Source organism: Malaclemys terrapin, chromosome 2, assembly GCF_027887155.1.
Source record: "Malaclemys terrapin pileata isolate rMalTer1 chromosome 2, rMalTer1.hap1, whole genome shotgun sequence".
NCBI classification, from domain to species: domain Eukaryota; kingdom Metazoa; phylum Chordata; order Testudines; family Emydidae; genus Malaclemys; species Malaclemys terrapin.
Genome location: NC_071506.1, coordinates 174709533 through 174997890, shown reverse-complemented (window position 1 = coordinate 174997890; position 288358 = coordinate 174709533). Strand labels below are relative to the sequence as shown.

At 44.0% G+C, this 288358-nt stretch overlaps 2 protein-coding genes across 6 annotated transcripts; one reads left to right on the top strand and one right to left on the bottom strand.

The window, feature by feature from the left end:
• The first annotated feature begins 73369 nt into the window (after positions 1-73369).
• Positions 73370-127394, top strand: CEP72 (centrosomal protein 72). The gene is made up of 14 exons (XM_054020935.1): positions 73370-73496; positions 79745-79872; positions 81406-81598; positions 85552-85666; positions 90986-91164; positions 91938-92041; positions 95161-95212; positions 95866-96078; positions 98430-98737; positions 101472-101610; positions 105270-105472; positions 111444-111570; positions 116859-116970; positions 120317-127394. The coding sequence occupies exons 1-14, from the start codon at positions 73436-73438 to the stop codon at positions 120471-120473; spliced, it is 2091 nt and encodes a 696-aa protein (XP_053876910.1). The 5' UTR covers positions 73370-73435; the 3' UTR covers positions 120474-127394.
• Positions 127395-134212: 6818 nt separating this feature from the next.
• TPPP (tubulin polymerization promoting protein) lies at positions 134213-262845 on the bottom strand. Of its 5 annotated transcripts, XM_054018702.1 has the most exons (7): positions 262584-262673; positions 261659-261918; positions 253079-253153; positions 225137-225451; positions 159524-159677; positions 145491-145681; positions 134213-141277 (listed from the first exon to the last, which is right to left on the bottom strand). In XM_054018702.1, the coding sequence occupies exons 4-7, from the start codon at positions 225448-225450 to the stop codon at positions 141256-141258; spliced, it is 681 nt and encodes a 226-aa protein (XP_053874677.1). In that variant the 5' UTR covers position 225451; positions 253079-253153; positions 261659-261918; positions 262584-262673; the 3' UTR covers positions 134213-141255. The 5 variants fall into 5 exon arrangements, with proteins under 5 accessions (XP_053874677.1, XP_053874676.1, XP_053874678.1 ...); XM_054018701.1 differs by lacking the exon at positions 253079-253153; XM_054018703.1 differs by lacking the exon at positions 261659-261918 and having other exon boundaries at positions 253079-253156; positions 262584-262646.
• Positions 262846-288358: the final 25513 nt, after the last annotated feature.

Below are 288358 nucleotides of genomic sequence, written 5' to 3'. Positions count from 1 at the left end.
TTTACTGGTAAAGAATTCAGAGTGCTGGTAAAGAAAAAAAAAGGAGGCTACTTTTTAATTCCTTTTTATTACTAGATTCATTAATAACAAAAACAGTGATTATTCATTATGACTCATGCTATATGACCATGAAAACTATAATCCTTTTCATATACGGAAGTCTTACAATCAAGGAGATCTTGCATACCTACAGATAATATCATAATACAAATATTTACAGAAAGTTGCTTTTAGATCGTTGAAACAAGTTACACAGTCGTTTTTGGTGTACTTAAGCAGTAGAATGTGTAAATGATTGGTGTTCATGACATACTTGAGCATTTCTCCTTGTTAGGTCAGTGCTCCAGCTGATAGATGTAACTTGTTTTAAAAGAGGGGCCATAGGAATTCAAAGGCATGTGCACAGCCATCTGCTGAATAAATGTTTATTTCAGAGTAGGATGGGGAGACCTGTATCGCAGAGCATGGTTACCCACTTTTAATGTCTTCATTTTATAATTCTTAGCTCTCTTGGGGCTGGATCCTGTAAGGTGCTGAGTTCCTCTTGAGAGTCTAAGGGGAGATAAGACTGCTCAGAATCTAAAGGTATGTTTATACTTACAGAGTTTTTGCGCTGTAAGTTTCACCGGTGATAGGGAACCGGTGAAAGTACAGCACTGGTTTGTGCACTCACTCAATTCCTCAGGCGTCAGAGTGTTTACACTACCAGCACTTCCATCACTGATAAGAGCAGTGCTGTAGGGCAACTATCCCACAGTGCAGCTCTCTCAATAGGTCTTGTGGGAAGGGGCAGGGTGAATGGAAGGCATTCTGGGTCCCTGCTCAGTGCCCTGTGCTGCCCTATTACTTCCTTGTTTCTTTTGTGGCATTTTTTTTTAAAAGCCCCTGCTGTCTGGCTGCTTTCCCTGTCATATCTACAAGCAAAGTGAAAGAGAGTTTCAAACTTCCCAGGGCTTACAGGGGGAGGGGCGGACATCCGTTTACTTGGCGTCAGAGCAGCGGAGATACTGGCCAGAGTGGTCACTTTTGGAACTGTGGGATATGCTTCGGAGGCCAAAAGGTGTTTACGCTGGTAGAACGTGTCTTCACTTTCACAACAGCACAAAAAGAACAGTGGTAAGAGCTATATGCCTCTTGTGAAGGTGGGTTTCTTTTTGCGTTGAAACTTTTGAGTTTCACCACAAAAAGTCGTTAACAAGTGTAGATGATCCCGTGGTTTTAGTGCAAAACAGGACTTTTGTGCTTTAAATGCTAAGTATAGACATAGCCTAAGTTTATCTGCTTTAAATTCTTTAGAGAACAGAGAATGAGCATGCAAACAAGCTCTGGTTTGGGATTTCCAATGGAGTCTTCATCTGAGAGGCTCTGTAGCCATCCTCACAAGGGTAGGATAACTCTTCCCTTATTTTCCTTCTACCATATACCTCCCTGAAATCTTAAACCATATATTAGTGATGACTAGAGCTAAGCAAATAACTAATATTTAAGTTCAATAGCCAGATCAAAGAACACAATTTGGTAGGTTTTGAACCAAAACTGAATGTTCTCAGTTTCTCTCTTAAAAAAAAAAAAATTGTTCAGGTCCAATGAAAAAGTTTCAAAAGTCAATTTGAACTGACATTTTCTCAATCAAGTTTTAAAACGATTCATTTTGAAAATGTCAGAACAAAATATTTGGATTTTTTCCCCCCAACCAAAACTAAGCACTAAATTTGACTCAAATGTGAATAGTTCCAATGCTTTGAAAAAAAACCTATTTTTGCAAATGCAAAATATTTCACCCTGCTCTAGTGATGACCAATATTAGTATCCACCATTCCCTGTGTTTGTAATATCATGAATAGTGTATTGATGGCAGTGCTAATTTCTCTGCCTTTTCTAAGCCCTGAGGGTACAGTAATACATTTTAGCTGCTTCATGCTGCACCAGACACAGAAATCTCTACTGTTATTACTGAATCATTCCTTCAGACAGTTGATTGGTCTCTTGATTAAGACAGAGTTATCTCTCCCCTTGAATTTGCTAGTTAGTTGGTTTTTCAGGAAAAAAACAGACACAAGTTTGAATTATTTAAAGACAATTGATCAGTCTTTATGAAGCCTTCCATGTGATAGAAGATTGGACACTCCCTTAATAGCTTCAGGTAATGTCACTGAAGGTAGCAATCTCAATAGAAAGTCGATGCCTCAGTGAAAATTTGTGCAATCCCAAAGTCTTCAAATCTGCTTCCAATTACAGCTGTATGTAACTGAGGGTAGGATTTGGGTCTGGAATTAGAATTAGTCTCCACTGCTATGAAGTGAAATGAGTAGAATCTAGTTCCTTGTCTTATAGCACTACAAAACCAACATAGCGAACAGGAGTCAAAAGGGTATTTCAAATGGGTTTTGCCACTAGAACAAGCAGATCAGATTCTAAATACACACAGAGAGCAAATCTGGAGTAATTAAGAACAGCACTTTAAGATGGAATATTCAATCTTACACGTTCATTACTAGTGAAACAAGACTGCATTTCACTCAACAGACAGAGTTACTATTTATACGTATGTATACACACACACACACACAATAGTATATATAATATTACACACACACACACACTATCAAATTCAGCTGGCACTAGATTGCTAGTTCTTTAACTCCAAAAGCATAGGCTTCAACCACTTAGGTTAAACAAGATCTCCGTTCACTAATGGTAATGTTAGGTGCTTTATCTTCTGTGTGGACTAGCAAATGGGGGATGTTGCAATACACACATAAGACAACTTGGAGAAATGACTTGAGAATCATCTGTCACAATGGAACAGCACTAGCAGTAGGATTTTCAAGGCTACTATTGTATGGGAGCTCACCATCACATCTCTTAGGTAGCTTTAAAAAACTTGGCCTAGAAGTGGATCATTAGACATTGATATCGTTACAGTTTCTGCCATACCGATGGCTAAAACCAGAATGATCAGAATCTAGGAAATCTGTGGAATCTAGTCGTAAGTGTAAGTGCTCCACTATCAACTTCTTGATAACTTCCCCTCCAATGAGCATGGTTGATGCTGGATGATAATTGGCAGGGTTCTTAAAGTCCAGGGAGGAGTTTTTGAGCAAGGGACTAATCCCTGCTTGCTGAAGAGCAGCTGGCATCTTGTCTACCTCAAGAAAGCGGTATCGGTGATTGTACAGTGCTTAGCACAATGGGGTCCTGGTCTATGACTCAGGACCTAGTCCCTGCAGTAATTTAAATAATAAACATCAATAAGAGACCCAAAACTTCTGAACAGTTTTTCACCAGCCACAAGTGACATGGGATCCGATCACAGTCACGAGATGCTACTCTCCCAGCACATGCAACATAATAAGGAAAGATGAGCAGAACTCAACCAGGGCAGACGGTGCCTAGGACATGTCCATGTCTGGCACTGTGCCCATGAAACCAACCACCACTGATGTAACCCAGTCAATTTTATCTATGACATAGGTTGAAACTTCCTCACCGCAGGAAATACTCAACTTTGTTACCAAGTGCTGGAATCATCAGTGTGCCACCATTTGGGACATTTTCACTGGTGTATATTTGGCAGATGCTACCACAGTGCGATTGTTCTGGCCCCTACCAAAGCCATGGCCCATGAGTGCCCAACAATAGCTCATACTCACATTATCAGGTTGTGGCATACTGGCACTATACTTCTGTGCTCACATTACATTGTTCTCTGAATTGGCATCACTACTTTTCTGGCTGACCAGTGCACAGCACAAAGGAGACCCATTTCTGATTGGGGCCTCTGTGTGCTACCAGAGTAAAAATATTTACTGCTCCTAATAGGTCATTAGAGCAAGCTGAAATTTAATTAAAAAACATTTCATGAAAACAAAAACATTTCAGCCATTTTTGATAAGTTCTACAGCTTGTTGAAGCAGTTCACAAATTTAAAAAAGGGGGGGGGAATGGTTTCACAGAATTCCCCTCCCCTTTTTACCAGCTCGATACAGGACACCACTTTATGCTGACTCAATGCATCATTATACAGAATATAGATCTGTAAGGCTGGAAGGGATTGCCCCCCTGTGCTGAGGCAGGACCAAGTACACCTAGATCATATATGGTGGCAGTGTCATGCCACAATGATGCAACATTTATCCCCACCTCCTCCATTCTGACTGCTGAAATGATAGGGGGATTCCGTTCCCTCACCCTGACCAAGCTCCTGGGAGGAAAGGATTATCTTCTCTTCTCCCCACAGGCTAACAGAAAGATGTGGAGGGATTTCCACCCTCTGCCTCCTCAAGGCTGCTGAGCTGGAGGGAATTCCCTTTGCTCCTGAAGGGGTATCAAATTTGCTCGCTCCTCAGAGTAGGGAAACCTTTATAGCTCTCATATCACTAGTTCATTGCTTCATGGTTCCTTTATGTGCATGGCACTAGAGCGAATCACAAATTTTGGAAATGGTGATCATTACTTCTTGGACAATCTGCAGCAAGGGAGATTCAAGCTAGAAACTAAGAAAAGCTAACTATCAGGATAGTTAAACTCTGGAATAGGCTTGCAAGGAGGTTTTTAAGAACAAGTTGGATAAACATCAATCAAGGATGGTCTAGGTTTACTTGGTCCTGCCTCAGCACAAGGGACTGGACTAGACAACCTCTCAGGGTCTCTTCCAAACCTATGTTTCTATGTCCTATGATTTTTTGCAATTTTTTTCTGACACATTTTTGCAGTTTTTCAGCCAACTAATAAAGTAGTTGATCTTTCTCGAATTTTGATGAAAGTGCTCAGGAAAAAAAACTTTTTTTCCTGCATTTTTGACCCTCTCTATGCATAATATTAAAATAGACTTTAATTAGTCAAGATTACTTACCAATCAGAGATGAGGCAGCCACTAGGATCCAAAATGTAATGAGATAAGGCACATGAATCGCAAGCCAATCAAAGGTTACTATCTGGTATCCCTGGCTGCTGCTCCCACTGCTGCTGTTGCTTATATCTACAGCATTTTCTAATGTCTCTTGGGAGGTTTCAAAAGCCATATTTGGAATGGTGGGTTCGGAGAAGACACTTCCAGCCAGGCTCCTTGGACGGCATGCCAACCATGCCAGGAGCACAGAGAAATACAGGTTAAGCGTCCCTGCTCTCATTATCAGAAATGGCAGGGACGTCCTTTGCTTGATTTTAAACTGGCTGTCTTCTTTTCTAGTATCCTGCTTCAGCTTAATTTTAAGCTTTTCTTCTACACGGGCTTCACAGCTTTGCTTCTAGTTTCCTTGAGGTCCACTTTTTAACCCTTTTTGCTATCTACCCCTAGGCACTCCCTTTTGTAGTGCTGAACTGTCTCTTATGGAGTGTGTTGTTTGATTCCTTAATTCTGCAGCCCTGAGCCCCTAGCTCCTGATGCAGTGCTGGAGGTGAGAGACCTCTCCCAGGAGGTTCCCAGTCCCCTCTTCACTGCTGGTTCCTAACTTCTTTGGAAGAATGCAGGACACCTTTTATAAGTGAGAGTGTTTGAATGGGAGGAGGAGTCTGTCACAGCCATGTACTACTACAGTATCTAGTAATGATCTTCAAACCATTCATGACGTCTGCTTTTCCCCTTATTTATAGATCTATGGGCATGAGCTAAGATTATTATTTACTACTTCTGTTCATAACGGTTATAAAGCAATAAGTGTTGAAAGCCGGCTACTGTGAGCCATGTGAAACAGTCTTTGCCCCTGTTAGAAAGGAGTGCACCTTAATGAGAGATTACTTTGTGCGTCTTGCTCAAGATAGAAAGCAAACACAAAAGATTGCTGTGTTCGATTCAGCGTATGCCATCAATGGATGGAATTCCTTCTCAGCCTTTTCATCTTTAGCTGTTTTTCATTGGTAAGCCCAGGCTTACTAAGCAAGACTATGATATCAAGGGCTAGATTTTGCCTTTAGTCTCAGCCCTGTATCACTGCACCACACCAGAAGGTAGCCTTGGAATGAATAGTGGCTCAAGAGAGTGTGCTTCTGCTGCCAGCATGTGATGGGGAGAGAACCAAGACTCTTTCCACTCCCCCACCCACTTGCTGGCAAAGGGGAGTATCAAGTGTGCAGCCATCACTCTCCCCCACCACACCCAGGCCACAGACTGGAGGGTCCTGCATGGCTGGGCAGCACCTTGAGGGTAGGGTTACCATATTTAAAAAATAAAAAAAGAGGACACTCCATGGGCTCTAGCCCTGCCCCTTTCCCACCCCCGGCCCCACCCCAACTCTGCCCTTTCCCCACCCCTTCCCCAAAGTCCCCGCCCTAACTCCCCCTCCTCCCTCCCAGCCACGCGAAAAGGGCTGCCCGAGCGCTACCGGCTTTATGGTTTGCCGGGCAGCCTCTAGACCCTGCGCCCCCGGCTGGCGCTTCCCCAGCACAGCTGGAGCCCGGGAGGGGAAGCGCCCAGCCGGGGGCACAGGGTCTGGAGGCTGCCCGGCAAACCGTGAAGCCGGTAGCGCTTGGGCTTCGGGCAGCCCCTATGCCTCCGGACCCTGCGCCCCCGGACGGGCACTTCTCCTCCCCGGCTCCAGCTGCTCTGCTCTCCCCTGACTCAGACTTCAGCTCTGTTTAAGAGCCAAGCTGCCCGAGCCAGCGCTACCGGCTTCGGGCAGCCCCCTTGACTCTGGACCTCAGCTGCCGGCTGGGCACTTCTCCTCCCCGGCTCCAGCTGCTCTGCTCTGGCGGCGCAGGGTCCGGAGGCACGGGGGCTGCCCGAAGCCGGTAGCACTGGCTCGGGCAGCTTGGCTCTTAAACAGAGCTGAAGTCTGAGTCAGGGGAGGAGCAGAGCAGCCGCGGGAGAGGAAGTGTCCGGCCGGTATTTTTCCCGGACATGTTTGGCTTTTTGGCAATTCCCATGGGTTTGATTGCCGAAAAGCCGGACATGTCTGGGAAAAAACGGACGTATGGTAACCCTACTTGAGGGTGGGGCCTTACTTCCCTGTGCAGCCAGGTAGGATCAGGACACAACCAAGCCCTAAGACAGTGCAGCACGATCTGAATTTAGAAAATGGATGCTCTTTTTTCTCTCTGCATAGAGTTTGAAATATATTAGTGCAGCTGGCACTAGTATTTAAATACAACCCAACGGGCCTGAGGAGTCCTTCAGCCCTGCTGACTGAAGTCCTGTACTTATCCCCAGAATATGTACAGCTGGAATTGTGGCAGGGCCAGCTTCCCCACGCTGTCTGAGCAAAGTGCCTCAAGCTGTTTTGGTGGGACCATGCTCATGGCGTGTGGCGGGGAAGTAATCCAGTCTCTATAGCTCATTTAATTCTTGGCTTCTAAAATGAGACTGCAAACAAGGATGACAATCACTGGAAACTGATATTGATTTCTGATTTCCTGCCCCTCAGGAACTGCGTCTGGACCCACTGGCTCATAGGTCAAATAGTCACCAGTCAGTAGGATGTGTTGTTCACTATCAGTTTTAGGGACTATCTAGCAAAAATATGTAGCCTTTGGAGGCACACATTTAGCTGGGGGAAAAAAACATCCCTCGGTGTGGGAAGTGCTGAACTATTCTGGGAGTGGGAAGCTGTGTAAATGAGCACCTCACCACTCATGCACCAATCATCCCAGGTCTCAGAAATCAGTCCCTCACTCTCTGACATGACCGTGCACAAAGCTGGAAAGACTGCAGTCATGGAGCTGAAGTATTCCCCTCAGACAGCTCTAGAGTGGCGAGAAGAAGAAATGGACTGATACAAGGTTGGTTTTCTTCATTTTTTTTTTTTAAAGAAAGAAGTTAGTTTCAGCTGGGGCCCTTCCCACCCAGGATTACTCTTGTCAGGTATTGAGGAGGGGCTAATAGCTCTGACTGGTGAACTCCCCATTACATCACTGCTGTGAGATAGGGCTTCCTCTGCTGCTTAATGTGAGTCCAGTGAGAGATGAGGAAATCTTTGGTAAACATATCCAAATGTCCCATTGCCTCTCCCTGCCTGACCACGCCATAGCTGTCAGCCAGAAAGAAAGAGTATGACACATACAGTAACTAGGGTGATGGTCTGCAATAGTCTATGATTCCCGCCCTGCTAAGGGGACTGGCATAGGCCACTGTGTTAAGTCAATTCAGGCATTGTTTGGGTTCATTTAAGGGGGAGAACCAATCACTAGCAGGGACATACTTCCACAGCTGCAGAGTCGAAGAGGCTCCCAGGCCATGGGAATTAAAGGACCAATGCCCACGGGTCTAGAATTCCACCTGGTGTATGTACCTGACTTTTCAGAGCTCCATCTAAGCAAACAAAAAACCTTCTGAACTAATTTCTGAACTAAGAGTTCCTTCAGCTTGTTTTCCAAGTGAGTTTAGCCCTCCCCACCCAAAAAAAGGGTGGTTTTGTGCAGCTAAACTTCCTGTCAATCAAAAAGAGGAATTTTAGTCTAACTAACAATTTCATCCATTGCAGCCAAATTCCCCCACGTACAGCCCTTTTGTAGCGTGCTTGGGAAGTTACTTAGGGTATGGTACGTCTACCCTGGCAGAGTTACAGTGCCGGCAGTTACAGTGCTGCTGAGAGAGCGCTGAAGGGAAACCGCTGTTGTGTGTTCACATTGTCTGCTGCCTGCGCAATAGCGTGTTCACACTTGCGGCACTTGCAGTGGTATTCAGAGCGGTGCACTCTGGGCAGCTATCCCCCAGGGCACCTCTTCCTCTTCTGCCTCTAAGAGTTGTGGGAAGCCAGAGGGGGGTCGCGGGACATCCTGGGTCCCATCCCAATGCCCTGTGATGTTTTGCTTCACATCCCAGCAATCCCTGTGCTTCCGTCCACATTTGGCGCCATCTTTCAACGGTTTGTGTACTGCGCACTCTGCTCTGCCTCTTCAGTCTGCAGGAATGGATCCCACACTGTTAACCAATAAACAGGGAGGGATAGCTTAGTGGTTTGAGCATTAGCCTGCTAAACCCAGGGTTGTGAGTTCAATCCTTGAGGGGGCCATTTAGGGAACTGGGGTAAAAATCTGTCTGGGGATTGGTGTTGCTTTGAGCAGGGGGTTGGACTAGATGACCTTCTGAGGTCCCTTCCAACCCTACGATTCTATGCTGCTTGCTCTCACTAACGTGTCAGTGGAGTTATTTCTTAAACTAAAAAGGCAAGAGCAGTTCGACATTGATTTCATCACACCTAGTAGCTACGACATGAGATTGTTTGTGGCATTCACAGAGGTGCTGACCACAATGGAACACTGCTTTTGAGCTCTGGAAACAAGCACTGAGTGTTGGTATCACATTGTCATGCACATCTGGGATGACGAGCAGTGGCTGCAGAACTTTCTCATGAGGAAAACCACATTCATGGGACTGTGTGATGAGCTTGCCCTAGCCCAAGGACACAAGAATGAGAGCTTACCTGCCATTAGAGAAGTGCGTGGTGATTGCACTGTGGAAGCTGGCTACTCCAGACTCCTACCGATCGGTCACTAACCAGTTCAGAGTGGGAACATCAACCGTTGGACTCATGTTGACGGAAGTGTGCAAGGTCATTAATCGCATCCTACTCTGAAAGACTGTGACTCTGGCCAACGTGCATGACATTGTGGATGGCTTTGCACAAATGGGCCTCCCTTACCGTGGAGGGGCAATAGATGGCACGCATATTCCAATTCTGGCACCAGACCACTTAGCCACCAAGTACATTAATCAGGAGAGGTATTTCTCAATGGTTCTCCAGGTGCTGGTGGATCACCATGGGCATTTCACAGACATTAATGCAGGCTGGTCTGGAACGGTGCATGATGCACACATTTTTCGGAACACTGATCTGTTCAGGAAGCTCCAAGCAGGGACATTCTTCCCAGACCAGAAGATCACCTTAGGGGAAGTCAAAATGCCCATTGTGATCCTGGGAGACCCCACCTACCCCTTAATGCCGTGGCTTATGAAGCCATACATGGGACACCTTGACCACAGCAAGGAGCAGTTCAACAACAAGCTGAGCAAGTGCTGAATGACTGTTGAGTGTGCTTTTAGCCAGTTAAAGGCCCGTTGGCGCTGCCTATATGGGAGGCTGGACCTGGCCGATGACAATAGTCCAATGCTTATAGCTGTGTGCTGTATGCGCCATAATATTTGTGAAGGGAAGGGTGAAAGCTTCACTCAGGCCTGGACCACTGAGGCTCAGTGCCTGGAAGCTGAATTTGAACAGCCAGAGACCAGGGCTATTAGAGGGGTGCAGGGTAGGGCCATCAGGCTTGCCTTGAGGCAGCAATTTGAAGCTGAAAGCCACTAATATTTGTTGCTATGCTCGGGAGTGCAGTGCTTGTAATGCTAGTAGGTGATTGTGATTGCTGTAGACAATGCATTATGAAGGTTTAAGACAACTGCCTGTTGCTTTGCCGGGCTCTGTTTGCTTTCAATTAATAAAGAGTGCTTTCAAATCAAAACAATTCTTTTATTAAAAAACAACAACCAGAGGAGAGAATCAAACCAAAAAAAACCAAAACATCAGCACGGAGGCATGGGGGAAGGGAGGAGATGGGGTCCCGGGATGGTTAAAGATTTGTGTATGTCCAGGGATCATATCCAACCTTCTCCTTTGAAGTACAGTGCAGCAGGTGCTGTACTTCAGCGTGGCTAAATTGCAGAGGGACTAGTGCTGAGTGCTGTGGGTACTGGGAGTCTGCAGTGCTGGACTGTGACAGGGAGGAGCGGAATGCAGCGAGTACAGACTGGAGCCAGGAGGTTGATAAGAGTGTGTTGGTGGTGTCTGGGGAGGTGCATGGGAAAGAGTTTTGCAACAGCGGTTGCAGGGGAAGGTGGACGCGGGGCTGCTCAGTTTGCAGTGCTAGTAGCGCCTGGAGCATGTCCGCTTGGTCCTCCATAACGTTTGAGAGCCGCTCCGTGGCTTTGTTCTAGCACGCAGCTTTCTCCTTTCTGTCCCTCTTTTCGCTGTCCTGCAACTCCTTCAATTCTTGTTTTTTGGCCGCTGAGTACATCATGACATCATGCAGAAAGTCCTCTTTAGTTCTTTGTGGCCACTTTCTAATACTGCGCAGCCATTAACCTAGCGATAACAAAGAGGGAGGCTGGGCTCCCAAGGTAATATCTGTGAAGCCAAAATGCAACATTTTACAGAAGCAGCATTGTTTGCAACACACAGACCACTGATTCAGTGATTTAAAACACAGCCACTATTCACATACCTATCACTAACTGGCTGACCCCAGGCAAGCACACATGAGCCACAAGACCCCCAAAATGGTGAGTAACCACAGGGGAAGGAGAAATCAGTTTTCCAGGACCATACCATACACTGGGCCTGTGGTCTTGGGGAGAGCCAGCATTGTAGCATTGATGCCTTATAACCATTACTGTCACATTTTCCACAGGCTGTGTTCATTATGGAAGATATCTTGCTGCTGTGGGTGAGCAGAGAATCAAGTTAGGGTCTTCTCCAAGACTGTGACTTCTGGCCTGGCCCTTATGTGGCTCGCCTGTTTGCAGCAATGGTCCCCCTCCTCCCCCCGTGATGGCAGAGTGGCGCAGGAAAATTACCCTTAATGAGGCAAGAAGCAAAGCAGCTCTGCCAAAGAACCTGCGGCAGTGGGTTTCCATGAGAGTTTCGTGGAGATCTGAGGCAGATTCCTGTGAAGTGAGGGAGTCAATCAACAGCCTGATCCACATCTCAGACTAGGCATGTGGTACATGCATCATATGGACACAAGCATGCTTTCTGCAACCCTCCTGCCCCCAACAACTCGCTTCAGCGATTCCCAAAATCAAAGCCACTTACCAGGGGCCTCCTCTCCTGTTTGCGCTTTGCCAAGCTCGGACAGCTGCCACTGGCTAGACTCCTCCAGGGTAGAGAAGAGCTCCTGGCTCCATGCATCTCTGACCTCCGAGTCATCCTCTGCCTCTGGGTCCCCCACCCCCTCCACATCCTTGCCAAGATTTCCTCCTCCTAGTTTGGTCCACTCTCTACTGGCACGCAAGCCACTGAAGTATCCACAGTGGAGGTAGGGTTGCCACTGAGTATCACGTCCAGCTCTTTGTAGAACCGGCAGCTCGTGGGCGCAGCTCTGGAGCGGCGGTTTGCCTCCTGCGCCTTGTGGTAGGTGTTCCATAGCTCCTTCATTTTGACCCTGCACTGCAATGTGTCTTAGTCATGGCTCCTTTGTGTCATGGATCATGAAATCTGTCCGTAGGTATCACAATTCCTATGGCTGGAGCGCAGCTGGGACTGAACAGCCTCCTCTCCCCAAATGTTGATGAGGTCCAGCAGCTCAGCATTGCTCCAAGCAGGGGATCACCTGGTGCGTGGAGCAGGCATGGTCACCTGGAAAGATGCTCTGAGACTACTGCATGCCTCACCAAGCAAACAGGAAGGGGACTTTCAAAATTCTGAAGGAATTTAAGGGGTGGGGCTCACGGTTGGTCACCTGAGGGCAGGGCAATAGAGTTCAAACCGATGATCAGAGAGGTGAGAACAGGCATTGTGGGACACCTCCTGGAGGCCAATCGCAGCACTGTAATCAACCAGCGTGTCTAGACTGGCACCGTGGCACTGTACCCCCAACACAGAAAGCTCTACACCTCTCATTGGGGTGTTTTTCTTACAGTGCTGCAACTGCGCAGTGTCTGCGCCCTAAGTGGCTTGGCAGTGTGTACACCTTGGGAGTTACAACACAGAAAGCTGCTTTATTGTGCAGAAACTTGCCAGTGTAGATAAGGCCATAGTGTGCCAAAACAAGGCCAACCCGGTTCACCTGACAACCACACACCCAGGGCATGCAGCTGTGTTTTTTTCTATTCAAAGAGAGCCTGATTCAGGATTGGCCCCATGGGGAAAGCCACTGGCATAGAAGGCCTTCCCTGCCAGGTATGGAGTAAGGTCCATTGGCTCTGCACTCCCCCCTCTCCTCACAATAGCATTTTGGCGATGGGAGGAGTTTGGTCAGGGCAGTCCTGTGCTCTGGCTATTTCTCCACTTGCTACAAGACATCGTAGAGGCATTTGGTAGCTGAGTGCAAGTTAGAGCAGGGGGTTGTTAACTGTCCCTGAGGCATCTCATGATCAGGTAAACAATCTACCTCCCTTCCTTGTCAGTGCAAAGATTAATTAGGCCCAGATAACAAAGACCTCCTCCTTGGCTAACCTTTGGTGAGGGCCTATCCAGGTTAACAGCACCCTCAGCTTTGCATTTCTAAGTGTAATCCAGCCTATGCATTTAACTACCAATCCCTTGAACAGTCGCATTTCATTTCCTTAAAGAAATTTACAAACTGCAAATAGAATTTAGATCACAAGACACAATACTGCCAATGTGCTGATACAATGTAACCAGTGTACTCCTCAGCAGGAACAGGCATGTCAGGTTGCTAAAAACCAGAGAGCCTCTTAGACTGCAGTTGACATTTAACTAGCCTTTTGAAATCTTTGACATGTACAGTGCAAGAACTAATGGGAAGGTCACTCTGATAGTGGGTACTGTACTTTGGAATTATAATCTCCAAGTCTTTTGTAATATGATGGATTGTTTTAAAACAGCTTTGATGGAATTAATAAATGGTGGTGACACATAAATTAAATATTTAAGAAATAATTCTAAAGCTACTTAAAGGTGTAGAAAAGGTAATGCAAGGTCAAAAGATCTAATCAGTGAAGAGTCACTGAAGCCGTGATCCAAAGCCCACTGAAGTCCATTAATGGGTGGAATATTTGGGTTCTGTATCAACCTGAATAAACCCATAAATTGTGGCATTTGTTCAGTTCCAAATAAAGCCAAAGTCTCAGGGTTGATATTCAGTTTGCTTTGGCCAGTTGGAGGCCTCAGGTGAAGTAGCAGAGACAGCAGCACTTACCGTTGCTTCTCTACCCCTCTTCAGCAGTGAATGCTGCTGCCTCCTGGTTCAGTTCTCCACTATCTTGTGTAGTCAGTTATACCCGGGCAGAGTAGATGTAACACACTAGACACATTTTACACCCACTTTGCACAGGTGTGACTATGGAAGGTGCATGGCCCTGAACCTCCAGCATCCCTCAGTTGCCAGTAAGTAGCTATCCAACACCTGCTGCCACCCTGCTATTCCCCAATCTAATAAGAACCCTCCCTTACCTTCCTTGGAACAAGTAAAATTGGGATAGCATGCCTCTCTGGCAACAGATTTAATTATATATAACATTTGGAACCCTTATTCTCAGGCAGCAAACCCTGGATGCAGCTGCTCCAAGGCTCCTGCATTGCTTTCCCATTAGTATGATCAGAATGGCCACAGACAGGAAGTTGTTGGTGTAGCCGAGGTTAGCTTCCTCTACACACATTTTTAAAGAAGCAAAACACAAAACTTAAACAGCAAAGAGTCACTAGCATAGTACTAGTGACTAGAAACCAAGCTGGCACGGACACCTCAAGGGGAGATATGATTGCTCTCTATAAATAGATCAGAGGGATAACCACCGGGGAGGGAGAGGAGTTATTTTGATTAAGGGCCAGTCTTGGCAGAAGAACAAATGCAGATAAAACTGGCCATAAACAAATTTAGGCTTGAAATTAGGCAAAAGTTTCTAACCATCAAAGGAGTGACATTCTGGAACAGCCTTCCAAGGGGAGCAGTGGGGGCAAAAAACCCAACTGGCTTTAAGACTGAGCTTGACAAATTTATGGAGGGGATGGTCTGATGAAATCACCTTCAGTGGCATGTGGCCCATCAGCAACTGCCAGTAGCAAATATCTCCAATGGCCAGAGATGGGTCACTAGATGGGGAAGGCTCTGAGTTACAGTGAATTCCAGGTGTCAGGCTAGTGCAGAGATAGGCAAACTATGGCCTGTGGGTCACATCCGGCCCACGGGACCGTCCTGCCCGGCCCTTGAGCTCCTGGCTAGGGAGGCTAGCCCCTGGCCCCTCCCTGGCTGCCTCCCCTCCCCTGCAGCCATGCCGCCGCACAGGCAGCGCTCTGGGCGGTGGAGCAGCGCACTCCTGCCGAGCAGAGCGGCAGTGTGTTTAGCTCCGGCCGGGTGGCGCAGCTGCCAGACATGCTGCTCTGAGCGGCATGGTAAGGGGGCTGGGGCCAGGGGGTTGGATAAGGGGCGGGGAGTCCCAGGGGGCAGTCAGGGGACAGGGAGTGGTTGGATGGGACAGAGATTCGGGCGGGGGGGGGCGGCATATGGTCAGGGGATGGGGAACAGAGGGGTTGGATAAGCATGGGAGTCCTGGGGAGGGCTGTGGATAGGGGTTGGGGCAGTCAGGAGACTGGGAGCAGGGGGGTTGGATAGGGGATGGGGTCCCAGGGGGTGGTTGGGGTGGGAGGTCCCAGGAGAGGGTGGTTAGGGGACAAGGAGCAGGGGGGTTGGATGGGTTGAGGGTTCTGAGGGGGACAGTCAGGGGGCAGGAAGTGGGAGGTTGCAGATAGGGGGCCGGGCCAGGTTGTTTGGGGAGGCATAGCCTTCCCTACCCGGCCCTCCATACAGGTTTGCAACCCCAATGTGGCCCTCGGGCCAAAAAGTTTTCCCACCTCTGGGCTAGTGGGTCTCGCCCATGTGCTCAGGGTCTAACTGATCACCATATTTGGAGTCTGAAAGGAATTTCCCCCCAGCTCAGATTGGCAGAGACTCTGGGATTTTTTCCACCTTCCTCTGCAGCATGGAGCACGGGTCACTTGATAGTTTGAACTAGAGTAAATGGTGAGGTTCTGTGGCTGTGAGGTGCAGGAGGTTAGACTAGATGATCACAATGGTCCCTTCAAGCCTTAAATCTAGGAGTTAAAATGATGCAATGAAACCAGTGACAAGGCACACTGTATCAAATACAGCATTCCTCAGGGAAAGCTAAAATCAAGATTAAAAGTTGGTCACTGCAGCAGTTTCTCAACAGTATATTACAAGACTATCATACTACGCATTTTGCAAGCACTCTTTACAATGCCTACAGGAAGCATGCTTAATAGGCAATTACGTATATACAGGACACTCAAAGCAGCTATTGCAAAGTTACAACAGTAACTCCTCACTTAAAGTCGTCCCAGTTAATGTTGTTACATTGCTGATCAATTAGGGAACATGCTCGTTTAAAGTTGTGCAATGCTCCCTTATAATGTTGTTTGGCAGCCGCCTGCTTTGCCCACTGCTTGCAGAAAGAGCAGCCTGTTGGAGCTAGCTGGTGGAGGCTTGGAACCAGGGTGGACCGGCAGCCCCCCATCCGCTCCCCACTCCCCTAAGTTCCCTGTGCGTCAGCTGTCCAGCAGGCTATCAATTGCTGGCAGTTCAGCTGTCCCTCCCGCCACTGCCATGTGCTGCTCCCGCCCTCTGCCTTGGAGCTGCTCCCAGAAGCCTCCTGCTTGCTGTGCGGGGGGGAGGAAGAAGGGGGCTAATGTCAGGGTGTCCCTCCTCCCCCCTGCTCCTGCCCCCCGCTTATGCTATCTCCACAGAGCAGGGGGAGACATGACAGGGCTCAGGACAGAGGGAGCATGCTGGCAGCAGCTGCTGTCTCAACTTGCTGATCTACTTAAAAAGGCAATGTACTTAGAGTGCGGTCAGTGTACTTAAAGGGGTAATGCGCATCTCTCTCACACACACACACACAGGGTGTGTCTCTCTGTCTCTCTTGGTCATGCTGTCTCCCCTCCCTCCATTTGTGCTGCCTTGTAGAGTGTGAGGCTACATTAACAACAATGTGTTAACCCTTGAGGGCTCATCTGTTCTAGTTCATCATTTAGCAGTAAGGCATTCCCTGGGAAATATCCCACCCTCTGACTTCACCACCTCAACCAAGCTTCACAATCATCATTGCTGTGTACGGTATTAAATTGTTTGTTTAAAACCCATACTGTGTGTGTGACTATATATATAGTAGTTTGGCGAAAAAAATTTCCCTGGAACCCCCCCTATTTACATTAATTATTATGGGGAAATTGGATTAGCTTAACATCGTTTTACTTAAAGTCGCATTTTTCAGGAACATAACTACAATGTTAAGAGAGGAGTTACTATATAGTACTACTCAATAAATCAAGGTATTTCATTAGCTAATTAATAGTGTACTGCCACTCTTCAGCCTCACACAAATACTTAGTTATCTGACCAACTAATCTACTAGATAATGTACTAATCTTATTTTGAAAGGAGCTGTATGTATTCAAACAATACAATGATTGGTTGATTGCAATTAAATAGCCTTGCTAAATCCCCCTTATAAAGAGCAAAAAGAGTTCTCTGGGATTGCATCTACATGCGGACAAGCGTATCTTCACACTAGCATAAGAGGATAGGGTGTTTTGAGCACAACTGCCATGAGAAAAATCAGTGCTTTTGCCTCAGCTCATAATCTAGCAACTGTGGAACAGCAGCTTCAGCCATCAAAAAGGAAAATAGGAAATCAGATTTCAGAGCCATTGAGAGTGACTGTAGTTTAGTGGTGAGCTCCTGACCAAAGGGCTAGTCAATTCTCTAATCATGAATGAAAAATAGGTTGGGGAAAAAAATGGAAGTCAGCATAAACTCAATGGGCTTTCACCATAGAGATGGGACAGACAAAAACAAAAACCCCTTATTTGAAACAAATTGGTAAGTCACTGAACTGCACATAATACAACTGGTGGTGGAGCCAGCATCACAACTCCGAGTGTATGTAGTGGGAGAAAAGATACATGAGCTTCTATAATGCAAACATGTCCACAATTATAAAAACAGATTAAGGATGAATATGTTAGTAAAGTGCTTCTCAAACTTTTTTTTTCCATGGACCACTTGAAAATTGCTGAGGGTCTCGGCGGACCACTTAATGATCTTTCCAAATGTTGTTTGTACTGTTAGCTAACTATTGTAAAGCGCTTTGGATAAAAGTGCTATATAAAAAAAACTTAATAATGAACTTTTTTTGTTCTACAAATAAAAGCACACAACTCATATTTTGAGATCAGTAGTCTTATCTTTCTAATGCGATGGATGTGCCCTCTCTCCCCCGCTGTGGCAGCCCCCAAACTGGGGCTGGAAAGGGGGGTGTCTCTCCCCCACCACAGCAGCCACAGAGCTGAGGCTGGGAAGGAGGGCCATCTCTCCTTGGCAGCCACAGCCCTGGAGCTGGGGAAAGTTGCCTCTTTCTCTGGCCGCCTCAGCCCTGCACATCCCAAATTCACCCCACCCCTCTTCTCACCCCACTGCCCCCCCACCTACCCACTATTCCCCCCCAAGGCCACCACCTCACCTTACATGTGCATCTTCTCCAGGGTCCAGGCACCTAATTAGTGGAGCCACACCTGCGTGGCTCCATTAATTAGGTGGGTGGCCCTTCATTCTCTCACGTGCAGCTGCCCAGGCACGCACCTTACAGAGAACTATCTGCAGACCACCAGAATGGAGCTCGTGGACCAGTTTGAGAATCTCTGGGTTAATGCAATTGATCTAGTAATTTTCCATGCTTCATGAAAGCTCACACATTTATGCAATTATATTAGTTTACTGTGAATTTATAATTGCAAGTGCGAGCAGCTAAATAGTTGTACAAGGCTGTAATTAATTGAGTGTATACTCTGCTAATACTCAGCTGGTTTTCATATTCCTGACCAATATGCATTTACATGGTGATATGTGTTTTACAGTTGGCTGTTTTATAAGGATCTTCAAGAGCACATGTTTTAAATCAGCATTTCTCTTATTATGTAAAAAAAGTCATCCTACCAGTTCACTGTTTGGATGGCAACAGCATTCACCAGTCAGACCACTCAAAGTTCCCCATTCATTTGTTCAACACCAAGCAGTAAAAGAAGATATCAACATGGAAAATTTGCCTTCGACTGTCCATTTTCTAACAGAGAGCCACGTGCTGCAAGAAGAACTCTAGTCGAAATGATAAGAATGGAAATATTCTGAACTAACATTTGCTTTCTAAAACAACCATATTTCTAAATGAATGGCATTTCCTATAGCTCTATAACAATGAAAAACTCACACCATTTGTGCGATATCTGCTTTTTTACAGACATGCACATCCTTGCATATAGCTGCATTTCAGCTAGTCCTGTTGTCAAAGTAATGTATGGACTGTTAGGAAGCATAGGAAAGCCTCATATCAATGTGTGTGTTGGATTTAACCTTGCTCTGCATTTTTTCTGCCCTATGTAGTACGCAATAAGCTAAAACTCTGTAAGAATTTAAATGAAAGAATACTTACTAGTGTACTGGATGACTAATGTTAATTTTCCCAAGCCCGAGTTACGGGAATCAAAATGTTTGTTGAAAGGGCCTTTTGTTTAACTACCATAACTTGTGCAGGGGAACAAATCATTCACACATTACTAATGTAAAGGTCCAGGAACAGTCCATTAATGGGTGGATCTTAATTCATATAGCAGTTTCTGAGCAATTAACCCTTGCATGCGATAGAGGCACTTGCTGGTAAAGCACTGAAGTACATGCTTCTGGCTGGCCATTTGTATGTGTTGTGTTTTTTAAACTCTGTTGAAAACCTCTCAAAATCAACTTTATCTCACATTTTGTTTGAGCTAAAGTATGAAGCAGGCTAATATAAATATCACTGGGATAATTATTGACTGTCACCTTAGGTCAAAATGGCTCTGCTTCTGTTAAATGCTCCACTGCCTGGCGACAAGTACCAAAATCAGGTGAGTGCAAGTCACCTCAACCCCCGAAAACAAAGGTCAAGTCTGACACAGGGGTGCTGGAACAATTTTTATAGTGGGGGTAGTAAGAGCCATTGAACCAAATTGTAAACCCTGTACGTGATGGAATCCACTGGGGCGGTGCTGCAGCACCCCCAACACCCCTAGTTCGAGCACCTATGGTCTGACAGGCAAGATGTAGTGGATATCTGCAAGGAAGCCTTGAAATAAGTGTCAGTCTGTGTGTCACTATTAAATAAAAACCAAGTGAGAGGCAGTAAGCACTGAGTAGCAGTGGCTACAGAAGTACTCATCCGGGTATTCAAAGTGTGCTAACCAGCAGCACAACCAGTGATATGATAGCACTCTGCAATGGCTGGTACGGGGCTATCTGGAACTGGGAATGGGCGACAGGGGGATGGATCACTTGGAGATATCCCATCTCCTAGAACTGGAAGGGACCTTGAAAGGTCATCAAGTCCAGCCCCCTGCCTTCACTAGCAGGACCAAGTACTGATTTTTGCCCCAGATCCCTAAGTGGCCCCCTCAAGGATTGAACTCACAACCCTGGGTTTAGCAGGCCAATGCTCAAACCACTGAGCTATCCCTCCCCCCAGGGGAACTTGATGGTTACCTGTTCTGTTAATTCCCTCTGGGGCAACTGGTATTGGCCTCTGTCGGAAGACAGGATACTGGGCTAGATGGATCTTTGGTCTGACCCAACATGGCCACTCTTATGTTCATCCAGCCCAAAGGGAACTAATAATGCGACTAATGTTGCACCTGTCCTAACTGCATCAATGCAACAGAGTAACCGACTTCCAGGACTTGTCATCCACTGAAGATAAGAAGGACACGGTACAAGGAGGATGAGGAAACATGGTACAATGATAATCAAATGCAATCATAGAGGCTGAAGTGCTTCCCAGTGGGTACACCCGAACCCGGAACCTTTTAAGTGTTAAGAAAGAATACAACTGAAACATCTCCCATGAAGAGAATAAGAATTACCTTCTGGAGACACTGGCTGGCACAGAGATACATTGTAGAATTAATGTCCAATCCAAATAAAACACTAACTGACCACACTGTACATATAGGACAATAAACAACAGAACGTGAAAAATGGAAGATGAACCAGAGCCACCATGCACCAAGAGCAGCATTTGCAAATCCCAACTTGTGATGAGGCACAACCAGTCAACTCAGCAGCGAGTAAAGTGACAGACATTGGTGAAGAAACAGAAAGCACCAAATGGGCACCAAACACAAAGCACTTTGGCCAGAATGCACAAAAAGAGTTAGATACTCAAGTCCCAGTTTTGGGACAGACAGGACTCTTGCTGAACCTTGTATGGGTCTAAACTCTGTCACCACCTAAATTTTGCAGTAAAAGCTTTCCAGAGACCTACATTTCTGCTTCTGAGCATACACACTGCTGCCTCCCTGTAGACATCTGGGCATCAACCTCCTGCATAAGCCCCTGAATAATTCATAAACCAGAGGAAGACAGGCATTCAGCCACCTAAATCACATGGGAGGCCTGATCTGGTAGGTGTGCTCAGAGGGCACTCTTGCTCTCTCTGGCTCAAATGACAGCGAGAGCGAGGCATGAGTGACTCTATAGCATGGTGATCAGAGCACTCATCTGAGAGGTGGGAGAACCAGGATCCAGTCCCTCTGCTCTAATGATGCTTTCATTATTTACCAGAGTGCAAGAGCTTCAACAGGAGAGACTGAGGGAGCCCCACATCAGAATATCCCATAGCCCAGTGGTTGGAGCACCCTCCTGAGAGGCAGCAGATCCCTGTTCAAATCCGTTCTCCCCCTCAGGAGGAGGTGGATTTGAACTGGCAGGGTCTCCCCCATCCCAGGTGAGTACTCTAATCACTCAGCTAAAAGTTATGATGGAGGGCCTCCCTTCCCCCCACCTTCTTGCTAAAACTGCAGAGGCACCTAATGCTAAGAGAGGGTTTGCAGGTAAGAATTGCTAGCAGAGATAAGTGGTTAAGTCTGGGCTGCAGGAATGCACCTATCTCCAAGACATGGCTAGGCTTAGCATGCACCTCTGTTGCTGGCATCTCCCACTGGCTAGTTTAAATGGATCCCTGCTAGCATGCAGCCTTTTGTGAATCACACTCTAAGGCACCTATATTTCCCCATTCATTGTAAAGGGAGCCTAGGTGCCTAACTTAGGCTTTGTGAATGGCAGTGATTTTATAGGTACCTAAAAGTTAGACGTTGTGATGCTGATTGTCACAGTGCTTAACTCCTTTTCTGCATTTGGGCCTTCATCTCTAAGAAGGAGCCTGCCTGAGCCACATTGCTCCAGGAAGGCAAGGCCAAAGCCTGAGCCCCTCACCTAGGGCTGAAGCACTTGGGCTTTGGCTTCAGCCCTGGGCCCCAGCAAGTCTAACACCAGCCATGAGAACCCCATTAAAACGGTGTCCCGATTCACAGTTTGAGAACCACTGGATCAGAGCATTCAGGACACAATCCTGATTCTCTGAAGCCTCAATCTCATTACATAAATACTAGCACCAGATTAGGTGAGGGATGTGGCATATGATCAGTTCTGAAAAGGCAGGGTCTGCTGAAAGCCCTTTTAAAAATGGCTACTAGCTTTCTATGGCTGAGGCACTTCTAGGCTCAGGACTCTGGGAGAGTGCAAAAAGAGTTTTATCCTGGCTGAGTGGGTATTACCAGCAGCAGTCTCATTCAGACCAGAAACCTGGCCCAGGTAAAAATATGCACAACAATCCTGGGTAGAAAACCAAACACAATAGTCCCACAGCAGGCCTACCTTCCCTCAGAGAGCCTTCTCCTTTTAACTGCCCTTCCAAGTCTGACCACAAGTACAGGTGTACCAGGATGGGATTAATGAGCCCACAGCAGCAACTTAACCTTTGCTAAGCCATTGTGGAGTATGCACACCTTATCCCACTCCCCAAGAAAATAACTGTCAATGGTCAATCATCCCAAGTTTCCAACATCATTTAAGGTGGATTTGTCTGGATAGATTTATATGTTTGACTTTTTCTGAAAAAAAGACCCCTTTGTTTTTCAGAAAATGTATCTGGTTTTAGTGGTTCTTTTTTAAACACCTTAACTTGGTGCTATGAACAATCTGTAGCAGCTGACTGAGAGAGGCAGGATTTGCAGGAAGCTGCAGCATCAGTCACTGTGAAGAACTCACTTTTGTGAAAATTTTAGTCTTATGTGCCTTGCAAGGACAGTTGGCTGAGGGGGCACAGGTGTGCATAGGTACTATTTTAATCACTGGCTGTTGCAGCTGCCAAAAATCAGTCTCCTGTTCGTGCTGATATTTCAAAATTGTTGTTCCTGCTGGGAAAGGGCTAGGAAATGTTTGTTCACTTAACAATGACTTCGGATTTTAGTATTGCATGTAATGTTCAGAATCCCTGCATAGAACAGGAGTGGGCAAACGTTTTGGCCCGAGGGCCACATCTGGCTGGAGTGGGGCCAGAAATGAGCAGTTCAGGGTGCGGGGGGGGGGGCCTCTGGGGTGGGGATGAGGGGTTGGGGGTGCAGGAGTTTGCTCTGGGCTGGGACAGAGGGGTTCGGAGGGCAGGAAGGGGATCAGGGCTGGGCCAGGGGGTTGGCGCGTGGGAGAGGGTCAGAGCTGCAGGCTCTGGGCAGCGCTTACCTCAAGCAGCTCCCAGAAGCAGCGGCATGTCCCCCCTCCAGCTCCTATGCAGAGGCACGGCTAGGTAGCTCTGCACACTTCCCTGTCCACAGGTGTTGCAGTGCTTGGGGTGGGAGAAAGGGGCGGAGCTCCCTGGCTGCCCCTACGTGTAGGAGCTGGAGGGGGGACATGCCGCTGCTTCTGGGAGCCGCATGGAGTGGGTCAAGCCCCGGACCCCGCTCCCCAGCGGGAGCTTGGGGGCTGGATTAAAACATCTGGAGGGCTGGATACAGCCCCCAGGCCGTAGTTTGCCCACCCCTGGCATAGAGGAATTGGTGCCATTAGTCATGTTTATTTTCCTGAAGGAAACATGCAGAGAGGTTTTTTAACACACATTGAGCAGAATGACCAAAATAATCACAGTTTTGTATTTACCAGCCACCAATACTCTTGCATGTATTCATTATACCTGTATGTTGGCCTATACTACATTGCAGTGTGCCAGTTATTACTTCTGCACAACCAGCTGTGCTACATTGGCATTCAGTATTTAACTGTTATCTTTTAGCACACACCAAGACCTTGTCTATACTGGGAAATGATACTGTTTGAGAACATATGCTAACTAGCACTAAAGGTATGTCTACATGTGAGCTGGGAAGTGTGATTCCCTGCTCATGTTGACATACATGTGCTAGTTCTGCTCAATTTAGCATGCTAAAATGTAGCCAGGGTAGTATGGGTGATGGCTTGGGCCAGCTGCCCAAATCAGTACCCACCTGAACTACCATAGCTACACTTCTATTTTTAGCATGCTACCTCATTTAAAGCTAGTGCACATATCTCTACCAGACTGGAAATTATACCTCCAGCTCAAGTGTAGATATAATCCAGTTCAACACTTGCTGTAGACAAAGACAGTCAGGACAACATTATGCATCATGTCTTCCGGTCATGATTAATTCTAGGGTCCACTCCAGAATTAACCACACACAGCTGACATGTTAGACACCATAGCTTTTATCCACACTGAGTGCAAAGCTGTATTTAACATCATGTTAGTTAACACTTGTTCCAACAAAATAATTCACACAAATCCCAGTAGGTCCTGCTTTACAAACTACCAAAAACTTCACCTTGTTTCAGCGGCTGCTGAACTGAGTCACTTGCTCAGTGACATAATGAATCAGTAGCAAACAGTATCGTTTCTTACATTAAAATGATTTCTCTGAACACCTTAAGAACATCAGAATAGCCATACTGGGTCAGACCAATGGTCCATCTAGCCCAGTATCCGGTCTTCTGACAGTGGTCAGCACCAGATGCTTCAGAGGGAATGAACAAAACAGGATAATTATTGGGCATTGCATCCCCTGTCATCCAGTCCCATTTTCTGGCAGTCAGAGGTTTAGGGACACTCATAACATGGGGTTGTGTCCTTGACCATCTTGACTAATAGCCATTGATGGACCTATCCTCCATGAACTTATCTAATTCTTTTTTGAACCTACTTATACTTTTCCAATCCTGCCCCCTGGCCACGGCCCCAACTTTTTCTGCGCCGGTGGGTACTCGTGCCCCCGGCCCCGCCCAACTCCACCCCTGCTCCAAAGTCCCCGCCCTAACTCCGCCTATCTGTGTCCCTATTGGACCCCTCCCAAAATCCCCGCCCTGGCCCCACCTCCTCCCCAAGTGCACCACGTTCCTCCTCTTCCCCCCTCTCTCCCAGGCTTGCTGTGCGAAACAGCTGTTTTGTGGTGCAAGCGCTGAGAGGGAGGGGGAGAAGCAGGACACGGCAGCGCACTCAGGGGAGGAGGCAGAGGCGGAGCAGAGGTGGAGGTGAGCTGGGGCACAGGGGGGTGGGGAGCTGCTGGTGGGTGCAGAGCACCCACCAATTTTTCCCCAGCCCCGGAGCACCCACAGAGTCAGCGCCTATGCCCTTGGCCTTTATATAGGGCATGATGTGGCCTGGTATCTCGAGCACTAAAGCAGTGCAGGGAGCATATCTTTGGGCAGAATTTAGTATGACTGGAAGCCTGTACCCAAGGGCCCAGGATGGGAATATCAGGTGTGTTGAATGCTGGGTCTGAGCTGCAGCAATAGAACTGTGTGAACCCAAACCTCGCATGGTAGAGTGTTGGGACTGAAGTTAACTGACAGCACTGAGGAAGAGGGGAAACTAGCCTGCCAAGGGTGAGATTCTGTGCTGTGCCTTTAAGAGGCGTAGCACAGAAATCCTGGACTGCTCTGGAGACTGGGGTGGCCTCCAGAATAATTTAGATAGTCCTGGGGGCCTGTCTGAATTCCAGCAGCCCGCCTGAAATGTCCTCCTATGGGTGACAGCACTGCTCAGTATTATGTGCTGTGGCCCCACCGCACCCCAGGGACCTCCCCCCTACACTAGGACTAGCAAAGGGGTCCTTGGAAGCAGACTTACAGCTATCTGCCACAGTGCCTCTGCTGGAGGAACTCTCCCCCAGCCAGATCTGGGCAGTGAAGGGGCTGGCGCAGAGGTGAGAATATTACTAAGTCATCTTCTTCAGAAATATGAAATTCATAACACATTAAAAAACAAGAAGAAAAGCAAAGCTGTTATTTCTTTCACACAGACCCGCATTCTGATTAGAAATAAAGGGCTCACTTTTAATTGTTTTTTAATCAGAAGGAGCCTTCCTTCCTAGCCAGTTGCATAAATGAATGACCCATTAATTTCTGGGCCAGCTAAACACATCTTGTATTATGATAATTTGTTCCAGGACCATATTTGTACATAAGAAGATTTTTATAATTTCAGTTACCTACATTCTTCTTTCCCAGCCTCTTAAAAAAAACAAAAAACAAAAAAAACAGCCCACTGTAATATGAAATTTGTTGTAGCCTGCAGAGATTTGTTGTTATGAGTATCCTTAAATGAACTAGAGCTTCTGTCCAACTGACATGTAGGAGGGAGCTAAGACACCCAGGTATGCTGTTGATTTAGAAAGCACCCTCCTGGGGATTTTTATCTAGTAAAACTATTTAGGACATTTGCATTAAAATACTCCAGTTATCTCATGGCCTCCTAGTTCTCTATTCTTCACTTTTGCTAATGATATCAACTTTCTTCTTTTCCCAGTGTTGATTATATTCTTGATTCTAATAAAACTGAATAAATAGAATGCCCTTATCCTCTCTCTAATTGTTTCCATCATTCAGTTTTCACTCCTGACTTCTTTGGATATTTTAACTAGCCTGTATGAGATAATGTTTTGCTTTGATAGTCATTAATTAGGGTAGGGATAGGGTCCAGAGTGACCTAGACAAATTTGAGGATTGAGCGAAAAGAAATCTGATGAGGTTCAACAAGGACAAGTGCAGAGTCCTGCACTTAGGGTGGAAGAATCTCAGCATTGCTACAGGCTGGGGACTGACTGGCTAAGCAGCAGTTCTGCAGAAAAGGACCTGGACATTACAGTGAACGAGAAGCTGGATATGAGTCAACAGTGTGCCCTTGTTGCCAAGAAGGCTAACAGCATATGGGTAGGAGCATTGCCAACGGATTGAGGGAAGTGATTATTCCCCTCTATTTGGCACTGGTGAGGTCACATCTGGAGTACTGTGTCCAGTTTTGGGCCCCCCATTACAGAAAGGATGTGGACAAATTGAAGAAGTCCAGCGGAGGGCAACAAAAATGATTAGGGGGCTGGGGAACATGACTTACAAGGAGAGGCTGAGGGAACTGGGGTTATTTAGTCTGCAGAAGAGAAGAGTGAGGAGGGATTTGATAGCAGCCTTCAACTACCTGAAGGGAAGTTCCAAAGAGGATGGAGCTTGGTTGTTCTCAGTGGTAGCAGATGACAGAACAAGCAGCAGTGGTTTCAAGTTGCAATGCGGGCAGTCTAGGTTGGATATTAGGAAACACTATTTCACTAAGAGGGTGGTGAAGCACTGGAATGGGCTACTTGGGAGGTGGTGGAATCTCCATCCTTAAATTAAATTAATGGAGATATCCTATCTCCAGAAGGGACCTTGAGAGGTCATTGAGTCCCCCTGCCTTCACTAGCAGGACTAAGCACTGATTTTTGCCCCAGATCCCTAAGTGGCCCCCTCAAGAATTGAACTCACAACCCTGGGTTTAGCAGGCCAATGCTCAAACCACTGAGCTATCGCACCCCCTTAAAACCCTTAGGGTTTTAAGGTCCAGCTTGACAAAGCTATGGCTGGGATGATTTAGTTGGGGTTGGTCCTGCTTTGGGGCCTCTTCCAACCCTAATCGTCTATGATTCCATGATTCTCTGAATTCAGGTTTATGAACAATGGTGAATGTAGCTAAATCTACAGCTGTTGTCTTAAAGGGATCCCGTGGCATCTAACATATTACGACTGTAGTGACAGTTTAAGACGGGGATTTTCAAAAGGGACAAAGAGTTAGGCGTACAAATCTCACTGAAATTCAATGGGAGTTAGGTGCCTAACTCCTAGACTCCATGGCAAAGCCCAGCCTAAAGCAATATAAGGTATGTGAAGACTTTTGCTGTGCTGTATGTTTCAGCATTCCAGACCGATCCTAGCGTTACAAGGTGTTTTGCACTGCACTGCTGGTATACTCTGCTTGCAAAACGTGTAGAAATCAGGGCAGAAATCGTGTCTTCTTATTTGTCTGTAAGCAACCACCACACTTTAGTGTGCTATATGAAGCCCTGACTATCTGGTGAGCTGTCTGCTTTATACTGCCCTTATGGCAGAAAACAACCCTGTAGCTGGTGGAAACAACCATTGGAAGATACCCTTGCACAGGGGAATCCTTGAGTGTCATAGAGCCTCTGCAGCACTCTGAAGCCACCTCACTCCGGGCCAGTGGTTCAAGGGGCATGGCCAGGAAAGGGAGTGTCACCAGGACATCCCCTGCATCTGGTTGATCCCTGGCTGCTAGGACTGCTCTTAGAGGTCATTGACTACTGGTGTAGATTAAAGGAGCCATTAGACTACTTTAATTTAGCACAGGGACTGGACGAGTGCCCACTATCCCCAGGATTTGGGAGGCACAAGGTGACTTATAATCACCTTACCACACTCCCGCCCCTCTCCAGACTTGCACCGAGTGCTCCTTGGCCTGTTCAAAATATCTTGGCCAATAGATAATATTAGAATTTCAAAACTGCAGAAACATTGAGCATATAATAAAAGCATTATATGGAAAATAAACCATAAATTACCAATCTCCTCCCCCCCCACCCTGAAAAAACAACTCTAGTAACTTTCTGTTGTTTCTTTCTTCTACAGAATGAAAAGCCAAACTATGCAAGTTATGAAATGAGCACCAGTCTCCAATATTTACAGACCTCCCCCCCATCATAACACAATATGGTACTACAGTCAGTCTTTGCAATGCCAAGATGACAGCAGACTGAGGGATTCTGAAGTGCTTCGGCAATTCCTTCTGGCTTTTTTTTTACATTGTTTCAATGGTCTGAAAAATCATCACCTTTTGGTGCAGTGGAAGCTCAGAACAGGCTGAGTGAAGACACCTGTGCTGCCATTGTTCCAATGCACTGCCATAGTGCAGTCTGATCCCTGTCTCTGGCAGCCAAGAAGCCAGCCCATCTATACTATGCACGGGCAATATGTGGCTGCTTAGGGTTTGCAGAAATTGGTCATTGTAGCTGACTGATCCTTGTAAGTCAGAGTTGGGCAAACTACGACCATCCTGCCGGCCCTTAAGCTCCCGGCCAGGGAGGGTAGCCCCTGGCCCCTCCCCAGCTGTCCCCCCTCCCCCCGCAGCCATGCTGCCACGCGGGCAGCGCTCTGGGCGGAGGAGTGGTGCGATCCTGCCGAGCAGAGCGGCAGCGTGTCTAGCTCCGGCTTGGCGGCGTGGCTGCCAGACATGCTGCTCTGAGCGGCATGGTAAGGGGGCTGGGGCCAGGGGGTTGGATAAGGGGTGGGGAGTCCCAGGGGACAATCAGGGGACAGGGAGCAGTTGGATGGGGCGGAGGTTCTGGGGGGGGGCGGTCAGGGGATGGGGAACGGGGGGGTTGGATAAGCATGGGAGTCCTGGGGGGCCTGTCAGGGAACAGGGGTGTAGATAGGGGTCGGGAGACAGGGAACAGGGGGGTTGGATAGGCATGCGGTCCCAGGGGGCCTGTCAGGGGGCAGGGGTGTGGATAGGGGTAGGGGCAGTCAGGGGACTGGGAGCAGGGGGGTTGGATAGGGGGTGGGGTCCCAGGGGGCGGTTAAGGGTAGGGGGTCCTGGGAGGGGGCAGTTAGGGGACAAGGATGGGTTGGGAGTTGGGGGGGGGGGTTGGATGGGTTGGGAGTTCTGAGGGGGGGCAGTCAGGGGATGGGAAGTGGGAGGGAGTGGATAGGGGGCGGGGGGCAGGCTGTTTGGGGAGGCACAGCCTTCCCTACCCAGCCTTCCATACAGGTTTGCAACCCCAATGTGGCCCTCGGGCCAAAAAGTTTGCTCACCCCTGTTGTAAGTGCTGAACTGAAGTGGACTGTAATTCTCCATATGATGTATAGTCAGTCTGTAGACTACACTGGATGCCACTGAGTCAAATACTTTAAAACTGAATTTTAAAAAAGGATTGATTCATTAATTGTATGACCTTTAACAACAGTCACACTTGGCAGCAAGCTAAAATAAGAGTCATCAAATCTCATGCTGCAGGGCAAACTGCTCACTTGCAGGGCTCAGAAAGGAATTCCCACCCCTCCCCCCCACAATGTACAGTATCGCTGAGTTAGCTAGATGCATTTTGGGATTTTTTTATTTGCAACTGAATCAACATGTGTGGTCTGATTTGTTATGAAAAATCCAGTGTTCCTTTGCCACAAGTCAAAAGATGCATCTGAACCAATAATGTACACAATATTAAAATTCATGATATAAACTGCATTCCTGCCTAGAACATTTAGTAATTTAAAATATGTCTCCCTTTTACAAAATTTCTCTAGTTTATATCTGAGATGGTCATATTTCTCATGACTAATGTAGTTTCTTCATATACCTTCTGTTTTGTTCCTGACACCAGACAGTTTCTTTGGGCCCATCCTTGCACCAGCGATGGGGACTTTTTCATATTAGTCTATGGGCCTGGTTCTACAGTGCCTGGAACCTGTGTAATCATTAACACCTGTGCAAAGTGCGTGTAAAATGCTACTATTCTGGCTTGGTAGCATTTTATAGCCACTTGGCACTTGCCATGCACATGGCAACTATACAAGGTGCAAGGCAGAAGAGACTGAGGTCAGAGATCTAATTAATCAGTGAAATACCTACTCAATTCAGAATTTCTCAACTAGCCACACACTGTGTAGAAAAACCCTAGAAAACCACAAACCCATCATTGGAGAAAAAGAATGATCTAGGGAGAACAATCCTTGACATTATTGAGCAAGAAGGTGGGTCTGGTACAGAGAAACTCTGAAACCCCAATTTTACAGGCAGAAATAAATTCCATTCCCTTACCCAATCCTATATGACTACTACTGTTCCTATGCCTATCTCCTATTTATCATTCAGTGTGTTCTATGCTGTCAGCTATTTTTAGGTCTCCTTAATTCTCCTCCTGTCTTCTCTTTTTTTAGTCCAGACTGATAACTGTTTCCTGGAACATGAGCTGACAGGATTCCAAATATTATTTTAGTGCCCCTGAAATTAAGGTAAGATATTTTTAGCTGTTTTTACTTATTTATCTTTTTGGACTATTTTTATGGGCTTTGTTTTATCTTGTTTAATGTTTTCCAATTCCTCTGTCATTACATTTCTTTCAGCCAATCAGCTCTAATTTAATGTCTTCCTTATTGTTTTTTATAATCTTGCTTGAGCATTGCTCTCAAATCTACATGTTGTAATTTCTCTTGGACACACTGTGCCCTCTGCAGTTTAGTGTGTCTCAAAACCCAAATCTTTTTTCCTCAGCCCCCTTATAAACAGTATAGGGAACATTTTCAAAGGCATAAATGGCAGTTAGGTACCCAGCTCCCATGGAAAGTCAGTGGGAGGTAGGAGCCTAACTACCATGTGTGCCTTTGAAAGTCTCCCACTATGGCCTTAAACCTGCCCTTGATTGTGCAGGTGTGAAGGAGGGGAAAGGGTGGAGGTAGGCATGACTAAGGGAGGAGGTGGCATCCTGCTGGTAGCTAAGTTTGCGCCACAGCTCATCCATAGACCTCAAAGAATGTCAGTATTGTCCCCATTTTGCAGATAGGGAAACTGAGGCACAGAGTGGTGAAATGATTTGCCCACTATCACCTAGCAGGCCAGTAGCAGGAATAGAACCCAGAGTCCTAATCCTGTGATCTAGCCACTAGACTACACTGCCTCCTTATATCTAAGATATGAACCACAACAATCCAGGGATGCAATCTGCTGTTAAAAGTAGTGTGGTTAGGCAATATCTGCTGAAGATGTATGCTCCTACTCCAAGGAACAGTATCAAGTACACCAGCACCATTGTGCATAGTGGTAATCATTAGGGACACATTTTATGCTGAGATTGCAAAATGTCTCGTTGAAATGCAGCTGGCTACAAGCTGCTATAGATGCTATATGGAAGTTTTACTGCTCAAGGTCTTATGATCAGGAGTAAATCAGGAAAAATTCCACTAAGTCAATGGAGATACACTGGCATAAAACAGAGGTGAATTAGGCCTAATGAGTTTTTCTATGCAGGACTGCATATAGGCTACAAAGTTCTTTCTTCATAAGATCAGAAAACATATACATGACCTAGGCCATCCCCTTTCAGCATGTTGTACTGTTTCTGGGATGGGTGGGTCTTCCCAACAACTTTTCTAAACAGCCCTCAGATTACAAGAAATTGACAGCATTCTCTAAATAACCATTTCTTTGATCAGCTGACTTCAGACAAGATCCAGAGAGCACAGCAATGCCATAGAATTAGCTGCTCACTTCTCAGGGAAGATGATGTTGGATAGCTAGTACCCAGAGAGAGAGCGAGAGAGAGATACAGGACAAAGGGCTTCGTCGCCAATTTCTAGATGTCCAAATTCACATTTGAGATGAACTGAAGAAGATGATACAGAAGGTCTTCTATGCAAGGAAGTCAGTTTCCCAACAACTGGGCTTCACTGAGAAGCAATGTGGTTTACAGGATCAAGCACAGGTCATGGGACGAGGACTGCAACTTTGTAATCTGGGCTTTACCACTAATTCACTGTGTCGTTTAGCAAATTACATAGGACCTGATTCACTATGACTCATCACCTTGTATAGTCATTCACAGCAATGTGTAAAGTGGACATATAACACTACCAAGCCAGAATGGTAGCATTTTACACCTATTTTGCCTGGTATAAGTCACTACATTAGGTGCAGGGGAATAGTGAATCAGACCTTACTATCTTAACCAAGGATGTAATAAATTCAAGATAAGAAAATAATACCTACGTCTTACGTAACACATTCCACAGTAAATCTCAAACAGCTTCATGAAGAAGTACACATTATTATCCCTTTTTTACAGATAGGAAACTAAGGCACAGACAGGTGAAGTGACTTGCCCAAGGTCACCCAGCAGGCAGTGGCAGAGACAGGAATAGACTCCCGATTCCCCAGTCCACTGATCTATCCACTAAGCCATTTAGGAATTTCTAGTTCTAAGTCCGATGTTGATCTTCAAGGTCACTCAGGCAATATTGACTCTGGCCTTTTTCTCTCTTTTTGTCTTAGTTTCCCTAGCTGCATAAAGGAATAGTACTACAATTGGCCTATGTTGCAAAGTGTTATGAGAAATAGCGTTTGTGTGCCTTGACCAGAGCTGCCTGTCGCTGTGAAGTGATATTACTGTTAAAAAACAAAGTCCTGATGCACTGAAATTACAATGCCAGTTTTAATTCAATGAGTAGCCTTTTTGACTTGTATACATTTGTTGTAAAATCCTAATCAAAGTAATGTAAACAGCCCCTGCTTTGAATGGTATTATTATCTTAAAACTACATTTAAGGAGAATCTTTAGAAAACTGGCAGAACATCCAAATACTTTACCCTGTGCTTGCTTCACATAATAACAAAGTTTTGGTTCACTCCCTTTCTTTCAAAACCTGCATTAACTATGATTACTGTGTTACTTTGCCAAGAATCATAAAAAAAGACTTTGGATAAAAGACTCTTTAACCATTTGATCCATGGAATAGCAGCTTGGAATTTGCATGAATACGTGTACAGATCAGGTTGGCTATATATTTCACTTGGTGCATTCTATCCTGGACAAACCATACTCTGGGCAAAATCTTCTTGACATGAGTTCCTGTGAATCTCTGTTCACCAACAAGTCTGAACTTGTTGGTGAACATCTAAAACCTTCCCATGCCTATGTTTATTGGGTTTTGTGTGAGCACATGTGCGTGCTTGCACTATGGGTGTTGTAGTTCTGGCTGTAGAAAGAATTTAGGACAGTGGCATTTCCCTTTCACCTAGTTAATGTTCACTCAGTCTGTACTCTGATGTCTGGGGGCTTGGGATAGGTACCTTTTCTAGTTGTGACACTCAAGTATGTTGATTTCACACATAATGGCATCATAACTGGGTCCAGCCATGTGTGAAGTAGAGCTGGGGGCAGGAAAGAGTTTTCCCATCATGGGAAAGTTTGAGATTTCAAAACCGTTTCTATTCCACATCAGGATGCAACTGAGACATTTTCAAATTTTTCACAAAAAAACGAGAGACCCGCCCCAGAATGGCCAATAGCCACTGTGGTTAGGACACTCACACAGGATACGGGAGACCTCAGTTCAAGTTGTTGCTCCAAAACAGGAAGAGCAGAAACCTGAACACAGCTCTCCCAGAGCACAGGTAAAGGCCTTAACCACTAAGCTATAGGCTATTCAAGAGCAGTAACTCCCAACCTTTCCAAACTACTGTACCCCTTTTAGGAGTCTGCTTTGTCTTGCGTACCCCTCACTTAAAAACTACCTGCTTACAAAATCAGACATTAAAATACAAGAGTGCCACAGCACATTATTACAGAAAAATTGCTTATGTTCTCATTTTTACCATATAATTATAAAATAAACCAATTAGAATATAAATATTGTACTTACATTTCAGTGTATAGTATATAGAGCAGTAAAAACAAGTCATTGTATGAAATTTTTGTTTGTACTGATTTCACTAGTGTTTTTTATGTAGCCTGTTGTAAAATTAGATAAATATCTAGATGAGTTGATGTACATCCTGGAAGACCTCTGCGTAACCTCAGGGTTGTACCCCTGGTTGAAAACCACTGTTCTAGGGGACAGGTCGGGTGGTGATGTTATGGAGAAGTTTCTTTCACTTTCATTTTTGACCGGAAATTTCAGTCTAGACCTGAAAAACCTTCCTAACAAAAGTTTCATCAAAACCAACGCTTCCCTGCAAAAACTTTCAGTTTCAACAAATTGGTGTTTTCTGACCAAAGAAAATCCAAAAAGCATTTTGTCAAAAAATTCCCACCCAGCTGTAATCAGATGCTCGGGTATGTGTATGGTTATATGACATGCGCTAGATCAGAGGTGTCAAGCTCATTTTGGAGGAGTGGGACAACTTTCATGTTTAATCATGGTTTGTGGACTAGGTTATAAACTCAGGGCTAAGTACTCCGCACAATATACAGTGAAATGTACAGAAGTTTTCACAGAGATCAAGAAAAGAATGAGTTTTTTATATTGTAATTAAATGTTTAGTTTAGTTATTTATTATTTGTTCAGTGCTCAGTGGGAATATCTGCCCTTTTTGGGGAACTGCTATTTCAGCCCTTTGTTTTTTCTCCTTCTCCACCCTCTTTTCCCTGTATTTCTCCCCATTTCCTGTTATGGTGAGTCTCATCTGTTGTTTTCTCTGCATTTCCTTCCCCATAGTAACTCCTAACCCAGTGTGCTTCACTCCTGCCCACTAGCCTCATTCCATCTGCTAAAATGATCAACAAGAAAATATTAATGTTGACACTCAATTGTCATCATTAGAGATGATACTCCACTAAGATTTATAGCAAATGGGGAGTTTGCTCCATGTCATTACTTTAGGCTGATTGCCGACTTAGGCAGATATCACTGTATCAGTTATAGCTGGTTCCCATTTGGAAGGTTCGCTCTGCAGACATGAGGGTTGGACGAGTCTCTTCACCATAGGCAGGCCTCCTCAAGGCAAAGCTTTGCATAACAGCCTTTTCTCATTTGTCACCCCATGCTGACAGCCATGCTGGCACTTAGCTTGTCTGCCTCATCCTGTGGCTCAACCCTCTGGCCAGGTCACTTTTAGTCCCACCCCTTCTGGGATAAACTGAGTCCAACAACACAGCAATAGTCTGGCAGCACCACACTATAGATTCAGCCCAACTTCTTGCTTTGTACACTTTCAAGTCCTTGGCTCCAGGGTCCTTGCACCACCACCCAAGGTGGGTGGGTAGGTGAACTCAGACCCACCCCCTACTTGGGGCTTCAGTTCAAGGACCCTGTATGAATGGAGAAGGTCTGTTTGGTCAGCTCCTCTGCTGTATCCCTTGGCTGTTTCCTACCATGGCCTGCAACTAGGCTTTTCCTACAGTCTCTTACCAGGCTGACTCTTCCATAGATCCCCAACAAGAGGAACCACACAAGTTATGGAGAACAAAAAGGTCCCACACCAGGCCTATCTACCCCAAGGGGGCTCTGACATTTAGGAGTCTCTGGTTAGAGTCGGGCCCCAGAGGCCTTTCTTCACAGGGCTAGCTCAAGAGGTCCACTCCCTCTCCCAATCAGCCTCTACTGAGATGGGCTTTTCCTCTTTTAACTCCTCCTTCCAGGTTTGACACCTCATCCAGGTTTAATGGGGTGGGCCTCATTGGGCCCACAGACTCTCATTAATCCCTTCTTAGTCAGTGTGGGATGTTGGGTTATGTCCATTTTGTATGTTTTGTATAATTTCAGGAACCCATATTGGTTCCCAAAATGGAGTTTGTGCCCAGGTGACCCAGCTGATCACAGTTTTCACGCTTTTTATTTCTCCTCAGAAGTGGTAAACAACTTCTGGATAAAACTGGGTTTTTTTACTGCCTTTTCCACAGGGTTTCCCAGAAGGGGTTTTCTGCTCCTTCTACAGGGTTACCTGGGCAAGTTTAGATACGTCTGTCCTGAGCTCTGCTCAGAGGCTGTCCATCTGAGTGACAGCAAGGGACTGTTGCGGGTCTGACTTGCATTTACCTACCCATCCTAGTGGTAGAGAGGACTAGGGTTTTCTTTTCACAGCTCTGCCTTCACTTGGACCTGCAAGGAGAAGAGAAGGACAGACAGCCACATCCCACTTACCATCATCCATCTTCAGCTACTGTCCCCTGACATACCATCTACTCTTCTTCAGACCCAGAGGAACATCAAGGGACTCCCTGGAGCTCCTCTCTGATGGCTTTCAACTAGCTGGAGGATTGAGGTCCCAGGCAACAATTGAAGCTTAATCTATAGAAGAAGGTTTCAATTGAGGTGTTTACTTACCTGTTTATAGGGTTTATTTTGGGGAATCACTGTATTGCATAATTTTACTGTTTACTCCCTCCTTTTCTTTGCCCTATTCATTGTACACCAATTCTTCAATACACTTTATTTGTTTTTCACCTTATCCCAACTGACTCCTCGTTATTCGAGGTGAGAGGGACCCTTTGTGGGAAAATCAAACCTACCAGTTGACAGATGCTGGACAGGGAGGGTAGAATCTAAGGAAACAGGAAGCATAGGCCCACATATATTTCTTTGTCTTTCTATCCTTTCCTCTAACACAGACGGACAGAAACGTTTTTTTAAATGCAAGCTGAGACTCTTTACAATCTGGATCTATCAGGCAGGCCACATAAATACAAAATAATTAAGATGTATATCTATTTGCCCAACATTTATTCAGGTGCGTACTGAATTTTCTCTTCTGAGTCTGAGGGCTGTATTACGTCCAGCACTACATGTGTGCACAAGGGGAAGAAGACACAAGGAACCTTCCTCCTGATATATGCTCCTGTGCCAGTGTAACAGCTGGTGTGCATGTGTTGTAGAACCTTTTCTGTGTTGAATCTATATAAGTCTGCTATAGCCAGGCTTGGCTCTCTCTAGATCAAGGTGTAGCTCTTCATACTTTTAATCCTGGAGGTCCCCAGTTCAATCCCTGGTGTGCAGATCAAGAGGGCAGCCCTCGTACAAGGATAGGGCACAATCTGTTCCTTGTGCTTGCCTGACACAAGGCTGGCAGTAGGATTAGCCTCCCAAAACTAGAATGGGAAGGGACCAGATTACATCCCCCCAGACAGCGGAGTGAGCTTCGCCTTAAAAGTAGTGTGTGCTGGATGCTTCCAAAGCAGCTGGAGCTCTGGGAGGCACTGTGGCTATGTTAGGCTCAATGCCTCTGGGAGTTGATACATCTTCATCAGACATACAAAATGGGACTGTGCATTAAGGAGACACTCATTTTAATCAAATTCAGGGCAATATCTACATTTTCTCATGAAGATTTATTGATTGCAGTTTAAGGTTATAAGTTTGTGATCATCTTTTAAATCTTGTGACTGTGAGAGAAAGTTTTTCTATTATACACCTGTACCCCGATATAACGTGACTCGATATAACACAAATTCGGATATAACGCGGTAAAGCTGTGCTCCGGGGGTGGGAGTGTGCACTCTGGTGGATCAAAGCAAGTTCGATATAACACGGTTTCACCTACAACGAGGTAAGATTTTTTGGCTCCTGAGGACAGTGGTATATTGAGGTAGAGGTGTATCTTATTTATATTTCAAAATTCTGCAGTGATGGAGACATTTTGCTTTTGTAAGTGCCTTTAAATAAATCCAGTTTTTAAAAGGTTACATTGTGAGGACTTCCCAGTTCACCATCCACAAATAAAATAGGTTGGAAGGGGGGAAAAAAACACCTTACATACTTTGAATTCCATTCACTCGGTCCACTTGTTTCCCTGTCAACATCACGTTAGCTCTTGGTAATTGTCCTTTCTGCAAAGTAATTTTTAATCAGCTCTTTGGCAATTTCACATAATTATTTTCTCAAACCAAATTTCATCCCATGCTTACCTGAGTGAATATTCACTCTCCACTATCACTCTTCGAGGTCCTTTGCTTTTCTCCTGTCTATAGCAGATTGCAGTGCTTTCAGTACTTTGGCACAAAATGCATCTGAACTGGAGCTGATTGGTTATTGGTGATCCCAGTGAAGCTGATTTTGTTTCAGCTGATCTGAGTTAGCACTCCCAGAGTTTAACTTGAAATTTGGGATTAGAATGAATACTAAAATGTTTGAAAAACCCTTTGGCAAACTTGGACCATGTGCTGAAAAAAGCCTTAAATCAAACAGTTTAGAGTTATAGTGTGAACCCCAAAGGATCTGTATTACTGATCCCCACATGCCCTGTTTCTTGACTTCTTATTAAGACCCATGTCAGTAGCAGTGCGTTAGTAGTATCCCAACATGAACCTAATCAGGAATGGGAAGTAAATGGATTTTTAAGTGAAACTTGCAAGGGCCTAGTTGACAGAATTTAATCTCTGGCAAATAACTTGCTGTAACTCTCCCTGTAAAGAAAAACTTCATACAGCAACTTGATTCCAAAACTACTCCGCCATCTGCAAAGCCGAGGTCACTCAATGACTTTCTCTGATATCAACTAGAAGCTTTGGAGTGTAGACAAAACCAGAAGTCTGTACACAACATTTCATTATAAAATCAATTACAATGATTAAAAGAAAAAGTGCTAATACATCAAATGTATCACATACTTTACCAGCTAAAAAACCCTGCTTATGGTGCCATATGGAAAGGTGTGTACAGTTATCTTTATTGATGGCAAAATGGATTATTATCAGTCTTTAGAAATCTAAATTAACACCCACATGATGGCATTAGACCAATTAATGACTGGACCTTGTCCCACTCGAGAAAGCCTTCTATTGTTTCTGGAATCATCCCATAGATCTTGGCCTCACTGGCCCTCCTTTCTCCTTTTATTATAAAAGGACAAAATGTTTAGGCAAGGCAGCTTTGATATTCATATGTAACCAACTTCAGTGGTTTTCTGTTTCATATATAGTCAATTTCAGGTCTTCTCCACACCCTCCTTTCCCACAATAACACTTTGGTTTCTTTCTCCCCTCCCCTGACTTGTGTGAGTATTTACATACTTTATTTTGATGTTATCCTTGTGCCAGCTAAATAGAACCTGATTCGTCTTTCATTTTGACTGATGTAATTTGTCTTGGTCAGTCCAAATGAATGGATAGTTCCTATATTTCTTATGTTTTCTGAGGTTTGTTACCCCCTATTAAGGCCTGATTAATCTGCATAAATTAATTTTGATACTAAATTATCCATTCAAATGGCTAAAATTCTGTGGTAGATGAAATATTCCTACCAATATTTAGTAAAAAAATCAGGCAGAACGAAGGGGAAAGAATTGGATTTTTATCAGGGTTTAAAATACCAGGAATGGATGTTTTGCCAAAGAAGGCGATTTAATGTCCTGATAAGTTTTTGAAATAAAAGAGCTAATTTGGGGGAAATAAATATTTATATGATTTGAAAACAGCAAAGCCATCAGTCCCTAGTCATTGTGGGTCTAAACATTGTATCACTGAAGTCTAAGACAGCTTTGCCCTTGACTTCAGTGGGCACAGGATCAAGCCTTATTCGATACCATGTTCATTAGTCTCTATTTTGTCTTAAGCAATGGGCGTTTTGAATAGTTCCTTATCAGTTTCTTCCACATTTGGTTTAATTATTTCTTAAACATAGTTTTCACCCTGTGAGTTATCATCAATTAATTGAAAAGCATGGTATAAAGCCCTTTGTAGTTGGCAAATATTTTACGTATTTAGTCAGGGTCATGAATTAAATGGCCTTCTATGTTCTTAGTGGATGCAACTGATTCTTTTGTTGCCTATACAGCATTTCTACCTATAATTTGTGGACTCAATCTCCATGTTCAAAGAAATATTGTCTAGGACTCAGAAGTGTTTCTGAACGATAATCATCAGAGGAATTTTGATTTTCCCTCATCTTTTTCCATGCCTTTAAAAAGAATTTAACCACTTTCTTGATTTTTCCCCAAGGACCAGATTCTGCCATCCTTACTCACACTGAGTAGTACCTTACTCAGGCCTTGTCTACACTACAAAGTTTTGTTGACAAACACTGCAATGTAACTTTTGGTGGCAAAAATGCTGTTTTGGAGACAAAATAAAACCACCCCGACAAGAGACATAAGGCTTTTTGTGCAAAACTTTTGTCGACGAAGTGCCGGTGTAGACACCACGCTTGATTTTATCACTTTAATTGGCCTCCAGGAGGTGTCCCACAATTAGGGTGACCAGACGTCCCGATTTTATCGGGACTGTCCCGATATTTGCTTCTTTGTCCCGCGTCCCGACCAATGTTTGGTCGGGACACTGGACAAAGAAGAATTCCCTTCTGCTGTGGCGCTCGCCCCCCCCCCGCTCCAGCTCCGCCCCCTCCTTCCCCCATTGGCTCCCTCCTCAAATCCCCGCCCTGGCCCCGCCTCTTCCCCAGCATTCCTCCTCCCTCCCAGGCTTGCAGCATGGCGGTGCAAGCCTGGAGGGAGGGGGTGGTGGCGGCGGTGCCTGGATCCTGGAGCTGGTGAGTCAGCTCCAGCACCCGGGCACCGGGCGGGCGAGCAGGCAAAGGGGGCCTGGCAAGGGAGAGAGACAGGGAGGCTCAGCTGTGAGCCCCCCCCGCCGCGCCAGAGGGCTTCTTCCCGGGCTGCCTCACCTGGGGCCGGGAGTGCAGCTTGGAGGCTGCTCCAGCCCTGCAGCCTGCGGGGCAGCACAGTGGGTCCGGGCGGGGGCAGCATGGGTGGCGCGGGCCGAATCCCCGCTGCTGCTGGGGAGCCCCGCGCCTCTCCGTCCCGCTCGCGGCTGCGGCTCCTTCCCAGCGGGACGCGCCCCCCCGGCTTGCCCCGCGCACATGCGGCGCACGTCCAGCTGCTCCTTCCCGGCGGGAGGGAGACTAGGCACGGGGGACGCGCGCTGCATGTGCCCGGGGCAGCGGGGGGCGCGTCGCGTCGGGAAGGAGCCACAGCCGCGAGTGGGAGGGAGAGGCGCGGGGCTCCCTGGCAGCAGCGGGGATTCGGCCCCTGCCACCCACCCGGCTCCTGCCCGCTCAGCGCTGCCCCCGCCCGGACCCACCGCGCTGCCCCGCATATGCCCGTGGCAGGCCAGGGGGTGGGAGGCTCCGCGGGGAGGGCAGCGCGCGGGGCCTGCTAATGCCCCAGGCCCCTTAAAACTTTTTTTTTTGCTCCGCCCCCCTTTTTGGCTCCGCACCCGTCCCGATATTTTACACTGGTAATCTGGTCACCCTACCCACAATGCCCATCCTGACTGCTCTGGTCAGCGGTTTGAACTCCACTGCCCTGCAGCCAGGTAAACAACCATCCACCCCTCCCGCTTAGAAGCCCCAGGAATTTTTGGAATTCCATGTCGTGTGTGCTCGGTGTGGAGAGGTCTCTCATCGCATCTTCCCAGGTGACCATGGCAGGTTATCGCAGCAAATGCTCTCCCACTTGGACTACTGCGGAGCTGCTGGATCTGCTCAGTACTGTATATGGAGAGAGGAGGCTGTGCAGTCCCAGCTGCGCTTGAGCCGTAGGAATTTTGATACCTATGGGCAGATTTCTCAAGGCTTGTGCGAAAAGGTCTATGATCAGGACACACTGCAGTGCAGAGTGAAAATAAAGGAGCTGTGGCAGGCGTACCATAAGGCGAGGGAGGCAAAGCATAGCTCCAATGCTTCACCTAAGACCTGCCGGTTCTATAAGGAGCTGGATGCTATCCTCGGTAGCGACCCCACCTCCACTGCCAAGAGCCCCGTGGATGCTTCGGAGGGCTTGTAGGCAGCGGAAGAGGACCTAACCTGGAGGATGAAGTCATTGATGAAGAGGTGGAGTGAGACGATGATGTGGATCTCCCAGCAGGGTCGCTCAGTGGGGCAGGCAGCCAGGAACTGTTCACCACTCCAGAGGTGTCTAGCCAGTCTCAGCAGTTGCTCTCCAGTGAGCAAGAAGCAGGAGAGGAGATGCCTGGTAAGTGGCTGTGGTTTGTGTAATGCGGAGGTGGGTTCAGGATATAGAAATGTAGAAGGCTGGCTGTGTTTCTGTGTGCTGGACATTTCCCTTTGTAGCTAATCAGTACAGTGGAATAGGGTGTTGATGAATGCCGAGATCTCATGGGAATCCTCCGGAGAGATCACCAGGAAAGTTTCCTGGAGGTACTCGGCAATCCTCTGCTGAAGGCTCCTTGGCAGAGCTGCTTTCTTTCTTCTCCCATTGTAGGAAATTTTCCCACGCTATTCGGCAATCACTTGTGCAGGACACAGGTGAGCAGCAAAGGGACCAGGGAGGAAGCCACAAGCGTGTAGCAGATGTACCCTTACTTCTCTGCTTACCCTCAGCAGTGAGATATCTGCTACAATGACCCGCCTGTGGAAAAGTGTGGGAGAATTTTAGATTTTTCCCCCTAGTCGGCTGCAACGCAACCCTTGCAGAGTGCTCTTTTCTCCATGTAGCGCGCCCCCACTCCCAGCCACCACTCACCACGCTTTGGGTATTCGCAGAGTTGTGTGCTTGCCAAGGGTCAGTGAGAAAGTAATTGTTATGTTACCAGAGGTGTATTATATTGAAATGTTTCAATACTGTGTGTGAACTTAACAATCATGCTTCTGTGCATTGTTCCTTCTGCTTTGGCAGATGTGGCCTTCAGGAACACCCCACACACAGCAGCAAAGTGTCTCCGCCAGATAAGAAAGCACCCAGTATGGCACAAAGAAGACATGTTCTGGGAGGTACTGCACTTCTCCAATGCAGAGAAAAGGGAATGCAAGGAGTGGAAGGAAGCCGAAAGGCAGGACAGAAAAGAAAATCAGGAGTTTGTTAAGGACACTACTGAGCAGATGATTATAGTAATGGAGGAGCAAACGCAGATGCTGAAGTGCTTAATAATGCTGCCCTCTCCTGCAGCACATGCAGAACTCTTTTCCATGCCCCCCCCAAATTCCGCCCACACAATCCTTTCTGCTTTCCGGGACTTCTCAGTTTCCCATACACTCCACCCCCTCAGACAACTTTCAAAACGATAGCTGGACCTACGCACAGCTCTGAAAATCTGCCCTTTCCTGGTACTTCCTTTCCTACCAAGCATCTTTTTGTGGGTGTGTGTTGTTTCTTGTTCAATAAAAGCAAAGTTTTTGAATGGTAACTCATCTTTTTTTGTTTCCTACAAATTGAGATAGCAGACGCTACCAATACATACATGGGCAGTTTAATCATTTGCTTACTAAGCAGTTTGTCTCACCACCCCACCCTTGAGCAAATCTTTCACCTTTAGCTTCACAAATTATGCAACATACAACACGCAGCTATGACCAGGGGAATATTATCCTCATTGAGGTCTAACCTGCCATAAAGGCATCAGCAGCAGACCTTTAATCTGCCAGCGGCACATTCTACTGTCATATGGCACCTACTCAGCCTATTGTTGAACCACTCCTTATTGTTGTCCAGATTTCCCATGTAAGGTTTCATGAGCCACTGTAATCTTCTGGTCTGGAAAGAAAGTCCCTGCTTATAACTTTCTATACAGGCCAGTGTTCCTGAAGATGCGTGCGTCATGCACCTTCACAGACCACCCCGCGTTGATGTCAGTGAAACGCCCCCTGTGATCCATAGGTGCCTGCAACACCATGGAGAAGTACCCCTTCCTATTGATGTACTCCATCACAAGGTGGTCTGGTGCCAAAATTGGAATGTGTGTGCCATCTATCACCCCCTCCAGTTAGGGAAACCCATTTCTGCAAAGCCGTCCAGTGTTTCACACATATTTTCCAGAATCACAGTCCTTTGTAGCAGTATGTGATTAATTGCCCTGCACACTTGCATTAACACAGCCCCAACGGTCAACTTCCCAACTCCAAATTGATTCATGACTGACCAGTAGCAGTCTGGAGTTGCCAGCTTCCACACAGCGATTGTCACAGACTTCTCTACCGATAGGGCAGCTCTCATTCTGGTGTCCTTGAGCCGCAGTACTGGGACGAGCTCCACACACAGTTCCAGGAAGGTGGTTTTCCGCATCCGAAAGATCTGTAGCTGCTCGTCATCCCACACCTGCATGATGATACGATCCCAACATTCAGTGCTTGTTTTCCGAGCCCAGAAGCGACGGTCCACCCTCTGCAGCTGTTCCGTGAATGTCAAAAGCAATCTAAAGTTACTCCTATCCATATCATGAAGCATGTCAGGCAACTGGGAGTCTTCTTTAGTTAGGAACTTTGTGATTAATTGCACTGCCATCCGTGACATCTTCATGACAGTTATCAGAGCATAGGAGAGCAGTGCAAGATCCATCCTGTCTCACAAAGATGCCGGGGCACAAGCAAACAAGGGCCATTGAAAAATGCCGTGAAAGAAAGCCAGAAGCCCATGGAATGCTGGGACAGAAAGCAATGCATCATGAGACATTGAGCCCGGTCCCAAGATACGCCGCAATCCACTCCACCTTCCCACAAGATCTAGTGGCAGAAGGTGTCAAGCTCGACTGTGGGATAGGTATCCACAGTGCACTGCTCACACTGTCGATGCTAGTGCCCCAAGTGTGCATGTGCTCTGCTGACAGAGGGAGGGAGTGTGAACATGCGAAGCGATTTTTATTATAGTGCTTTTTGAGTGTCAACATAACTTTTGTCGACAAAACTCTGTGGTGCAGACAGGGCTTCAGTGAGTAGTCCCACTAAAGTCAGTGATTTCATCAGCACACAATACAACTTTACTGAACCTACTGTTAACCACTATCATATATATATAGAGAGAGAGATACCTATCTCATAGAACTGGAAGAGACCCTGAAAGGTCATTGAGTCCAGCCCCCTACCTTCACTAGCAGGACCAAGTACAAGGATTGAGCTCACAACCCTGGGTTTAGCAGGCCCATGCTCAAACCACTCAGCCATCCCTCCCCCCTCCTTCAGATATGTTGCATTAAAGTCTATGGGATTCCTCATGGAATAAGAGGCAGAATCTGGCCCTAATTTTGAAAATTCTTTTAGAAGTTCCCCCACATTCATGTGGTTTTTGCTACTTTCCAATTTGACTTTCAGAACCAATTTCACTGCATCTTATAAAATGTCAATAGAAGCATCTGGGGTAGAGTTAATTTCAGAATACTCTGCTGTAGTTTTAACTGATTGATGACAAGAACATACTGGAGTAAAATATTTCCATTTCCAGAATCTGAGAATTTTTTCTGATTGTGCTTATTTGGATCCAGTTTGGTGCATGGCCAGATCAAATATTCATAGAGCCTACGCTGATTAACAGATTTTTTAATTATCATCAATGAAAGAGAGAAATTTTGGAGTATGACTCGCATGGTATTTCACAATGTTTTGTAATTCATTGCATTTACTAACAATTTTAAACATTCTTCCTCCATAAACATTTGATTTCTAATACCTTATTGCAACATAACTGACAGGGTTAACAGTAGGTTCAGTAATGTTTTGTTCTGTGTGCTGAGGAAAGCTTTGACATCAGCTATTCATCCAAAAACAGCCATCCTAAGAGTAGCTGCAGTATGTTCCTGCAAGAACTCTTGAAATGCAAAATTCCATAGAGGAACAACATGAGGACAGACATGACATCATATGGCATCACTTACAAACTGCTTGTGGGCATTACTAGTAAAAACTGGACATCCCTTCTGTAATTTTTCCTGTTATCTTGGGAATATTATATGCTCTGGGCTGAAGTCTGAAATTAAACAGTTTAATTCTCATTATTTTTAAGGTTTTCATACAGCACTTAATTTGTGTCAGGGCACCTCTAGGCATAGCAGGTCATAGCCCCAGCACCTCTGGGCTTGCTGCATTGCTGTGAATATAAAAAAATGGCTTGCGCCCTGGCATCTCTTTCATTACAAATTAAGCACTGCTTTCATATTGTTCTCCCATAAGAATTCCATTGTTCTTCATTTAACTCTAGGCCCTTCATTCTCCATTCATCTCCAACTTTTCACCCCATTGGCTGTACAGAAGATTTGAGCCAGAATCAAGCATTTATATGGAACAATTAAGAGTTAAAGGGCCAGTTCCTCAGTTGGCATTAACTGGCATTGTTCTGTTGAAGCTACACTGATGTACACAAGTTGAGGAGCTGGCCCAAAGTCTCTAAGATTCTACTTCTGCAACCTTTGATTAGAAAGCTGTATAAAGTTTGTTCGTAACTGTAAATAATTTTTTTAAAAATCAGTGTTTGCTAGTTGATACTTATTTTTCATTTGCTCAGAAGACGTAAGTATCTCTTTGAAACAAATCCCCAGGAGCCTAGATTTCAGTTTTTATCTATTCAAATGTCTATACGTTGTTTGATCATCCAACTTTAGGCCATAATTCCTTCATTGAGAGGTCTGTCTGTACCAAGGATCTACCAGTTCTGCCTACATTCTAACTATTATAATTGTTAAAGAAAGATTTATTTCTAAATATCTTTTGTAAACTAAGGGAAGAGACACTTCTAATTATTTCAGGTTTCAGATCAGTGTTCTAAGCCTGTTTTAAGGTCTGCCAGGGGTTCATGCACACTTTCTAAGGTATGTAGCATTTAAGTGCAGCAGGCCTTCCTGCTGATTGTCTAAAAAGAACCTCTACCCACTTAAAGGGCATTAAGAAATCCAGAGATGTCAACTAAAAACGTATTAGTATAGTTCTATCAAGCAGGAGAACATTATATTCTAATTAACACAGCTGGCATCTCCAGAAAGGAATGGAATGTACATGTTTCTGAAAGAGTAAACAGCTCTCTATGGCAGGGAGTCCTGTATTTTTCCTTGATAGACTGATTGGAAAGAAGTTTTCTCAAATTATAGGATCAGCCCTATGTGGGAGTTGGACAGCATCTGGTTAGGGCCTATGCAGAGGGAGTTGCTGGTTAAACTGGCTTTTAGGGCCTCTCTGAATGGCCATTGTGGCACAAGGGAGCCAGAAAAGAATAAAGAACCTGACCCAAAGTATAAGTAGACAAGGTCCCTGCCTTTTAGGAGGAAGACACAACAAATCAAAGAATAACAGACCGAGGTGGATGTGTTAGGTAAAAAAGCAAGTCCTCACTCACCTCTCCAGCACCCGAGTTCGTGCGGAGTTGGTATGGGCTCACAATCTGTCAGAAACCAGACACTAATTCGTTGATCAACGGGCTCACACTATCCTTAGCTTGAAAGGCTTCAGAGTAAGTGTGGCAAGTTTATTAGGGGTGAGTATCAATATTTATACACAGAAGTAAACAAAGTGATTAACAGATCATAATGGTCATGTATAATCAATCAAGATTCTACAGGATAAAACAGGTTAAAATGTAAATTCAGAAAGAGAAAAGGGGAGATGGCTACTTAAGGGGAGGGGGGTGTCATGAGTAGTTCGCAGGTCAGAGCTTTGATTAAAAGTTCAGACAGAGACATCAAGTCTGGGTTAAGTTTAAGCTCATCAAAAGTTCAGACTCAACATTCCTCCATTTGTAGCTTTGGGATAACTATTTACCAAAAGCTACACCCCATTTTAAGGAGCCAAGGGCCGCTTGGCAATTTCAGCCTGGGCCAACTCGAAGAGAGTAAGGCCCTTGGCTGAAGTAGGAAAAGAATAAACTGACCTACATGAGTTTATGAGGGAGGGGACACACTGAATACAGCAACACAGTATTATAAGGATTACTATGGCCCCAACAATACCCACCAAGAGTTTTTTAACCCACCCAAATCCAGGCAGCCAATTCCATAAGGCTCCCCACCAATCATAAGGTGGCTGGCCAGAGGAGTAGTTCTTAGCCATTTCCCTTAGATGTTTGGTACATTGAAAAGTGTCATAGTAGGTGTCATTTACAAAAACACAGCATTCTTCATTTATGAGGGCGCAAGTTCCTCCCTGGGCTGCTAACATTATGTCTAAAGCCATTCGGTTTTGCAAAGCTAACTGGCGCAGCTGGGACATTTCCCCAGCCTGATTCTCAAATAGGGTCGCAGTTTCATTGGTTAAAGATTCTAGTAGTCCCTGTAGACGGATGACACCACCCCTCAAGCTAATGAGACCAGCCCACCGCTGCCACGACAAACCATCACGGATATTAATATCTCTGAAGGTTTCACGGATGTTACGAACGTGGGGAAAATGAGGGGGAGTGAGGGAGATGCGAGAAGGCGGTGTTAGCCATGCCAAATAACATGACCCTGCCCAATCAGGGGAGAGAAAGTAATAAGCTTTGGGCCCGCACACCCAGTATGTTCCATACAATGCGTTTCGGGTATTCCATTTCTCAAAGTAGGAGGTAACCCACCACCCGTTGGACCACTGTTCCCCTGGTAACGCAGAGGGGTCGTTGTGCGAACTGCAGAGGCACAATTTGGTAGTGGTGTTTTCAAAGGGCAGGGTAGTACTGCCTGAGCAGTTGTAGAAGGCAATCGTACGTCCCTTAGCAATTAGTTGGACACCCTTGTGATCTGAGCAGGGCTTCTTAAAAGCTGACTCTGAAGGCCTGCCCACCCATGAAAAAGTTGGATCGGGGTGAGGGATCCACATGTGGGATAAGTGGGATGCGCAAGGCTTGAAGCCAAGATTTTTACTAAAAGCGGTGCCATTAAAATACATGTTGCATTTACTTGTTCCCACAAAAGTTGACCCCTTTTCTTTAACAAAACACAGTGATCCTGTCTGATTGGTTACCCTGAGATATCTGTTAATTGGCACTCCTGTTTTGTCCCATGTAAGATTGTGTTGGACTGGATCTTTTACTTTAGCCGGTGGCATCCAAGTCATATTAGCAGTGGTCAGGGGAATGGGTGTGAAGGGGAGTCCCTGTTCTGCATTTACTGGAAATTGAGTAAATACCCAGCAATTACTTCTATTTCCTAAAATACGAGTTTTAACCTCGTGGGAATATCTAATAAAAGCATTATCTTCATAAGCAGAAAATAAACTAAAAAGGCATAATAAAAAACATACAGTTGTCAGAATAAAAGGTCCTCTCATTTTTGCCGAGTCAATTTAAGTCTGATGTCTGAAAGAGGTAAGCTGGTCCACTGGTCGGAGGCAGTGTCCTCAGTGGTGGCAAGAGCTGCTGGTCCGTCACTGTGGTCCACTACGGCTGGCTTGACGTGGGAGTGGTGGATCCAGGATTTGCGTCCTTCCAGGAACACTGCCGTCTGGGTTGTTAAAAGAACCTGGTGGGGTCCAGTAAACCTCGGCTGGAGGGTGTCGCCACGAATGAACTTTTTGGCCCAGACGAAGTCCCCTGGTTGGAACGGGTGGATCTGTTCTTCCAGCGGCACGGTCTGGGAAAACTGCGAGGCTTTCCAAAGGGTATGGAGGCGAGCCTGTAGGGAGAGAAACTGGCACGCGGTCATATGATCCCCTCCCAATAGTGAAACATCAGCACGTGGTAGCGCCCCGCCTTTGAAAGGGGGGTGTCCATAGAGTAGTTCAAAGGGGGATAATCCCAATACACGGGTTGGGCGAGTACGAAGGTGAAACAGGACCAAGGGAAGTACCTGAGGCCACTTTAGCCCTGTTTCCTGACAGTATTTAGCCAATATAAACTTAAGCTCCCTATTCATACGCTCAACTTTCCCGCTAGACTGGGGGTGGTAGGGTGTATGAAAGGAGTGTGAAATGCCCAGTCCTTGTTCTAAACGGCCAAGGACATGACCAGTAAAGTGAGGTCCACGATTTGAGTCAAGCACGAGAGGGATGCCAAAACGGGGTACAATGTCTCTAAGGAGAATCTTCGCCACTGTGGCAGCAGTACAATTAGCAGTAGGAAAAGCTTCGACCCAGGAAGTCAGAGGGCAAACCAAAACAAGGAGGTGCTTTTTTCCAAAAGCCTTTGGCATATCTGCAAAGTCAATTTGAAGATGTTGAAATGGAGCAGCAGGCGGAGGTCTTCCACCCTTAATTTTTTTAAGAGGCGGAGCAGGTCCATTACGCTGACATGTGCTGCATGCTTTCACTATTGACAGGCAGTAGGGTTGAATGCCTGGAGCATACCAAAAGCGAGCGATGGTGTCCACAAGGGCGTGCGTGCCGTAGTGACCCCCCTTATCATGGTGCCAGCGAACTGCCACGGGGTATGTGGAGCGAGGGAGGCAGGCTCGGCCATCCGGCATAAGCCAGGTCCCTTTGACCAGAGTGGCTCCGAGGCTCTCCCACGACTGTAGTTCAGCAGCGGGTACTGGTACGGGGTGCAGTGGAGTAAAGGAGGAGGCTGCAATAGCCAACGTGGGCATGGCTAAGGGTAAGACGGCAGCCGTCTTGGCGGAGGCGTCAGCCAGGGCATTCCCACGGGTGACGGGGCTATCATCTTTAGTATGGGCCCGGCAGTGAACTACAGCCAGGACCGAGGGTTCTTGGAGGGCGTCCAAAAGCTTGTGGATGAGGGGGAGGTGCTGAATGGGTTTACCGGCAGCTGTCTGGAAACCTCGAAACTTCCAGAGGTGGATGTGACAATGCACAACTCCAAAAGCATACTTGCTATCAGTAAAAATGGTAACGGTCTTACCAGCGGCCAACTGGCAAGCTCGGGCCAGGGCATAGAGTTCGGCAGCTTGGGCTCCCCAGTTGCCTGGCATTGAGGCGGCCTCTTGAATGTCCCATTCAGAGGTGACTGCATAACCGGTGAAACGCTTGCCATCAACATAGAAGGAGCTTCCGTCCGAGAAGAGGATGCAATCAGGGTTGTCCAGTGGCACGTCAAACAGGTTGTCCCTTATCTGTAAGATGCTATAAACTACTTCCACACAGTCGTGCTGATCCTGGAGGACTGGCAGGTCAGGAAGCAAGGTAGCTGGATTAAGGGGCCCACACCTTTCAAAAATTAGGTTAGTGTCTTCTAAGAGTTCGGCCTCTAGCTGTTGCTGACGATGGGCCGAAAAGACTTGGGTTGTGCCCCTACGCAGAAGGGCTGACAAGGCATGAGAGGTCCAAACCGTGGTAAAATGACCCAGGGTCAGGCTCTTTGCCTTTGTGATCAGCAGGGCAGCTGCTGCCAGAGTCCGGGTGCAGGATGGGGTTCCCTGAGCGACAGGGTCAATCTGCTGAGAGTAAAAAGCAAGCGGGAAATGGTGGGGCCCGCTCAACTGGGTAAGGACGCCACTAGCAATTCCACCCCTCTCGTGGACAAAAAGGTGAAAGGGTTTGCTATAATTGGGGGGGCGGAGAGACATGGAGGAGGCCACACTGTCCTTGAGTAACTGAAAGGCTTGGATTGTGTCCGGGGACCACTGCAAAGGGTCAGGAGCAAGGTTAGCAGTGAGTCGGTGGAGCGGTTTGCTTAACTCCCCGCAGGACGGTAACCAGGGGCGACAGAAGCCAATTAATCCTAAGAAACCTCGAAGTTGTTTCTTGGTGTTTGGCAGAGGGCAGTTTTGGATAGTCTTTATGCGGACTGGGTCCATTTGTCTTCCCTCTGGGGTTAACAGGAAGCCCAGATATCGGACCTTCTGTGAGACCCACTGAATCTTGTTAGGGTCTACCTTGTGGCCTCTGGTGTGTAGGTATAATAAAAGTGCCTTACCATCGATGCGGAGGGCAGCTTCTTCGCGGTTACCTAATAGGATGTTATCTACGTATAGGACTAACGTGGATCCCTGCGGACTGGTGAAGCCTTCCAAGTCGTGGCGGAGGCATTGGCTGAAAATCGTGGGGCTGTCTCTGTAGCCTTGAGGAAGTCGTTGCCAGACATAACTTTGTCCCTCCCAGGTGAAACCAAAGAGATACTGAGAGTCTGGGTGCACAGGAATGCTGAAAAAGGCTGATTTTAAGTCAATAACAGTGAACTACTTAGCATCCCAGGGGATTTGGCTGATGATAGTAGCTGGATCAGGAACTACTGCATGAAGAGGGACCACATACTGATTAACAACCCGTAGATCTTGTACAAAGCGCCAGCGAATAGGGTCTCCATCCTTTTTAGGAGGCTTTTTGACAGGCAGTATAGGGGTGTTACAGGGAGTGCGCTGAGGGCGGATTAGCTTTTGTGTAATGAATCCCTCGATAATGGGGCGGATGCCCTCCCGGGCTTCCAGCGACAGGGGGTATTGAGGGACTGCCGGGGGGTTAAGGAGGGCTTCACTTGAATCCTTACTGGCTCTGCCGAAAGGAGCAGGCCAACATCAGTGTCAGAAATTCCCCAGAGGGTTAAAGGCAAGTCAGTGAGGTCAGGGGAGAGAGAGGGTTTTTTTTTTCCCCAATTACCCTGAGTTGGGGCCGAATCTCCTAACACTGTCATCAATAATCCTACCCCTTCAGGAGTGCAGGTTAAAGTAGCCTCAAGCTTACAGAGTAAATCCCGGCCCATCAAAGGGATTGGACAAGCTGGGGAAAAAAGAAAACGGTGAGAAAAACATTTATCAGCATAAATAACATTTAGAGGCAAAGTGAGTCCCAGAGACTGTGGGTTGCCCTCCACCCCAGTTGCAGTTTTAACCTCAGAGGATAGCCAGGGAGAGGGGGCATGATTTAAAAGAGAGAAAGTAGCTCCAGTATCAATGAGGAAGGAGACAGGCAGTCCCTGGACTGAAAGGGTTAGACGAGGCTCTTTGCTGGGAGGGGAGAAAGTGAGGAAGGAGCCGGCTAAAGACATTAAGGAAATAAGACCATCACATTGTTTGCCTTCGCCCCCGGGGTACCGTCATTGAGGAGGCTGAGTTAGCTGCAGCTGCTGCTGTTGCCCGTAGTTGATCCAGGCCTGGGGAACGGGCTGAGCTGGTGGTGCAGGGGTGTATTCGTCCCTGGTGTAAGTATCTGTGGATGCGACCGGACCCTCTGGGCGTCCCCAGGGGAGGGGTATGCAACCTGCTGCATCTGCTTGATCTTTTGCCTAGTAATTACTCCTCCCGAGGTGTGCCCTTCCATTTCCCCCTTATCCCTCTGCAGAGATTCCGATCTGGAGTCCTGCAGATTCCCCTCTGCGCCCTGGAGAGAGTCCCCCTGCGGAGGAATAGGGGCAGGTGCAGTGGGGACCAACTGACGAGTCAAAACACGCCGTGGTTTACACCCTTCATCGAAATAACATGGAGGGGGTTCACTCTCGGGAGAATACCTGACTGCCATAATTTTTAAAGATTTCCACAGCTCTGCTGCTGTGTCCCAACAAAACCAGTAACATAACTGTCCCGGGTGGTCTTTTTCGATCTGGCTCCTTACTCCTCTTAAGGCAGCCTGTTCGAAAGAGCCATACGAAGGCCACCTCATCTCCGGGTCGGCCAATACCGCGGTATACCCAGTCCAATTCCTTACACACAGTGTGTACAACTTCCTCCTAGACATTCCTGTCTGTACTGGGAGTTTCCCTTCGTTCCATAACTTATTTACAATCCCCAACGGACTCTCAAGAGGCACACTAGTCCCTTGACCCATGGTGTCTGACAGGAGCCCTCCAACTGGCGTTTACCCTGCTGTCCAGTACACGACCCCTCAATATTGAATTGGCTGGGAGAAATCTCCCGTGGCGCCTGCCAATTCGTATATGAGTGGTCTGACCACTGGACAGAGGCACCGCACCAGAAGGAAATCCCGGACGAGCCCCCAAATTGTTAGGTAAAAAAGCAAGTCCTCACTCACCTCTCCAGCACCCGAGTTCGTGCGGAGTTGGTATGGGCTCACAATCTGTCAGAAACCAGACACTAATTCGTTGATCAACGGGCTCACACTATCCTTAGCTTGAAAGGCTTCAGAGTAAGTGTGGCAAGTTTATTAGGGGTGAGTATCAATATTTATACACAGAAGTAAACAAAGTGATTAACAGATCATAATGGTCATGTATAATCAATCAAGATTCTACAGGATAAAACAGGTTAAAATGTAAATTCAGAAAGAGAAAAGGGGAGATGGCTACTTAAGGGGAGGGGGGTGTCATGAGTAGTTCGCAGGTCAGAACTTTGATTAAAAGTTCAGACAGAGACATCAAGTCTGGGTTAAGTTTAAGCTCATCAAAAGTTCAGACTCAACAGATGGATGGATGAGGGAGGAGATGAAACAACAGAAAATTATAAAGAGCTAGTTAAGGATTGCAGGGAAAATATATGAGCAGCAAAATGGCAGGATGAGCAAACAATGCCATACAGGTGTTGTTAATAGCATTACAGCACCGTGGCTAATTAATGGCTTGCATTGTGTCTTCCAGTAGACAACTAACCACGCTGTTACCGAGCCTAACAGTAGTGCTGCTGGGTTTTTTTCTGTGTAATGTTCTGGGTTTTTTGTCATTTCTCCTATTATTCCTAGGACAGTTAAGTAATGCTGGTGACTGGTCAGTTGCTTTCTAGGTATGCAAGACAGAACTGTGGGGGAAAAAACACTAGCTGAAATAAGAGAAAAACTCACTCTTCAGCATAAGCCTTAGAAAGTCAGCAACCAAACTTCCCCCTGGTATGCAAGAAAGGCATAGCATCATAAATTTAGACAAAGTTTAATGAGACAAACGAACCTACTGCAGGACACATACCTGTCAACCAACTTCTGGTTCCTTTGACATTTGAAGCACCAATATGGTAGCCAAAAGACCTGATTCTCCTCAAGTTACACTGCTTAAAGCAGAAGTAACTCCACTGAAGTTAAGGGGATTTCCCTGTCCCCCATTGCCCCCTCTAACCTCTGGTGGTCACCTAGTTACATCCAGTTTTGTCAATTTAGTCATTTTTCAACCCCGCCCTCCCCCCAGTAAATTCGAACACCCCTCTAATTTCAATTCCTGGGGAAAACACAACTGTCTATAGTGGTATAAAACCAACATAAATGAGAGGGGAATCAGGCCCAGAATGTTTAAGAGTTTATAGATATGCAAAGCAAGAAGTAGACATTAATAAATAAAAAGGGTTTTTTTTTTAAAAAAAAGGTCTTTTATAAGAACAATGAAGAGGAAAGGACAATCACTACGTAATTAAGATCTTTAAGACAGCTGTTGGTAAAAAGCAGGTAAAGGAAGTCGTGGAGAAACTAAATATATATACACATCAACATTTGTGTTCAAATAATAGGTGTCCCAGGGTGATAAGGATATTATCTGAATAAGGACTCAATTCCGCAAGGGTGTAGGGAGAGTTGTGAGAACTGCCTGGAGCCAGAGCAGTTGTCTATGAAGAAATACTGGTGCATGGGGCTGGTTGAAAGCATTTTTTGTCTGTACCTATCACTGTGATAGCCTCGTCTCTCACTTTCTCCTAAGGTTAGCTATTCTACACTAAAAGCATTCTAAAGTGTATGCCTCAAGAGTACCTTGAAATAAGGAAAAAGGTTGTTATACAGACATTTGTGTTAACATAATTATACTTTAAGACACTGTGTCCTGACCATGGCCTCTGTCCACACACTGCACCAAGGCTTATTTCACTCTTACTCAGCAGTGCTTATTTCTGTGAAAACATAAATTTTTACTACGTTACTTAGCTCAGTCCGCGTTTCCACACCACGGGCCCAATCTTGCTCCTGTTGAATTTAATGGGAGCAGGATCCAGCCCTATTTGGAAGCTTATTTTTCTGATTGTGCTGAGAAAAAGCTGAGTGCTCAGCACTAGCTTCTCTACCTTTATTTTATCAACAGGCAGCAGAACTTTGAACCATAATTTAGAAATGGTTCCAACACCCACTAAAGTCAGCAGAAAATCTCCCATTGACACCAGTGGGAGTTGGATCAAGTCCTTACAGAGTATTGGGCAACTAATTTTTAAAAGACATATAGAAAGGGGGGACTGAAACAAATGTGGTACCAGTCTTAAAAAGAATAAAAGAGCTGTTCTGACAATCAATGTTCAGTAAGTCTAACTTCACTTAACATCGTTGTTTAGAGAGGGATGGAAGGGGGTGCTGTTGAAAAGGCTAGCTACTTTAAGATGGTCACACACAGCTTTTCTTTTGCAATGAAATAAAAAATTTGATCAAGTAACAATTTAAAAAATTACAAAATCTCATTTACCTAAACTGGAGACTAAACCTGTTGTTACAAATTGGAATTTAGAAAGACTGAACTTCACCTGAGGTATTCAACAAAGTAAGATTTATAAGCATTCATCTGTACTGAATTCCTAGATCATAAAAAATATGTTGAGTCACAATCATATTGTTCCAGTTCAAAATCAATGCAGACCAAAGTTAAAATATCTCTCTCATAGCAATATTCCATGGCTAATTACTTCTTAGATAGCTTATCTTTCTCTAGTGTCAACAGAGAAAATGTTTTAAGAAAATCATTTACAAAGGTTAGTGAACAAGGTTGTTAAAAAATGTAAGAGCATATCAAAAGGCAGAAAGACAGAGGTCAAAATTCTTCACTGATTCACACCTGGTACTATCTCATAAAAATTAATGGAGATGCAGGGAGTGTAAGCCAATGGAGAATGAAACTCATTGTATTTCAGGACATCAGGGGGGTCAGAGGAATGAAAACAGACAACATTATTGGTTTCTGCTTTCAGCTTCTGTTAGGTAAAAAAGCAAGTCCTCACTCACCTCTCCAGCACCCGAGTTCGTGCGGAGTTGGTATGGGGCTCACAATCTGTCAGAGACCAGACACCAATTCGTTGATCAACGGGCTCACACTATCCTTAGCTTGAAAGGCTTCAGAGTAAGTGTGGCAAGTTTATTAGGGGTGAGCATCAATATTTATACACAGAAGTAAACAAAGTGATTAACAGATCATAATGGTCATGTATAATCAATCAAGATTCTACAGGATAAAACAGGTTAAAATGTAAATTCAAAAAGAGATAAGGGGAGATGGCTACTTAAGGGGAGGGGGGGTGTCATGAGTAGTTCGCAGGTCAGAGCTTTGATTAAAAGTTCAGACAGAGACATCAAGTCTGGGTTAAGTTTAAGCTCATCAAAAGTTCAGACTCAACATTCCTCCATTTGTAGCTTTGGGATAACTATTTACCAAAAGCTACACCCCATTTTAAGGAGCCAAGGGCCGCTTGGCAATTTCAGCCTGGGCCAACTCGAAGAGAGTAAGGCCCTTGGCTGAAGTAGGAAAAGAATAAACTGACTTACATGAGTCTATGAGGGAGGGGACACACTGAATACAGCAACACAGTATTATAAGGATTACTATGGCCCCAACAATACCGACCAAGAGTTTTTTAACCCACCCAAATCCAGGCAGCCAATTCCATAAGGCTCCCCACCAATCATAAGGTGGCTGGCCAGAGGAGTAGTTCTTAGCTATTTCCCTTAGATGTTTGGTACGTTGAAAGTGTCAGAGTAGGTGTCATTTACAAAAACACAGCATTCTTCATTTATGAGGGCACAAGTTCCTCCCTGGGCTGCTAACATTATGTCTAAAGCCATTCGGTTTTGCAAAGCTAACTGGTGCAGCTGGGACATTTCCCCGGCCTGATTCTCAAATAGGGTCGCAGTTTCATTGGTTAAAGATTCTAGTAGTCCCTGTAGACGGATGACACCACCCCTCAAGCTAATGAGACCAGCCCACCGCTGCCACGACAAACCATCACGGATATTAATATCTCTGAAGGTTTCACGGATGTTACGAACGTGGGGAAAATGAGGGGGAGTGAGGGAGATGCGAGAAGGCGGTGTTAGCCATGCCAAATAACATGACCCTGCCCAATCAGGGGAGAGAAAGTAATAAGCTTTGGGCCCGCACACCCAGTATGTTCCATACAATGCGTTTCGGGTATTCCATTTCTCAAAGTAGGAGGTAATCCACCACCCGTTGGACCACTGTTCCCCTGGTAATGCAGAGGGGTCGTTGTGCGAACTGCAGAGGCACAATTTGGTAGTGGTGTTTTCAAAGGGCAGTGTAGTACTGCTTGAGCAGTTGTAGAAGGCAATCGTATGTCCCTTAGCAATTAGTTGGACACCCTCGTGATCTGAGCAGGGCTTCTTAAAAGCTGGCTCTGAAGGCCTGCCCACCCATGAAAAAGTTGGATCGGGGTGAGGGATCCACATATGGGATAAGTGGGATGCGCAAGGCTTGAAGCCAAGATTTTTACTAAAGGCGGTGCCATTAAAATACATGTTGCATTTACTTGTTCCCACAAAAGTTGACCCCTTTTCTTTAACAAAACACAGTGATCCTGTCTGATTGGTTACCCTGAGATATCTGTTAATTGGCACTCCTGTTTTGTCCCATGTAAGATTGTGTTGGACTGGATCTTTTACTCTAGCCGGTGGCATCCAAGTCATATTAGCAGTGGTCAGGGGAATGGGTGTGAAGGGGAGTCCCTGTTCTGCATTTACTGGAAATTGAGTACATACCCAGCAATTACTTCTATTTCCTAAAATACGAGTTTTAACCTCGTGGGAATATCTAATAAAAGCATTATCTTCATAAGCAGAAAATAAACTAAAAAGGCATAATAAAAAACAAACAGTTGTCAGAATAAAAGGTCCTCTCATTTTTGCCGAGTCAATTTAAGTCTGATGTCTGAAAGAGGTAAGCTGGTCCACTGGTCGGAGGCAGTGTCCTCAGTGGTGGCAAGAGCTGCTGGTCCGTCACTGTGGTCCACTACGGCTGGCTTGACGTGGGAGTGGTGGATCCAGGATTTGCGTCCTTCCAGGAACACTGCAGTCTGGGTTGTTAAAAGAACCTGGTGGGGTCCAGTAAACCTCGGCTGGAGGGTGTCGCCACGAACGAACTTTTTGGCCCAGACGAAGTCCCCTGGTTGGAACGGGTGGATCTGTTCTTCCAGCGGCACGGTCTGGGAAAACTGCGAGGCTTTCCAAAGGGTACGGAGGCGAGCCTGTAGGGAGAGAAACTGGCACGCGGTCATATGATCCCCTCCCAATAGTGAAACATCAGCACGTGGTAGCGCCCCGCCTTTGAAAGGGGGGTGTCCATAGAGCAGTTCAAAGGGGGAAAATCCCAATACACGGGTTGGGCGAGTACGAAGGTGAAACAGGACCAAGGGAAGTACCTGAGGCCACTTTAATGCTGTTTCCTGACAGTATTTAGCCAATGTAAACTTAAGCTCCATATTCATATGCTCAACTTTCCCGCTAGACTGAGGGTGGTAGGGTGTATGAAAGGAGTGTGAAATGCCCAGTCCTTGTTCTAAACGGCCAAGGACATGACCAGTAAAGTGAGGTCCGCGATCTGAGTCAAGCACGAGAGGGATGCCAAAACGGGGTACAATGTCTCTAAGGAGAATCTTCGCCACTGTGGCAGCAGTACAATTAGCAGTAGGAAAAGCTTCGACCCAGGAAGTCAGAGGGCAAACCAAAACAAGGAGGTGCTTTTTCCCAAAAGCCTTTGGCATATCTGCAAAGTCAATTTGAAGATGTTGAAATGGAGCAGCAAGCGGAGGTCTTCCACCCTTAATTTTGTTAAGAGGCGGAGCAGGTCCATTACGCTGACATGTGCTGCATGCTTTCACTATTGACAGGCAGTAGGGCTGAATGCCTGGAGCAGGCCAAAAGCGAGCGATGGTGTCCACAAGGGCGTGCGTGCCGTAGTGACCCCCCTTATCATGGTGCCAGCGAACTGCCACGGGGTATGTGGAGTGAGGGAGGCAGGCTCGGCCATCCGGCATAAGCCAGGTCCCTTTGACCAGAGTGGCTCCGAGGCTCTCCCACGACTGTAGTTCTGCAGCGGGTACTGGTACGGGGTACGGTGGAGTAAAGGAGGAGGCTGCAATAGCCAACATGGGCATGGCTAAGGGTAAGACGGCAGCCGTCTTGGCGGAGGCGTCAGCCAGGGCATTCCCACGGGTGACGGGGCTATCATCTTTAGTATGGGCCCGGCAGTGAACTACAGCCAGGACCGAGGGTTCTTGGAGGGCGTCCAAAAGCTTGTGGATGAGGGGGAGGTGCTGAATGGGTTTACCGGCAGCTGTCTGGAAACCTCGAAACTTCCAGAGGTGGATGTGACAATGCACAACTCCAAAAGCATACTTGCTATCAGTAAAAATGGTAACGGTCTTACCAGCGGCCAACTGGCAAGCTCGGGCCAGGGCATAGAGTTCGGCGGCTTGGGCTCCCCAGTTGCCTGGCAGTGAGGCCGCCTCTTGAATGTCCCATTCAGAGGTGACTGCATAACCGGTGAAACGCTTGCCATCAACATAGAAGGAGCTTCCATCCGAGAAGAGGATGCAATCAGGGTTGTCCAGTGGCACGTCAAACAGGTTGTCCCTTATCTGTAAGATGCTATAAACTACTTCCACACAGTCGTGCTGATCCTGGAGGACTGGCAGGTCAGGAAGCAAGGTAGCTGGATTAAGGGGCCCACACCTTTCAAAAATTAGGTTAGTGTCTTCTAAGAGTTCGGCCTCTAGCTGTTGTTGACGATGGGCCGAAAAGACTTGGGTTGTGCCCCTACGCAGAAGGGCTGACAAGGCATGAGAGGTCCAAACCGTGGTAAAATGACCCAGGGTCAGGCTCTTTGCCTTTGTGATCAGCAGGGCAGCTGCTGCCAGAGTCCGGGTGCAGGATGGGGTTCCCTGAGCGACAGGGTCGATCTGTTGAGAGTAAAAAGCAAGCGGGAAATGGTGGGGCCCGCTCAGCTGGGTAAGGACGCCCCTAGCAATTCCGCCCCTCTCGTGGACAAAAAGGTGAAAGGGTTTGCTGTAATTGGGGGGGCGGAGAGACATGGAGGAGGCCACACTGTCCTTGAGTAACTGAAAGGCTTGGATTGTGTCCGGGGACCACTGCAAAGGGTCAGGAGCAAGGTTAGCAGTGAGTCGGTGGAGCGGTTTGCTTAACTCCCCGCAGGACGGTAACCAGGGGCGACAGAAGCCAATTAATCCTAAGAAACTTCGAAGTTGTTTCTTGGTGTTTGTCAGAGGGCAGTTTTGGATAGTCTTTATGCGGACTGGGTCCATTTGTCTTCCCTCTGGGGTTAACAGGAAGCCCAGATATCGGACCTTCTGTGAGACCCACTGAATCTTGTTAGGGTCTACCTTGTGGCCTCTGGTGTGTAGGTATAATAAAAGTGCCTTACCATCGATGCGGAGGGCAGCTTCTTTGCGGTTACCTAATAGGATGTCATCTACGTATAGGACTAACGTGGATCCCTGCGGACTGGTGAAGCCTTCCAAGTCGTGGCGGAGGCATTGGCTGAAAATCGTGGGGCTGTCTCTGTAGCCTTGAGGAAGTCGTTGCCAGACATAACTTTGTCCCTCCCAGGTGAAACCAAAGAGATACTGAGAGTCTGGGTGTACAGGAATGCTGAAAAAGGCTGATTTTAAGTCAATAACAGTGAACCACTCAGCATCCCAGGGGATTTGGCTGATGATAGTAGCTGGATCAGGAACTACTGCATGAAGAGGGACCACATACTGATTAACAACCCATAGATCCTGTACAAAGCGCCAACGAATAGGGTCTCCGTCCTTTTTAGGAGGCTTTTTGACAGGCAGTATAGGGGTGTTACAGGGGGTGCGCTGAGGGCGGACTAGCTTTTGTGCAATGAATCCCTCGATAATGGGGCGGATGCCCTCCCGGGCTTCCAACGACAGGGGGTATTGAGGGACTGACGGGGGGGTTAAGGAGGGCTTCACTTGAATCCTTACTGGCTCTGCCGAAAGGAGCAGGCCAACATCAGTGTCAGAAATTCCCCAGAGGGTTAAAGGCAAGTCAGTGAGGTCAGGGGAGAGAGAGGGGGGGGGTTTCCCAATTACCCTGAGTTGGGGCCGAATCTCCTAACACTGTCATCAATAATCCTACCCCTTCAGGAGTGCAGGTTAAAGTAGCCTCAAGCTTACAGAGTAAATCCCGGCCCATCAAAGGGATCGGACAAGCTGGGGAAAAAAGAAAACGGTGAGAAAAACATTTATCAGTATAAATAACATTTAGAGGCAAAGTGAGTCCCAGAGACTGTGGGTTGCCCTCCACCCCAGTTGCAGTTTTAACCTCAGAGGATAGCCAGGGAGAGGGGGCATGATTTAAAAGAGAGAAAGTAGCTCCAGTATCAATGAGGAAGGAGACAGGCAGTCCCTGGACTGAAAGGGTTAGACAAGGCTCTTTGCTGGGAGGGGAGAAAGTGAGGAAGGAGCCGGCTAAAGACATTAAGGAAATAAGACCATCACATTGTTTGCCTTCGCCCCCGGGGTACCGTCATTGAGGAGGCTGAGTTTGCTGCAGCTGCTGCTGTTGCCCGTAGTTGATCCAGGCCTGGGGAACGGGCTGAGCTGGTGGTGCAGGGGTGTATTCGTCCCTGGTGTAAGTATCTGCGGATGCGACCGGACCCTTTGGGCGTCCCCAGGGGCATTCACGTTTAAAGTGACCGGGCTGTCTGCACTGAAAACAATTTCCTGGTGGCTGGGGTTGCCAGGACCCTCTTCCCCGAGCACCCTGAAATCCCCTGCCACGGCCACGGCCTCTGCCTCGAACACCGCCGTGAAAAGCTAAAGCCATCAACTTATATTCTTCCTTTTTCTCTTTCTTTTTACTACTTTCCCTTTCTTTCTCCCATGCAAAATCAGCTACGTCCAACACTGAAGTGACTGACTCACCTCCCCAACCAGGGCGAAACTTTAAGAAATAATCCCTTACAGGGGGCACTGACTGATTCACAAAAAACTAAATAAGAGTAGGGTGGTCTGCTTCTCTCTCAGGATCCATCTGAGTGAACATTCGGGCCCCCTCCAATAGCCTCGACCAGAACTTTCCGGGTGGCTCATCAGATTCCTGCCGAATCTGCATGAACTTAGCCTGATTAGGCGAGCGGCGAGCCATTTCTTTGAGTCTCTCTAACAATTGCTCTCGATCTGTTCGCAGCTGAGTCAGCCTTGGCTGACTCCAGTCTAGGGGATTCCAGCCAGCGGCTTGATCCCGCCTATCCATCCAAGTAATATTAACCGCATCGCTATCTCCCCATGTCCTTTCTGCCATCCACAATCTACTACGTTCCTCTCCGGTCAAAACTCTACTTAACAACTGATCTACATCCATATAAGTAGGATTATGACTTGAAAACAATCTTTCTAAAAGTTCTGTGATCTTTCGGGGATTTTCCCCAAAGGACCCTGACAACCGTCCCCATTCTTTCAAGTCCCATTCTAGCCATCCTTTATATTCCACAATATTAGTATGTTGTAACTGGCCATCATTGCCCACAAAAGGTTGGTCGTGCACCTGTAAAGGCATTTCTCTACTTACACCTTTATCACTCACAAAAGGTTTGGCGGAGGCAGCCTCTGGGCTATCCTCAGGGGAGGGGTATGCAATCTGCTGCATCTGCTTGATCTTTTGCCTAGTAATTACTCCTCCCGAGGTGTGCCCTTCCATTTCCCCCTTATCCCTCTGCAGAGATTCCGACCTGGAGTCCTGCAGATTCCCCTCTGCGCCCTGGAGAGAGTCCCCCTGCGGAGGAATAGGGGCAGGTGCAGTGGTGACCAACTCACGAGTCAAAACACGCCGTGGTTTACACCCTTCATCGAAATAACATGGAGGGGGTTCACTCTCGGGAGAATACCTGACTGCCATAATTTTTAAAGATTTCCACAGCTCTGCTGCTGTGTCCCAACAAAACCAGTAACATAACTGTCCCGGATGGTCTTTTTCGATCTGGCTCCTTACTCCTCTTAAGGCAGCCTGTTCGAAAGAGCCATACGAAGGCCACCTCATCTCCGGGTCGGCCAATACCGCGGTATACCCAGTCCAATTCCTTACACACAGTGTGTACAACTTCCTCCTAGACATTCCTGTCTGTACTGGGAGTTTCCCTTCGTTCCATAACTTATTTACAATCCCCAACGGACTCTCAAGAGGCACGCTAGTCCCTTGACCCATGGTGTCTGACAGGAGCCCTCCAACTGGCGTTTACCCTGCTGTCCAGTACACGACCCCTCAATATTGAATTGGCTGGGAGAAATCTCCCGTGGCGCCTGCCAATTCGTATATGAGTGGTCTGACCACTGGACAGAGGCACCGCACCAGAAGGAAATCCCGGACGAGCCCCCAAATTGTTAGGTAAAAAAGCAAGTCCTCACTCACCTCTCCAGCACCCGAGTTCGTGCGGAGTTGGTATGGGGCTCACAATCTGTCAGAGACCAGACACCAATTCGTTGATCAACGGGCTCACACTATCCTTAGCTTGAAAGGCTTCAGAGTAAGTGTGGCAAGTTTATTAGGGGTGAGCATCAATATTTATACACAGAAGTAAACAAAGTGATTAACAGATCATAATGGTCATGTATAATCAATCAAGATTCTACAGGATAAAACAGGTTAAAATGTAAATTCAGAAAGAGAAAAGGGGAGATGGCTACTTAAGGGGAGGGGGGTGTCATGAGTAGTTCGCAGGTCAGAACTTTGATTAAAAGTTCAGACAGAGACATCAAGTCTGGGTTAAGTTTAAGCTCATCAAAAGTTCAGACTCAACAGATGGATGGATGAGGGAGGAGATGAAACAACAGAAAATTATAAAGAGCTAGTTAAGGATTGCAGGGAAAATATATGAGCAGCAAAATGGCAGGATGAGCAAACAATGCCATACAGGTGTTGTTAATAGCATTACAGCACCGTGGCTAATTAATGGCTTGCATTGTGTCTTCCAGTAGACAACTAACCACGCTGTTACCGAGCCTAACAGTAGTGCTGCTGGGTTTTTTTCTGTGTAATGTTCTGGGTTTTTTGTCATTTCTCCTATTATTCCTAGGACAGTTAAGTAATGCTGGTGACTGGTCAGTTGCTTTCTAGGTATGCAAGACAGAACTGTGGGGGAAAAAACACTAGCTGAAATAAGAGAAAAACTCACTCTTCAGCATAAGCCTTAGAAAGTCAGCAACCAAACTTCCCCCTGGTATGCAAGAAAGGCATAGCATCATAAATTTAGACAAAGTTTAATGAGACAAACGAACCTACTGCAGGACACATACCTGTCAACCAACTTCTGGTTCCTTTGACATTTGAAGCACCAATATGGTAGCCAAAAGACCTGATTCTCCTCAAGTTACACTGCTTAAAGCAGAAGTAACTCCACTGAAGTTAAGGGGATTTCCCTGTCCCCCATTGCCCCCTCTAACCTCTGGTGGTCACCTAGTTACATCCAGTTTTGTCAATTTAGTCATTTTTCAACCCCGCCCTCCCCCCAGTAAATTCGAACACCCCTCTAATTTCAATTCCTGGGGAAAACACAACTGTCTATAGTGGTATAAAACCAACATAAATGAGAGGGGAATCAGGCCCAGAATGTTTAAGAGTTTATAGATATGCAAAGCAAGAAGTAGACATTAATAAATAAAAAGGGTTTTTTTTTAAAAAAAAGGTCTTTTATAAGAACAATGAAGAGGAAAGGACAATCACTACGTAATTAAGATCTTTAAGACAGCTGTTGGTAAAAAGCAGGTAAAGGAAGTCGTGGAGAAACTAAATATATATACACATCAACATTTGTGTTCAAATAATAGGTGTCCCAGGGTGATAAGGATATTATCTGAATAAGGACTCAATTCCGCAAGGGTGTAGGGAGAGTTGTGAGAACTGCCTGGAGCCAGAGCAGTTGTCTATGAAGAAATACTGGTGCATGGGGCTGGTTGAAAGCATTTTTTGTCTGTACCTATCACTGTGATAGCCTCGTCTCTCACTTTCTCCTAAGGTTAGCTATTCTACACTAAAAGCATTCTAAAGTGTATGCCTCAAGAGTACCTTGAAATAAGGAAAAAGGTTGTTATACAGACATTTGTGTTAACATAATTATACTTTAAGACACTGTGTCCTGACCATGGCCTCTGTCCACACACTGCACCAAGGCTTATTTCACTCTTACTCAGCAGTGCTTATTTCTGTGAAAACATAAATTTTTACTACGTTACTTAGCTCAGTCCGCGTTTCCACACCACGGGCCCAATCTTGCTCCTGTTGAATTTAATGGGAGCAGGATCCAGCCCTATTTGGAAGCTTATTTTTCTGATTGTGCTGAGAAAAAGCTGAGTGCTCAGCACTAGCTTCTCTACCTTTATTTTATCAACAGGCAGCAGAACTTTGAACCATAATTTAGAAATGGTTCCAACACCCACTAAAGTCAGCAGAAAATCTCCCATTGACACCAGTGGGAGTTGGATCAAGTCCTTACAGAGTATTGGGCAACTAATTTTTAAAAGACATATAGAAAGGGGGGACTGAAACAAATGTGGTACCAGTCTTAAAAAGAATAAAAGAGCTGTTCTGACAATCAATGTTCAGTAAGTCTAACTTCACTTAACATCGTTGTTTAGAGAGGGATGGAAGGGGGTGCTGTTGAAAAGGCTAGCTACTTTAAGATGGTCACACACAGCTTTTCTTTTGCAATGAAATAAAAAATTTGATCAAGTAACAATTTAAAAAATTACAAAATCTCATTTACCTAAACTGGAGACTAAACCTGTTGTTACAAATTGGAATTTAGAAAGACTGAACTTCACCTGAGGTATTCAACAAAGTAAGATTTATAAGCATTCATCTGTACTGAATTCCTAGATCATAAAAAATATGTTGAGTCACAATCATATTGTTCCAGTTCAAAATCAATGCAGACCAAAGTTAAAATATCTCTCTCATAGCAATATTCCATGGCTAATTACTTCTTAGATAGCTTATCTTTCTCTAGTGTCAACAGAGAAAATGTTTTAAGAAAATCATTTACAAAGGTTAGTGAACAAGGTTGTTAAAAAATGTAAGAGCATATCAAAAGGCAGAAAGACAGAGGTCAAAATTCTTCACTGATTCACACCTGGTACTATCTCATAAAAATTAATGGAGATGCAGGGAGTGTAAGCCAATGGAGAATGAAACTCATTGTATTTCAGGACATCAGGGGGGTCAGAGGAATGAAAACAGACAACATTATTGGTTTCTGCTTTCAGCTTCTGTTAGGTAAAAAAGCAAGTCCTCACTCACCTCTCCAGCACCCGAGTTCGTGCGGAGTTGGTATGGGGCTCACAATCTGTCAGAGACCAGACACCAATTCGTTGATCAACGGGCTCACACTATCCTTAGCTTGAAAGGCTTCAGAGTAAGTGTGGCAAGTTTATTAGGGGTGAGCATCAATATTTATACACAGAAGTAAACAAAGTGATTAACAGATCATAATGGTCATGTATAATCAATCAAGATTCTACAGGATAAAACAGGTTAAAATGTAAATTCAAAAAGAGATAAGGGGAGATGGCTACTTAAGGGGAGGGGGGGTGTCATGAGTAGTTCGCAGGTCAGAGCTTTGATTAAAAGTTCAGACAGAGACATCAAGTCTGGGTTAAGTTTAAGCTCATCAAAAGTTCAGACTCAACACTTCTATTTTCTTTTCCTTTATTATTTGATTTTTAATAAAGGAAAGGCCCATTGCAAAATCTTAATTTTGTGTGAGCTGTATTATGCAGAATTACATCAATACCTTTATATGACACTGAATTTTAGTATATTTTTTCTCATTTTGTTGCTGTTATAAAGTTTTTTTCTCCATCCAAGTTGTATTTTGACAAATCTTTTAGCCATTCCAAATATGCTAGAGATGTGTTAGACTTCTATTTTATGAGAATTTCTCATTTTGCTACTCAGGCCTGGTCTACACTATGACTTTAATTCGGATTTAGCAGCGTTAAATCGAATTAACCCTGCACCCGTCCACACAATGAAGCCATTTATTTCAAAATAAAGGGCTCTTAAAATCGATTTCTGTACTCCACCCCGACAACTGGAGTAGCGCCAAAATCGATATTGTCATTGCGAATTAGGGTTAGTGTGGCCGCAATTCGATGGTATTGGCCTCCAGGAGCTGTCCCACAGTGCACCATCGTGACCGCTCTGGACAGCAATCTGAACTCGGATGCACTGGCCAGGTAGACAGGAAAAGTCCCACGAACATTTGAATTTCGTTTCCTGTTTGCCCAGCGTGGAGAGCACAGGTAACCACAGATAGCTCAGCTCATCAGCACAGGTAACCATGCAGGCCGATAATTGAAAAAGAGCACCAGCATGGACCATACGAGAGGTACTGGATCTGATCATTATATGGGGAGAGGATTCAGTGCTTGCAGAACTTCGTTCAAAAAGACGAAATGCCAGAACTTTTGAAAAAATCTCCAAGGGCATGGTGGAGAGAGGCCACAATAGGGATTCAGATCAGTGCCGCGTGAAAGTCAAGGAGCTCAGACAAGCCTATCAAAAAACAAAGGAGGCAAATGGTCGCTCCGGGTCAGAGCCGCGGACATGCCGCTTCTACGCTGAGCTGCATGCAGTTCTAGGAGGGGCTGCCACCACTACCCCACCTCTGACCGTGGATTCCGAGGCGGGGATAATCTCATCAGCTACACCTGAGGATTCTGCGGACAGGGAAGAGGAGGAGGAGGAGGAGGATGAGCTTGCGGAGAGCACCCAGCACTCCATTCTCCCCAACAGCCAAGATCTTTTTCTCAGCCTGACTGAAGTACCCTCCCAACCCTTCCAAGCCAGTATCCAAGACCATGACCCCATGGAAGGGACCTCAGGTGAGTTTACCTTTTAAAATATAAAACTTGTTTTAAAAGCAAGTGTTTTTTTAATGATTACTTTGCCCTGAGGACTTGGGATGCATTCGCGGCCAGTACTGCTACTGGAAAAGTCTGTCAACGTGTTTGGGGATGGAGCGGAAATCCTCCGGGGACATCTCCATGAAGCTCTCCTGGAGGTATTCCAAAAGCCTTGCCACAAGGTTTCTGGGCAGTGCAGCCTTATTCCATCCTCCATGGTAGGACACTTGACCATGCCATGCTTGCAGCAAGTAATCTGGTATCATTGCATGACAAAGCCTGGCAGCGTATGGTCCCGGTGTTTGCTGGCATTCAAGCAACATTCGTTCTTTATCTCGCTGTGCAATCCTCAGGAGAGTGATATTGCTCATGGTAACCTGGTTGAAATACAGGAATTTAATTAAGGGGATGTGGGAAAGGAGGGCGCAGAAGCCGAAAGACAATGGCTTACCATGGCCGCATGCAAGCTGAATTCTGTTGCCCGGACCTGCGTCTGTGATCTCTAACACCAAAGCCACAGGCACTCAATATTAAGATGGAAAATGCGACCTTCTACTGAAATCACATGTGCTATGTAATGTGAACAGTGTTGTTCACCATGAAAGAGTATAAGCATTGTTCTGTAAAATGTATAATTTTAAAAACTTCTCTCCTTTTTCTCAACCCTCCCTCCAGCAGCTGCAAATTTTTCAAGACTCCTTCCTCCGTCCCGAAGGCTATCTCAGATAAGGCGGCGGAGAAAGAGGATGCGAGATGAGATGTTCACAGAAATAATGAATGCACCCGCAATGAAAGAGCTCATTTGAATGAGTGGAAGGACACCGTATCTAAATTTAGGAAAGATGCCAGTGAACATGAGGTCATGAGGGACGCTGGAGATGAGAGGTGGCAGGCTGCAACGCTGGGGCTGCTGCGTGATCAAACGGACATGCTCCGGCATCTGGTGGAGCTTCAGGAATGGCAGAAGGATAACAGACTGCTGCTGCAGCCGCTGTATAACCTCCCTCCCCCCTCACCATGTTCCATAATCTCCTCACCCAGACGTGTACGAACTCAGGGTGGGGGGGAGGCTCCGTGCACCCTCCCACTCCACCCCAGTGGACAGCCCAACCAAAAGGCTGTCATTATATTGAATTTTTTCAGTGGCCTTTTACTTCCCTCCTATCCTCCTCCCAAACCTCACCCAGATTACCTTGTGGGTTCTCTCCCTATGTTTATAATCAATTAATAAAGAATACATGATTTTTAAACGATAGTGACTTTATTTCCTTTGAAAGCAAGCTGGGGGAAGGGGGAGGGTGGGTTCCTTACAGAGAATGAGTTAATAAAGGGGGCGGGTTTTCATGAAAGAGAAACAAACAGAAATTTCACACTGTAGCCTGGCCAGTCATGAAACTGGTTTTCAAAGCTTCTCTGATGCACAGCGCTTCCTGGTGTGCTCTTCTAATCGCCCTGGTGTCTGGCTGCGCGTAATCAGCAGCCAGGCAATTTGCCTCAGCCTCCCACCCTGCCATAAAGGTCTCCCCCTTACTTTCACAGAGATTGTGGAGCACACAGCAAGCAGAAATAACAATGGGGATATTGGTTTGGCTGAGGTCTGAGTGAGTCTGTAATGATCGCCAGCGATCTTTTAAACGGCCAAATGCACATTTCACCACCATTCTGCACTTGCTCAGCCTGTAGTTGAACAGCTCCTGACTCCTGTCCAGGCTGCCTGTGTATGGCTTCATGAGCCATGGCATTAAGGGGTAGGCAGGGTCCCCAAGAATAACTATTGGCATTTCAACATCCCCAACGGTTATTTTCTGGTCCGGGAAGTAAGTCCCTTGCTGCAGCCGTTTAAACAGACTAGCGTTCCTGAAGACGCAAGCGTCATGAACCCTTCCCAGCCAGCCCACGTTGATGTTGGTGAAAGGTCCCTTGTGATCCACAAGTGCTTGCAGCACCATTGAAAAGTACCCCTTGCGGTTTATGTACTGGGTACCCTCGTGCTCCGGTGCCAAGATAGGGATATGGGTTCCATCTATTGCCCCACCACAGTTAGGGAATCCCATTGCAATAACGCCATCCACTATGACCTGCACATTTCCCAGAGTCACTACCTTTCGTAGCAGCACCTCAGTGATTGCTTTGGCTACTTGCATCACAGCAGCCTCCACAGTAGATTTGCCCACTCCAAATTGATTCCCGACTGACCGGTAGCTGTCTGGCGTTGCAAACTTCCACAGGGCTATCGCCACTCGCTTCTCAACTGTGAGGGTGGCTCTCACCTTGGTATTCTGGCGCTTCAGGGCAGGGGAAAGCAAGTCACAAAGTTCCAAGAAAGTGCCCTTACGCATGCGAAAGTTTCGCAGCCACTGGGAATCGTCCCACACCTGCAACACTGTGCGGTCCCACCAGTCTGTGCTTGTTTCCCGAGCCCAGAATCGGCGTTCCACGGCTATAACCTGCCCCATTAACAGCATGATCTCCAAAGCACCGGGTCCCGCGGTTTGATAGAATTCCATGTCCATATCCTCATAACTCTCGCCGTCGCGCTGCCGTAGCCTACTCCTCGCCGCCTGGTTTTGCAGGTTCTGGTTCAGCATAAACTGCACGATAACGCGCAAGGTGTTTACAATGTTCATGACTGCTGTCTTGAGCTGAGCGGGCTCCATGCTTGCCATGGTATGGCGTCTGCATTATTCACCCAGGAAAAAGGTGCCAAACGGTTGTCTGCCGTTGCTTCCCTGGAGAGGGGGGAGGATATACCCAGAACCACCAGCGACAATGTTTTTGGCCCCATCAGGCATTGGGATCTCATCCCAGAATTCTAATGGGTGGAGGAGACTGCGGGAACTATGGGATAGCTATGGGATAACTACCCACAGTGCAGTGCTCCAGAAATCAACGCTAGCCCCAGTATATGTACGCACACCACCGAATTAATGTGCTTAGTGTGGCCGCATACATTCGACTTTATACAATCTGTTTCCAAAATTCTAATTATATAAATTCGGATTAATCCCGTAATGTAGACATACCCTAAGAGACATACTAGTACCCATTCCTTGGCATATGTTGAAAGATTTAATTAATCTACTAAGTCTAAGTATATAGACCAGGAGGCAGAGGAAGTTATATCTATTCATAATTGTTACCTTTGCATATACTGCTCCAGTACTTCTGTAATTTGTGACAAAAATATTATGTGGGACAGTTTTTAGCTGATGATTTGTAGCATTTGCACAGTTTACTTTGATTAGCAAAACCTGAGGTATTTTGATAGTCTGGTACCCAGTAATATCTATTTAAGATTTTCTTGTGAAAAATTGTAAAGATAATGAACCGGATGTTCTGCAATCTTTCTTCTTGATCTTCTTCAGTCAATGAAATATGTTTCCATTTTACCTTATATCTCATGTTAGTGCGTACAACAATGTGGTTTGTGTATATTGCCCAAAAGGTATCTTTTAATACCAAATTTAAGAAAATCTTTAAATGGAGACATTTGTTTGTTTTTCCACATATGGCCTAATTGCTATTATATAATTCATAAAAAAAAGCCACATAACAGGGACAAGGCACAAATGATATATTTTGTATAAGAAATGGAACAAAACTGCCAGTAAAAATTAAAGCTGTTACTCTGTATATTTGTCTTTGCAGTCACAAGTTTGTAGTATTTGTACTGTCAACTTAAACTTTTCATTGTTCCATATGAGGCTGAATATTGAATTTGATAAACCTCCGTAATACGTTTTATAATAAAAGAGCTAATTTAATCTTTGGAATTACTCGTTTTTTTTAATAGATAGCTCAAAAATCCCAAATAGATCTCATATTTAATAAAATTCTACATTTTTAGTCACAGACTATTTTGTGAAATGTGTACTGTCCTAACTGTGACATTGCATAATCTAAGAAGACCATGTGAAACCGAAACTAATGTGAGGAAAAAAAAGAAACAGGAATGTTTTTGCTCTTAGAATAGATGGTTTCCATCACATCTCAAGAGGAAGACTAAAGCTCTATTTTGAAAATATCGGATATTATTTCAAATTACCTAAGAGACTTAGGAAAGACAGGTTTGGCTATGTGTATTTTTTCCATCCTTGGAAACTACTATTTTGTAAAAATTATGTGTTGGTAACTCATCACTATCTGTTATTATAAAGAACAGAAATTGATTTTTAATATAAAAATTGTCAGAGGGCAAAATTGTTTAATGGGCAGGAATGACAGTCTGAGAAAAAAATTAATCAGATTATCTTCACACACCAGGGTACTTAGATGCCCAGAAGCAGGGCATTTATTTTTCCAACCTAATCACTGGTCGTAGCTGGACTTCCCCTTTGGATTTGGGATTTTTGTTTTTGGATTTTTTCATACTCCAAAATACTCTTTTTGGGAAGTCAGTGTTGCTCCCCCTATAAAATAAATAAGCCAATCAATACCCAGCGAGCCAACAAGAGGAGCACAGCTGGGTAGGGGAGGTAAGGCTCTGGTCTAGGGGCCTGCTGCAGATTGATTTCAATGGGCCTTGGAACAGGCTCTCAACGGGGGAGTCCATAGCCCGCACTCTAGGCTACAGGCTGCCCCCAGCACAGTGCTGGGCACAGACACGTCCGGGGAGCAGCTGCAGCCCTAAGCCCCGCCCCAGCACTTCAGGGGGCTTCCGCCTGCAGCAGGCCCCACCCCTCAGCGCCCCGCCCCTGCCGCACGCGCTTCCCCGCGGAAGCCCCGCCCCCAGGCCGTGTCTGGTTGACCCTTCAGGAGGCTAGAAGCATCAGGACGTCAGGGCGCATGCGCAGTGTTTGAAAGCGATGGCGGCGGTCACGGAAGAGGCGATTCGGGAGAGAGTCAATCTGCGGCATCAGAACCTCGGTAACCAGCTCCCATCCTGGGGGGCGCTGCTCCTATAGGAGGGGGTGGCAGGGATGGTCGCCGGAGGCAGCAGCCTGGAGATGAAGACAGTAGCTTTCCTCGCTGGCGGTTAAAACCGTTAATACGGCGGCACTAGGCGGGTTGGAAAATAAGAGGCGGGGCTTGTGTAGTGGTCCCGCCCCCAGAGCACCGCTGACCAATGGGAGGAGACGGTTGACAGCAGCTGGGGCTCCCCTTTCTCGCCCTCTCCTATCCGGTGTGGCTGCCTCAGGCGGGCCGAGGGTCTGTGGGGGGCGGGGCTAAGACTCGCTGCACGCGCCAGTCAGGAGCTGCCCGACCCCTCCTATGGCGGTGGGTGAATGAGGGCGTGGCCACGGCTGGGCGGGGCTGGGGTCCCCCATCACGCTGCTCTTGCTGGTGACAGCTGGGCCCTGTGGTTGGTTAGATGCCCCCCAGCACCAGGTTAGCAGGGATGCGGCATGGGGCAAGGCCCCTGAGCAGGGACACTTTGGAGACCAGGAGCCCCCGAACAGGAACACGTCAGAAGCGGGAGCCTGCAGCTTGGCCCCGACGCCCAGACCTTCTCGCAGTACTCGGCTTCCCCGTCACAGGGCTGTGCCCATGTCTGCTGCTAGTGGCTGCCCGGCCTGCTGCTATGGCACAACAGGGGAGGGCATCACCGCCGCCCCAAGTGGTTGAGGCTTGGGACCGTGGTGATGATGGTCACGATTTGATTGCTGCCTGTGATCCTGGTGGTGGCCACGTGCGTGTGTGGACATGCTTGGTTACACAGGTAATTGCCGTGAGCCCACCCACGTGTTCAAACTGTCCTGGATTTTAAAATGGCAGCTATTGTGATCGGAGCAGCCTAAATCCCACATCGTAAGGGAGGGGGCAGAGATGACTTTATACCACCTTTAGAGCTCCCTGATTCTACACAGGGGGCTGGTCCTGTGGCAGACAGATACAGCTGTCATAGTCCAGCTGTGCTCTGGCTGTGCCCCTCTTCCCTTGACCGTGCCCACATGCTCCCTACAGCAGGGACTGTGGAGGCAGTATATCACTGGTTAGGTGTTTAACTAGAGGAATCCCCAGTTAACTGATATATGGTGATTTTACAGTAGACTGTGTAGGAGGATCTGGTCCCCTCTCATGTTTCTTGTCCCATAAATATCTGGTGGCCTCCAAATTATTAGAGCCAGAATCCATTGCTTTATGCCATCTATTAAAGCTGCTGGGAAGCCCCACTTTCAAGCAGAAAAAAGTGGAGTATTAGGGTACATCTACATGGGAATAAAAGACCCCAGCATAGCCACAGCTGGTCCAGCTCAGCTAAATTGGGCTGCAGGGCTAAAAATTGCTGTATAGACATTTGGGCTTGGGCTGCAGCCCAGGTTTTGGGACCCTCCCCCCGCATGGGGTCCCAGAGGTTGGGCTCCAGCCTGAACCGAAACATCTACACAGCAATTTTACAACCTGAGCTCTGGGAGCCTAATTCAGCTGACTCGGGCCAGCCATGGGTGCTTAATTGCTGAGTAGATGTACCCTCAGAGTCCAATACTGCTGTCACTTAAACTAGTTTTAATCCAAAGTAACTTTGATAAAATTAAATGTATTACTCTGGTTATACACCAGTGTATCTCATAGCATTATATAGCCCAGCAGCTGTAGTGGCTCATGCCACGATGAGCATAATCTTTCACTTCTTTGCAACTCATAGTCATTTATTCCAGTGCAAAGCGAGTGTAATACTCTGCAAAAATGGAATCGGTAGATGAGTACATAAGATGGAGGCCCTTTAGCCAGTAAAACTACCTTTCCTTTCTCACTTCACTTCCAGTCAGGATAGTGTAATCAGACTGATCTTTTTTCTTTAATTGGTATACCATCTGTGCACTTGGTACTATATGAAATTAGAGAAAGATCAGTTGCTGGTTTGAGTACCTCACAATCCTAATTAGACTAGCACGGATAAAACATAGCGCATTGACTTACTAAGTGAAGATCCAAACTCAAAGGGATGCAGATATCTTCCTTTGTGTTTTCCAACGCACTTCTCCCTAAAGTGGGTTAACATTAAAAGACCCCTAGAAAAAGCATATCTTAGGAGTGCCTAAGTGTCGAGAACGAGAAATAAGTTGGCATGCTAGACATGAAAAGAAGTAGCTTGGAAGAACAGACTGTTTTAATTCAATTGTAAATTGGGAAAAGCTCTGGGCAACAGTAACCTGACTTTAGATGTACAAAGACAGTACTGTGTGGTTCTCTTGCAATGATAACAGCTAGAAACTTCGGGACAAATTTTGGTTGCCGCTTAACAAATGTGCAATATGGGAAATGGCACAAAGAGCCTTCCCTTGCCAGCTCTTGCATGGTCCACATAAGGATCAGGGAGAATTGCATTTGCTGTACTTGAGGGGCATATAACATCCCAAAGATGCATTGTGGATGATAGACGGATCTATCAGTGCTGTACGCTGGCAAGCCATATGCGAGATGGAGGAGGAAGTAAGCTGCACCCTACAAAGAAATGAAATAGTGGGCATGCAGCATCTATATCAGAGGTGGGCAAACTACGGCCCGTGGGACCCTCCTTTCTGGGCCGAGAGGCTAGCCCCCGGCCCCTCCCCTGCAGCCTCAGCGTGCCGTGCCGCCGGCACAATGCTCTAGGCAGCCGGGCAGTGCAGCTGCAGAGCCGCGGCCTGATCCGGTGCTCTGTGCTGCGCGGTGGTGTGGCTGGCTCCAGCCAGGTGGCGCAGCTGTAGCGCCATCAGCCACCGGTGCTCCAGGCAGCACGGTAAGGGGGCAGAGGGCGGGGGTTGGATAGAGGGCAGGGGAGTTCAGGGTGGTGGTCAGAGGGCGCGGGTGTGGATAGGGGTCGGGGCAGTCAGAGGGCGGGGAATGGGGGCTTAATGGGTGCAGAGGTCCCGGGGGGCAGTCAGGAAGGAGGGGGGGTTGGATGGGGCAGCGGGGGGCAGTCAGGGAGAAGGAGTGGTTGGATGGGGCGGGGTCCTGGGGGGGCAGTCAGGAATGAGAGGAGGGGTTGGTTGGGGTGGCGGGGGGCATCAGGGATGGAGGTTCTGGGGGTGGACAGGGAGTGGGGGGGCTGGATTGGGCAGGGGTCCTGGGGGAAGGGAGGGTCAGGGAACGGGGGCGGGCAGGGGCCGGGCCATGCCTGGCTGTTTGGGGAGGCACAGCCTCCCCCAACCAGCCCTCCATACAATTTCCGAAACCCTCAGGCCAAAAAGTTTGCCCGCCTCTGATCTATATGCTTAGGAACTCCCAGTGGTGTAAGGGTGGTTGATTCAGCGTTGCTATGCTCAGAAGCTCCCAATGTTTCCTTTAGTGTGGTATGATACCACGTTTCCACTGTGGGCCTATCTACACTACCGCTTAAGTCAATGTAACTTAAGTCACTCAGGAGTGTGAAAAAATCACCCTTTTGTGACGCAGGATACAGCGACTTAAAGGATGTTTACACTGCGCTGTGTTGCTGGGAGATACTCTCCCACTGACCTCTCGTTGAGGTGTAGTAATTATGCCGATAGGAGAGCATCTTCACCAGATGCGCTACAGCTGCGCCACTGTAGCATGATAGTGTAGACTAGCACTTAGTGTGGGTTGTACCCACAGCACCCAGCTGTACCCTCTTTTTCCCTCCCTTCTTCAAATCAAGCCTGGATTCTGCAGTATTTAATGGCTATAGAAGAGTGGACTCATTACTGATGTAACCCCTTATGGCTGGGTGTGGGTATTAACTCTTTGCTCATCTAGCGCTCCCTGCTGACATCCATTCTGGCTCTGCAGTGTCTATTCTGTGATTCAGATCTCCAGCCAGGCCACATTAAAGTCTCTCCTCTTTGACAGTATCAACATCCCAAAGAGACCTTGTCCCACACAGCACTGGTAATCAATATGACATCTCCTGCCCTTCCAGGGCTCCTCTTCCATTCCCTTTTTCTGTCAGAATACTGGCTCTAGGACTTTTCCCTGGAGTATTTTAACCAAACTCAAAAGCAAAATACAAACCAAAACGAAAGCAACTTCTGCCCCTTCCCTCAGGTTTAAATTTTTAATCCATTCTGGAGTCTCCCCCAGCTTTCTATTCTTCTGGAGAATGCTCCCTCTCACAAGTTACTTCCCTGGAGCCTTGCCTCTTCTTTGGATCTTCCACTTCTGTCTGTCCCTAATATTGTCTGCCTATCGGTTGTTTTTTATCAAGTCCACTCTAGGAGTTCCTCCTTTCACTCTGCCATCAGATAAACTCCCTCCTGGAGTTCTTCAGTTGAGTGCCATGCTGGATTTCTTTCCTGGAGGTCCAGGTCCTGCCTTTTTTTTTTTTTTCCTCCCCCGCCCCGTGCTTACCGGCAGAGCATGCTCCATTCCAGTGACATCTCTGTACCTCCTGCATACAGTCTCTGGTACTCAGAGAGGGGCTGCAGAGGTCTTTCCATGTAGCCTCCTTCTGCTTTGGTCTTCCTCCTTTTATAGAAACCACCCAGCTCCTCCCTAGCCAAGCTTCATTTTTAAATAGGCCTAGCCCACCCTGTAGGTGAAATCAGGTATGTTAATTCGCCTCACCAGCCCACCTTAACTGGTTCACCATCTGTGTGAGGTAAATGCCCCCATACAATGGCATTGTGCTCCCTATCTAGCATAGAAATCTTCCTGCTCACTGTTGCTTTTGTATGACTGAGCAGACTTTTTACAAGAGTGACTGTGCCACCTTTTCTTTTTAACTGCAACTGCACACAGAGGAGAATAGATGGCCATTTAATTTTTTTTCGTGGGTGAATACCCACTTCGTCAGACGCATGCGAAAGCTTATGCTCCAATACTTCTGTTAGTCTATAAGGTGCCACAGGACTCTGTTGCTTTTTACAGATCCAGACTAACACAGCTACCCCTCTGGCATTTAATTTCTTCTTATTCAATTCTGACATCCCTGAGCCAGTGGTGTAGTCCTGGAAGGGCATCTACCAGAATGCCCCCACCAGCATGAACTCACACACATGGTGCTTGTAGGGTCATGCTGTGGGGAGGATGCCATTTTGCCCTAAAATGGCATCCTCCATGTGGGGGTGACCTTGCATGTACAATTTACGTGAGTTCCTGCTGTGCGGAGGATGCCATTTTGCTCTACCAAATGCCATCTTTCATGTGGCATGACCTTGCAATGCATCATGCTATGGGGAGCATGCCATTTTGAGAACAAAATAGCATCCTCCATGCAGCAAAAGTGCTGATCCACTCTTCTGCCGTGATCCGATCTCACTACAGAACAGCCCTGAGCACATCACTAATAATACTTTTATGTTCTTTGATCTAGGGATATCAGGTCAAGCACATTCTGTGAGGGTTTGATCCAAAAGGTGCTAAATGTCTGCAGCAAGGTGCTGAGCACCCTCATGTCCCAGTGATTTCTATAGGAACAGTATATGATCAGCAGGTGCTTACAGTCCATCACAGTCCAGCCCCACATGACCTGCAGTTGGGTTTTTTGGCCATTTGGTTATTTATCTGATGAAATATAAGCTGTTTCTGCTAAAAGAACTAGGGAAGAGGTTTTGTTTCATCACATAGACCCAGAAGACAAGTACAAAAAAGCTGGTTGGGTACATGCCAATAAATCCATTAGACTGTGGCATAACTGTTTGGTTAGAAACTAGATTTTAGTGTAGTAATTTAGTGGCTTCGTAAGAAACTGCCACAGATCTATTTAGTTGAAATAGGTATAATCTGTTCACAAGTTGATATAGATGTAATCTGACTGCAAGAAACATACCGTAATTTACAGGTGCACCCTTCTTTGGCCACATGTGAATGTCATTAGAATTTTGAGACTGGAAGCGGAAGTGTTGCTTTCTGTGGGATTATCCTCTGCCTTTATGGCTTAATTTCCATGCAGACAGCTTGGTGGGGAGCAATACAGATGGAAGGTGTATTATCTTTATCTAGGTCCTCTTTGCAGTTCTACCAAGCAGCATATCCGCAGGCAGTTTTTAAAATCTGCCCTCATAGGCACAAGGAGGCCAATCCCTGACATTGTTAGCTCCACTTGCCAATGATAAATATTCTCCAAGTCATTGACACACACACACAATCCTAAAATCACAAAAAAAATTAAACATGCATCTTGCATTGTCTGTCACTTCAATATCAGGTGTATTTAAAAGAATTAGAATAATTTCAATAACTTAATTTTTCTTATGATCAGTATATTCAGGTTTCACATTTTCTCATTGTAGCTGATGTCCGATCATTGTCTCTTCCTGGAACTTATCATGAAAAGATTACTCATTTAGGAAATTCTCTGAAAAATTTCACTCGCCTAAAATCCTTAGACCTCTCTCGCAATGCATTGGTTAGCTTGGAGGTATGTTTTTTGTTTATTTTTTTTAAATGATTATTTAAGATGTATATAACAGGAACTGGGTTGGGTCTTGAAGTCATGGAGAAGGGACAAGAGGATTGGGGGAGTCGTATTGAGGGTTTTATGGAGGTTGGAACAATATCGGGTTTTTTTGTGCTTTGCAAACCTGGTACCTTATGGAAAAATAATGGAGGGTACAGGTGAAGGGGGAGCCAGTTTACCTTCTGATAAACTTGAAATTCGGTATCTGTAAAGAAAATAAGTATTTTGTGAGCAGGCTCACTACCTGTTCCATTACCAGCCTGGCATGCAGATCCTGATTTAGTCCCTGATCCTGCAAACACTTTTTTTTTCACAAGTAAATGGAGTTGGATGGCTTTGGAGGATTGGTAACAGAATAAAGAGTGTGTTATCTCCAAATGACAATTTTGAATCTAATTTGGATTAGTGGTCAAAAATTATTTTCTGGTGGTTGTTCAGAGCATTGTGTGAAATGATTTTGTAGTTTTAGTCTATTCCAAGTGGGCTGGAGTCCAGATTATAATTGGCACCCTTGGTCATAGTCTCAGCAAAAGCTGGCATGGAGTCTGAACTAATATATTAAACTTACAGGTTTTCTTTCTCGAAGACTGTGGCATTTCAGTGATTTAGTATGGGGAAATGTGCATTGCCAAGCCTGTGCTATAGCTCCTTTGTAGTTGAAGGAGGATTTTAGTTTCAAGTGCTATCAATCCATCACCTTTTTCAGGTTAAAAAGACTTACACTCATGCTTAATTTAAATACAAGAGTTCAACCAGTGTCATCGGGACTCTTCATGTGGGTAAAAATAAGCATGTGCTTAAATCTTTGCAGGAACAAAGTGTAAGTGTGTAATCGCTTATCTCAACCCTTTTTGTGAAGAACAGCATCAATATACTATATTACTTTATTTTACATAATATCTGTAACATTTCTTGATAGCTTGAAGAGCTCAAATTGATGAATGTCAATACTTGAGGTACTCAGTTCACATTTAAATTTCAGCACTCTTAACTAATTGTTCATCTTGCTCAGCAAAATAATGTTAACTTCAAAAATGTTTTAAGTGTCACTAGAAATTTTTAAATATTTAAAGATGCCACTAGAAGACAGAAGGGCTTTATATGCACATAACAGATATGGCATGGGCAGCAGTTATTAAGTTGTCCCCAAGTGCTCTACCACTCAGCTACAACCCTTGTCTGGAAGGAATATCTTCTTGGAGGATAGTTTTGACAAAGCCAAAAAGAATAACAAATAATGTCACTTGTGATGTGTGTTTGTGAGGTTTTTAAAAATGTTCATGTGTGCACTTGAACTTGGACTGAGACCAGCAACTCATTTCACATAGGCCACCAAACAGCTACAGGCAGATGGTAAAGACTATTAAATCACTAGTTGCCTGGCTTTGATTTATATCAATGACCTAGTGTATTTCACTCTATGAAAACGTAAAGTTTATTCAAGTCATATGTGAGTACAAACTAATATGGTTTCTATTTTCTATACATTAACAGGGTATTCAGCATCTCATATTTTTAGAAAAGCTCAATCTTTATTACAATCACATTTCATCACTATCAGAAATATTTCGACTTCATAGTTTAACTGCTCTCAAGGATGTGGACCTCCGTCTGAACCCTGTAGTTAAAAATGAGTCTGATTATCGTCTTTTTGTTGTGCACATGCTTCCTAACCTTAGACGATTAGGTAAGTACAATTCAGAACTTAACTTGAGTTCTTGAAATTTTAGATATAGTATTAAGTATCTTATATGAAAGAGAAATATATATGTGTATGTATTGAGAATATGTCTGTGGCGTGTGATTTATGCAGTTTATTCCATATGAGTGCCAATGAAACCTTTATACCATGTCCACATTTATTCTTTATAGGCTATATATGTACTTTTAAGAATGTGGTTTTGGTAGTATTTCTTAAATGTATGGAACAACTTTCCAGGTGGAGGGATACCTTTGTTACCATAATAATGGCTAGTTAAATGGTCAGTAGGACTTCTGATACCCGTTTTTATTTATAACTTTTAAAAAAATATGAAAGAATATGATTAGATTAGAGAGGAAGGCTAGGCCAGTGATTAAAGAGCTAGCCTGAGACCCAAGGTCAGTTTCCTGCTCTGCCACAGGCTTCCTGGGTGACCTTGGGCAAGTCACATAGGTCCAGATCCACAAAAGTATGTAGGCTCCTAACTTATGAAATCAGTGGATGTAAGGAATCTAAATACATTTGTGAATCCGAGCCTTAGTCTCTATGCTTCAGTTCTGTAGCTGGGAAATAGAGAGAGAATAGTACTTCTCTGCCTCACTGGATGTTGTGAGGATAAATACATTAAAGACTGTGAGATGCTCAAATACTGTGATAATGGGGGCCATATATGTACCTAAGATATCTAGATAGATTGACTGGAAACCATCTACCTGTGCACATAGCTAACCTGTTTTTATTACCATCATGCTTGTGCTTCTTTGTGAATGCAACTTTTCTTAAATTAAACTGTAAGCTCTTTGGAGCAGGATTTTTATTTATTTTTATTTTTTAATTGTGTGTTGGTTCAGGAATCAGTAGGAGCCATGTGCTGTACCAATAGCGTGAAGTGACAGATTTAGCACATAGCTCCAGCAGCATTCTGTGGCAGATGTGACATTACCAGCTTAGTGAATGTTAGGGTCTGAGACAGAGCCAATGTCATTTATCAGCAGCAGGGCTGGCTGTTGCATGAACTTCATTATTTAAGTTCAAAGCTGATGTGCAAAAACCTTCATAACATGGTTATTTGGGGGTATTCAGTACTTTGTTAAACAATTATAGATCATTCCATTATCCCATTGCAGATTTTTTTTAGTGCAAACAGTTTTATAGAGACTTTACGGATGTGATTTTTCTAATGTGCTCACCACTGGTCTAACTTAGCTCCCATTGTCTTCAGCGGTAGAAGAATAAGGCCAACACTGAGAGCTTTTGAAAATCCCACTCTATTTTTAGTATGAAAAAAACATTACCAAGGTTGACTTTGTGTTTTGAAAATGCAAAATACTTTTTCTGACTAAAGATGTTTTGAATAAAGGTTCAGAGTAAACATTTTGTAATATGAATGGGTGCTCTATTCTGTTATGCTTTTGTATCAATATTTTCTATGAACATATGATTTGATAAATTAGACACACAAATTAGACACACAGCTACTGCACAAATTAACTGTATACGTAAATGTTTTGATAAGAAAGCTTACTGTTTCCTCCTTGCATTTATTTGTATTTCAAACTTTTTGATAATGCTTATCAAGACTTGTGCCCACAACTAACCTATTATTAGTGGATACGTAGGGAAGAAAACCATATCCTGCTCCCTGTAGGATTCTGTTAGCTTCTGTGAAGCAATCCAACAGTTATACCAAAACAGAAGAACTAACTATTTAAAATATCACTCTGAGAACTTGTCTTTTCCCCTTCCCATAGAATTGTTCAGAACAGTGACCCATTTTCAGTAGTGTCTGTAGCTTTGCGTATCTTTTGCTGTCAATAGTGTAGTTTGTGGCTTTGTAAGTTAAAAGATTTAAGTATCAGGATCCTTTAAAAGGGAATGTTGGTTACATGCAGCTATATTACCAGAGCAAGATGTTAACTTTAAAAAGAAAAAAAAAAAAAAAACATGCCAAATACAAACCTCCCTTTAACTACTCAACAAAGTGACAAAAGTTAATTGTCCTAATTTTCTTTGTATAATGGTCATTACGGCCATCTTCCCCTCCTGCTAGCTTTAGAACAGAATTCACTTATGTCTATGTGAGTGGAGTTGCCAGTCAGCCCCTAATATAAAGCTCTATTTTCATTGTGGAGTCAAAGGGAGAAATCTTGGCCCACTCGAAATCAATAGAAGTTTTGCTGTTGACTTCAGTGGAGTCAGGATTTCAACTAAAAGGTTATGGCTCATGGCCTCTGGTTTCATTAACGAAAAGGTACGGTAGAACACCAGAGTTACGAACTGAGCAGTCAACCACACACCTCATTTGGAGCCGGAAGTACGCAATTAGGTAGCAGCAGACACAAAAACAAAACAAAAACCTCACAAATACAGTACAGTGCTGTGTTAAACGCAAAGTATTAAAAAAAAAGAAAAAAAAAAAAGAAAGCAGCATTTATCTTCTGCATAGTAAAGTTTCAAAGCCGTATTAAGTCAATGTTCAGCTGTAAGCTTTTGAAAGAACTAATGTTTTGTTCAGAGTTATGAACATCCTCCATTTCCAAGGTGTTCTACTGTAATTCCAAATTCACATTACATGAACCCATGAGCGGTAGGTGGAGCCCCCCGTTGGGGAGGCTAGCCCCCAGCTCCGCCCCTTTGCCCAAGGCCCCTACAGCCAGAGCCCTAAGGGCTCCTCCTTGTGGCCGGAGCCTGCCCCTGCAGCCAGAGCAGCCCTGTGCTTTCCCCCCTCCCCCATAGTCCGAGAAGCCCCGGGCCAGCTGGAGCCCCCCCACAGCACTGTGCCTTCACAGACCCCAAGCTGCCCTGTGTAAAAATCTCTTGTTTCTTCTCTTCCAGGAGAAGAACCTTAGCTTTTGATATACTCCATGAAGGTTCTGGGGTGGCTGAGGAGGCGGTATGTGTTACTCAGCTTCATCAGTAATCTCTCTGGAGTCCAGGGAGATTACTGATGAACCAGGAAGCTGAATAGCAGATACCACCTCCTTGGCTGTCCCGGAACCTGTATGGAGCATAATAATAAGAAAAAACTTCCCCCCTCCAAACCCACAACTGGTGTCTGGAGGTCGCCACTGTGCCCGGGCAGGCTCAGCCTTCCCTGACCTATTATACCCACTGCCACATTGCTGTTTCCAGGCTTCCTTTCCTGTCTGCCATTCTCCCTTATATCCTGGGTGGAATCTAATAAGCTATATCTGTCCCACTAAGTCAAAAGAGGCTGAACTTCAGCTCCTGATGGGGCTTCCAACACCTGCTATCAGGATGAGGAGAATCATTCCTCTCTGCTACAATCTATTTAAATGTGATGGGGTTGTTTTCCTACAAATGAATTATGAGATAACTTGAAGATTGGTGGAAAAAGGTAAAAAACCTACAAAACCCAGACATAAAACTTTAAGCCCCCGGACAGTGGGTTGCGTTTACAAAACTTGGCTCTGGAATAGCAGTTATGTTCTATAACACTAGCCTAGGCATATGCACGTGTTGCCTTAGGAACATGTGTGTATTTTCCTTAAAACTGACATGATAAAATCTGTGCCTCACGGATTATCAGAGGTTTATCTTCTGTAAATGAAGTCAGGTTGAAGGTGCCAGGGGGTACATCTACACTACATGGGGGATTCGATTTAAGACACGCAAATTCAGCTACGTGAATAGCGTAGCTGAATTCGACGTATCGCAGCCGACTTACCCCGCTCTGAGGACGGCGGCAAAATCGACTTCTGCGGCTTCCTGTCAACGCGCTTACTCCCACCTCCGCTGGTGGAGTAAGAGCGTCGATTTGGGGATCGATTGTCGCGTCCCCGAGAGGTCGATTTCTACCCGCCGATTCAGGCGGGTAGTGTAGACCTAGCCATTATATCGTTCTAATTTCCTGAGTTAAAAGCTATAGTGAAAAATATTAATGACATTGACTCCTTTTTGTGTGGCTTTTTTTCTAGATGATCGACCAGTGAGAGATAGTGAACGAAAAGCATCCCTTTTGCATTTCACCACAGATCATGCATTTGAGTTAAAAGATTCTTCACCAACAGCAAAAGTGAATGAAATTGAAAGGTATGAACAAAGTAACAGAAGCAGTAGATTTGAAGTGTTGGAAAGGAAATTAGGGCTTAATTCAAAAACAAATATTGCACTTAGGCAAGCTTATAAACATTTTTAGTGCAAGAATCAAAAAATGCAGCTGTGGAAACATATGGAAAATCTTCAAGGCTCTCTTGTCCCGTCAGTGTAAATCTTATGAGTTACTTTGGGGAAATTACTCAAGTCTGTGTCTGACAAACCTTACCAATTTGTTACTTGTGCATTAAATTCCTCAGGCAAATTTCTGTGTGTTTTGAATACCACAAGTCTCTGGTTTAGGAATTCTTGCTCATTACCAGTTACATGATTCCTCTTTCTTCATTTGTCAGTTAATGCTGTTCATATTCAGTTCTGTCTTTGTCGATTTCTTGCTATAAGTAAGCCTTTCTCTGTGCTGTGCCCATCAATTTGTATTTTTATAATGGCACTAATCTCTGGTATCTGAGTGTGGGATCTGTGAAGGTACTTAGGCATGTAAGGTCCAGTTTGGGCTTGGCTGCAATCCACAAAATGCCTGCCAAACAGTGGAGGCATCAACTCACTCAGTGCCAAATTTTTCAGAGTAAATGTTCCCCCCTCCCCCCGTGCTTATGTTCCTGCTTCTGGGTAGGCATGCTGCTGCTCAACTCTAAGCTCTTGGACACCCCAGATATATTCATGAACCAGGGGAAGATAGGGGTGTGACGGGTTCCCTCCCTGGTGCCACCTGATGTATTGGGGTACCACTGAGCCTGCCTGTTCCACCAGCCTGGGCTCCCTTACTCTGTCCTGCTGAGCCAGACCCTCATGTCTCCTCCAATACACACACAGGTAGGGACACACCCAGCTGCAGAAAGACACAGACACTGAAATCAGCTCTGCGTGGGTAGGCTTCAGCTAGGGAATTGCACAGCACTCAAGTGCACACCCCCTCTGGAGTGCAAACCCAAAATTGTATCATCTTGCACTGCACAGAAATCTGTACAGAGTAAGCTCATGAGATTCACTCCCTCCCTCAAAGTGGTGAAAGATATGCACAGTTTTTTTGCGCCTCCCCCCCACCCCATTATGAATTCCACAAACTGGTTTTAAACAAAACAAAGTTTATTAACTACAAAAGATTATAAGGGTTAGGAAACAGATCAAAGCAGATTACCTATCAAATGAACCAAACACCCAAACTAAGCTTAAGATACTAAAGAAACTGGTTACAAGTAGTAATTTCTCACCCTAAATGTTGTTTTTGGTAGATTGCAGTGGTTCTTGAAGGCAAGCTGCTCTTACTTGCAGCTTAAAAATCCAGATATTTCTTTCACAATACAGACACCTTTCTAGCCTGGTCTCAGCTCTTCTCCCCCTGCTTTGTCTTCGTTTCTTAGATATTTCCAGCAGTCATTCTAGGTGGGGATTCAGTGAAGAATGACCCTGATTATGTCACTCCCTTGCCTTAAATAGGTTTTACATATAGCAGGAGTCCTTTGTTTTCCAGTGTGGTTCCCCACCCCACCCACCCTGGAAACATACTGGTATTCTGTCATGAAGTCCAGTACCAGATGACTTGATCATATGACCCTGCAGTGTCAAAGTAGCCATGAGTCAGAGGTTTTTTGTAGCATCCCAGGAAAGCTCAGGTAGGTGGGAGATTAGCATTTTCAAAGACATATTGTTCTCCCTAATGGTCCATTGACTTGTTCCCAGCTACCCTGTTTCCCCGAAAATAAGACATCCTCCGAAAATAAGGCCTACTTACAGTTTTGCCTCTCGTTGTAATATAAGGCATCCCCCCGATAATAAGACCTCCCCGATAATAAGGCATCCACCGATAATAAGGCATTTTTCATTTCTGAAAAATAAGACATCCCCTGAAAATAAGACCTAGCGCATCTTTGGGAGCAAAAATTAATATAAGACACTGTCTTATTTTCGGGGAAACAGGGTAGCCAGCCAGACTGATTGCATTCTGTCTGGTGGTTGTTCCCCAGGTGTAGACACTTTTGTAGTACAGATGTATTGTCAAAAGTCCTAACTTGAGATGCAAAAATGATACATTCATACAAATAGGATAATCCTATTTTGTAAATAACCTTTCCAGTGATACCTCACATGACCTATCTTGCATAAAATACATTATGATTGTGTCAATCATATAATATTACTCTGAAAAATATGGGAAGCAGCGTCACAAGGTGTTCATCTGTCTAAGTTGCATGTGGAGCCCAGTAGAGCAAGCATGTTGAGAGGCCACCTACCAGATCAGGTCCCATTCAAAAACTGGTTGGAGGTGGTGGTGATAGTGTCTTCCATTTTATAATTTTTGTCTCAATGGGAGGCCCAGGTTCAATTACCCACTGTGCTGGAGGGGGAGAAAGGATTTGCACTGAGGTCACTTAACTCTCAGTAGAGTGCTGTGCTATGTTCCCTGTAAGCTGCACGGCCGCACAGCAGTCTCTCAAGGCCCGCCAGAGCTGCCGCGGCTCGGGAGAGGAGCCCCTTCCCTGGCCGAGGCCTGACAGAGCTCACCTGGCCCTCAGCTGCTGCGTTGAGAGAAGGCTGCACCCCACGTTTTTTGTTGAGGTTGATGGATTTCCACTCCATACGGCTAAATTCAATGCCTTGCATGCTGTCAAGTATCAGGGGGTAGCTGTGTTAGTCTGTATCCATAAAAACAACAAGGAGTCCGGTGGCACCTTGAAGACTAACATATTTATTTGGGCATAAGCTTTCGTGGGTAAAAAACCCACTTCTTTTTTTTGTTCAAGTATGGCTACTTTTAAATCTGTTATAGAATGTCCAGGAAGATTGAAGTGTTCTCCCACTGGCCATCACATACAGCCCCCAGCTAAAACCTCTCCAGCACACCATCAACGATCTACAACCTATCCTGGAAAACTGTCCCTTACTCTCACGGACCTTGGGAGGCAAGCCGGTCCTCGCTTACAGACAGCCCCCCACCCAACCTGAAGCAAATATTCACCAGCAAGTACACACCACACCGCAGAAACACTAACCCAGGAACCAATCGCTGTAGCGAAACTCGTTGCCTACTCTGTCCCCATATCTACTCTAGCGACACTATCCGATGACTCAACCACATCAGCCACACCATCAAAGACTCATTCACCTGCAAATCTACTAATGTTATATGCGCCATCATGTGCCAGCAATGCCCCTCTGCCATGTACATTGCCCAGACCAGACAGTCTCTACATAAAAGAATAAATGGACACAAATCGGACATCAGGAACGGTAACATACAAAAACCAGTAGAACACTTCAGTCTTCCTGGACATTCTATAACAGATTTAAAAGTAGCCATACTTGAACAAAAAAAACTTCAAAAACAGACTTCAAAGAGAAACAGCAGAACTAAAATTCATTTGCAAATGTAACACCATTAATTTGGGCTTGAATAGGGACTGGGAGTGGCTGGCTCACTACAAAAGCAGCTTTGCCTCTCCTGGAATTGACACCTCCTCATCAATTATTGGGAGTGGACTACATCCACCCTGATCGAATTGGCCCTGTCAACACTGGTTCTCCGCTTGTGAGGTAACTCCCTTCTCTTCATGTCAGTATATAATGCCTGCATCTGTAATTTTCACTCATGCAGCTGAAGAAGTGAGTTTTTTACCCACAAAAGCTTATGCCCAAATAAATTTGTTAGTCTTTAATGTGCCACTGGACTCCTTGTTGTTTTTGTGGATACAGACTAACACAGCTACCCCCTGATACTTAGCAGAGATAGGAACCGCTCTACAGCCTGGACGTAAGCCTCGTCCCCTGCCCAGAGATAGGTGGCTAGCACATATCCAATGGGAGATGCCAAAGATGGGTATCTAAGATGGATCCCTGCCTAGCATGCTGGCTTTTATGGATCGCCTTTGAAGGCGCATATCTCTTCCCCCTGCATCGTATGGGGAACCTAGGTGCCTAACTCGTGTTTTGCGGATCACAGTGTTACTGTGACTTTGTAGGCGCTAAAAGTTAGGCAATTCAACAATCAGTGTCATAGCACCTAAGTCCCTTTGTGGATTCCACCATGAGTGCTTGTTGGCTTGTCTTTCCACATCCAGAGCTGGACATCAGATCATTTTCTGAGAGTGAAAATCATTACAAATGGATTTATAGTGGAAGATTCTTGTATTCAAAATGCCTTTTGCCCTTCTGGATTTCATTTTAAAAGCAGTTCAGTTACTCTTACTTAACCTATTATGTAATTAAATTGTTAATCGTCAATCTTTTTGTTGTGTTTGTTCAGTGCCTAACAAATGGGGCACTGATCGGGCTCCCTAGGCACATGAGAAGGAGATTCACAAAAGCCAACAAGCTGCGCAGCCAATACTGTATGAGAGAGGTGTGGCTTAACTGGGCAGGAGAAATGTAGGGGACTTTATTGGCAGAAACTTAAATACCTAGGGAATTTAGGCACCTACATGGTTATGCAGCAGCTGCATGGGATTTTGGAGATCTGGATTTTGTACTTGAGAACCTAAAGTAGCAGTTAAGCATCTAAATCCCTTTGTGGAAATTTCCCTTTTACTTTGGTGGCTGAGGCATCCAACCCCAGTTCAGCTGTAACTACTTTTCGGGAGCTGATGTGATTGAGCACATATCTCCAAAAATATTATTTAATTGAAAAAATTGGTTCATGGTACCACTGTTACAAACTTTACCTGTACTAGCAGGTGTTAATCTTGTCATGCTGTAAATTTCATGTGCTGTTACTGCTTTTTTAAATCTTAAGAATTGAATTCTTTCAATAATCAGTCACTAAATATTTTGAAACTTACAGCAAATTTAAAATTTGTTGTAAAAGTTTATAATCAATCTTAAAATAGCTGGGAAGTTGCATACAAATCATACCATTTTAATTTTACTTCTAAAAATGTGCTGGAAGATTCCTTTCAACATATTATCATTCATTCTCCCTCCTCCCCCCAATAATTACAATATAGATTGGAGTCAGTTGCGGACAAACACAGACAAAAGGTAGAAGAAAGACTGTATTATTCCCATTTCATAGATGGGAAACTGGGACTCAGAGATTAAGTGAATGGTCTAAAAATCACACAGGAAATTTGTGGCAGTGCTAGGAATTAAAACCAGATCTCCTGAGTCAATCTAGTGCTTTATCCAATATCTTGTAAGAAAACTAATCTTTTACCTAGAATAAAAAACTGGGCTGGTCCACTACTTATTTTACTGAGTATCAATGTTAAAGTCGGTTTTTATCAACACAAAAAGGATCTTTAAATACAGGGAACCACAACATTAAAATAAGGTGACAGTGTGACAGCATATTTTCCTTAACAGATCTGGCCAGCCACGGATAGCATATATTAACTCCATGTCAAGGAAGTGTTCAGTGATGGATGAAGAAGATGAAGCAGTGCTAAACTTAATTACAAAGTGTGAATGGGACTTGAGCAAACCTCTTGGAATAACAGGATCTGCTAAAAAGGACCCTGAAGTAGAATTTCACAGTTTACAAAGTATGTTGATATACCTTTAAAAATTAGGTAATTAGTGAATAGTTTAAAAAGGAGATCTTCAGAGTTTAGGGGCCATATCTTCTCTGTCTTTGAATATTTTCAAATGCATCACTTTAGCATTTTTAAAGCAGTCAACTTACTTTGCTTACATAAAATAAACAAAAGACTAAAATTAAAGATTTTTTTATGTATTGAACTATATGTAAACATTGATATTCTTTGCTTACTTTTCCATTAAAATCTTTACTATGTATCATATTTTATATGAAACGTGCTATATGGAAGAGAAATTGAGTAAAACTTCCATTATCTTGTGATACATCCCTTAGTAGAAACTTTGAAAAATACTATGAAATAAAATACTCCTATAAAATAAAAATCATAACGTAAGTCCAAAAGAGCTCTGTAGAGGTGCAATAGTAGTACTTTCCCTCCATGCAAGTACTATATCCAGAAACTTATATTGGAGCCCTAAAAATTCTGGGCCATGTCAACTCCCCCTTGAGCTATTTTCACATATTGGAAAGAAAAGTGTTTTGAGGGACTTTCTTTTGCATTTGGGAATGGGGTAGGGCTGGATTGGACCCCTGTAAAAGTAACAGCGGAAGATTGACTCCTCAAACTAGTGGATTAATCCTCCAGGATCCAGAGAGGCCCTGTGACTCTCTATAACTACACTCTCTTCACATGTATATCTATTATGTTGCAACCCTATTAAACTTAGCCTGTTTTATAAAACTACTAAACTTTAATTCAATCTCTTATTTCCCAAGGTATTCGCAATATTGAAGATAATGTTGGCATTACTATGAATAGGAAATCTGAAACCAGACCCATCAGCCTACAAATGCGGAAGCAACAAGCAAATATGCCTATGGTAAAAAAAACAAACAAAAAAAAAAACCAAAAAAAAAAACAGACAAACAAACTTGTATTGTGTTGTCTTTAACTATTTAAGCCTGTAAGCTACTATACAGATTTTAGGAGAAACACTAGATGCACAAGTGCAGGCATGTAGGAATACCCTTTCTCTGGCTGTAAATGAAGTGATCTTAAATGTTTGAATCTAGTCTTTGTCGGGTATATTCAGCTTAGTTCAGTTGATGGTATTGGTTCAAAAATGGGATGGCTACCACTATTGGATCAAAACCCTTGTGGCTACCACTATTTTAATCACATTCAGTCCTGCTCTGAGTAGGGTTAGGTAATATGATGATTAAAATGCTGGCAGTTAGACTATACTAACCCTCATACCAATGCTACCACCAGTAGAACTGCACCAGTGGTAGCAACAGTGGGAAATTTTAGAGCTCCCTTTGCATACATCTGCACTGTGATGAGACCCTCCCAGTACACCTGCAACTGGCCCAGTCAGCTGACTCAGTACTGAACTGCAGTGCTATAAAATTGCAATGTAGACGTTAGGGCTCGAGCGGGAGTCCAGACTATGGGACCCTCCCCCTTTGTGGGGTCTTAGAGCCCTGCGAGCCAAAAAAAAAATAATTAGCTGACCCAGGTCAGCCATGCATCTTTTATTGCAGTGTAGACATACCCTTAGTGTTCTGTGAGTTGGTTAATAGAAAAAAAGTTCAAAATGGAGCTCTGCTTTTATTGTGTGGTTGGTTTGTTTTTATTAATATAGTTCCAAAAGAATGTGAGGTGCTTGACAGGCAAAATCTCTTTGGCAGAAATGGGTGGATGCCAATTAAAATCAGTCGTAGAATCAACACAGTATCCATTAATACATGCAATTACTAATGTGCAGGTTGGTTTCAATCCCCATTTGGCACTGACCTGGTACGTGCCAAAATCCAAGGAATTTAAATGTTAATGCTCGGAGCCATATATAATGACCACTTTTGCCTGAATAGATTTCGGTTTACATTCACAAAAGTGTCTTTTGTGTGTAGGTGCCTTTGACAGGTAATGGAAAAATATTAATCAAGACAAGTAACCTAACATTACCCATGTAGCCAAAATGAAAAAGAAAAAATAAAGATATCCTTCTCCAAATTCTTGAGCAAACAGAGGTGTTTTCAGTGCCTTGAAGGTAAACAGCTTTGGACTAATTTGGATCAGGAGGAGAGTGAGCTCCAAAGCCTAGGTTTCCTTCATGGAGAAGGCCCTGTCGGCAGCTCCTTCCCTTTTAAACCAAGGCTATTCTGGTTTTGGCAGCTCCACTGCTTAGTAGTATTGCTTGCATGCAAAAGAGAGGCTAATGCAGAATGAGGGCAGACTCAGTGGTATTTTAGAAAAGGACCATTTAAATCTACGCTCCCGAGACTTCATTTGCTGCCAATTTATTCTGGATACAGTTCAAGATACTGATTTTTTGCTCAGAAATTCATTATTGGTTTGGGCCCCGACTACTTTAGCAGCCACCTCTCTCCTTATGCTTTTGTCTGACTGTTGAGACCATCAAGTCTCCTTAAATTGACTGGCCCCAAATTTACATGAGGGATCTCATGGCAGGGTGTTTTTCAGAGGAGACTCCTCAGTTATAGATCTTGCTCCCTTCTTTGGGAAAGAGAGAGCTTAAGGTTCTTAATCTTTGGGTCGCATTGCAAAGCCCATCTGTTTACTCAGGTTTTTTTGTGAGGGAGTTGCTGCTTTAAGTAGGAGGGTGCTTTCTGAGTCATGGAGAAAAATAGTATTTGCACCTAAAGACTGAGTCTGGCCCAGAATAATTTTTTTTTTTTTAAAGGTAAGATATGAGTTGAAGTGAGAATAGAGTTTCAGAAATTACTCTTAAATTATTCCCTAGAATTTTGCACTAATGCAAGGTAAGGGCTTGTCTATATGAACATTTAGTTTGCAGCAAACAGGGGTGTGAATCTTCCCTGCCTTAGCCTGCCATGGACCAAATGTCCATGTGGACCCTGATGATCCGTATTAACAGTTTGTTAGTGTGCTTTGACGTAGTTCTCTGGACTAGCTCAAAGTGCACTAGCAAACCGTTAACACCCATCAGCAGGATCTGAATGGACAGTGTAGTATGTGGCAGATTCGCACCCCAAGATGCCATGAACATCTTGCTAAATATTTCACTGTTCTGGTCCAGTAATAATAAGCTGAGTACTGTTCTGTATCTATAAAATCTACTATTAGCTTCAGCATTTGTTTTCTATCTCCCTTTTGAAAGGGGGAAAAATTAGTGAGAGAAAAGGAGAACTCTAGACAAGCACTTTGGAAATGTTTTCTTGTTAATCTATCATTCACTTACATGATGTCAAATATCAGAGGGGTAGCTGTGTTAGTCTGAATCTGTAAAAAGCAACAGAGGGTCCTGTGGCACCTTTGAGACTAACAGAAGTATTGGGAGCATAAGCTTTCGTGGGTAAGAACCTCACTTCTTCAGATGCAAGTCATCTTGCATCTGAAGAAGTGAGGTTCTTACCCACGAAAGCTTATGCTCCCAATACTTCTGTTAGTCTCAAAGGTGCCACAGGACCCTCTGTTGCTATTCACTTACATGTTCTTATAGGAAGTACAGTTAATTCAGGGAAGACATTACCTGCCAAAATTTCTACTGAATTGTAAACTCTAGGGCCCCAATACTGTAAAGATTTATGCAGGTGCTTAATTTTGAGCATGTGTGTAATCCATTTGAAATAAATCGAATTGCACAGATGCTTAAAGTACAAGACTTTATGGGATTGGGGTCTAAGTGGCGGTACACTTTACGTAAAGATGAACTAAAGTTTAGAAATTTTTCTTAATAAATTGTTCAACATACCAAACCAGTTACAATGTGTGCTCGAAACTATCTTTGCACTTTAAAAACAATATTATTTTAAAATACATACCTCCTTTATTTATCTGTACAGAATCCTGGATTCTGTGGTTTTCCTATAACAGCTGATTATTTCGTTTTAAGAGGCAGAATAAAGCTTTCAAGGCATAAGTCTTGATTTGAAGCACTTTATCAGATTTGCAGTATAGTTTCCTGAGTGCTATGTTTTCATACTGATTATGTATTGATATTTTTAAATCTAGGATGTTAGTTCAGAAACCAGAAACGCATTGAAAGTTCAGGAAACGGACGAAGGTAACAGTTGTTTGTGTGTTAATCTTGTGCTGTATATTATGTCTATGTACAAAGAACAATCTTTGGTACAACAAATGAGTAAAGATTATGTAGTTTTTAATCTTATTTGTCAATTATCGGATATTCCAATTTAGTGGGGCTATTTACCATTAATTTTACTGCTATGGGAGTTTTACTGACAAATGAAGGAAAAGCCGACGGCTTTAACATGCATTGAGAGAATAATTTAATCTATTCTAGTTTTTAATCATTGACTTCTTGTTTGTGTCAGATACTTTTATCAAAGATAAAATTACTCATTGTTAGCCCTGCAGTAGCATTTGAAAATATTTCAGGTTCATACCTTTTGCAAATAATTCTGCATCCTGTGTATTGCTATTATGTGGAGATCTACAGGAGACTCATTGCAATGTTAAATTAGAAATTTATAAAGCTATACACACCCAGTTTCCTGAATAAAGATTCAAAACTTGGATTAATTGCAAAAATAAATAGCCATTACTTTACCATCTTTTAAAAAAGTTTATTCTGATAGAGGATCACCGAGTATTCTATGTTACAAATTCCAAGATGTGTGTTTATTATGTTACTTCCTACCATCTAATTTAAGGAGTTTAAATAAATTTTTAACACATAATATAATTTGTTTCTAGAGTACAGAAGTTTGCCTGATTGTTCACCAACTCTGCCTGTTGTACATAATACCATTAAGCAAGGGAATGAGAAAAGGAAAAATAGTACCAAAGTTACATTTTCAGACAATAAGAGTCAAGATCTTCCTAAGAGAGACCCTAATCTGAAATTTCAAGATGAGGCTGAATCTTATAAAAAAATTACAACCCATGCCAATTTCACACCCCATCCAGGTAACCAATGCAGAAGTTTTGTGCTTTTTCTTGAGTTGTTCAGATAACTTCTATAATGCAAACTTTCATTGTCCGCTGTGTGTTTATATGGAAGTGTCTGGTTACAGCAGTTCTGCTATCTCATTTGTGGTTTTCTGAGTGTATTTCTAATCTTTTTAGTCAGACCGCTGTTAACTCCAAATGAAAAGACAAACAAACCCCAAACTGTCTACAAATCCAATTCATTTCCATGTGTTCTGTATTCGTTAGTCAGCAAAGTCAGATTATAAACAACTTTTTGAAATTCTAGTCAAGATGTGACTTGCGTACTTTTTTATTTACTCACAGGTTGGTGAAAGACGAGCGTGTCTCCCGCACCTCACATCCGGTGGCATATAGGAGTCATAATGGAACTGCCAGGGCCCCAGAGAGAATTTTCCCTGGTGCAGGACCAGCATGGAACCAAAATACCTGGCTCCGTGCTGCCCCTCCCAACCTTACAGTGCCCGGCATAGGGGCATGGCAGAAGGGAGATTGGCCATAGCATTTGGAGCAACGTGACTAGGGGTTGCTCTTTAACCCAAAATAGCTGGAGAGGTTGCCATAAATTAGCGAACCCCTTGGAAACACTCTGACTTACACTAGGGGCTGTAATGGCCCTTAGAACAGGTACAATCTGGTAGACGCAAAGATGCCTGGTGGGGTGCCATCTGTGCTGAGCTTCCTGAGACATACACCACAGAATCTAGCCCAATTGCTTATTTCAGTTATTTGGGGGAGCCTCTGACTAACTCTTCCTCTCCCGTCTTTTCTAGAGAAAACAGAGTTAGCGCTCGGTGAAAAATCATAGTAGAGACAAAGCATCGGTAGCTTTTACCTCAACATAGCTAGTAGAGGTCAAACCTGTGGGGGCTGCGAAGTAAAGAGTAGAGCAGAGTGAATAACTGATTTTTCAGTTTAGTGACTGAAATGAAAACAAGGTTTGTTTGAGGTCAAAGTGAAATATTTTGTTACTTTTAAAATGTATTTAAACTAGCAAAATATCAAAATGAAACTTTTTTTCGAAAAGTTGAAAAGTCTCATTTAAAAAACATTGATGTGAACAATTTTCTTTTGAATTTTTCTCATTTATTCGGCTGAAGCTATTTGCTGAAATCAACCCAAATTTGTAAATAGATTGAATTGACCTAAAAATGCATTTTTTGGCAAAAAAGGAATTGGACTGAAAAATTTCACCTGGCTCTAGTAGAAAAGTACCAGTGTATTGTCTCCACTATATGGACAGCCATCTCAAGAGAAAAAGTAAATAAAACCTCCACACTTTTTTTCTTGTGTACTGAAGACATAGTCTTAAATCGGTTCTAGGAGGACTGTGCAGCAGCCACAGTCCCCAGAAGGAATTTTGGTTGAAATCTTCTTGGAAGATCTCAGGTTTAATATCTGGTCCATGTCAATGGCCCCACCTAGTGGATTTTTCTAATATTGCTAAATAATGTTTGCCATTTGACAAGGATTGTTTAATAAATGAACTCTCCACTCATTTCGTGAAGTATGTACCTATATTCTAGACTATAGTAATTAAATACTTTTGTCCAACTAATGTCTTTCAATTTAAGCACAAAGGGCTGTTGTTGGCCACATTATAATCAGCTCTCACTTAAAGAGCACTGGTGCCAAATATTAGTTGGTTTAACTTACTCAGTCTTCATTGATTCCATAGCATATTAGGTTAGCATGAACATCAGTACTTTAAAAGTTCTAAATGATACTGTCATGAAATAACATTTGTACTAAGCCCAAGTAGTGACTCTGTGGTTAAAAATTTTTGGGCAGTTTCCCTTATAAATTTAATTTTGATATTCAATCTTCTATGCAGCTTACGCTTAGGACAGAGGTGTTTTTTGTTTGTTTTTTAATTCAGCAAATTTAAATTTGGGCTTCAATCTTAACCTGCCTCTAGTTTTTTAAACAATATTACAATAATATCTCTACATAATGCTTGCCTTTTGGTTTCAATAACATATAATTCTAAGACAGAGTGGCACTGTACATAATATTGAATGACTAGTAGACTGGAGGTAAATCTGTTATTCATTTTGAAATAATTTATATAATATAGACTTAGATGTCATTCAATGAAAAACATGCTTATTTCAAAGCTGAAAAAAGTTAAAATTTCCTGACCTATCCTAGTAGTAAACCTGTTCTCTGGACCAATTAACTTTATCATCTCTTTACCAGTGTTCAGAAAAAAATAGTTCAACCCTTGTTTAAAAATGGTATATTAATGTTTTGTTAATTTTGACTTTTGATGCTAATTTAAAAGAACAAGGTCATTCTGGTTAAGTGACTCTGTATTTTTTCTTTTGGAGACTCTCAAGAAATTTCTTCTCCAGTCCTCTCCTCTCCAAAGATGCATACACAGGCTCAGAAGATTTTTAATACATTATCAGCATCTAGATTACTTTGCAATAGAACATCACATAATGGAGGAAACCAACCAGTTCAGAACCAAACTTACTCTGCAGCTTTGCAGAAAAATAATGGACAACCTAATGTTAGTGTGAATGTGTCTAAACAAGAAACAATGCAAGAGAGTGGCAGAAACCATCCTCCTTCCATTCAGGGACCTGGACCTGAAGAGCAACGGCCAAATAGCAAAACTACAGATGTCAGAGAGGTAAACGCTAGAACAGAAGAGTTGGTGATTTCTTTAAAGTGTTTAGTTTCATTATTTATTATTAGATTGAACTATTAAAATGGACAATTACTAAAGACAAAACAAAATAGTGTTTAGTTTTTCCTCCACCAATACCAGTTTGTTGTCGTCAGTGCGCTGTCTTTATCTTGCCATGAATGAGTGCCCATAACATCCACAGCCATTATTATAAAATAGTAATTTAGCTTGCTCATTATCTGATCTGGCACTGCAGAATGCTAACACGGAGGAACATGGTTTAGGAGTGACTATTAGTCTCACTGATGCAGTAAAAAGACTGAGGATTGTCAAGATGATATACTGACAGTATATGGCAAGGCCCTGTGTGCTTTGTTGTATACTGGACCTAACCTTTGCAGCAAGGCCTCCTGACTTGTGTGGCATAGCAGTGCAGAATTCTGTGTTGCCCTGGAATTTCTGCAGCAGCTTCAAGTTAGTTAATAGATACTGTTAGATCATCCTCTCCAGCTCCCTAAAAATGCAGGATTGTTTTGTTCCTTACAGGAAATAGAAATTGCAGTAAATAGAAATTGTGATAAAGTTGTGGGAGTTGGCAAGAGTCCTTTTAAAAAAAAAAAAAAAATTAAAGCAAATGCCCCATGCTTATTCACAATTTGGCTTTGTAGTTCACATCTCAGGGAGATGAATTCCTGTCTTTGCTCTTGCTATTCTTTGGCTGGAGAAAGTTTTATTCTGTAGTGGCTGCAACTTCACAAACAGAGACATACTTTTTAAAAATGAAAAATTACAATGTACTGAATATTGCAATAGTCAGTAAACACTGCAAAAAGACCCTGTTCTTGCGGAATTCATTTTTATATGTATCCGCTCTCCCTGATGTTATGGTTGTCTGAGTGAAGATTTTTCCGTGTATGTTTAGTAAAAGCTACTATCTCCCTCCTGAAAATTGTCCTAGAGCAGATTGAGGTAACTGGGCATTGGACCCTTGGCTAAGTTGAGAGGGACTTAGTGTCAGATGGAGATGGAGCTTCACTAAGCTCTGCTGAAATTTAGTAGATGCCGATCTGAAAGCTCAAAAAAACCCCAACTTTCAATCACTTACAACTTTTTACTTTCCCGCTGCCCAAACCAAGCAGTACTGTGTGTGTATGGTGTTTCAAATTCCATTTGTTTTTGCTGTAACCCTATTAAAAAATGTTTAATTACAGTAGTTGTCCTGGAGAAAATACATTTTCTCCCTCTATGTGTATATATTACACAAGAAAAACTACATTAAAAACATTAAGCTTGCAAATTCAAATACTCAAAACGTTAGAATTAATGTTGCCTGGCCCCTTCCATGTAGAGGTTATAAATAATACACAGTCTTTAATTATGTGATTAAATACTGTTCCCCCCTCCCCCGATCCCTTGCCTCATTCACTGCAAGGGAGCTTGCTCTGGGGATGAATCGGGATTGTGTAGTGAAGGAGGCTGTTGCCTGTAGCACTCCTGCCTCATTTGTTGCAGAAGTTGGAGGGCGTGTAGTGAATGAGGCAGGGGATTGCAGGAAGGGAAAGGATGGTCTCGTGGTTAAGGCAGTTGAATTGTGCCCTTGGTATTGGATTCTGTCCCTGCATATGCCTCAGAGTTCCTGTTCAGTGTTAGGCAAGTGACTAATCAAGTGATAGGGATGGTGCATGGTAGTCTGGTCAGCACTAGGAACTGAGAGAGACTCAAGCATGCTCAGTGAAGATGAAATTTTTGGAGATTATGGTAACAAGTCTAGGAAGCCTCTACTGAGCATGTGCAGACTTGCATCCCCCCTCCCCCACCCCCAAGGCTTATAAATTGGCCAGATTTGGGCAAATTTAAGGGGGCAAACAATGCATTCCTGACACAAAGGCCACATCTTTGTCAGATTTCAGGTCACCATTGCAAAGCATGGGGATGCCAGAGCTGTTCAGAGAAAAGATCGTCAGAAGTTATTAACATGGCCAAAATGTATTTTTTCAAGCTGGGTTTTTGGAAATGACCTAACTATTTTGGCTGCAATTTCCCCCCTCCACCCCCCCCCCAAAAAAAACAGGCAAAAAACACCCAGCATATAAAATTTCAATTGAAATGATTAAAGTTTGGCAAAGTTATAAGCAACTGAAAACAGTGTCTTATAGTGGGAAGTGTCAGGCAACCTTAATAGGCAGTACTACCAGCCCTGCATGTAATGATATTTTACCCTCTCATAAATCAAAAATGTTGACAAAATTGTGGTCAGAATTTTTCCTAGACAGTTCACCTTCAGGCAGAAACCAAGCATAGGTATTTTCAGACCAAAAGTTTTCAGAAATAAAAGTGTGAGAAAACTGGGAACTATGAAGGAAACTGCATCTTTAAAATTAGCTGGTACTATAAGGCCACCACCATAATATTAGTATCAGAGGGGTAGCCGTGTTAGTCTGGATCTGTAAAAAGCGACAGAGTCCTGTGGCACCTTATAGACTAACAGACGTACTGGAGCATAAGCTTTCGTGGGTGAATACTCACTTCATCAGACACATAATATTGGTGTTATTTTCTAGGTTTTTTTTTTTTTAATAACCAACACAAATTTTGGGCCAAAACTTCCTGATTGTCCCTTTAAATTCCTCTCTTTGTTGCATGTCACATTTCTGCACTTTAAAGGTTATATGGACCAAATTGAAAACATTTGCAGTTCTAGCATGAAAGATATATATATATATTTTTTTTAATTCAGGTGTTTGAAACGCATCAAGTAGCAACTCAGTCAGCCAATAAACATCTGTATGAAGCAACACCTATGGAACATCTTCTGGACTTAGTGGACAAATATTGGAATGGTTACAAATCACTCCACTGCAATGAGAAATTTCTTTGTAAGTAAGAAAAAGATATTTTAACAGAGATTAGTGAACAACCTAAGATTTATATAGAATGTATAGAAACATCATTATTTATTGGGGCTTGCTTGGAAACACAGGAGCTTTGTGTATTAACAGATTAGTGTGTTTTCAGGTTTTATGAGTTTGCGATATAATTCCATCTTGACTAGTGTAATTTAAATGATAGATTTTAGCCTCTGTCTATGGCATGATAATCAGTAATCAGATTTCCAGCACCTAATCTGATGATAATAATCCATTCAACACATTATGGACTGAAGACCGACATAAGCAATTCCACATCCGTGCATAAGGTGGCTTTTATTTTACTTATTCATTGGACATGAAAACCAGAAGCGAATAAAAATACAGTGTTAGAATGGTGGTCTCAGGCCAAACAGAAGTAAGATGTTGCACCACTGTTAGACCAACTAGCTTTGATCTTAATTTAGGCCTACATTACAATCCAGCAGCGCACTGGTGTAAGAGGGCAGGAGGTATCTCTTTGTTTTTCTGCATCAGATACTCACATAATGGGGAACAGCACAGAAAGGGAAGCATGCTCTTCAGAACCACTATGTCCCCTGCTTTGTGCAAATGGATGGCAGGGGGAAGAGTAGGGGGAAGGTTTGTCTTCCTCACTCTGCCACATCCAGGCTAGCATAGCTGTGCTGGCAGGTCAAGGAATATATGATGAGCTGGATATAAACCTGGCCCAGTAGTGAAACTCCTTCAGCGAATTACACTCTTTCCTGGGCTGTTGTACTGGCCCCTTATTCTGGGGCCACAATTGAGCCTTTAGCATTTGTATTACCCATAAGGGATAGCATTGTCTTTATGGCTCAATCCTCCCAACCCCTTTGCAGAATTTAGATTTGCCAAGATTGGACTCCTAGATCAAACTCCAGGTATTTGTGATGTAGATTTTCTCTTAAAATTTTATGTACAATTTTGAACAAAGTAAGTAGCTTTTAGAAAAGTGGATTCAAACGTATACTTTTTTGTGGCTATTTCTGGGGTGCACGTGGCTGCCAGCCCAACTAGTTTCTCTTTAGGTTTTTTGTCCCCCCACCTCCACTTTTGCTACAATCACGTATTAAAAAGGAAATTAATTCATACATTTTATTTTACCTCCACCTTAGGTACAGTACTGCTGTAATGGATCTACTACTATCTGTATTGCTAAGGCGTCTGTTATGTAACTTCACCTTTGCAGCTAGAGGTCTATAAAATCATGAATAGTGTGAAGAATGTGCATAAGGAAGCGTTATTTACCCCTTCACATAAACACAATAACTGGGGGAGGGAGGCATGTCACCCAATGAAATTAATAGGAGGCATGTTTATAAACAAACGGAAGTACTGCTTCACACAACACAGTCAACCTGTGGAACTTGTTGCAGGGGATGTTGTGAAGGTCTGAATCGTCTGGCATTGGCCACTGTCGGAAGGCTGTATACTGGGCTAGATGACCCAATATGGCCATTCTTCTATAAGTAGAATGAACAATATTAAATAGGAAAGGAGTGATGCAACTCAGATATTTACAGATCAAAACTTCTGTGTTCTGTCAAATATCAGAATTTCCATGTGGGTTAGAAGTCACTTAGATCCTGATGGGTGCAGATGAAAGTTATGAGAATGCATAATTAAGCAACAGGTAGGGCTACTGAGCATGGTGCTTTTTCTAAAAAATTCATTTTGTGTATACGACAGAATGTATGCATGTCCACACCCTACACATTGTTGTAATAACTTTATGTACAATGTATGCCTTGTGGGGTATCATTTGAAAACTCATAATTTGCTGGGCATTATTGTCCCGATAAAATGCGTGTGGCAACATTGCATGTGAAGTTACAAGATTTCACTGGATGTTATTAACACATGTTCCAAACTGAGATTGACAAACCGCTCTCTCTCTCAAACAAAGGAATGTATGCTCTGCTTAATTTGCATTTAAGCAGTAATCAGAGTCATCAAGCAGGAAGGGTAACAAAGGGTGCTTAAACAGGCTAGGAAAAGCAGCAGGGAATATCCTTTTCTGTAGACTGTCTCCTGAATCTCAGCTGGAAGTGTTTTTCAAGAGAGAGACTAAAAAAAGGAGGGACAAACACCCTAAGAGGATCTCTCTCTCCCCCTCCCCCCCACCCCTCCACTATTGTATTCATGGCACCAGAAGTAACAAAGGGAAGCATTCGCTGGACTAGAGAAGGGATCCTGACCTAAGATATTAAGCCAGTAAGACTGCTGAAAGCATATGGTGAGAAACTTTGCTTGAACCTGATATAGATTAAGTTAAGTACCAGCAGTGTGTTAACTTTATTTTCTTGTAACCTTTTCTGACTTTTGTGCCCCATTACTTGTACTCACTTAAAGTATCTTTATAGTTAAACTTGTTTTATTGTTTGCTCTAATCCAGTGTGTTTAAATGGAAGTGTCTGAGAAACTTCATTTGGGGTGGCAAGTTACGTGCATATTATTTCTATTAAAGCAATAACAGACTTTATATAAACTTGTAGGGTCAGGAGAGGGCTGGGGAGTACAGGACATATATTTCGGGGGGGAAATCTAAGGCTACATCTTCACTACGGGAGGGTCGATTTAAGATACGCAAATTCAGCTACGCGAAGAGCGTAGCTGAATTTGACGTATTGCAGCCGACTTACCCCACTGTAGGGACGGCGGCAAAATCGACCTCTGCGGCTTCCCGTCGACGGCGCTTATTCCCACCTCTGCTGGTGGAGTAAGAGCGTCGATTCGGGGATCGATTGTCGCGTCCCGACGGGATGCGATAAATCGATCCCCGAGAGGTCGATTTCTACCTGCCGATTCAGGCGGGTAGTGTAGACCCAGCCTAAGACTGGGTGTGTGTTGGGGTCACCTGCAGTATAACCAAGGCTGTTAAGAGCCAAGGTGTGCAGGTTGGCTGCAGCACGCAGACAGACATAGCTGGGAGTGACTTGCATGCTGGAGGCTACAGCAGCAAAGCATTGCAAAGGGCACCGTAGGTTAGAGGTCAGGGATGACACAGCTATCTATTAGTCTGGATTGTAGCCTGATATGTCACAGTATAGTAAACTGAAGGGAGTAGGTGCTGCAGGCTATTTGGTTTGTGAACGCTCTTTATCATATACCATGAGGAATGGAGCCGCTGCCTGTGCTGGTTACAGTTTTCTTGGAACCCTCAATACATTCCTGTGGAAGTGCCCTGCCCTCGAGCCTTATGTCTGTCTTCAAGCCTGCCCTTGTATGGCTATCGCTTTCTCCTAAGTGCAGTTCTTGCACACACTTGAATGAGACGCTGCTGCTGGTTGGCAGTGGGAGTAACTGAAAATCCTAAAAATTAGCCATTAAACGTGTAATTTGCCTTGGCTGGATTTTGAGTACTTGCATGATTTATGACATCATCCAGTTTTGATATTACCTTTTCATTGCAGAAATGTAGCAGTAGGATGTGTTATCAAAAGCAATTTTCTTCAGTCCAGTTACACTTACTGAGCCAAATTCTGCAATAAATGACTAACGTAATTTCAGATGAACTCCATTGAAGTCAATAGAAATCATTGATTAGATTTTGTACCATTATCACCAACTGCAGACATTGTTTGAGACCCTTGCCTAATCTGCTCCGTTCTGTTTTTAATTCACAGCTCAGGCAGGACCTGTTTTGTCTGCAATGCAGAAATCTGCACCTGCGGATCAACAAAAAGATTCTGCAACAATGTGTCAGGAGGTGAATAATCTGCTTGTAGAGAAAAAGACTTTACAAAGTCCTTTGTCTGAACAAGATCAGCAATACAACATAAAGATTAACAGTCTGATGTCAGAACTGAGCAACTCTCGAAAAGACATGGTGATTATGGCACTTCTATTTTCTTCTAATGATTCTGTGGTGTGGATGAAATTGAATGCACGTGTGGTAAAAGTGAAGTGTTTAATCATATGAGTTTCTAATTCAAACTGGAAAGATCTTGTTAGTGGGTATAGTTAATACACTAGCTTTCAATTGTGGCAATCAGAGTTCAAATTGAATTTGATTATTGGAATATGTGAAAAGCCTGAATCTCTCTGGACTACAGAGACCTAGTTTGACAGTCATCACTAAGAGTATGTCTACACTGGCAGAGTTACAGTGCCGGGAGTTACAGCGCTGCTCAGAGAGCACTGAAGGGAAACTGCTGTTGTGTGTTCACACTATCCGCTGCCTGCGCAATAGCGTGTTCACACTTGCAGCGATATTTGGAGCGGTACACTCTGGGCAGCTATCCCACAGAGCATCTCTTCCTCTTCTGCTGCTAAGAGTTGTGGGAAGACGGAGGCGGTCACGTGGCATCCTAGGTCCTATCCCCTGGCCCGTGATGCATTGCTTCGCATCCCAGCAATCTCTGTGCTTGCATCCTCATTTGGCGCCATCTTTCAACGGTTTGTGCACTGCGGGCTCTGCCTCTTTGGTCTGCAGGAATGGATCCCGAAGTGTTGACCAGTATATGCTGCTCGCTCTGACCAACACGTCATGAGTGGCAGTGGAGTTTTCCTTAAACTACAAAGGCCAGAGGAGTGCGACATGGATCTCGCCACACATACTAACTATGACATGAGATTACTTGTGGCATTCACGGAGGTGTTGACCACAGTGGAACGCCGCTTTTGGGCTCGGGAAACAAGCACTGAGTGGCTGGATCGCATCATCACACACGTCTTGGATGATGAGCAGTGGCTGCAGAACTTTTGAATGAGAAAAGCCACATTCATGGGACTGTGATGAGCCGCCCCAGTCCTCCAGCGCAAGGACATGAGAATGAGAGCTGCCCTGCTGTTGGAGAAGCATGTGGCGATTGCACTGTGGAAGCTGGCTACTCCAGACTGCTACTGATCGGTCACTAATCAATTCGGAGTGGGAAAGTCAACTGTTGGAGTCGTGTTGAGGGAAGTGTGCAGGGCCATTTCATCGCATCCTGCTCCAAAAGATCATGGCTCTGGGAAACATGCGTGACATTGTGGATGGCTTTGCACAAATGGGCTTCCCCAACTGCGGAGGGTGATAGATGGCACGCACATTCCAATTCTGGCACCAGACCACCTAGCCACTGAGTACATTAATCAGAAGAGGCATTTCTCAATTGTTTTCCAGGCTCTTGTAAATCACTGTGGGTGTTTCGTAGACATTAACGCAGGCTGGTCCGGAAAGGTGCGTGACGCATGCATCTTTTGGAACACTGGCCTGTTCAGGAAGCTGCAAGCAGGGACTTTCTTCCCGGACCAGAATATCACAGTAGGAGAAGTCGAAATGCCCATTGAGATCCTGGGAGACCCCGCGTACCCTTTAATGCCGTGGCTTGTGAAGCCATACATGGGGCACCTTGACAACAGCAAGGGGCGGTTCAACAACAGGCTGAGCAAGTGCAGAATGACTGTTGAGTGTGCTTTTAGTCGTTTAAAGATCTGCTGGTGCTGCCTATATGGGAAGTGCAATGGAGAGGCAAGTGAGTCCACAAATACTTCAAAATATTTGTAAACTGCATACCAAAGCCCGTGCTTGGGTGTATAACCTGAACTCTTTTGGAAATCTAGGTTTAATTACACTTACCTTCTGATCAAACTCCCAGTAGCATCCTATCCTATCAAATGGTCAGACAATTCAGAAGAAAGATTCAGATGATCTTCTCTTTGCTCATTAGCATGCACTGTGTAAGCAGCTTGTATCAACTTCTTTTTCCTCTTCAAGTGAAATACTTTGATGCCAAGACTAAATAGTTGTTAAATTTAAAAACAACTTCTAGTTCCCTTTATATTTATGAAATATATTGTGTGTGTTTTAGAGGGATTGAACCACTTTCCTCCCCCCAATTATTAATACTGTGATAGGCTTTCATCCTATTAAATTGAGGATTTAACAGTGATCATGCCTAATCTTTCCAATTTTGCCTAGATAATGTTACTTTGATGTTTGTGGCATTTCTTGTACGTCCGTATGCTTAATACTTGCAGTACTCCCTATACTAAAGAAGGTAATTTTATGGCAATTGACACATTTTTAAGCTTGACCACTGTGTATATACACACTGGGCAGCTTTTTCATAGAATCTAGAAGAGACTTATTTTCTTTCAGCCAATTTAACAGTGCCCATACTCTTCTTATTAATTCAATTTATTTTAAGTATCAAATGCTTTACTAAAATCCAAATATCTGTCTTTTTCATCCCTTTAATTTTGTAATTCCGTCAAAAAAGCATTCAGGTTTGTCTGAATTTGTTGTTTTTGTGAATCCATGTGGATTATTCCTAGTTGTTCCATTATTCTCGTAAAACAATGGTTCTGAATTTTGGGCTCATGATCCAAAAGTAGGTTGCCAACCCTTCCCCTTTCTCACCCCCCCCCCCCCCACACACGACAAGAGTTGTTTTCTATATAATCTAAACTTGATGTTAAAGTATTTATTGTTTGGTTGTAAAATTAGCTGCCTGAATATAAATGGTTGCAGTAATAAGGTTTGAGTGTACAGTTTTCAGGACTAGGCAATTTTCAAAGTTCTCAATGTGCATAATTTGTACCTTGATATATTTTAAAGTGTGCCATTTGTCACCTTTGTTTTCTGAAGGTAAATATCTGCTTGGCTCAGTATGGCACAATGAATTTTAAATTAAGTTCTTATTTTATTATTGCACACAGATTTGCTTTAGTTTGGGTTTTTGGGGAGATTTGTGGGGGCTTGGAGGTTGTTTTTTTTTTTTTTGCTAAAAGCACAATGAATTCTGGAATATAGGGGTAATGGAAGAAACACGGGGTGATTTTGGGGTCTCAGAAGGAAAAAGGGATGTTGCTTAAGGCGTTATAGGTGGAGGAAGATTGAGATCTAAGACCCAAATCCTGCCTTCCAGCATGCAGCCTGAATGTTGGTCCTAGCTTTGACAGAAGGAACACTCACCTGTTCAGCAAAGTGGCTTTGCAACTCCTCTGTGGCCATTATTGCATTAGATATCACAGTCATAACTTACTCTTTCCACATTCAAGAGGAATGGAAAATCCATGTAGTAACATATCTTCTGGTCCCTTCCATGGTTAGTCCATCACCTGCTCCATGCATAGTGACTGAACATTTCCCTTTGACCCCAGAGGATTTTTCTGACTGGGTGAGGCTTTTGGTATCAAGTGAGGTCTCCATTTAATGGAATACACTTCCCATGTTCTGAACAAGATCCAGTGTAGATATCTAGTCTTATCAGGTGATGTGTACACCTAAGCCATTCTGTCCTAGGCCTCTCTGGGTATGTCTACACTACAATTAGACACCCTCAGCTGACTCGGGCTTGCAGGGGGCTGGGTTGTGAGGCTGTTTAACTGCAGTGTAGATTTCCAGGCTAGCGCCCAGGCTCCAGTCTGAACCCAGAAATCTACTGCAATTAAAACAGCCCCTTAGCTCCAGTCCCATGAGTCCATGTCAGCTGCCAGGGGCCAGCTGCAGGTTTTTAATTGCAGTGTAGACGTACCCTCAGACAGTTCCCACCTCAGTGGTACCTCCTTGTGACACAACGCATCCTGTCGTGTGGATCTCTGACAGTCAGTTGCCACCTCTCACAGGATCTGATGCAGGGGTGCTTTAGCCCTCTGGCTAAGGCACTCAAGTCCTAAGAGCTAAGAACTCAAAACAGGGTCATCTGAGAGTCTTCAGCAGGACTCTGCCCTTCTAGTCAGGGATTGTCTTCAAACAGCCACTCCTTTTGATCAGTTTCCCTGGGCCCAGTCATCCCATTTGGTGGGAGACTTGTCCAGCCATCATGAGGTCCTGTCCTCCAAGGTGCTTGCATCCCCTCCCAGCTTGGAAAATGGAGTGGGGAGAGTGCTTATAAAATCTGCAGATGGCCCCAAGCTGGGAGGGGTTGCATGCACTTTGGAGAACAGGACTAGAATTCAAAGTGACCTTGATAAATTGGAGAATTTGTCTGAAAACAAAGATGAAATTCAATAAAGACAAGTGCAAAGTACTACCCTTAAGAAGGGGCGGGGGGAATCAAATACACAACTCCAAAATCAGATTACTGGTTAGGCAGTGGAACTGCAGAAGAGGACCTAGGGGGTCATAGTGCATCTCAAATATGAGCAGTTGCAGCGATGCAGTTGCAGAAAATGCTAATATTATTCAGGGGTGTATCAATAGTAGTGTTGTAAGTAAGACACTGGAGATAATAGTCCCATTCTACTTGGCCCTGGTGAGACCCAGCTGTGTCCAGTTTTGGGCACCACACTTTAAGAAAGATGTGGACAATTGGAGCGAGTCCAGAGGAGAGCAACTAAAATGAAATGTTTAGAAGAGCTGACCTCTGAGGAAAGGTTAAACTTTATCTTTAGTTTTGATAAAAGAAGACTTGAGGGGAAACCTGGTAACTCTTGAGACAAGTTGAGGTGTTACAAGAGAGGACTGAAGGTAGGTCAAGTAGTAATGGGCTTAATCTTCAGCAAGAGAGATTTAGTTTAAATATCAGGAAAAAAAAAACCTTCCTAAACTATAAGGACAGTTAAGTACTGGAATAGGCTTCCAAGGAAAGTTTTGGAATTCCTGTCATTGGAGATTTTTAAGACCAGGTTATTCAGACATATCGGGGATGGTCTGACTCTAGGTATACTTGGTCCTGCCTCAGCATGAAGTTGGTGGGCGGGGCTGGACTAGATGACCTGTCAAGGTCCCTTCCAGCCCTACATTTTTATGGTTCTGTCTCTCAGACTCTTGGTTGTAACTGGGCTTCTTTCATAGAGAGAGAAGCAGAGCTCTGTTCCCCTTCCTGGTCAGCCAGGAACAGAGCTAGAATTTGATTTAACTCCACTCCACACCTGACATCTACTGCAGGTGTAGCTGGATGGGGCTAAATGGGTCCACAGGCCCTCATTAATCTACTTGCCAGTGTGTCCCATCACAGCCTCCTATATGATCTGTATCCAACCAGGATTATTCTGTCAAGACTTCACTTGGCACTGTAGGTCAGTCCAGGATACTACCTTCCTTACTTGTGAGTCTTTCCTTTCCTGTGCCATCTTGTACCTTCGTCCTCGGTGCCTGAGAGCAAAATGAAAGAACACAAGCAATTCTCTGCTATGGAGTTTATGACCAAGAAGCCGGATTAATTATACCATGTGAGTGAATAGCACTATGGAGTTGTTGTTTTTTTGGGGGGGGGTGAGGGGGGGGGGGGTTGGACTTAATCCAGTCCTTGATCTTCAGCAGCGTCAGCTGTTGCTGAGCAATCCAAAACAACTCCATCTGACAAGGAATCTAGGAAGATGGATAAGTTTGGCAAAAAGTTGTCTCTTCTGTTTGGCTGTGAGACTGCCATTTCAAGGCAGTAATGGCCAGTTACAATTACTCTGTGAAATAAATTCACATCACAGCACTGTGAGCTGTGGACCCATGAAGAAAGTAGTTACCATTGTGACTATATGGACTCACACCATCTGGAAAATCCCTCTTGCTATGGACAGTCAGCAGTTCAGTTACCATAAAGGCTGTGAATCTGGATCCCTGTCGATATCATTCCCCTGGGAATCCATCCAGGGGAATACCAGGCTTTCCCAAGTTCTGGACTATTGTGATTCAATGACTGCTGTAATGTTTGTTTTCCATGGAACCAAGTTACAGAAAACAAAATAAATCAGGTCTTGCCTGATACCAGGTCTTGCCTTTTTCATTTTCAGTAGTGATTGCTTTATGATTTACTGTGTTACAAAATCATGTTTAGACTTTCAAAGAATAATTTACTAGGAAAATGTTCAGTTGTTATCAATTTCCTTTTTAAGGTTTGTTCTGTTTTTCTTAATTTTTTAAATGTCACTAGGATATCTTGAAGCAACGTTTAGACCAGTTGTTGGAAGAGAACACTAACTTAAAAGCTCATCTGTTAAATGTGGAACAGAATGTGAAAAATGCAGACAGTTCTAGTTCATTACATTTGCAACTTACTGGTGAGTTTTTAAAAACACTTGTTTTAATAACTGTTGTGTCAAAGGCAAACCCATATCTGTGTTCTGCCTTTAGGTTTAATTTGTATATTATGGCCAGATCATGATGCCTTTACTCACACCAAGTAGTACCTCATTCCACAAGTACTTCCATGGCAATTATTATTTGTATTACCTTAATGCCTAGTGCCCTACACATAGACCAAGACCCCATTATGATAGGAGTAGTACAGCAAACAAAAAGACAGTCTCTGCCCCAAAGGTCTTACAAACTAAGTAGGAGACAATAGATGAATATAGACAGGAGTACAAGGAAACAATGAGACAACCTAGGTCAGCATAATAGGCATTGGTCTGTGCACACCAGCAGCCTACCTGTTGTCAAGTTTTTTGTAGGCATCACAGCAAAGGGGGGATTTGAAGGTAGCTAATTAGGTAGCTTTGTGCACGTTTACAGTGAGTGCCTCCCAAGCATGTGGGGCAGCGTGGTAAAAGGCATAAAGGTGCTTATTTGAATATTTAACAAATGGGCAGTGGAGACTGGCATCATGGGCTGATCGGAGGCAAGCATGAACAGATTGACAACGAACAGTAGGTAACATGGTAATTGATTTGTGAAGGGCCTTGAAAGTGAACACAAGCAGCTTATGTTTGATGTGACAGAGAAGGGGAAGCCAGTGGAGAGATTCAAAGAGAGGGGCAACAGCAGAGCGGAGGATGTAGCTCACTGTTTTAAAGATATAATCAACAATTTCTCAGTCAAACCACATTTAAAGTGGACAAATTTTCTCTTAATGCTTACTTATTTAGTGTGTGTTTGCACATCCAGCATAGATTCTAAATTTGCTTAGACCAACCAGAATAGAATAAGGACACATAAGTATTGGTTAAAGTCCACTAACTGCAACCTTATTAATAAGTCTATTAGCGTTAAGATGTGGATCTTACTATTAACCTGGTGACATGATACCCTCTGGTGGCCCTATCAATAAAGTTCCAGTATGCCAAAACAAAAGATGCACTTCATCCACTAACAAACTCCACTCCGCCCCCGCTCCCCCCATGAGTAAGTATCAGGGCAACAATGAGGCATGCCATGTAACAAGGCCTGACATGGAGGGATAGCTCAGTGGTTTGAGCATTGGCCTGCTAAACCCAGGGTTGTGAGTTCAATCCTTGAGGGGGCCACTTGGGGATCTGGGGCAAAGTCAGTACTTGGTCCTGCTAGTGAAGGCAGGGGGCTGGACTCGATGACCTTTCAAGGTCCCTTCCAGTTCTAGGAGATGGGATATCTCCATTAATTTATAATTTAATTTATTTATAATTTATGCTAGTGACATCAGTCTAGTGTCAACACATTGAAGTGCCCAGAATCTGGGATAAGGGATAAAGAACACCAGTTATACAGGGATTACCATTTATGCTTTCTAAGACCATTTCTTCCCACTAGTCCCTGGGAAGCCAAGGAACCCATCCAATCAGGTATGAATGCACTAATAAGCGGAGGTCTACACTTAAAATACTGCAGCACTCCTTCAGTGAAGATGCTAATATGCCGATGGGGGAGCTTCTCCTGTTGATGGAATTAATCCACCTCCACGAGAGGTGGTAGCTATGTCCACGGGAGAGGCCCTCCCATCAACATAGTGATATCTACACTGGTGTTAGGTCGGAGGTTAATGATCTGGAGGATGGCGTGGACTGTACCCTCAGCAGATTTGCAGATTACACTAAACTGAGAGGAGTGGTAGATACGCTGGAGGGTTAGAGATAAGAGGATTGGACCAAAAGAAATCTGATGAGGTTCAACAAGGACAAGTGCAGAGTCCTGCACTTAGGACGGAAGAATCCCATGCGCTGCTACAGACTGGGGACCGAATGGCTAGGCAGCAGTTCTGCAGAAAAGGACCTAGGGGTTACAGTGGATGAGAAGCTGGATATGAGTCAACAGTGTGCCCTTGTTGCCAAGAAGGCTAACGGCATTTTGGGCTGTATAAGTAGGGGCATTGCCAGCAGATCGAGGAACGTGATCATTCCCCTCTATTCAACAGTGGTGAGGTCTCATCTGGAGTAGTGTGTCCAGTTTTGGGCCCCCCACTACAAGAAGGATGTGGAAAAATTGGAACGAGGTGGGATTTGATAGCTGATTTCAACTCCCTGAAAGGGGGTTCCAAAGAAGATGGATCTAGACTGTTCTCAGTGATACCAGATGACAGAATAAGGAGTAATGGTCTCAAGTTGCAGTGGGGGAGGTTTAGGTTGGATAGTACGAAAAACTTTTTCACTAGGAGGGTGGTGAAGCACTGGAATAGGTTATCTAGGGAGGTGGTGGAATCTCCTTCCTAAAAGGTTTTTAAGGTCAGGCTTGACAAAGCCCTGGCTGGGATGATTTAGTTGGGGGTTGGACTAGATGACCTCCTGAGGTTCCTTCCAACCCTGATATTCTATTCTCTATAACGGTCACTCAGGGGCATGGATTTTTCACACTCTTTAGCGACTGTTATACCGATGTAAGTTTATTTTGTAGACCTGGCCTGAGTCTGCTCCACTGTCACGTTGATTAATTCTGTCCTCCTTGAAAGCACTAGAGCCAGGATAATACCTGTCACTCAATTTCACACTTCCTTCTTGCGCTTTCAGCGCAAATTCACATTTGCAGAAGAATGTGACCTTTTTCCTTTCTGTGAACATTAAAATCATAATTTCTTTGGACAAATGTTCATAAAAAATGATGGAAGAGGATTGCAGATGCCATGTAAGTAAACTTAGTTTTTATTTGAATGAATACTCTCGTTTACTTTTTCAGGAACCAGCCAATTAGCAAATATCAGCATCTCTTCAGGCAAACAAACATTCTCATATAGGGCAACGATAGCTGCATCTCATCAGGAAGAGGCATATATAAACTCATAGAAATAACTGGTGAAAAAGGCCTGTTAGATCATCCAGTCCATCCTTCCTGGTCAATGCAGCATTGTTCACTACAATAACATTCACCAGTGCTTTTCACCGTACTTTCTACATGACGCAGTTTCCACCATTTAGTACTCACTGTTAGGAAACTTCCCTTTGCTCGGTTTAATACTGAGGGCGTTTATTACAGATGATTGTATTGCACACACCAATGGTAATTTATTAAATAACAAATGTTATAAATTGTCCCTTTAGATTTTTATGTTATCTGCATTTTGGGTCCAAAAAAGATGGACAGAGTCCCTTTTTAAAATGATTTGGTGCCTTATTGAGCCTTAGTTGTCTTCAATACATTTCTCATGCTTTTTTCATCTAGACACTTTTACTTGTTACCTACTTCAGTACCAAAGAGTAGGAAACATAATTTACCTGAACACCCACCTACCCACCTCCAAAAAACAAAGCCCCACTCAGTTTGAAAAAAAAAATAATAATAATGAAATCTGAAAGTGAGTTTCAGAGAATCATAGATGTGTAGGGCTGGAGGGACCTTGAGAGCTAAATAGTGGAGTCCAGCTAAAAAGCACTCACTAAAATTATACCTCCTTTTAGAAAAATTGTATTTTCACTCACACACACATCCACAGAAGTCTGAAAGTCAACATTTGGGAGACCCAAACAGTCCCCCTGTGCCATATAACTCTCCAGAATCACAGAAAGATGAGTTTATTTGGGGAGGCAGGTATGAGTTAGGCTAGCTTCCAAGTTAACTATGGAGTGGCCATTGCCAGCATTCACCTTATCTGTAAAGAAGGGGGATCTGCAGTAAATTAGGCTCATCATCGCTAGTTCTAAAACTATAAAAATAACGTTTCCTGATCCTCTTCCTGTCCTCCCACCAATATAATGCATTGTATTGGCATTTTGGAGCCTGAAGATTTTGGGGTGCTAACCAGAAGGCATTACTTTAGGCTTAGGGAAATAAAAATGTGTCTGAAGTTCATAATACTCTTATATTCATATAGCACCTTTCAGCCTGGAAGATCCCAAAGCACTTTACAAACTTAACAAGCTACTATATTACTATAAACAATTTAAAACAGCAAGTGAAAATACAACTTACAATGGTGTCCTAGGGCAGTCCCACCTGAGCGCTGTCCTGCTGCAGGATACAGCATGACAGGTGCAACTGCTTAAGTTTCCTTTCTTCAGACTTCCCAGAAATAGTTCAGTGCATCATCCCAAGTGTAATAATAGCCCTTGTGGGGTCACTTATTCCCAAAGTCCCATGAACATAAATTATTACAAATGTCCCACAGCCATAGTTCATATTTCCCCACCATAGTCAAAACAGTACATGCAACATACTGGTCCAGCATCCCTCACTATGTCCCAGCCATCCAGTGCCATCCTTTCCTGACCTTATACCAGGACAGCCCCCCAACCCTTTTAACTGGAGTGCCTGCTAGGGAGAGCTGGGGGAACGCCCACAGCCTCTCTGCTGGGAGCTTCCTTGCCAGGGAGCATCGTGATTGTGTGAGGGATGATCTAGTCTGACCTTCTACACGTTGCAGACCACAGAACCTCACCCACCCACTCCTGTAATAGACCCCTAACCTCTGGTTGAGTTACTCATTTTCTTCTGGGTCCAGCTCTGCAGGTCTGGAGATGTCAGCAGGTAATTTGCTCCCCTGCTTTCAACCTTCTCTAGGCCTTGGCTCCAGCTCTCTGGCTTGGAGCCAGCAGGCTGCTTCTGCTTATTCTTCTCCTTCTCCTCATCCTCCCACCACCACCCAGCAAATCCTTCTTGCTGTTCTTCTGGCCTTCAGCCTTCTCCCACCCCCAAATGTACAGTCTGCAGCAGCTTACCTGCCTTCTTCTTCACTGCCAGGCAACCCTCACCTGCCCTCATCTTGACAGGTTCTGATTCACCAGCTCTCTGATCCTTTATAGCCCACAGGTGCTGTCTCACCCTCCTAAATTGGCAAAATGGGAACACTTGCTCTGGCACAAGGGAGCTGGACCTGCTTCATTCACAGGGGCCAGCCAGATGGAAACTGCAAGGGGAGGTTTATAGTTAAAATGTAAGTTGAAATTTGGCCAGGGCACTGGCTTTAATGCCCTTAATTTTGGAGATCAACCCAACTGCACTGAAATCAATGGAAAGCCTGTCATTGACTTCACTTCAGGCTCATGAAGAATATTTTGGGATCTTTAACTGGCACAAAAGGTCAGGCTCTCAACTGTAAGTCTCATCCAAGGGGTGAATATGCAGTCTTATTTTATGCTACTGTACAATATTTACCCCTCTGAGGTTAGGTTGAATTTTCATCGAGAGATGTAGCCTCCTTAAGATATTTTGTCTCTTTGAATTTTAGATCTGCAAAACGAGAATCAACAGTTAAGAAGTGAAAACATCAACTTGAAACAGCGTCTTCAGCACTATGATCAGATTCAGGAGCTCACAGAGATGTTGCAGGAAAGTCACAGGTATATTGAAGATCCTGGTCAGAAATAAAAGGAACTACATAAGAAACCCTTTGGCATATTGAGTACTTTGAAATTTTAAATTCATTCTATATTAATGTACCAGAGCTTCTCAGTTAAATGTTTACTATGAGTGGCAACAAAGAGTCTGGTGGCACCTTAAAGACTAACAGATTTATTTGGGCATAAGCTTTCGTGAGTAAAAACCTCACTTCTTCGGATGCATAGAGTGAAAGCTCAATACATTTAAAATGTAAACATAGTAGGCCTTTTTGTCTCAGTATTTAATGAACAACAATGGAAAGTTTACTTAATGATTTCCTTAGTGCTCCATAGTACATTTTTAGTCCAGAGTACGGAGTTGTCTTTAGGTTCTATGGAGGCAGAGGCAGCAGAAGATGCCTCTTAGCAACCAGTCTGCTCAGCCAGCTCTCTACCTCTTAAATTGACAATCTATAAAACTAAATCAAGAGCAACATTTTAAATATTTCATTTGTTTTTTCAAATTTTAAACTGTGAAGATTTATACTCCAGAGAAAGTTGAATAACTTACTATCCTGGAGGAGGGTGAGTGGGATGAATTAAAATTTTTAATTACAGAAGGAAAATGATCAGATACAAATTTTCCATTCCGCTTCATGACATCTCCACTAGTGCATAATTTTGAGAAATAACGAGCAGCAACAAATTGAGATGGGTGGGTGGGGGTCTGAATTAACACTGTAAGTCAATTAATGGAGTTAGCCCCAAAAATGTAGAATTCCTGCCCCCTATGGAAAGCAGGCCCTGGGCCTATATAAGGACCACTGCCTGAAGTATACTTCTACCAGAGAAGGGCTCTCTGGGCGGGATTGAAGTCTGTCTTGTAATGTTTTATAAAAGTACACAGGGATGACTACATTGCTGCTTTTCAGATTTCTTCTGGGAGTGCAAGTGCATTCTCTACTTGTTCCTTTAGCCATCAGGTGACCATCAATCTGCCCATTGAAGCTGGTACAGTGTGCTGTGATACCCTCTGGAATTAGTTGGTTGGAGGCCTTGTGTGCCTCTCTGATGCAGCACTACTCCATTTTGCCAGCGAGGTGTAATGTGCTAGATCTCATGCATTTTTCGCAGAAGGGGGAAGAAAAAGGGTGATGGATTTCCTTCTAGGTTCTGTATAAATTGAGATGGAATGTTAGTGCTCTGCATGCATACCTCTCCAGGGGGAAAATCCTGAATTTTTGTTTAAAGACACTAGCTGAGAGGGAGAAATTGAGGCTGGCCCTCCCACTGGAGGAAAATAGCTGGGCAGCAAGAGGAAGACAGGACAGAGCAGATGGGTTGCTAAGCAACAGCTTGAGCGGCCTCCAGTTTCACTGCTGAAAGGAGACCCCTGACTTGGGCTAACTCACTGGAGAGGTTGTGTACAAGAGAGACTAGAGACATGTTTTATGAAGGTGTAAATATTGCTCTATTTTATTATTGTTTGAATGAAAGGATTGGAATGTGTAATGAATTATTTTATTTTAATTACGTGACTCGTGGTACTCTGTCAAATTGGGAGAACTAGAATCTGAAGGACGCTGTTTATCGCCAGAAGAGATAGCAGCAGAGGTATTGGCAGTGCCAAGTGCCATACGCACTGGCCTACTAATGTTTTATGTTTGTACAGTGTCCAGGGGATTAGATGGCTGATTTTATGAATTGAATAAATAAGTTTCAGCCATATTCTGGCGGGATCATCTCTTGGGAGCGGAAAATATCTTCGTCTCCATGCCCATTTAAACATTTTCCCCTCTGCCAAAACAGTCAGCGAGGAGGGGTTGAGTACTGTGTGGTTTTTTGTGATGTAGTTACATGCTATTTGAGGAGATGAACTTGAAACAACCAATTTATTTCAGTGTAATGTAGGCCTTCTGTTCAATGGTAATGACTTTCAGCCATTGATCAACATGGGCTGATTTAAACCAGTGGCAGATACTGTGGCAAAAATCCTATAGGGTCTCATAGAAACAACTCATTTTAAGCAGGCCCTGCTAGTCTACAGAAGCTACAGATTCTCTCTACGAGGTTGATGTAGCTGTAGCATCCCTCACAAAGGATTTGAATCTTCTTCAGCAGCCCATAGAGCCTCCCTGTTAACCACAACTTGCTGGAGTCAGAGTGTCCTGGTGCGATAGGCTAAAAAACATCCGCTCCCAGAATTGTGATTAACTCAAGTCAGTACTAAAGAAAATATACCTACCCACTCCGTTTGTGGTGGATGGACTATGGATTCCAGGGGCTGATGGTGAAACTCTGGCTAGGAGCCAAGTCTGGCATTTTCTGGGACTGACCTTTGTCCCCAGTATAAATTACCTGAAACAAGTTCTCTTGGCCGCTAAATGGTCACCTTTTTAGGATCTGTAATGTAGCGAACAGTTTTATATTCTAAACTTGTAATACATGATATGTGATGTGATCTACTAATAAGAAATTAATGTTTCTGTCCAGTTATAGAATAACTCATTTGGTGAGAGGATAGAAGGGGCATGACCCCAGCCCCTTTTTGTTGTGTTTTTGTGCTTTAGTAAGTTGCTCTCTCTCTCTCTGTGTTCTGGGGAGATGAGATTTGGGCCTTATTTTGAAATGGGCATGGTGCATACATGCTAAAAAAAGTTCCCCTTATAAATTTGCTTTTGTATGACTTATAATTTTTGACACTTGTTCTTAAAATCAATGTCAGTATATATCTGAAAGATTGCTTTGTATAACTTCCTTTCAACATGATCTGGAGATGGGACAAAACTAGGGGGGAATCTTCAGCTTCAGATAAAATGAAATGTGGATCTGATAAATCCCAATTTTGGATTTGGAAAAACAAAACATCCTTGGTCTTGCCCATCGGTGTCCTGAACATATGGGGTGAGAGTCTGTGCAGTCCTCTGAGTGGGGAGGGTTGCCATAATAAGGTAACATAATACAGTATGTCTATATCTTGGCAGTTATGAGGATTTCAAAATTAACACAACAGCTTCTTTTATAGTTGTTTCAGTGGCTAAAAAATAGTTGGCCAGAACTTTCGTAATGTAAAATACTATTTTACGTCCGCTGAGGATTTAGTCCAATGAAGGCAAACTTGTTCATATGGAGAGCACTTCTATTTGAAATGTATTATTGAGATAAATCTTTCCGCTAAGGAATGTTTACTTGGTCATAAATTATTCCTAAAAATCTCTCTCTTCCTAAAAAGCTCACAATAGCTTATTCCGTAATAGAATTACAAAGAAATAGTAGTACCCAATAGAAATGTGAAAGGAAGTAAAAAGACTTTATAAAATGGTTGAAATAATAAGCACAATTAGATGTTTGGATTGTTTATTTGCAGAACTTTGGTTTCTACCAATGAGCATCTCCTGGAAGAATTAGCAGAGACACGTACACGGCACAGGACTGAAGTTGAGCAGCTACACTGGAGTTACAATCAGTTAAAAAAAACAATGGATAAACATCCTCATAGCAACATGGACAACAGCAGGTGTTAGTGACAATCCAAGGAAGTTTATTGTAAATGATTTATAAGAGGTGACACCCTTGAGTTTATCTGACTGTGTGAGCAAACATTTACAACTGCACCATGAGTTGATGTCTTTGATACCTTTTATTTATTCAAAATTGTTTTTCTGTCGTTATGCATATGAATTGTTCAGCAGAGACTTCTCCAGAACAAATCTTCACTTTCTTTTTTACAGAAACATGGATGTGCATGATGGCAATTTAAACCCAGTCAGAAATTTTGGTTGAGCACTTTCAGTCCAGAACTCAGGGCTACCTAAAGCTAAATGTGAGTTCAAATTTAGAACTATTATTTTGAAATCAGGACCTTAAGTGCCAATGGCTGAGTTAGTTCAAAAGGACATAGCTCATATTTTTATATATAAATGTAGTATAACGTAAGTTGAATTATAGCACTGATTTGTACTTATGCGCTGGGTATTGCTGTCCATATTATCAAATGTAATATTAAACATGGTTTAGAAGGGAAACTTTTTAGGGAAATAGAAAATATTCACTGCTTGCTCTTTCAATTCCACTGTGGGTGAGCACCTGTAACAAGAGGTGAAACTTTACAAAGAATGTATCTGTGATAGTCCTTTGGCCTATGTGTGATTGATAGTAACTTTAGTTATTCCATTACAAATAACACTATCAAATATTTTCCCTAAACAGACATCATTGTCTAAGGCTTTTATTTTACTCTCCATAACTTTACTGAGTATGAGCTGTACTCTGGTACTCTTTCACCTACTAGTACACTAAGAGTCACATTCTCTACTGAGATCCGCCCTCTTTGGTCTCTCAGGCAGCACAAAAAGGGCGGATTCTAGCCAGCAGAAAATTTCCCCGTTAAATGTGCATTGAATTCTGCAGAAAAGGACCTGGGGATTCCAGTGGATGAGAAGCTGGATATGAGTCAGCAGTGTGCCCTTGTTGCCAAGAAGGCCAACGGCATATTGGGCTGTATTAGTAGGAGCATTGCCAGCAGATCGAGGGAAGTGATTATTCCCCTCTATTCAACACTGGTGAGGCAACATCTGGAGTATTGTGTCCAGTTTTGGGCCCCCTACTACAGAAAGGATGTGGACAAATTGGAGAGAGTCCAGTGGAGGGCAATGAAAATGATTAGGGGGCTGAGCACATGACTTATGAGGAGAGGCTGAGGGAACTGGGGTTATTTAGTCTGCAGAAGAGAAGAGTGAGGGGGGATTTGATAGCAGCCTTCAACTACCTGAAGGGGGGTTCCAAAGAGGATGGAGCTCGGCTGTTCTCAGTGGTGGCAGATGACAGAACAAGGAGCAATGGTCTCAAGTTGCAGTGGGGGAGGTCGAGGTTGGATATTAGGAAACACTATTTCACTGGAATGGGTTATCTAGGGAGGTGGTGGAATCTCCATCCTTAGAGGTTTTTAAGGGCCAGCTTGACAAAGCCCTGGCTGGGATGATTTAGTTGGGGATTGGTCCTGCTTTGAGCAGGGTGTTGGACTAGATGACCTCCTGAGGTCTCTTCCAACCCTGATATTCTATGAATATCTTGTCTGATTTAAAAAAAATAGCAGTTAATATCTGATGCAGCTTACTCTCTTCTGCAATAAAAATGGATCAGGTATAATCTATTTTTAACTATAGTCTGATCCATAACTTTCTTGAATATTTTTCTCGTAATCTTTTTCTAATAAAAGAAATTCAAATTATTTGATCTCATACTAATTACTCAATTCTGATATACAGTAAATACAAGTCACTTTTACTAACAGCTGTTCTTGAGTGAAGCAATAGTAAAAGTGTATATGTAACTTTAAAAAATGAAGGGTTTTTTGTAGTTGGATTAGTCAAAAGGGTTCTCTTATACTTGAGACTTCCCATAAGTATTATGTAAGAGTGTCAAGTATCAGAGGGGTAGCCGTGTTAGTCTGGATCTGTAAAAAGCAACAGAGGGTCCTGTGGCACCTTTAAGACTAACAGATGTATTGGAGCTTAAACTTTCGTGGGTGAATGCCCACTTCGTCAGACGCTTGCCTGCAGGGGGTTGAACTAGATGACCTCCTGAGGTCCCTTCCACCCCTGATACTCTATTCTATGTGCTTTTCCTTTTTGGAATCTTTCCAATAAACTTAATACATAAACAAACCTCAAAAATATCATACCTATGTACTCATAGCAGTCGCCTGCACGTTCATGGTAACTTAAGCCCTCATTAATCATATTCATCATGTGGGCTGTCACTGGGTTATGACTGGCAAGAATCCTGGCTAGTCTGAATGTGATAAGCAGGGTTGGGTCTGGTTCCTATTTAGATGGAAGCTGTGGAACAAATTCCCATGATGCTGCCTGGATGTAGACAACTAGGCTGTGGGATTGGGTTAATAAAGGAATGAAACTTTGAGCTTTGAACAGAAGCTTGTTTATCTCATTTTATTAAAATTGGACAAATTTAGTCATGGTACAAAACTATTCATTAAAGTGATATTAAACAGCTGTTTTTTTAAAAAAACTTGTTTTTTATTGAGGGGTAGGCGAGAAGCTAAAGTTGCCTACATGCCTATGCTTCAAGAAAGGCTATTGGTGATTCAGAAAGTTGCCCTTTCCCCTTGGCTGGTACTGAACCTCTGTGTTAGCATAGCATTAAGAGTGCCTCGAATGTGAATGAAGCTTTCTTTCCAATATCCTGCCAGCTTACGCTCACTATAGATACCATGGCCCTGTATGCAAGGGTTGAAGGGCTAGCCCCAGCATCCTAGTTAAATCCCAATTTGAATCATTGTCCATCAGGACAATTCCCCCTGCATCTCCATTGGTTACAGGATTCTTCACTTCCTGTTTTAAATTGATGTGTAGGGTTGCTATGTGCTGTCTTTCACCCCCCTAGATCCATTTCAGTGGTGGCTGAAGTGACTCCTGTAAATGATTTGTCTCTCTCACCAACAGAAGTTGGACCAATAAAAGATACTGCCTCACTCACCTTGTCTCTCTAATATACTGGGAGCGACATAGCTACAACAACACAGCATAAATATAAATGATAGTCTTTAGTGATATTCCATAATGCATAGTGCTGTATAAATACATTGTAAATACTAAGATATTGTGCACATAGTGTAAAACCAGCAGATCACTTTTTCCTGGTGCAAATTTCCACCTTAATATTAGCATAATATTTACATCTTAATTGTCAGAGGTAAGGCCAAGGAGCACACTTTTACAAGGGCCAGAGCTCAGTAAGAGTGATGTAAACACATTTGCAAGAAATTAGCCAAACCCTATTTCTAAGCTCCCCGTGATTGTTGCTGTTAGAGGGGAAAAGGGACTTGGGTTTCTAGCTGGGTGGAAAAGATGGTGAATATGAGAAACAGGTAAACAGAAGTCATTTCAATTACTTTAAATAAGGGGGTGGGGAGGAAAGGAAAAGCACAAAAACGAAGTGAAGAGGAGCAAAAGAGAAACTAGGGAAGAAAAGAAGTCTCAATGCCTAGAAATTCCCTGTCGTCTGAGGGTATGTCCTCACAGTATAGTTAGCTCAGGTTCTTAGTCAGGTGTTGCCCCCTCTCAGCTACACGCACATCTCACCTGAGTTTAGTGGTGCTTGCATTCAGGCACAGCTGGGAGCATGGGTTAGAGCTTGCTTTCATTCTGGGTGGTAACCAGCCATCTTTGCTGTGAGCATGCAAACTGACTCACTTCAGCACTGATAGTCCTCCACTGCCTTCCCACAATTCCCTCCATCTGCCCAGAAGGACAACCAAGTTCGCCCATAATTCACTAGGAAAGAATCATAGCACTTACAGCAGCACAAAGAACCATGAGCTATGCCTCCAGAAGCTAGAATGACAAATGGAGAAGTGCAGCACCATTGATGACAGAGTAACTGGGGTATGGCTTTGAATTGTGGCTGCTCGCACCTGGGCTACACTAACTCAGGGCCTCAGACCCAAGTGCTGATCACTTAAGGTACCTGTGTAGTGAAGACATATGTTAATGATATGAAAACAAATAGAAAAATAAGAATCAGCATCTAAGCCAAAATGAGATGTAGCATAAGCACTATTTTCTGCCATCATTTCATGGCTTAGGAAAGGGAATTGCTCCTGTCCATCTCATCTATGTAATTTCTTCAATCCATGGACTGAGTTGGGGAACTAGACCAGGGATATACAACTGGAGAAACAAGAAGCTGCAGCGGAGCTAGTGAGTTAGGCACACTTGCCCAAAGTGTTCCAGCTACAGTAACAGCTAAAACTTTACCTTTGCGTTTGTGCTTGCAGCATCCTTTGATGTTGAATGATTTTTGTATTTGCAATTAGAAAAACAAACAGCCAAAAATGTGCTATCTGCATAATGTATTCTTGAATGCAGAAACTCACGAGCGCAAAGCACATTTATGGCATACGCGTTCACTGAATGGTCAACATGGTCTGGCCAGAGAGGCAGGTGTACTAAGCACCAGCCTACTTTTAAATGATTCTATACAACTCCACCAACAGTTCTAGGCATTCTAAGCTGACTATAAATAAACCAGCAGATGAGATCAAAAGGTGAGTGGGCTCTAGCAAGGGAGCTAGTTTGCTAAATCAGCTTTCAGATAACACACAACAGTTATTATAGGACAAGCACATTTTGGCCCCAAATGCCCTTTGACTAGGAATGGCAGGGTGGACTTCGTTTGGGCTTATTGTGCTATATAAAAATGTCCCACTTATGAAGGTCATTTATCATTGAAATGTTCTCATTTTTCTAAAAGTGATTCTCTATTGCCACATTGCCTTGGATACATAAACAGTACACACCACTTTTGCCTTATCAGTATTTAATTAGCAGAGTCAAACAAATATTTATGTAGTTAGTTGTGAGGGAAATAGTCTGTGCTGGCCAAATTCTGTGTTACGCCTGCACAATCCCACTGAAGTCATAGTGTTTGTAAAGCTGTATAAGAGGGCAGGATCTGGCTTAATGCTTTTGCCACAGCCCCAGGCAGGCTTCCTTTGCTGGCTAACCCCCAGTCTGCTGTGAGGAACCCACCCTCTGGGGTCCCAGGTATTTTAAACCCCTGGAGGCCAGTCATTGTCTCAGTCTTGGGGTCCCAAACCCTCTGTCTAGCACTCCCTCCTGAGAGCTGGAACCTGCCGTTAAGCATATGCTTAAGCGCTTTGCTGAATAGGGATGGATTTAAGAAAATGCTTTAAGTTAAGCACATCTGTGCTTTGGTGAATTGGGGCTGTGGTTACTATGCTGCTATCATAACCACTTAAAAGATGTTTGTCTAGTTTTAGAGCCTTCGGGCTCAGATCATTTCAGTCTCATGAACACATTTCAGCCTTATACACTCTGTACCTCAACCAGATGGGTATGCCATAATGCAGGGGTTCTCAAACTGCAGGGCGGGACCCCCACAGTGGTTGCAATCCCATTGTAATGGGGTCGCCAAGGCTGGCGTTAGACTTGCTGAGGTCCAGAGCCCAAGCCGAAGCCTGAGCCCCACCGCCCAGGGCTAAGGTTATATGCCCCTGCCCATCTTTGCCCTCCCCCCCAACTCAGGGTGGTGGGGCTCAGGCTTTAGTCTCCCCCTCCTGGAGCTGTGTAGTAATTTTTGTTGTCAGAAGGGGGTCATGGTGCAATAAAGTTTGAGAACTGCTGCCATAATGAACTTGAGTTGATTTAGCAGTATCAGGCTAATTAAGGAGTCCATCTCAGGGCTACCCACAGCCCTGGTGCAGTAGGGGAGGAACCAGAACATCATGCACTCTGAAAATGAATTTGGCATATGAACCCTAGAGCACTGGAGCTAGCAGCTGTGGTTTGGCTCAGCCCCCAGCTTGCTCTAAGATGTTCGTGGGGCTGGAGTCAGGGGGATAATCATGGAGCCATAACCAGCTCTCTGACAGATTCCCCCTCTCTGATGCAGCCCACAGAAGCTAGAGCACAGAGAATCTGGCCCAGATAATTTTACATATTTTAATTAAATATTACTATGTCACATACACAGTATACATATCCTGCATGCACATATACATACATGGAATTACACAAATACATAAACACAGCTCCTTGAAATGGGCCACTGAAAATCCCAGGCTTATTCTGTCAAAGGATGGTGCAGGCCATCCTCTTGAAATTCTGTGGGATTTGGACCCTCAGCTCAATTGGGCTCCTTTGAAAACCCTAGCCTTAATTTCTAGATTCCCAGTAAACTAGAGTAGTGGACTGTAAAACACCCTTTCTTTAGAGGTTTTTGAGTTAAAAAAACTGACCTTTCCATCCAAAAAAAAAAAAAAAAAAAACTCCAAAAAGTCATGTTTTATTTGATTTCTGCTGTTCAGGTGACCAACCATACATGTTTAGGGATCACCAACTTCACAAACGACGGAGTTCTTTGGGGCAGTCATGTTGGGTCTGAGGCCTCTATGGAGAGAGAAGGTCATCGGAGGTTTTCAGTTCTACTTATCAGATTTTAGCCAAAGACATTTCCATAGGTGTGTTTATTGAGGAAGTGATTGCAAAAATAACATTCATTCCCATAGTATGTATGGGACAATTCAGTGGTATGTTGCACTATAACATGTTCAATCATAGATTGATATTAGTATTGTGATAAAGTAGGAAAGTACCATGTACAGCTTCCACCATAGTACTTCTACAACTCTTAAACAGCACAACGTTATTGTGATATTATCTGCTAATACTGTTTTAGTGTATGTTCTGATAAAATAGCTTCATTCTATTACTTTTTATCATACAACTGCGAGGCATTGAGGAATATTTATATTTATGGATAAAGGCTCTGTGATTAAGTTAAAAACCTTATTGAGCACAGACTACTTTTTTTGTTTAAAATAAAACTAAATAATGTTGCAATGTTAAAAAGTCATTGAGGGCGAGCAAATGCACCATTGATAGATAGTTACATCTGCCCAATCATCCAACAGGCAAGACAGTTCTTCTTCGAGTGCTTGCTCATATCCATTCCATTAGGTGTGCGCGCGCCGCGTGCACGATCGTTGGAAGATTTTCTACCCTAGCAACACCGGCGGGTCGGCTGTGGAGCCCCCTAGAGTGGCGCCTTCATGGCGCTGAATATATACCCCAGCCGACCCGGCGCCCCCTCAGTTCCTTCTTACCGCCCCTGACGGTCGTTGGAACTGTGGAGCGCGGCGTAGCTGTTCTCCACTCTCCCTAGCTTATCCAGTTATTCACAGTTATAGTTCTAGTTGTTTATAGTATATAGTTGGTTATTCACTTGTTTATAGTTGTTATATAGTTAAAGGGGATTCAGGGGGTTCTCTCCCCCTTTTTCCCCGGCCGCGTGGCCGGGCTCATGCCCAAGGCTCCCGGCTTCAAACAGTGCGCCTCCTGCGCTAAGCCTATGCCAACAAGCGATCCGCACGACTCGTGTTTGAAGTGCCTGGGAGAGTCCCATCAAACAGACAAGTGCAAAATCTGTAAGGCCTTCAAACCGAGGACCAAGAAGGAGCGGGACTTTCGACTCCGGCAACTCCTTATGGAGGCGGCACTTAGCCCAGACGCTCCATCGGCGCGTCAGGCCCCGGCACCTAGCACCTCGGTGCGCAGTGCCCCGGCGGCACCGACCATGCCGACCACGTCGGACAAGCCTCCACGGCACCGGACCCCATCGGCACCGCACTCACAGCAAGTGCCTCGGCGCCGTTCACTATCCCCGGGACATAAAAAATCCCATAAGGCGGGGACCTCAGTGCCGAAGACGCCGGCTCCCCCGGTGCCGGGGGTAGAGCCGCGTCCACCTGTGGAGCACCGAAAACAGGTGCCTCCAGCACCGTCGACTCCGGCTCCGAGGCCGTTGAGTCCGGTGCAGACAGAATCACCACCGAGACTGGCAGTGATACAGTGCCTCCCGTCGACACCGGAGACCTTCGTGACGGCGAGAGAATTGATCGCCCTCACGGAGCCGGCACCGCCCCAACCACCGGCACCGTCGGCACCGTTGACTCGCCCGGTCCAATCTAGGGGAAAACCTGCCTTGATGCGCCCTCCATCGCAAGGGCTGGAACCACGGCACCGGTCCAGGTCCCGAAGCAGGTCCCCACGCCGCTCACAGTCCCGGCGCCGGATATCACCTCGGCACCGGTCGTACTCGCGGCCAAGATCATCGCGGCACCGCTCTACATCTCGGCACCGTTATGATCGTCGGCACCGATCAACGTCGAGACGTAGTTCTCGGCACCGGTACGATCGACGTTCGACGTCGAGAGGCCGCTCCCGGCACCGGGCCTACTCCAGGTCATCGTCTCGATCCAGGTCCGACTCCCGGCACCGGCGAGGTCATCAGCACCAATCGCGATCTCGGCACCGATCGCCGGCACCGCGTAGAGATAGAACATCTCTAGACCGGCACCGTACGGCACCGTATCCCACGGGATTCGTCTCGGCGCAGTCGGCACCGCCATGGCCATCGAGATCGGTGTCTCGCTCCTCTGAGGACTTGTCAAGATCGGCATACCCCCCTCAGGGGCAAACCGGGGAGCAAGATTTAGGCCATTGGCAAGAGGGAGCAGAGGACCCTGACCATGGCCCATCTCACTGGTCGTTCTGGACCCCATGGGCATACCACCAGGCGCAAGGGGCTCCAACAACCTCTCGCTCGGGTCACTCTGATACAAGGGCCCCAGAGTCCACCATCTCTCGCCCTCCTCCAGGGGACATGGAGGCCTCTGTATCTGCACCACCTGACGTCCCGGACCCAAGGGCAGGTGATGCTCCGTCCCAGGAACAGGGAGACCAGGTTCCTCCCCTGGATCCCTTACCACCGGAGGCATCTTCCTCTTCCTCTCCGGATGAGGCAGTGGCGGGCACGTCGTGCACAGGTCCACCCCCAATAGATCTTCGAGCTCATCAGGACCTGTTACGTAGGATGGCCCGTAACATGGACCTACAGACGGAGGAGATAGTGGAGGTGCAGGACCCCATTGTAAATATCCTCGCGGCGGATGTCCCATCAAGAGTGGCGTTGCCCCTGATCCGCACGATCCAGGCGAACGCAACTACGATATGGCAAACCCCTGCCTCTATCCCACCTACAGCGAGAGGGGTGGAAAGAAAGTACTTTGTCCCTTCCAAAGACTACGAGTACTTGTATACCCATCCCCAGCCGTGTTCACTGGTGGTGTCATCAGTGAATGCAAGGGAGCGCCACGGTCAACAAGCTGCAGTGCCCAAATCAAAGGAGGCTAAGCGACTCGATTTGTTTGGCCGTAAAGTTTATTCAGCTGGAGGGCTGCAACTTAGAGCGGCTAACCAGCAGGCGCTCCTGAGCCGCTACAACTTTAATTCCTGGAACTCTATGGGGAAGTTCAAGGAATTGGTTCCCCAAGAGTCCAGGGAAGAGTTTGGGGCCTTGGTTGAGGAGGGTAAGAAGGTGGCTCGGACCTCCTTACAGGCCTCCCTGGACATAGCGGACTCGGCCGCCAGAACCCTGGCCGCAGGTATCGCTATGCGAAGGACCTCCTGGCTCCAAGTTTCGGGTTTGCCCCCTGAATTACAGCAAACCCTACAGGATTTGCCCTTTGAAGGACAGGGGTTGTTCTCGGAGAAGACGGACTCTCGATTGCAGAGCCTCAAGGACTCCAGGACAATCATGCGCTCCCTGGGGATGCATGTTGCGGGTCCCCAGCGCAGACCATTTAGGCCCCAGCCTCAACGTTTTTACCCCCCTCCACCTCGTCAGAGACAGGACCCTGCCCGAAGGCGAGGGCGAGGTGGTAGGAGAAGATGGGCTGGCCCTCAACCCGGTCAGAACCAGGGGCCACCAAGACCACCTTCAGGTCCTAGACAGAACTTTTGAAGGTGCGGTCGAGGACGGCGCCCCAGTCATTCCCCAGGATCCAGACCCCTCCTTTCGGGATCGCCTCTCCCACTTCCACCGTGCTTGGTCCCTTATAACTTCGGACCGTTGGGTCCTCCGCACGGTGGAGAGGGGATACGCTATCCAGTTTTCTTCTATCCCCCCCTCCCACCCCCCTTCCCCGTCCCTCTTCAGGGACCCTTCTCACGAGCAACTTCTTATACAGGAGGTTTCTACGCTCCTTGCCATGGGGGCCATAGAGGAGGTTCCGATAGAGTTAAGGGGCAGGGGATTTTATTCCCGTTACTTTCTGATCCCCAAGTCCAAAGGAGGTCTGCGGCCCATCTTGGACTTGCGCGGACTCAACAAATTCGTAGTAAAGTTGAAGTTCCGCATGGTCTCTTTGGGGGCCATTATCCCTTCCCTCGATCCTGGAGACTGGTTCGCCGCCCTCGACATGAAAGACGCATATTTTCACATCGCAATTTACCCACCTCACAGACGCTTCCTGCGATTCGTGGTAAACACGGTGCACTACCAATTTGCAGTCCTTCCCTTCGGCCTATCCTCGGCCCCAAGGGTGTTCACCAAATGTATGGCTGTCGTGGCAGCGTACCTTCGTCGACAAGGGATACAGGTGTTCCCGTACCTAGACGACTGGCTGGTATGCGGTCGCACCAAGGAGCAAGTTCAAGCTTACGTCCACATAATAGTGCACACATTCAACGAGTTGGGCATCCTCCTCAACAAGGACAAATCCACTCTAGAACCTACCCAGAGAATAGAATTCATCGGCGCAGTTCTAGACTCCAGACGTGCACAAGCCATCCTGCCAGACAACCGCTTTGGCACCATCAAGAACCTCATTCAAGGGCTCAAGGCCTTCCCAACTACCACGGTGAGGTCGTGCCTTACCCTGCTGGGCCACATGGCTTCCTGCACGTACGTAACCAGGTATGCCAGACTTCGGCTTCGCCCACTTCAAACCTGGGTGTCATCAATATACCGTCCACATCGGGACAGCCTGAACATGGTGGTCACGGTCCCGAACTCGGTCCTGACCTCCCTCACCTGGTGGCTAGATCACAATGTGGTCTGCGAGGGGATCCCTTTTCACACCCCACAACCCTCTCTGCACCTGGTCACAGACGCTTCATCTCTGGGTTGGGGCGCCCATCTCAACGAACACCATACCCAGGGCCTGTGGACTGCACCCCAGTTAGCCCTGCACATCAATGTTCGGGAACTGATGGCGGTGCGCCTGGCGTGCCAGGCATTTCTCAATCTCCTACGTGGCCGTTGTGTGTTAGTTCTCATCGACAACACCACGGCCATGTTTTACATCAACAAGCAAGGAGGAGCACGTTCGTCAATTCTATGCCAAGAGGCCATTCGCCTGTGGGACTTCTGCATCGCCCACTCAATTCATCTCACGGCATCGTTCCTCCCTGGAGTCCAGAACACTCTAGCGGACCGACTCAGCAGGTCCTTCCAGACGCACGAGTGGTCTATCCGTCCGGACATCATACATTCCATCTTCCAGAAGTGGGGGTTTCCCCAGATAGACCTGTTTGCATCTCGAGACAACAGGAAGTGCCACGTGTTCTGCTCCCTACAAGGTCGAGCTCCGGGCTCCCTCTCGGATGCGTTTCTCCTTCCCTGGAAAGACCACCTGTTTTATGCCTTCCCTCCGTTTCCTCTGGTCCACAAGGTACTGCTCAAATTGCGCAGAGACCAGGCACAGGTAATTCTGATCGCTCCAGCGTGGCCGAGACAACATTGGTACACCACACTGTTGGAACTCTCGGTTCAGACTCCGATCCCGCTTCCGTTATGTCCGGATCTCATCTCTCAGGACCACGGCCGGTTGCGTCACCCCGACCTGCAATCACTCCACCTCACGGCGTGGCTGCTCCATGGCTCACCCAGGCAGAGCAGCAATGCTCGCTCTCTGTCCAACAGATTCTGCTGAGCAGTAGGAAGCCCTCAACACGCACCACGTACCTGGCCAAGTGGAAGCGGTTCTCCTGTTGGTGCGAACAACGAGCCACGTCCCCGTTGCAGGCACCCATTCCTCTCATTTTGGAATATCTCCTCTCCCTAAAACAGCAGGGGTTGGCGATATCTTCAATTAGAGTTCACCTGGCCGCTATATCGGCCTTTCACCCAGGGGAACTCGCGTCCTCGGTATTCTCTAACCCGATGGTCGTTAGATTCCTCAAGGGCTTAGACCAGATGTACCCACAACAACGTCAGCCCGTCCCGACGTGGGACCTCAACCTGGTTCTCTCCAAGCTCACAGGTCCTCCATTCGAGCCACTGGCCACCTGTTCACTTCTGTACCTATCCTGGAAGACAGCCTTCCTCGTAGCCATCACCTCAGCAAGGCGTGTTTCTGAACTCCGGGCGCTTACATCTGAGCCCCCTTACACAGTTTTTCACAAGGATAAAGTGCAGCTTCGTCCACATCCTGCCTTTCTCCCTAAGGTGGTTTCTCCTTTTCATATCAACCAGGATATATTTCTCCCGGTCTTTCATCCTAAACCACATGCCACTCGCCAGGATCAACGTTTGCATTCCCTGGACGTACGCAGGGCCCTGGCCTTCTATATTGGCCGCACAAAGCACTTTAGAAAGACGACGCAACTCTTCGTTGCAGTGGCCGACCGAATGAAAGGCTCACCGGTCTCCTCACAACGCCTATCCTCCTGGATTATGTCTTGCATTCGGACTTGCTATGACCTGGCAGGTGTCTCAGCACTGCACCTCACCGCTCACTCCACGAGGGCCCAAGCTTCCTCGACTGCTTTCCTGGCACATGTTCCGATCCAGGACATTTGTAGAGCGGCGGTTTGGTCATCAGTCCACACATTTACAGCTCACTATGCACTAGTGCAGCAGTCCAGAGACGATGCTGCTTTCGGATCAGCGGTTTTGCACACAGCAATGTCTCACTCCGACCCCACCACCTAAGTTGGGCTTGGGAGTCACCTAATGGAATGGATATGAGCAAGCACTCGAAGAAGAAAAGACGGTTACTCACCGTTGTAACTGTTGTTCTTCGAGATGTGTTGCTCATATCCATTCCAAACCCGCCCCCCGTCCCCACTGTCGGAGTAGCCGGCAAGAAGGAACTGAGGGGGCGCCGGGTCGGCTGGGGTATATATTCAGCGCCATGAAGGCGCCACTCTAGGGGGCTCCACAGCCGACCCGCCGGTGTTGCTAGGGTAGAAAATCTTCCGACGATCGTGCACGCGGCGCGCGCACACCTAATGGAATGGATATGAGCAACACATCTCGAAGAACAACAGTTACAACGGTGAGTAACCGTCTTTTCCTCTCTCCAAAGTCCATTTGCTCCACGGAGAAAAGAATGTGTTTGCTTTTTCAGAAGGAATTATATTTATTGACAGCTCTTCCTGGGAGTAAAGCATTTATTGTCACAACACTTTCTGTCAACAGTAGAGTAGCAGCCTAGGAGCTTGAGATCAGAGACCAGTTTAAGTACTGTGAATATCCAAACTTTTATTCACGATGAACTTGTATTCATTTTTATATTTTCAGAACTCCAGGACACTCATTATATAGTCCTAGTGTCATAACAAGATGCTTAGCTCTTACGCTAAGCATAGCTTTTCATCTTCACAGCACTTTGCAATCATTAACGAATCCTCACATTGCCCCGAGTAAGATAAATAGGTAAGAATAATGATCTCCATTTTGACAGATAGGGTAACTAAGTCTGAACGGAAATGTGTCTTTCAAAGCTAGAAGTGGGAAGTGTCAGTCAGTGAAGTGTTTTTAACCGTAGTTTATACATTTATTGCCAATTACCTTAACAGCTAAATTACAAAATGACTTGAAACAGACAGTTTAACTAATAGTTAGTATCATTTACTTTATGAAAACAAGAGGCTAACATGTATTAACAGATTTATTGATCACTTTACCGACTTAAGATACAATTTTATACAATCAGTAGCAATAACATACATTATGAAAAGCAATACTCCTAAGAAACAATGGCGTATACAATACGAATTTTACTAAAAGTTTTCAAACCAAGCTTTTACAGTGCTAAACAGACTACTGCCATACTCAAACTTTTCCTCTAATCATCAGGAATAATGTTGTTTACTTGACAAAGTAGCTTGTCCATGGTTAATGTGGTTTTAGAAATCAGCAAGACAACTTTAAAAGGTTTAAACATCCATAACATTGTCATTACTTTAACATTCACACTGATAAAGTGATATATTTAATACTTTATAGCATTATTAAACAGTGTAAAAATATATTGCATATATATATGTTTCCTTTTTCCTGAAAAAAAAACCTAGTACAAACTAGTAGTATATGATTCCCTTTCAAGTTTCTTTCTTTATTTTTTTTGTTAGATTGAATAGTAGTTGAAATGAAACTAAGATATGGGAACAGAGAATCACTGATGTGCTCCCCTCTAACCTCTGTCATAGCTACTAACCCCTTGGCGCACTGGTGGGTCCATTTTTCCTGCCATTAAAGCCAGCAGATGAAATCCTGTCCCCCATTGATGTCAATGGGACTTTTGCCATGGACTTCAGTGGGGCCAGCATTCTGTTTTCTGCCAGTGTTTTCTGCAATGAAAAATGCCTGGCTCCCTTCACCAAGAGGTTAAATACCGCAGTATGTTTAGCCACTACAGTAAAAATTAAGAAATGCTACACTCAAATTGTTCATTTGCAATAATGAAAAAAAAATCAGTGATAAATTAGTCAGAAAAAAGTAAACTTGTAAGGTTAAATGATCTTAGGTTTTTACAATGTTGAAAATTTCACAGTGGACACAGTATGCTAGTACAGATGAATGTTAATGTTTGCAATACTAAACATTGAGTATAAAGGTAATCATAAGTACACAGCAGCTTCCTGGTTTTCTGGGCCAAGACGAAAGACATAACAAAACAGGAACAAGAAATGATAAGATTAATTTTAGCTACTTATCAGGCTGTACACGGCTCCAAGGAAAACAAGAACAAGACCCATCTCCATGTTGCAAACAACTATCTAACACAGATTGCCGCTACTACTCTAGCCAAAGCAATTCTCCTTCCACACTAGTGGGCAGGTCCTGCAGTAAGCACATCCAGACATATGTAGATCCAAGACAATATAAGCCAAATCAGATGTGTATATTGGAACAGGATGAGACAGATAAAAGATGTAATTAAAGAGCAATGGATAATATGCATAAATAAATGGCCATGGCTGAAAATGAATTATAAAAAACACCCAGAAACTGAATTCAAAAAATACTCTTCTGTATAAATATATATTTTTCCGGTGATGTTTAAATTTATGACATGATTAAATCTTGTAAGGATAAACCTCAACCTATATACCCATTATTGACCATTTCTTTAATCGGCAGCATTTTGAGACAAACAGACCATCTTATACTATTGGCAATATGGGGGAAAACCTCCCAGTTGAGTCGTCTGCTGAGGCTAATATATTCTGAATCCAGCACACAGAAAACACACTCATGTTATATACTATAATTTGTTGTTGTCTTTGACTTTGTGACTTTATGTAATTCATTGCTTAGTGAATGTACTTTGTCAACAGGTTTAGGTTCTTGTGTGTGTGTCCAGGCTTTTACACAAGGCCTTTATAAAAGATGTGTGTATATATAGTTAGTAAGAATAATTTACCACAGAAAAATAAAAAGCTATATTTGATGGCTCTATTAACACGAACTGTCTTTAACAGTTGAACTATTTCACATTTTTAAAATTACTTTGTTTAAAATAGCACTTGAGCAAGTACCAACACAAATTCATCTACTGTAAACTGGAACCTGAAATAATGCACCATCATCTGGAAGTAGATCACCTTTCTGTCTTTCCTCATTTTTTTTAAACCATCCATAGAATAACTCCTGATTAAAATGGAGAGTTATGTGAGGCACGTGAGTATATTTTTTCAAGGCTGTATTTTTAGTTAATTTGAATATAACTTTATTCATGTGGCACTAAAAATCAAAAGTAATTGAATCTTGAGCATGCATTATTAAGAACACTGGCTGAAATAACCACTAAGTGACGGGTCTCTTTAAAACATATATTCAGAAAAACATTAACAGTACAATGGAAACGGCTTCCATCAAGTGCCATGTACTTTTCAGTTATTCCGGAAGTTAACAGATGCTTATACATATATTTCAAAAATGAACTCATCAACCAATGAGTGATTGACTTCAGTGGAGAGTGCTGGATGATCAGCACTTTTCAAAATCAGGCCAGTTATTTGGATCTTAAATAGGAATTTAGGAGCTTAACTTTAGACAGCAACTTTGGATAATCTTGGCATTTGTTTATATACTGTTTACACTTGCCCAAATAGATCTGTATACATGAGAAAAGATGGTACAGTATAATAGCCATTTCAGAATGGCATTAGAACACATCAGTAATACCATGCATGTGTCAATATCCAGTAAATGTACTCACGGCTATTTTCCTTATTTTTAATCAAATTGCTTTGTGTTATAGCAAAAATCCACTTACCCCACATAAGCAGGAAAGAGGAAGGTAGTTTGAATGAAATAAGAGCTAATCCAAAACCCAAACTAATTCCAATCCTTTTTTCAAGGTTAACAAAAACTAAAATTAGACATGTCTTTTTACCTTGTTTTGAAATCCACCTCTCTGGCTTCAGAGCAATATAGATGAGGAAATATTGGAAAACTATGAAAAATAGCTGTCCTTGCGGTATTCCCACAGCTCCTGATGTCATGATCAGTTCTTGGGCAATGGAGGTTCTGTCTGCAGCACATCCAAACCTTCGGAGGCTGCCCCATCACTAGTTTGAAAGTCAAAGTTTCAAGAGCTTCCTTCTTATATTGCCATTGCTTTGGGGATCTAGCAAGTGATTGTGATGGTGGTAGAGTGTCTCTTGCTGGCTTTATGGATAAAAATATGAAAACAGTCTAGGCACTATTTTCAAATATTTGGGTGCGCCAATGGGCATGTGGGCATCAAGTGCCAATGTGGGATTTATTTAGGTGTCCAGCTGAGGCACCCAGTTTGATTATGTGGCTTGTAGCATTTATTATGAGTTTAGTGTGAGTTTGATCTCTCTGCACTGATGTTTCATATTTTGAACGTTACTTTTTGGTCTTGTGTAATAATTATGGGCCCACACCTCAAGCCCTGTTCCACAGGAGTAAAAGGACACATTATTAGTCCTCCCCCCACCCCATGATTGTTGCTGAGGATGGCTGGCCTGGTGTAGTGTTCTGTACAGTAACTGCAGACCTGCTTAACAAAAAAAGGGGTGCAAAAGTGCATGAGGCCAAAGAGCTCAGAGTATGATTCGGGGCTCCCTGCCATGGATAATTGTAAAATGTTGCCCGGGGGCATGTGAGGGCATCCATTCTGATGACCTACTGTCCTCACCCTGACTGACAGCTGTTTCCTTTCCCAGTGGAACATCAGGGAGGAAGTGCTCCTGTGATGTTACCTCCTCTACTCTGCAGCTGCCCTGCAATGTAGTCCAGTGAGGGACAGTTGTGGACATGGCCCCCCAGAACCAGGAACGGGTTAGACATCTGTGCAGGAGCTATAGAGCTGCCCTGACCGGGATTTCTGTCCTCCATTGTATGGAGAGGGCTTTGCAGTGTCATAGCCAGGCCAAGCCACACAGCTCTGGTCCGGTTTGGTGGGAGGGCCAGGATTTGGCCCCAATAGCTTTAAGTTTTGGATCAGCACCCAGATGGCACAAATACTAGTTACATCTACAGTGTAGGTACACACACGTACACACCTGCTTACAAAACATGTACAAATTTTGTGTATAGTATTACTCACTACTGAGTAATTGGCAGGGTAAGTAAAGTACTTATAGTTTGCACTACAAATAGAATGTACAAAAAGGTGTGGTTACTTTGGCACACACCGAAGACTAATAGTTTGGAGGGCATGTGCTAATGCATGCAACAACATTACATTTTCTCCTTATTATGAGGTCAAAATGGTTCTTGGCCAATGGAGGGCAGAGAACACTTATTCGGGATTACAAACAGGACACAGATAGACGCCCCCAACAAGTACATACATACATCACCATAAGGCAGGATTATGCTTTGAACAGCAGTACGGCATTGCACACCGAGGCACAAAGAATCAAACTTTATTTTGTAACAGTTAATAGCCTAAAAGAAATAAAAATTGATTTTCAAATTAGTTTTAAGACGTTTTGGGAAGGATAATGCGTCTCTAGAAAAAACATATGAAGGTACAACCAGCACTGCAAACCAAGTCAGTAAAAATTACTTCTAGATCTGAAGCATGAAATGAAATGTCAGATGCTGTAAATTAAAAAAAATTAATAGAGCTACTGGAGGGAAAAAAACAAGCATTGTTCAAAATATTTATTCAGGGTTCAGGCCTTCTATAACCCCAGCATGTTTTCTTGTCCACACAGAGTCAATAAAATGCACTGGTGCCGTGCTTTAGCCAAAAAGATCTTTGGATGGGAATGCCTAAACTGCTGAAAACTATGAAGAGGCTTTTGAGTTTAAAGATACCAAACAGAAAACCAACAATAAATCTCTTACTGAAGCCACACAGTTACTAGGAAATTTTGGTGAACTGCAAATATAAATCTGGTGGCTTTATCCTGGCCAGTCTCCCCTGTGTAAAATATTTACTTAATCTGGACTCATAAAAATATTTGATTACAATTCATCATGTAATTGGTCATGCAGAAGAGTTGTTAAAGCAAAATTGCCCTTTTAAATGCATGTGATATCGTAAGGCTGTTACAGCTTCCATGGCCATAAATAAAAGGACAAAAACTTTCATTACTGACTGCTTTATATAAATGAGATTACAGGGAAGAAATCCTAAAGCGTGAGAGAACTATGCTGACTAAACATTAAAGCACATCATGTACTCAAAAATCATTTATTAAACTAGCACTAAAGCAAGAATCAAATCTGATTTTTGTGTAACTTCACTTTTTAAAAATCGATTTGTTTCCCCCAGTCAGCACTTTAATTTCTTGGGCCCTGAGCCTGAAAAGACTAACAATGCATGTGCTTAACTTTGCACACAGGGCGTAAAATTAAGCACAAGTGTAAGGCTTTGCAGGACTGGGCCCTGCCTTAGTGTTAATGGAATCGTAGGCATAGTATGACTTCTATATTTTGGGGGGAAGAGGGCAGCTCCAGTCAGGCCCACAGTGCCTGCCCCAAGCTTGCAGTTTGGGGGGGGGGGGGGACGAGTTGCAAACTATGCCCATGAATGCAATTTATTTTTAAATTGTGTTTGATTTGTTTTTAAAATACAGATTTTGATATCTGCCATATCACATTTGAAGTATCTTGTCATGTTTCAATACTATGAACTTCAAAGGATGCAAAATCAAATTATAAATGAAAACAAAAGGTGAGGACTGCAAGATTTGTACAGTGACTTTTGTGTGTGTATGAACTGAGAAGCATTGGGTGCTTCAAATCAGACTGACGTGAATGCCCAGTGAGATGGAACGGACTTAGATGCATGGAAAAAGATCACAAGCAGAAAACCTGCAATGTACACAAATCCTGACACGGGACCATGCCATTTACCCTGCCTAGAGTAATGATGCACAATAGAAGCATACCTACTACACCGCTTAATGGGGTGCAGCCTGCTGCCTCCGACACATATGGCTGTTATCCTCCACACACCCTGCTCTCCAAGTGCAGGGGCTGCAACTGTGCCTGGCCCTCATGCAGGCTACACAAGGGGCAGGCTCTTTGCATCCTTCTCACACTGAGCACCTTTGTAAGGGCTAGGTAGACACTGAATCTGAGAAAGTAAGTGTCTGTTTTGTGTTCTCACCTCCAGTTAGCAGCAGAGAAAAGACTTAACACAAAAGATTTTCTTTCCTACTATCTCCCCTCTTCACCCTCATTTTAAAGTAACTTTTCTTCACCTGTTCTATTTAGCTTTTAAAAATTAACAATTGAAAAAATATTAAAATAAATACGCATTTAACATATAAATGCTTCTGTCAATCTATAATGTTGCTGTCGGTGTTATTTTCTTAAGGCCTGATCCAAAGCCTATTGAAGTCAATAGGAGACTTTCCATTGACTTCAATGCTCTTTGGATAAGGCCCTTTTAGAGCATGTTTCTTTTGGTAGGAACTTTGGTGGGCTTGGAAGGATTCAATTTTTATCTTTATATGTTGGTAAACGTCCATGTCATCGCACACACGAACCAACAGAAAATATTTCCATAGATAATCATCAAAATTTATCAATAGGCAACGTAAGAAAAATGCTGCTTGAGAACTTACTAGAATTTAAGGATATTTACTTTGTGTATTACGACATATGATGTTGATTTAGTTGGGATTAGGTCCTGCTTTGAGCAGGGGGTTGGACTAGATGACCTCCTGAGGTCCCTTCCAACCCTGATATTCTATGATTCTACAATTTGTGTTTTAATGGTTGCAAAGCTACCTTTTTGACTTGCAACATCAACTCTCATTAAATAATTGTCTGACCACCCCCAACTGGGAAAATCTAACTGCAACCTGCACCCACTAGCCTTAGGGTCCGGATCTGCACACTCTCCAAACATGGAACTCCTGTACACAGTCAGTTCCTTTATGTTGTAAGGCTTCTCAAACACCCAGAGCCACAACTTTGAATCTCTTCATTTCTGTGCCCTGCCACACTTGTGTAGCAGTAGAGCACAGCAGCACTCTTTGAAGCCTTGACACTCTGTGGGATCAGCAGCATTTCAAAGACGTGACAGCTCCTACATCTCGCCCTGCAGGAGTGGGTACAGCCTGTCACACTAGCTGAGGCAGCTTCCTAGTGATGAACAGTGAAGTCAACAGGAGTTGATGGGGCTCAGCAACTTGCAGGACTTGGCCTTCAATTTGGGCTTGATGCAAATCCCATTGACTTCAGGTCAGGATCTCAACGGCCGTGTGAACTAGGGCTGTCAAGTGATTAAAAAAAATCACAATAAATTACGTGATTAAAAAAATTAATCATGATTAATCGTGCTGTTAATAATAGAATACCATGTATTTAAATAATTATGGATGTTTTCTACATTTTTAAATATATTGATTTCTATTACAACACAGAATACAAAGTGTACAGTGCTCATGTTATGTTTATTTTTTATTATAAATATTTGCACTGTAAAAAAAGAAATAGTATTTTTCAATTCACCTCATACAAGTACTGTAATGCAATCTCTATCATGAAAGTTGAACTTACAAATGTAGAATTAGGTACAAAAAATAACTGCATTCAAAAATAAAACAATGTAAAACTTTAGATCCTACACGTCCACTCAGTTCTACTTCAGCCAATTGCTCAGACAAACAAATTTTTTTACTTTTGCTGGAGCTTAATGCCGCCCGCTTCTTGTTTTCAGTGTCACCTGAAAGTGAGAACAGACATTCACATGGTACTGTTGTAGCCGGCATCACAAGATATTTATATGCCAGATGCGCTAAAGATTCATATGTCCCTTCATTCTTCAACCACCATTCCAGAGGATATGCATCGATGCTGATGATGGGTTCTGCTTGATAAAAATCCAAACCAGAGCGGACCGATGCCTGTTCATTTTCATCATCTGAGTCAGATGCCATCAGCAGAAGGTTGATTTTCTTTTTTGGTGGTTCGGGTTCTGTAGTTTCCGCATCTGAGTGTTGCTCTTTTAAGACTTCTAAAAGCATGCTCCACACCTCATCCCTCTCAAATTTTGGATGGCATTTCAGATTCTTAAACCTTGAGTCTAGTGCTGTAGCTATTTTTAGACATCTCACATTAGTACCTTCTTTGCATTTTGTCAAATCTGCTGTGAAAGTGTACTTAAAATGAACATGTGCTGGGTCATTGTCCGAGACAGCTATAACATGAAATATATGGCAGAATACGGGTAAAACAGAACAGGAGACATACAATTCTCCCCCAGGGAGTTCAGTCACAAATTTAATTAATGCTTTTGTTTGTTTGTTTTTTGTTTTTAAAAGAAACATCATGAGCATGGAAGCATGTCCTCTGGAATGGTGGCCAAAGCATGACAGGGCATCCGAATGTTTAGCGTATCTGGCACGTAAATACCTTGCAATGCCAGCTACAAAAGTGACATGCGAACGCCTGTTCTCACTTTCAGGTGACATTGTAAATAAGAAGAGGGCAGCATTATGTCCCGTAAATGTAAACAAACTTGTTTGAGCGATTGGTTGGACAAGAAGTAGGACTGAATGGACTTGTAGGCTCTAAAGTTTTACATTGTTTTGGTTTTGAGTGCAGTTATGTAACCAAACAAAAAGAAAAAATCTACATTTGTAAGTTACACTTTCACGATTAAAGAGATTGCACTATAGTGCTTATATGAAGTGAATTAAAAATACTATTATCATTTTTATTTGTAATAAAAAAATAATATAAAGTGAGCAGTGTACCCTTTGTATTCTGTGTTGTAATAGAAATGAATATATTTGAAAATGCAGAAAAACATCCAAAAATATTAAACAATAGAATACCATCTGAACTTTATTAAACGGTGTTGATTAATCGCGATTAATTTTTTAATCACGATTACTTTTTTTGAGTTAATCACATGAGTTAACTGTAATTAATTGACAGCCCTAATGTGAACTTTGCAATATTCAGCTTTGATAGTGTTTTACAAATAATTCAAGGTTTGTTACACATCTGTTTGTTGTAGTAAAATGACTGTCCTTGAGCACTATCCAGATTTGTAGCTTTATGGGACATTTCAGGAAGGAATGTATTCTCTACACTTTACCAGTTACTCTGTGTTCCACTGCTTTTCTGGAATAATTTGGCCATAACAAATATCTGAAAGTGGGTTTGTGCTGTTACCTCTCCTTTAAGGGGAAGGCAGGTAGCCAGTATGATGTGTAAATGGATAACTAACATTTCCTCTTCCAGGAACTTGAGTGTTCAGGAAAAGTGGATAACTTTGAAACACTTGGAAAGGCTTCATAAACAAATACTTCCACACTCCGACAGACCTGGTGTATCTCTAAAATTGTGTCAGGTAACCAGAGCCACCAAGGAGGGCTAAAAGGGGGGAAAACACATACAAGACCTTTTAAAAGCATGCACTGGGTTGGGCAGACTTCCCTCTCTTCTGAAATCCAAAAATCAAAACAAACTATAATCAAACAAAAAAATTCCAAGCTCATGAAGGAGTTCTTCCTTTTGTTTATTATTATTTTGGTTTCACGTTCATGTGTTGATTTGAAAGGTCAGTGGTGGCAAAGTTACAGAAAAGGCTTCTATAGAAAGTCAGCAGAAAACAAAAGACAATCTGTTCAAAGGCTGAGAACCTGTGTTCAGTGTTTGGACATGTGCCAAATACAGGATGTTGGCCTGCATGAAAAACTAGCATATGTTACTGCTTACTGCATGTAAGTAGCTCACTAAAGCTAGCTGTTCTGTATACATTAGAACCCTGACACAGATGGTGGCAGAGAGGCAACAGAGGTGATTAACCTGTACTATCTGGAGTTATAAAGTTAATGCTTGAACTCCATTTAATAGAAAGCAAAGCAGAATTTTAAACGGTTATCAAATACCCAACTAAAAGTCCTCCTTTATCGTCTTATATTATACAATGTGGTGCTTATTCTGCTTTGTGGAATATCAATAACCACATGTAGAATACAGAGATCAGCAAATGAGCCCCTGCACTTTTTCTGTATGGATATTTCGCCCTACTTTTTAAGCAATATCAAATGAGTGAGGATTTTTAATGATTTATCAATTAATACCACTTGTTATGTGGGCCATATATGGGATACATAGTGGCCAGTTTGTTAGATCATTAAGACTGTGGTCCTGATTCTCCTCTTACAGCAGCTCTAAACCAGTGAAAATTTATTGCCTTCAAAGAATTATTCCTGACTTACACTGGACAGTCCAAATAAGAGGAGAATAGAGCCCCTAGCTTCAAACATAGAACACTTAACAAATCAGTTAGCTAACTTTAGTAATATATCTTTAGAGGGGGTGAGATGCACCTAATTGTGAATAAAGGACTAACAAATTACTATTTTGTGGTGATAAATTCATGTAAGGACAACTAAATTATGTATTTCAGAGTTGTCACAGACCTTCCTTAACGCAGTCAGAACTTAAAAGGAGCAGGTGCCTGTGTATGTGTGTACATGTGCATGAGAATTCATGCCTAGCTCAATGAAAATCTGATCAGTGGTGTTTAGTTCACTCTTAACATAAAGTTTAAAAAGTACAATCCATCATCTTAATGCCCCCTTCATTTTCACTGTGCAAACCAAAAAAGAAATTGCAACCAAGATTAATATTTCCATCAAGACTTCCTTAGCAATATATCTAGTTCCTCTATATATCATGTTAGTATATTAGCGCCTTTTATGTCCTGTAGTTTCAGTTAGAACCATGCTACCAATATACGTGGTAACTTCAGGAAGTACAGTATTGGTTTTGAGAAGTCCTGGGTTTTGGGGGAGTAAGGAAACGAGGGCTAGTATCTTCCACATCTTTCGGCTGACAAATAAATTGGAACCTAAATAGGCTCAGCAAGGAGGAATAAGTCCTTTGTTGTTCACAAATGGTGTAGGAAAATCTATTTCTTTTCAGGATAGCAACCTGTTATATTACAGCCATTTACTTCCCACTAGTACAATACTGAATTTTTCTCTTTGAGGGCAGAGCTGAATCCTCTTTAAGACATCTTTCAAATAAATAAGTATTCAAATCACATTACATAAATATTGGGGTGCTCTTCGGAAAGGCTGCTATCACAGGAAGATTTACAATGACCCTCTTTTCAACTATCTGGAGAGCGGTTTTCTTCTATACCCAAGAAAGAACTGGACGTTTAGGAATGTTTGAGATCTTTTACCAGTATTGACAAAGTGTGGTAGAACAGCCCTTGCATTTGGTTTCTTGTCTAAAGCTCAACAACTTTGCATTTTATATTTTTGCCAATGTAAGCATGAGGAATGTAATGAAGTGTTGCTGTGCTGCAAGTATCTCAGCAGATGTTGAAATCAGTTCCAGTTCCTGAAAACACTTCTCGCCAACATAGTCTTCGTATTCACGATAACTGAAACATATGGGATTCATCTACATCATTCTTACAGGTATATTCTCTCTCTTTTTAAACTCCCCAGGCTTACTTGCTTCCTTGTACTTTATGATCATATGTGCCTGCATGCTTGTACCCAGGCACGTAGCCCGACGCGTCAACCAGGTCTTCTCGTCCTGCTTTGCCTCTTCCTTTCCCACTTGGATCAAATCTCTCTTTGTGGGAACCAGTGAATTTTGACGTGTCTGTAAGTCGTGATACAGTTGGAGATGAAATGGTTTTCTATTGGGAGAAAGACGACAAAAGAAAATACTTTTCATTGAAAAGAAAACTACTTTTAACACTATAAATCATTAACTACTGTTGATATCCGAATTGCAGAGTAGTGATACATTTTAAGAGACAGGAAACAAATGAGAAATGTTGGTTTTGTGGCACTGGATGTAATGACTTAATTAGTTACAAATTGGAGTACAGAATGGCTTTGGGCATGAAGGCCAAAATTTCGAAAGTGGCTCCAGATTTCGGGTGGGGAGGGTGGAACATCAGGATTCATGTCCCTACTCCAATGAATATCCAGGTAAGTGCCCTAATCATCAGGCTATGGAGTCACACATTTTCTGGCCTAATAATAATTATTTTTTTAAAAGTGGAAAAGCTTCAGCAGAACAGATTTAGAGAGCCCTGCCCCAAAATATCCCATAGCCCAATGGTTAGGGTAGTCTCCCGGGAGATAGGTGACCTGGGTTCAAATCCCTGCTCCATATGAGACTAGGAGAACCTCAGTCTCCCACATCCTAGGTGAGTGCTCTGGCAACTGGGCAAAAGGAGGGGTGGTACCACTAAAACCACATTTTTTGGCAAGAAATAGGTGACCTGGCTTTTACTCAATAGCTGGGATGAAAGGAGAGAAAAAGGTATTGCACGAAGCCCTATGGGATCATGAGAACTTCATTTTTGACCAGAAGCAGAGGTAAGATAGTGGCCATCTTTGACAATTTAGTTTTGTAGATGTATAGTTAAGTCAGAGGAGAAGGGAAAAAATACAAACACGCAGTTTACACCTCTGTGTTTTTTGCATTGTAACAGAAGACAGAGAAGGTGTGACATCTTTTGTGCTGTCAGTTGATGCACCTGGCACTAAGATGATCAGTGTCCAATAATACTTGCTAATCTATCTCATGTGGGTGCTGCAGTATTAGTAATTGTTTATACTGTATTTTAAAGACAAAGTGCCAATACTATTTTTGTGTGGCCCAGTGCATGTTAGGGGAAAGAGTGCTTTCTTTGAGATAAAGCAACCTTCAGGACAAAAGATAATAGTTAACATGCAATTGTTTGCTGTCTTTTATGTTTCTTTCTTGATTTACAAAATACAGTACAAAGGAGTCTTGACATGAAACACAATCTGATAAAAAAAATTATAAAAAAAAATTCACGAAAGATTTCATAATTTCAAAGTTGTTTCTGTTTTTGAAAGACTTTTAAAAAAATCAAAAATTGTTTTGATCTAAACTCAGTTTTCAGCAAACCAATGTTGATGATAATTTTGATAACACTGGGAATAAAATTGATAAAAATCACCAAAAAAAACCACCTCTTGTCAAGACTTCAGCAATGCAATATACCTTCAGCCCTTAGGAAACTTCACTTAGCACAAAATGCTGCAGTGCATGTCCTCAGTTACACAGGTGACTGAGAGCACACCAGACCGGTCCTCTGCTCTCTACACTGGCTTCCCAGAGAATTTCTGATCAAGTTCAAAGTCTCAGTCCTTATCTTCAAAGCGCCCTGGTGTGGGCTTGGGATATCTAAAAGACTGCAGGCCGTAACTGACAATTACTCTCCTCTGGTACAATGGAACTCTCAACAACAAGAGTAAAGCTTTTCTGTGCAGGAAACAGAACCGTCTCTAGGGGTGATCTCAGATCATGGGATGAACTCTCCCAGGAATTAAGCATCATCACAACCTCACCACTCACCTTCTCTAATATAAACACACAGCAACAGGTACATTTAACAACAACAGCCTACCAAAACAAGACACTCCATCACACACACGCTTCTCCCTCTGGGGAGCAGATGAGAGAACAAACAACACGACAGATGTGTAATCACACTGCTTAATGCACTACTGGAAGACGCTCAGATACTACAGCAATAAGTGCAGTATAAAAACCTACACAGAACAGAAACAAAAATCCCACAACCCCCTCCCTCCACCATGACCCCAAAATACCCCCAAAGTTGTTTTCCATTTTTTTTTAATTTTTTTTGTTTATTTAATAAAGAAAAATAAGACTATTTATCCACAAAATAGTTTTGTTAGAAAAAGTTTGAGCAGTCCACCTGGTCACATTAGCAGGTTTTTATAACAACACATTGTAAAAACAGACAAGCAACTTCCATTAAATACAACACAACTCAAATACGTACTCCCTTTGTCAAGAGATCTGAGAGAAGAAAAGCACTACTTTCACTTTGTCCTAAAGGTCACCACACAGGTTTTAATACACCTGTCATAAACATACAGCTAAGGGTAGCATAAAATCCCTCCTTACCCTGTAAAGGGTTAATTCCTCTTTTACCTGTAAAGGGTTAAGAAGCTCAAATAACCTGGGTGACACCTGACCAAAAGGACCAATAAGGGGAGAAGATACTTTCAAATCTGTGGGGGAAAGTTTTGGTCTGTCTCTCTCAGAGACAGCCAAGAAGCCAGGAGGGGAAATGACATCTTTTTAGGTATATCTGAACTAAGCATCTGGTCTTGCAGAAATAGTAAGTAATAGCAGAAAAGAAATGCGTTAGATTACGTTTTGTTTTAGCTTGTGAATTTTTCCTATGCTAAGAGGGAGGTGTATCCCTGTTTTTATAACTTTAAGGTTTTTCCTAGAGGGGAAATCTTCTATGTTCTTAGTCTTTTGTTATTCTGTAAAGTACCTACCATCCTGATTTTACAGAGGTGATTCTTTTACCTTTTCTTTAATTAAAATTCTTCTTTTAAGAACCTGATTGATTTTTCATTGTTCTTAAGATCCAAGGGTTTGGGTCTGTGTTCACCTGTACCAATTGGTGAGGATATTATTCTCAAGCTTCCCCTGGAAAGGGGTTATAGAGGCTTAGGGGATATTTGGGGAAGGTAGGGCTCCAAGTGGCCCTCCCTAAATGTTTGTTTAAATCACTTGGTGGTGGCAGTGATACTAAGGCTAGAAAGGAATTTGTGCCTTGGGAAGTTTTTAACCTAAGCTGGTAAAAATAAGCTTAGGGGGTCTTTCATGCGGGTCCCCACATCTGTACCCCAGAGTTCAGAGTGGGGAAGGAACCCTGACAACACCAAAGGCAGATATTACCTCCAATGTCAAGGACCCTCCACCACTGAGAGCAACCTGCCCCCATCACCAGTTAAATAATGAAGCTGAATGTTTCCAAATTATATTTTGCTTTATATGAATGACATTTGATGGAGACATGCAACATAGTGGAGGTGGCCTTAAAAAATTATGTAAACTTTTTGTTAGATATTGAATAAACCAATTTATACACTTCTCCCCTCCCCTCCATGCAAACAAACCCAACACACCTGAAATGTCTGTTGAGTCACTGTGAAATGATGGAAACCGCTGCAAGTGTGGTTCAGAGCTCTCTGTTCAGAATACCAACAGGTTCAATCATCACTGGGATTCCTTGTCTGCTACTGTCCACTTTTTAAGTTTTCAGCCATTTTGACTTTATTAATTATATCTGTGCAGTGTACAGCTACAGTAAGGCATGGAACTATGCCATGCCAAGAGTCAGACCATTGTGAGATCAGAGGTAGCTCAACCAATCACCACCCTTACTCTGCAGTTAGTTTGCATGGAACAATTTCATTGATTGTAGAGGAAGACTGCACAGATGGTGGTTTACTTGGTCCAACTGCCATCCTTACAAATCAGCACAATTCTCCCAAAACAATACAAACTCCACACAAATTAACACACCCACCCACACAATGGGATTATTGTGTGTGCTGGTTGTGGCAAACATCATTCATGTTTGCAGCTTTTTTTATTCGTATGACTTCACTAATTATACAGGGGAGACAGGACACGCATTCAGCCATTAGTACACAGAATAAGATGTTCTACAGTGCAACTTTGGGGCTTGGTTTTGTGGTGGAAGGGTTAGATCATGTGGAAATAGGCCAGCATTACAGAAAATGTTGTTAAGAGCTGCAAGAATGAGGCTTCTGGAGTATTTATTTCTCAAATAATGTTGTTGAAAGATATTTGGGCCCTTTTTGACACTTTTTTTGAGCTTTATTCCTATATGAATCCAGGGGTAAAGCTCCACTTTACCCTTGGATTCATACAGAAATGAAAATGCTGGCTGGGAAGAAGTGCCACTCTTGCAAATATGTATATTTTATTAGTTTGTTTCGGCATGGCAGTACTTTATATGGGGCTTTATTTTGTTTGTCCTGATTTATCACAGATCACCCGTACACTGCAGTCACAGTGATAGTAGGAAATACACCCCCATCAGCACTTGCCTTAGCTGCACAACTAGACAAAACCAAAGTGTAATAAAATGAATAAGCTCAGACAACAGGACAGCGGAGTTGGACTCTTGGCCTGATGCCCAACAAGGATCTTACTGTTGTTAATATGTACCCAAAGCATTAGTGTATCTGACATGTACTCTGTATATAGATAGTCACATGCTGGCGGGTGGGCAGCTTAGATACTCCACAGCTACTTGTATTAATGCTGACCACAACTGTCCACTGCTGCAGCTGTCCTAATTCACAGCTGACTGGTGGGGGAGACATGCTAGACCTCGGGCACAGAGTTAGCTTGTTAATTTCCTTGTAGCAAATAACCCAGTTCTGCTTTCTTCCAGGCAGAACACCCATAGAGTTTTTGAAATGGGATTGTAAGAACACGATTGTTGTGTGGGCTGGCGTCCATATCCACACTTTGCACTGCATGTAGATTACTTGCATATGTGTGTACTATTTGTAGAGCTGTTTCAGCACATCCACAATACATTACCACCTACTGCAAATGCAGCACTCTCAGGATATGACATGCCCGTCAGGAGCAGCAGGAAGGCGGGGGTTCTTGCTGCAGAATTCAGGACCAGTTTACTGTGGAGTACCCAGGCTCCTGTGTCTAGTCAAGTCTCCCCTCCAACCCCCGCATCACTTGCTGTGAAGATTTCAGTGGGCCAAAAAACATTGATAATTGCCAAAAAATAATTTAAAAATACCAATGTAATTACACAGCACGGAGTTTGCAACAGGTGTGAGCAAAGGGTTAGTCAGGGCTTTGGTGCAAAACACATGGCCCTTTCCTCTCCATCCTCCACCACCCACAGACACAATTTTCGGTATAAGGAACAGCTAAATTAGGCAATTGGTAAGCAACAGCATGTGTCCCCATCTGTTATATAGGCTGGAAGTGGAGGGGAGAACCCCTCATCTCAGCCCCTTGGCTGCTCAGAACAACAGTTGCAGCAGCATATCAGCAAAGGGCAGGTTGTAAGACAAAATGCATTTGGGGCATTTATTGGACAGGGTTATTTATAGGTGCCTAATTCCCTCTCTGTAAGTGAGAACCAGGAGCTTCCTGCTACAAGCATCTCTCCCATTTGGACAGTGCTGACCCAAGCTCATTAAAAAAATAAAGAAGCCAGAGCAGATTGTATGGTCTGTGGGATGAGCGAATGACCTCAAGTAAGCAGAAAAAAAGTTAATCAAGCTGTGATGCTTGCCGAAGTATCCTTCAGTCTCCCCAGACACTGAAAGCAATTGTAGTGGCTGTTGGGGCTGGAAACTTGCAAAAAGCAAAGCTTATTAGTAAGTAGTCAAAGGGGTAAACTTAGTTTTTTCCCATATGTGTTTATAGAACATTGTTGCTAAAATAGTTCTTTACCCTCACACCACAGGATGCTACCAACAATTAAGGCTGTTTGTAAACAGAAATAATCCACATGCAAGAGACAATCTTTTCAGTGTGAAGTTATTTAAGATCACAGTCCCTATTGTAAAACACACACGTTGTGTAGCACTCGCCTCATCTTCATCTCTGCTTACTTTGCTAACTTCGGTTTTACATGTTATACATTCTCACGTCACGAGACGCCTTCTACGTTTTAGGTGACTTCCTTAAACTTCAGCAGATTAGTCTTCAGGACAGAATTCAGTTCTGATGGGTTGTAAGGGCACATCTCAAAGAGTTGGATGAAAAATGATATGCTCCAACTTTTTCTACCCCCACCCCACCCCCATGAACAGCCGTGACAAGTAGAGGTTTAATAGACTTGTACATATAACCCAATTCAAGCCCTGGGATTGCTGAAGTTCGGATGGAACACACACACAGAGTCAATTTCTGAGCAGATGTACAATTGATTTAACCCCACTGGTTTCACTGGGACTGCAGAAGGTGTACGTCAGTGCAGAAGGTCTCCAATGTCAACACTACAATGCACAAAACAATAGTGCTACATTTGTTTTCTGAAGTTGCCAGTCATTTATCTGGGAACTTTCTTCATTTTGGGAGTTATTTCCCCAGGTATCTACATATTTTTCTATTGTTACCTCATAGAACCCCAATGCTAGGCCTAATGCACATCAACAAAAAGGTCCATACGTCTTCATCGGTAAGGATCAAACCCGTTTTCAGTGCCATAGCAATACTCTCTCTAAAGTGTGGTAGATAGCAATAGATGTAATAAAACAGCCCTATCCTACAATTTAGCAACTCTTCCTCATTTCTCTAATCGTCTAGTTCAGCGTTTTTTAAAGTTAGGGTCACGACCCAGTACTGAATTGCGGCATGTCAGGCACTGGGTTGCTCTGGTCAGCACCACCGACCAGGATGTTAAAAGTCCCCTTGGCGGTGCTGCCCAGCTAAGGCAGGCTAGTGCCTACCTGTTCCGACACTGCGCTGTGCCCCGGAAGCAGCCAGCAGCGGGTCCGGCTTCTAGGCAGGGGGGCCACAGGGCTCCACGCACTGGCCCTGTCCTGAGCACTGGTTCCACACTTCCATTGGCTGGGAACCGGGGGTGGGGAGGTTGCGGTACCTGCAAGCGAGAGTCACGCACCTCCGCCTAGGAGTCGGACCTATTGCTGGCTGCTTCTGGGGTGCAGCACAGTCCCAGGTCAGGCGGGAAGCCTGCCTCTGCACCCTGGCTGCGCCGCTGACTGGGAGCCGCCAGAGGTAAGTCAGTGCCCCAACCCTACACCCCAATCCCCTGCCCCAGCCCTGAGCCCACCCAAAACCTGGAACCCCTTCCTGCACCAAACCCCTCATCCTCAGCCCCATCCCAGAGCCTGCACCCCCATCCCAGAGCCCTGACCCCTTCCTGCACCCCAATCCCCTGCCCCAGCTCAGAGCCCCCTCCCACTCCCTGAACCCCTCATTCCCAGCCCCACCCCACAACCCTCATCCCTGCACCCCAACCTTCTGCCCCAGCCCTGAGCCCCTCCCACACCCCAAACTCCTCATCCCCAGCTCTGTTGGGTTGCGGGCATCAACAATTTTCTTCAACTGGGTGCCCAGAAATTTTTTTGAAAACCACTGATCTAGTTTTCCAATAAATTCAGGTCTGTGGACTTTGCTATGGGCCTTCACATCAACTTGCTAATGATTTTAAACTCTCATGTTGCAAAGTCACCAACCAACCACAATTCCCAATGAAGCCATTGGAAAACGAGGATGCTCATTACCTCTGAAAAATCAGGCCACAAGCCTTCAAAACAGTGTATCAATTTCACAATCTTAGAACAAAGAAAATAGTGATCCCACCCATTATGTTCATTTCCATCACAAGCTGGAGCCATCTATTGAGAACAGTTACAGCACCGGGGAGTCAAGAAGTATATGTAAGAAACATAAAAGTAGTCTCCATGGAGACTGACAGAGTCTCTCTCCAAATTAACTGAGTAATGCGTAGGTCTTTTCTCCAATTGTATCTGAAGGTATTGAGACGAATCCCACCCTTGTTTGTATTACAAGCAGGTGATGACAAGCCTGTCTGGCCTTCTGTTAGCACAGTTTCCCAAGAGACATATTGATTGTCCACCATGCTTCCAGAAGTGCGAACATCCAACAGACAGAGAATTCTACCTTGGCAATTTCATATTTCTTTTGGATTTGTTCAAAAGACAAACAATAGCTTCAGTTTCCATTTCTTTGTCTTCCAGGTTTTCTTGGTCCAGGTATGTTCACAGATTGTGAAATGTATACATGCTCAGATAGACGAATACTCAGACGATACTACTTCTACTACACTTACTAGTTTTCTAAATGCTTTGTTTACATTAACAGAACACTAAAGAAATAGTGAAGTTGAGTGTAGACCATGTCTTTGAAAACAAACAGATAGCATAGGCAGATTTAGTTCCTTCCACAATCTAATTTGCTCTCACTCTGTAGTGATTAATGAATGGGTTTCTCATTCTTATCAAAAGATCAATCCAGAGAATTTCACATTCGCTGCTATACAGAATTAGGAAATGCAAGATGCTCCTTTGACCAAACTCATTTACTTCTAATGAATTCTTGGTTAATATAAGAATAAAATACTTTTCTACATCCAAGAAACAAATGGCATTGGAATGTGGGATTGGGAAAATGTGGACAATACGATCATGGTAAGATGTACATTTTCAAGCAGATCTGTTTTCCTACAAAGACAAGGACTTTCATCTTTCCAGGTCTCTTCTGTCAGAGGTCAATTGAGATACCACAGAGCATGATTTGGTTAAGGTCAATTGTTCTTTATATATCCAGGTATATAAAAGAATTAAGCAGGCCAATAGAAACACTGGTCTTCAATAACTTTTTAGTATTCTGACTTAACTACAACTTATACTAAGCCTGGACTAAAAAAAATATCCAAAGTATCTGTAAGGCAGGGGCCTGAACAAGATGATTTTTTTCAAAGCAAGCATGTGGTTGTTTACACAGACTTATTTTAGCCTCCAGAAAACCAAACTGAGTCCCCCATATTGCTTCTTCATCCCTGCTATTCTGATGCAAGCAAGGAAAAGAGGAACTCTTGCCTTCAAATGAAAGGGATCCAGTGGACACTAGTTTGTTATAAGTAAACCTGTAGGATATTTATACAGCTTCTTCAGCTGGCTTATAAGACGTTCCAAATTTCAACAGAACTCCCTGTATGTGCTGTTGTGTATGCAACTTGCTCTATCAAAGTGTTGTCTCTTCAGCCATGGACAAAACTAAGTATGGGGGCTGGACTGGTAATTGGTCCATGGATAAACTATAGGTCAGAGCATGTTAACTCTTCTCAGTAGCACATCTGCACTATACAGTATGGAGCAAAGAAACAGCTGCCCCTGCATGGACTCTTCTTCTGTACGAGTTGTTTTTTAAATTCACATTAGTAAATGGCCTGCATGTTTGAGATGATGGCCAATTTATTTATTTCTGATTTTGTTTTGCCATGTGAGCTATAACTTGGTCTTGCTAGTGAAGGCAGGGGGCTGGACTCGATGATCTTTCAAGGTCCCTTCCAGTTCTAGGAGATAGGATATCTCCATTTATTTATTTATCCACTCTACTCCTTTATTTGTTCTGAGTAGGCTCTTTTGAAATACAGAAGGTATGATTTCTGCCCCAAAGAGTTTACAATCTAGGAAATATCTTATAGTCTAAAATATTACTATGTAATCTGAACCATGTATCTCTTTGTCTGGAGTAAATTGGTTTTATATCCCACATGGGACAGGGGTAGGAGTTCAAACAGGACTTCAGCCAGATAACTTGAACTTTAGACAGTGCTTTACAATTACAGGGGATTACAGGTCTGTAGATCACACCCCTTCCCAATACATTCATCATTATATGGAGATATACCTATCTCATAGAACTGGAAGGGACCTTGAAAGGTCATCAAGTCCAGCCCCCTGCCTTCACTAGCAGGACTGAGTACTGATTTTGCCCCAGATCCCTAAGTGGCCCCCTCAAGGATTGAACTCACAACCCTGGGTTTAGCAGGCCAATGCTCAAACCACTGAGCTATCCCTCCCCCAGCTATATCTGGTAAATACCCATTTGCACATGTAATTACCCCCAACTTGGAACGGCACAAAGCTGAACAGAGCTCCTCTTTTAAAAAAAAGATTAATTAAGTTATTGAATCCAGCATTTTCCTGCAGAGCAGAGTTAAACTTCTAGCCCTTCTACAAAGAAACCATTCTGGATTGCCAAATTAGCTGCCCAAGGCATTTTCTGAAATATCAAGAGCTGCTTGGTGTAGAATGGGTAGATAAAGTGCTGAGAGACACAAAAGATCCATGACAAAGTCTGGGTCATCTTGATTTGTCACAGGCACTTTCCCAAAATACCACTTACCTCTTTCACCACAAAAATTGGAATGTAATTAATTTATGGGATTCTCTGGACTCCCAAGAATTACCTCTCTTCCCTTCACTCAGTTATCTTCACTCTCCCAAACATCTGAGCTATCAGTTGCAATTTCGGTTTCCATGCTTCTGCCAACATGAGGGAAAACCCCTTTACAAAAATCAATGTTCCAACACATCTGTTTGCAATGCATACCCATTTGATAATGTTTTGCAGGAATGCTGATGCAGCTCACATTCTAGAATACAGATCAACATTTCCACTGATCTTCGTATCTGGCTGCCAACTGTTGTCTTTCCAGTCACATCAATCAACAGATAATTTTGACATTCTAAAAACATTCTGAAGAAAAAAAAATATGAATCCCTTACAGCAAAAGTTCCTGTGCCCAGCACCTTCCAATCTCAAAAGTAAGGACTAGTAGATCTCACTGCTGAAGCAGAGAGCTCCCTAAGCAAGAATGGGCAGTCCTTTAAAATAGATGTGCTCCACTATAAAAAAATCTCAGCCAAAACTCAACCCAAGGTAAGCCATCAAAAGCCCTTGATCTTCCACTGAAGTCTACCAACATCTGAGTCCCACTTCATAATATTTACATCATCCAGCAACTGAAATAGTGGGATATGCCTAAAATATTATTTGGGCCCCAAAAATGGTCCCCTGAAGCCTAAAAAGACCATCAAATACACATCCCAAGAAATACAGATTCTGTCTTCAGCAGAACTCAATGCACAGCCCTGATATGCACACACAAAATCAGTTAAAACATGAACAGTCCAAAGCATCAGAAAACGAAAACAAAAAAGTAACCCTTGGAAAACATTTCACTGGCGTCTTAAAATGTATTGCTCCTCTTTGCACGGTGGTAAATCTCAACATTAAACTAGACTGGCATGAAGAGCTGGTAGGATCAAATCCTTTCTGGGTGCCATTGCAAACAACTTTGTATCTCAATTAAATGTCATTCTGGCTACCAACTCTCAGAATAAGCTTTTATTCTAGAAACCTGATGATTGAGGAAAGTATCTGGAGTTACTGGATTAGTAGACAGACTACTGTGGAAAGCTTCCAACTCCGGTTTACACGATATTATAGGTTGTTGCATCTGTTAACACCTCGTGGTCACCAAGAACAACAGGTATGCTATAACCCCTCCTCCAACATTCAGGGGAACAGAATAAAACTGGGTTCCACCTCAATCAGAACCCTCCCCAAAGCAATGATGGAGAGCGCCTCACAGCATATTTTAAGAACCACCGGATGCCATCTGAGTTTCACTTATGAGATCATAGCTGTTGAATGTATCAATTTAGAAGTCCTGCATAAGGAATAAAAACTAATTCAAATCGGCCCTCATTTCCCCGGGTTTGATTTTCTTCCACCCCACTCCCCAAATTCCATTCTCTCCCCCGCCCCCTTTCCCCTCATGTTATCTATGCTATAGCTTGCCGATACAAGAGGGAGCAGTGCAGGGGAGAGTCATTCTGCCTGCCTATCACAGAAAAAATCATAAAGAGATGTCCAAAAAACCAGTGGTGGCATCTGTTCATCTCATCGAAACAGCTTGGTTTCTTGAAGCTTCATTGGTTTAGAGTGAAAAATAAATTAAATGGTTTAAAAAAAACCAAAACACTACTGTGTTGGCATATCTCAGTGAGAATACTAAGCACTTACACAGTGCATCTGCAAACAACTCAATGCCCCTCAACACATGCAGGAAGCAGGTATGTGTGCATTGTTAGCCATTGCTCATTTAAGTACCTAATTACAAAGATTAGAAGGGGCCTGGAGTAAGCTTTATAGAATGTGTACAAATCTAAGTAGTGAGTTAGTTAATATAGTTCACAAGGTTAAGTGCTCCAGCGAGGCTGAAATGTAACATAATTTTGGAAGATGTCAAATACGATAACGGATGAAATATTTATCCCATTTCAGTCAATTGCAAAGTTACTACTGATTTCAAACAGAAACAAGATTTGGCCCTTAATTAATCGAATCTTAGAACTGCAGCATCATTATAGTTATCACAGATTTCAAAGATCCTGTAAAAACCTGGTAAGTACTACAAGGATTATGAAGATGGCTCTCTCTGAATCGGTCTGTCTTCTCCAGAAACTCTTACTGTGTATTGGCATTTGTCCCAGAACCTCTCCTTGGAAAAACTGTTTAAAATTAGAGTTTTAATTAAAAGACCTAGGCTCAGTTTCAGTAAGATAGTTGAACACATGCCTAACTTTAAGCAAGTGAATTGTCCCATTGACTTAACTTCAGCGGGAGTACTCAGATACTTAAATTTAGGCATGTTTTCTTCCAGAAACTGGTCCTATGTTACTTTTTATCATGTATGCTATTTCATTTTGCATTTCACTCAGTTTTTATAGTGAAAATAAATGAGCCCATGTAACTGGGCCAGATGTTACATTGTTTGGGTGACAACAGTAGGAAAATGGGGTGGAGAGGAGGAAAGCAACGAAACTTGACATTAAAAATAAACAAATCTATCAACACTAGGCTTTGTAAAACTTGATTTTGTTACATAAAACCTATCTATTGGGACTAAGCTACCTAACAGTATCTCTACCAATATTAAAAACACTGAACAACGTTATGGATCTTACAGTCTTAAGGGGGGGAAATAGATAAATAGATTTAAGAACAGACCATGCAAAACTGAGAATTCTGCCCTTAACATTCCTATGTCCGATATCGTGCGTTAGGTTTATTTTAAGACTTAAGTCCTTGCTTTCTTTTGGTTTTGTGAATTTAATCAAAACCTTTTAAAGTTGTTTAACAAGTTTTGTCTTTAACTCCCATTTTTCTTGCAGCACAACTTATAACGAATATTACTCTGCTCAGATCACATGCTAGAGCTCTCTTAACTATTTTGACTCTCTTTTCTTATTGGGTGGTACTGAGCAGCATAGCAGGACTATGTAGTATCCTTTGTAATAGTGTGATACTGAGATATTTCATGAGCTTTGTGGCCATTTATTTCAGCACAAACATTTCAGCAGCAAATATCTGCAATGACCAGTGATGGGACACTAGATGGGGAGGGCTCTGAGTTACTTCAGAGAATTCTTTCCCAGGTGTCTGGCTGGTGGGTCTTGCCCACATGCTCAGGATCTAACTGATTCCCATATTTGGGGTCGGGAAGGAATTTCCCAGGTCAGAGTGACCCTGTTTTTTTTTCACCTTCATCTGCAGCATGGGGCCTGGGTCACTTGCTGGTTTAAACTAAAGTAAATGATGGATTCTCTGTAACTTGAAGTCTTTAAACTATGATTTGAGGACTCCAGTAAATCAGCCAGAGGTTGGGGGTCTATTTGAGAAGTGGGTGGGTAAGATTCTGTGGTCTGCAATAGAAGATTCTGTGGTCAGACTAGATCAGTAGTGGGCAACCTGCGGCCCATCAGGGTAATCTGCTGGCGGGCCACTAGACAGTTTGTTTACATTTGCACGGCCACCCGCAGTTCCCCTTGGCCAGGAATGGCAAATTGCAGCCACTGGAAGCTGTGGACAGCCATGCAAACGTAAACAAACTGTCTGGCAGCCCACTAGTGGATTACCCTGACGGGCCATGTGTGGCTGGCGGGCCGCAGGTTGCCCACCACTGGGATAGATGATCACGATGGTCCTTTTTTACCTTAAATAAAGTCTCTGAGTCAGTGTTTAGGCTCCTAAAAGGAAACAGCTTTGGAAAGGAGAGTGAAATTTATTGTATGTCACTACTCAAGTACTACTGTACCGTTACTCCAGATATGATCGGGGCTTTTCCTTCGATTAGTTTATGTATTTCTTGAACTGCTTCCTCATTGCTCTTGTCTTTAAATCGTTTCTTGGAGAGTTCTTGAAGAGCTTCCTTAAATTGATCAAAAGTAATCGTCCTAGAAGATTTCCCCCTGGCAAAACACACACACAAAAATCAGAAGAAATTACAAAAAGGATACACAGTCCTCCAAGAGAAGGATAACAGATGCAGTCTGCAATAGTGAAGAACAGCCAACATACAAATACTACATAAAAGGAATTGCCCTTCATCCCATTAAGACTTTCAGTGCAGCGCCTCCCCAAGACAGCTTCATCTTACTTTCTTGAATGTCACTGTAACAGTAATGAACCTCACTTGGCTAGGCTTCAGAATTAAGGAGAACCTAAAGGAATTGGACTACTGCTCATACTTCTCTCGGAATGCTTGGACCAGTCTAAACCAAGGCCTAAAAGTATAAACTAAAACTTAGCTCAACCTAACTACGTTTCTCAGGGGGTGTGAAAAAAATATATCACATACCCCTGAGAGACATATTTAAGCTGACCTAAGACTGGGTATAGACAACCCTAGGCTGATGGAAGAATTCTTCTGTCAGCCTACTCCTGCCTCTCAAGGGGTGAATTTACTACAGTGAGAAGAAAAAAAAAAAAAAAAAAAACACTTCCATTCCTGTGCTGTTGTAGTGTAGACATAGCTGAAGATGTAATCTAATTTGGGTAATTATTTGTAAACTCAGTTTGCATAAATGAAATGAGTGACAGGAGTTTAGGCCAGGTCTACACTAAAAAGTTAGGTGGACCCAAGCTACATCACTCAGGGGTGTGAAAAATCCATGCCCCTGAGCAATGTAGTTAAGACGACCTAACCCCTGCTGTAGACAGCACTAGGTCAACAGAGAATTCTTCCATCAACCTAGCTACTGCCTCTCAGGGAGGTAGATTAAATACCGTGATGGGACAACCCCTCCCATCATTGTAGTGAGTGAGTGGTTTGAATATAGATATAGCCTTAGTGTTGAACGCAAAAGGTGACTTTAGATGATATTACATAGGTCTCCTCTTTGAAATGATGATTAGGACCTACCCTATCACACAACATGTATTTTGTGATATGAGCATTGTGCAAATCAAGCTTAAACAAATGATAAAGAAAATATGTCACTTAACTCCTTATCCTCAAAAAGCAGCATACAACCCATTAGCACTGCATGTCTGATATCATATCCTATTAAACAAGTTAAATAATAAACTTATTTTAAAATAGGACTTCACTTCTCTCTGTGGTGTCCCATTTATGAGACAATATTCACAAATAAGAATTCATGGAAAAGGTTATTTGAGGGCTTGATATTCATGAAAAGCACAGAAATTCATAGTTGAAGCTGAAACTCTATCATTAATTCTTCGTGTTGTCTTGATAAATGATTAAAAGTGAAAATGAAAGGTGCACCACATTTCCAGGCTGGTGACTTGCTTGGTTGTTTTTATTTGCTAGAGTGTAACAGTGTGCTGTAGAGGTGCCTATGGGTAGACTTTGATAAATTATTGCTTCTGAAAATACCTTTTTAAGAAGAAGTCAGTAAATATTTAGACACTTCCATACATTATACACCTGACAGACCATAGTGACCCATTTAGAAGAGCTCTGAAAGCTCCTAACAAGAATGTCTGAATAATCACTGTGAAGATGTGTTTAGCCAAAAGGGCATTTATGTAAATCTGCCTTTTGGCAGTTTAAATCAAAATGCATTTCAGACAGAGAGCATAACTTCAGTTCACAGATCACTTTCCAATAGCAAGGCACGTTCTGATTTTTAAATCAGACTAATTTAATTTTAAAATGAAATTATTAGACCATAGCAAGGGGAAATTACTTGCCATAGCTTAATTTGTATGGAGGTTGTTTTGAATTTTGCTAACAACAAAAACTACACCTCTTAAGGTGGATATAAATATATATCTTTCCACTTGCCTAATTTAGTTTCCCCAAACATTTAGACCAAAATGTACGCTTCTTGCCTTTGAGCCATATAGACATATCCCAGGCTAAAATGTAACGTACTAAGGGTATGTCTATGCTACAGCAACCCAGCTACAGCACTGCTTCTGTGCTGTAGTAGCACTATAGTACAGATCCTTCTTACATCAAGAGAAGAGGTTGTTCCCTCGATGTAGGTAATCCACTTCTCCAAGAGGCAGTAACTAAGTCAACAGAAGAATTCATCCATCAATTTAACCCTGAACAATGCAGCTAAGTTGATCTAAGTTTAGGTGTATACCAGGCCTAAGTATAAAATCTTTCCAGAAAAGCTGATAGTATTGTTAATGCAAACCCAAAAAGCAGCATCTCTAATATAGAGGGATCCATTCCAGTACTTACAAAGTTAGGAAACTCTCAAAGTCAAAAACTGTTTAATGCAGAGATCTGTGTTGCTGGGCAACATCAGTCCAGTTTGCAGCCCAAGTGTTTCTTTTTGTGCCAATTTAAAGAAGTGTCTTGACAAAATTAGCAAAAAAACAGACAAGTCCTTTCAGTGATGACAACTGTTTATACAGGTGTAGGTGATGGATGGTGAGGACAGGGAAAGTGTGTGCTGGCAACAGAAAAATCAGGCTAGAGACAAACTGCACTCAGAAATCTAATTTGACTTTAATGACTAGATGTCATTATCATCATACACAATAATGTTAGGTCCTTGCAGGACCTCAAAAAGATGTTGGCAAACATATCAGATTCAACTGCTAATGTCATTTTCTGTGCAACTATCCTGTTACGGAACATGCCTGACACAAGCAGGCATAGTAGAATGAGGACAATTCTTAAGCAGATTTGTAAACATGCACTCCAACTGTCTCTCATCAGAAGGGATGATAAAGAAATTGAAGCTAGATTTTGGTTTGAATTAAGGAAGGCAGTTTGTTAATGTATTCCCCCCCACCCCCATCCTGCAACAAAACAAATGGTGAGAATCTAAGATTTAGGGCACTGGAAGTGACCTAAAACAGCAAAGTCCAACAATTCTCATTTCACTTTTGTACACTCTAGTACTATTTGATACAAAATAAATCTGAAATCCTCAGGCATGAAGAAAAGCTTTCTATGAACTGAGGCCCAAAGCCCACAAAGTTTGCAACACCTAACTTTCAGATGCACAGCCACCTAGTGGAATCCACAAACCTCAAGTTAGGCTCCCAGACTCCCTATACAGTGCATGGGGAGAGGAGAATGAGATCCATAAAAGCCAGCACGCTAGGTGGGGAGCTGCCTGAGCTAGCCAATAGCAGATGCCGAGGAGCGGATGTGTTCTAAGCCCCCCAGGTAGTTAGGCACCTATATCCACTCACAATCCAGGGCTGGGATCCTTCTCCTGGGGTCAGGCACCAAAGCAGTTTCTTGTAAGATGGCAGCACTAGACACCTAAATCTACACAGATCAGCCGAGGGAGGACGATGACTTCCCCCTTATAACCTTTAGCCCAGTGATTAGGGAACTCACCTCGGATATGGGTCTGATTCCCCCCTCTTCCTGATGAGAGGGGATATGACTAGGGAACGGCCACCTCTCAGATGAGTGACTTACCCATGCTAGGGAATGTTCCCATGTGGGGCTCCCTCAAGTGCTGCTGTTGAAGCTGTTCATCTGTGCATATATAATTAAATAGTCACTGGGCCAGACAAAGAGAGAGAATGACTCTATAGTCCAGTGGTTGGGGCAGTCATCTGAGAGGTGGGAAACTTGGGGCAATACCTACATTAACATGGTGTGAGGATCATGCTGGAGCTGAGGCATGAGATAGGTGTCCAGGCACCTAGGCTTCATGTTGTGCACAGGCCGACACGCAGAAACTTAGGTGGCTAGTGGACTTTAATGGTATTTAGGCACTGATGGATTTTAGGCGCCTCCATGGTAAGGCGGCAGCTGAGCAGGGGATTGATCTTGATGGCACCTAAATGTTGGACTTCGGCTCCTAATGTCCTTTTGTGGACCTGGGCCAGACTCTCCCTGCACACACCACTGGCTTTTCACTTGACATGTCTGTATGCTCATTAACATGTTTTTGCGTTTGAAGGAACAGAGGTTGGTAGTTGGCAGAAGCATGTAAGAACTGTCAAGCACAATTCACTTATCCTATCATAGTCAAGGGTCGCTTCCTCTGGTAGTCATTGAAGATGAGTATCTATGACAGGATTTGTGCTTGTGGTTCCAAAAGGGAGGTGGGGAGGGAAATAAGAGAAAAGAGCAAAGAGAGGCCGAAAGAATAAATACTGTAAAGATGGTGTTATCTAGTGACTACATATAAAACTCTTGGGGTTTTTACAGCAAAGAGGAATAAATTGTTTCCAAAAAGTGAATATGTTTATGCAATAATATTTTACATATGCTTTATATAGGGAGTCTTTCATCTCAAGAGAACTCCAAAGCACTTAATATTGTTTAAGTTCTGCTGTATGTACATACACACACACACACACACACACACACACAAAATGACTTCAGCCAGTACTGAAATGCCTCCATCTTTGCGACAGAACACAATAGCTGTTTGTGACTACTCACGTGCTAACAGAACACAGTAACACTAGATAGCATGTTTTTTAAAAGACAGGAAGTGAAGAAGAATATGATCTCTAACTAAGACTGCAGGGGACTAAGGCAGGCAGACTGTACTGTAATTATCCACCTGGAATTTGGCCAGGAAGCTCGTTAATGGGATTAACATCCCTATTCTTATCAGAAATGCTAAGGGATCTTTAATGAGCACAATAGGTCAGCACCTTGTCTTGTGTCTCATCCAAAAATGCAGCACCTACAGCAATGCAGTGGCCCATCATAATGCCATACCAAGGCACAGGTTCAGCACTGACTCACAGCAAAAGGGGCTGCTCAGAGAATTTCCAACACTACTTTTTAGATGTGAGTTATACCTGGAGATCTCCCATCCAATACTACTTAGCTCATGAGGTCTGACAGAATCACAATCCCAGTTGAAATGACTGCATATAGTCAGTATAATCCATGGGAATTAATAATGTTGACTCTCTGCCAAACAAATTTTATTCTGGCATGAAAAGAACTTTTATCAATTACATTTTTTTCACAGCTGCACTTAGTTGATAAGAGAGTGACACTGATTTACCTTTTTTGTTTGGTTAAATGGGGAATAGCGGGGAAAGGGGTATGCAGATCTGACTCCTTCCAATCAACAAAATGGACAACCCGATCTCAAAAAGTCTGCAGTGTTCACTCTCACATTATAAGACAAGAAATACCTAAGACATAACCACAACATATATTCTAATTCCCCACCACAAAAGTGCATGCTGGAGCCACCACAAATAGATGCCTGAAAAAATGAAACAGTTTAATTTAGAGAGATCTATTCCATATAAACAGTGATATAAACAGAAATTAATGCATGATTGGCAATATGAGCTATGCTATATGGTATATAGTGTTGTAGCTGTGTCATTCCCAGGATATTAGAAAGACAAGGTGGGGGAGGTAATATATTTTATTGGACCAACTTCTGTTGGTGAGAGAGACAAGCTTTTGAGGTACACAGACCTAAGGAAGAGCTCTATATAGCTCGAAAGCTTGTGTCTCTCACCAACAGAAGTTGGTCCAATAAAAGATATTGCCTCACCCACTTTGTCTATGCAATACTGGCAGTACAACTGGCTTCTAGGGAACTCCTCACCAAATTAACTTCTGGGCTGAATTCATTATGCTTTCTTCTCAGTCCCAAAGCCATTGTGCCCCCCACCACCCTCCCACAACCACTCCCAATATTATTCAGTTATATCTAATAGCTTCACTAACACAAAAAACTCTGGATGGTATTTTCAAAGGGAAATAATGGAATTAGATGCCCAGTGAGATTTGGGCACCTAGACTATGAAAATCCAAGCTTCTGTGAATTTGACCAAGTGACTATACAGAGGAAAGAGTGAAGCTCACTATTATTACTATTTGCAAGGTGGTAGCACCTAAGAGCCCCAGTCATAGACCAGGACCTCCCCGTGCTAGGTGCTGTACAAACACAGAACAAAAGGACAGTCCCTGCCCCAAAGAGCGACAATCTAAGACAGTATAAGACAATACAGGTTGTTGTCAAATTCACAAAGCAGGGGGAAAAAAACTCCAAAGAAGCCAAATATTTTCTCTAATTTTTTCAAGTGTGGTAATCTTAGGTGTTATGTGCAATGCCAGTAAGTAAAATACACAGGGGATCTAAAATGAAATTCGCTCATTTTTTGCTCAGAAAATGTAAGATTAAGAACAAATTTAACATGTTATTTTCTTTACTGATTTAGGGCTTAATTCTACCCCCAGTGACTTCAGTAGGAGTTGTGTCTGAGCCCTTAAACTACAGCATTGTTTATCATCCAGAAGCATCAAGTAATGCAGCCACCCCCGCAGCTGCAAGGACAACTCCTGGTTTATGGGTTAGGGGCTCCACCCTATGGACAAGATTAAATGTCAGTGCTAGGTTTACTGCTCATGGACCAGTGCTGGTGGTGTTAAGCACAAGTCACTTCATGCTTATTGTGAGGTCTCTGATGGTATAAATCTAAATTCAACCCAGGTGTAACATCATTATAGTAAATGGGATTATACCAGGGATGAATGTGGCCCAATAACTTGAGCTCCTTGGGGAATCAGAATATCACTTCTTTATCTTAACTTTGGCTGGACACATCCCAGGTGTCCTCTCCCCACCACCTATTTAATAGGAAACTTCCATCTACTGTTTCTCTCACTCCCACCCACAACACACAACAAACCACTTTTTATTTTGGTGCATCCGATGGAATTAAGCCTCTTCCAGCTGCCATGGCATACTAGCTTGTGAAAGATGGGAGCAGAAGAAAGTTGCACACTTGATTCTGAACCTTACGGATAAAGATCCCAATAAAATGAAATTGTAGGAGCCCAGGTTTGCCTGATCCAACCCTGACACACACACACACACACACACACCCCTCCACACAGTGAAATACAAAGTGAACCAATCAAGCAGAACCAGTCAGACTCAAATGGTCAACAGATCTCCCAACAACCTTGGATAGGACTCGATGCATATCACTGGTGAGTCACCCCAATCCTGCAGATTCTCTCTATTTACATTTCAGAGGATGACCCAGCAGAACTGACTGTCTTTCTACTGAGACTTAGCTCTGAAGTTTCAAGGTTTGTTTTCTGAGGCTGTAAGTACTGCACAATGTACAAGACAATCAGGGCCTCTGGGTGGTTCCTGCTTTTTCAAAGGCCCCATTCACACAATACAGTTGAAACCATTTCCATCCATACGGTGCACAAGGGCCAAGGAGTTAATGTACAAAAATAGAAAGTTTCCATTAAGCAATTGTTATAAAGAATCAGACTCGCTGTGTATGTTTGTAACTTGTTTTTAGGAGCTCATTACAAAATAACTATCTTGTTTCCATGGGAATAACAAAACAAATGTATTAACTTCCATGTGTTAAAAGTTCATAGGACTGTCTCTTCCCACTCCAAATGGGCTGACTCCAATTAAGTATCCCAAAGAAGAGATCTGAACTATTTGGTCTCTTCCCTCTGGTTTTTTACTTCAAAGGGGTTAATGGAAGTCTGGGGAAGAAGATAAAATACTCACTGAAAAGAAAGGACAAAGAGGAATGCACTGGAAGGAAAGTGTAAACAACCCATTACAATATAAATACAATGACAAAATCAGATAGAGGAAATGCAAATTAAAACTAATTGACTAGAAAATGAAATCAACAGGAAAATCTTTACAATGGGGTGTGCAAAACACCAAGGCTTTTATGAAAATATTGAAACAGTAGAGTTGGTGTATTCAATTAAGAAAACAAGAGAGTCATGAAAGGGAACATGAATATCATCAACTTAAAAACCTCTCTGCGCTTGTTTGTGACATGAGGAAATCTTTATCTTTAGGAAGGATACATTCTTACATACCATTCTATTTTAAGCTCGACTTCTTACACAAGCTGAATCACTCAAATATATCACCCTGGTGCACAGCAAGCATAGCTGAGCACATAATTCACAATATATTTGCTAAATGTGGGTTTTATCCCCATTTGCGAACAAATTATACATTCTTAAAATTGGTTATTCAAAATTAGTCATTAATTTTTTCTTCCTCTAGTGGGTGAACTACATAGCAGGCTCAGGAGGGCAGATTCTGAATTTAGGCCTTGATTCTTCACCTGGTTTTCTAGAATCTAAATTTATACCAGTGAAAATCTTAATTCAGATCCCTGACATCAGTGCAGTGTCTCTGACCATACTCAGATGTAAAAAGATCAAGAACTGGCAGAGGGCAGATTGTAATTGCAAGTTTTATTTCAGTGATTATTCAAGCTTAACTTTCAACTTTTGAAAGTATCTGCACTAATGTAATGCCTGAGCAATCTCACATCACAGGATGTGAACTATGTTGAAATTTACACGAAAACTTTTGTAAATATTCACATATTATTTCTACTCTTTGCTCAACTCCTGTAATAAAGAATCTAATTTCAGCAAATTAAGGGTTCAACTTAATAGATGAGAGAAATTACGCAGCTAGATACATTTCACCTCGGCATGAAGACTTTCCAGTGCAACCTTAGCTTTAAAAATGTCCTGACTTGTAGTGCCTCATCTAGCACATGTAATGTTTCATAAATGGTAGGTTTTGCATTTAATTTCCTAGTTTTAAGAGGGAAAAGAAAACCTGGGAGCAATCAAAGAAACTTCCCATTACCCTATAGGTTTCTACATTGCACAGTTCACAAGTTCCTCTCTCAAAGCCAGCAAAGCTTGTACATTTTGTGGCCTGAGTGCACACTTAAACAGAGATCCACTGTACATGCAAAGGCAGGATCCATGAATCTGGCCCTGATGTGAAGGGGCTCATCAACCCACAAAGTGTGGTTCTGAGGGAAGCACCACCACCAAAGTCTGACATGGGGATTGGGGACCAGGAGATAGCATTAGTAGAGCTGGGAGGCCATAAACACTTTTGCAAGTGGGGAGTGAGTTTTGTTTGGATTGGATGCAGGCCTATTTAGTCCACCACTGTGGTTGTGTGTGCAAGTCTGTTCTGCAGCCACTGTTAAAACTTGTCAGTGTTGCCTTGAATAAATAAATAAATACAGGTACATTCAGGGGGCATCTGCAGGAATTTAAATTTGACCGCTTTTGGAGGGGCATTTAAACACATGATGTTATGCGGAAATCCAGTACACCCTCACTATAACGAACCCCTGGGGATCCAAGCCATTTGACCATTATAGCCAGGGGTTCATTATAGCAAAAAAGAGGAGGTGGACAGCTCCTTCAGTCCCAGGGTTGTGGTGTGGGCATAGAATTCCTCTGACCATGGGGCTGTGGCAGGGGGAGAGAGAGCTTCTCTGGTCCCGAGGCCAGAGGAGCTCTGTGACCCTCCCGTGGCCCTGGGTCCGGAGAAGTTCTGTGCCCCTGCTGATTATTTTGGGGGGGGGGGGGGGGACAACCCGTGCCCCTTCTTCCCCCCCCCCCTTGTGCACGTCCCTAGGTACATCAATATTTGGAGTATTCCCTAGATTTACTGTAATAAGAGCGCAAGGAATGTAACAAATACTGAGGTAATTTTATTTAGTTATTCAAGGCATCTGGCAAGTTTAACAGCAACTGATGAAATTCTGGACATAAGGAATTTTATGTATTTGTTTTTCAGTGCGTATGCTCAAGATATAATTTGTAGGCAATAATATCTGTTGTTTTTTTCTCCTACAACTAACACATGCACAAGCCCTCAGAGAGGACAGTATTCAAGCTTCATTCCAAACTTCAGCTCTCCTTGCTTTAGCCTTGTCTAAAAAATGTGGCAAGGGTATTGTGACAGACCCAGACCAGTGGGGTACAGGAGTCTGATAGAGGACAAATATACTGGTCACTGGATGAGTAGTTTTCTGTTTCCTGAGTGACCAGAGCAGGGGCTGCACTAGAGGAATCAGGAACCTGCTAGAACCAGTTAAGGCAGGCAGGCTCATTAGGACACCTGGAGCCAATTAAGAAGAAGCTGCTAGAATCAGTTAAGGCAGGCTAATCAGGGCACCTGGGTTTTAAAAGGAGCTTACTTCTCATTGTGGTGTGAGAGTGAGGAGCTGAGAGTGAGTGCTGCTGGAGGACTGAGGAGCACAAGCATGATCAGACACCAGGAAGAAGGTCCTGTGGTGAGACTAAGGAAGGTGCTTGGAGGAGGCCATGGGGAAGTAGCCCAGGGAGTTGTAGCTGTCATGCAGCTGTTACAGGGGGCACTATAGACAGCTGCAGTCCACAGGGCCCTGGGCTGGAACCTGGAGTAGAGGATGGGCCTGGGTTCCCCCCAAACCTCCCAATTGACCTGGACTGTGGGTTCTTCCAGAGGGGAAGGTCTCTGGGCTGTTCCCCAGCCCACATGGTGAATCCCTGAGGCAAAAAAATCCGCCAATAAGTGCAGGACCCACCAAGATAGAGGAAGAACTTTGTCACAGTATGTATGTGGGCTTTGAGTTTTGGGGGGTTGGGTGGTTGTTTTTTGGTTGGTTGAGGGTTTTTTTGTTTGTTTTTTTACAGTGAATAATAACTTTTCTTTCCCATCCTCAACAAACTAAAGAGTTGATGGGATTTTGCTCAAACTTTCCAGAAATTTTTCATTTTTGAGCACGGCTCAAACATTTGTCAGCCTGAGTTTGACTTTTTATCCCTGTATGAAATCCAGGAGTTAAAAGTGCAACTTTTTTCAACCCTAGCTACAGCAGCACTACCAATCCCCTCTGGTAGTATTTCAGAATGTGCTAAAGGCACTAACGTCTGTTCATTCATCAGTATCGTACCTCTTTCAGGTATTTACTAGCCTGCTACTGCCAAGAGCAGTGTCTCTCCTTGATGTCATCTATAAACACAAAATACATTAGCACCAGTACTTTGTGGCAGGTGCTCTGGACTGACTGGCACCAAAATGGGATTTGAAAGAAAAGAGTTGTATAGATCTGTGGATAATGCAAGCATTTGTTTGGCAAGTTTATTCTTTTTGTCAGGGATATTTGTATTAGTGGCACTGGCATGGAGTCCAAGGCTAATTTGTCTGTGTAGAAGGAAGTAGATTATACATCTACCCGCCTTGTTTTGTTTCTCTTTTCATTGTGCAGCTTACACATTCCACTTTCAGCTCTTTTGAGGTTAATAGCTCGGTACTTTTACAGCCTGTGCACTCAACAACTGACTGCTACAATCAATGATACTCTTCCTGCGAGCTAGTTAAATCCTTGGTGTAGATAAGTTAATGGTACTCTGTCAATGCAGTTTCTCTCGACTGGCTGTATTTACACGTTCCGTGAAGCTGCATTTTGTATTTCCACCAAAAAGTAAATCACAAAAAAGTACAAAGGCCACAGTCATAAAAGATGAACATTTCCAAATAAGAAGAGGGTAACATTATACACTTCCTGTGTTCAAACCTATCAGAGCAGAACCCACCCTAAGCAAAAACTTACAAACAAAACAGACAGAAGTGAAGACTAAACTATTCCAGTGATATAACCCTTTCAGACCTTATTAGGCAATACTCTTTATTGCTCCTCGGAAGATCGGACTAGGCTGTCAGAGATCAGCAGGCAGGAATAAGTCAATGAAGGTAATATAAAGAAAATCAAAAGGAAAACAAAAACCAATGGCTTGCCCCCACAGTCTATCCATGGTGGAGACCTGGAGCTGGGCACCTGGACACTGGGGCTTATGGAGTCTGGATGTGTCAGTCAGTACTGGGGGGACAAATGGGTGTCATCCTGAAGGCACCTGCAACAACTGATTCCAGGAGCAGACTTGGGTTCATAAAGCCAGAACCAGTAATTTTCTGCTAAAATAAGTCACTCAAGATGAACAGGCAGCCTCGAGTGTACAGCTCTTCACAGGCAACTGCCTGCCCTACAGCAGCCAAACAGAAGAACTGGCCTAAAGTACAGAAAGCCATTATTGCTTCTTTATACACATGTGATCTCTCTGGCTCCAGCATCTCTGCCAAGTCAGAGATAAGGTGCTGTGACCTGGAAGAGAAATAAAAAGGCTGCATTCCTTATCACTGTGCAGTTCCACCAGCTTTCTCACTGCACTAGAGAAGAAAGGCATCAGAATGAACTGTAGAATGATAACAAAGGGATTGGAGATCCTCATTTGTATTTTTAACAAGGATGTTGGCGCATACAATAAGGAGCTTCTCCTTTACCTATTGAATGCCTGACCTAGATGCAAAGGGCTCTTTAGGGACATCACAATGATCGAATCAGCGATGCAGAAGTCCCTTTGGAGTCAGTGACTGAGCAGCACAGGCAGGAGAACATATGCCATATAGAAAGCCACCGAACATCATGGCATTGTTTCGTCCTTGCCATTTGAAGCCAGGAAAAGTATTGCGCCCTCTGACATGTTAAGTTTCCCACAATGGAGTCATTCTAATGGTAAGGCTGAAAGACCCATTCCAATCCAATCCATATGTTTTAACCCCATTTAGTAGTGTTAAAAACTTCTTTTGGCTTGTGAATTGTCACACACAGGCTCAGAGCGGACGTGAAAGAGTTTGGAAAAATTTGAAGCAGGTCACCCAAATGGATTTTGGGGACCCATCAATAGCAGTAGGGATCTTTATGCTCTTCTCATGCTAACTGGGAAAACAGGAGGCGGATGTTTCTTTGGAGGATTCTCCTATAGCCCCTTCTCTGCTTCACTTTTCTGGTGTTTCCTTCCCCTGTGCTTTGTTCACATTAAACGCTCATTTTCATTAAAATGAATGGCTAAAAATACATGTTCACCAGAGATGGGTGAGGGGAAAGAAGGCAACTAAACAACAACCTGTGAAGGCGTGCAGGGAAAAACAAAGGGAGTGCAAAATGCAGACTGAATTCAGTGAAAAGGATTAATGGAAATCAAGAGGGCTTATCAGGTGAAAAGGAAACCTAGGCAGAAAATAGGTCAGTTAATAAATGATTGGGGTAGGGGTTGTGAAATGAAATCAATGACTCCAAACTGGCTGAAACAATTAATTTGTTTCAAGAAAAGAAACCTAGGAAGTTAAGAAGCAGGGACCATGTAATAATAGCTATTGATAAAGAGCAGGAAAAGGAATATTTGGAAAACTTGAATATCTAAACATAAGGCAGACTAGGGACGATACATGCAGATCTGCTGCTAAAGGGATTTGCTAATTAACCTACTGCACCCAGTGTTGTACTCGACCCTAACTTACATTTGGAGAGAGATGCTGACCTGGGGAAGTACCAAAAGGCTGGGGAGGGAGGTGGGGGGAGAAAAAACAAAATGTGGCACCAATTTTCAAAAAAGTGGAGGAGACATTTTGGCTGCCCCCACTCTGGCCTCTCTCCCCTAAATTTCCACCAAAGTGAGAGGCATGCGTGAACTGCCCAAAGAAAACAAACACTTGCGAATAACAAGAGGGACACATACAATAAGGAAGTTGTAAGACTAAACATTACAAACGCTGTCCGGGGTATGTCACTTTAATCCTCAAAATGCTGCCTAGTGTCTGGTGCATGAGTCCTGGAAATGGCATGTTCTTTGGGGCACATCAGGAGGGGGAAATTTGGAAGGTGGGAGCAAGGAGGGCTGGCATCACTGGCTGGTGCAACTGGGAGGGCAGGTATTCAGACCAGTGTGCGTGCCGGGGGTCTGATAGTCACAAGAGAGTTTGGTAGGGTAGGCTCACTTGTCAAGGAGACTCTGTGAGAGTTAGATAAGTGAGAGAGGATTGGAAGCAGAACCTTGCCATGAGATGGGAGCTACTAAGTGGATTCTTAAGTAGGAGACTGAGTGCTTCAGAGTTTGAGAAGGGTGGTGGCAAATCAGGCATTTGTTTTGTCCTACTGCAGAGATGAGCACAGCCATCCTCCATTATTAGCAAGAAACAAAAAGAAATAGGCTCTTATTGGCCTCCACGTTGTCTGGAACACACATGTCGACTGCATGAAAAGAGGGCAGTGTTAGTAAGCTGCAGACATCCAACAACCTACCATGGTGACAGCTGCCAGAGACATCTTTAAACACACCAAAAATATGAAAATCCAAAAGGGTGAAGTCATAGTGCCCCATGCAGATAATGACAGTGGTGGAGACTGCTTTCAACAGCTAATCATTTTACTATTCAGTGTGCCTCACAATGGCCAAGTTCATACTTAGTGATAAGAAACTCTTCTCTTGTAATAATACTACTTAGCACTTATACAGTATGACAGATATTGCAGCCTGGGCGTCTTTGGGAGCCAATGTATTAAATGTATGAATTGTTTATGTCTGATTGTGCTCTGCTCCATGGGGAGAGGGTTGTCACAGCTCCTCCCAGGAACTAAGAACACAGGGGTGTGATTAAGGCAAGTCTCTGAGACTAAACAACTCTAGAAAGGTACCAGTCCCTGGAGAGATTCATACTAGGTTTTTCAGAGACTAGGACACACAAAAAGGGCTTTTGGTATACAATGATGAGCTTGAGCTCACAGACGGTCTTCTTCTGAACCAGCAAATGGACAGGATCTTCTATCCAAGGGAGGCCCCACCCGGGCGGAAGGGTTAGAAAGACTTGGGCCTACTAGGGCACAAAAGACTAGTGGGTGGTTCTGGGTATGGATTGTGTTGGTTTAAATCTGTATTGGTTTTGTGATTTTTTTTTTTTTTTGTCTAATGTTTTTACCTTAAGAATAAATGTGCTTGCTTAGTAAGATCTGTATGATAACTCATAACTGCTGGCAGTACACTATTCATAGCCCTTGGAGAGAGAAAGCAAAGCACAGACGCTGGCCTTTAGACAAACTGGCTTGCTGGGGATATCGCAATATAAGGCCGGGAGCTGTGCAGCCTTAAAATCCCATCAGAAGAGAGAGATGTGGGTGTCTACCCAAGAGAGATGATGGTTAGAAACTGGACATCTTCAGTGGGTGTCCTTGAGGGACTATGGAGGGGAACCAGAGGTGCAGCTACCCTGAAACACAACACTTTACATTTCAAAGTGTCGTGCTAACTAGTTAGGAGACTAATACAGTTACCATGTGCTTGGACTGCTCTTTCTGTGATTGGAAAGCTACAAACCAGATCATGGCAAAAGACATTACTCCTAATAAAATAGCTGAAATCCCAGGGCAGATGACAGACTAAAGACCCAACATCTGTACTTTGTCTGCCAATCAAACAGTACATGCATTCCAACACTGAATGCGTAGGGAAAGAAGGTAGGCAGCCACAAATAAGGAATCCTTCTAGCGTTAATGAGCAGTTCAATGGGAGTGGATAAATCACAGCCCTATGATGGAAAAATAAAGACAGGTTAATAAGTACATTTTGATTCACTCTCCACAACAGTGTGAAAATATTTGTTTAAAAAGGAGCCCAGTCGACATACTAGTGAAAATATGCTCAACACAAACATTGCTGAAAGGAAGCTGGAATACCATCACAGGCTGAGTAAGGATAACTTTGAATAACCAAACCGAGTGCTCCAGTAACAAGGAATGCATTTTGCCCCAAGCAACAGTCAACTATCAAATAAACAGACTACAGAAAACAGCTTAAAAGTAAACAAAACAGGAAATAAAATTTTCAGAACAAAAAAAATATGATCAGCTGTTTTTCGTAACTTCTGTTTTTTATCAACCTCTATATTTTATGGATACATGGAAATTAGAGCTGGAAAAGACCTAGCTCAGTTGTCCCCAATCACTAATATCAGTGTTGGCACTTCAGGCTTTTAATGATCAGTACCACTGCCTACCTTAATGCAGCGCTTCTGCGCTGAGCACCTACATGCTACAACTGCCCATGTCCCAATCAGTGACGCTTGTTTTACCCCAGTTACCTAATAATTGGGGTCTTGTGTGTTGTTTGCATTGGAGGAGAAATGGAGTCAGGTATTTCTTTGATTCAATCCTGTTTATTTAAAAGAATGTACATAAGTCCTGTTTTTCTCAACACAGTAGAAATCAAACAGGAGATGGTGCCTTTGCTCACAGTTCAAAACCTCTTTCTAGCCAGCACTCTACCCAAAGACGCTCTCGCTCAGCTTTTTCTCAGACTCATGCTACAAGCGCTGTCTGTCTGTTTCTAGGGCTGGCTTGCATGCTACTTTCTGTGTGTGCTTCTGTGGTATTTCTACTTTTTTCTCTCTTTCACTCCTATTGTGTGGCGGCTCCTATTGTCTCCGATATCTACCATAAACATGGCTAACGGCTTTTTACATTTATCCTGAATGAAGGACAGCTATTACAACCACTAGCTTCAGCAAGGTTTCAGCTCCAGGGCTGGAGCACCGATGGAAAAAAAAATAGTGGGTGCTCAGCACCCACTGGCAGCCCATTGGATCAGTTCCTCTCCCTCCCCCGCAGCGCCTCCCACCCGCCAAGATCAGCTGTTCAGCGGCATGCAGAAGGTGCTGGGGGGGAGGAGTCGGAGCAAGGGTGGGGCACACTGGAGAGAGAAGGCAGAACAGGGCTGGAAGAGGCAGGGCAGGAGCAGAGAGGGGGCAGGAAGAAGCGGGGTGGGGCCTTGGGGAAGGGGTGGAGTGGGTGTGGGGCTTGGGGGTCGAGCACCCCAGGGGAAATGAGGAAGCCAGTGCCTATGGCTTCGACTGCTACAATCCTGGGGTTCTAGTAGTGTTTCTCAAAGGGCGGCATGCATTCATCCCAGGACTCGCTGGAGCCCAATGAAGAGGTATACAGCTCGGTGAAGTAACTGGGAAGGAAGAGCTTCATTTTCCCAAAGAGCCTCAAGCTTTCAAATGGTTGGAAAAAAGCATTGGGTTAGAGCACGCACAAATGAATGGGAAACAGACACTAGCTAATCAGCCTACTCTGGACTCACAAGACTGTTGGTGTAATGTCCATACATCTTTAACCGCCCTCCCTTCCCATTCAAGAGACCTGTAATGAAATTCTGCTTTGCACTGTGAGCAGGTGAGATTCCTATCCTGCTTCACACAGATTATACACACACTGTATAGATCACACATTTACCTCCTTCTTGTAGTTTAGCTTTATGGTAATATAAGCAAAGACAACATTTCCCCCGTCCCCCCAGACATCACCCTATGCTTTCTCCCTAAATCTGGATCTTCCTAGCATTTTCCCTAAAGAACATATCTTTATCCCTAGCTCCTTCTGCCTGAGAAAGACATTCCCAGTGCTTCTATATAGAACTCCTTGCTTGGAGCTCATTGGATAGATTTGATCTAACTTCAGTGTCTCGGCAAAAATAGCCCCACATCGCCATACAAGGTTCAAGCATCTAACATCAGGATACTCAATGGAAGAGCCTTACATCCCTCTGAAGGATCTTAGGGCTTGGCTACATTACCACTTACTTTGGTATAATTTACATCACGCAGGGGTGTGAATAATCTACACCCCTAAGCAATGCAAGTTACACCGACCGAAGCACTGGTGTAGATAGTGCTGTGTTCGTGGGAGAGCTTCTCCCGCTGATGTAGCTACCACCACTCGCGCAGCTGGAGTAATTAAGTTGACAGGAGAGCTCTCTCCTGTCAGCTTAGAGCATCTTCACCATACACGCCACAACGGTGCAGCTGCACTGCTGCAGCCCATCTAGTGTAGACTAGCCCTTAGCATCTGTCACGCTGGTAATTAAGCCTGTAACTGTGTTAACCCATTCCACATATGAGTGATATGAAAAAAAACAAGGCCGGGATTTATTTATTTTTAATTGAAGCTACTCATGACAAATACAAGTGCAAGGTCAATTTGAATATTTTATTGGTCAAGATCAACAGAGTAAGAAAGCAAAGTTTGTTCTCATGGGGAAAAATGTCTGGAACCCTTGGTTATATGGTGATATACCTATCTCATAGAACTGGAAGGGACCCCAAAAGGTCATTGAGACCAGCCCCCTGCCTTCACTAGCAGGACCAAGTACTGATTTTTGCCCCAGATCCCTAAGTGGCCTCCTCAAGGACTGAACTTACAACCCTGGGTTTAGAAGGCCAATGCTCAAACCACTGAGCAACATCAATTTTTTTGCCCCTTAATGAACATTTTAATTTGTAAATTTGATTTTCCTTTAATTTTCCATTTTTGTTTGAGAGCATAAGTATAGGGACAATGATTAACGTTACGTGTAAAATAACTGCCACCCTTCCCCAAAATACTCCGTAGAAGATGATCGTTTGAAAACTTTATGCCGAAATGAATTAGCATGGATTGACACCCACAGACTGTTTTTTGGGAGTTCATTGCTTATAACAAATCTTGCAGCCAAAACTACAGTGCCTTGGTCTAATCCAATACTGAATTTCCTTTTAAAATTTAGTGACCTGTATCTTGAAATAAAATACCTTTAATGGTACAAAACTAAGGGTTTTGGGGTTTTTTTTTTGAAGTTTTATACAAGTGTCTCTGTTCCAGCTGATTTTACACCCACAACATTTCACAGGATGTCAGAGGGATGGATATTTTTCATATAAAATCACATGCAAGCATGAAAACAAACTTCTGAACAAAATGCTCCCAAAATATTAAGTGGGATTATGGCCATCTTTGATTATTTTTGTTTGTGTGTGGTTTGGGAAAAGAGACAGCAAAGGAAAGTTTTATATGTATGAGCATGAGCACATTCTGTTTTGTGATACAAGAGGGGAAAGCAGACAGGAGGAGGGGGTAAAGAGGAGATAGCATGGGTAGCTGATGGTAGAGAATGAAGGGGTCAGAGTGTTAAAGCCAAGGGTATCTTTCACACAGGATAAGCAAAGAGGGCTGTGAAATTATGCTTGCTGTACACGCTGAGGGAAGGAGGTTAACCTTGGTCCTGGTCCATGCCCAGAGGCCCTGTCACTCTGGGGACATTTCGAGAGCTTCCTACAAAAAGAGTTGTACTTGGAGCATCAGGTTGGGCGCATGGTCAAAAGAGAGCTCACAAGCACAGCTGCTGCCAGGTGGATTCATCAGTGATTTACTTCCCAGATGGCTCCTCAGGCAAGATCCATAGGTACTCTTAAAGAGCCAAAGACCATGATACAGCTAAGGAGCATTACAAACAGTGATGTCAGGCTGCTGACTAGCCTCCCCCAGCCCAGGAAGAACTAATGCCATGCCCAATCTCTATCAGGCCCTTCTCGGGTTGCCAACTTTGGTTGGACAAATTCACATGACATCTTTAATTAAAGATTAATCTTTAATTCCTGGAGACTCCAGGACAATCCTGGAGGGTGGGCAACCGTAGACCCTTCAGGGCAATTTATTAAATCAAACAAAATATTCCCAAAGTCACACAAAACAAAGCCATCCCCAACGAACAGAGGCTGCAGGGGTCCAGAGGCCTTTCACACTGTCCCCTTCTCTCTGCTCCAGGGTCAGTCACAGGAGCCAACCTCTCTCCTGCAGTTCTCCTCCACTGGAGCTCTCTCAGCCCTTTATAGGGATCACCTGACCTCTTCCCAGCAGGGTCAGAACAGGACTGGCTGGCCCTAGGGTGACCAGACAGCAAATGTTAAAAGTTGGGACAGGGGGTGGGGTGGGGGGGGTTAATAGGAGCCTATATAAGAAAAAGCCCCAAAAATCGGGACTGTCCCTATAAAAATCAGGACATCTAGTCACCCTAGCTGGCCCCTAAAGTGGAAGGCCACCTCTCCGACATGACCAGTGCACTGCAAACAGGTACAGCAAAGTGTAGTGCAAAAATACTGAAGAAGGCCCTCTGTACTTTGGCTTGCAAAGGTGAAACTTAGGCAGAAGAGGAACAGTTTATCTCAGGCTTATTATTAGTCACATTTTACTGATTTTATTTTAGTTCTCCTCAGTTAACAATGTGATCTCATTGAAAAATAGAGATATGATTATGTAAGAATAGAATACAAGCCACAGGCGCATCTGAGCTCCAGTCCCCCAACTCTTAAAGGTAAGCTCCTTTAACAGATTAATTACCCTGCAAACAACCTCCAGAGTCCTTACAATAGGAAGCTCTGAACGTACCAACAAAACTGAAAGAGAAATTAAAAGTCATGCTTGGCGCACTGCCAGCAAGTGAGCTCTGTTGGGAAGAGCCAGGTACAGCACAGATGGCAAACAAAATTACAGTAGAAATGCTGTTAATTTCACTGTCTAAATTGCCTGTGTGGAACAGAAATGTATGTATTGTATTTACAAATGCTGCAAGTATTCCCTGCCCCATTCCAACCCCTTCCCCAAAGTCCCCGCCCCAACTCCACCCCCTCCCTGCCCCTATTCCAACCCTTTCCCCAAATCCCTGCCCCAGCCCGCCTCCTCCCCTGAGCGCGCTGCATTCCCGCTCCTCCCCACTCCCTCCTGGAAAGTCCTAAGCACCACCAAACAGCTGTTTGGCAGCAGGAAGTGCTGGGAGATAGGCGGAGGAGCGGGGACACGGCACGCTGAGGGAGGCGGAGGCAGGGGGTATGGGGAGCTGTGGTGGGCCGCAGGAAATAACTTCACGAGCCACATGTTTGAGACCCCTGGTTTAGGGCATCTGGCATGTAAATACCTTGCAATGCCAGCTACAAAAGTGCTATGCCAACGCCTGTACTCACTTTCAGGTGACATTGTGAATAAGAAGCGGGCAGCATTATCTCCCATAAATGTAAACAAACTTGCTTCTCTTAGTTATTGGCTGAACAAGAAGTAGGACTGAGTGGACTCGTAGGCACTAAAGTTTTACATTGTTTTGGTTTTGAGTGCAGTTATGTAACAAAAAAATTCTACATTTCTAAGCTGCACTTTCACAATAAAGAGATTGCACTGCAGTACTTGTATGAGGTGAATTGAAAAATACTGTTTCTTTTGTTTATCATTTTTACAGCGCAAATATTTGTAATCAAAAACAATAATATAAGTGAGCACTGTACTCTTTTGTATTCTGTGTTGTAATTAAAATCTATATATTTGAAAATACAGAAAAACATCCAACAATATTTAATAAATTTCAATTGGTTTTCTATTGTTTAACAGTGCGATTAAAACTGCAATTAATCGTAATTAATTTTTTTTAATCATGGTTAATTTTTTTAGTTAATCGTGTGAGTTAACTGCAATTAATTGACAGCCCTAGTTTTACCTTTTTTTTTTTTTCTTGTAACCAATTCTGACCTATATGCCTCAATACTTAGTCACTTAAAATCTTTCTGTAGTTAATAAATTTGCTTTGTTGTTTTATCTAAACCAGTGTGTTTGGATTGAAGTGTTTTGGGATAACAAGATTTGGGCAGATCATTTTCTATTAACAAATGACAGATTTTGAGCTTGTATTGTCCAGGTGGGCACTGGGCAGTAGGAGACATACATTTCTGGGGAAAAGTCTGGGACTCGAGAGTTTGCTGGTATTGCTCTGCAGTGTAATTCATGGTATATGGCTGGCTATAGCACTCCTACAGTGTAGCTGGGATTGATTTACATGCTGGAGGTTGTGTCTGAGCAGACCAGGAGTGGTTGTTCGTGCAGCAAAGCAACGTAAAAGGTACCCCGGGTTGGGGAATTGAGAGAACACAGCTGTCCATCAGTGTAGATGGGTAGCCTGACCAAGTTTGTTTTGCTGTTTGGTTTATTATGGAATGACTTTTTATCATTCCATAGGTCTTCTTTACAGCTTTAACAATAAGCCTCGTGAAGCAGTCAATGTTTTCGGGCTTTGGTGGCATTCTATTGATGGGGGTTTCTCTTTTTCTTTTTTTTTTTTTTTTTTTTTTTGACAGTGGTGGAGAGACCCATCTCAGGTTCCAGTGTGGAACTGGTGTGCTGGTAATGACAGGGAGTTTGAGGCTGATGCGTACCACCACTGACCTGTGCTGACTGTGCGGGAAAGGGTCCAGGACAGTTCAAGATGCAATGAGTGGTGATCCGCTGGAGTCTGTGGACACAAAACATAGGTTGTGCGTGTATTCGTTCTTCCATCAGGCTGAGCGGAAGGTACCTTTTTGCTTTACTGATCCTGTGCCAATGCCCACTCAGCAAACTGTTCATGTGAAACATCATTAATTGAATAGCCCCATGTTGTATGGTGACTGTTGAAATCACCAAGGTACACAGATGGATGTTGTAATTTTGGTAGGTCTCGTAAGGACCACTGCTGGATGGGCAACTTATACACATTATATATTGTCAGCTCACTGGCTGGGATACCAATTGTGAAACGGTTGTCTGTTACTGGCAGTGCTTTGGCTATGTCTTTTAGGTGGCCATGACATTTTGGATAGTTTTGTTTGGAGGGAAGGATGCCTCCTGGTACCTTGAGGTGGGCTGAGTCTTCTTCCGCAATGTGCGTTTCGTGCAGCGCTATGACATCGATGTTATTGTCCATCAGCAGCCTCGCAATGACATCAGCCTTTGAACAAGACAGGCCCTCTACATTGTTGGCACAGACAAATCGACGGGCCTATTAGTTGATCAGCGTGGCTCTGAAAAGAGCCTTTCTTGGAATAGTTGCTATTTTGACCAGGAAGTCGATGAATGATCTTCCATCTCCAAATGGGTGGCATTACATTGGACACATAGGTTAAAGTGTACTTAACAGGGAGGACGACGTGAAGGTTGCCACCATCACTCCCTAAGCTCCTCCATGGTTACGGGAGCTACTTTATTCCCCTCTGGAGGCCAAAGAGCAAAACATTCCTTAGGGAGCATGAAGCTACTGGTGACCTGGATTTAGCCACTGCTCTCCTTCAATCACTGCACTCTACAAGACAACAATGATGGATGGAAATGGTGGAGGCCACAGACTTCAGACATTAAAGCCACAGTGCATGGGCCCTTCTGTGGCACCTAGGTGGAGCAGTGCCATCACATGCAAAAGCACCACAAGTCACTGCTGACAGCATCACCAGCCTCTGGCTAAGAACTTCAAAGATGACTAAGACGACCAAAAAAAAAAGGTGAAAACAGCTCTTAAGGAATCCTGCGCAAAAAGGTTTCCCTTCATCGTCTCTGTCAATCCTTCACAAGACCAGAGATTGATGCTGCCCTCTTTGCTAACAAACAGGAGAAGCAGCTGGCAGTGGTGGCATCCTTCTGGACTTCCTGAAATATCTCGGGCTGAGAGGACATGAACGGATGGCAGCACTCATCACAGAAGTCATCACCACTAGCAAACTCCCAACAACTTGGAATCAAAGGTAATGACCATTTTAAAACCTGGAAAGCTGCCTGATGACCCCAAAAGCTACCATGCTATATAGCTCCTCTGTACAACATACAAATTATTGGAGTAGATGACCCTGGCAAGGCTTGCCTCCATTCTGGAGACCGCAATCCCCCCCCCGAACAGGCAGGTTTCAGGGCAAGGTTAAGCTGTTGTGACCAAGTGCTTGCACTGACTACACATTCTGAAGCTATTTTCCGGCAACGACCACAGCTTCTACTGACTTGTCATCAGCTTATGACACTGTCTGCCACAAGGGCCTACTGCTGAAGCTATCCACTCTACTTCAGTAGGACCAGACATTTTGACTCACAGGTCAATGCTTTTGGACAGAACGTTTTGTGTCCATCTCAGATACAAAGGCCTCCCAACAGGGATCACCACTAGCACCATCCCTTTATAGATGATGTTCCCATAAACAACATGCTGCAAGTTCATTTATGCTGACAGCCTGGCGCTAATGATGTAGACTGCAACACTCAAAGTAGCTGAAGACATCCTTAATGTTGATCTGAAGAGGACAGAAAACTGGCAGCTCAAACCCAATCCATCAAAAACCATGTCATTGGCTTTCCATTTCAGCAATTCTGAAACGAAGAGGATGGTTAACGTAAATGTCTTCAGCAAGGCTGTTACCTACGATTCTAACCACTGCTACCAAGGAGTCACTCTCAATCACAGCCTTACCGATCAACAACATCTGAAGCAGGTGAGCCATATAACTAAGAGTTGTATCAATATCATCCAAAAGCTAACAGGTTCTACGCTGGGGTTGGGACGCTCAAAATGTTACAAACGGCAATGCTGGCTTTAGTTTATTCCACAGCCGAGTACTGCACACTTGTTTGGGAAAGGAACTCACATATGAACCGCTTCGATATCCAGTTAAATGTGACAATGAGACTTGTAACTGGCGCCCTGAAGTCCAGTTCTCGCAAACATCCTTCCTCTAACCATCTTGCGAGAGATGGCTATGTTGTGAGAGTACAAGAAGCCTTTCATTAACCAAAAGCTCCTGCTCCATGACCACCTTGTTCACCTGCCTCGCACTCATTCTGGGAGCTGGAACAGCTCTTGTTATCCAACTTCAACCCAGAAGACACAGTGGATTCAATGGGCAGGCTCGGACATAAACAACAAGCATCTCAGAGATGATCCCACCATCGAACTGCCTGGTTTCTTGCTCCACCGAAAACAGTGGACAACCATCCATGGTATTAGGATGTTACATGGAAGATGTGTATACCTGATAGACAAAGGTATAATCAAGGATTCACCAGAATACAAATGTAGAGACCTCAAAACCAAACCATTGAGAACAAGTGCCCCTTCCTGTCTTTTCCAGGAGGTATAGCAAAGGTGCACTCTGCATCTTCTGAAGCCCTCAACTGGATTTCAAACTTTTCTATTAACTTGTAAATGTCGCTGTTTCCATATAAAATTGAAATATTTCATAGTTAAGGATGCAGCTGACTCTCTGTTTGTACCTGAATTTTGCATGCTCCTTAAAGCCCATCAAAAACAAAAGTCAGATAACCTGAAAATTGGTAGGTCAAGTCAAGGATCAGACTCTGTGGACAAAGTCTAAAGTCATTTGAACACGGGGTTTTCAAGATAACACCCTAAAAAAAATTGAATGGCTTACAAAGAAGCATTAGAAGATTGTTTACTTTTTTTGTCCACACCTAGAGAACAAACACACAGGAGACACATGAAACTTATATCACTGGTATCCTCATATTGAGATCCAGTGCACAGAACCAAAAATGAAGTTCATAGCCTAAAACAAGTAAAAAGGTTATTTGAGCTTCACTTTGGAACACTCCAATATCAGTGGAGACTATGGAAGGGAGGGAAAAATGTATGGTCAGAAGAGATCTGCAGACATACCAACTCCCTCAGAGTGCGCCAATCCTCCCACCATAATCCCTCTTAACACATTTCTAGGCTCACTACACTCCTCCAAACCCAGGAAAGTCCTGGGCTTCCCAGGCCAAGTTTTCATGTGCTGCAAAGTTTGCTCCTGCAGCTTTAGTTATGCAAGTTTTGGCACAGACTTCTTTGCAAGTTCAGATTTTAGCATTAAAACATCTAGCTACCAGACTATGCATATAAATCCAGATTTTGGAAAAAGTGAAGCTTTGCAATTACTCACTGAACACCCCAAAACCTGCGTAAGTAATACTGTGATCCAAACGGACAGATCATTTTGAAAACTGCTCCCTGGTAGTTTACTTTAAAAAAAATTATTCCAAAAAACATTTAAAATATCAAAGTATGTATTTTCAAAGTTTGCTTATTTTCTGGTATTTTATCAGAGCTATGAAGAGTCCTAACCACAGTGAATATTGCATTGGTACCAGTACCGATGAGCAAGTATGTCTTCAGAACAGCCATGCTAAATTCTTCTTATGCAAGATCATATAATACCTGCACATTAATCTCAAACCAAAGGACAATCAAAAATAGTTAAATCACATCTCTATGAAAGATACTGTCAAAAGACAAGTCTACACAACAGTTGGAAGTAGTCTACAAAAAACTGCAAAGCTGCTTCCATTCAAATCAAATGATAATGTAAAAAAAGGTCTTGATGTCAAATGAAGACTTATTTAGACATTAAACAGCAGTGGTATTTAGCTGTTCTTTTCTGGATCAGAGAAGCAAATTTGGCTTTGTTTGTTTGTTTTGAGGTCAGGCATGTGCTGTACTCCTTGGAAAACCTTAACTGAACCATATTACAAAATATCTGTACACACATTTAGTGTGGGCTTTTCCAATGCATTCCGCATTGCCCTAACTGCTCCTACAGAAATCAATAGGAGTTCTATCATCAACACCAATGAGAGCAGAATTAGGTGATTGCTGAGCATTTTTTTGGGGGGGGGGGGGAGGGGAGGGAACAAAACACCCTTCGTCTGCAGGGGCTGTAGTAAAATAACCATGTGAGTGTGACCTCAGGATAGTTGGAAGGTATGTGGTTTTGGATGTGGAAGATTGAGTCCTCAAAAGTAGCAACAAGCCCTTGCTAGCATTACATACTGAGGCATTTCCATCTCTCTCCAAATCATGTATGTAACAGAAATTACTAAACTCATCTGTCCTTATCTCTTACTACATCAGGCCTTCTGTTCTGCTAATGATGCTGGCCTTGTTTTCCCATTTGCCCACTTCTCCCACTCAGGGCCGGCTCTGGCTTTTTTGCCGCCCTAGGTAAAAAAGCCACACGCTGTGCGCCCCCCCCCCCCCCCCCCCCCCCCCCGCCAGCGTGGCAGGGGAGGGCACCGAGCCCGGCCGCGGGCCCGCAATCCCCGACCGTCCGGGAATTAGGGTGGAGAGCCCAGCCGGGGCTCTCCGCTCTCCCCGGCAGCCAGAGCGCCGGGAGGAGGGTGGAGAGCCCCCGGTGGCCACAGTGCCGGGAAGTGGGCAGAGAGCCCGGCTGGGGCTCTCTGCTCTCCCTGGCGGCGAGCCCCCGGCGGCCAGACCGCCGGGAAGAGGGCGGAGAGCCCCCCAGAATGCTGGGGGGAGGTCGGCGAGCCCGCCACGGCTCTCCGCTCTCCCGGACCGGCCGGAGCACCGGGGGGAGGGCGGCGAGCCTGGCCGGGGCTCTCCACTCTCCCCGGCGGCCAGAGCGCCGCAGGGAGGGTAGCGAGCCCAGTCACGGCCCTGCCCTCAGGCCGGAGCGCCCCGCTGCACCGCCCCCCTCCAGGCGCCGCCCCAAGCACATGTTTGGTGGGCTGGTGCCTGGAGCCGGCCCTGCTCCCACTACTGTCTGCACACTTTCATCCATCCTCCCACCACGAACAGATGACCCTCTCCTGGCTACTCCATAAAGCCATAAATTTCACTCCTCATTTAAATCTCTCCTGAAGACACCCACTTCTTCTGACACACTGAGCTAGTTTCTTTTAACAAAGTTGCCCACTTACTTACAACATTTATTTCAGCAGTCCACTGCTCATTTATATGGACTTCTCACCCCCAAATAATGTAATGATAACAAGTTGACAAGGAACACTTTAATTGAAATAAAGACACATCCTATTATCAGGATGCATTTCTTTACAGTGCATAACCTAGCCCACAAGCTCCAAGAATAGGTCATAGAATATCAAGGTTGGAAGGGATCTCAGGAGGTCATCTAGTCCAACACCCTGCTCAAAGCAGGACCAATTCCCAACTAAATCATCCCAGCCAGGGCTTTGTCAAGCCTGACCTTAAAAACCTCTGAGGAAGGAGATTTCACCACCTCCCTAGGTAACCCATTCCAGTGCTTCACCACCCTCCTAGTGAAAAAGTTTTTCTTAATATCCAACCTAAACCTCCCCCACTGCAACTTGAGACCATTACTCCTTGTTCTGTCATCTGGTACCACTGAGAACAGGTTCTTAATTTAGGTGACTGACTGATGGGTTGGATCACAGAAACCCCCTTGGAAGCTGCCACCTAATATACCAAGACTACTTCTATTCCTGTTTTCCCTGCCAGCTCAGGACTCCAGCACCCTGTCTTGCTGAGCCAGACACTCCCGTCTGCTCCAACACAGACCCAGGGTCTGAATTACTTGCCCCAAAGCTGCAGGTTTACCTGAAAACAGCTCACAGAAGTGTGCCTGTCTATAGCACTCAGGTGCCCAACTCCCAATGGGGTCTAAACCCAAATAAATCTGTTTTACCCTGCATAAAGCTTATACAGAGTAAACTCATAGATTGTTCGTCCTCTATAACACCAATAGAGATATATGCACAGTTGTTTGTTCCCCCAGGTATTAATACACACTCTGAGTTAAGTACTAAGTAGAAAGTGATTTTATTAAATACAGAAAGTAGGATTTAAGTGGTTCCAAGTAGTAACAGACAAAACAAAGTAAGTCACCAAGCAAAATAAAATAAAATGCGCAAATCTATGTCTAATCAAACTGAATACAGATAATCTCACCCTCAGAGATGCGTCAGTAAGTTTTTTCCTCAGACTAGACACCTTCCAGGCCTGGGCACAATTCTTTCCCCTGGTATAGCTCTTGTTCCAGCTCAGGTGATAGCTAGGGGATTTTTCATGATGGCTCCTCTCTCTCCTTTTGTTCTGTTCCACCCCTTTAGATATCTTTTGCATAAGGCGGGAACCCTTTGTCCCTCTGGGTTTCTACCCCCCCTCACTGGAAAAGAACCAGGTTAAAGATGGATTCCAGTTCAGGTGACATGATCACATGTCATTGCAAGACTTCATTGCCCACTTGCCAGCACACACACATACAGGAAGACTCACAGGTAAAACACAGCCATCTGCAGACAATGGTCCTGGTTAATGGGAGTCATCAAGATTCCAAACCACCATTAATGGCCCACACTTTGCATAATTACAATAGGCCCTCAGAGTTATATTTCATATTTCTAGTTTTAGATACAAGAGTGGTACATTTATACAAATAGGATGATCACACTCCGTAGATTATAAGCTTTGTAATGATACCTTACAAGAGACCTTTTGCATGAAGCATATTCCAGTTACATTATATTCACTTATTATCATGTGTTTATAAAACCATATAGACTGCACAACGTCACATTGACATTATTTAAAGAAGACAAAACTTCCCCCCCCGCTCTCCCCCATCCCTAGCACAACAGCACCATTACCTCGGTAATGCTGCTTTACAAGAACTCTTCCAAAGTCCTTTTTACTCATTAGAAGCAAACTGTGTTGCACTGGGCATGGTTAGAAACGTGAGACATGATCTGAAAGAGTTTCTTTATCTGATAAACTTAGACCAAGCAAACTACAGCAAAGTCAGTCCTACAGCCTGTTTTAAGAACAAGTTTTAGACCATTCAAGGTCCAAAGCCTATTCAAAAGTCATCTGGATTCTGGTGCAATCCTTGGATTTTTTTAAGGAGAGGTTGTTCCTGTCTTCTTTGTGGACAAACAGGGAAACAGAAATTCACAGATTGGTAATGGAAGGCATCCTTGTATAAAGAGAATTTGCAGGTGATGGCTGTAACACTTTGTGAGGACTACAAACAGGCAGTGAACAAGTTTCATTATGGGAGTGTCCACACAAACATTTAGTTTGTGGCAAGCTGGGGTGGGAATCAACCCACACTAGTTTACCAGATATTAACTGTGTGGAGCCTGCTTATGTGAATTAGTTTGTTAATGCACTCTGGTTTAGTCCCATTTCTAAATTAACACAATGTCGCTTCCCCTGGATTAAGCGCTTGTTTACCATTCCAGCTGGAATGGAACTATGAACCTTTGTATGTAAAGTTGGACAAAGAATTGTGGAAATTTACACCAATTAAGCACAGACATAAAGGCCTATTTATTCCAGACAGCCTCTCAATCACATAAATACATTTGAAAGGATAATAAAGGTTAATCCATACAGCCATCTACTTTGATGACATCATCATCATGAGCTAAAATGACAAGGAACACCTGGAAGCCTCCAAGAAGATGCTGGAATGCATTCTGAAAGTAGGGGTGAGACTGTGGAAGAACAAGTGCACATTCTTGTGGGATTCTGTGACTTATTTAGGGCACCAGCAATCGAAGGAAGGTATCAAGTCAATGCCAGAAAAGATTCCAGCAATTTTGGAAGCGTCTGACATGACGTCAGTGACTGCACCGAGGAAGCAGCTAGAGTTACTGAACTATTATGGGAAATTTCTGGCAAGTTTAGCCTCCTTGTTACATCTGCTGTCAAATCTATTGGGAGACAGGGGGTAGGGTTGAGGCAGAGGCTGATTCTTCAAGAGTCAAATTGAGCACTTCTCCCCACAGACATTTTGTTGCATTGTCATTGCCATTAAGTATCCTTAGGGCCTTACAGCACTGAATTCCCTGGTGGCTAACCAGGAATTACCCTCCTCAAAAGAACAGAAATGGAGGAGGAGCACAAACTGCCCTTCAGGTTTCCATCCCCACAACAGAACATTTTTTTAGTCCTAACTGACAGGATATGCGAGTGCCCTCTCCACTTGTGGCTTTCACAAGGGGCACTTCCTGTTTGGTTGCCATGGAGCTGTAAGCGATATTCAACAGCTCTTGGTTGCTTCCTCACCATGCAAAATCAGAAAGAAAAGCTTTACAAAATTTTCAACGACATCATATGCAAAAATAGATGATTTCCCACAAATCAACTGCAGGAAGAAGCTAAATATTATTTCTGCAAACTGTGATTGTAATTTGCAAGCATTGTGGCAGCTTATGGTGAGGGGGTGAAAGAGGTTACCATTTGACATTGCCCCTTCCCACAAAGCACTTACCTCAAGTATGTTTCCCTTTCAGCTGCTTTTAACTAATTTTCTAGTGAAAAAGCTAACCCAGGAGATATTCAAAATTCAGAAGTTAAATTTTATAAAAGACTGAGTTAAAATTGACTGCTGGAAGATAAACTTCTGCTTAAATGCCAGCTGGACATCTGGGAATAAGGGCAGGGAGAGAGATCCAAATAGTCCATAGAACATCAAAATGAAAGTTAGAAAAAACTGATGAATATGTTCAAAACAGTAAATAAGTGGCATTCATAACCTGTTCCCTCCTATTTGACAAGGAACTAACTTTTCAGACTGGAAGCATATATTGCATAAAGCCCACTAAAATGGTGGTTTATTTAAAAAATGAAATGTAAAATCAATAAACTTTACTGTAATAGCAACAAGTCATGACAGGTATTGCATTAGTAGATTAGTGAATTTAAATGTTTGAAGCACACTTACATATGCACCAATCACCTACTAATAGGAAGCGAGTCTTTTTCTGTTAGAAAGAAGGAAGGTTGTTTATGGTACATTATATTTTTCACAGTTAGGCTTTAAAGTATGTTGTGGAAAGGCTGGTTTCCTACCATCTGACATGCCAAATTTTGCCCTCGATTGTGTACATGCACATATGTAACTGCCATTGAACTCATTGGAACTTATGAGCAGGCATGCAAGTGCAAAATTTGCCTCCTACTTTCCTAGCCAGTATTTCATAAGAGGGATTCTTGACCAAAGAGAGAGGCTATCTTTTCCTTTCACCCTCTAACACTCCATGCATGCATGTCTTTTTCTATGCAAATTAACTGTAATTCAGAATCCTAGGTTGGAAAGTAGTTTCTAGTTTTGCAAATCTGGCCAATTTGTCCAGGCCATAAATGCTGCAGCTGTTTTATGTTCCACTGAATTTTAGAACGAGATCATCATCAACCATAATCGTGTTTTGCAATTAAAACAAAATAAAATTCTAAAATAAAACATAAGGTTGCGCTCAGTTCATACTGGAAATGGTAATGTCAGTCGTGAATCTCTGTGTGTTCTTTGAGACATGACATTAGGTAAAGGTCTATGAGCACTAGTACATACTGTACAACAAGACTGAAAAGTGACTCCTGCAGGGAATTATGGGAACTGGATTTAGTACAAAACAAAGCCTACACACTTTTACTATAATAAAATAAAACTCCAAACCCACCCAACTTCATTTTAGACTACAAACACTGAATCTTTGTCACCAAGGTAATGGCTCTATAGTCCACTTGTTCACTTCAGTCTGTGGGTCAGTAGTTTCCCACTAGGGCTCTTATTTCCAGTCATTATAATATATGTCTATTCAGAGCTGAACACTTTTCAGTTGGCTCATTCTCACTCTATGTACATGAGTGTCAGTTATAAAATGAGAGCCAGTGGAATGACTGGATACATTGGGCCAAACTGTCAATTACACTGGACTAAATCTGAAGTGACTCCTCTGTTATCAATGGAATTGTTCTATATTTATTCCCAGTGTAATTGACAGCAGAATATGCTCCATTATTCTTTATGCTTACACGTTTAAATGTCTGATTCATTTAAATTATCTGAATGTGGAACCTCCCAATTGTTTCCTTCTGAAGTCTAATTCTTTATCTGGGCTGGTCATCACTCAATCTAGTAGCAATTACTGTAAGGTGGGTCACTTCATTTTAAAAGATTGCAAATCTGATCTATTACCCCAACTCTGCTATAGCCACCAGAGTGATATCAACTCCGGAACAGCCTGAGTAACTTGGCTACTCGTGGGTGGAACTAGGGATGTAAAAGTTTAACCGGTTAACTGATAAGCTTGATGCTTATCAGTTTCAGTTCCGCTGCTGGCCCCAGGCACCCGGGGTCCCGGCTGCCGCCCAGTGCCCAGGACTCTGCTGCCACCTGGCATCCCAACTGCTGGCCCCGGGGCTCTGCTACCTGCCCTACTGGATTCATTATATGTTATAATAGCTATATTGTCAATTCAGATATATTACTTACTGGTGAAGTTTATGGGATCTTATCTTGCAGGGTTTTTAGAGAAACTAAAAAGCACATGTGCCCAGAGTCTTCATCTTGTAATGACAGGAAATTGATCTTGTGGTCTCTGGTTAATCTTCTTTTGGAAGGTGAAAATGGTCCTACCAGTATGTCCTTGTTTTACCACCCCAAATACAGCATTAATACTATGGATGTGAGTAAAAATCACTACAATAAAACATCTAACCCTGCGCTCCCGGCCCCTGCCCGCCCCTAGCTTTGAACCCAGGCTCCACTCCCTTACCCCTGTCCATGTCCTCCCTCCTGGAGACATGACTGTGCTCTGAGCCCCAGCTGGGTGGGAAGGACAATAGGAGGGGGCTGGCTTTCAGCAACCCCACTACTAAAAATGTTCCGGCACCACTCATTCACACTGAATCTACCGCACATATATATTATCTTCGTCAAGTGCCTTTATGAACAACAAAAACAAACAGTCTTATGTGTAAAACTAAAACCCACTTTTTTGTTTAACTTTTTACATAAATATCCCTGAGCCGTCTAAAAACACAAAAAGTCCGATTAGAATTTCAACTATACTGATTTTTTTAAAAGAAAAATTAACATGTTTACATGTTCTGGTGTCAGTCTTGTGTGCAGCCCATTAACAGTAAGGCCAGCGTTGGAAGACACACGTTGTGCAGGCACAGATGATCCTGGAATGCACAGGTAACTCTTGGCCAGTTTTCCAAGCCTTGGAAAACACTGCACATGGACCTTCCACCACTCCAATGGACTGCATTCCAATGTAGGACAGGGCGCCCTGAAGTAATTTTCCAGTTTGTTTTCTACTGCATTCTCCTCATTCTCCTTTTTGGTGTAATCTTCACCTAAAAGCATCACTATAGCACTCCTCTCAGTTTCACGCATTTTTTTCAGCACTGGCTTTATTGGCTCGTCCAGTTCAGCACTTCTCAGTTCAGCCCTGGCACACGGAGGTTCTTCTATTTCTAACCTCGATGCAAGTTGCAGAAGCTTTGATTTAGCAGCGATCTGGACAACAGGTGAAAGAAACCACATGTGTTTAGGGCGTGGATCTAACAAGGAAGCAATAAGTACAGGTTTGGCAGTTATAGCAGGACCGTTGGGTTTCATACAATGCTCCAGAGAGCAACGAACAGCAGCCTTGGAATCAGCGACTTTTCCATTTTCGACAGGAGCTTTGCTTCTGAGGTGAGTTTAGAGAAGACGGTTGCAAATGGGATAAATATTTGAAATTGACACTGACTGTTCAGCAGACATGGCAGTTGTAGCAAATTTTAAAGTGGAAAGTCGTGGTAAGATGTCCTCTATGAATGATCATTGCTTATCTTGCAGCTGAAGCGTTTGGGCATCAGATGGTTTTGGATCAGAGCTATCTGAAAGCGCAGTGGTGATAGCCCACGCCGGGATGCTGGGTGGCAGAAGAGCCCAAGGCCTGGGGCCGGCGGTGGGGATCCCCAAGTGCAGAGCCGGCGGCGGGGCCCCATGTAAAACGTGGGAGTGCTACAGCACCCCCACACACATACCCAAGTTCCCCGGTTAAACGTTTAATTGATAGAATTTTAATTGGTTACACGGTTAGGTTTTTTACACAGTATTTACATCCTTACATGGAACACAGGCAGCCCAGGCAGGTTAAATCCCCCCCACCTGCAAGGCCAGGACCAGACCATATAGATTTCCAGGCAGCTTCCCCTGCAGGTACTAAAGTGGCAACCACAGACCTTCCCAATCGTGCAGGATGTTGGGTTCAGTGGGTCTGCATAAACTGAATCTATATCAGGCTATGCAGGGCTAGTGCAGAAACCCCTTCCACAGTGGGTGGAGGTGGTAGACAGGCGCTCTTGTCTGGCTGCTGCAGTGGTATTGCCATCACACGGCCCCAATGCAGGCATGAAGTGTTGCAGAGGACCTCATTCTGGCTTTCTGTACCACAGATGAATTTCACTCTCTGTGACTCTGGCTAGATCACTAAGTCACACTCTGTGTCTCTTTACCTACTTGTAAAGTGGGCAAATGAGCTACCTTCTCAGGGTATGTCTACACAGCAATGTGTGCAGCACAGGTAGACACACCAAGGTTAGCTTTAATGTAGCTAGAACAGGTAGCAACAGTAGCGAACATATGGTGATATGGGTTGTACTTAGGCTAACCACCCAAACACAAGCCAGTCAGGGATTCCGGATACATACTCTGGTTGCTAGCCCACACTGAAGTCCATGACGCCCCTTCTTCACTACAACTGTTACCTGTGCTAGCTAGATTAAAGCTTGCATGGGTGTGGCTGCCCAGGCTACAATCACACCTTCACTTTGCAGTGAAGCCAAACCATCCGAAGCACTGGGAGAAGTAAATCATTTACATAACATCCCAGGAGGGAAGGCACATATATAATAATACTATTCAAGTCAAGTCCTGTTATTACTTTTATTCACCCAAGTAGCCCCATTGACCAACATGTGGAAGCTGAGCAGAATTAGAGCCAGAATTTTTTTTTCAAAGTTATTTTTTTGGAAGGACAAATCAAGCACACATTACTTTCTTCATTTCCTTTAAATTATAAAGTTTTAAGTTAAGTTATAAAGAGAAACCCAACAACACCAAGTTGTCAAAGGGATGGTTAGCCACCAAAAATATCTATTTGAATTTCCTGTCCTGTCCCAGAGAAGCTGTGCTGTTCAGTAAATGTGACCATGTTTTTCTAGGATTAAAAGCAGTACTTGCAGCAACTGTATGCAGGAAATGACACAATATTTGAGATTGCAGCAGAGTCCTGTGGCAGCTTATAGACTAACAGACGTATTGGAGCATGAGCTTTCGTGGGTGAATACCCACTTCGTCAGATGCATGGGTACATCTGTTAGTCTATAAGGTGCCACAGGACTCTTTGCTGCTTTTACAGATCCGGACTAACACGGCTACCCCTCTGATATTTGAGATTATTATACAAGAAAGCATTTGGGTAAATGTATTCTAACACTTCAGGCCATCATCTTATTACCTCAGCACTGACAAAAGCAGATAAAACCACTTAAAAAACAAATGCCATGACATATACAAAGCACAAAATGAAACTGATAAAATGAAAAGCGCCTTGTACATAAGATGGCTCAGACATGATTTTATTTTAAAAACATCATTCCACTTCTAAGTTTATAGCTGCTTCACTGCTGTTGAACTCCTTGCCTCTAAAGAAACCCCATTCTTCACAGGCAATCCTCATATCCTGGGCAGTTATTGAAGCTGTGGTGAACCTTCTTTTTTTTTCCCCACCAGAAACACAAAGCAACCCCAAAACAGAAGAAATTCAGATTGCCCTCTCACTCCAGATGGTCCTCCTTCACCACACCTTTCAACGTTAATATTTATTATCCCTAGAACTAGGCAAAAGCCAACCAATGACTGACCTGTGTGTTGTGGCTGGACATCTGTGCTGTTGGCTTTAGAATAAAGTATCAAATTCTAAGCAGAATGATTCAACCCAGGCAAGATAGCTTTGTTTAAAGTGATCAAGTTGTGATTTGGGGATGGAGCCAAAGGGGTTAGGAGATCAAACTCTAAAAACCGGCTTAGAAATCAAAGCATGGAGCACTGACTTCTTGTAAGTAGTGTGACAGGGTGAGAGCAAATTAACTTTCTTTAATTGGCTGCTCTGGGGCCTTTCTACAGACCTCCTTGACTGGGCTGGAGGACAGCCAATAAGTCAGAGTCAGTTGTTTTGGCAGAAACTGGGACCAAGCTAATTTTGCATTGTGTGCATTTTGCTTTAATAACCACCAACTCCTTCATCATACTCATCGTGATACGACGTGTAATTCTCCTAACCAGTTACATTTCTCCCATGTCATTCTTCTGTGGAGATGGGTGGATTAGTATGCAGGTATCTGCAGTAGCAATTACTATGAAAATGCAGTTTATCTCCAAAATTGGCAATCATGTCTTCTACAGATGACTAGATGATTTCTTTTGTTGATTACAAAGAATTGTTTTAAGATCTGATGAAAGGGAGATGCGAGTTTGGAAGGAGATCTGACATTTCCCCCTCCTCTGCTTATGTAAAGAAGTAATTTGTATCGTCAACAATTCTGTTTATCTTTACGATAAAACTACTCACTAAAATGCAACTGACAGCTTATAGACCCAAGCCATTTATGGTCATACTAGTAAAAATTGACCTACTGGAACAGAATGCTTTGGTTGTTTTTGTCAAAATCCCATCAGTTATCAAACTGAACACACACTACAATGCATTCTCAACTAGTACTAGCCCTTCCATTTCCTAATGTGAGCAACAAGCAGATTGCCATCTACTTAACCACTTAATAGGCATCCCCGCTCAGATTTGCACAAGTGATTATCAAGGTCCTTACCACCTTTAACTAATGGGGCAAAAAACCACAAATCCAACCATAGACAAACCACCACCTAACTTCACATAATCCCAATTAAAAAAGGGGGTGTTTCATCACAGTGCCTGAAAAAGTTACCTATTCACCTTTAGATACATTCAGGAATATCATCCAACATGGTTATCAATGATGAAGTATTTATTGCCCTCCATCTGATCTGTTTTATTCATAGATTCATAGATTCTAGGACTGGAAGGGACCTCGAGAGGTCATCGAGTCCAGTCCCCTGCCCGCATTGCAGAACCAAATACTGTCTAGACCATCCCTGATAGACATTTATCTAACCTACTCTTAAATATCTCCAGAGATGGAGATTCCACAACCTCCCTAGGCAATTTATTCCAGTGGGTTTATAGTACCCACTCATCCCAATCCAACTTTCAAATCTGATGAAATTCACAGCAGGCTTTTTCTTTGGAGGTTTGGGCAATGTCACCAATTTACATACCATTCTTGATAAAATATGAAATGTCTAATCATCCCCTCTTCAGTAATCTCTTGAGCTAAATACACACAGCTCCGCTTTTACTTCTTTCCTCATAACTCAGTCCCTCTCAATTCATCAATAATTTTTGTTGCTCTTCTCTAAAGAGCTTCTAATTTGACAATTTCTTTCTAATGTTGTAGTTCTAATAAATAAATAAGAGATTTTCACCAGACCAGTGGGAAAAGCTTTGTATGCAATCGATAATTAACTATTTTTAAGTGCTATTTCATGTTGCAAATTAGTTTATACATTTGCTTTTCACTAACATCCCTCCTGGAAATATTTCAGCAAGAGCTTTCCAGGCTCCTCCAACTCACTGAATCAATGTGTTTCTCTGTACTAGGGCTCGTCAAACACTTCTGTTGAAAAAAAAAATTTCCTCCACCTCAGGAAAAAGAAAAAAAAAGATTTTACTAATTTACAGTTTCATATAAAATGTTGTGATGAATTTTTTTTTAAATTAAGCAAAATTTCCCACACTATTTTTTTAAAATTATTTCCAAATGGGAAGGGAGATAAGAGTGTTACTTTCTATTGTCCTGCGTATTTTGAGAGACTTCACACATGCGCGCGCGCACACACACACACACACCCACTCAAAAAAAGGGGATGAATAAAAATAATCTTTTAAAAGTGTGAATTTTCCCACAACTTTTGAAATTAAAAAAAGACTTCCATCCTTAACCCCAGCCAACAGTGAACCTCCACTTGGTTCTTTAACATTCCTAGTTCCTCAAGGCTACCATATCTGCTGGACTGAAAGTAAAGAATCTCCCCACGCAGAACAGATTTTGTTCTCTAAAATTTATTCTTTTCTGCGTTACCCATTAGATTCAGATTTCAAATGCACAAAAAAAAATAAAAATAAAAATATCCATTCTACAAACTAGAAAATTATGAGCTTAAAGCTCTCTTGGTTCACTGGCATTAGATTCCCAACAGCAAGCCCCAGAAAATCCTTTTTCTGCTGAACTGATCCACTTCCCTTCCCAGTCTGCTTTATTGTAATCAATACCACCTTCTAATCGACATTGGTACAATATCAAAGCTTGCATCCTTCTCTTTTTCGCTTACCTTTACTGGATACCATTTACTAACTAGATGGAAAAGTTTTACAAAAAATTAATTATGGGCTTGGCTACACAAGAATATCATCCAAATGTGATTCACATATACAGGGCATCTATTTTTCTTTTTCATATCATCTGGAAATACAAATGATCTCTACACTGCCTTCTGAACTCCTTTATCTGTGTCTTAATTTCCCCTCTTAAGAAATGCCAGCACATTTCTGTAAGGGAAAGTATTTTTCATGGAGATGCCCATAGTAAAACTGTAAATACAGTACAAAATTCTGAAAGGTGCTGAGCACCTGTGATTTCCCAGTGACTACATGAAAGTTGCAGATGCTCAGCACCTATCAGAATTTGGCCCAGGGTGGTGGAAGCTTTGAGCTGTTATTCCCACTGATCTTGGGGGCACTGCTAGGTGCTCAGCACTTTTAAAAACAGGCTACTTATCTGGGTCTCTAAATATGAATTTAGGAACCTAAAATTGTAGACTTATTTTAGAAAATCTTGGCTGTATTGCTAAAAATCATTGCTGGATTGTGGCAGCAGTATTCTTTTAATAACACTGGTCTACAATTTTTGAGAAGTCGTCTGCTTCAGAGATAAAATGTGCTCTTTATTATGTATTTTAATGTGCTGAATTCAAATATGACAATTAAAACAACCGATTGGCTACTGTTTCTAAGATATTTAAGTTTTTACATTTTATGTCTATGTATATTGTGTAGATAGTAGAGTTTTAATCATAAATTGTAAACCTTGGTCTTTTCATGTGTTTATGGTTGCTTTACATGATAATATTTCACCTGTCCTGTTTATGTAACACTTTAAAAATCAGCAAAAGGGTTATATAAATAAAATTTATTATGAAACAAAAGGCAAAAACTATTATGTACATAGTTTAGTCCTATTCAGTGTCTACTCGGCGCTTCTTGGCTTGTCTCTTGTATTCATTAAATGGAGCATCTCTTGTCACTGTCCAGCAATAGTCTGCAAGCATTGATGGGCTCCATTTGCCCTGATAGCGTTTCTCCATTGTTGCAATGTCCTGGTGAAATCACTCGCCGTGCTCGTCGCTCACTGCTCTGCAGTTCAGTGGAAAAAAATCTAGATGAGAGTGCAAAAAATGTATCTTTAGTGACATGTTGCAACCAAGGCTTTTGTATGCCTTGAGGAGGTTTTCCAGCAACAACCTGTAGTTGTCTGCCTTGTTGTTTCCAAGAAAATTTATTGCCACTGACTGGAAGGCTTTCCATGCCGTCTTTTCCTTGCCACGCAGTGCATGGTCAAATGCATCATCTCGAAGAAGTTCACGAATCTGAGGACCAACAAAGACACCTTCCTTTATCTTAGCTTCACTTAACCTTGGAAATTTTCAATGGAGGTACTTGAAAGCTGCTTGTGTTTTGTCAATGGCCTTGACAAAGTTCTTCATCAGACCGAGCTTGCTGTGTAAGGGTGGTAACAAAATCTTCCTTGATTCAACAAGTGCTGGATGCTGAACACTTTTCCTCCCAGGCTCCAATGACTGTCAGAGTAGCCAATCTTTCTTGATGTAGTGGGAATCTCTTGCACGACTATCCCATTCGCAGAGAAAACAGCAGTACTTTGTGTATCCAGTCTGCAGACCAAGCAAGAGAGCAACAACCTTCAAATGGCCACAAAGCTGCCACTGATGTTGGTCATAGTTTATGCACCTCAAAAGTTGTTTCATGTTGTCATAGGTTTCTTTCGTATGGACTGCATGACCAACTGGAATTGATGGCAAAACATTGCCATTATGCAGTAAAACAGCTTTAAGACTCGTCTTCGATGAATCAATGAACAGTCTCCACTCATCTGGATCGTGAACGATGTTGAGGGCTGCCATCACACCATCGATGTTGTTGCAGGCTACAAGATCACCTTCCATGAAGAAGAATGGGACAAGATCCTTTTGACTGTCACGGAACATGGAAACCCTAACATCACCTGCCAGGAGAGTCCACTGCTGTAGTCTGAAGCCCAAAAGCTCTGCCTTACTCTTGGGTAGTTCCAAATCCCTGACAAAGTCATTCAGTTCACCTTGTGTTATGAGGTGTGGTTCAGAGGAGGAGGATGGGAGAAAATGTGGGTCCTGTGACATTGATGGTTCAGGACCAGAAGTTTCATCCTCTTCCTCGTCTGACTCAAGTGAGAAAGATTCTGGTGCATCAGGAACTGGCAGTCCTTCCCTGTGGGGTACTGGGCGTATAGCTGATGGAATGTTTGGATAATGCACAGTCCACTTTTTCTTCTTTGACACACCTTTCCCAACTGGAGGCACCATGCAGAAGTAACAATTGCTGGTATGATCTGTTGGCTCTCTCCAAATCATTGGCACTGCAAAAGGCATAGATTTCCTTTTCCTGTTCAACCATTGGCGAAGATTTGTTGCACAAGTGTTGCAGCATATGTGTGGGGCCCACCTCTTGTCCTGATTTCCAATTTTACAGCCAAAATAAAGGTGATAGGCTTTCTTAACCATAGTGGTTATACTGCGCTTTTGTAATGCAAAAGTCACTTCACCACAAACATAGCAGAAGTTATCTGCACTGTTCACACAAGTACGAGGCATCTCTGCTCACTTTGGCTAAACAGAAATGTGTCCCTTTGCAAAATCAAACACTGACAAATAAGAGAGCATGACACTGTGATTTCTAGAGCTGATATAGGGCAATTTGTTCAGCAGAGTAATGTAAGCTTCGTTATGATTGCATCATCCATGACTTCTAGGAATAACATGATGCAATTCATATCATGTATGCCGCAATACCAGCTTCAGATTGCATCATTCATTGTTTTGCCTAAAAAGCAAGTACTGTCCAAACCCAGTCATAGATTTATTCATAGATCCAGTCAAAGATGTATTTTAGTCATTTCTGGTTTAAATTGAGATGCCTTCCCTTTATAACTCACTTATCCTCCGCCATTCCCAAGTCAAGGGTCGTATATACTGACCCAATAGCATATCTTGAAAACTAGAGCCAATCAACAATTTTAAGCATCATTTTCATTCTCAGTGACCCAGAATTAGTAAAGTTTGACTACATTTATTTCAGAAGCATTTTGGCTGTAGAGCAGTGTAATGGATCCTTGTTTAAAGTTAGATCAGAATCTCCCATCTTCACTTAAAATGATCATCAACTACACTTAACATTTTCTTTAAAACTATGATTTTTTTTTAAATCTTAATCACAGAACAAACTCTTATTGACAAAATCCTCTTTGAAGACTTACACAATTTAACAACGTTTTCATTGTTTTTCTTTTTGGCAACAGAAGATTAGACAAAGATGGTTTGGGGAGTTTATTTTATTACTATTGCAGACACAAACATACCCAGGCACTTGCACTGTGGCATTGCTGGGGATGTCGGAAGGAATGTGCACAGCTCTAGTAGCTAACAAATGTCTATGGATTCAATGTTTTGGTGCCTCCTTTCTCTAGTGGCATAGTTTGTTAGGTAACTGCTGCTATGGAACACTAAGGGTATGTCTATACTACCACTTACGTCAGTATAACTTACATCGCTCAGGGGCATGAATAAGCCACCCCCGAGCGACATAAGTCACACCAACCTAAGCACTGGTGTGGATAGCATTATGTCAGCAGGAGAGCTTTCCCTGCCAATATAGCTACCGCTGCTCATTGGGGTGGATTAAATAAAACAACAGGAGAGCTCTCTCCTGTCAGCTTAGAGTGGCTACACTAGAGAACTCGGCCGGAATGGCAGCGTGCATGGTATATTCCGGTGCTATCACAGGCAAAAGAGAATAGTAACTGGATGGTCCAGCGGTTGGGGAACTAACCTAGGATTTAGGAAACCTGGGTTCAATTCCCTGTTCTGTCACAGACTTCCTGTGTGATCATGGGCATGTCACTCATTCTGTCTGTGCCTCAGTTACCCATTTGTAAAACAGGGTTGATATATTAAGTACCTAAAGATATTAAAAATATCCCTTGCCGCTCCAGAGCTGGAAAAGGACAACTCATACTTCCTCTCTGATTCCACACAGAGTGTCATGGGGAAAAGCTTAAGAGCAGCCACTACACAGGCATTACCAGCCGTAATGGATAAAGGTGGTTTGTAATTCAAAGGGTGCATTTATGATTATACTAAGTGAAATCAGTGTCTTCAATTAAATTCCTAACTGGTCCAAGATTATTTACTTGGTAAAACTGAAGGAAACAGCCTCTTCAAAGAGGTATGCTTTAAATGGATCTAAAAATCTTGATTCATGATAGGTGAAAGCAGTAATCATTTCTAAATAGAGACTCCTCAGAGTAATCAATCAATATATCACATCCTCCCAGCTGCCAAGCCTTCCCTCAACCGTATCCCAGCTCAATATCCTGCATGCCTGTCCCACTTACCTACCCACACCACACACCACTCCCCTCCTAGCTGCCTTGTGCCTCAGGCATCAGACATGCTCCCAGGATCCAGGCATCATCCACTTTGAAATTATATGAACTTGAGAATGCACAGCTGGAAGAAAGGCTACATGTTCGCTGTCACAATTGGGTACATGAGGTGATAAGAGCACAAGGGCCTCTTTCCCAGTGCACCCACATGGGAAGGAGCCAGAATGGGGCTGATATCTTCTCCAAGCATGAGGCGCAAGTGTGGCAAGGCAACACTCAGCACTCTAAAAGGACAGCGATCAGGCAGGCTGGTGACAAGTTCAGGCACTGTCTGTCCTGAGCCAAAAGCTAAGAGGCTGTACTGGGGGATGAGAATATAAACCTCTAAAAAAGGGCTAATACATATTGGACACAATCCTATGGCTGTCCGCAGCACTCCTGGAGCCATCTGCCCATCTCTGTCCTGTGCAGGCCATATGCCTCTGGCCACTACTGCTCGTCTGGTAGGCCACCTCACACTGCACATCACTCTGGGTCTCAAAGTCATAATTTCATGCTCAGTTATTAGTGAAAAGTGCAGTTAACAAGGGTAAAGGATTGAATGGATAGTATGGGGTAATGCCATATAATCAACTCCTCTGATCCACAGCAGGCAGCCAAACTGTGGATTAACTGGCATTACCCCGTGGCCTGTTGTGCTTTAATGGTAAGTATGTCTAAAGACATTGTACTTGTATACATAATCTGCTTCTGATTATTAAGCACACAGCCAGTCTGTTTTCTAAACCAATCAGAACTCAGATTTTCAATAATGACACAATGAGCAGCTGTCACGTTATGGTACCATTCCATGGATTCACTGCTTTTGCTTGCTGCAAGAAACCATTATTCTGTGACACACTTTGCTGATGATGTTAGAATTTACCATCTTTATTGATGATAGGATCCATAGAGCCTAAGAAAAATACATCCACTCACTCCACAACTACTTCTCTTATTAGTCTACATTATTTTGAACTACAATATTTGGAGATGGAGGGCATGAGAACAAAGATGTTTTGTTAGAACATTGGATGATGCAATGAATAGCTGTACTGAGATGCACGCCCTTGCATCCATCAGTCACGGATACCTATCTATCCCAATTTGCTAACCATCACAAATGGCACTAACTGTCATCCTTGTTGGCAGGCTCAGCAAGGACAAGGAAATAAGCGACTATGGAGGAATAAGTATCAGAGGGGTAGCTGTGTTAGTCTGGATCTGTAAAAAGCAACAGAGAGTCCTGTGGCACTTTTAAGTCTAACAGATGTATTGGAGCATAAGCTTTCGTGTCTGACGAAGTGGGTATTCACCCACAAAAGCTCATGCTGCAATACATCTGTTAATCTTAAAGGTGCCACAGAACTCTCTGTTGCTTTTTATGGAGGATTAATTTCTCTCTCATTCAGTTATGAATCTGTGTCCTCCTAGGGGTCTTCCTACACTCTTATTCAGGGAAGCTCTTTTGCATGTTAGTTGAATAGTGGCCAGCATCTGTCATGGAGTCTTAGCTGGATGCAGGAGAGCCTCATTAATAGGTAGTGCCATTCTGGAGGGCGTTAGTGACTGCAAAATATCAAGCAGTCTGTGGGAGTCTCTGGGATGATTTCCTCATCTACACTTACCTGTATCTCCTCAAACATCTCCTTCTGCTGTGAAAGGATAGAGGGATGATGTGAAACCCTGGTCTCCTACAGGGAGGGTACTGGTGTTCTACTGAATTGTTGCCAATAGGCAACCCACAGGTCACAATATGGCCATTGCAGAGATGCATAAAGGAGCAGAGGTAGCATAGAGAGTTCGCTCCACCATCCTGTGGAAGGGGGCATTCCCAAAGGGGTATGTAGGAAAACTACTAACAGAAATCAAGGAGACCGACTGGGAGTCGTCTTCTTCCTCCATGTCCTCACATTGGGGCACAGCCAATGAGAACAGAATCCTGTGCTACAGAGTGCCAACTCAGAGACCAAGGACTTGGTACCATGACAACAACAGGGACTCTGGTTCACCTGACACAGAGATCCCTGGAATATTAGAACTCCTGCATTCCCAGAGAAAACCCCGGTACCAACACCATAGCTGAGGTTGCCATGGCAGGAGTGGACAGTAGCAGTAACAATAAAGGAACCATGAGCTTTGTCAGACACTTACTAAGTACTAAAGCACCCGCTTGTACAGGCATGAGCTACTTGCGTTGGCATTAATGGCTGGGTTAAAGCACACAACAGAACCAATGGGGGATGCTTCAGTATTGATGATGGGGCCGAGCTCGACGATAACCTGTGCTTACTCTCCTTACTAGTGGAGGGTACAGGCACCTTATTAGAGTCATGCTTCCTCTACTTGGATCTCTGGGGCTTCACAGGCCCACAGGTACCAGAGAAAAAGTGTCCTTGGCCTCAACAGTACCCTTGAAGATTAGGGACCTGGTCTTTTTTGGGGCTGACTCCTCAGATACAGAGTCCATGCTCCTCTTTTTGAGAGTCTTGCTAGGATATTCTGAAGGCTTCCCTTTCTTAGGAGAAGCATTCCTCGAGGCTGACTGGCCACTGGATCTGTTCAGGGACAGATGTATGGGGCAGAGGGCAGATGGGGGTCTCCTGACCTGGCTCAGAGGCCAGGGAATGTTCCATCGTCAACATCCTGAGCTTTATCTCCCTGTTCTTCCTAGCTCTGGACTTAAAGGCTATACAAAAGGAGCACTTCTAGGAGATGTGGGACTCCCCCAGGCAACAGACACATTTGGACTGTCCATCGATCACTGGTATAGCTGACAGGCAGCATTTGAAGCCCGGCAACCTAGGCATATCCTGCCAGGAGAGGACAAGTCTCCTGGGGGAAAAGAGAAGGAACACAGTCCTCTCACCTTAACTAACTAACACGAACAACAACTCTAAACTAAAAGGATGGTGTTTGCCAGAAGTTGGAAGTGGATGACAGGGACACTAGTTGAAGAAAAGTTGTTTTTAACCGGATACATTTACAACTGTGTCACAGGCATTCACCCCACTCTCCTTTTCCTATATATGAGATTCAGCTTCAAGAATCCTTCCTTATTATCCTCTCCACCTCTAGACAAGATATAAACAAACGGAGAAGGAACAGGCTGGAAAGGAAGAGCAGGGTGAGACAGATTCAATTTTTGTCACCCTTGAGAAATGTACTCAAAGGTTTACTGCAAAGGGACTAAAAGTAAAAAGAAAGTGGGTGGAGTGGGGAGGGGAGGGGGAAATTGTGAGGAAAACATGTTCTGATTTCAGTACAGCTTAATCTGGTAATTTCCCAAAGTAAATTGTACCTGTGTATATTAGAAGTTAGTACTGGTGTAACTAATTCAAAAGTCTAGAATTGGAAGGGGTTGGACTACAATAATATTACACATGAAGGCTAGAAATAGGGCATATTTGTTAAACAGTGAGAGTATTTAACCATTAAAACAACTTCCATAGGGATGTGGTACATTCCCCATCACTTGCAGTCTAAGTCAAGACTGAAAACTCTTTTTCAGAGCTATCCAAAGCTCAAACTGCAGCTATGGGCTTGATGCAGAGATTACTGGGAGAAGTTCTTTGGCCTAAATTAAGCAGGATGTCAGATTATATGATCATCATGGTTCCTTCTGGCTTTAAAAAATAAAAATAAAAAAATTTATGAATGCCATTTCAATCTCAAAGAAGGAGACTAACAATGAAGTAGTGGAGGCAAGAATTACAGTCAGACCGAAGTAGTGGCCTGCATACATATACCACCTTTTAAACTTTAGCTTGTGGGATATAACAAAAAATAAAATCTATTTAAAAAAAATTCACAGCATAAAAAGTGTGGGCTAAATTAGAATTTGGATGGGAGAGCTACAGGATGCAGTACTGGTTACTCAATAGGTGGTTTTATTCCTCTAATGGTATGTCTACGCAGCCCGTGGCAGTAAGCCTCCCAGCCCAGGTCGACAGACTCATGTTCGTGGTGGGGCTCACGCTACTGCACTAAAAATAACTGTGTAGATGTTTAAGATTGAGCTGGAGCTCGGGCTCAGAGGCCTAAAAAAAAGGGGTGAGCTTGGAGCTGCAACTTCAAAGCTCTGTCTACACAGCTATTTTTAGCGCGATGATCCAAGCCCTGCAAATCCAAGTCCATCAAGCCAGGCTGGGAGACTGTGTAGACATACCCAAAATAACTCTTAACCCAGGAGCAGTGCTGTATCGCACAGGAACAGCATGGTGCTTGTTGGGAGTGTGTTGTTGAAAATGCCGATTTTGGATAGCGGGGTGATTAAAAAGCCCAGAGCATTTTTTCCCCGTGAGAGGAGGGATCCTAATCCAGGTGTCCTGGCTACACCCCAACTCTAGTAATTATGTTCAATCTACCTAAATTCCTCATTAAGTTTAAATTCAATAGCTTCCTCCATTTGCTGCCCTAACCTATTGTTTAGCAGTGGTAAAACAGCTGCTGTATTTCACCCTAGAGGGGGTTGCCAGGGAGACTCATATACATAGTGTAAGTATTCTGGGACCTATCAGGATTACCATCACTAGATAAGTACAAGCAATATCCGCATTATTATTACTAAATTATTTATATTACAATAGCAGCTAGGAACCCTAGTGAATAACCAGGGCCTAGAGTTGATTCAAAATTGGGAAAGTTTTGTCCCCCATGGAACATTTTTGAAATTTTCCATTTTTTGACCAGCTCTATCAGGGCCCCATACAAAAGAAGTACATGCTTTTTTAAAAATAAACCACAGCTGCATAGGGTTTAAGTCTTGAAAATTACTTGAAAGGGGTAAGAATTATCCATTTTACTAAAGTCAGTGCAAACACCCTCAGAGGAATGGTTTCAAGTAACATTAACTTCAGTGTTTCAGCACTGCAAGTAATTCTATATACAGCCTCCAAAACTTCTCACCAATAAGTAGCCAAGCTAGCACATGACCAAATTATGGAAAGAAGGCATCTTCTTGACGGCATCACTTCCAGTAACATGCCGAAATTAATAAATTACACCCAACACTGCCGATGTAAGATCATGTCGTGTACAACTCTATGGGCCGGATCATGTGCTGCACAGTTAGCATTTACAAATGAACTTTTCCATTCCTCCTCTGTAACACTAGCTCCAGATTCCTGCTCTCAAGTATCCCAAGATCCCAACCAGTTACAAACCAAGGGTTCCAATAGCATGATTAATGTGAACTTATGTACAGCTGAAAATGTTCTTCTACCAACCTATTTCCACAAGAGAGCCTCACATTAATTCGTGACACAAACGGAAGTGGGAGACCATGTAACACATAAGCTTCAGCAATCACTCAAGCTGGATTTTTGGCTAATCCTTCCTCAGTTTACTAGTGCTATCAATATCTAAAGAGGGTTCAGAAATACATTTGAAAATAGAGGTACAACACAGCCTCCCTCACTAAGCATGGCCATGCAGATTGTTCTGGTTCTATTACAAACACCCTAAGCAGCTCTGGATAACAGGAACAGCACAACAGCTGTGCCACTGACTCGGGTTAGCACATGCATTTTTCCTTTAGTACAGTAACATACTTTTTCCCCAGAGAGGGACCATATCTTTTATTTCTTTTAGCGGTTATCTGGCCAAAGGCAGATTAAATAAATTCCAGGTTACTGCTCTAATGGTATGTTAAAGTATCTATTTCAGGTGGTTTTAGTAACCTTTCCTAGTTGATCTAGTTACTTTATGATGCACAGACATTAGATATGTCTTTCTTCCACTAATGTTTTTCCTCTAAAAATAACATGTATTTAGCTCCTATAAACTTCAAGACAGAACTTAACCGTTTTTACAAACCTTCAGGAATAGTGTGAAGCATATAATCAGGAATATTTGCAGCTTTGGCTGCACATGCAATACATACTGTCCGGTAACTTTGTTTCATGTCTAGTATAGTTTGTTGTATGAAGCAGTTCTGGGTTATTAGGTTTAGGTATAAATGCAAGACATTAATCTGGCTAATAATAAATCCCACCGCCTACAGACATACCTTATGAGGATCTCAGCAAGTCATCTGAGGGGATTTTAGAGTAAACATTTTTATTAAGACTCTAATCAGAATTCAGGAGCAATGTGAGTTTTGAGGATTCTTCCTTTTCTAGGAATATGAATTCTACCTACATTTATCCATAAGACAACCAACATTTTTGTGAAAAAGGTGCTTAAGGAAGGAGCAAAATGTTAGAGACTGGCTATCCAGGCAGAATTTGTTTTGCTAAATTCCTTACAGGTAGACTAATCCTGCTAGGTTCCTTATAGATTGGCTAATACCTTATTTTGTTTTGGTTTTGTTTCCATGGAGAAGGGGAGAGACACAAACCTTGTTATTGATCTAGAAAATACTTATTTGTTATCAGTAAACAGGGTTCCAGCTTTTATAGTTAAAAACACATTTGATTTGGTTGATTAAATAAGTAAGAAAAAAGTTAAAGTCTAAGTGGAGTAATATGAAAATGCAGTTCTACTTAAAGTGATGAGAGCTATACGAGAGCCTGTCTGATATCAGAGCCCTATTCTTATTCTAAACAAAAAAAAAAAAAAAAAGCCCTTATAATCCAGAGCTGCTTCATGCAAACTGTACTGGACAGCAACGCTGTTGGACAATACGTACTACATGTGATGTCGTGTAAGCACACAAAGGAGCTGGGAAGTTCCAAGAAAACACAAATACTGTCAGAGATAAGTATTCATGTGAAATATGTTCACACAAAATACTATTTTTAAAATCCTAACTATCATATGTTACAGACCTATACATTTTACATTTGTACAAATTAGACAGTATGTGAATATTTATCTACCTTCCCAGAACTGCCCACTTCTATGCTTGTAAATACTTAGGTTGTTTAGGTTTTTATTTTAAACAATAACCATCATCACCACCACCACCACCAGCTGCTGGTATACATACATAATAGCAACCTTAATTTAGGTCTTTGGCTTCTTGGATACTACAGTGGATTAGGCAGCCCCATCTGAATTGTAGTTTCAATTAACGAACATATCTGAAGTGTGCTGAAAGAAGAAATAACTATTTTAAATCACTTTCTGCTGTAATTTACCAGCTTTTTCAGCCTTAAGTTGTGCCCTTTCTCAGTCAGCCTGAAAGTCAGAGATTGATTAACACAGATAATTCCCTAGGTACCATTCCAAATCCAATTAGTACTCATTTCCCCATATAGTCAGATACATAAAACAGTCAGAACAGTTATCAGGTGGGATTCTAAAATCAAAATACTAATGCCACTTTGAGAATAATTCCAATAGGAAAGATGACAATTTTCAATTGCGTATTACTATAAATATGCTTCATTTGCCTAGGACAGTTGATTTGGAAGTCTCCCTGCATTGCACAATGTATTTATAAAAAGCCACAAGAGGCATCAGAAAGTGTTTATTAAATAGGACGTTCTTCAGTCCAACTTCTTGGGAGGACTTTTGAATGAGCACAGGTTTCAAAGTGCTGCTTTTTTACAAGTGTTTGAAGTAATATTTTTCAATGCAAATAAACGACAGCTGCGGTTGTATTTCGATCGTCAAGTGGGAAAAGCATTCTCATCCTTGCCAGGAGTTTGAACTAAGTAGCTGTGTAGGCTGATCACATCTGATTTAATTCTTCCATGATTTTACCACAGCAGTTAGCTACTGTTGAATTAAAACCCAGTTGGCCTCAGGTAGAAGCATTACTTGTGAGACTTAGTTGACCCGTACTGTGGGAACTAGGCTAAACAGCTGACTTGCAAGTATGTTAGAACATGGGTGGATCTGTTCAGATCAGGATGTAGCACAGTATATTGTGAGGGTTCTCCATGGGAACAAAAAAATTCCTCTCTCAAAAACATGGAGGAGAGTTTTCTGGTCTTTAGAATACATGGCTTTCTCGGCAACAATAAAACATGTCAAAGCAATGTCAGAAACGATTACTGGAATTTAAGAGTACAATTATGCTTTGATTGATTTTTTGCTACACGATATTTTTGGAGGGTAGGAGAGGTAAAGTATATTTACAGGATTTCTCTAGTTTAAACAGGAGTCTTCAGTAACAAACTGGTATAGAACCACAAAAAAAATGGTTTAAAATTTAACACATAGTAACATCAAAACAAACAAATGTTTCCATGGAGACAACTACCTAAATAAATGTTCACAAGAGAGCCAAGGCATGACGTCACCCAGGCCTGCCTGCATCCATAGTAACATGCCAGTATAAACAGAAATATTTTGATTTTTCTATAAAGTAATGTCATAGAATTAGCAATTTTATGGCAGTGCATAAACCATTTTCTTACAGTGTTAAGTGCTTGCATTTCTAAAATAAGGGCAATGATATTTATATCAGGGCTATTATTACCACCACCACATTAACTGCATCCAACAAGTGGAGCATGTGTATGGCATATCTAGTGTATCAAATTCCCCTGAGCAGTTGCTGACCCCAATAAACAAAGAAATTTATGTTCCCAAAGCAACACGTCGGAATGCTGGTCAGAGGGCAATCACATCTATTCTTCTTAGATATTTTGCTTTCCATAGCTTGAAAAAACAACACTCCCAGGCCTGCTGTCACAGCCTCAATGTTTTGGTGGACTAACAGGAAAATCCAGACACATTTTATATTTTTCCACTTCTATCTAGTCATCAATTAGCCAGCTTTCTCTAGGGCCACTAGACTCACCAAACTCATCACACTGTCCCTGCAGGTACATGGCTTAGCCATTACAAGAAATGCAGATGAACAGATTTTAGAAATCAGCTGTCAGCCCTGAGGAAGAAGCGACATAAGACTAGGAAAAAAAAAAAATCAATGAAAAAATGGTTACTAAACTTTCTGCAATGTTGCTCTTTGAGATGTGTTGCACGTATCCATTCCAATGTAGGTGTGCGCACGCTCTGAGCACAGATGCCAATACTTTCCCCCTTACTGGTATCTGTTGGGTCAGCTCTACTGCCCCCTGGTGTTGCACACTCATACCATTGATATAAAGGGCCCTGCCAACCCTGCTCCCCTTCAGTTTCTTCTTGCCGACTGCCTCCAAGAGAGGGGACAGAGGGTGGATTTTGGAATGGAGATGGGCAACACATCTTGAAGAATAACAGTTACAGAAAAATTAGTAACCATTTTTCTTCTTTATGTGCTTGCACATGTCCATTCCAATGTAAGTGACACACAAGCAGTTGTACTGGAGGTGGGTTTGGAGATTAAGGACAGGCCAACCGTAACACAGCCTAACTGAAGTTGGCATTGTCTCTGGCCAGTTGTGTAATGGTGTAACGTGTCATGAACGTGTGAACCGACAACCAAGTTGCCACCCTGCAGATGTCATAAATTGGAAGTTATGCCAAAAAGGCAATGGAGGAGGCTTGAGACCTGGAGAATGGGCCGTTATTAGCTAGGGGCAGAATATCTATGAGCTCCTAACATGCTCAGATACACAAAGTAACCCACAACGAAATTCTCTGGGCAGAAATGGGGAGACCTTTCATTCTTTTCGCTATCGCTATGAACAGGTGAGTGGATCCACAGAACAGTTTGATTGTTTGTATGTAAAAAGACAGGGCATGCTGAATGTCCAACAAATGGAGGTACTGTTCCTCTCTATTTGCATGTGGCTTAGGGTAGAACACTGGCAGAAAAATTGCTTGATTGCAATGGAACCGCAAGACCACTTTTGGAAGGAACGATGGGTGTGGTCTCAATTGGACCTGGTCTTTGAAAAAGACTATATATGGGGGCTCCAGGTGAGGACTCGGAACTTCAAAACCTGCCTGGCCAAAGTTATGGCCACCAGGAAAGCTACTTTCCAGGAGAGTGTAACAGTGAACATGTTGCCAGAGGTTTAAATGGGTCATGAGCTTTGACAGGGCAAGATTTAGGTCCCACGTGGGGGTGAGTATACCCTCTCCAGACGCTTGAGAAACCGGATGACCATGTTGTGTGAAAAGACAGAATGGCTGTCAATCTTGAGATGGAAGGCTGAGATAGCCACTAAATGTCCTTTGCTCAGTCAAGGTCCTAGACCTTGTTGTCTGAGCAGAAGTAGGTAATCTATAACAAGTTGCAGAGATGACTGCAAGGGCAGGACTTGACGTTGGGAACACCAGATGGAGAATTGCTTTCATTTTGCTGGGAAGCGTGGCTCTGGTGGATTGCTTTCTACTGCCCATTAGGACCTCACTGACTTGCTCTGAGCAAACTAGTTCCTCCGGATTCAGCCATCAAGCTTCCAGGCCATCAGATGAAGGAATGTGAGGTTTGGATGCTGCAGCCAGCTGCAATTCCTGGATATCCAGTCTGGGTGCAATGGAAGCTGCAGTGGTGTCTCCACGGACATGCCTAGGAGGATGGAGAACCAAAGTTGCCTGCGGCACGCCGGGCTATGAGGATGACCTGTGCTCGGTCCCGCTTGATCTTCATCAAAAACTTGTGAATCAGTGTGATAAGAGAAAATACATAGTATACGTACCTTGTCCACTGTAAATGGAATGCATCTGCAAGAGACCCTGAGCTGTGACCTCTCAGGCAGCAGAACTGGTAGCATTTCCTGTTGGTTTGGGTGGCAAACAGATCTCTAAAGGGAGTCCCCCATCATTGGAAGATGTCCTTCATGATGTCTGGATGGAGAAACCACTCGTGGTGAGAGGAGAAAGATCAGATGAGGTGATCTGCCAGCTGGTTCTGAGTCCCAGGAAGGTAAGATACCTCTAGGCTGATAGAGTAATTGATACAGAGCTCCCACAGGCGGATTGCTTCCTGGCATGGGGGGGAAGAATGCGCCCTGCCCTGCCTGTTTATGTAGAACATAGTCATATTGTTTGTGAGAGTCAAAATGCATTTGCTCACCAGGTGGGGCAGAAATGCCTGGCAGGCTAGATGTATTGCCCTGAGTTCCCGGACACCGATGTGCAGGGAGAGCTCTTCTTGGTTCCAAAGACCTTGAGTTCTGAGGGACCCCAGGTGGCTCCCCAGCTGAGGGCCAATGCAGTGCATATCAGAGACAAGGATGACTGGGGATTTGAGAAGGGTACCCCCACACATACTGTCTGGCTGTCCAGCCGCCATGTCAGCAAGTTGAGGACCTGTTCTGGAACCGTGAGCACTGAGTCCAGGTGATGGCAAGAGTGGGAGCAGACTGCGGCTAGCCAGGATTGTAGAGGTCTGAGTCTTAGTCTCGCGTGTTGCACTACGTGTGTGCATGATGCCATGTGATCCAGGAGGCTCAGGCACTTTCGCATTGTCATGATCTGACAATCTTGAAGAGATTTTATCAGTAGGGCCCTACCTAATTCATGGCTATGAAAAACGCATCACGGACCATGAAATCTTGTCTTTTGTGTGCTTTTACCTTATACTATACAGATTTTAGGGGGGGCAACCAGCGTTTCTCAAAATTGGGGTCGTGACCCAAAAGGGATTTGCAGGGGGGCTGAAGATTATTTTAGGAGGGGGTCCACAGTATTGCCAACCTTTCTTCTGTGCTGCCTTTAGAGCTGGGCAGACGGCCAACAGCCGCCGCTCTCCGCCGGGCGCCCAGCTCTGAATGCAATGCCCCGCCAGCAGCAGTACAGCAGTAAGCGTGGCAATATCATATAATGCCACCTTTACTTCTGCGCTGCTGCCTTCAGAGATGGGCAGCCGGAGAGTGGCAGCTACTGACCGAGGGCCCAGCTCTGAAGGCAGCAGCACAGAAGTAAGGGTGGCAATACTATACTATGCCATCCTTACTTCTGCCCTGCTGCTGGTAGCGGCTCTGCCTTCAGAGCTGGACTCCCGGCCAGCAGCCACCGCTCTCCAGCCACCCAGCTCTGAAGGCAGCACCGCCGCCAGCAACAGGGCAGAAGTAAGAGTAGCAGTACTGCAACCCCCCCCCACACACACAATAACTTGTGACCCCCCCCCCAACTCCTCCTTTTTGGGTCAGGATCCCTACAATTACAACACCATGAAATTTCAGATTTAAATATCTGAAATCATGACATTTATGATTTTTATAATCCTATGACTGAAATTGACCAAAACGGACCGTGAATTTGGTAGGGCCCTACTTATCAGGAACACAATCGAGAGTAACCAGTCGTCCGGACATAAAGCCCATGCTTACACCAAGTCGAGTAGTGCTCCGATGAACTCTATCTTCTGAACCAGGATCAAGGTGAACTTCTGGACATTTAACAGAAGGCCCAATGCTTTGAATGTCGATTGGATGAGCCTCCACTTGAGACCAGAGAGTCGTTGAGGTATGGGAACATGTGGACTCTCCTTCTTTCTGAGGAAGGCCGCTACTACCACCAGGCGCTTCGTGAAAACCCACAGGGCGGCCATCAGGCCAAACGGGAGCACCGCAAACGGACAGTGGTTTCGGTTCATTACGAACCTTAGGAAATGTCTATTTCTATATTTCAGGTTTTCGTGGTCACAGACATCCTTTAGATCGAGGGCAGCATACCAATCCCCGGGATCCAGCGAGGGAATGATGGAAGCCAAGGAAACTTTGCAGAACTTCAGTTTCTTGAGATATTGGTTAAGACGTTGCAGGTCTAGAATGGGTCAGAGACCACCTTTAGCTTTCAGAATTAGGAAAGAGCGGGAATAGAACCCCTTTCCTCTCAAGTGAATGGGAACCTCCTCCACAGCTCCGACCCGAAGGAGGGACTGGATTTATTGCTCCAATAAGGGCTAGTGAGAAGAGTCCCTGAAGAGGGACATGGGGAGGAGGGAGAGGAAAGGTGGGTTAGAAAGGAATTGGATGTTGTAAACCCAGTTCTATCGTGCTAAGAACCCAGTAGTCTGAGGTGATATGGGTCCAGGCATCCAGGAAGTAGGAAAGGTGGTTGGAGAAAGGGGGGTAGCTGGATCCAATACATAAGGGATTGCAATATCGACCTTCAGCATCTTGTCAAAACGAGTGTTTGGACGACCCAGTATGTCTGGGGGCTAACTGCGTAGGGCCTGTACCTAAATCCCCATTCCTCCTCCTCTGTTGGTCCTGCCTGGCAGTCTGCAGGATCTAACAGCTCATCTGCTGCAGCCTATACTGCTTCCTTGAACCTGCTGGTACATAAAGTCCCAGGGATTTCAAAGTTGCCTTGGAGTCCTTAAGGCTGTGCAGTCTATCCTCCATCTTCTCCGAGAAAACCAAGAAGCCCTCGAACTGGAGGTCCTGGAAGGTCTGTTGCACTTCCTGGGTAAGCCCGGATCTTCGGCCCCCCCGGTCGCAGCCGGCATTTAGGTGGAGGGAGTTGGGGCAGTGGAGCATGGGGAGGGCCACCCGCAGCAAGGGGGGGGCAGCACGCAGGGGAACTCCCCGCCCCAGCTCACCCCTGCCCCGCCTCCTCCCCGAGCACGCCGTGGCTGCTTCACTTCTCCCGCCTCCCAGGCTTGTGGCGCCTAAGCTGATTGGCGCCACAAGCCTGGTAGGCGGGAGAAGTGAAGCAGCCACGGCGTGCTCGGGGAGGAGGCGGGGCAGGGGTGAGCTGGGGCGGGGGAGTGCCTCAGGGTGGGGGATGGGGAGCTGCCACAGGGGGGCGGGGTGCCTCAGGGTGGGGAGCTGCCGCAGGGGGGGGGCGCCTCAGGGCGGAGGGGAGGGTGCCTCAGGACGGGGGCTCAGGACGGGGGGGGGCGCGCAAGGTGAAAGTTTTGTCTAGGGCGCGAAACATCCTTCCACCGGCCCTGGTGCCATGACCACGCAGAGCACCGAGGCCAGTCTTAGGGCCGCCTCCATGAGGAAGACCTTCAATCGAGCAGCTTGGTCCCTCTGAATCCAGGGCTTAAACTCCTTGCAAATTTGGCAGTGGTCTTTTCTATAAGCTTCCTCTGAGCACTTGAGGCAGCTTGAGTGCAGCTCGCTCATAGACACAGACTTACTGCACGAAGCACAAGGCTTGAATCCCGGTGACCAAGGCATGCCTAGCACCAGGACAATGGACAACTCTGCTATCTCAGAGCGGAGGAGACCAAACTATCTAGAAACTCCTAAAACTACACTAACTATGTACACTAAAAATGAGAGAAAATCCACTAAGAGAAGGATTGCCTAGACAATGAGGGTTCCAGCAACTGTCACAAGCAGTAAGAAGGATCTGAAGGGGATCAGGGTCAGCAGAGCCCTTTATACCGATGCTATGAGTGCACGATGCCAGGGGTGCTAGAGTAGACCCAATGGATACCACTAAGGGAAAAAACTCCAGCAACTGTGCTCGGGGTGTGCCAACACCTACAATGGCATGGATACGTGCAAGCACTCAAAGAAGAAGAAATTTTCTAAAAAGGAAGGCAGCTGCCCGCAGTGCTGAAAAAAGCCTAAGGAACCCTCCATTCCAAACTTTACCTAGTGTTTGCTTGATGTGTTTCTCTAACAACTTTACAGGACTGTCCAGCCTGCATTACCACTCTTTTTAGTATGCCAATCATAAAAGAAACATACCTCCTAAATAAAGCACGGAAGGTGCAAGAAAAAATAGCAGCGATCAAGTGAGCTAATATTAAATATTTTCTATTAAAGCAGAGTATTTTAACACTAGCCAAGCATACAGGCAGAAGTACAGTTATCACAGTTATAGAAACATCCATGCTAAATAAATGACTTTTTAAGGTTCTGCTATGAAAATTCACTATCCAATATCTTAAAAAAGTGTCTCCCTTCTGGTGGGGCACTACTGTGGCTGTGCCTTGCTTTGAATTACAGCATTAAATATGCAAAGAGTGATTGAGGACCTTTTGAAAAATTACACTTCCCACAAGGTAAACCTTGGCTTCTTTGCTTATCAGTGGTATGTATAGGTTTCTGTTTTTGCTGGATTCATACACAACAGTAAAACAATTATAATAAAAATCACACATGAGGAAATTGAAATCCAAAGCTATCTTTAAAACCAGGATTCTCCTTCAATATAAATAAGTGCACAGGCAACATACCATAGCATAAAACCCAGGGGTATGTGGAAAAAAGAAGACTCTGTAGGCTGTGATGACATTCTGAGTCTACTGTCTCCCATGACAAGTTGAACTTGTTCATCTGATAAATATCATTTACATAGTTTTGCTGGTAGCTTCAGGGAGGCAATGAGCATTTCCACCTAACAGTTCTCTCTATGAAAGTGTACGTGGCAAGGAATGCTTTCATAGTCTTGGTTTACTGGATTTAATACATTATTTTATCCCACAATGCGTTGTAAAACTTTATCATTCATTTATAATAATTCCACTTGCCTTTACAAGGCAAGAAAAAATGAAATAGCCCTGTTCAATATCCATATGATGTTATAGATATTGAGAAATGTGTCTGAACTTTTTGTAGCATGTGAAACATGTAAATCAGAAATCTGTTTCCCTATTCGTGGTCTCAGACTGGTTAATTTAACCCTTTTGAATCAAACTGGTTTGATTATTTGTTGTTAATTTAGTTCTTTTTCCTGTTCGGAATCCCAGTTTCTACCAATGAATGCTTTATACAAATATTCATGTGTGTGAACAGCCTTTGAATTGTTCTCAAGCTGTTCGCTTCAACTATTTACAGTCTGTAACTAGTCACCTCTGCTTACATTCTCTGACTGGGTGACAAAGTTTTTAAATTGGAGAGTAATGAATGGTGATCAAATAGCAAATAATTAAGGCCCTTCTTGAATCGCTGGATGACTGTTAAATAACTGTGGCTGAGTTACAGACAAGACATGGAAAAAAATCACGGAAAAGTAATAATGAACCTTTATTAACTGCGGTAATGTGGAAAAGCCAGAGAAGACCTATTTGTTTAAGAAAAAACTGCTGGAATAATATAAACACTCAAGTATTAAGTTATGCCTAATTTTTTGGTGATAACCAGACATTTTGCTGCAACTATATTCAGTCATTAATGTGCAGGGGTGACAGCCCAAGCCCCAGCCACCCGGGGCTGACCGTCCGAGCCCCCAGCCACTATCAGTTTGGATAAATGAGGTTCTATTACACTAATGGGGAAAAAAGTGTGTGTTGCAAACCCAAAAATGCATGCAAAATTGTGGACTGCACAGCAAGCTAATAAATATCAAAATTGCACTGGAAGCCTAATATTGAGGAATCCGCAATTGCTGCACTATCACAAATTAAGAAGGGCCTTACACAGAATACAGTTCTGGAATGAAAGTTTAGATGATAGAAATTTCATCTATCCATCAAACATCTGGGATTTATGAGTGTTTTCTTAAGTGTCTGTAAATATCCAGATGATTATCAAACAAAAAATACATTCCCATAAATAACAATGAACTCAACTCACGTCTTCTTGTAACACACAAATTTTTGTATTTTTCCAATCATCTCGACTTTTGTATGTTCTTCATACCTACGCTTCCCCTTCCTCTTACCTTAATGTACATTCAGAAGCCATCCACTCCCAGATCGGTTCAATTTATCTTCTACCCTGTATATCATCCTCTCACACAAGGCCACCAGCATAACTACAATCCAGTCTGAATTTATATCCTCATCTAGAGACTGACAGTGACTCCAAATTTTTCATTTTAATTGAAATAGTGTAACCAAGCTACCACACGGCTTCATCATCAATGCTAAGTAATATAATGAACCTTAGCTGAGCTTCCTTTAAAAGCTATAAGGAAAGAAAGACAGACATTTCCAGCCTTTCAAACAGTGTAGATTCACTATAACTTTCATAGATTAAGTTTGCTTAGTCCAATAAATGCTGTTCATGTTGAGAAAAGATTACCAGATCCTACAAGGTGTTCAGCACCTCCCAGGAAAAGTTCCAATGTGTTCTATCAGTACCAGCACTCTGCAGGGGGGAGAATGCTTTCCTGTAGCAGAAAAAGGCATCTCTGAACAACTGAACCAACTCCATCACTCAGATGACTCTGAGCAAAGGAGTCAGCAGTGATCACCTACTCTTGATTTTTAAAAGCTATCCTTCATCCCAGACTAGCAGCTATACATATGTAGATATACTGATTCTGACTGTAGACGGATTTCACCAAGCTTAAATTGTCTCTAGATTCCAGAAAGTTTTCCCAGTTATACCCTAAGAGTACGGCTGATCAGAAAATTGTCCCCTCTGAAAATTCCAGCTGAAAATCCAATTTAGAAATGCCTCCTTGATGCCTTATGCCCCCATTGTTTTCTATGGGCCTGGCTCCCTGACTAGACTACATCTCCCACGGTGCATCATGGCTTCCCTATTGCTGAGCCATCATAATGCACCCTGGGAGTCCTTGGCCATGGTGCATCATGGGAGACGTAGTCCAGCTGGGGAACCCAACCCATAGAGGAGAATGGGAGATTTAGGCACCTAAACTACAACTCCCATGAGGCACCACAGTGGTATTCCCTATCAAAATGTTTCCATTTTCAGATGTTTGATGTTGAAAATTTTTGTTGAAAAACAGTTTGGATTAAAAAATTTCAACCAACTCTGCCTAGAACCCACATACATACACTGATTATTATTACCTTTCTCTGGAAATAATCCCACTGGGGGAAAATGGGACTACTCACAACAAAGTATGGTTCTACTCAATCTGTGAGTAAGGGTCACAGAATCTGCCCATTGATTTTTTGGCCAGGTATGGAGGGGAAGAGAAGGAAAGGAGATGTTGCATTTGTTTGAGCACAACCAGTATACACCAAGCTTACACGTCTCCCAGGTGTCCAGAAAGTGACTACACTGCCAGTGTTCCAGCAGTTGATCCTCTTAGCCTTTTACACGTATAAGATTTCATTCTAGTTTTTATTTAATCTTTTTAATGTGTGCACTGTTCAGCACTTAACAGGATCAGTGAAATCCTGCGAACACACCTGTCATAATTAAAATGCTACATGAAATATATATGTGATCTCTAGTGAAAATTAAAGCTTCTGTCACAATGAACCAACTCCTCAAAACAAAAAAATACAAATCACAAAAACAAGTTGGAAAAATAACTATTGAAAAAGGGTATACAGAAATGATGTGGTAGAATCTTTTAAGGAAGGCTTGAAATATTGAAATTTTCACAGTTAAATGACAGTTATTGCCTATTTCTCCCTCCACCGATAAAATACAAAAAGAAATGTCATAGCTAAAAATAATAATATATACAGAGGGAACTTTCAAAACTTATGCTGCACTTGCCGACAATGGGTGGGCAATTAATTAATAAGGAATTAATATTCTAAAATAAATTATTTTATCTTCCAATTATTAAACATGCAGTGACTTCAGGTATCAACAGACAACAGTATCTGAAGGAAGAACAGGAGTACTTGTGGCACCTTAGAGACTAACAAATTTATTTGAGCATAAGATTTCGTGGGCTACAGCCCACTTCATCGGATGCACAAAATGGAACACACAGTACCTGAAGGCTAATCCTGTGTCCTGGCACCTTTGCGTAGAAGCCTCTGAAAGCCACCCAACCAGCAGTGGCTACTCAACACTTACATCCTACTCATGACTCCACCCCACCTGGGCACTGAGGAATGACATTAAAGAGGCAATGAGTATGCATACGGTCTCCCAAGGTAATGGAAGACTGGTTTCTCCAGTTGATTGACAGGGGGTAAGAGGCCAAGTTCCCTTCTTCCAGCACTGTCCTTGGCTGACAGCTCCAAAAGGAAACAAGGTGAGTGACGTAATATCTTTTATTGAGCCAAATTCTGTTGGTGAGAAAGACAAGCTTTCGAACCACACAGAACTCTCCTTCAGGGCTGGGAAAGGTACTCAAGAGTGTGACAGCTAAATGCAAGGTGGCACAGATTGTTTAGCATAAGAAGTTAGCAAATATGCTAAGGGACCATTCAAGGTAAAGTGACGCATTGACACCTCTGCAGTCATAGGACAAAGAGGCAATTAGTGGATTATAGGTTGTTGTAATAAACCATAAATCCAGCATCTCTGTTCAATCCATGATTTTTAGTGTCTAGCAGAGTTATGAATTTAAGCTCCCAGGCTTGTCTTTAGAACGTGTTGTGGATGAGAACTGAGAGGTCAGATACGAAGTGATAGCTGAAATGTGTTCACCCACGGGTGGGAGGGTGGTTTTGTCTTTTATCATTTTTCTGTGCGAGTTCATTTGAGAGCATAGTGATTGTTTGGTTTCACCCACGCTGAATAGATCTGGGACCAGCACGTCTACAACTACACTGCATAGCTCCAGAAGGAAGCAGACAGCCAGGAGAAAAGACAGGGCTCTCTCAGGCAGAAGAGCCAGCACCCCAGGGCAGTCAGGAGAGGAAGAACCCAGTGATCCCCATTCCTAAAGAGGGAAGCAATTAACCCTGTAATAGCTGCATGGGAGTTACTGCAGCTCTGTCGTTCCAGCAAAGGTTGAGACATCAGGAATTCCTGGGCTATTTTTATACAACAAAACATGTATTGGTTACCTCCTTGGGAATAGGGAGCACTGGGGAGTGGAAGTGGCCTGTGTTTATATCAGTGTGTTCTCCCTCTAGCCCCATGTCCCTAACGCTCCACACAGTGGTGCAAACAGAATTTATTTCTTACCGGTACGCAGCACCAGCTAAGGTGGGGGGGGGGGGGAGAAGAGGCGCATGACGTCCCCATGTGACCCCACCCTGCCCCCAGCCCGGGGCCCCACACTCTCCCCCTCCCCATGATCCATCCCACGTTACCTGGAGAGGGGAGCGCTCCCATGGGTGGACATGGCACAGCTGCTGTGTGGGCTACTAAGAGAAGAGCAGGGCTTGCTCTCTGGAACAATAGCCACTTCACAGTCACACCAGCTTTGGGAATTGCCAGCAGAAGAGTTTCAAACTAGCTCCCTCTGACAGCAGAGAATATTTTTTTCCAGACATGCTGACAACCGAGCCCGGTGCGGCTGCACTGCCCCCAGCCCCTTCCCCAGCCCTTCCACGCAGCTGCGTCTGCTGAGTCCTGTCCGGGATCTGTACAGCAGCCCCGCCAGAGGACAGCGCTGGGTGGACAAGGCAGGGGGCAGTACAGCCGTGCTGAAGGAGCTGCCGGCATGGGGTTCTGCTCCTTTTGTGCTGCAGGGCTCTTCTGGAAACTGCAACGGTGAAAGCAGCAGACCGTGGGACCGCTGCGCGGCCCCATGCCGGCAGCTCCTCTGGCACAGCAGCCCCGCCCCCAGCCCTGTCCTCCGGCGGGACTGCTGTACAGACCCCGGACAGGAGACGTACGCATGCAGCTGTGTGGAAGAGCTGGCGGCGGTACAGCCGCACTGGAGGAGCTGCCACCCTGGGGCCACGCGGTGGCCACACAGTCTGCTCCTCCTGTGTCTTTCCAGTACGCCGTACCAGCTATAAATAGCTTACTGGTACAGTGTACCGTACCGCCCTACTTGCGCCACTGGATCCACACCTCACTCCCACAGAGCATAAGTGAATCCACTCCACCCCAGTAGGCATCATGTCTGAGTCCTCGGGATCCATCAATCTAGTGAACAGCCAGTTTCTGCAATACTAAGGGCCCATCACATCATTTACTGCATGGAAATTGGCCTGAGAAAGTAGCCCTAGGATGTGTCATTTCCTGTTAGGCTAGCAACAAACAAATATTTAAGTTTATCAAAACCAAAGAATACTTTAAAATAAACATTGACATCATCCATCAAAATTCATTAAAACACAAAACTGAAAGCCCAAAGACCTCCAAGCTTAGCCATCTACTACAGTGGGCTAGTTTGCTGATAAGATTCCACTTGAAATACAGAGATTGGTTATGGCAACAGAATCTCCAGAAAAATACTGTCACGGGAGCAGAGATGGCAAGAGGCTAACCCAAGAACAAAAGGGTTGAAGTGCCTATGCTGGCTTGTCAGCTGAAGACAGAGCAAGAAGCAAACTGCCGTGAGAGGAAACATACTCACCACAAACAGCATTTTTTCCCCACTCAGAAAAAGCCAGTGGATGAGGTTGTTCAAACAAACAATAGATTAATTCAGGAATTAATGACATGATATCCTATGACTCGTGTACATCACATTGGACAACCCATAAACGGTAAAGGGTCCTTTCTTCTCTGTATTTCTTATCTTTGGTGGGCTCTAAGGGTCAAATTTTCAGCAAGTCTCCCTAATTGAACCAGCTGCCTCAATTTGCATGGCCTCAAATTAGCATTTACACATGAAACTGTGGGTTTGGGCATGTGCAAACATATATTCCTGCAAACTATTAGCACAATTAAGGAAACTGGCTGAAAATTTGTCCTTAAATAAAACTAAGTGTTGTGCAACTTAAACAACTTCTAAGGTAATGAAGGACAGAGGGCCTAATTAGCTGATATGTTTGTGTCCCCACATCTGATCAAACTTAAGCAGTTTGGAGGGGGAAGCAAGTAAGATAGCAATTTTAGGTCTTGATGCAAAGTCCGCTAAACTAACGGTCTTTCCATTGACTTTATTGGGTTTTGGAACAGGCCTTCACTAGTTTTTCCCCTTGGAGGTTAGGATTCCAATTTGGCTGAGGTAATAAATAAAATTTGCTTGGCAGCATAGGCGCCGACTCCGTGGGTGCTCCGGAGCAGGAGCACCCAGGGAAAAAAATTGGTGGGAGCTCAGCACCCACCGGCAGCTCCCCGTGGCCCTGCCCTGCCCCCGTGCTCCAGCTCACCTCTGCCTCCACCTCCTCCATGAGCACGCCGCCACCTCCTGCTTCTCCCCCCTCCTCCCAGCACTTGCACCGCAAAACAGCTGATTTGCGGGGCAGGGAGGGAGGGGGGAGGAGGGGAAACGCAGCGCGCTGGGGGAAGAGGCGGGGCCGGGGCAGGGATTTGGGGAAGGGATCCAATAGGGACAGGGAGGGGGCGGAGTTAGGGCGGGGACTTTGGGGATGGGGTTGGAATGGGGGTGGGGCCAGGTGCAGGGATGGGGTGGAATCGGGGCGGCACGGGCACCCACCAGCGCTGGAGAAAGTTGGCGCCTATGCTTGGCAGTGCCAATCTCTGGGCAGCAGGCGCATGCGTCTTCATTACCAATACACCATCCAGTTTTTGGTGGCTGATAAGTAGAAGGCTTCAGCCACAAAAAAATGGATGGCGTATTTGTGATGTAGATGCATGCCCATGCCACACAAGATTGGGACCATCAAGAAAAATCTTATTTATTACCTCAGTCAAACTGGACTCTTAGCCTCTAAGGGGAAAAAACTAGTGAGGGTCTGTGGCTGCTCTTTGGACTGCCCCAGCTGGTGAATCTGCCTTCTGGCTTACAAGTGTGTTTAAAAACTGTAAAACTATGCATGGGTGACCCCTCACTTACCAACACTGTAGCCTGACTTGAACCAGAGCTCCTTTAGTACAAGCATTCATGACACTTACCCAACACTTTTTTTTTTTTAATTAAAGTTAGCAGCTTGTAGTGATAAACATGCATCTTTCCTGAACATACTGTAGCTTAAGACATGAAACATTCAACTCAGCTAAGGACAGCTGCTCAGAAGTTTAAATAGGGTGACCAGACAGCAAGTGTGAAAAATCGGGACAGGGGATGGGAGGGGTAATAGGAGCCTATATAAGAAAAAGACCCAAAAATCAGGACTGTCCCTATAAAATCGGGACATCTGGTCACCCTAAGTTTAAAGGACATTTTCAAACAGTGTCATAAAGCAAATATGAAAGGGTGTAATTGTGGCAGAGGTACATGTGTGCTGTACCTGCTATTGCTCATAAAATGTTAATTCTATGAGTCAAACCAGCTGGGGGGGGGCGGGGGAGAGAATATAAACCTGGGAGGGGGTGCAAAAGTATAACAAGACAAGGGAGCAAGAAAAGGGAAGGAACTTACTTGATTTTACTGAAGACGATGTCAACATCCGTGATTGTCACATTCTTCCCATCTATCACATGACAGTCCTTACATAATTTTGACCAGTTTTTCCCATGCAGTTCTTTTCCTGTGGCTCTGGTATCTCCGTGGATGGCAAATTTTCTAAAAGCCTCTTCTAGAGCGCTAAGCTCTGCTGCCATGGCCCCTTCATGGGAACTGTTTGACTCATAAGATAGCCTTTTGGCTGCTCTCTCTTTTGCCGGATCTGCAGGAGACTTTGGAGGAGTCTTGTTTGCAGGTTTAGTGGACTTTGTTTTATTGTCAGCCATCATGCTGCAAAGAGGAGGGGAAAAAAGATCAATGCATTCCCTGCAGATTAATTTGCATACTTTACCTTCTTTATTAGTTTGTCCCTTGAGAACTAGACTTTCCACATGCTACAATCCATGTTACAATCTGTGAAGGGAGCTTACACTACACACTTAGTAGTAACTTGATACTTTCTAGTAGGGTTTATGTACATGGAGAGCTAGTGTGTGGCAATCCAGGGTGCAAATCTACAGCACGCTAGCTGAACACAAAATGACAGCATGGACCCTCTTACTGCACACTAAATGTTTGAAATAGCAGTATGTCAAAACACACTACGGAACTTTTAGTGCCTAGAAGCAAGGTCCACACGGTCAGGGATTCTCGTTAAATTCTTGGACAGCGCCCTTTTGTTAGCAAAACTAACTACGAGGTAAAAGATCTGAGCACTGACCTGCTACAGCATGCTGGATTCAACACCTGCAGGAAGTTGTAGCACTAGAAAAGCATGTTCCTATTCCAGATGACGCCGTTCAGATTTGATTTCATCTGGTCCCTCTGCTTTACTTTCTTTCACTCACAGTCTGATATTAGGGGTGCTAGAACAATTTTTATAGTGGGGGTGCTGAAGGTGGAAACCATGTATCTGGTTGTTATTACTACTTCAAGCCAGGGGGTGCGACAGCACCCACAGTACCCCTAGTTCCAGCACCTATGTCTGATATGCCCTTCTGGAGAAACTTGAGCACGCTGCTAGTTAGCATAACACCTGTTTGCCGGCAGCATCAAGAAAGAAGAAGCAACAATACAAAAGAGCAGTACAATTTCTTACAATTAGAATCTTCCAACACTGGTTTATCCAGAGCACTCATCAGTAGTAAGGGGAAAATACACAACTCCAATCCAGTTCAACCCTCTCTAGATATGGGCTGGAAAACTTTGTGTACTTACTCTGTGTTTGCTTCTGAAATGGGTAAGAGACCACAATCTTTTAATATAGTTTAGTTAATTTGTGTAGAGAATACCACATGTGACCAAGTGTGGGTTTTACTCCTGAATTACGTGCAAAGTCCTTTTTGTTTGATCCCAGTGCTCACTATGGTGAAAGTGTGAAAAATCAGGACAGGGGTGGGGGGGAGCCCGTATTTAAAAAAAAGCCCCAAATATCAGGACTGTCCCTATAAAATCAGGACATCTGGTCACCCTAGTGCTCACATATGACAGCAATGAATAGTATATAATGCCTAGATTAGATTTTGGCACAGCTTCTGCCTCCCCTCAGGCCAGTCACCAAATTATCTGATGTAACCTCAGAGGACTCAGACATACCCACATTTCTCCTTTTCCTACTTAGCCTGAGTCCCACACTCTGCAACAGCAGCTGACCATCAGTTATTTGTTGTGCAACACCTGCTGATCTATTTGGGGCCTTTTCCAGGATAGAGCCTGGGTTCCAAGGACATGCCCTTAACCTGCCCCAATACGCACCAGATACAGAGACACCAGGCTGTATTCAATCTCGAAGTGCAGGTACAAGTTGTAACAACATGCAACTAAAGACCGTACCACTGGAATTTACACTCTCAACAAGGCACACAAATTTCATGTGGCCAATGATTAGCATCTCTCACCCTTAGGCAGAAGGGGGGAGAAAACAGAAGGACAAAGTTTAGTATTGGAACAGTAAATTTCCTTTTTTCTAGTATTTCAGATTTCTTGTTTAAACTATAATAATGTAATTCTCATTTGAATTTTCTACCTTAACTCATTCTTAAATTTACTTCCCAGACAAAAATATTTAAGAAATCACTATATTATTTCACATTTACCAGCAGGACAATACATTTTCAGAATTGTAATTCTTACTCTTAATAAAGTACCTAGGTTAGTTCTACACAACTCTCAAGACCCTCACAGGTTTTCCCAAACATCACTTTGGTTCTGTTAACAAAACCATATACAATGAGTAGGGGGCGGGGCCTGGCTGATTAAGGGGCCCATAAAAGCGGCCGCCCAGCCAGGCAGCGGTACAGCTGCGAGCAGCGGCAGCAAACAGTTTGCAGGGGGAGGCAGGAGGGCGCGGTGTGTTCTGTGCTCCATTCCCCCAGGTGTCGTGGGCAGAGACCGCAGCAGCCATGAGCCAAGCAGCAGCAGCAGACAGAATGCAGATGGCGACATGTGGGAGCTGTGGTATGTATATAGTCCTAGCAGGAGACCTGGAACAAAGGTATGTGTGTATGAAGTGTCGCCTGATAGTGTTACTGGAGGAAAAGATTAAGGGGCTGCAGATGCAGGTAGATACCCTGGTGGAGTTTAGGCGGGGGTTTGAGCAGCTGATGGAGGAAAGGCAAGGGGGGGCTGAAGGAGAATGCCCTGTGGCGGAGGTAGAGGCAGAGGTAGAGGACGGTGAGAGGGGAATGGAGGGGGGAGAACATGGGAGGTGGAAGCATGTGACTGTGAGAAGTAGGCCAAGGAAAAGAAGGGCCAGTGAGGGGGGAATAGAACTCAGGAATAGGTTCGAGTGTTTGGATAGCGAGGTGGAGGGGCAGCAGGTGGCGACTGAAGGTGGAAGGGTGAGAAAGAAGAGAAGAGCAGCTAGTCCAAGAGAGAGAGGGGAGGAGTTGATGGAGACAGCACCAATTCTGGGCCCCGGAAGGATTCAGGAAGGCATAAGGGAAGATAGGAACAGGCACAGGTCAGGACTAGAGGGATCGGAGACTAGATTACTAGATCGCACTGTTGCCAGGCGGCGGCAGGTGTATGTGATTGGAGACTCTTTACTGAGGAGATTGGACAGGCCTGTGACCAGGGCGGACCCAGAGAACAGAAGGGTGTGCTGTCTCCCGGGCGCAAAGATACGCGATGTGGACCTGCGGTTGAAAAGGATCCTAAAAGGAGCAGGTAAGAACCCCTTGATAATCCTTCATGTGGGAACGAATGACACGGCTAGGTTCTCGTTAGAGAGGATCAGGGGAGATTATGCCAGGCTGGGGAAGACGCTCAAGGAGATAGAGGCTCAGATTATCTTTAGTGGGATTCTGCCCGTTCTGAGGGAAGGGCAGCAAAGGGCTGATAGGATTGTGAGAATAAATAGTTGGCTAAGGGAGTGGTGCTATAAGGAGGGCTTTGGGATGTATGGCCACTGGGAGGCTTTCGGGGACAGACACCTGTTCTCACGGGATGGGCTTCACCTGAGTAGGGAAGGAAATAGACTTCTGGGAGGGAGGCTGGCTCATCTAATCAAAAGAGCTTTAAACTAGGAAGTTTGGGGAGACGGTTGGGAGATGCACAGTTAATCTCCACGCCAGATTCCAGTATGGAAAAGGTGAGTAAAAGGAGAGGAGACATAGCCGGGGAGATGAGATTGGACATAGGAAGGACAGGGGGGACGGACACAAGGAGGCCCGCAACATATAGTGCTGCTAATGGGAGACGGGCTAAACGACATACATTAGGGTGTTTATACACCAATGCCAGAAGCCTAGGTAACAAAATGGAGGAATTGGAGCTCTTGGTCCAGGAACTGAAACCGGATATCGTAGGAATAACGGAAACGTGGTGGAATGGCAGTCACAACTGGAACACAGGTATGGAGGGGTATGCGCTGTTTAGGAAAGACCGGAACAAGGGTAAAGGTGGGGGGGTGGCCTTGTATGTCAATAGTGAAATAAACTGTAAAGAAATAATAGTGGATGGATTAGATAACACAGAGTCTGTCTGGGCAATACTCACACTGGGTAATACGACTACTAGAGCCTCTCCGGGGATAGTGCTTGGAGTGTGCTATAGACCGCCGGGATCGACCCAGGATATGGATAAGGAACTATTTAATGTGTTTAGAGAAGTAATTACTAACAGAAACGGTGTAATTATGGGGGACTTTAACTTCCCGGATATAGATTGGGGAACAAACGCTAGTAGCAATAACAGGGCTCAGATGTTCCTAGAAGTGCTTGCTGATCAATTCCTCCATCAAGTGGTAACTGAACCGACGAGGGGGGAGGCCATTTTAGATTTGATTCTAGCAAGTAGTGAGGACCTTGTTGAGGAAGTGGTAGTAGGGGACAATTTGGGCTCCAGTGATCATGAGCTAATTCGGTTTAAAATACATGGAAGGAGTAACAGAATTAAATCAAAGACTAGGGTTTATAATTTTAAAAAGGCCAATTTTAACAAACTAAGGGGACTGGTAAGGGAAGTGGATTGGGCAAACGTATTATTGGATTTAAAAGCAGAAGAAGCCTGGGATTACTTTAAGTTAAAGATGCATGAGCTGTCGGAGGCCTGTATTCCAAAAAAGGGAAAAAGATTACTAAGCAAGAGATTTAGACCGAGCTGGATGAGCGACCGACTCAAAGGGGCGATTAGGAAAAAACAGAAAGCGTTTAAAGAGTGGAAGAGGGGAGGGATCAGTAAGGAAATGTACCTAAGTGAAGTCAGAGAATGTAGAGATAGAGTGAGAAAGGCCAAAGGCCGTGTAGAGTTGGACCTAGCGAGGGGAATTAAAAGCAATAGTAAGAGGTTTTACAGCCACATAAATAGGAAGAAAGCAAAGAAAGAAGAAGTGGGACCGCTGAAGTCTATTGCCGGAGAGGAGATTAAAGACAATCTAGGCATGGCGCAATATCTTAATGAATATTTTGCATCGGTGTTTAATGAGGCCAATGAAGGTATTAGGGATACTAGCACCACTATAGAGGGGCACTCGGGATGGGGGATTACCATATCCGAGGTAGAAACAAAACTTGAACGCCTTAATGGGGCTAAGTCGGGAGGACCGGACGATCTACATCCGAGAATATTGAAGGAATTGGCGCAGGAAATAGCAGGCCCGTTAGCGATAATATTTAATGAATCTGTAAACTCGGGGGTGGTCCCGTTAGACTGGAGAATAGCTAATGTGGTTCCTATTTTCAAGAAAGGGAAAAAAAAGTGATCCGGGTAACTACAGGCCTGTTAGTCTAACATCTGTAGTGTGCAAGGTGTTAGAGAAAATTCTGAAAGAGAAACTAGTGGAGGACCTGGAGGGTAGTGGCAATTGCGATAAATTACAACATGGTTTTACGAAGGGCAGATCGTGCCAAACGAATCTGATCTCCTTCTTTGAGAAAGTAACGGATTTATTAGATAAGGGAAATGCGGTGGACCTAATATACCTGGATTTCAGTAAAGCGTTTGATACTGTACCCCATGAGGAATTATTGGTTAAACTGAAAAACATGGGGATCGATATGAAAATCCAGAAGTGGATAAGGAATTGGTTACTGGGGAGAATGCAGTGGGTTGTATTAAAGGGTGAACTGTCAGGTTGGAGGGAGGTTACTAGTGGAGTGCCTCAAGGTTCGGTTTTGGGACCCATTTTATTTAATCTATTTATAACTGACCTCGGAACCGATTGCAGGAGTGGGCTGATAAAATTTGCGGATGATACGAAGGTGGGAGGCGTTGTAAATTCGGAGGAGGACAGGGATATCCTGCAGGGAGACTTGAATGAGCTTGTGAATTGGAGTATCAGAAATAAGATGAAATTTAATAGTGAAAAGTGTAAGGTGATGCATTTGGGGATGACTAATAACAATTTTAGTTACAAGATGGGGACGCATTGGTTAGAAGTTACGGAAGAGGAGAAGGACCTAGGGGTTCTTGTAGACCGCAGGATGACTATGAGTCGACAATGTGACGTGGCGGTGAAAAAAGCCAATGCTGTCTTGGGATGCATTAGGCGAGGTATATCTAGTAGGGATAAGGAGGTCCTGCTTCCGTTGTACAAGGCGCTGGTGAGACCTCATTTGGAGTACTGTGTGCAGTTCTGGTCTCCCATGTTTAAAAAAGATGAACTCAAACTGGAACGGGTGCAGAGAAGGGCCACTAGGATGATCAGAGGAATGGAAAAGCTGTCGTACGAAAGGAGACTAGAGGAGCTTGGGTTGTTTAGTCTGACAAAGCGAAGGCTGAGAGGGGATATGATTGCTATCTTTAAATATATTAGAGGGATAAATACCAGGGAGGGAGAAGAATTATTCCAGCTTAGTACTAATGTGGACACGAGAACGAATGGATATAAACTGGCCGTGGGGAAGTTCAGACTTGAAATTAGACGAAGGTTTCTGACCGTCAGAGGGGTGAAATATTGGAACGGCCTACCGAGGGAAACGGTGGGGGCGACGGACCTGTCTGGTTTTAAGATAAAGTTAGACAAGTTTATGGAGGGAATGGTTTAATGGTAAAACATAGTAGTCAAGGAAAGCCAAGCAATGGTGGGTAAATAGTATAATGGCTAACGGGGTCGGGCTGGAGACTCTTGCCTATATGCTCGGGGTCTTACTGATCGCCACATTTGGGGTCGGGAAGGAATTTTCCTCCAGGGCAGATTGGCTGAGCCTCTGGAGGTTTTTCGCCTTCCTCCGCAGCATGGGGCAGGGATCTCTAGCAGGAGGGTCTCTGCCGATTGAAGTCACTAAAAACAGGATTGGGGACTTCAACAGCAGAGTCCAGGGAAGGGGTAGGGACGGTTTTATGGCCTGCAGCATGCAGGGGGTCAGACCAGATGATCATAATGGTCCCTTCTGACCTTAAAGTCTATGAGTCTATGAGTCTATTGCATATATCTTTACCTATTTTCAACAGAGCACATCCTCTCTGTAGGAGTCTTTGTTGAGAGCTGAGAGAGCAATCTATTGTGAAGTAGGAGGTTAGAATGAACTTCTTGAAGCTAGAATTTTGTAGCCCTACACTATAGGCAATCTTGTAACAAAGACTACTACAACAAAGGGAGCTTTGTACTGGCATTACATGATAAACTTGCATCGCATAACATGTCCATAAGTGATATAGCTCAGACTTTGAAGCAGCACTGTATATTTTTAAAGGTTTAAATAAAGACTCAGAGATTCAAATAAATTACATTAAAAAAAGAGAGGTCTTCATACTATTAAGAACATAAGAATGGCCACAATGAGTCAGACCAAAGGTCCATCTAACCCAGTAACCTGTCTTCGGACAGTGGCCAATGCCAGGTGCCCCAGAGGGAATGAACAGAACAGGCAATCATCAAGTGATCCATCCCCATCGCCCAATCCCAGCTTCTGGCAAACAGAGGCTAGGGACACCATCCCTGTCCATCCTTGCTAATAGTCATTGATGGACCTATCCTCCATGAACTTATCTAGTTCTTTTTCAAAACCTGTTACAGTCTTGGCCTTGACAACATCCTCTGGCAAAGAGTTTCACAGATTGAGTGTGTGTTGTGTGATAAAAAAATACTTCCTTTTGTTTTTTTAAATCTGCTGCCTATTAATTTTATTTGGTGACCCCAGTTCTTGTGTTATAAGAAAGAGCAAATAACACTTATTTACTTTCTCACACCAGTCATGATTTTATAGACCTCTATCATATCCCCCAGTAGTCATCTCTTTTCCAAGCTGAAAACTCCTAGTTTTATTAATCTCTCCTCATATGGCAGCTGTTCCCTACCCCTAATCGTTTTTGTTGCCCTTTTCTGAACCTTTTCCAATTCCAATATATCTTTTTTGAGATGGGGCAACCACATCTGCACACTATATTCAAGATGAAGGCGTACCATGGATTTATATAGAGGCAATATGATATTTTCTGTCTTATTATCTATCCCTTTCTTAATGATTCCCAACATTCTGTTTGCTTTTTTGACTGCCACTGCACACTGAGTGGATGTTTTCAGAGAACTATCCACAACGACGCCACGATCTCTTTCTTGAGTGGTAACAGCTAATTTAGACCCCATCATTTTATATGTATAGTTGGGATTATGTTTTCCAATGTGCATTACTTTGCATTTATCAACATTGAATTTCTATCTGTCATTTTGTTGCCCAATCACCCAGTTTTGAGAGATCCTTTTGTAGCTCTTTGCAGTCGGCCTGGGACTTCACTATCTTGAGTAGTTTTGTATCATTTGCAAATTTTGCCAACTCACTGTTTACCCCTTTTTCCAGACCATTTATGAATATGTTGACTAGTACTGGGCCCAGTACAGACTCCTTGGGGACACCACTATTTACCGCTCTCCATTCTGAAAACTGAGCATTTATTCCTACCCTTTGTTTCTTATCTTTTAACCAGTTACCAATCCATGAAAGGATCTTCCCTTTTATCCCATGACAGCCTACTTTGCTTAACAGCCTTTGGTGAGGGACCTTGTCAAAGACATTCTGAAAATCTAAGTACACTATATCCACTGGATCCCCCTTGTCCACATGTTTGTTGACCCCCTCAAAGAATTCTAGTAGATTGGAGAGGCATGATTTCCCTTTACAAAAACTATGTGGACTCTTTCCCAACAAATTATGTTCTTCTACGTGTCTGACAACTTTGTTCTTTACTATAGTTTCAACCAGTTTGCCTGGTACTGAAGTCAGGCTTACTGGCCTGTAATTGCCGGGTTACCTCTGAAGCCCTTTTTTAAAATTGGCATTACATTAGCTATCCTCCAGTCATTTGGTACAGAAGCTGATTTAAATGATAAGTTACAGACTACAGTTAGTAGTTCTGTAATTTCACATTTTAGTTCCTTCAGAACTCTTGGGTGAATACCATCTGGTCCTGGTGACTTATTACTGTTTAATTTATCAATTTGTTCCAAAACCTCCTCTAATGACACCTCAATCTGGGACAGTTCCTCAGATTTGTCACCTAAAAAGAATGGCTCAGGTTTGGGAATCTCCCTCACATCCTCAGCCATGAAGACCAATGCAAAGAATTCATTTAGTTTCTCCACAATGGCCTTATTGTCCTTGAGTGCTCCTTTAGCATCTCAATCATCCAGTGGCCCCACTGGTTATTTAGCAGGCTTCTGATGGACTTAAAACATTTTTTGCTATTACTTTTGAGTCTTTGGCTAGCTGTTCTTCAAATTCTTTTTTGGCCGCTGATGCTAGAACAAGGGTGACAGATTTTAAGAAAACCCCCAATGCTGGTGCAGCCTAAGAAAAGAGGCACTAAAACCAAGCCACAAAGATCTATAAACTTCAGCTCTGTCAAACCAGAGGGAAAAGTGAATTCTGGAGCAGAAGACTCTTCAATGAGAATGCCCTGCTCCACGTCCACAGAAGTTTTTGAATCTAGGAGCTATTAACTCAGGTGCCCCAGCTGACCTTAAGTGTGACAAAGGTTTCCTAGAGAAAGGAAGGGTCTCTGATAGCCAGCACTACGCCAAACAGGATTTCATAGGTCAGTATTAGCATCTTGAATTGTACCCAGCAACCAACAAGAGGAGTGAAGTTGTCAAAGACCTGCTGTGGTAGGACACCAGCAGCTGACATCATTCAGCAGCCCCACATTGCACCAGCTAATTCTTCCAGGAAGTTTTCAATGGTCATCCCATGTAGAGCACATGACAGCAATCCAATCTAGAAGCCATATAGGTTCAGAGAATTGCGACGAGGTGAGTGTGCCAGTTTATAAAACCGATGAAAAACAGCAGCTTTGTTTGGCCACTGAGGCCATTTGGTGGTCCAGCTCAATCTGGGATTCAAAAATCAACACTGAACATGACACACTGAAATTTTCTTGGATGAAGGGTAAGCCAGGCCCCACCACAACCACAAAATGCTTCCCCAACTGACCAGCATTGCTTTCATTCTGTCCAGATGGAGCTTCATCCAGCTTCATGTCAACCTAGCACTAAGCAAGCACAGACACCACAGCCAAGGTTTTTGATTACAGCCTAAATAGTCATTAGTGATGCTGGGTAACCAGTTGAAACATGTCAAAGAGGCCTACTTCTCAGAAATCAGGTGTTCAACATTTCCTGAAACAAGTTTGATTTTTTTTAAGTTGACGGTATTCCTTTAACTTACACCTTTTTCAGTGTGTTAATTATACTTATTGAAACCCTCTTGCACATATTGGTAAATCTGCAAAGTGCACTTCAGAGACTAACTTACATATCACCTCTGAACCTGGCTGCAAGAATTGGTCAAAAAAAAAATATATACCCTACATTATTCTGAGAAAATCATGTTTGAGAATGGTCTGTGAGCAAATCAGAGATAAAATATACTAATAAAGTAACAAGTTATTGGCATAGCTAAATGAAGGAACATTCATGGCCTTGAAATAATTCCTTTCTGAGGTGAACTCTATTTCTGGCCCATAAATAAATCACCCTCATACCGCAGTATTTTCAATGAATCGGGAAAAGCTATCAGAAGGGCTCCAAATCCATACACTTTGAAAGTCAAATTTCAGATGAAAAGCAAGCTAACTTCAAAGAACTTCTCTGACTATCTAAAACACAAGATCCAAGATCTTATAATTAGGGCTGTACCTTTTCTCATGGCTGGCACAGACTTCCATGGAAAAGCCATTTTGCTTAGACCACCATATATCTATAATTAGGGCGGTCAATTAATCACTGTTAACTCACATGCTTAACTCAAAATTAATTGTGATTAAAAAAATTAATCACAGGTTTTAAATCACACTGTTAGAAAATAATAGAATACCAATTGAAATGTATTAATTTTTTGGATGTTTTTCTACATTTTCAAATATATTGATTTCAATTACATCACAGAATACAAAGTGTAAAGTGCTCACTTTATATTTTTATTATAAATATTTGCACTGTAAAAATGATAAAAGAAATCGTATTTTTCAATTCACCTCGTACAAGTACTATAGTGCAATCTCTATCATGAAAGTACAACTTTAAAAAGTAGATTTTTTTTGTTACATAACTGCACTCAAAAACAATGTAAAACTTTAGAGCCTACAAGTCCATTCACTCCTAATTCTTGTTCAGCCAATTGCTGGGACAAACACGTTTGTTTACATTTACAGGAGATAATGCTGTCTGCTTCTTATTTACAATATCACCTGAAAATGAGAACAGGCATTCACATGGCACTTTTGTAGCAGGTGTTGCAAGGTATTTACATGTCAGATATGCTAATCATTCATATTTCCCTCATGCTTCAACCACCATTCCAGAGGACAGGCTTCCATGCTGATTAAGCATTCTGCTCAATAACGATCCAAAGCAGTGCGGTCCGATGCATGTTCATTATCATCATCTGAGTCAGATGCCACCAGCAGAAGGTTGATTTTCTTTTTTGGTGGTTTGGGTTCTGTAGTTTTCGCATCAGAATATTACTCTTTTAAGACTTCTGAAAGCATGTTCCACACCTAGTCCCTCTCAGATTTTGGAAGGCACTTCAGATTCTTAAACCTTGGATCGAGTGCTGTAGCGATCTTTCGAAATCTCACACTGGGACCTTCTTTGTGTTTTGTCAAACCTGCAGTGAAAGTATTCTTAAAATGAACAACATGTGCTGGGTCATCAAATATATGGCAGACTGCGGTTAAAAAACAGAACAGGGAACATACAATTCTCCCCCAATGAGTTCAGTCACAAATTTAATTAGTTGATTTTTTTTAAACAAGTGTCATTATCTCCCGTAAATGTAAACAAACTTGTTTGTCTTAGCGAGTGGCTGAACAAGCAGTTAGACTGAGTGGACTTTCTAGGCTCTGAAGTTTTACATTGTTTTGGTTTTGAGTGCAGTTATTTTTTGTACCTAATTCTACATTTGTAAGTTCAACTTTAATGATAAAGAGATTGCACTACAGTACTTGTATGAGGTGAATTGAAATAATGTTTCTTTTGTTTCTTTTTTACAGAGCAAATATTTGTAATCAAAAATAAATCTAAAGTGAGCACTGTGCACTTTGTATTCTGTGTTGTAATTTAAGTCATATTTGAAAATGTGGGAAACACCCAAAAATATTTAAATAAATGGTGTTCTATTATTGTTTAACAGTGCGATTAATCACAATTAATTTTTTTAATTGCTTGACAGCCTGATCTATAATTTAGATGTACAAATCCTTGGTTACACTAGGAAGCTTAGCAAAAAGGCTACCTTGTATCTTGTTTAGGAAAAAACCTGATTCATCATCAACTGAAGCTACATCCTTCCAGGCAATACAAATAAAACACTTCTGTAAGCTTTCAAGGACAAATGTTCACAAACCCCTTAAAAACAAAAATTAAGAAATTTAATCAGGCACGGAATAGCACAACAAAATATGAAAGAAACCAACTCCATTAATTTTACATTATTTTCCATTAATCAAAACAGAATTTCAATTTAACTTATCAAAAACTATGTAACCCAGCACAATCATGGGAAGGAGATTTATATTCTTAAGTGAATATGGACTAGTTGTGTATTTTTAAAAAGTCAAGCATGGTTATGAATTTAGGATTAACTAAAAAGGATTTTGATTCTCCTTTACATACTAAGCAATGGAAAAGGAAAACAAAAACACCAACTTCTGTGCAATGTTAAGGGAAGAAGAACTTGAGAACACTGTATACTTAAAAACCTGAACATTAGAAAGTCAAGAAATTCTAAATAAAGTTTGAATTACACACACACACATAATTGTATATTTTCATATTTTGTAAGGTTACCCAAACAACTATAATTTTGTTTTTCTTCCCTCAACACCACCCAAAAAGCCCACTGAATTGGGGGAGAGAGAGAGAGAGAGTGTGTCATCTAAAACTTATAACCTCCACAGAGACAGCCTGAGCACTTTTTAGCAGGCCTGAGAACCAATGTTTTGCCACCATTCTCTTCCCTCACCCCACCCAAACATCAGTCTACCAGGCTCACACTACTATGCCACAAAGATGGCCTTAGGATATTTTTGTCCCTTCTTGGGGTTTTTTTGTTTTTTGTTTTTTGTTTTTTTTGGAGGGTGGGGAGGAGGAAGAGGACAGGGAGGAGAGGGAACAAGGTTAGTTTTTGGGATGCGCCCCAAATGTAACACACTCGTGTTAAAAAAAATATTATTTGCATTTAGGTCTCTGCTCCTTTAAGTCTCCCATTGCTGGATCCCATCTCTGTGCTGAGGCCTTTGCATAGCTGCCAACATTTTAAAAAAGCTTTGTAAAGGGACAACTGTTCAAATGAACTGGGGTTTCAGGAAGCCCTTGGCCCAAACAACTGGAGGATTGTGTGTGCAGCCCAGTGAACAGTACATATACACGATCTATCGTCTACAGCCAAGCGCTGAGGTACAACCGCATTTGCTCCAACCCCTCAGACAGAGACCAACACCTATAAGATCTTCACCAAGCATTCTTAAAACTACGATACCCGCACGAGGAAATAAGGAAATAAATCAACAGAGCCAGAAGTGTACCCAGAAGCATCCTGCTGCAAGACAAGTCCAAGAAAGAAACCAACAGAACTCCACTGGCTATCACCTACAGTCCTCAGCTAAAACCTCTCCAACGCATCATCAGTGATCTACAACCCATCCTGGACAATGATCCCTCACTTTCACAGACCTTGGGAGGCAGGCCAGTCCTCGCCCACAGACAACCTGCCAACCTTAAGCATATTCTCACCAGCAACCACGCACCGCACCATAACAACTCTAACTCAGGAACCAACCCATGCAACAAACCTCGATGCCAACTCTGCCCACATATCTACACCAGTGACACCATCACAGGACCTAACCAGATCAGCCACATCATCACTGGTTCATTCACCTGCATGTCCACCAATGTAATATATGCCATCGTGTGCCAGCAATGCCCCTCTGCTATGTACATCGGCCAAACTGGACAGTCCCTATGTAAAAGGATACATGGACACAAGTCAGATATTAGGAATGGCAAAAACCTGTAGGAGAACACTTCAATCTCCCTGGACACACAATAGGAGATTTAAAGGTAGCCATCCTGCAGCAAAAAAACTTCAGGACCAGACTTCAAAGAGAAACTGCTGAGCTTCAGTTCATTTGCAAATTTGACACCATCAGCTCAGGATTAAACAAAGACTGTGAATGGCTAGTCAACTACCAAAGCAGTTTCTCCTCCCTTGGTGTTCACATCTCAACTGCTAGAAGAGGGCCTCATCCTCCCTAATTGAACTAACCTCGTTATCTCTAGACTGATTCTTGCCTGCATATTTATACCTGCCTCTGGAAATTTCCACTACATGCATCTGACTAAGTGAGTATTCACCCACGAAAGCTTATGCTCCAATAAGTCTGTTAGTCTATAAGGTGCCACAGGACTCTGTCGCTTTTTACAGATCCAGACCAACACAGCTACCCCTCTGACACCAGTACATATATTGTGCTTTATAAATACTATTTCATTCTCATACTACAAACTGTTGTTCCTCCTTCCAGTTTGAGGTAGGTAAACATTATTGCCCATTATAGAGATGGAAAAAGTAAGCTGGAAAAGTTAAATGATTTGAACAAGGCCATAAAAAGATTCATGTTAGAACTGGGATTATAATGTGGAAGTCCTTTATTTATAGTTCCATGCCTAGTCCACTAGATCATGTTCCCTCCCATGTTACTGAACTGCCTTTCCTTGTGAACACAGATTGCCCAGATTAGTCACACTAGGCCCAAAGGTGCCAACTCAGCTGCAGGCAACCAGCCCAGAGCATAGTTGTCCTAGTACCATCAATGGACGCCACATAATGATCTGGAATCCTCCCAAAAATGCAGGAACCAACAGCTAACATTTCCATGCATCCCAACTGCCAGTGCTGGGTAGTCATAGAGGATGCACAAATACCCCGTGATCATTAGGACACTGAAACTTTCAGCCCTAGTGATCAGTTTACAAAGATTTACACCTGTTTATTTTGCAAGAAAGAGGGCTGTACACTTACTGCTACAGCCTTGGAATTTTTTAAATGAAAACAGAGATTGTCTTTTATATTTACCAATCCTCAAATATGGAAGACCTGTGGGCTTCACTGGCTTTAAATGTCCTGTGGGGTTTATAATTTCAGTAGCTTACAAACCCTGCAGAAACATCTGTGGGTCTTGCATATTTTAAAGCAGTTACCACAGACCGTGTCCAACCCATCCCCTTGTGACCTGCTGCACTAAGGCCCTGATGTATTGTGTAGGAAGCAGCAGAGCAAGTCAGTATATTTTGTGTAAAGCAGGCATGAGCCAGCATGAAGCGTTCGGAACATTGATGTTCCTAGTGTAAGTATTGTTCTTTCTCCCACCCCACACAGAACTAGACAAAGGTATCATTCCTCACTAAGGGCAGCCTATTAACTGAAATGTAAGATATCTACACCAAACCATTTTTGAGTTACAACATTAGAGATTTTTCTAATGCTGTTTTGTAAAGTGAGATTGCCTACATTTTTGAACCTCCCTATTTCCTTTCCCAAATACCTGTCCAATTTGTCTCCAGCTTTCCAGAAATATTCTGGGCTGGCATAGGACCACATTTAAGATTTCAAGTAACTTGCTTTCAGATGGGTGTAGTGGGTGTCACCACAGGTTTATAATGGAAGCTTTGTTTCAACATTAACTATGGAGACACACTAGCTTTTGTATCAATTGAAGTGTACTTTCTAGGGCAGAGGAGTCAAGGGATTAGAGCAATCCAACCAGTTTATTCTACTAAATATGCAGTGTATAATTATTTACAGCCTCAGTTTCTTAGACACAATCCAGCTAGCTGAGAGAGAGAGAGAGAGAGCGGTTTTGAATTATTACTCTCCTTGCTGATCAGTATTTTTTTTTTCTTTAAAACTATTCACCAGCTGGCTGCGACAAGGTCAAAAGTCTTGTGAACTAAATAAGTAAAGCTTTCAGTCCAGATTATTTACAGGAACAGAAGACATTTTTAAAGATAGGCATACAGGGACAAATCCTGGTTGGACTCTCCACTGAGGCTGGGAGAAAAGAATCAGCAGGTTTACCAGCTACAGTCTCCCTTGCAAAGGATTTACCATGACCTTATCCACCCCACCTCCCTGCTTACTCCAAACCCTAAATTGCAATGAGACAGATGTGAACCACTGCTCCATGGGAACCACTGTGAACCACTGCTCCATGGGACACCAAAGAATGCAGCTTCCCTTGACTGGCCTCTACATAGCCTGCTTCCCACCCAAAGGAGAGAACTGTGGCAATTCTGCTGCAATTGTCCTACAGGTTGGAAAACTTCATCTCCAGATTGCAACAAGTCCTTGAAGCATTATAACCTGGGGTAGTCATTTTTTTTCTAGCAATAGGTTCCTACTATCAACTTCACCTCCAGTCATTAGTGTATGCCTCCCAAACAACTCTAAGCCTCAGATCATAGGCCTTCTCTTACTTCCACTGAAGACAAAATTGCCAAGCATATATGCCAACCCTCTGCGTTTTCAGACCCTGCTATGAGTTTATGGAGAGGAAAAAAAAAAAAACTAGTCTATGGGGAAATCCCACCTGTTTGGCTGCTCTTCCCCATTTCCATGCCTGCTAAATAGGATAAATGGGAACAGTCTTTATGCAGATCAATGAAAACATATGCATATATTTGTTTAGTTGGCTGAGTGGCAACTTGGTGGCATTTCTCTGTCTGTAGCATAACAACTTTTGAACACTGCAGGAGATCAATTCCAAAATGGTAGGGAATATCCTAGGCATCAGTGAGCTGAACTCTGTTGATTTCAGTGAAAATCAGAAAAACCAAAGGTAGGAAATGGGGGGAGGAGGGGTACGCATAGGGTATGTCTACACCTGTGATGCCAGCTGACTGGGGCTCCCAGGGCTCAGGCTAAGAGGCTATTTAATTGCAGTGTAGAAGACCCTCCCACATCCTCAGGTCTTTACAGCCCAGACTCCTGCCCAAGCTCAAATGTCTACACCGCAATTAAACAGCCCTTTAGACTGTGCCCCACAAGCCCGAGGCAGCTGAGAGGGGCCAGCCACAGGTTTTCAATTGCAATGTAAACACACCCGCAGAGCCAGCAGTTTCAGTCACCTCAATAACTCTCTATAGATTAAATAAATGGTTGATGGCAACCATTAACACCTTCCAGCATAATATCTGCCCATCCTTCCAATAGTTTAACATGTTGACACCATGAAACATTTCTCTCCCAGAAAAGAAGTTAAAAAAATGCAGTAGTAGGAGAGAAGGTGTGTGCGAGGGTTGGGGGGGGAAGAGTGGCCCAACTCCTGGCATGGGGCAGTGGACAAATAGGTAGCCCTGGCATAAAGGAAAGTAGGGATGAATGGGGGACAATGGTATGGAGGCAGGGGACATGGGTTCACACAGAACCCCTTATATGTGGCAAGGAGGAGAATAGTGGGACGGGAGAAATGATAGGGGCAGGTGGAGTGCTGGACACACAGAGCCCCTGGCACATGGTAGGTGTTGCAAGGAGTCCCTGAAATAGAGGAGGATGGAGAGGTGGCAGCATACAGGGAGGTGTTTTGGGGGGCAAGGGGTGTGGAACAGATGGGTGCAAGGAGTCCAGGTGCATGCAATAAGGTGCAGCCTACAGAAGCAACAAGGAGTGCATAATTTTCTGTCAGGACATTTTTCACCTTGCCTTCACAAATCAATTTTACTCCCATACAAGTCTGTTCGGAGTTTTCCTCTCCTTGTCTGATTTCACTGTCACAAGAGTTCCAGCCTCACCTTCCACAGCTACACTGTCAGTTTTGGAGGCCAGCCAAGCAAAGATTTCTGCCCCAAAATACCTTCTCAGATGGTCCTTAAACCTGAAAAGCCATTTGTACTTAAGCTGGATAACACACAGTGCTCAGCCTTCATCAGTAGCAAAGTGTGCAGCCCTCTAGTTTTATGTTCATTACAATCTTGTTTGTTTATTTTCAAGTATTGGCAGGTATGCCATTGACTTCAATGCAAGTAGGATCAGAACTTCAAATTCTGAAGCAAAATAGATCAAAACGTCACGTTTGTCAGCACTCATTAAAAAAATATTAGGCACAATTAACAGGTGTATCCAACACTACTTACATCTGTCCGAGCAATCTAAGCAAAAGGCAGAAACACAATTTTTAGCAGAGCATTCTAGACGCTGTTTATACAAGAGAGATTTTAACTGTAAGTAACTATAGTATCCTTGTGGCCAAGATGGAGACTACTCTGTGGGCAGCTCCTTCCCAAGAAACTCCCTTTTGCCCCAGCAGCACCTGTTCCTAAGCCCCTGGAATAAATACACACACACACACACACCTCGGAATAGTACAACAAATACAGAGAAGGGAAATATAGATTTGCAGAGTCATAAATGGGGAAAAACAAGAGGGGTAGAAGATAGCGGGAGAGGAAGAACAGAATAACCTCCAACACGAGGACCCACAGGGACCAAGCCCTGCATCTAGACTCAGAGTTCCGGAATACTGGGCAGAGTTCCAGTCCCGCAGCGAGTCTTGGTTGTCTTTGGTGCCAGTAAACTTTCTCCAGCAAACCCCTTCAGTGCTCTCTGCAAACCCACACAGAGCAACAACCTCCCAAGAGGTGCCGCATAGGGGGAGGAAGGTCACGCGCCCACCTCCCCCCCCAGCTTTCTGCCAGAGTTATATGCATTGTCCTAAACCATGCTGCATACCACCAGAACCTTTAAATCAGAGGTTATCAAACTGTGGGGCATGCCACCTGAGGGGCACAGAGGAAAGTTCAGGGGGGCCAGCGGTATGCCAGGTGGCTTGGGCTTCAGCCCAGTACAACGGGGCTCGGGGAGGGAGCACCACGTCCACCCCCGACTCACCTCTTTTTGTCTGGGTGGGAGGGGCGTAACCAAAAATTGTAACACAAAGGGGGGCTCAGCTCAAAAAGTTTTAAAACGGCTGTTTTAAATTGTGCCCTCCCACTATCAACAGTTATGCATTGTCTCTGCCCAATGCAAAGTCACAACCCCCCGTTTTCACAGCCCCATATGGCTGTGCACGACAGCGATACTGGGTCCGGCTCCAATGTGTCCTTCTCAGATGATTCCTCCCTGGCACCATGCTCATTTGGGTCCCATTCAGGGGCGTCCCTAATCAGCCGCTCTGTCCCGTCTGTGCTTTGAACCAGTTCTTGGCTACATGGGCAGCGAGTGAACCGCTCCCTCAGTGAGACTAGCCTCCAGCCCCATCCCTTCTACCTGAGGCCCCCTCGCATGGCCGGAGGAGCCCTGAGCCCCACCTCCTCCTGCAACCAGAGGAGCCCTGGCCTGCCTGCCCAAGCTCCCCTGGGGAGAGGGGGGGAAATGAGGGCGGGGCCTCAGGGTGGAGCGTGGATGGTGCTAAGCCTCCCCTGGCCTACAATATCCATTGCCATGCTCGGCTGCTTTGCTAAATGAGGATCTGCTCACAATAGGTCCTCTTGTCTGAAGCTACTGGCACACACATGCCCCTGTAGGTCCTTCTCCCTTCGCCCCCTGGAATAAACAGCCCTTCCTCTCCCTCAGGACCAGGTTTTAAAGGGGCCATGCTCTCTAAACCCCAAGGGGGGGCATGCTCTCCCCCAACAAAAATAATTCTTGTTGTCCCCAGTAAGGTGGGCAACTCTAGGCAGCAGATCCCCAGCAGCAGACCCAGGTGCCCTACTGGTCAAGAGCATCCCCAGCATCCAACCCCCTGTACAGGACCCAGGCGTAAGCAGTCTGGTGTAGAAATCTCAGCTGGGATGAGGTCTGACCACCAGGGATGGGAGTCACCAGGCAGGAGTTGGACGAATGGCAAGGCCAGGTCCCATAAACAAGCATCAGGGTCAGTGTCAGACCAGGGTCGAAGATTGGAGATCAGAGACAGGACCAAGTTAGAATCAAGAGGCAGGAATAGGGGTTGAAACCAGACTGGAATGAGAGGCCAGAGATCAGGAGACAAGGCAAATTCTGGCGTTGCAGCAGACTGAAGTCTGTGTGGTGGCCCAGAAACTTCCTGGGGTTAAGTAGGGGCACTTGGCCAATCAGCGGGCCACAGGGTACTGTTACTCCAGGTCTCTTGGGTGATATTTCCTGCGGTGCCTACTCTCCACAGTGCTTCCTGGCTGCAGCTCTACCTGGCCCCCTGGTGACACTGTGGGAATACCAGCCAACCCAGGCTCCGCAGACCTGGGCTCTAGTCCCTGGGTCCTTACATCCACAGGCTCCTAAACGTGGAATAGTTTCCCACAAGGCAACTTGCTCCTTCTCCCCTCCCACCCCCCACCCCCATGGTATAAATGATCACACATCAGCACCTGCCTGGGTTGCCCTTCCTTGGAGGAACACGTAGGCTGGCCATCAGGCATCAGCTGAGGTGCTACCACTCACCATGGAGGCAAAATGACAGGTCCCTAAGGCATGAAATCAAGGGCATGCAGGTTTAGAGTGGCCATTCGAAATACAGGGTTCTCTTCCCATATTGTCCCTTCCTCATTGGGCCCTCTCCCCCTGCCACAGCTTTGGCAGTGGAGCCACTGGGACAGTCAGCATGGGTTCTCCACCTTCACCGTCCCTTTGTGCAATGACAAGGGGGACCGATACTGTGGGAGCCTCCCAAACAGGCTTCATCTTCACTCTCCAACAAGCTGGGCATCCAGACAGACCAGGTAGATCATCATCAGGAGCACGTCCAACTCATGGGGCTGGCAGGCTCAGAATCCATGGAAACATCCTCATTAGGGAACAGTCCCACAAGTAACAGATGATTCCAGCAGAGAGATCTGGCAGGGCTGTGACTGCCCTCTGAGCGTATATAATATACTGGTAGGTCCCCAAGTTTCTCCTCTATAACATATGGGTGTGACTCCCATCAGCCAGCAACTTTGTGTTTTCCCCGATTCCAGGCCAAAACTCAATCACCAATCTGGAGCTCCTGTTACCATAGGTGCCGATCCCATGGGCACTCCGGGGCTAGAGCGCCCATAGGGAAAAATTGGTGGGTGCTCTGCACCCACTAGCAGCCAAGCTCCCCACCCCTCCCCCCAGCCTCACCTCTGCCTCCTCCCCGAGCGCACCACGTCCCCGCTTCTCCTCTGAGGGCTTGCTGCTGCGAAACAAGCTCTGGGAGGGAGTGGGGAGGAGCAGGAATGTGGCGTACTCAGGGGAGGCAGCGGGGAAGAAGCAGGGCTGGGGTGGGGATTTGGGGGAAGGAGTCCAATAGGGGCAGGGAAGGGGCGGAAACTTTGCGGAAGGGGTTGGAATGGCTGCGGGACAGTGGTGGAGTTGGGGGTGGGCCGGGGGAGGGGGGAAATCGAGCACCCACCGGCGCCAGGAGAAGTTGGCGCCTATGCCTGTTATCTCACTCACCAGTCCTAATGGGTTTTGTTCTGTTGATTCTGATGACTCGAGGCTTGTGTCGCTATCTGATATGCCTCCTTCAGTTGATCACTCAGGCAAGTCTCATACCCCAAATATGTTTCCAGTAGTGCCCCATGTGAAGAGAGACTCAGATCAACTGGCAATCGGGCTTCTCAACCAAACATCAGCACGTATTGTACGTACCCAGTTGCATCATGCCAAGTGCAGTTATAGGCATGTACCAAGTGCTCCACATGCCAGCTCCAGTATTTCTTCTGCTGAGGCTCCAGGGTTCTCAGCATGTTTAATAATGTGCGGTTCACTCATTCTGGCAGCAGATCCTCTTGCAGATGGTAAGGGGTGGCATGCTACTTTTTGATCCCCCATGATCTTGCACGGTTCTTTTATTAACCAGCTCCCAAAATCCTGTCCCTGGCCTGAGTCTAGTCTCACATGCAGCCCAAAGTGAACTAAGACCTTCTCACACAGGACCTTGAAAACCATGGACGCTTTCTGATCTTTGGTGGGGTAAGCCTGGGTGTAACAAGTTTAATGGTCAGTCACCATCAAAGATATTAGCAGTACCCCAGGGGTCAGGCACTAGACAGAAAATTCATAATGACAAGCTTCTTGGGTGCCAAACTGGTGATGTTGACAAGAGGAGCTACCTGCCTAGGCAGTCTTTTGTCAGATACAACTGGTGCAGGTGTGAACATGATGGGCAATGTCACCCCCCCATCCCGGGCCAAGAGAATCTCACCTTAACCAGGGCCTTCAACGCCTCTACTCCCAGGTACCCTATTCGACTGTGGCAGGGCTCCAACACCTCTCACCAGTACTTCTGTGATAGCACCAACTGCTTTGGGTGATGTCGCTGGGTATGCTTCTGCCCTCATTAAAAAGTCTCCTGTCCAAAACCAATAGGTGGATCCATCCCTTTAGCAAAAAGACCTCCCATTGGGTGACTCACCCACTTAGCTTTGAGGTCCTTTCCCCTTTCCAACACATAAAGGGAATCCTTCATCTGTGAATCGGCTCACTGGGCATGCTCCATCTGTTCATCCCTCAGTCTGGGCAGCAGAGGGTCCTGTAGTCTAGTAAAACTTGAGTAGACTGTGGGTGTGGCTTCCGGTGGTACCACAGACAGTCAATCGCTCATTCTTCATTAGCTGTGGATTTATCCTCCACATCAGATACCCACTGGCATAATGCTCTCAAATCAGGAATCCCCACATCCATCCAAGCAACGAGTAATAAGTCCTCAGTTTAAGGCCGATGAGACAAGGTGTCTGCATCCATGTTTGTTGCCTGGACCAATAATGCATGGTGAAATCATAGGCAGAGTGCGCTGCTAACCACAGGCGCCCTGCTACAGATAATTTTGCTGTTCTCTTGACATTCATCAAAGGGTTATCATCAGTCTTTATAATAAACTCAGCCCCATAGAGATAGTCATGGAACCTCTCACAGTCCACTTTAATGCCAGGAACTCCACTTGATGAGCACTGTTGTTCCTCTTAGGGGCTGTGAGGCCTCCACTTACAACAGCTACTGGCTGAGATTTGCCCTCGTGTTTTTGATAAAGGACAGCTTCTAACCTAGTGTAGCATGCATCAATATGAAACATGTGGCTGGGTGGGATCAGCATACAAGACAGGGGCTTGAGTGAGTTGTCAAATGATTTTCCAGAAAACTTCTTTGCACTCAGCAGTCCACCACTTTCTGAAAGGTGCACTCACAAAGGATTGATCCTGGTGTGGGTTCCCCTTCCTATTTGTGGGGATATCCCTTGGTGAGCTCTGTGACTGGATGCATGCACGATGTGGGGAAAATTCTTGAGCAACCTGCCGTAATTGCCACAGAATCCCAGAAATGACTAATTCCTTGAAGGTCATGGGCCTTGGCCAGGTGGTTAACGCCTTCACCTTCTCCAGGTCCATGACCATATTGTCTGTAGATTCTGTGTGTCCCACATGCCTTACAAACATCTGGCAGATGATGCACTTGTCCAGGGATAAGTTGATGCCAGTCTCTTCCAAAAGGTCCAGGACTTTGCATGGCCAAGCCTCATGTTCTCCTAAAGTGTGCTTAAATACCACGATGTCATTCAGGTACACCAGACACTCTAACAGGTGCATGTCCCCTACCATCCACACCATGAATTGTTAAAATGAGGCTGGAGCCCTGGACACCCCCCAAGGCACGTGATTAAATTGGTAAAATCCCAAGGAGCAGATGAAAGCTATCTTCTCCCAGTCCTTCTGTGCCATGGATACTTGATAGTATCCACTGCAGAGATCAAGGATAGAGAACCAGCAACTGCTTTTCAGGCTATCCAGGTATCACTGACCCAGGTATTATGTACTGGTTGCGGAGTGTCCACCAGTTCAGAGTGCGATAATCAATGCACATGTGCACCTTGCCACTTTTCTTTTGCCCTACAGCAATCTGCAGGTGCCACCTCTCATCTTCGATGGCAGCGGGGGATAATCATCTTGACCCCTCTTGTAAAGGCCAGCTGTCCTACATTTAGACATGGTGCTCCACATCTTGGGCACAACTTACATTCCACTCGTGCATAGCGAAAACAGCCTTCCTTTACAGTAACTTCTCACACAGGCAGTCCTTCCACTCAGCAGGAAGAGAGGAATCCAACTGGAAACTATCCCTCCCCAAGGGTTTAGCCTCCATCTCCTCTTGGGATGGGGGCCCCCCCTCACTCTCCAATATGCAGCTTTTCATAAAGTATTCATTGGCAGCTCCTGCAGGTAGTTGTTTCCCACCATCTCATGGAACTTCCACACCAATCTCTGAAACAGGTTTATATTTGTCCTTAGGATCCAGGGTGCACACACTCTTCATTCCGGATCTGAGCAGACCAGCAACAACATTTCTATTTTCTGGGTTGCCCTGTGTTGTCCTTCAGAAATTGGACCTTCAAAAGGGTATATCCCTGATAAGGGCAGAAGTCACAACTATTTCCCAGACTGTTGGGCCGGACAGGAAGTGCAACAATAAATACCGCAGGTATTCTCAGTAGCAAGAGTCATAAAGTATCATGATCTGCCATCCGCTGTCCAACAATGCCTCACACAATCATCCTTCTATATGGATGAACTCTACAGCCTGGAGTCCTATCAGCCAATTCAGGTACCCAGTCTGTGGTTTTTCCTGGGGAGCTTTGAACTTTCAGCATTTCCCTGAAGCTCCCCAACAGTTCACTACAGTTGTTGGGATACAGCTGCATGGTCTGTCTCATTCTGGTAGTCCGAGGCATAGTGCCTAACTCTCTCTCCGTTGAAACAGAAATCTTCTTGTGGACTATCACCGCTTCGATGGTCCTCCCTTGGCAGCCCCCTACTGCTACTTTCCCCTCTTGCAGGTGGCAGGGTATGTCCTTGAGTCTTCACCATGGCCACTTCTCAGGTCAATTTGCTCAGAGCCACCACCACTGATGGGGCCTCTTCCCTTTCTTCAAGCCCTAGTAGTGTAACTCCCTGCCATCTTCAGCTGCACCACTGGGTCCACCCACAATGATCACTCCTCCTCTTCAGGTCTTTTCAAATAAGATCATGGAACAGGGAAGGGTTTGGGGCCTGCTTCCACAGCCACAGTTGCCACATCATCATCCCATCTTGTTGGGTGCCCAGAAGGATCTGGTCCAACCCAGTGGAATCACTACCTGCTGCAGCAAGTCCTCTAGTCTTTTGATGAAACCTGACAGACATTCACGGGGCTCCTGATAGGTGTGGTGGAAATGATAATACAGATCTTCATCGCTGCCAGTGTCGCTGTAGATGCTCTCAAGAGTGGCTAAATAGTCTTGCACCGTTGCAGCCAGTTGGGAGTCTTTCAGGGTTTGGACGATTCGGATGGTAGGCCCATGCAGACTCTTGAGCACCCATTTCTGCTTCTGGGCATCCGAGCATTCCCACTCTTGGACAAGGGGTACTACAAAATCCCTCCAGGTCTTATAATCATCCTTCCCCAAAGGCATGGGTGACACCCCCGAGAAAGAATGTAACCGCTTGTATGGTGCATTTTCATATGCTGGCTTCAATGCATCTTTGAGGGCATTCTCCAGCTCATTAGCCCACTCTAACACTCTGGGTGCTGCAAGGGCCAGAGCACCTCCCAATGATGAGATTAATTCCTCTGTAATGAATCAAGTGATGCAGGCGTACCAAGAAAGGGCAGTTCTGGTCCCAGGATTTTCTATGGGGTAACTCCCACTTGCACCTCTTTGGGAGCCTTGTCCAGATACTTCCTTGGAGTGAGTATATAGAGATACCAGGCCCTTCACTACATAGATGTAAATACAGCTGTGTATCTTCACTATCTCCAGTATTCCCACTGCATCTAGGCTCTCCTCAATATCACTGGGTTCCATCTCTTCCAGAAACCCCACCAACAGCACCTCTTTGGTTTCTGAGATTCGCATCCCTTGGCACAGGGATCTAGTAATTGCCTCTCTTTGCTTTTCTAACTAAGAGAAATCACTCAGGTGTCTCTTTGCTCCGCAAAGTAGTGCTCAGGGTGCATGATGTCCCTGCGTGCATGTGTGTACTGCACATACCCATATAGGGTCAGCAGCAGCAGGGATCAAACCTGGGACCTCTTGATCTTAATGCATGAGCTAAAAGACATTCCTCTATTAGCCAAGTCTGTAGCAGGCTCATTCAGCTCTAGCAGGCCTAGCCACCACTAATGGGGGACAAGGGTGGGGGAGCAAATCTCGAGCTCCAGAGACTTTACAGTTGAAGTCCCCATATGGGCCACCAGATGTAACAATAGGGCCCTCGTGTCCAAGATGGAGTCTGTTCTGTGGGCAGCTCTGGACAAGAAAAGGCATGCCCTGGAATGCAGCAAAACTCCCTTCCAACGCAGGGGCATCTGCTCCAAACCCCCTGCAGTAAAAAAAAAAAAAAAAAACAACCACACACACACACATATATATATATATATATATATATATATATATAAAAAGAAGGAAAATATTTATTTACAGAGTGATAAATGGGGAAAAACAAGAGGGGTAGAAGATAGGGAGAGAGGAAGAACAGGGTTACATCCAACATGAGGACCCACAGGGGCCAAGCCCTGCGTCTAGACTCAGAGTACAGGAATCCTGGGCAGAGTTCCAGTCAGGCAGTGAGTCTTGGGTGCTCCTGGTTGTCTTCAGTGCCAGTAAACTTTTCCCAACACACCCTTCCAGTGCCCCCTTCTACCCCACTCTGCAAACCCAGAGCAACAGCCTCCCTCCTTATTTCCAATGCAAAGTCACACGCCCACAGCCCCATACAGCTCTGGGTGACAGTAATACTGGATCTGGCTCTGGTTTGTGCTTCTCGGGGGATTCCTCCCTGACATGGTGCTCCTCCTGGCTCCTGTCCTGGGGTGTCCCCGGTCAGCCACTCTGTCCTTCCCAGGCTTCAGACCAGTTCTCGAGTGCTTCACGACATGAAGGCCTGTTCACTGTAGGCCCTCACTCTCCTGCTCTCCCCTCCCCTCAGAACAACCAGTGCTTCCTCTCCCTCAGGATGAGGTTTTAAAGGGGTCATGCTCTCCAGGGGTGCCTCCAGGCACCAGTGCAGCAAGCGCGTGCCTGGGGCAGCAAGCCACGGGGGAGTCGGGGGGGGGCTGCCAGTCGCTGTGAGGGCGGCAGTCAGGCAGGGCCTTCAGCGGCCTGTGGGAGGTCCGCCAGTCCCACGGTTTCGGCGGCGGGTACACCGAAGCCGTGGGACCGGCAGATCACCCACAGAAACGCTGCTGAATCTGCGTGACCGCGGACCGCCCGCAGGCATGCGCATCACTGAAGGCTGCCTGACTGCCGTGCTTGGGGCAGCAAAAAACAGAGCTACCCCTGATGCTCTCTAACCCCCAACATTAGCATACAGCACTAAACCCTTTTATTTTTTCTTGATTGCATCTCTCTCTCTCTCTTTTGGTTAGACAAAATTTGATCTTGCTGTTTTAAAAATATTCCATAAGTGCATTTATAGGGAATTCTATTTTCTGTCTGTAATTATTTATGTCACATTAAAGCAACAGAGACAAAACTCAACAGATGGAACTTTTTTCCTCATTTTTGGGTCAACATTTATACTGAGTAAAGGGATTAGCAGCTGGAGAAATGAAATCTTCTCCTTATTCAGATGTAATTGCTTGTGGCAGTTCAGTGCAAGCTTCCCTTGCAGTGCCTCTATAGCTATCAATAAGAATCAGAGTTAATGCAATCCTTCTGAGCTCTGCTCTGGACTGAATTTCTTCAATTTGGGCCCAAATCTGCACTCAAGTTGGTCAGCAAGTGGCATGATTGCTGTGAGATGTGGGCCATGTACTGTTCACTGCAGAGTGAAGCCTAAAGATCTTTTCCACAATTTTTCAAAGCATTGTAAAAGATTTAGTCATGCAACGTTCATTCATTTCATTGGCTTTATGAGGAACTGTGTGGCTAAAAGTGTACTTCTGCCTAGCACTATGGACAGGGCAAGGCAGGGTAGACTATACAGAGCTGCATAAAGACCACTGTTGAAATGCTCATTGCCACCAATTCACATACACAGTAATAATAATAATAAAACTGATTACACACCTTTCCTACTGCTTCTTTTAGTTCGCAAAACAGTATTTCAGACTTCTATGAAGTTCCACATGCCATTCAAGAAAACTGCTTTAGATTAAAAAAAAAGAGAGAGACTTGATTCTGATCTGAGAATCAAATGGTTATTGATTTATTACAAAAATCAAAGCTATCTACCTTTATAATTTATAAATGTTGCAAGATTGCTGATGTACATAAAGTAAAGTAAGTTCAATTTTCATTATATTTCCACAAAGAAAATAGAAACCTTCTCAGATTGCTTAAAGAGGAACACACCCCTATATAAACCCTTAAAAGCAAGGATATATCCAGTTAAGATATCCTTCTTTAACATACCTTAACACAACACACATACATATTCACTGCTAAACTCCACCCCACTGTAAATAAGCCACATACACCTCTGGCACGTACAGTAATATAATACACACACAATATTCCTCACAATCACACTGAAACAAACATTTTTACTCCAACCTGGCAACATCAACATGTCAGTATGCAGGTGAATTGTATGAGGAGTTATTCTCCACCATACTAGCTCTGCATCACCTAAGGATTCCTCCTACATTGGAGTCAATTCCCAGATCTACTGGGTTGCCATTTGCTGGCAGAGTAGCTCCAAAGGATTGTAGTGGAACAGAGAATCAAGCCCACAATATTCTGCAATTGTCCAAGCATAGGAAGGAAGCAAGCTAACAGACCCACCACAGGTTTCACAGAAACATATGAACAATATTCCACTATTTGCAATGAAAAGACTGGGTCCAAATTCACTTGATTAAATTATACAGTATGAAAGGAGCCACAACAGTTCAGTCCAGTCATTTCCTTGCTATGCTGTGAGGAAGCGGCTGAACAAAATAGTCATACGTGATAATTTCAAGTATTTTTCTATTTTAACCTGGTAGCTCTTCTCAACTGTTTCCTGTATTTCATTAAACAAACAGCTCCAGAGTTCCAGCAACAGTAGCCTTTAATTCCAGATAAGATCCTGGGCCAAATTAAGTCAAGCCACTAACCTTGGGAGAGCTTCTGTATCAGCCTAAACCACTCATGTTATGACCTCTTTTCTGTAGTATACTACTATTTTGAACTTCTATAGCACCTTTTCATCCATGGATCTTAAGGCACTTTTCCAAAACATTTCCTAACAAGGACTCAGCTCTCCAGGGTGGTAGATAAGAGATCATTTCACCCACCACTAAAACAGGGAGAAGCACAGCAGCTGTTCAAAAGCGTACAGCAATTCTATACGACTATTTAGCACATGGAGCATTGTGAACAACTAAAAATCTAGCAGGAAATCAGTCAGAATGTAATTAACAGAAATGGAATTTGGTCAGGAAAATGGACTTAACAGCTTATTACAATAAGCACTGTGGGCTTTTTAATGGCCACAGTACTGACCTGTTGAAAAATTGGTCAGGATGCAGAAAAGAGAGACAAAAATGATTTGAGGGCTAGAGAAAATGTCTTACAGTGAGAGACTAAGAGCTCAATCTGTATAGTTTATCAAAAAGAAGATCAAGAGGTGACTGACTTGATCATAGTGTATAAGTACCTTCAAGGGAAGAAGTTACTAAGTATAAAGGGCCCTTTAATCTAGTGGAGAAAGCCATAACAAGAACCAATGGCTGGAAGCTGGAGCCAGACAAATTCAAATTAGAAATCAGGCACACATTTTTAATAGTGAGGGTGATTCATCATTGGAACAAACTACCAAGGGAAGCAGTGGATTCTTCAGAGCAAGACTGGATGCCTTTGTACATCAGTCAAACACAAGTTATTGGGCTCAAAACTGGGTGAAATGTATTGGCCTGTGATATACAGGAAGTCAGACTATATAATCTAATGGTCCCGTCTGGATTTAAACTCTATGAATGAATGGCCTCATCAGTTTTACCTCTAATCCATAAGAGCAAGTCCATCTAGCAGCATACAGTGCAGGCAGTGGTTCAGTACCAAATAAGATGGGGGGGGGGGGGGAGAGAAACACATCACTGAATCATCAGTAGTGCTTTCTGAAACCACCTGTGAGTTTCTTTAAGGTCAGCCATTCAAGTACTGGTGCACCCTAACATTGCTTAACTTGAGAGAGTGGCGGGGGGAATGTCTGCACTGCAAGTGAAGGCATGATCATAGCAGGGGTAAGTATAGCCTGTCAGTTTTAGTCAGGCTAGTGTGGATGACAACAACGTGCAAATGTGTCAGCACAGGCTTCAATACAGGCTAGTAGTGCAAGTACAGCCCTTCAGCAACCACGGGTATGTACTCTGGTTGGTAGCCCATGCCACTGCATGTATGCTGCTATCCTTACCTGTGCTAGCTAAATTAAAGCTAGCATGGTTATGCCTACCTGGGTTACCTGTATAAACAGACGCTAATACAGGCTGCCTGAGGGATTCTGTTCCAGTCCTTTTCTTTTGAGGGAAGTCAGCCGGCTACCTGTTGCAGACATTGTCTCTAGTTGGTGCTCCTTTAAGCCCTTTCAAGATAAACAGAGTCCTTAACATTTAACTTCAAAGCCAAAAGCTCTCAGGTCCTTCCAATATAGGGATTCCTTTGTCAGCAGAGTTTGTTAGGACTTGCACTTTCAAAGCACTAATTGGGCTAAATACTCCATTCAATGCTGTACTTTAAATTTGCCTTTAATATCTTATCAGGAATAGGCATGCTGTTTCTATGTGCTTCCCTCAGTGAAACAGGCTGTTACCTTCAGGGGCTCCACTATATGGTCAGTTTTCTTCAAACATCTCTCTAACATGTTCATTTTGTTTGATATCCCCTATATTTAAACTGAGACACAGAAGTACACTGAAACAAGTAATATTTACCAGCAATTAGTTCTGTGAGAGCTGTAGTAGAGCAAGGTTCTCAAAGTTTTTCTTTCTGAGCACACCCCCCCCCCCCCCCCGCGCAACTTGCTATAAAAACTCCAAGGCCCAGCTATGCCACAACTACTGTTTTTCTGCATTTAAAAGCCAGGGTGGGCATTAGGGGGTAGCAAGCAGGGCAATTGCCCAGGGCCCTACACCACAGGAGGCCCCGCGAAGCTAAGTTGCTCAGGCTTTGGCTTCAGCCCCGGGTGATGGGGCTCGTGGCCCCGAGCTGCAGTCCTGCATGGTGGGGCTTTGGCTTTCTGCCCTAATGAGTCTAACACCAGTCATGCTTGGAGGACTCCCTGAAACCAGCTCACAGCCCCCCCCCGGGGGCCCCCAAACCCCAGTTGAGAACCACTGGGGAGGACAGTAGCACCGTAGATGCAGGGAAAGCTTCAGCAACTGCATTAACTACATGGACCTTGAAGAAGTCTGGCCTGTCACTCTTGCTCTTTGGCATTATTCCAGCAGCACCAGATAAAGTCCACGTTTAAATGCTTCGAGACCGCACAAACGACATGTACATGCACACACATGCACATACGTGCAAAAAGAATAGCAGAAAAAGAAGGAACAGCAAAGAAACCTAGAAGAGCGGCACAGTTTAGGCTCCCCCTTATTTATCTATCTTTTAAAATCCAATTGTATACCTGCTGCCTGGTCCAAAGTCCTGAAACAGCTCCTCTTCTTGGTAAAAGCAGATTTAACTGCCCCACCCTCCCTCCTCTCTGTGTCTCATGCACATGTACCACAAGCACAAAGAGGCTGATTTTCCACTTGTTCAGATGAACTCAAAACTTAGGTCTGCTCTACATTTTAAATTTAGGTCAACATAGCTACGTTGATCATGGTGTGTGAAAAATCTGCCCCCCTGAGTGACATAGGTCTGCTGACCTAATCCCCAGTGTAAACAAAACAAGGTCAACAGAAGAATGCTTCCATCGACCTAGCTACTGTTGCTCAGAAAAGTGGTGTTCCTACACCGACATAAAACCCGTCCATCACTGTATGCTGTGTCTACCCTACAGGGTTACGCCAGCATACCCCTAGGGTATAGTCCCTGGAGAGTAAACATATCCTGAATTACTGCATGCCAAGGAAACAAGGCCAGCACAAAATCGGCCTGAGAGACACTGTATCACTAGTACTGTAGATAAATCCCCTTGGGCAGAAAAAGGCCCTTGCAGCCTGGCAAGACTTGCTAGTACCTGTGCATTCCGATATTCAGCCACACACCCAACCCAGAAAACCAGCAGATCTCATTTCCAGGGACAAAGCAGCTGACAATCCAAAAGCAAAAAAAACCCAAACACAGAGCAGAAATAGAGTACAAGAAAGCAGAGCCATTTGGATTCTAGCACATGTACATCGCCATCGTGAAAACTGTTAAACTCAAGCATTTTAACTGGCTAGTAGAAGCATGTAAGAACCTCTCCTGCCTATATGTACAGCAATGATCTCCATTTTTAATCTGATAAAGTTCCTCCTCAACTCACTGAACTCAATCTACTCCAGCCTTGTGCCCATTTGAGGCCAAAGATAACTTTCATTGCAGAGAAGATGTCTGAGCACATGAGATTTCTAAAACAAACAATAGTAACAGACACTTAACTATAGTAGGTCTTCAACTCAACTAATATTAATCTTTTCTCCACTTTGAAGGCGTTTAAAGCAAGCATTTAAAACACAAGTGTGTGAGAACTGTCTATTCACGACAAGCAAAATTTTAATTGTTTCTCTGACCTGCCAAAATATGACACATGTGCCATAATTTATGAGAGTTACAAAGAGAGGCATTTCGAGTGAAAAAAAAAAAAGAGACATTTGTTTAATTTCATTGAAATCCACTGCATGAGAGGGTCTTTTCAGAGAGAGAGAGAGAAAGGAAAAATTAAAAATATTTTGCTAAACACTATTGTCTGTCTTCCTTAAATAGGGTCAGCAGGTATGCATACACAAGTAAGATGGTGAAGTAAGTCATTTGGAGTAAGGAATTTGAAGAACGGCTATCCAAAAACTCCAAAGGTAATAACAAAATGTTTTTTAAGTACATCAGAAGCAGGAAGCCTGCTAAACAACCAGTGGGGCCCCTTGATGATCGAGATACAAAAGGAGCGCTTAAAGACGATAAAGTCATTGCGGAGAAATTAAATGGATTCTTTGCTTCAGTCTTCATGGCTGAGGATGTTAGGGAGATTCCCAAACCTGAGCTGGCTTTTGTAGGTGACAAATCTGAGGAACTGTCACGGATTGATGTGTCACAAGAGGAGGTTTTGGAATTAATTGATAAACTTAACATTAACAAGTCACCAGGACCAGATGGCATTCACCCAAGAGTTCTGAAAGAACTCAAATGTGAAGTTGCGGAACTGTTAACTAAGATTTGTAACCTGTCCTTTAAATCGGCTGCTGTACCAATGACTGGAAGTTAACTAATGTAACGCCAATATTTAAAAAGGGCTCTAGAGGTGATCCCGGCAATTACAGACCGGTAAGTCTAACGTCTGTACCGGGCAAATTAGTCGAAACAATAGTTAAGAATAAAATTGTCCGACACATAGAAAAACAAACTGTTGAGCAATAGTCAACATGGTTTCTGTAAAGGGAAATCGTGTCTTACTAATCTCTTAGAATTCTTTGAAGGGTCAACAAACATGTGGACAAGGGGGATCCAGTGGACATAGTGTACTTAGATTTCCAGAAAGCCTTTGACAAGGTCCCTCACCAAAGGCTCTTATGTAAATTAAGCTGCCATGGGATAAAAGGGAAGGTCCTTTCATGGATTGAGAACTGGTTAAAAGACAGGGAACAAAGGGTAGGAATCAATGGTAAATTCTCAGAATGGAGAGGGGTAACCAGTGGTGTTCCCCAAGGGTCAGTCCTCGGACCGATCCTATTCAACTTATACATAAATGAACTGGAGAAAGGGGTAAACAGTGAGGTGTCAAAGTTTGCAGATGATACTCAACTGCTAAAGATAGTTAAGTCCAAAGCAGACTGTGAAGAACTTCAAAAAGATCTCACAAAACTAAGTGATTGGGCAACAAAATGGCAAATGAAATTTAATGTGGATAAATGTAAAGTAACACACATTGGAAAAAATAACCCCAACTATACATACAATATGATGGGGGCTAATTTAGCTACAACAAGTCAGGAAAAAGATCTTGGAGTCATCGTGGATAGTTCTCTGAAAATGTCCACGCAGTGTACAGAGGTGGTCAAAAAAGCAAACAGGATGTTAGGAATCATTAAAAAGGGGATAGAGAATAAGACTGAGAATATATTATTGCCCTTATATAAATCGATGGTACGCCCTCATCTCGAATACTGCGTACAGATGTGGTCTCCTCATCTCAAAAAAGATATACTGGCACTAGAAAAGGTTCAGAAAAGGGCAACTAAAATGATTAGGGGTTTGGAACGGGTCCCATATGAGGAGAGATTAAAGAGGCTAGGACTCTTCAGCTTGGAAAAGAGGAGACGAAGGGGGGATATGATAGAGGTATATAAAATCATGAGTGATGTGGAGAAAGTGGATAAGGAAAAGTTATTTACTTATTCCCATAAAACAAGAGCTAGGGGTCATCAAATGAAATTAATAGGCAGCAGGTTTAAAACAAATAAAAGGAAGTTCTTCTTCACGCAGCGCACAGTCAACTTGTGGAACTCCTTACCTGAGAAGGTTGTGAAGGCTAGGACTATAACAGAGTTTAAAAGAGAACTGGATAAATTCATGGTGGTTAAGTCCATTAATGGCTATTAGCCAGGACGGGTAAGGAATGGTGTCCCTAGCCTCTGTCCGTCAGAGGATGGAGATGGATGGCAGGAGAGAGATCACTTGATCATTGCCTGTTAGGTTCACTCCCTCTGGGGCACCTGGCATTGGCCACTGTCGGTAGACAGGATACTGGGCTAGATGGACCTTTGGTCTGACCCGGTACGGCCTTTCTTATGTTCTTATGTTCTTATCATTATACTGCAGAAAAATCAGACTTGTATGACAAGTAAACTATGTAATGCAAGAGAATGCTTGACTTTCTATGGCGCATTGCTATTTTACCTGGTAATTGCATTTAGTTTTTCCTCTCAAAGCCCACATTTCAGTCCAGCTAGTTACCCAAACTGAAACATTAGATGGATTATCCTTTAGTCAGTATATACCTAGACATACAATTAAGTCTGTTAGTCTGTGAACAGATGATACACAACAATCAGATAGGCTTAATGGCCTCTCCTCCTTAAGAGCACTAGTTTGTCTTTGTTGTTTTAGTACAAAGTTGAGGGCTCTAACAAAACAATGTTTAGGAAAAGCCACATTGCATTTGGCTATATGTAGTGTAGCTAGAATGTCATAAATAAGAATAGCAGTTTTCAACGCAGTCAATCTGTAGGCTAAAACATGTATTAAAGATATAATTATAAATAACTGCCATACATAAACTTCAATGTATACAGACCTTTTTCCAGTTACAATAATCTTAAATATAATACGGGGGTGGGGGGAAGATCTACATTATCTGTGAATTGTTCTATGCATGGCTCCATAAAACCTAATGCTATTTTAATACTTAACAGTGGACATTGCACTTAGGCCGTCACAAGTGATACACTGGTTGCAGTCATATGGCTGTGGTCCATAAACAGACACAAAAGAGCTCAGTACAACCATTAGAGAAAAAAAGCTGTAACTAATTTTGAAAGGCATGTAGCTACTGGCAAGAAGAAACAACGATTGCTGAAATGTTAAGAACCAAAATTGAATCTTTTCATATCTGTGCTCTTGTTAACAATCATCGTTTAAGCCTGAGAACACAGCCTGCAAAGAAAATTCTTTACACTTCCCCATTTGTTCTCAATTTTTCATTTTAACAGGAAAAAAAAATATCTTTAAATCCCACTAAGATGTGCAAATGTTATAAAGGACAAGCTATCTAAAGACATAAACAGAGCTGTGTGAAAAAATTCTCCCCTGGCAGCAAGATCAGTGAAAATAAAATCATTTTCTGTAATCACATTTCGAAGTTTTCCTGGTTTATGTCAAAATGAAAGGCAAGCCTTTGCACAAACTTCCCCAGTGATATTTTGAAGCGTTCATGGTGAAAAAGCTGTGGTTCCCAGGGAACAATTACAAAATTATGCACTGTAGCAAATTTCTGAACTTAAAAAAAAATCCATTTTCATACTTGAATATTCAAACACTAATATTTTGCAATACTAATGGGAGAAAAAAAAATCCTACTTGCCCAAAGTAGAGCTGTAGCCATGCACAAACCACCCGTTTTACCAGAGTTTGAAGTAGTAATTTCAACTACTTACTTTTATAATTAACTAGCTCTGAAAAAGGTAATTGGCTAATTAAAACATGTGTTTTCTCACTTTTTTCCTTCTTGTATACTGTATTTTGCTTTTCTACCTGCTGTCAGTCTGTCTGTGAGCGTTCTTGTATGCCAGAAGCTAAGAAGGGCTGTTTAGATCTGTTCTATGTAGCTTTATGTGACAAAGCTCTAACTAATACTGGAATGTTTTTAATAATTGGATCCTTCCTACCCACCAAATGCTTTATAAAGTAACTGCCTGGTCTGTATCAAAACACAAAGGGTTTCATAATGAGAGACTTAAGAAGCGCTGGGTAAACAGGAATAGGTAGTTTTACGTTAATAATGTGGAATAAAATTAAAACCTTTACACAATTAATGCAGAGCCAGATATCATCTGAAACATTTGGGTGAACAAGTCCGGTGAAGTCAGCACTCTCTTCTGCGTGGAATGAAGGGAGCATTTGCTCGACTCAGGCTAAACAGTCACCCATGGAGTGCTACTAACATCAACCATGCAAGAATCCAGCTCTCTCCAGGCCAGGTGCTGTTGCATGTCCTCCAAGCAGGGGAGCGGGAGGAGGAGGAGTCCTACTCAAGGATGCAGCTGCCAACGCTCACGGGCTCCATCCTGCAGTGTTAGACAAGATGCAGCTGGAGCAAGATCCCAGCTGCCTGGCACTGATCTGACGGCCGATCCAGAGAAGGGAAACAGCTTTACACTGCACCTCTCTCCTGCTCCTACCCCAGTGGGAGAGGGAACGTCGCCCAAATAAAGAGGGCAAAAGGCCAGGCCGGGAGGTTGCTAAAGCCGAGGTCCCTGCCCGTTTCTCTACCCCCCCCCCCCGGGGGGGGAGATGGTTATATAATGCCGGGAACGTGCAACAAGCGCACCTAGCTGCTCTGGCACAGGCGCCTCGGGCAGGTTGCGCGCAGCGATCGCATCCTGCCGGTTAGCCGGAGCAAAGGCTGCTGCTACCTCGGGCGCAAAGTCCACCACAAACGCCGCTCTCCGGCGCGGTGCCACCCCGGGCCGCTCTTCTAATGCCACGAGAGAAGCGCAGCCAGCCAGTCCCGGAGCCCAGCGGCGGCTCCACGTGCCGCCCTCGCTGCGGCGCGCAAGGGGCTGGCGAGGGGCTGCAGCCTGCGCTGCGCAGTCCCGCGGGCACCCCCTGCGCTGCGCCTCAGTGGCACCAGCTGACCCTTGGCCAGCCCCAGGCAGCGCCCTGAGCTCCCGCCTGCCCGCCGCGGGGTGCCTTACGCTGCCCTCGCCCCCCTGACAAGGCGCCCACTTACCCCTCGGCTCTGAGCGGGCGCGGGTCCCCCCAGCCTGGCAGCCACCCGGGAGCCGACGCACACAGGGAAACCCAGCCACCGCGAGCCGGGCGCCGCCGCTCCGCCCCCGCTGGGCTGGCATTGGTGAGCGGCCCGGCGCCCGCCCCCATAGGCTGTGCGGGGAGGGCCCCGCCCTGGCTCCCGTCGGGTGTGAGGTAATGAATTAGCGCGCCCAGAGCCGCTGCCTTAAATGGCTGGTTGCAGGCCGGAGTGCCCGGCCACCGCGCCTGTTATTTATACCCTCGCGCGCCTCCCCGGCGCTGCCGCTGCGCCCGGGGCCCGGCGGCAGGTGCCCGGGCAGGTAGGGGGCAGGCAGCGAGCAAGAGGCCAATCACAGCGCCGAGGGGCGGCGGCTCTGCTGCGGGAAGGCTGGAGCTCGGAGCCTGGCTGCGCTTTGCGTCCTGGCCCGCATTGCATCGGCGCCCCCTGGGAACGAGCCTCGCTGCTCCTGCGCCCCCCTTCCCCCGCCCCATCCATCCTTGCAGAGCGGGCCACGTCGCCCTGGGGCCGGCCAATTCTTGGTCCCGCTCTCCCACATTCCACGGCCTCACTGGACCCTGGTTAGCTGCTGCTGCTCCCAGCGCCTTGGAAATCTGACCCTGGATGCCCCCGGTATCCCAGCACCACAAAAACCGGGACCTGGCCTCGGGAGCCTGGCAGAGTTTGGCCACAAATGCAGAAATGGTACCATCAATATCGAGAACAAGTGTTGTTTCTACTGTTCCTCTGAAAATCACCAGACACACACGCACCCAGCACATTTTGGTACCTGGAAGGTGGGGAAAGGGCTACTCTGGAGTTTGTGTCCTGGGATCACGATTTTTAAGCTGCAGCAGAAGCAGCTAAACATATTTAAGCAGTGGAAGTTATGAGACTAGGGCCAAAAATTGGCAGGATCCAGGTGCCACATCCTGGATTTTGTGGTACTGCTGTACTGGGATGCAGCAGTGGGTGACTTCACTTGTTTTTTCTTTTTGACAGTACAGTTTAAGGACTTTGGTCCAAAATTTGGCAGGATCCAGGTAGATCTAGCCTGTACCTCTCTTCCTCATATTATGAACACAGGAAACCTAGTCTCAGAGGCACTAGCTAGGGGTAAGGAGAGGTCATATATCATAGGCGTGGTTAAACAACAAAAAGTTACTCATGGAGGAGCATCCTGGAGCCCTTAAATGCAAAGGCAAGAAAAGGGGCAAGTATAGAGCAAGTCTACATAATAAGGATACTCAGCCATATGGTCCCTATAGTCTATAGAAATGCCATTGAATAGCAGAAAGGCATGATATGGGCTACACATAGCATCCTCGAAATCACCACTTGAAGGAGGTGTTCTCTTAATGCTTAATAAAACCCCAGAAGACTGTGCACTGCTGATCAAAGTTCTCTTCCCTACCAGGCAGGTTGGCTGATAATTTCTCCAAGAATGCATTGTAGTTCCTTTGATAGACGGGTGACCAGACTCTTGGACAGGCAGGAGTTGAAGTAAGGTGGCAGGGGAGATTAGAACAGCTCTCCCTTCTCCACTAAAATCCAGTTTGGGTAAGCAGTGCTGCCTCACCGCTCCAGCTCCCCCTCAGCTAGTACTGTGAGAGCTCCCCCTCCTGGTTCAATCTGCTTTAACCACTGGGTATAGATTGCTAGAACTGGGACATAAAATGAGCCAGTAAACCCTCATTCTGCTCTCAAAAGTTTTCTTCCACTTTTTAGAAGACTGAAAGTGGAACCTCAGGTCTAATAAAAGGGAGGTTATGATTCTTAGTAATGCTGAGAACCTGCCTTCAGCAAGGGAAAGTAATGCTATTGCAGTCAAGGCAGTAATTCTCTAGATCTGTGCCAGATCAAGATCCTATTAGCTTCAAGCCAGTCTCCCTCCTTTAGATTTTGTTACTTGATTGACTTTGGGGTTGATCCTATCCCTATTCCCAGTCTGGTGTTCTGGTAAATTATATTTCTCGAATAGGACTTTCCGCAGCATGCAAAGATCTATGGCCTCAACTTCTAGGATCAACCATATAAGTGTAGTGCTTGGGACAGATTAAGCCCTGGCATAAATTAATGCCAGGTATGAATTTGATCCAGCCTATATACTTGAACCCACATTAAGAACCCACTTTATTTCATCTTATTACAGTTGAGTAGTTCCTTGTCCTTGAAACCTTTTAAAACAAAAATAAACTTACTTTTTGACCATACTTCGAAAACTCCCACCCACAAATATGAAGGATCCTAGGAGTTGCCATGCAAGGTAACCTCCCTCCTTTCACAAAGCAAATGTTAAGAGTATTTGCTATTGAAGGGTGTGCCACCAGACAGTTTTTAACTGAGGAAGATAGGTGAGTCATCAATAGGAGCGTGATCAAGGGTACCTCAAGGCAAACATGTTCTGCCAGTCTAATCCTTGCTAGCCCCCACTCCTCTCTTAACCATCTAGCCAGATAGCTAACCCTCAAGGGACAGAAACCTTACAATAATATTAATAATAAAATAGATAGGAGCAGGTTAAGGCTCTATTCTCCTGCTGTAACCCAAATTTGCTAATCTGGACACTGATCTTCTGCCCCCTCCAAAAAAATATAGAAAATTTCAGAAAATCCATTTCAAGGGATATCTCAAAGTTTGCTGCAAGAAGTGACATAATCATGGCATCATTTCCCCACTAAACAGATTAAATCCTCGCATCCTTGAAGCCAGAAGATTAGACTATCTTTCTGAATCTAGAACTGTCATTTATTATTTAGTCCTTTAGATTTAGAATATAAGAAGGATGGTATCCTAGGCTTTATGTGCCTTTGACATTTCTTAAAAAACTCAAATCAAAGCATAAAGATAAATCCAGCAGCAAACTCATGTATCTTTATTATGGTTTCCTGCAGCACCCATAAAGTTAGCATCCAAATATGTTCCAGTTAAATTAAATCTACATGGCGAGGTCCCTAAAATGTCAGTGAGTTTTCTGTTCTCCCTCCCTGCATAAGGTAGGAACAACTCTTCCCTATTCAGGGAAGAAAGTATTTAGTTAGTTTCATGCTAATTTGGGTGGAAATGCTTTGTCAAAGAGGGGGATCTTGCAGCAAGCCCTGAAAGCGGTCAGACTCTGGATTAGTCTGATCCCCTCTAGAAGTTTATTCCATAGCCAAAATTCCATGACCACAAATCTTTATCTCCATCTCTCACCAGCTTCAGCCTGGACTTTGTAAGATACATTTTCCCAGAGGAGCACAGCTGAGTTTGTAGGCCACAGATGTAGCTGGAGGATGAATGTTTTCTCTGATACATCATTCATTGGCCCTTGCACAAATCAAGATACCTGAACCTGATGGTTCATTGGTCTGACCTAGTATTTTAAAATCTATTTTCCTCTTCTAAATAATCTTTGGAAATATAAATGGCATGGGTAGGTAAATTTATAGTGAAGGTTGCCTAAGTATTTCTATTCCAAAGGGTAATTTTCCGCTGCTTATAACTTTCTCCAAGTTTTACCTTTACAGCTAAAATTTGTGATGCGTGAGTCGGGGAGCAAATGTTTTTGTGCAAGTTCCATCAAAATGGCTGAGACATTTTAAATCACAGAGGAAGTGAAAAACAAATATGTAGTTCTTCTGCTAAGAAAATGTGTTGCAATCAGTTTCTGAAAACTTCTAGCACCTCTAGCAATGGTGATATAAACTTGGAAATTATCAGAAACAGTCCCCTGGGTTTATGCATTTTTCACTGATCTGGTGAAAATTGGATATGTTGTGGCCAAGTTGTAAGGGTTTTTAAACATGTACTCTGGACTATGTTAAATGGTAAAGCTAACAGTTTGCAATACACGTGCATACACACATAAACTGAATGGGAATTTCTATTGAATAGTGTCTGAGGATTCCGGTAGATGTCCACACAAAACAAAATGGAATAGAATTGCAGTTTTCGTAAGCAGGGGGATTTGGAGCATCAAAAGTACTTCATATTGGGACTGGAACTTCCGTTGTCTTTGTACAGCAGCTAGCACAAGGAGGCCCTGCTCATAATTGGAACCTTAGTAGTACTGCGATACAAATAAGTAATTAATTAATAATAACAGTGCATATGGGGGAGGTGGAGTTGTGAAGAAGTCCTGCCTTTTTCTATATGGTATAGAAAAAGTACTTGAGTAATATGAGGATGATACTCCTCCCTTATCTCCCATTGGTCTGGCTGGGTGAGGATATATTCATTAATGTTGGTGAGACACTCAGATACTACCCTGATGGATACTACAGAAAAGCCTATAGAGAAAATTTTCTCATTCAAGGGAGAACTTGGCTGTTGTGCAGAGTACAAAACCAGCCACTGAATAATGAGAATAAAAATAAATATTGAACAGCTGCCTCATTCACTGAGCATTGTTCATCTGAATATGGCAGGCATCCTTTGGGGAAAAAAAATAACATGGTTATGTAATTAAAGATTGTAGGTGGAATTTCAAAAGCACCTACTGAATTAGGAGCATATGACTTTCCATGGGATTTGTACAAGTCAGTTAGGCATTTTGAAAATCAGACCCTGTATCATATTTCACAAAGGTTAATAGTTAAGTTTGCACCAGCTACTTTAACTTTGTAATTTTTTGATTTCTGAGTGCTTCACTTTGCAACCTTAAAAATCTTTTCATGCAGCTTTTTGGTAGTGAATTAGATCTGATTCATTACACACACACACATAACTATGCCCTCACCTTTTAGTTTACTCTGAGTTAATGTTTTGCAGATATCAAACTACTATCAGCTAGAAAGAAGCAAGCCATAAATGTCTTTTCCCCTGCAGTCCTATTCCTGAAAAGAGAAATAGCAGCCCTAGAATTTGCCAAGCCAATAGAGAACTGCAAGGGGAGAGTGAACATCAGTGTAAGTCCCCTGGCCAGAACTTAGGCATCAGCTGTGTTAGGACAATAGACAGAACCTGGACAAATATGTGGGGTATTCATATGCAAATGAGCACACCAAGCTTCCCACAGCAGTTTCCATAGTGGAGACATTCATTCAGTAACCTTGCTCCAGCAGTGACCTATATGTGATGCTTCAAAAGGAAAAAAGAAAATAATTGCACTTTCCCAAATATACCAGGATTTCTCATAGAGGAAAAAAGTGTCTTTCTGGTCCACTGTGAGCAATTGGCTACTATACCATGAAGCAATTGAAGAGTGGGTCACTGTGATTACTGCCTTTTTATTCAATATCTTAGCCTAAAATAATCTGTTTTTAAGATACATACAAAAAGTGTTCTTTCCAATTCCACTAATTTCTTTTTCTCAAATCTCACGGATTTTCCTTGGCAGTGGATTCCACAGATGTTCCTATATGCTGTGTGAATTAGTATCCTTTCAATTTGGTACATTTGGTAGCAGACAATTGTTATTAAGTGCTCCTTGTTCTCATGAGATGGAATGAAGTGGATGGAAATACTTTTAAACTAAATCATTCATTGTTTTGTGAGCGGCTATCTTGTCACATCTTACTTTTTTTCTTTTTAAGATATCCCACAACAACCTGCAGAACTCTTAGCTAAGCTGTTCTGTACCTTTGTCTACTTCTCAATGTTCTTTTTCAGGTAAAACAAATAGAGCTTTGTTAGGGCTCATCCCTTCAGCATGAATGAACACTGATACAGCAAGTGGGCTTATTGTAGATGAAAATAGATACACAGGAGGTGAAATCCCCATTGAAGTCTGTGGGAGTTAGAGTGACCAGATGTCCTGATTTTATAGGGACAGTCCCGATTTTGGGGTCTTTTTCTTATGTAACCCTTCTGCCCATCTAAGTTGGCAGCAACAAGGGCTGGGTTCTGTATCTAGGGGTTCCATTTCAATAACGCAATGCAAAACCGGCTCAAGCCCCCACCCAGTGACCTGGGACAATTACATACCACCCCCTGGGCAGCTTTAAGAGGCAATACTTCCCCTCTCGCAAGCACAGAGTCTGAATGTAGCAGAAAATGTTTAATAACATGAGGTAAACGACATCAGCATTAAATTGGAAAAAACACCACAAACAGGATTCCTAACACAAACCATGAGCAAAAGACCCACCCCAGCAAATTGGGCCGTGTCCTTTCCCTTTGGTTCTTGAATCCAGTAACCCAAAAATCACCCAGAGTCCCCAAAGTCCAACACCCCCAAAGTCTCTTGGGTCCAGCAACCACCCAAAGTCCCAAAAGTGCAACAACCCCCAAAGTCTCTGTCCCTGGTCAGTGCAGCCCCAGAATAAAAGGGGGGCACGCAGGGTGTTAAGGGGCACCTTACGTGATCTGAGGCCAACTGGCCGTCTCTCCGTGGGGTTCCGTCGCAGCCTTCACCACGAGCCAGTCCACTTCCTGCCGTCCCACAAACTGCTCTGCTCTACGAGCTGCTCCGCTCCACTCCCCGACCTGTGAGCCGCTCCAGCCATCCCCGCAAACAGTTCCACTTGCCGTTCCTTAGGCCACTCCAACTGTCCCCGCAAGGCTCTATGTCGCTCGCTGCTCCTCCAGCTGTCGCCGCAAACTGCTCTGCCAGCCGCTTAGCAATATAGTTTCAGGCTCCCCCACTAGTTAACACAGCACTCAGTGTTCTCAGCTCTTAGTAACTTTAGCTCTTTTGTGATTTCAGCTCATAGCAGGGGAGCCCCAGTGCACCCTTGGCCCAAAGTGAATTCAGCTCAGCAACCTGTAACTAGACTCCTAATGGAATCAAAGTTAGCTCTGACATTCAAGGGGGACGGGGGGAGGGAGAGGTGCAATTGGTGTGCCAGCCCCCCAAAAGGTGCCCACACCATCAGGTACAAATACCTGTCCCCATCCTCTCTCAATTCACTGGGTTGTGGAACCCATGTCCCTTGTCTAGCGAATGTTACGTAAGTGATGGTGAGATCCTCGGTCATAAAACAGTTTCATTGTCCTTGATTCACATAATCAGGGTAACAACACTGTATTCCTCCTGCCCCAATAACAGAGAAACTGGGGATCCCACTCCATCCAAAGTAACCACTATCAGTTGCTGTTTTCTCATGCCAGGCGGGTGGGTGTGCCTATGCAAACAAGATCAGCCCCTGGAGTTCTTTTCCACACTCGCCATAATTCACCACCAGATGTCAGGGTAGAGCTCATCCTGACTCTGCTTACACTTATATAGGCTCCTATTACCCCCCACCCCTGTCCTGATTTTTCACACTTGCTGTCTGGTCACCCTAGTGGGAGTAGTGCCATTGACTTCAGTGAAGCCAGGATTTCATCCTCAATATGTAGCCACCCCTTACCTCCACATTTGTGGAATGCTTTACCACGTTTTAGCATGTGTAACTTTATGGAGTGTAAGTAGGTTAATGACATTACAAACCTATATGGGCTAGGTGCATTTACTACAGTGACATTTTATTTCAGTGGTGTATAATGCTATTAAATGTAAGCCAGAGGAAATCCAAAGTATTAAAAACTGATTTAATCTTTTACCACAAAGTATCCTTCTCAGAGAGTCAACGGTTCCATGTAATAAGAATGGGAAAGCTGTACAGAATAACATTTATCCACATGTTGAAGACCTTCTAATACATTACAGCATTATTTGATTTAGGCCAAATGTTCAAATGTTGATTCCTGAAGTGGGATTTTCAAAAGGTATCCAACTAAGCACCGATCTGCCTCTTTAGGTGCCTAAATACCTTTAAATATCTGGCCTCACGATCCTAGATTTAGACTCCTAAATAAATGGCCAGATTTTCAGGGATGCTGTGCAGTGACCTGACTAGACTAGGTTAGGCTATGCTAACTGTGAGGAGTGGCAGAGGCAAACCAAGACAAAAGCAATAATTTTACATTTTTAGAACTTTTGTAAGGGGAAAACCCCCAAATTGTACCAGAAGCATAAATAATATAGAATATTACCAAAGACTGGCTGACTTTTAATAATAAACTATGGTCTAGGTTTAATGGATCCTGCCTTAGCATAGAGGGCTGGACTTGTTGACTTTCAAGGTTCCTTCTAGTCCTAACTTTCTATGATTCTGTGCTGTGCAGTTAGTACCATGTGCATTATTATTAACATGAACAAAAGAAATTACTCTACAACATACTGTGTCACTTCAGAGAAGAATCAACTTTTCTTCTCCTTGGCTGGAAGTCCAACTCCACTCTTGGGCTTTGTCTACACTACACCACCTCTAGCGACAGGGCCGTGTTGCTAAAAGTCGAGCAGTGTAAACACTGTTTGTCGGCATTTTGCCGACAAAGTACTTTCACCCCCTATGAGCAGGGTTTGCATTGTTGACAGGTGAGCGCTCCTGCAGACAACGAGCCGTTTACACTGCCACTTGCCGCGGCAAAACTTTTGTCTTTCGGGGAGGAGGGGTTTTTTTTAAGCACCTGTAAACAACAAAAGATTTGTCATTCAATTGGCAATGTAGTCAAAGCCTTGCTGTCCTGTTCTTAGCTTCTCTTCCGCTTTAAGTGCTCCTTAGATTCAGTGTTCCTGTGACTGTCCCTTTTTTCATCGAGTTTGTCCACAAGCGGGGCTTCCTTAGTGGCCCTCACTTGCTCATTAGGCACCTTTGAATTGTATTCTTTCCTCTTTCTCACTTCCAAGTCCCCTGCTTTTATTCTCCTGTTCCTCTTTTATTTTATCCCCTCACTTGCTACCCCAGCTGTGGTTCATCCACTAGCCCCGCATCGCCACCCTTCTCTAACAGCTTTTTCTCACTGCCCCTTTGGGTGGATTCCTGCGCTCTCCCCAGCTTGAGCTGCGCTCTCCCTGGATGTCTCTCCCCCCAGGACGACATTCTGTGCTGCCACATCACAATTGCAGCAGGTGCTAGTGCCAGGATGTGAGTTACTACACTCACCACCACCCCTTAACATACACGTCCCCATGTATACCTAGCTGGCACTCCATTAAAACTAACTTATACTCCTATCATCATTTGTATTAATTCTCGATTAGAACCATTCTATTCATTGTTCACTTTCCTCATAGGTACCGTACACTCATAAGGTTGGTGGGGTTCCACCACTCCCATTCTTTTGGTTACTGTGCATTTCTTGCCTCCTGTAGCAACCTTTTTGTAGGTACCCTTTTTGTAGTGCATTCAGAGCATCTAGGTACCTCATCTATGTCAGTTGTTAGACTTATAGGTTCCTTGTGAGCTGACATAATATCCCATTGCACAATTGGGAAGCCTAGCATTACTGCTTCCCCTCCCGATTACCTGTGCCTCTCCTTTATAGCTCTGTGGTCAGCCTTGGTTCCATTTGCACCAGGATCCACATCGAAGTAGCAGAGCTTCAGCAGGTTGCAATGTACCACTTTGGTCACAGCCATATCAGACTCCATCTGTATTCTGTAGACTGGTAACTCAGGATAGGGAACTACAGGGTTCCATCTGCTGTCTATCTTATTGCACCTCTGTCGTCTCAGCAACACCCGCTCTCCAGCCATCATTTTTTTTGTTCATCATTGTTCCTTTTCTTGTTGTTTTGCTTTCTTTAGGTATTGAGCTACTTTTGTTCCAACTTCCTTCATTCTCTTATGATGTTCTTCAGCCCATTTGGCTACCTCTCTCCTTTCTTTATATCGAGGCTCATTTGTCACTCCAAATAGCATGTCCTGAGGCAACCTGCCATGTCTGCCAAACATGAGATAATATGGAGTATACTCGGTGGAAGACTGTTTTGTATTGTTGTACACATACATCAGCTCAGGGAGCAATTCAGGCCAGTCCATGTTATGGTCCTCCTATAGGCTTCTGATCATATGGATGATAGGTTGGTTCATGTGTTCACACAGGCCATTAGTTTGGGGATGATATGCAGTGGTTCTGAGTTTGTGACTCCCATACATGCTGCACAATTCATGGAACAACTGTGACTCAAAAGCAGGTCCGTGATCAGTCTACACCTGCACTGGATACCTATAGTGCTGCACCAAATGTCTCCAGAAGACTTTTGCCGTGGTTTTGGTGGTCATGTCCCCTTACCGGAACAGCTACTGCAAACTTGATGTCATGATCTATCATCACTAATACATAGGATGGTCCACTTCTGCTGGGTTCCAATGTTAAGTGATCCAGCGCTACCAGTTCTAATGGTGCATTACTTTCCAGAGAGGTTAATAGTGCATTGGCTGTGCTGCTGTCCTTCACACTGCAGATTTGACAGTTTTCACACCACTGAACAATGTTATCTTTCACCCCTGCCCCTACCCCTACCCCTAAAGTTCAGCTCAGTTTGTCAGCATCCAAAATGCCCAGAAGAATTATGGTATGCTTCCAATACCATTTTTGAATTTGCTTGTGATGCTGTATGGAATTTGGGTGACCATTTATAATATTATTGATACCAACATTACAACATTGCAATGAATCTTACAAGATATGCTATGTAAGGTATCAGTGGAAAAGCTATGATTTGCTAAGCGTGATAATCTTTTTATATGTATCATCTTTGTATTGTAAGTTATGAATATGTATAGTATATTGATATCTCAAACTTGTGCTATGTTTCTGGGTGATACCTCAGACAGATTGGCATCAACATTATCTAGCCTGTTGGATTGCCCATCAAGGGTAATCAGCTGACAATGAACCTATTAAAAGAAGCCAGGGGCTACACCTATGAGTCAGCAGAACGTGTAGGGACATGTTGGTGGATAGGGGACTCCAAGTGCTTTTCCATGCCCATGTTCTGTGAGCTTGAGTTTGGGACAAAGAATGTACAAGCCGCATGGCAAGGATATAAAAAGGCAGCTGTATCTTCTCCATTTTGTCTTCAGTCGTGTTTCTTACCTCTGGAGTAACTTCTCTACAAACTGAAACTCTGAATAAAAGGACTGATAGACCCATCCAAGCTGTGGATGTGTTCCAGAGAGACTTTACAAGCCAGCAAACTCACCAATGCTGCTAAGACCCTGATATATGGACTCTGAAGTAATGTGTATGAATCTGATTGCTGTGACCATTTAACATCTCTCTTCTCTTTCTTTTCTTTTATAATAAAACCTTTAGTTTTAGATATTAAAGGATTGGCTGGCAGCATGTATTTTAGGTAAGATCCAAACTAGTATTGATCTGGTAACGTGGCTGGCCCTTTGGGGATCAGAAGAACATAACTCCTCAACTTACTGGACCTATTTGCTGATTGGGAGCCAGAGAACTGGAATGCAATAAAGGGGGCTGTGTGATTTCTTTTTTCAGCTTCTTGATAACCAGTGTGGGAGATCAGGAGCACAGTTTGTGAGTGGTTGGTAAATCCAACTACAGGTTAACCATTAGTTTTGGGAAAATCTGCTCTCCTTTTTGCAGCCTGCTCTGTCCTTGACATTTTCAGTGCGGGCTACCCTAGGCACCTCATTAGCCTTCGGATCTCAAATTTTCCCATCCATTCTTCCCGGTTCTTCACAGAGATACACTCTCTTTCAACAGCTTTAATATCACATCAGATGCCTGTTGTCTGTATTCATGGGTAAACCTGCACCCTTCAATCAGCATCCCTTTAACCTCTTGTAACACAGAACTTTCCTATTGTAATCATGTCCATATATCTTGAGACCCTTCAATTTCAATTGCCTCTTCTCTCATCTTGTGGTTTGTAACAACACAATGCTGACAGCAAGCTAGTACAACCTCTTAAAGGTGCATTAAGGAAAGGTGGGACTTTCAAATCCTCCTGCACCTCATCATAATGTTCTGTTTCTGGCATGGGAGGCAGTCTGGATAATCAGCATTGGCATTATTTTTCCTAGGGCGATATTTCACAACACAATTGAAGTTGGCTAGTCTGGAGGCCCATCTTTGTTCCACCGCCTGTAGCTTTGCTGTATTAAATGTGCTAATGGGTAGTTGTCAGTATGTACTTCAAAGGTGGTTGCCATCAGATAATTCTTAAACTTTTCAGTGACAGCCCAGACTAGTACCAAGAACTCCAACTTAAAAGAGCTTTATCTCTCATCATTCTGTTCTGACCCACGTAAACCTCTGCTAGCATACACCGTCACCTCTCTATACTGTCTTGCTGTAGGGCTAATACAGTCCCCCTCCTTTATTGCTAGCATCTACGGAGACTCTGAAGTGCAAACTGTAGTCAGAGTAGTCAATATAGGCACTTCCATCAGCAGAGTTTTCAGCTTTTCAAAAGCAAGCTGAGAATTTGTCATCCAGGTCACATGACTACTTCTCGTTACTTTCCTCTCTTCACTTCTCCTCAGTCATCCATGCAAATGTACAGTGTCAAGAGTCCATGAAGGGATCCAAAAGAGATCAGTACTAGAAAAGCCGAGGACACACAGTGGCAATGGTGCTCCCTTTTGTCTGCTTTAATTCACAAAATTAGGCCATAACAGAAATTTTAGAATATGTATGTGTAAAACTTGAGAAAGAATCAGAGGCAGAGAGGTCTTTATAAAATAAAATAAAATAAAATAAAATAAAGACTAGCATGGGTGGCAGGTGAAGCTTCCTCTTGGGGAGGGTAGCCCTCTGCCCTGCCTCTTAACCCAGGATTGTGAGTTCAATCCTTGAGGGGGCCATTTAGGGATCTGGGGCAAAAATCTGTCTGGGGATTGGTCCTGCTTTGAGCAGAGGGTTGGACTAGATGATCTCCTGAGATCCCTTCAAACCCTGATATTCTATGATTACAGCTATGATTCTGGCCAACACCCCATCCCCGCTCGCTGCTCTCAGCCTCACATGGCCCAGGGAGGGAGGGGATTGAGAGCTCGGCCCAAGCATGCCGGAGCTCTCTCGGCCCTGGCTGGAGTCCAGAGCCCATTCCACCTCTTTCCCCTGCCCTGTTCTGCCCCCACTCCACCTCTTCCCCCTCTGATTTTTCCAGAGGCTCCAAATCTGCCACTTCCTCTCCTTCCCTCCCACCGGTGGCGTGGGGTTTGACCTCCATTACATGCTGCCTATCCCAGCTACCCTCTGTAAAAGCATAATCTTAGCAGTGTTCCTCTCATCCTTTCCGCAGCATTTCCTGCCTATTGCTTGTCAAGCCTACTTGTAGCAGCTTGTCTCAACTCTAGCTTATAACATCTGTAGTGCAGGGACTGTCTTTTATTCTGTGTTTGTACTGCACCTAGCCACAATTGGACCCCTATCCCGACTGGAGCCTTCAGGTAATACAGACAATAATAAGGGGAGATATGTTAGATCTAGGAAATCAACCGGAGCAAGTAAGGGATTGAAAAACAAGGATAGCAATTTTGAAATGGATCCTGAAATAAACTGGGAGTCTGTAGAGTTACTGGAGAACTGGAATGATTGATGTTGCTAGGGGACTTGGAAATTTTGGAATAAATCCCTGGGGCACATATTTAGGCCATACATATAGAATGAGGGCCGACTCCTGGAATGCATTAACTCTGGATTTAGGGGTCATAGTGGACAAGCAACTGATCATGATTTCCCAGTATGACAAAAAGTGCTAATGCAATCCTTGGATGTATAAAGTGGGGACTAGGGAGGTGATTTTATCTCTGTGTATAGCAGTGGTGAGACTGATATTGGAATGCTGTGTCCAGGTCTAGTGCCTACATTTTAAAAAAGATGTTGAACAATTGAAAAGGGTGCAAAAGAGAGCCACAAAAATTATTTGAGGGCTGGAAAAAAAATGCCTTAAATGAGAGACGTAAGGAGACTGAAATTGAGAGGTGACTTGATTATAATATATAAGTACCTTCAGGAGTGAAAATACCAGATATAAAAAGGCTCTTTACTATAATGCAGAAAAGCATAAGAGCCACTGGCTGGAAACTGAAACCAGACAAATTAAATTTAGAAATAAGGGACAAATTTCTAACCGCAATGGTAATTAACCATTTCAGATTGAGTACAGTCAGAGGCAGCCTAGGCTAGTTTCTACATATGAGATAAAGCATAAATATTTCTCAGTGAACAAATACACCTGGGCACTGGTATCATGTATAAGGGTAAAATAAAAAGCTCTGATTAAAAAAAAAACCCTAAGAATTATTTAGGAACTTATCCACTATCATGGACCCCCCAGCGGCTGGGAGGAGCAATTGCAAGAAAAGTCCTGCTCAGACCCTGCAACTCTAAACTGGAGCATGCTCAGTGTAGACATAATCTTTGGAGAATTTAGCTGCTGAACTCTAACAAGTCTTTACTGAGCATATGCAAACTGAGACTTTTGGCCAAATATGATTTTTTTTTTCAAAAGAACAGCAAAAGACACATTCCTGACATCAGGCTGACACGCACATACCCTGCCAAATTTCAAGTCCCTTCTTCAACGCATGGAGGTGCTAGAGCTTCTCAAAGAAAAGCTTGTGCAATTTTTTTTTTCCTGACTGGGAAATTGTATTTTTTCTTAATCTCAGAAGCAGCTGACCTGTTTTGGTTGAAATTTTCCCAAAGAATTCAGCCTGAGGCAGACACCTGGCATGGAAAATGTCAGTCCAAATAATTTAAGTTTAGCAAAGTTTTATAAGCAATTGAATAGAGTGTCTTAAGTAGGAAGTATGAGGCCATCTTAACTATAGGTGCAACTCCCTGTGCTGCCTACAACAACTTAGATGAAGAGAATTACATGAATTGCTGAAGGTCATACAGTGACTCATTAGCAGAGTTGGAAATAAAACCCAAGTGTCCTGGCTGAAAGTCCCAAGTCCTACTCACAGGCCTTCCTTCCTCTGAACAACCTGTTGTATATCCCAGGCTCTCTGTGGTGAGAAAGGTAGATTAGATAAACTACTATAAAATAGATACAGTAATGGCTATAAAAAACAAATGTATAGAATTAAACTATCCATATACATGTAAGATGCCAAACTCTGGAAGACAAAGTGATGCAAATTTTTTCTCTATACAACACAATCATGTTTTACACAGAAAAATTACTTTACACAGGAGTTTGCAACCAAGCAAATGTTACACATAAGCCACCTGCGTATTTGTAATGGACTGGCAAGCAGGAGAGAGGTACCTCCTCTCTTTTCTGCTTCACCTCACTTGCACAAACAAAGGAGAAAGAATGGAAAGTTAACAAAACATAACCTGGCAAAGCCAGCCATGGAACACTCCCAAAAGTTCATGTATGGCAGGCAAACATAACAAGAGATAAAAAAGAAAGGTGGAGGATTAAACTGCACAGTATGGGAAATATTGGTACAGTACATGGTGTCACAAGTAGCAACACAGACCTTCTACTCATAGGTTGCTCCAGGTTCCTGCATGTTAAACTCTTCTCCAATTAGCACACTTGACAGGAGCAGAATTTAAAGCATGGAAAGCCAGATGCATGGGGTGATATGTGACATTTTCCTGAAGGACTCTGGGATCAGGCTCTAATATTTCATAACATGGCACCAAATGGGGGAGAAATAGTTACTAGTAAACAACATTTGAGATCAAAACAATTCTGCTCTGTATAACTGACTAATAGGATGAGAGAAAGTTTTAAAAACCTAGATAGGTGCTAGAGATGGCAGAATTAGAACACAGTTCCAAATCATGGTTTTGAACCCAATTCTGTGCTCCTTTTTCAGATAAAAGCCCACTGCCGTCAATGGGAGTTTTGCCTGAATCAGAAGCGTGGAATCAGGCCCATCGCCCCAGGCTTGTGCATATTAGGGCTGAGTGCCACTTTTTTTTCCCTCCCTTTGGGGCTAAAAATTCCATTGTCATAGGACACAAAGGTGAAAAATCCAAAACCATGTGAGTAATCACCATTTTTTTAATGGAACAGTCAGGTGAAATTTGGTGCCAAATACATTTGGTAAACAACATTTTACATAGGCTACAACTAACAGAATTGTTTTAACTCCACTGGAAACATTTAAAAAAACAAACCAAAAACCACTCTACTTCTGTATTTGCAACTCAAATATGACAGCATTATGCTAGTGCATGAGAACCCGAAATGACCTATATACAACAGAAAACTAGGTGTGTGTAGTGACATAAATGGACTCAAAGTTTTTGAAGACTGGGTAAAGTTCCAATGGTTATTAAGTTTACCAATCAGTGATGAGACATGGTGCTTTTCCCCCTTCTCTGCCAAACTGAGCCATACTACCTAACGGCTGGTCTATTACATCAGTCTGAAGCCAGTATAGCTAAAGGGTACAAACCTCTACCGTGGACGCAGCTATACCAGTTTAAAGGTGCTTATATAGTCCATATTCCAGAACGGGAATAAGCTATACCAACAGAAGCACCTTTATACATATACAACTGTGTCCAAGTTAGGAGGACTGTACCACTTTGTATTGATTTCTAAACCAATATAGCAATACAAACTCTGATTACAATCTCTAAGGCTTGAATGGAAGTATGTAACAAGGGAGGTGGATGACTCCTAAAAACTTTCTGAACTCCAAAGTCATTTTGCTCTAATTCAAGCCACCCACCTCATTAGTACAAACTGCCACTGGAGCACTTGCACTTGGCTGGCATCATGGTCTTTATCACACTGGCATATTATTAACACTGTGAATCAGGTGGTTGGAGGAGCCAGATTTCCCCAGTCATGTATAACCAGCGTGCTCAGCCTGCACTCATAGACTTTAAGGTCAGAAGGGATCATCTAGTCTGACCTCCTGCACATTGGAAGCCACAGAACCTGACCCACTCCTGTAATAGACCCCTAATCTCTGGCTCAGTTACTGACATCCTCAAGTCATGGTTTAAAGACTTCGAGTTACACAGAATTCACCATTTACACTAGTTTAAACCTGCAAGTGACCCATGCTGCAGAGGAAGGCGAAAACCCCCAGGGTCTCTGCCAATATGACCCAAAAGTAAATTCCTTCCCAATCCCCAACTATGGCTACCAGTTAGACCCTGAGCATGGGGCAAGACCCTCTAGCCAGACTGCTGGGAAAGAATTCTCTGTAGTAACTCAGAGCCCTCTCTATCTAGTGCCCGTTGGATATATTTGCTGCTAGCAGTCACACTGGTTGATAGGATTAGTGAAGCTACTACTGAACCCATGGGGTGTAATCATCACAGGTAGGAAATCTAGGTGAAGGAAATCTCATGAGATTCTCCTTACAGTATTCTACCCATATTGATATGTCACAGGTGTAGGATTTGCCTCCTCTATCCAGAGCATGCATAGATTCTGGCCCTCAATCCCAGTTGGCAAACTGATTGGTATTTGAACAGTGCAGGCCCATTAGAACTGTGTGACTGTATTATGTCCCTGGTGGATTTTATGACTGTTTTTATTTTTGAGAAGTTTGTAGGCAGATCTGCCTTTTCCCAGCTCCCCAGTTAACCATGACTGTATACAGTCAACAGGGGGAGGGGCCCATTTTCCGTTGTGGCCTGAGGAGATGGACATTTTTTCTACCTAACAAAATTAGATTAGCTAGGTCTGAATTCATAGTGTGGCAAAGTAGGCTGAAAATCTTTATTCCCAAGCAATTCAGTTGCTTGAAGTAAGATCTGAAAATTATTATTCTCTCTCAGGCCTTGGCTACACTTGCAGATGTACAGCGCTGTGAGTTAAACCTGACTTCGTGCAGCCGAGTAGGGAGAGCGCTGCAGTCTGTCCACACTGACAGCTGCCCAGCGCACTATCGTGGCCACATTTGCGGCAATTGCAGCGCTATTGGGAGCGGTGCATTATGGGCAGCTATCCCACAGAGCACCTTTTCCCATTCTGGTGCCTTGGGTTGTGGGAAGGGGGCGTGGGTGCGGGGGATTCTGGGTCCTGTCCCAATGCCCCGTGATGCATCGCTTCATATCCCGGAAATCCCTTTGTTTCCGTCCATCTTTGGTGCCATCTTTCAACGGTTTCTGTGCAGCGCGATCTGTCTGTGGGAAATGGAGTCCGAACTGCTGAGGCGTATGCTGACGAGTCTCGCCAGCACATCACGTTTGGCTATCGAACTATTCCTTAAGATCCAAAGTGAGAGTGAGGGTGAGGATTCTGACGATGCTATTGAGACACGTAACGCATACGACACAAAATTGCTTGTGGCATTCACAGACATGCTTAGCACCGTGGAACGCCGCTTTTGGGTTCGGGAAACAAGCACCGAGTGGTGGGATCACATCGTCATGGAAGTCTGGGATGACGAGCAGTGGCTGCAGAACTTTTGGATGAGAAAATCCACTTTCATGGGACTGTGTGAGGAGCTTGTCCCCACCCTGCGGCGCAAGGACACGAGATTGAGAGCTGCCCTGCCAGTGGAGAAGCGGGTGGCTATTGCAATCTGGAAGCTGGCAACTCCAGACAGCTACCAGTCAGTCGCAAACCAGTTTGGAGTGGGAAAGTCGACCGTCGGAATCGTTTTGATGCAAGTTTGCAAGGCCATTAATCGCATCCTACTCAGAAGAACCGTGACTCTGGGTAACGTGCAGGAAAAAGTGGATGGCTTTGCACAAATGGGGTTCCCTAACTGTGGAGGAGCGATAGATGGGACGCACATTCCTATTCTGGCACCACCCCACCTAGGATCCGAGTACGTTAATTGGAAGGGGTATTTCTCTATGGTTCTCCAGGCGCTTGTGGATCACCGTGGGCGTTTCATTGATATTAACACAGGCTGGCCTGGAAAGGTGCATGACGCACACATCTTTCGGAATACTTGGCTGTGCAGGAAGATGCAGGCCGGGACTTTTTTTCCCAGAGCGGAAGGTCACGGTAGGGGAAGTTGAAATGCCCATTGTGATCCTTGGAGATCCCGCTTACTTGTTAATGCCATGGCTCATGAAACCCTACACAGGGAGCCTTGACAGCAGCAAGGAACGGTTCAACTACAGGCTGAGCCGGTGCCGAATGACTGTGGAGTGTGCCTTTGGCCATTTAAAGGCCCGCTGGCGATCTCCGTAAGGGAAGCTGGACTTGACCGAAAGCAGCATCCCTGCGGTTATATCCGCGTGCTGTGCCCTCCATAATATTTGTGAAGGGAGGGGTGAAAGCTTCACTCAGGCATGGACCTCCGAGGTGCAACACCTGGAGGCTGAATTTGCACAGCCAGAGCGCAGGGCTGCAAGGATTGATGCCTTGAGGGAGCAATTTGAGGATGAAAACCAGCAGTGATATCTGGTGCCCTGCATGGGAGTGAAGTGCAGTAGTTCCAATCTTTAGGTATCAGTGTCTGCTTAGCAGACAAGCAGACTTGCAGTGCCTGTTTATTTCCTGGGCTAAGGAGTCTTTTACTTTATGCAATAATAAAGAATATTTTCAAAGCCAAAGAATTCATTGATTGAAAAGAAAAAAAAATTATTTATTGAAAAGAAAAAAATGGGGTGGAGTGGGGAACAGTACAATCACAGATTCGTGTATGTCCTGTCTGGTGTGCTGTGCAGTGAGTGCTGCACTTCAGGGCAGCTATACTGCATGGTGATGGGGGTTGAGTGCAGAGGGTAAGGGTCATGGTCTTCAGGGTTGGGTGGTGAAGATACTGGTGTTGGAGGCAGCGGGTGGCGTGAAGAACACGGAAGTTGGGGAAAGTGGGTTGGAGGTGACAGTGGGGCACAACGGAAAGAGTTTTGGGACAAGGGCTGTGGGGGGGGTGGCGTTTGCGTTTTCGGTACTGCTCCTCTTTCTGCATGGCTACCAGCTCCTGGATAGCATCTGCTTGGCCCTCCAGGATGCTGATGAGCCTATCAGTGCTTTGCTGCCGGTGCGCTGCGTTTTCCTGGCGGATCCTGCTTTCTCTCTCCCTCCAGTCCTGTGCCTTCTCGTTCTCTTTAATAGATTGCCGCATCACTTCTTGCAGCATGTCTTCTTTGCTTTTTCGTGGTCTCTTCCTGAGTCTTTGCAGTCTCTGAGCCGGTGATAAGAGGGACAGCTGAGGTCTCAAGGTTGATGCAGCTGTATAGGCAAAACGTAACATTTAACAGAGGCAGCATTGTTTATACCAGACAGAGTAATGATTCCCCCCGCACTTAAGGAGTAGAAAACACACAGGGTCTACACAATAGCATAATTTTCCCATCCGAAACAGAGCACACATATCCCACAAGAGCCTCAAAATGATGAGTAATGGGGATTGATTGTTTCAGGGCTGCACTGTCCTCTGGGTTTCTGTGCCTTGGGGAGAGCCAACGGCTTCAGGGGGCACCTACATTGAACACTGTCCCAACATTTTCCACAGGAGTTCGTCCTGGACGATATCTCGCTGCTGAGGGTGACCTGGGAAGCAAGGGAGGGTCTTCTACTGCAATGCGGCTTCCGCCCTGGCCCATATGCAGCTTGCCTGTGTGCAGCAATGGTCCCCCCGCCCCTCGCGGCACAGTGGCGTGGACACTTTAGCCTGGCTGGGACAAGGACCACGGTGGCTTTCCCTATAAACCTGCGCAAGCGCATTGCACACGTTCTGGATGAGACATTCGAAGACATTACTGAGGCTGATTACCGCAATGTGATAAACCACATCAATGCACTATTCCGCATCTAGGCATGCCTGCTTAACCCTCCTCTCCCAAAGAGCCCGCACCGAAAAAATTCCTTCCCGAAAAAAAATGCTTACCGGGAACCCGCTCTTCTGTTTTTCCTCCACCAAGTACTGACCGCTGTGACTGGTTACCATCCTCCTGGCTCGAGAAGAGCTCCTGGCTGCATGGCTCCAGGGATTCCGGGGTGTCTCCATCCGGCCCACCACCATCACTCCCATTTTCCTCCTCCTCCCCCCCCCCCCACACCGGCTCTGAAGTGTCCATGATGGTGCTCGGAGTGGAAGTGGGGTTAACCCCAAGTATCGCATCCAGCTCCTTGTAGAATCTGCAGGTCGCGGGGGGAGCACCCGAGCGGCCGTTTGCGTCGCGGGCTTTGCGGTAGGCACTCTGCAGCTCCTTGACTTTAATCCTGCACTGAAGGGCGTCCCGGTCATGGCCCCTTTCCATCATGTCCTTTGATACCTTCCCGAAGGTATCTTAATTCCTACGGCTGGAGCGCAGCTGGGACTGGACAGCTTCCTCCCCCCAAACACTGATGAGGTCCAGCAACTCGCCATTGCTCCATGCTGGGGCTCGCTTGGCGCGTGGAGGCATGGTCACCTGGAAAGATTTGCTGATAGCACTCCACGCCACGCTGGGCTGAGCAAACAGGAAGGGGATTTTTAAAATTCCCGGGGAATGTAAAGGGTCGGTCACATGGTTGGTTACCTGAGGCCAGGGCAGTAGAGTTTGAACTGATGACCAGAGTGGCTAGAACAGGCATTGTGGGATACTGTCGAAAAATTCTGGAGGCCATTCACAGCGCATTGGGTGGCCACACTGGCACCGCAGCGCTGCAGCGGCAGCGCTGTACTCGCTATTCCTCTCGGCAAGGTGGAGTACATGCAGCGCTGCAACCAAGGAGATACAGCGCTGCAAATGCCTTGCCAGTGTGGACAGGGAGTGAGTTACAGCGCTGGGGGTGGCTTTACAGCGCTGCAACTCGCAAGTGTAGCTAAGGCCTCAATCTCCTCCCCACCCTGCTTTCTTTTGGATGTCCATCATTACATTGTTTTAAAAGGTCCACAGTGCAGTGGGTTGCTTTGTGCAGTACACACTAATCTCCCAGCATTAAGGCCCAGCATACAATACAAGTTTTAATGCTGTCGATCTATTTCTACTCATTAGCAATTCCAGTCCCTGATAAAACAATCCAGTTCTCTACCACACTAATCCAATTTTCCACAGCAGCAGCATTATGGACATCTTTAATCAGAGGAGTTAGATTTAATTACAACTGGATTTTTTTAAAACTAAAGTTAAGTTGGATCTAGTTATTTTCTATAATCCCGGTCAGGCATTTAGTAAAATGTCATGCAAAATTATAGATGAGTAAGTATAATAAATGATTTCCAATTTAATAAATTATTTCCAAGACCACTGGAGGATTTCTGAATCTGTGCCTCTTTCAAATAATTAGTTTAGAGCCATTTTTGAGAAATAAATAACGTGGAGGCATAAGGTAGTTAGAGACTCATGTCTAAGAATCTGAATAGATTACAACTGGACTAAAATTTTAATTCTATTAAATTGCATTTAGGAATAGCTAGTGGCAGCAAAGCACATAGTATCTTAGTAATTGCCAGGCCTGTCAGATGCATTGGTGATCTTCAGAATACATTCATTCTCAATCTGTGTGCCTTCCCCTCATCCCCCTGCATATGGGATAGCTCAGCGATTTGAGCATTGGCCTGCTAAACCCAGGGTTGTGAATTCAATCCTTAAGGGGGCCACTTAGGGATCTAGGGTAAAATCAGTACTTGGCCCTACCAGTGAAGGCAGGGGGCTGGACTCAATGACCTTTCAGGGTCCCCTCCAGTTCTATAAGGTATATCTCCATATATTATGATTGTAAGATATTCCTCTCTGTTAAGATCAAATTTAATAGTGTGCATGCACACACACAAACATCTTTATAGCTATTAGGAAAAATGCCAAAAAATATCAAAATATGGCTCTCCATCAAAAAGGTGGAATAAATTTACAAGACCATGATATGTGTACAGAGACAAATTCTTTGGTTTTTCAAAGAAGGAAAGAAGAATTTTTTAAAAACATGCTTTTTTCAATATTATCAGAAAAAAAAAGTTCTCTAGTGTGTTAAGCATGAGAAACTTGTGGCTGTATCTTAACTAAGTGAAAATACAGGCCTTTAACTCCTCTAATTTTATTAGGAAGTTGGTTTATGGGATAAAGATGTACTTAGAATAAACAGCAAGAATACAATGAATAGATCACAGTGGAAGCCAGCAACTCCCCCTAAAGCCAATGATAGCTGATCCTTGCAAGATCAGGCCTTTAAAATTCTGTGCATCAGTCTCCACATCCGTAGAACATATCCACCTTTGTAAAACCCTTTGACTGAAGGGTGCTATCTCAAATAACATGACCATACTTTGGATTTCTATAATGCTCTGCATAATACTTTATAAACATCAATACAAGAAGGCAACAAAAACTATCAATATTTCTTTTCTCAGCTGCTTTGAGCTATGCTGTGCAGAGAGGAGGCCAAATAAACATAAATTGTACTGTGTTAATTAGTTGTTAAAAAAAATCACATGTCCTTACTACAGCAGGCTTCTGACCACTTTAAAACACTGAATCCTAATGTGTACTGTTTAGGATAGCATCAGAAGACTCCTGAGAGTGCTACTACCTTATTCAAGAACCATAAGCTTTGAAAATGATCACCAAAAGTGTTGACATTTTAATTGCATACTAGAAATGATCTGTATAGGGAGTTGTTGGAAGGGAGAGAGGGGGAAATTAGGAAAGGGAATATTTCATCATCTTTGATAATCACACTGGAATTTAGACAAGACTGAGGTTACAGAGAATTGAGAAGCATCTGAGGCTCTAGTGTTCATTAGTCTTTTCATAGAATCTCAGGGTTGGAAGGGACCTCAGAAGATCATCTAGTCCAACCTGTTGCTCAAAGCAGGACCAATCCCCAATTAAATCATCCAACAGCTTTTTGCCCCATATCACTAAATGGCCCCCTCAAGGATTGAGCTCACAACCCTGGGTTTAGCAGGCCAATGCTCAAACCACTAAGCTATTCCTCCCCCTTTGCATGTATAGTACATAGAACTGAAAGAAAGCTGCAAGCACAGATCTCCTGGGGCTACATTGCTTAATGACTTCATGAGCATTTAATTTCGCATGTCAGTTTGTGTTTTTACATCCCTCCCATCTTCTCAGCAAGGTTTTGCAGAATTTGCTTTAAAAGAAGTAAAATGTTTTGCCACAAAATCATGACCCAGTGGTACTAGCTCTCTGCTGTGCCCCTTTGATGCAGGTAGGCCACATGCCAGCTCATGCCATGGGCCCCATGTCTTACCTGGACACTGACCGGTAGGTGCATTGCTGAAATCTGTCTGGCACAGTTGCAAATTAATATTGATAAAAAAGGTATTATAAGAAAGTTTTTAGTGTTTCAACTCTGTTGACTATTTGTGAGTTGCTACATGGATTAATCTTACTTGTAATATCTATATTCCATATTGTGACACTTTGTACCTTGAAACAGCACCCTGGAACCCCCTTATTCACCATGGTGATATTATGTGTTTTGTCCAAAATATGCCGTGTGAGGTATCATTTTAACAGTCTTGACCTGCTGAACATTAATATACCAATGGATTGTATGTGCTATCATTATATGTGAGGTGATGAAGTATTGCTATATATGTTACTGAAATATGTTGTGAGGTTGGGAACACCCACAACCAGCCTTTCAGGTACAACAGTGGAGTGGCCAGACAGCATTAATGGCTCATCAGCACCCATCAAGAAAAGAATCCACTATCCCAGAGGTTTCTCAGAGGAGGAACACATGCCACAGGGGGTGGACTAACTCACCTCACAGCAAAGATCTTCCCAGCATGCTAGAAGAAAGTATAAAAGAAGTGACATCATAGGCAGCGATTGCAGGTTTTGGCAGTTGGCACAGAGGAAGTTTTTGCTTATTGTGTGCCATGCATGTTCCAGGGTGACTGAGGAGGCAGTATCTGCCTTTCAGCTGGAGATTACCGATGAATCCAAGAAGCTGAGTAGCAGATACCACCTCCTTAGCTGCCCTGGAACCTGCATGGCACATATAAAGAGCTCAGGTTCTTTGGGAAGAGACAAGAGCTTTTCCCACCGAGCAGCTTGCGGTCTCGGGAGGGGAGGTGCAGCATGGCTGGGGCAGGTTGGGCCAGCCCGGGGATCCTCCAGCCATGGGGATGGGGAGGGCTCAGAGTTCCGGACGGCCCAGGGCTCCGGCTGGGGTGGGGCCTCTGGGCTCCAGCCAAGGAGGCCTCAGTTAGAAGTGGTGGGGCCGGGGAGCTAGCCTCCCCGAAAGGAGAGTCCACCTGCTGCCTATGGGTCATCACTTGCCCTCACTTCCCCCACAACTCAACACATGGAAACATCTGGAGGACAAAGACTTTGAATGGGGGAGGATAGTCCCAGGCTGGAAGGCAATTCCTGCCAGTGTATTGAGGATCTGTGACTTGTTTGTATTACCTGAAAGGGTGACACACTGATTGATTCAAATCCTGTTTAGTTTGTAGAACTCAGACTGAGCATTTATTTATATTTCTTAGGTAACCAACTTTGATCTCTACGCTTACTACTTATAATCACTTAAAATCTATCTTTCCGTAGTTAATAAATCTGTTTTATATTTTCCCTAAAATAGTGTGTTTTGGTTGAAGTGCTTGGGAAATCTCAGTTCAATTTACAAAGGCTAGTGGGTGTCCATTCCACATCAAGGGAGGGGTGGACTGGGTAATGAACTTACACTGGACAGACTTCAGACCAGTGCAATACAGGACAGTTCTGGGATTCAAGGCTGGGGAGTTAGGTGGAACTGGCTGGAGCCTCCCCATCGATGGTTCATGAGTGGGTGGGAGATCATGTAATTCAGTTGTGCCTATGGATGTCTGTGTAAGTGCAGTGCCTATCAGAGGATTGTAACTTGACAACAGCATCATAATGTGAGAGGGATACCCCAGGTTGGTGGAACAGATGGCTCAGCCGTCCCACAGTCCAGGCTGCACCTGGGGACCCCCTCACACATTTTAATATAATATTTGAGTGGGCATATTGTGAATCTCTGTGACTGTCTGAATCACCATACAGAAGAGAGGGACAAAGCGTCATGAGCTGCTCTTCTACAGAAATTGTTATACCCCTCCCAAAAGAGCATCAATACCAGAGGCAATGGGTGGATCTTACAACTGAAAACTCCCCACATCTGGATTGAGAAACCATCAACAAAAGGAGTAAAACCGTTGTTGTTTTGCTGTCCTCCCAGGGAAGATAAATCATGCAAGTAGATTCCCATTCATCAGC

What these genes read in the sequence shown, in the direction of transcription:
- CEP72 (XM_054020935.1), top strand. Translation starts at nt 73,436, where the DNA reads ATGGCGGCGGTCACGGAAGAGGCGATTCGGGAGAGAGTCAATCTGCGG. An exon ending in AACAAGCAAATATGCCTATG is followed by an intron (nt 92,042 to 95,160) that starts GTAAAAAAAACA and finishes TTTTAAATCTAG; the next exon opens with GATGTTAGTTCAGAAACCAG. An exon ending in AAACTACAGATGTCAGAGAG is followed by an intron (nt 98,738 to 101,471) that starts GTAAACGCTAGA and finishes TTTTTAATTCAG; the next exon opens with GTGTTTGAAACGCATCAAGT.
- TPPP (XM_054018699.1), bottom strand. Translation starts at nt 262,732, where the DNA reads ATGGGGGCGGGCGCCGGGCCGCTCACCAATGCCAGCCCAGCGGGGGCG. An exon ending in CGCCCGCTCAGAGCCGAGGG is followed by an intron (nt 225,452 to 262,583) that starts GTAAGTGGGCGC and finishes TCCTCTTTGCAG; the next exon opens with CATGATGGCTGACAATAAAA. An exon ending in ATCGTCTTCAGTAAAATCAA is followed by an intron (nt 159,678 to 225,136) that starts GTAAGTTCCTTC and finishes GTGTTTTGCCAG; the next exon opens with GGGGAAATCTTCTAGGACGA.